The sequence below is a fragment of the Scleropages formosus genome, chromosome 25, assembly GCF_900964775.1.
Source record: "Scleropages formosus chromosome 25, fSclFor1.1, whole genome shotgun sequence".
Lineage (NCBI taxonomy): Eukaryota > Metazoa > Chordata > Actinopteri > Osteoglossiformes > Osteoglossidae > Scleropages > Scleropages formosus.
In genome coordinates this window covers 11,798,215-12,082,719 of record NC_041830.1, presented here as the reverse complement: position 1 = coordinate 12,082,719, position 284,505 = coordinate 11,798,215, and the positions used below count along the sequence as shown (strand labels likewise).

The 284,505-nt window shown below is 45.7% G+C and overlaps 9 protein-coding genes, 1 long non-coding RNA gene and 1 other non-coding gene across 19 annotated transcripts; 4 read left to right on the top strand and 7 right to left on the bottom strand.

The window, feature by feature from the left end:
- The first annotated feature begins 3,493 nt into the window (after nt 1-3,493).
- LOC108921469 (melatonin receptor type 1B-B-like) lies at nt 3,494-14,352 on the top strand. The gene is made up of 2 exons (XM_029249455.1): nt 3,494-3,743; nt 12,938-14,352. The coding sequence occupies exons 1-2, from the start codon at nt 3,542-3,544 to the stop codon at nt 13,783-13,785; spliced, it is 1,050 nt and encodes a 349-aa protein (XP_029105288.1). The 5' UTR covers nt 3,494-3,541; the 3' UTR covers nt 13,786-14,352.
- A 2,699-nt stretch (nt 14,353-17,051) lies between these two features.
- LOC114909515 (uncharacterized) lies at nt 17,052-23,147 on the bottom strand. The gene is made up of 3 exons (XR_003797343.1): nt 22,908-23,147; nt 20,681-20,843; nt 17,052-20,568 (listed from the first exon to the last, which is right to left on the bottom strand). It is a non-coding gene; the product is annotated as an uncharacterized LOC114909515 (long non-coding RNA).
- A 64,900-nt stretch (nt 23,148-88,047) lies between these two features.
- LOC108921470 (glutamate receptor 4-like) lies at nt 88,048-136,472 on the top strand. 3 transcript variants are annotated; one of them, XM_029249205.1, is made up of 16 exons: nt 88,048-88,218; nt 89,024-89,182; nt 104,706-104,945; nt 113,556-113,740; nt 113,991-114,044; nt 114,399-114,557; nt 118,387-118,554; nt 118,990-119,094; nt 119,351-119,461; nt 121,944-122,150; nt 123,423-123,796; nt 127,490-127,688; nt 128,349-128,596; nt 131,999-132,113; nt 134,050-134,187; nt 135,765-136,472. In XM_029249205.1, the coding sequence occupies exons 1-16, from the start codon at nt 88,131-88,133 to the stop codon at nt 135,927-135,929; spliced, it is 2,715 nt and encodes a 904-aa protein (XP_029105038.1). In that variant the 5' UTR covers nt 88,048-88,130; the 3' UTR covers nt 135,930-136,472. The 3 variants fall into 3 exon arrangements, with proteins under 3 accessions (XP_029105038.1, XP_018586458.2, XP_029105039.1); XM_018730942.2 differs by lacking the exon at nt 131,999-132,113 and adding an exon at nt 131,340-131,454; XM_029249206.1 differs by lacking the exons at nt 121,944-122,150; nt 123,423-123,796; nt 127,490-127,688; ... (2 more) ...; nt 134,050-134,187; nt 135,765-136,472 and adding an exon at nt 119,954-120,098.
- A 2,773-nt stretch (nt 136,473-139,245) lies between these two features.
- Nucleotides 139,246-144,137, top strand: aasdhppt (aminoadipate-semialdehyde dehydrogenase-phosphopantetheinyl transferase). Of its 2 annotated transcripts, XM_018731001.2 has the most exons (7): nt 139,246-139,290; nt 139,453-139,647; nt 140,026-140,254; nt 140,581-140,702; nt 141,328-141,492; nt 142,384-142,461; nt 142,897-144,137. In XM_018731001.2, exons 2-7 carry the CDS (start codon nt 139,504-139,506, stop codon nt 143,050-143,052), a joined length of 894 nt encoding a protein of 297 aa, XP_018586517.1. In that variant the 5' UTR covers nt 139,246-139,290; nt 139,453-139,503; the 3' UTR covers nt 143,053-144,137. The 2 variants fall into 2 exon arrangements, with proteins under 2 accessions (XP_018586517.1, XP_018586516.1); XM_018731000.2 differs by having other exon boundaries at nt 139,268-139,647.
- Nucleotides 144,138-144,570: 433 nt separating this feature from the next.
- Nucleotides 144,571-147,199, bottom strand: LOC108921471 (GTPase IMAP family member 7-like). Its single transcript, XM_018730943.2, has 2 exons — nt 146,979-147,199; nt 144,571-146,150 (listed from the first exon to the last, which is right to left on the bottom strand). The coding sequence occupies exons 1-2, from the start codon at nt 147,197-147,199 to the stop codon at nt 145,073-145,075; spliced, it is 1,299 nt and encodes a 432-aa protein (XP_018586459.2). The 3' UTR covers nt 144,571-145,072.
- A 5,464-nt stretch (nt 147,200-152,663) lies between these two features.
- Nucleotides 152,664-180,627, bottom strand: LOC108921668 (unconventional myosin-Ic-like). Of its 3 annotated transcripts, XM_029249169.1 has the most exons (33): nt 180,536-180,627; nt 177,250-177,275; nt 169,263-169,415; nt 169,072-169,187; nt 167,622-167,820; nt 167,417-167,497; nt 167,058-167,237; nt 165,670-165,768; nt 164,961-165,074; nt 164,789-164,860; nt 164,312-164,431; nt 164,051-164,133; nt 163,354-163,459; nt 162,669-162,749; nt 162,456-162,547; nt 161,538-161,632; nt 161,375-161,421; nt 161,183-161,263; nt 160,770-160,875; nt 160,374-160,491; nt 160,055-160,168; nt 158,920-158,996; nt 158,717-158,785; nt 158,529-158,613; nt 158,261-158,420; nt 157,960-158,043; nt 157,669-157,759; nt 157,122-157,177; nt 156,872-157,007; nt 156,291-156,361; nt 155,966-156,063; nt 155,032-155,131; nt 152,664-154,875 (listed from the first exon to the last, which is right to left on the bottom strand). In XM_029249169.1, exons 2-33 carry the CDS (start codon nt 177,256-177,258, stop codon nt 154,849-154,851), a joined length of 3,120 nt encoding a protein of 1,039 aa, XP_029105002.1. In that variant the 5' UTR covers nt 177,259-177,275; nt 180,536-180,627; the 3' UTR covers nt 152,664-154,848. The 3 variants fall into 3 exon arrangements, with proteins under 3 accessions (XP_029105002.1, XP_029105004.1, XP_029105001.1); XM_029249171.1 differs by lacking the exon at nt 177,250-177,275; XM_029249168.1 differs by lacking the exons at nt 177,250-177,275; nt 180,536-180,627 and adding an exon at nt 172,722-172,970.
- A 1,892-nt stretch (nt 180,628-182,519) lies between these two features.
- LOC108921680 (14-3-3 protein epsilon-like) lies at nt 182,520-193,839 on the bottom strand. Of its 2 annotated transcripts, XM_018731283.2 has the most exons (7): nt 193,573-193,839; nt 187,169-187,368; nt 186,458-186,564; nt 186,001-186,207; nt 185,775-185,911; nt 185,096-185,138; nt 182,520-183,629 (listed from the first exon to the last, which is right to left on the bottom strand). In XM_018731283.2, the coding sequence occupies exons 1-6, from the start codon at nt 193,634-193,636 to the stop codon at nt 185,131-185,133; spliced, it is 723 nt and encodes a 240-aa protein (XP_018586799.1). In that variant the 5' UTR covers nt 193,637-193,839; the 3' UTR covers nt 182,520-183,629; nt 185,096-185,130. The 2 variants fall into 2 exon arrangements, with proteins under 2 accessions (XP_018586799.1, XP_018586798.1); XM_018731282.2 differs by lacking the exon at nt 185,096-185,138 and having other exon boundaries at nt 193,573-193,836.
- A 3,186-nt stretch (nt 193,840-197,025) lies between these two features.
- LOC108921472 (golgin subfamily A member 6-like protein 22) lies at nt 197,026-207,157 on the bottom strand. 3 transcript variants are annotated; one of them, XM_029249034.1, is made up of 15 exons: nt 206,999-207,157; nt 205,731-205,811; nt 205,459-205,570; nt 205,213-205,342; nt 204,151-204,264; nt 203,880-204,008; nt 203,007-203,248; nt 202,799-202,892; nt 202,066-202,188; nt 201,825-201,956; nt 201,567-201,635; nt 200,779-200,972; nt 199,699-199,784; nt 198,595-198,867; nt 197,026-197,065 (listed from the first exon to the last, which is right to left on the bottom strand). In XM_029249034.1, the coding sequence occupies exons 1-15, from the start codon at nt 207,102-207,104 to the stop codon at nt 197,058-197,060; spliced, it is 1,893 nt and encodes a 630-aa protein (XP_029104867.1). In that variant the 5' UTR covers nt 207,105-207,157; the 3' UTR covers nt 197,026-197,057. The 3 variants fall into 3 exon arrangements, with proteins under 3 accessions (XP_029104867.1, XP_029104865.1, XP_029104866.1); XM_029249032.1 differs by having other exon boundaries at nt 197,034-198,867; XM_029249033.1 differs by lacking the exon at nt 206,999-207,157 and adding an exon at nt 206,499-206,593 and having other exon boundaries at nt 197,034-198,867.
- Nucleotides 207,158-207,446: 289 nt separating this feature from the next.
- On the bottom strand, nt 207,447-207,518 carry trnad-guc (transfer RNA aspartic acid (anticodon GUC)). The gene has a single exon. It is a non-coding gene; the product is annotated as a tRNA-Asp (tRNA).
- Nucleotides 207,519-208,874: 1,356 nt separating this feature from the next.
- LOC108921579 (beta-galactosidase-1-like protein 2) lies at nt 208,875-222,407 on the top strand. The gene is made up of 19 exons (XM_018731090.2): nt 208,875-209,242; nt 210,186-210,371; nt 211,499-211,567; nt 212,859-212,954; nt 213,845-213,953; nt 214,229-214,321; nt 214,490-214,571; nt 214,878-214,942; nt 215,151-215,235; nt 215,665-215,802; nt 216,850-216,930; nt 217,476-217,582; nt 218,060-218,206; nt 218,404-218,475; nt 218,733-218,811; nt 219,465-219,552; nt 220,852-220,963; nt 221,662-221,778; nt 222,277-222,407. Exons 1-19 carry the CDS (start codon nt 209,151-209,153, stop codon nt 222,361-222,363), a joined length of 1,905 nt encoding a protein of 634 aa, XP_018586606.2. The 5' UTR covers nt 208,875-209,150; the 3' UTR covers nt 222,364-222,407.
- A 1,292-nt stretch (nt 222,408-223,699) lies between these two features.
- On the bottom strand, nt 223,700-262,775 carry LOC108921370 (galactosylgalactosylxylosylprotein 3-beta-glucuronosyltransferase 1-like). The gene is made up of 7 exons (XM_018730844.2): nt 262,451-262,775; nt 238,485-238,635; nt 231,307-231,449; nt 229,565-230,073; nt 228,424-228,720; nt 226,948-227,063; nt 223,700-225,403 (listed from the first exon to the last, which is right to left on the bottom strand). Exons 3-6 carry the CDS (start codon nt 231,416-231,418, stop codon nt 226,977-226,979), a joined length of 1,005 nt encoding a protein of 334 aa, XP_018586360.1. The 5' UTR covers nt 231,419-231,449; nt 238,485-238,635; nt 262,451-262,775; the 3' UTR covers nt 223,700-225,403; nt 226,948-226,976.
- Between the last annotated feature and the right edge of the window lie 21,730 nt (nt 262,776-284,505).

Here is a 284,505-nt window from a genome sequence, read left to right as displayed (position 1 = left end):
TTGAATCCAGCCCACTCTCTGTGAGGGTTTTCTATAGGTGCTCTGGTTTCCTCTCACAGTCCAAAGACATGCGCTTCAGGTGAATTTGACACTAAATTACCCTGAGTGTTTGAATGGGGGGGGGGGGGGGTGCAACAGGCTTCACCGGGTCCTGCTCTCTGGTGAGTCTGGGGTTCGAGTCCCGCTTGCGGTGCCTTGTGACAAACTGACGTCCTGTCCTGGGTGTGCCCCTCAGCCTCACGCCCTGTGTTGCCAGCTTAGGCTCCGGCTCCCTGCGACCCCAAATGGGACAAGTGGTTTTAGGCGATGCGTGTGTGTGTGTGTACGTCTGTATTTGAATGTGTATGTGGCCACCCTGTGATGGGCTGGCGTCCCAGGGTTTGCCCCTCCCAGTCTGGCACCCAGTGATCTATTATAGGCCCCAGACTGTCACGACCCCAAGGACAAGTGGTTGAGAAAAGTAAGTGAGTGATTTTTTTTAGCTGTCAATTTGTGGTTCTGTGGACACATTATTTTTCCCCATAGGGAATAACGGTCATTTTCCCACCTCATATAACGGTCCATTTTACATTTATTTATTAGCTTGTCCCAAAAGCAACCTACACTGTAAAGATACTTACAGTGATTTAGCCATTTATACAGCAGGGTAATTTTTAGTGAAATATTTCAGGGTAAGTTCCTTTCTCACTGATTCTACATCAGTGGCTGGGATTTGAACCTGGTTTCAAAGTGGTGGCTCTAACTGCTACATCACCTGCTGCCTTACTAAACAGGGTGATTTCGCAGAACCAGTTACATCTGTTAAACAGGGGAAAACCTGTAGTTCTAAATCCCGACTGCGGACTCCTGTGACGTACCTTTACGGAGGATTCACGAAGAAATGGGAAATATCTGTCCTTCTTCTAATTTCCCAGACCGATCACGCAATTCTTCACGTGCTGTCAAATACCGAAAGGTCACAGGAGGATGGGTGATGGAACTGGGGAAATGGAGTGGCAGAGGAGAAAGAGGAAGAGACTCCTCTCCAGGGTCTCCAGCGAAGGCAGGTCCGCACCGGTTGGTGGTGTGATCGTATGCGAAGCTGAGCAGCTGAGCCAGCAAACTGTGAATGAACACTGACGACAGAGAACAGCCGAGTGCCTATAAATGTGTCTGGCTTTCATATTGTCCGCAAAAAGAAATCAGTGTTTTCACTGTTTTGTTTTCATGCAGAGTGCAGGGAAAACCACCTGCTGGTGGGAGAAACTGTCTCTTCACCCAAGAAGGAGGAGGATGATATTTTCAGCAAGATGCTGGGAAACAATGAGAAATTGAAACTGAAACATGCAGGCGTAACAGAGGACCGTGAGGTATTTCAGAAGAGACGATGAATACGATTGTCGCTACATTGTAAAGCGGTACAGGTTGACCAGGCACTATATTAGGAACATCTAGCTGGTACCAGGTGGAACCCTCCTTTGCCCGCAGATCAGCATGAATTCAGCAACAAAGTGCCAGACACATTGCACACCATTCTTTGTCCATGCTGGCTTGACAGCTTCACAGACCTTCTACAGATTTTTTTGCCGACACCTTATTTCTGCTAACATCACGTTCCACCTCAATCCGAATGTGTTTCGGTCGTTGTGTTTCCACCGTGGCCTCATTGTCTCGGTCTAAGGTCACAGGATATGAACTCGACTTGGGCTTCTGCTGCTGTAGCCCACCCAGTTCATGGTTCAATGAGTTTTCAGAGATGCCTTTGTGCACACCACTCTTTTACCGGGCTATTATTTGGCACCTGTGACCCTCTCGTTAGATTTAATCTCTCTGGTCATTCTCCTCCGACCTCTTTCACATTTTTGCCAACAGAAGTGCTGCTGAGTGGGTTTTTTTTTGTTTCTTATTCCTTTCTGTCTAAGCTCTAGATACTGCTGTGTGGAGGGTGGCTGTTTCTCAGATGGTTGAACCAGGGCATCCGGCACCAAGAATCTTATACCACTTTCAAAGTCACAGGTCATGTCTTGTCCATTCAAATTTTAACAGTAACTGGACCTCTTCACACTCTCTGAATTCTTTATGTCCTGAGTCACCACCATCACTCAATTATGTAAACAGGCATGTGTTCCTATTGAAGTAGCCAGGAAGTGTCTAATCATACCATCTGACTGGTACTCTGCTCAACCGAAAGAGCAGTGCTGTGTGTAGATGTGAATTAGTTTGAATCTGACATAAAACTTGAAACAAATGCAGCAAAAAAGTACAGCAAAGCACCATGTTCTGGTCACCCTTCACATGGTCTTGTGTCTTATTCAGAGATTTGTGTAAGTGCTGAGCCTGTTGGGTTCATTGGTCTCCATGAAGCGGCCTTCATCCTCACCAGAAGGAGGCACTGGAGATGGAACGTTATTGGCCACCAAGCGGCGGAGATCCCAGGTCCAGTGTTGGAGATGTAACCCTTTGTGCTGCTGGTCAGTCATCAGCATATCTCACCTGGCCCCTACAAGTCGGCACCTCTGCTTGAATTATTGGCTGTGGTGTTTGACCATTGGCTCCCACCCCGGTGACCTAGTTTAGAAACCCGAGCCACACCACTTACAATACTGACAGTGTGACCTTCCACTGTGAAACACCCAAATTGAGCCAAATGAATGACCTTCCACAAGGCAGCTGGTTTGTTGGTCATCATCATCATCATGGAAATCCTTCCCAGGTGACTTAACGCCATCAGCCGATGCACACAAAGCAACAGCATCAGCTTCTGGTCCAACTATTTTCATCTCCGTAGTCAACCTAGCGGCTGTGATTCCTCTGATTTCAGTATTCTTCCTGATCTCCTTAATCTTTGAGACCTCTGCGATGTCGATTATCTCAGGGATGTCTCCGATTTTTGTAGCTCCTCAGACTTTTGTGGTCTCTGTGATCTTTCTGTGATCTTTGCTCCAATCTCCGTGACCTAATATTTGCCATCTCTGGGGTCTCACTGATATTTGTGATGGTTGATCTTATGACTTCTGATTTCTGTGATCTCTGTGATCCAGGGGTTAATTTATCAGGGTTTTTTATTTATCACCTGCTTGACCTCGGAAATCTTTAATTGTTCTGATCTCTGTCATCTCAGTGATTCCTTCATCTCCGTCATCTCAGTGATCGCTGTCATCATGTCCATCTAAACTACTTCTTCTTATTTATCAAAGTTATTTCATCGTGCCATCATTTCATTTCTGAGTGTAAAAGTGTATTTTGACTCCAGACTGGGACGCTTTCCCGGTGGGAGGCGGGATTATGCTAATAAGGTTTAAAAGCACAGTAAACACCCCCCCCGCCCCAGGGGAGTCACTGTCTGATCCGCACCCTCCCAACGGGGTCCCTCCACCCCGTCCGCCCCCTCACGCACGGCTGTGGGCTGTGGGCGCGCGCCGGCACGTGGAGGGGCGTAGCCGCGGCTCCAGGAGGGTTTCGAACCCTTCCCGTCGACTCCTCGGTGCTCGGGGCTCAGTCAGTGTGTCGGACCCGCGCAGGCGGAGTGCGTGCTGCCCCCTGTCTCCGGGGGTCCATCGCCATGCCTCACACCGTGGCGCTCCTCACCAAGCGCTCGGACGCGCAGCGCGTCGGGAGCGCGCTCGGGCTGGCCGCGGGAGTGCGCCCAGCGTGGGCCACCGCAGCGCTGTCCAGCGTTCTCATCTTCACCACCGTGGTGGACATCGTGGGCAACGTGCTGGTCATCCTGTCCGTGCTCAGAAACCGCAAGCTTAGGAACGCGGGTGAGTGCGCGCGCGCCCGACCGGAGGTCCCTGTGTGTGTGAACGTCTGTGTTAATTAATGTGGAGACTCCGGACACCTTCTCTGTCGGGCGACTGATGACTGAGTGACTGCTTTCATTCGTGATTAATGACCGCCATTGATCACTTTGTTTGATCAGTTCATCGGACACGTGCGCGAAGTGTATAGAACAACAGTGCGCGCTCGATTGGTGCCTCTGTTGCGCGCGCGCGAGAGGGATGCGAACACGGTGACCTGTGGGTGAACCTTTAGGACACGCACTCAGCATCCAGAGGATGAGCCGCACATGGGACTGCTACCCCTGTCCATAGCTGTGCGGGAGAGTGGGGACACAAGTGTGTGTGGTGAGTGACTGGCACACGGCAGGGGGCGCAGTAGTGTGGGCTCCCACTTCTGAACGCTACATTTGTTCCCCAGAACAGGATGAAACGGGACTGTACCAGGGTACGGCTGCTTGCGATAGTTCGGTCTTTGTGGGATCTTGTTTAAGAATACAAGAAGCCTATCTGTTCATACAGAAATGTAACTGTCGCGTATCTGTCGATATTATCATTTTTGTTTAGGAACGTATCCATCATTTCCCCGTTTCCAAAGCGCAGGTGACAGAACCAGTGCGGATGGAAAAGAGGTGTTTCTAGGTCTAGGGTGGAGAAGGGTGGTGTCTTAGGGTCTGCGTTTGGTCCGGGTGTGAGATGTTCTCTCTCAAGCTCTGGAGATGAAGGACACGCAGCGCCATAAATGAGAGGGAACCGCTGGCTCGTCACATGTGTAAAGCACCATCGCGTGTGTTTCAGTGACACTGAGCATCAACGCCACTCGCTGCTCTTCAGCCACCTCTCTTGATCGGAGGGAGTTCGGTCTCCTCCAGGAAACATGGTATCGTCACCTGTTTGACTTCCCGTCGAGTGTTTTTTACACACGCCGCGTAACTGGTCCCTGTGTAAAGTGTCATTTGTGAATTAATTATTAATGCATTCGTTTGCATGAACCAGATTTAAATATCAGAAGCAATGCGGACCTATGGAGCAAATCAAGTACACAGGTGGGCAGAAGAGGGACGCTGAGGGCCGCCGTGAGGGTGTGTGCGCTGCCTGTGGGTGTGTGCGGCTTGCGGGTTTGAGTAAGTGTGTATGTGTGTACGCGCTGTCTGGGTCCAGCTGCTGCGGGCTCAAGGTGTGAGCTCAACTGCAAACTGAGATGCTGCTGTGAAACACAGTGGAGCTGTTAGACTTACATCATCGCGTATGTGCGTGTGCATGGATGTAGGTCTTCATGTGTGGGTAGTTCCCATCCTCAGCCGAATACATGTGTGTCATTCTCACCTGCTCACCACCATCTCCTGCTAAACACCTCATCACATGGGATGCCATTGAAACAGAAGCCCTTCAGTTCTTCACCAGGGTCAGTGGGCCTCCTGCTGAAGGTCCCCTACATCTCATGTCAGCTTGAGGAGCACAGACCTACCATTTGATTTAATTAATTGACAGGCGGATTTATGGATTTATTGATTGATTCACTGGTTCCCTTATCTTCTCAATGTTCCTGCTTCAAAGAAGCGCAGCTGGACCTTGAGCACACTGCTCTGCTTCAGACATATTGGCTGTCACCATCAGCAGAATTAATTCCATTCTCATCTCCACACATAGATCTATCTGGAGTTGGTCCAGAATAAATAGATAAATACTGGCAATAAAAATTCGATTGTCAGTGATGCCTATTTTCCCTCATGCTGCGCTCTGGATGTCCAGCTGTGGATCCATCTCTGCAGAACTTACAGAATCGTGCTCGTCTTCTCTCTCCGGGGTGTTTTTGGCTGATATCATCCATCGCATGTAACTGCCAAAGATATTTACAGTTTTTAGATGCTTGTAGAAAATTGAGAGAAACACTTTATGCGGGAGAAATGGAGTTCTGTCTGACCGCATAAGGTGTTAAGAAGTATCTGTAAACTTGAGGTGTTTGGTGGAACACCCATGAACCCCTGTGACTCCCACCAGCTGCCTCTGGCTGTGGTTGGGTGTCTTGCTGTACATGAGCTCGCAGGGCTGAGTTCTAACATGAACACTGAAGAGTAAACACACAGCAAGATGTGGGCGGGTGGGGGGGGGGGGACTGGAACGACGCCCCGTAGCTCCTCCACAGAGGATCACATCATCTGTTCTTGAGACGTTACAGTAGGCGACGTCTGTGAGACAAATTCTCCAAGAAATGTCACTGAGATCTCCATTAACCACCCTGACCTTTGTGTTTGTGATTAAGCCTATTTATTTATTCCCCAAATCCGCCGCATCCCGCCTGGATGCATTGAGACGATTTCGAGAAGGGACGTGGGTAAGTGATACCATGAGAAGGCTGGTGAAGCCTTTGATGTGAATATTGTTGGAGATCTTCTTAACACCAAAGACTCTGAAGCTCTGCTTTGGAGGAGAAGCCAAGAGGTCTGCGAAAGGTGGCCCACATGCAGCAGAGGGTTCAGTGGTGAACCGGCCAGGGCTTGAGGGGAGGGTAAGACTTTGCATTTAAAATGTGCCCACGACTGTTACGGGAGATCTGATGTTTTGAGCACTTCAGCTCTTCAAAGCTTTGGATGTTTCCCATTTTGAAGGCATTTGGATTCTGAGACTCTCCTGGAATCCAAGAAGAAGGACTTCAACTTCGTGCATGAACATAAAGTGGCGGGAAAGACGACGTGAACGCGCTGGCATAGTCAAAGCGTGCTTCAAGTTCTTGGCCCAGCAGATAAGTCTGTTTTTGAAAAAGGTCAGAGGTGTTTTATCATCTGGGACACTGAGAGCTGTGGGCCACCCTCATGAGGCAGATGTTGTGCTCATGTTATAAACACTCAAGGCTTCCCCCAAAAACAACCATGGTGGAACAGAGAGCATCACATGGCCGGGAAAGAGGAAGCCACCTTCAATGTGTCATTAACTCCGTGGACCGTGGAGTGGAGAATGCAAGTCCAAGTTATCTTCCATGCCTGAGAATGAGCTGGATGGGTGCGTGCAGCAATTTGAGCCTCCTCCGAGCAGGAAACCTGTTACCTGTGCTGTTTTAGGTTCTCCGGAGGCATCTCTCGTTATACACCTACCTAAGACATAATTTTCTTTAATAAAATATCCATCTGGAGAAATTATAAGGTGCGGGATGTGCTTTGAAACAACGGAGACTGCTGAGAACTTAAACAAAGTGAGGATAATTTCTCACTGCGCTTGTGACGCTGTGAACGTTCAAACCCTAATCGCAGCCGACCTGTGCGGCGCTGACTGGCACGGGAACTCCGATAAGTCTCCCTCTTCCGACGGCCCGATCGGGGATCCGTCATACGAGTATGATTCTCGTCAGCTTTGCCTCTGAGATAAGAGCCTTAAAGCTTTAATGAGACGTCCAAAATATTACATCACTATCTCTTTTATAACGAGGAGCTGACAGGAGCAGTCCGCCGCCTTTATGGGATGACGGAGCCCAATTTAATCCTGTTAAAACTTGGATAAAAACACTATAAATGTGCCTGTTTTCCCTGGCAGGCTGCCAGAAGGATGCTTTTCAAGCCTTTATTGCGCCCCCTAGAGGGCAGGAGGGGAAATGCAGGAAGCCGGCAGGAGGTGGGTTTGTTTGGGCAGGTTGGGGTTCCTGAATTTCCTAAGGGCTGTGGAATTGCTGGAAAACAGAAGCAATGTGTGAACTGGGCCAGGAGTTGGCCAACACTGGAGGCTGTTAATGAAGTGTTGCGGCACTTGGTCACCACTATCCACTCGGAGGTGTCTTTATATGTAGCCATTTCTGTCACTCCCCAACTGTTGGATTTGTTTCTCTCTCATCGCATAAAGGTCATTTTGTTGTCAAACCTTTTTTTTTATTAGGCACACTCATTCACACAGACGTACAGTCACATACATTCACACATGCAGATTTCTTGGTTCTCACCCAACTTGGATGTTTGTTTCTCCCCGGCCCAGTACAGCTGTGGGCCTCCTTCAGGGTATGTTCATTGGTATACATGGTGCTTGGTTCTCACGTTGGAAAGGGCTGAAACTCTTTGAAAGTCACGCCCCATAAGAGAGCCTCAGGTTCAATGGACTCACCACCCTAATCATGTTTTAGGGCCGTTGTTGTGCAGTAGATGGTTGTTCCAGGGTTTTGCAGGAGAGGAGGAAATGGTTTGTGTGGAGGTGTGATGCAGGTTGGAGGTATACAGATTTACTCAGGGCTCTGAACGAGTGGGTTTGTGTTCTCCTACATGCATTTTGCTTCAGTGCAGAAAACCTCTATTGTGTACCTGCTGTTCTCTATGATGAAGTTGGTTTTGTGCTGTCACCAGGGTGCAGGCAAAGCCAGACCATTATATGAGGCATGTGATTTTCTTTGAATGTTTGATATGGTCCGCAGCTTTCCTTTATCCTCACTTTAATGTTTTAAAAAGCATGAAAAACTTCAAAGTTTTTTGTAACATCAAAACTAATTGCATCACTTTAACCACAGTGATGCAAGGTTGCCAAGGTTTTTTTTCATTCATTTAAATCCACTGTGTTTGTATTTCCAAACAATTTCATTTGCAGTTTTTTGTTATCTCGGCTTTGATGTGCTTTCAGATATAGGCAAAGCATAACAATTTAACAATTAATTTGTGAACAAATATTTACTCAGATGACATTGTTTGAATCAGAAGCTGGCAGAAGGGATGTAGAGCAGTATTACTATTTTTTGTCATGGTGGCAGAAGTGGGATGAACGTGAATTTTCTGGTTGGATACAGGGAAACCGACTGATTAGACAGGAAAAATTATCGTGTGGTGAGATGGATTTCAGCACGCTGGAGAGTACTCAGACTCAGGGACACTTGGGACCGGTGCGTGAGACAAGAGAGTGAGGAGGCTGTCGGTAGGATTAGGATCTATCCAGAAATCTGTTTGAAACACAGGTTGTCTGCAGATTCTGAGCTGAAACTGAGACACAAAAGAGCACCAAGTCACTGCACTCACCGAGTAGATCAAAAGTTCAAATACTGCATTTCACTTTGTTGCCCTTTGTCAGTACAGTTTAGTTTATGAGAGTTACACACGGAAGCGATGCTGTCATTGCTGCGGCTGGTTATGAAACATTTGCCCATAATTTAACTCCATTAAAACCTCCGCAGACAATCTGCTCTTTAAACCACGCAAAGCTGCACCTACAAATGATGTTTTCAGGTAGCTGGAATTACTGTAATTGGACAATGTTTGATAATCACTCTGTTATGATACAGGCTGGATTTGCATTGTGTGTCGCAATATTCTAAATTATTTTTCAGACTTCTGCAATGACTGTTTCACTCTTTTAAAAATGCATCCTGCAGAAATGCATGTCTACAATATGCAAGTCTGCATGTCAAATTTCTACATGGACTGCGTAAAATATACTCAGTTGTTGTACTGCGGTAAAGTAATAAGACGTATATAGGGATTCCCTGAGGAATTCAAAAATCAGTGAAAGACTCCGTTTGACACAGAAAACCTGTCATTTACCGTAACAAGAAAAAAGCAGTTTTAACTGTGGTATTTAAATGCCAGCCATGAGACATTTTATATTACATGAGCAGGCTCGCCAGTTACTTCTTCAAAGACCGGGATCTTATTACTGAGTTCTGACATTGAAAAATATTGTTAAATATTTCACATGTTCTAAGATACACAATAAGCCAAAGGCGATGCTGTGATGTCTTCTTAAAAATGCATGTACTCATTTTATATGTGGAGATGAAACATCCTGTTTTGAGCCGGGAAAACAATAAAACTGTCATAATGAGTTCCATTAAACTCCAGAGGTGTTGCGTAATGGTTATTCTGTCCATAAGGTGCCCCCTGTGGTAACCAATAGGACACAAAGGCACATCAGTTGGGGACCAGATCAGTTGGGGACCAGTTTCAGACTGATTTCTTCACTCAGGCATCCTGGTAGTGAAGTGCTTCATCTGAGTCTTTCAAGTCAGCGCTGAACAGGGTTCACCTGACACCTGGAAGGTTTTGACTTTATTAACATGGGCCGAATGTGGTTAAAGTCTTGAACCTCGTGCATGCTCCACCCTCAAGGAGATGCAGTCTCCACTGTCAGCCCATACCTGGATGCTGCGAGTCGTGCTCGCAGGTCTGTACCTGTAGAGAGGGTGTTCAGTCCCTGTCCTTCCCGCAGTCCCCAGGGTCTGGAGAGCAGCCTGCCCAGCGGTCCGGCACAGCTCCCCGTGACCGAGGCCAAAAGAGATGCTTTATCGCTGCGTGTGAGTGTGCCAAAGTCCTGCGGGGGCCTGATGGCACTGAAGCTGCCAGCGAAACAAACAAACCGAAGTCACACAAATGACACACAGCTTTGTGCCTTCCTTGCAGAGATGTGCTTTAGGTGTAAATTTATATATCTTAAACTGTCCCCAAAATTCCAAGACTTTTAAATTGAGATGTTTGATATGTAGGGGTCGTGGTGGTGCAGCGGGTTTGGCCGGGTCCTGCTCTCCAGTGGGTCTGGGGTTCGAGTCCTGCTTGGGGTGCCTTGTGACGGACTGGCATCCCATCCTGGGTGTGTCCCTCCCCCTCCAGCCTTGTGCCCTGTGTTGGCGGGTTAGGCTCCGGCTCCCCGCGACCCCATATAGGACAAGCGGTTTCAGACTGCGTGTGTGTGTGTGTGTGTGTGTGTGTGTGTGTGTGTGTGTGTGTGTGTGTGGGGCCTGCTCTTTCCTCCAGCTGGGACTGAGGAAAACTCTGGACCAGTCATGGAGAAATAAATGTGTTAAATAATAATAATAATAATAAATGTCACATTTTAAGGCTCTGGTGACAGGTGCCTGAGAAGACCTGGTTATGCCTTCATGGTGACTCTCACTCTTCGAAATGTTACCACAAACAGTGGTCTCTCACAGCCACTTCACCAGGGCTGATGGGTCACAAACACGGGGCCGATTCGACCTCGCAGCGAAACGCCACCAGGTCGGTGTAAGGAGACTGAAAGGAACTGAGAAATAAGAGAGAAAATGAAGCAGTGCATTGAGAAGATGGAGACAAGGGAGGGAAGGAGAGAGAGGAGAGGCTGCATACGAGTGCTTATGAAGCACAAGGTATGAGGGCACAGTGTCTCTCTCTTTGTCCTGAATTCCAGAATGGCCCAGAAACAGCATGAGGAGGAGGTCAGCAGAAGGTGCCAGGAGGGGTTACCTTACAATACTGATCATTTTAGATGAAATAATAAAATAAATAATAACTCACAGTATTTTGTTTTTATTTGCAATGACTGCCCCCATGCGCAGCATCTGCAGGGCTCTCTACTCAGTGGAAACATCTCATCAAATGATAAATGGTCATTGGGACAGAGTAGAAGCTCCTCTCTCAGAATCTACAGCTGTGAAATTTTCACATATTCATCCAGTTATAATCAATAACTGCTTGTCCAGTGCAGGGTTGCTGTGGTCTAGCATCTATCCTAGAAGCAGGATTGAGGGTACCTCCTGGACTGGCCAGTCCATCCCAGGACGGACACACACACACATACACACACACACACGACAATTTCTCCCCCTCATTTCACATGATGCACATCTTTGGACTGTGGGAGGAAACCAGAGCACCTGGAAGAAACCCAAAAACATAGAGAACATGCAAATTGCAAGCAAAAATATTCATATATGATATGTATAATGATGTACTGTTATATGATGTATTCGGTGGTGATATAATGAGACGTACTCTAATTCTAATTGTGATATATTGATATACTGTATGTGTGATGTGTGTGTGTCTGTTAATTACTGTCTGTTCTTTGCCATGGTAAGTCTTTCACGGCGATAAAAGTAATCAAATTAAAGTGAATGGAAAGCAAGATAAAAAGAGGTGTGTGTGCATGTGTGATAGAGAGAGAGGGGGAGCGAGAGAGTGAGAGTACCTCCTCCTCCGCTGCTTGGCTCTTCCCATGAGTCACTGGGGCTTCTCGCGAGTCCCACTCATATTATTCTTGTGTTTTGCCACCCTTCCCACGGTGAGAAGCTCATTACGAGGTAATGACAATGGAGATACGGTGACTGGCCAGCAGTGAAATCATCTTTTACGCTTCTCCACCTTCAGCTCACTGTCCCGTCACCATCCCTGTGAACCTGCAGACACAGCAGGGGTTCGAAGCCTGGCTGTGGCTTAAACTTGAAAAGAGATGTTTCTGCAGTTCCATCAATATTTAACAGCTCTATGGCCAGACATGATGGTGTAAAAGAGTGAAGTGCTGGGCTATGTTCATGATCGCAGAAGTGACTGTGCGATAAGGAGGTTGAAGCGTCTGGGTGGACAGCACGAATGAAGCACACAGATTTATGGCTGAAAACAGACAACTGGGCCATTTATTTAACACAGAGAACTATAAATAGAGCTCAAGGTTGGAGCAGGAAGCACTGCGCAGACGTGTTGGAGATCTGCAGATCTGGTGGGACACTGTTGGACATTTTTCTTTGAGAACTTCATCAGGCCAGTGACTGAACTGCTCCATCTGCTTTTCTCCAGGACTTGAAAGACGCTGGTGCCGAAGTGTTCCACAGCACTGATGATGGTGCTCATGTGTCTTGCAGGGGTCATGAGAAATGTCAGCTCACAGAATGAGAATCGAATTCAACACTCTGGTTATGGGACCTGCACCTAAAAAACTATAGGGCCTGATCACTCCCAAGAACCTTGCAACCACACTGTGCTCCTCCAGCACTGACAGCCTGGTAGTTCTACTCACAAGGAGTCCAAAATCAAAGTTCTGTAGGTTCTCAGTTTTGTGTTGGATTGAGTTCCATATGTTCTTCAGAGCTGCTGAATCTCTCCCAGTATTCAAGAAGGGTGTCGGATCCATTTCTCTCAGAGCCATTTCTCTCCCGATCTCCTGACAGCTACATAAATGAGTGCAACACCATCTGCTATGATTATCAATGTATTTGCTATTTGAATGTCATTCTTATAGGCAGCTACTTGAGGGATGTGAACCAGCAATATGGTGGTATCAGACAAACAAGTTGTGTGTCGATAATGCTGTGTCTGAAAGCTCTGTGGTTAATGCACATGTGTTTACTCTGAGTTGTACACCACTTTGGAGAAAAGCACTGACAAATTAAGCTGTGTAAATGATTATTGACTGTGTCCAGCTCACCGTCCATTTCTCTATTTTTCATTCATCTGTGGTTTCTCCTGCAGGAAATGTCTTTGTGGTGAGCCTGGCCTTCGCCGACCTGCTGGTGGCTCTGTACCCCTTTCCATTGGTCCTTCACGCCCTCCTTCACGGCGGCTGGGAACCGGGTGGCATGCAATGCAAGGTCAGTGGCTTCCTCACTGGCCTCAGTGTCATCGGCTCCATCTTCAACATCACCGGCATCGCCGTCAACCGCTACTGTTATATCTGCCATGGCTTGGCCTACGGGCGCGTCTGCAGTCTGCGCAACACCCTGCTATTGGCAGCACTGGCTTGGGCGCTGGCCGCCCTTGCTGTGGCGCCCAACCTACTGGTGGGCTCGTTGCGCTATGACCCGCGCGTCTGCTCCTGCACCTTCACCCAAACGACCAGTAGCTCATACACAGCTGCCGTAGTGGTGGTGCACTTCCTGGTGCCTATTGCTGTGGTGACCTTCTGCTACCTGCGCATCTGGGTCTTGGTGGTCCGCGTGCGCCGGAAGGTCAAAGTAGAATCGCGCCCCCGGCTCAAGCCAAGCGACTTGCGCAACTTCATCACCATGTTCGTGGTCTTTGTGCTCTTCGCCATATGCTGGGCGCCTCTCAACTTCATTGGCCTGGCGGTGGCCATTGACCCGCTCGCCGTGGCCCCTCGCATCCCGGACTGGCTTTTTGTCGTCAGCTACTTTATGGCGTACTTCAACAGCTGCCTCAATGCCATCATCTACGGGCTGCTCAACCGCAACTTCCGTAGGGAGTACAAGCGGATCGTCCTGGCCGTGTGGGCACCCTGGCTCTTTGTGGCTGATACGTCCAGGGTGGCCACAGATGGGCCGCGCAGCAAGCCCTCGCCAGGCCTCAACAACAACGAGTGAGCCTGAACATGGGGGACACCGTGCAGTGTTATTCCTCCCCAGATTCTCCAAGCTGGTCAGCTTGAGGGGGTCTGAGTCCAGCATGAGAGAAGAAAACTGTGAAAGATGAGTGAAGGATGGTCTGGAAAGGCATGTGATGACTGTATGTGAATCACAGCTTTAGACCGGCAGCTCTACATTATGGGGAATTCCATCTTATTTGAGTGCAAGGACCAACATTTTATATGTGTTTAATTGTATTGTATCTATGCTGTTACGATTTTTTATGCTCTACATTGTTCTCATGATGTCTGCTTTCAGTGAATTTGTCTTGAGAGCTTCATGATTTTGGTTTGACTTACCCAGATTGTTTTTTGGTGATAAGTTTAAGAATTTTTTTGTGTTTTGTAAATTCATATCGTGTAAGTGGAGCCCAGTCTCCATCAACTTACTGACGATGCTCACTGCCAAAGGTTCAGCGGTGTATGTGGACTGTTTACCAGGTAAACACTACTGCCATGGACACTGGTCATGACACTGATGCCTTTGATTTGATTTTGGAGACAATCTGTGTCAGACGTGGTGAGACTCCAGGACACGGGGGCAACATCTGCTTTCTGAAGGGACACGCAGAGCTCAGTATGACACAAGTGGCACGAGACACAGGGACCAGCAGCTTGCTGGGTGATGCACCAACATCTCTGGACTAGAATGTGCCAGAACACTGAACGTGTTTTTTTTTTTTTACTCATTTAACTGACATGTTTCTCCAAAGCAACTTACATTATTAAGCTACTTAAGATTATTTACCCATTTATACAGCTGGGTAATTTTACTGGAGAAATTTATGTAAGTACCTTACTCAAGGGTACTACAGCCGCCGGTGGGATTCGAAAGGCAGCAGCTCTAACCACTACGCTACAGACCTTCTTGGAAAATAACCTCAAACCAAAGCGTGCAGGAACGGCAGAGTTTCTCTGGTGCTGTTGCTAAAAGTGACTGATCTAAATGATTATTCATGTGAGACTTTCAGCTGAAACAAGAGGACGACATGAATCGTTTAAGACTTCCAGTGTTGCGCTAAATTACATGGGCCACTCCGCGCATTTTAATAAACACACACACACACACACACACACACACACAGGTGGAACGGCCTCTAGCTAGGCTCACCTAGCACGCGGCTAACGCTGCAGCTAACCCTCAGCTAGCGTGCGGCTAACGCTCCTCAGCAGAGCCACATTCCACACTCCACCTGGTCTAGGAGGCTGGCACTGGCGGTGTCATCACTTAAGAGCTATAAAAGGGTGGAAAGGGTGCCCAAGGCGAAGGCTTTGGCTGCACCAAACATTTACCGGTTCCACCTGCAGGGGATGAGAATTTCACAGCAGCTATGGAGAAATCCCTGTTTGTTGAGCACACACATCTGTCACCCCGTGACTTTTACAGCTTCTGCAGCCATCAAGGTGGAAATGCCAACCCGAGCCCTTGGAAGCTGGAGCCTCCGACACCGAACGTCGTACGACCTCCTGCGTGCGGGTGGATTTGTGCAAAATTCGATGGCCGTAGGAGAGGCGCATGGGTACATCTGTCCACCGTGCAGAGAGTGTCACCGAGGTGGAGGAGTTTTGGAAAGCTCTCTAAGAGTCACGCTCGGTGACACCGTGGATGTGTTCCTGTTAGTGAAAAGGCCCAGCTGTCCCAGGACTCAGGTTAATCTGCAGCTTGGAGGCATCGCTCATCATATGACCTTCCAGGGGCACGAGTCCACATCGCTTCTGCAATGGAGCAACTGTGTGTGTGTGTGTGTGTGTGTGTGTGTGTGTGTGTGTGTGTGTGTGTGTGTGTGTTGGTGATGCTCATATAAAGTAACCTGTATCACTGCTGCAAACTGTTGTGAGTCTTCCTGCCCCCCCCCCCCAGAAATCATCAAATATGCTAAACAAAGTATAGGCCACTTTCTAATAAATTACATCATCCCAAATAATTTCCCTGACAGCTCTGCAAATTATAACCGGGTATGAAAATGTCTGTGTTTCAAGCACCAGTGCAAATATTAATCGACTGCATCCCCCATCTGCGCGTTATCTTGAAACAAGATTTGGGAGCCATGAAACAGCGTTTACATAACCAGCGGATTACTTCTGTGGTACGTAACATATTAAGGGATATTAATGCCATATTTATTTTTTCCTTCCGGAGGGTGATAAGTGGTCAAGCGTTCAGCCACTTTGTCTGGTTTCATAGCACAAGTGTTGGGGGCGGGGCTTCCCTTAGGGCGGAGCCAGAGGCTGATAAATGCATAGATTTCAACCACAATCTTACATGAGCACTTGTTTGGTAACTAACAGGGGTCTGAGGGACTTGGTTTGGATACAATGTCATCAAGGTGCTGGGTGTGGACATTGGGGATATTATTTTCAGTACACTGACTTTTATTATTACTTCCTGAAGCAAGACCAAAAATGAAATTCATGCAACTGATCCACATAGAACTATAAGCTGAGGAGAATGATTTTCCAGTTGAAGTAATAAACGCTCGTCCCAGGACTGTCACCTAGGGGATGCTAGCCACCCCGGGGGGCCTCGAACGAGGACGTCCGTGTGCCTGATGGAGCCACCGCAATGCAGACCTAGGGGCGCCATGTCTCCCTGGGGCGGGACGGACAGGGAAGGACAGGATGTCGTCTCCTTGCTGTCCTCAGCAACCTGAACTTTCTGTCCCCAGAGGGACACAAAATGCGACAGAAACACAACCGTTCATATGTACGGCACTCTCCCCAAGTTAGTCTGGTGTTAATGTGGTTAACGTGCCCTGTTAATGGCAGTCTATGAAGGCCACACCTTCGTGAGAAAGGACCAGAGACCCTGTGAAGAGAAACGGTCTCCAGCTTCAGTGCACCTAGTGTAATGGTCATGAGATGTCAGCTGAGAGGTTCTTCTGCAAGAAAAGGAAATGAAAAAGACAACTCCAAAAAGTGTCAGTCCTTCAGCATTGGCTGAGGTCCTGTTTACTTCCCGTTTACTTCAAACCTGCAGTAAAACACCATTGAAAGCCAAGCCCTGGTCAAATCAGCCTGGTTATTAGTATTTACCTTCATGTCTGCATTCGTGCACAGTTGCATCAGCCTCTCTGAGGCCTTTCTGAGACACTTGGAGGCTTGGGGTGTCATGTGACAACAGGTAGTTGATGCCCAGCAATGCTTCACCAGCTCAGCAGCTAGTAATGTGTCTCCAAAAGTAGTTAGGGGACACCAGAGGCACCAGTACAATGGTGGGGTGTGGCCATGGCTATAGGATCGAGTGGAAGGGGCCTTGAACCATCACAACCACACAATATGACTCCAGGGGGACGATCCGTGGACGTAAAGAGGTCCCGGGATGGTGCAAGTGTAAACAGAGCTGAAAAGAATGACCCGTGTGCGGACGCAGCACTGTGCTTATTTCTCTTTATTACCTCCCTTAATTAAAACCTTGGACACAGTACTGTCAATCAAGAACTTTACCTCTCTAGCACCCCCGACTTGTGCCCTTCAGTACTTTCTTACACACTGCTACCCCAGGACAAAAAATAGGCGATACAGTGTGGCCTTCGTCTCATTTCCCCATATTGTCATACAGACATAGCATTTAGTCCACAGAACCGTGTTTCAAAATCACTTGTGTAATCGGATTATAAAAGATCTGTCAGACTGGAAATTAGGCCACTCTGTGTCCATGCATTCTGGGAGTGTCTTCTTAGACATGACTTCAGTGCTTGGCACCAAATAATTTGTTAGTAAATAGTACATTAAATGTAAATGCAAAACATTTACAAGAAAAAAAATCAGATCTTGCATTGGGTAGTCAGCTCAAACACACAGGTCTCGTTACCACGTGAATAGGCGGTGCCCCGAAACCACTCCTTCCAGATGGAAATGTCTCAAGGTCAACATCACTGAATAGGCCTCGCCAAGACTGCTCAAGCCATTGTCATGGCAACAAAATCAGACTAGTCGGTCTGCAGCCAGGCCAACCCATCCATGGAGCCTAGGAGCTTCGTAACAGGAAGTCCCCCTGTGTTGCCCTCCAGGAGAAGCACAGTTATGAAACGTGGTGCGACGACCGGAGAGGGGGGACTCGGTGCAAAGCTGCTTTTTCGCGAGACTCCCCTGCGCCAGACAGCGGAAGCGGCTTTCATCCAAACTCTGCCCACATTTTCAAAACCATAATCTCAGGCCGTTCAGAGCATATTCGGTTCCTCACCTACCAAGGAAACAAGTCTCAGAAAAACAGAGAACGTTAGAGAGAAAACCACTGACTTAATCAACATGTTGCTTCCCTTAGTAACATCTAGAAAAGGCTTCATCAGTTGCATTTCAGAAATGTAAAACTGACCTGCTACAGACTGTCAATCACCTGTCAGTTATGGCTCCAAGAAGTGGGTGTGGCCAGCTTGAGAAACTCTTGCATTATTATTCATCGCTGTTCATTGCTGATCTGCCAGGTCCCTCCAGCGTTCGCAGAACCAAATATCGAGCTTCAGGCTACTCACCCTGATCACTGTGGTCTCTGTGTGGTCACAGGCTTCCTGACTGTAGCTGTTAAATGGGAAGATGGATGGGATGTTGGTCACTGTAAACAGCAACAGTGGTGGGAAATGCTCACTTCCTGCTCTTGCTCTCTACTTGGTGCATGGAGGAAGTTTGATGACTTGTTCTCATGAGCTTAATGACCAAAGACAAAAAATCAACTGACCAGTTGCTGGGAGTGGAGTGCTGGGAGTTCCAGGCACTAGACTCATCATTAATCTTCGAAAACAATTAATGGGTTCATCTTCAATCTGTGACAACATCACCAATCCCTGAGTTCACGATTAATCTTGGAGAAACTCACTAATCCTCGAGTTCATCTTTAATCATTGAGAGCATCACCAATTCATCGGTTCATCATTGATCTCTGAGAACCTCACCGCTCCTTGAGTTCATCGTTAATCTTTGTGAATCTCCCAGGTCCATTTTGAACATACGGGACTCCATTCCAGGGTTAAGTGGAAGACAGACGAGGTGAGGAAGGACCTACTTATGGAGATACTGGGTGTAATTCTACCTGTAACCAGACAAGAGTGTGGGGTGAATCAAGGGCACTGTGAAACATCTCATGAAGGACACAGACTCCTGTAGTTGCAGCAGCAGTTCACAGCAGTTTACCAGCTCATCTCCTGCTCATCACCAGGTCATCATTTCAAGTCCTCGCACCTTTAGAGGACCCACGTATAAGTGCTGACCGATGTATATTCAGTTTAAGCCAAAGGCTCGTGCAGTCTGGCCGGAAGGGGGCTCATCACCCCTCCTGATCATCATTAACATCACAGCTTGTGGTGGAACAACCGGGGCCATCAGCGCTACCGGGCTGCACTTGTTACACATTTCCATTAACTCATATTTATCACCACGTATACGTGCAATATTAACTGTCATTGAAATGTGTCATTGCATAAAAAAGCGTCTGTTGAAGCAACGGAAAAACAATTGAATAGATGGCTTTTATAGGGCTGGGGTGGGGGTTACTGAACTCACAAACATGAGAACCCGTTGCCCTGTGATCTACTGCAATGGGCCTCCTGAGCTCCCCTGAGGCTCCACACTTGACTGATGTCACTTTCGGTGGCGACGGCCACCGCAAAAAGACAGAGGGGCGACTTGATTAATGTATTCAGTAAATTAGGCATATTAATGAGTTTCGTCTCCCTTGTCCTTGGGTGTGCAGATTCAATAATTCACCAGATAGTGTCATGAGAGACTCCAGAACACCTCGCAGATAATGAGGGAACTGACCCGTCTGTGGAGGAGATGCGTTGGGCTTTGGCTCAGCGAACGCTGAGGGGGAGATGTCGTCTCTGTAGCTGTTGCAGCAGCCTGTCTTACTGCGGGTCTCCATGGTGAACCTCTGTTACATTTATTTTCATTTCATTGACACTTTTCTCCTAAGTCATGTACAACTCTGAATAAACCGGTTGCATCAACCACAAATGATAAGCTCTAGACGCAGGATTATCGACACAGTTTGTCTGATACCACATGTTGCTGGTTCACATTCCACAAGTTGCTGTCTATGGAAGAGAGATTTTGACAGCAAATACATAAATAATCATAGCAGATGGTGTTGGACTCATTTCTATAGCTGTCAGGGGATCAGGAGAGAAATGGCTCTGAAAGTGATGGGTGTGAGATGGGTGATGGGGAGAGATTCAGTACCCCTGAGGGACAAAGGGAGCTCATTCCTCCACACTGGGAACAAAACCAAAAGCGCTGATCCATTTCTCAACCCTTTGTGAGTGTTCCAGTGGTGTCCTAGATCATCTGGAGACGTTTGATGGAGGAGGCCAGGAAACAAGACATATGTGGATGCTAAAGTAGTCAGGGTGGGACATTACTATAGTCTGGACCAGGAGCTGTGTAGAGTGTGTTGTGGGGTGCTGATGGGTTCTACAAAGCAGAAGGCTGCTTCAAAATAGAGTGCAGAAGACACACAAAATGCAGTAGCGAGTGAACACCGAGGACGCCGAGAGCACTGACAGTTCAGGGAACTTTATGGATTACAGGATCTGAAAGACATGTGGAAGACTGGGACAGAGACTTCTCAAGTGCCACTGGCTCCTGTTACTCTGATGGCTGCATCGGTGAACGGCGGTATGCTGTCCACGCACACTGTCCACGCGTTGTCCCTCCACTGACCGCACCCAGTGTTTCATCCCCAGGAATGCCAACATCTCCGTTGTGGCAAGAATGACGGGGGGGACTTACACAACCGCTCTGCGTCAGACTGAAGAAAAGGTGAGTCACAGCACGTTGGAGAAGAGCGCCTGCTGACGACACCAGAAAAATAGAAAATAAAACATTTTGACTCCGGTGGATGAGCACGAAAATGAGCTTACCGGGCGTAGGGCCACGCAGACAGGTCTAAACTTCAATCCGGCACAGCGGGAAGGAACGGCAGCCGGGTCCCAAGTGTCGGGGTGGCTGCCGCAACTGTCACCTCCTGCTCACACTGATGGAGACGGATGAATCCTTCAGCAAACATTCATTACTGCCTTCCACCTACAGGGGCAGCATGAAGCAAAGAGCATCTATCTATCTATCTATCTATCTATCTATCTATCTATCTATCTATCTATCTATCTACATCTGATGCCTTCATTATTGTTCCAGTGTTTTCATTATTACCCATTATTAAACCCGGAAAATTCTGTGCCAACTTTTGTTCCATTATTACAGAATTGCCACTTCATATGGGAATCATCAGGCTGCCCCAGGTTGTACAGGACAAATGTTAGTATAACAACTCCATTGTTACAGATCCTACAGCATTCAAGATGGATTTCTGTGTGCGTTTTTATTAATGGACCATAATGGACTTCACTCATAGCGCTTATAAAATATCAGCACAAATTTAAAAATGAAAATGATTTTTATTCTTCTTCCCTTCTTTGGTAAAGCAATGGCCCATTAGTAGGACACACTGTGTCCTCTTGGAACTGGGACACAATAGCTGCATCCATTCTGTTAGCAAAGATCTGTCCAATTGCTACTGAAAGGCAAAAGTATCTGACAGGCTGTTGGCAGCAGAGCTGCTGCTGGAGGCCATGAGGAAAGACAAGAACATCCACAATGAGACTTTGCTCAAGACACCCAACACAACATCACCAGAGAATGTCAAGTCTTGCCACTGTCTACCTTATCTCCACCACATCCTGTGAGGCACTGAGTGCTCCTTCAGCAATGCCTCAAGGTGCAGAGGAGCTGAACTTTGAGGAGAATAACATCTCAGATGTCATTAAAGAAAACCTTTCATCCTTCCTCCTTCACAGTCCCCATGTCCCACTAGCCATCTTATTTGCCTGTTAGCCTCCTTGGTCAAAATGAGCACTGAACTCATAACATATGATTCTTAGGCTTGGAAGCACCTTGCAGAAGTTCAGTTAAAGATCCTGCTATAACAACAAATGGTCAGACAGGTCACTTTGGAGAAAAGGCAAAATTGTTATTATGATTATTATGATCATTAACTAGGAAAGATCCCCACGGTGGTTTTAACTGGCCCTTAGAAGTGAACTTCAATCATAGAGAAACACCAAAACAAGAGCTTAACATTTGAAAGCAGAGTTAAATCAGAATTCCATCACACTTCTCTCCTCACATCACATCTGCATTTCCAAAGGGGTCAAAAAGAAGCAGTTTTCCAGAGCTGTTGGGTCATTGCTCAGTGACTCATTTTTCTGATTCAAAGATCCAGCGGGACCTGGCTGATCACGAAAAACATCCATAAGAGCTCTGTGCAGATGCCCAGGCCGTCAGTCCAAAGGACAGAGATGGCGTAAAAACCCTTACAGCTCTACAAAGTCCTTATGGGGCTATTACCTCCAGTGCTACTCAACCAGGATGGGGCTGTTACCTTCAAAGTTCATCAGCACAGTAGGGGGTGTTACCTTCTATGGTACCCAACCCAAACCGCACAATTAGCTAAAAGTCTACTCAACCCTAATGAGGCTGTTACCAACAGTGCAATTCAACCCAGATGGGACCAATATCTACGCCACTGCTCGGCCCAGAAGGTACAAGCGCTGTGTCCCACGTCTGTTGCCGGTGGGCTTTTTCAGTAGGCTTATTAATTCTGTGGAAGAACTCCTGAACTTGGAGAAGATTAAAGAAACTTTGCAAGGTCGTCTGAAAAAGCATCACTTCAAACGTGACACGCTGCCAGGGATTAGCAGTGTCTGGAAGTCCGAAGCAGGCGGCAGACGTAGACTGAGAGGAACAACTGAGATCACACCTGAGAAGAATCTAACCAAACTGTTTGTTGCCATGATAGAATAAACAGAGAAGAAACAGAAACATCCAGAGATGTATGTGGCCGTGGTGCATGCGGTCGGGTGTCTTTGAAGAGCATTGTGGAAATTTCTCTCAGTGACATCATAGCTCATTCAACTGTGACTGAACCACAGTTCCTGAGGCCACGATGTCCTCGTCTCACAGCTCCATACATGAAAAGATCTACAAAAACAGCTCAACTGGAGTTAACAAGTGATATGGGGGACTTCACACCTCCAGCATACATTTTCATACACAAAAGATAAAACATTACTGTTAATTAAAGATTTGCACCTGTTTAGTGAGTAGCAATCAGTTGGATGAAGCCGAGAGATAGATATGGGTTCACACCCCGCTTGGCAATGCAGTACAAAGACAGAGTGCTCGACCCTGTGCAACTTTGCCCTTTCTGGAGCAGTTTGGAGATCAGGAGAGATGTTGGATCCAAAAGAGTTGCATTCTTTTGACTTTTGGAAGGGATTCAGCAGCCCTGAGGGACACAGAGAAAACATTTCACCACATCAGACCTCAGAATATTGGACATACTGTGCTATGTTAAGCTGTAGTTTACACTAAGCTACATATGACAAGATCCACCTCTTGAACCATCTCATTTTCACCCCAAAATGATCTCACCATGTATAAACCTATAGCGGCGTAACTTTTTATCTTGGTGCGGGTGACCGAACAGCCTCCTCGGCAAGAAGCGGAAGAGCAATCTGGCGAAGGAGCAAGGCACCTGGATCGATGCGAGTCAGGAACCGCGGCAGAGATGAAAAAGCATCCGTAAAGACACACATCATTATGTTCTCCAATGAAGAGGAGTTGCCAGTTACACAATCACCCCCCCAAGTGATTACTCACTTCTCCAAATCCAACCTCATCTGACTCATAAGAAAACATCAGCAGGTCTGTGGACTCAGACATTGGTCCATGGTGGCGCAGGGTGGCCGCAAACCCGACTCCTAATGGAGTGGATTCACTTTTTAATTATTTGCCCTATTGTCGACTTTTATTATTGACCGTCTTATTTGAGGAACTATATAACCCTCAGTATTCATAGTTTATATAAATTTCTTTCCTTTTTTTGTGGCTATTATTTCACTCGTTGCGCTTACCGCTCTTCTACCTGACTGCGCGCCACACTGGAGAGAGTTCTAGAAATGTGAGCGCAAAGCATGCTGGTTGCGAAGAGAAGCAGTACACGTTAGCCTTCCATGGCTACCAGATGTTGTGTTTTTACATTTGTTTTTGCCAGAATGCAACAAGTTGCCGGTTCGTGTGCTTTCTGCTGGCTGCGGAGCTGCCGATCTGGCGGGCAGATGGCGGGAGGGTCCCACCGGGGGGGGACCCAGCTAACGCTAACGGCTGCGCTGCGTGGACCGGCTGCGCCGCGGTCCTCCGCAAACTCGGACGTCCAATTCGATCCACGCGAGAGCTCCCGTTCAGCTGAAGGTCCGAGGAGTCGGCGTGCTGCCGAGAGGCCGTTCGGTTCATCTCCCAGAATGCTCTGCTCTACGCGAGGCCGTTTCAGAAGCCAGAGATGGGGGACCCCACGGGGGATAGCGGCGGCGCACACGAGCGATGTTAACTAGAGCTGGCAGACGGGCGGCCGCTGTTTGAAGTGCTAATCCTGCGAGTGAGGGAGGCACGCTAACGATTACCGTTCATAGGCGCCATTGTCAAAGGGAGGCTAATGAGTTCCCGTCAGACGTGCGCAGACGCCCGAGGGTGCCTCCCTTCACACAACTTTTACACGGTGAGTACCGAGCTCACGGCAGCAGGAGGTGGGACTCGAATGCGGGGTCCCAAATGCAGAGTGATGGCTCTAACCGCTACGCCACCTGCTGCCCACACAGGTTCAGGATCTCCTCTAGTGTGACACGCAGTGACGTCTGCTGCCGCACTGTCACCATGGATACAGATGAGCAGAGGCTGCTGGTCGATAAGCCAAACGCGCAGCTCCGGGGGTCGGTCACCGCGGCGGTTCACAGGACCGCTTCCCGCCGCATTTACTCTTAATCACGCAACTCTTCAGACTGACCTGTGAGCTGCGATATTACTGCCTCTGGAACACCGGTGCCCTCAGCATCTCGAGCTCATAAGCAGCATATTAACACACCTGTTGAACACACCCGGAAACGCGCACACACACCTAAACCCAACATACTCCTGTTGCTGCCTTGATTTTGGACCAATAAGATTTACGTGCAGGATCCCCGCCCTTTTGGTCCTGATCACCTGACTCACTGGTCACTTATACATCTGAAGTTCCAGAAGGTGGCGCGATCATTAGAGCTCTCACCTTGCGATTGAAAAGAATGGGCCCAAATCCCACCTCATGCTGTTGTGCCCTTGATCAAGATACCTAGCCTGAATTGATTTAGGAAAAATGACCATGCTGTTTGAATGGATAAATCAGTATAAGTAGCTCAGTGTACAAACGTCACACTAGAAGTAACTTTGGAGAAAAGTGTCACATATATGAATTATTTATAATGCAGCTCTTTCAGGACTACAAGCACTTTCCAGTGATTGAATATAATGACAAATGAAAGTGTGTGTGTGCAAAGCGTATAAATTATATTATGCCTGTGTGCAGTGTATTTGTGCTTGTGTGTGTGTGTGTGTGTGTGTGTTCCCATTGTCTCTTGCACTCTGGAAAGCTGAAACATCACTGCGGGATTCAGTGGTTTGACTTCCGAATGACCAATGAAGGGTCACGTGTCTGTTATTTCAGGTTGTCCACGTTCAATAATGAATAAACAATAATCGATAACAGATTGCTCAGGGTTCCTCATGGGGGCTTGAACGGTGCAAAGAGGCTTCTGTTCGGTCACTGCAGTGTGGAGGAACCTGTTGGACAGCAGGCTCATCAAACGATGACGATGATCATCTGCCAGCTCGGAGAGAAAGTGCTGCCCCCTACAGGCCCGAGAGTGACGAGCACCTCTGAAGTCACGAGGATCAGAACCGTCCCCAAGGGCAAGGAAACACTGCTCCTCATACGTGGGACTTGATCCAAGAGGAACAATGACCCCATCGCTCTAACTCTCATTTGCTGCTGAATTCATCCCCGAGTCCAGCAGGCGTATCAACCGCCGTGCGACGACCCAGCGTGCGGTTCGGCTGGGCGCTCACGTTTATGTGTAATCTAATTAATGGAACCGGGCCGCGGGCCATGCCGCCGTGTGTTAATGCACCCTAGGAAAGAACCGTTGTTGACACACGGCCCTGTCGCAGGGAGCAGAGCTGCTACGGCCATTCAACACGGCAAATCTTTGTACCGGAGCTAATTAGGCAAGTGCGGGCAGCATGTAACACAGAACTGTAATGGTTTTAAACAACCCATTGTCTGCCGTCCACTTATCCGATGAGATAATGAAGTCATTGCGTCTGTGCTCTGAGATGCTTTAGAGACACAGTTTGTCCTCCTACAGTTTATTACACTGCTTTTTTAGGGACGGTCGCAAAGAAATGAGACAATGAGGTCTTGATTATGCCATGGCCTGCCGTCTATGGGCGTGTATGGATAGGCAGGGCGGTTCGAAGGTGGGCTAAACTCCCCTGCAGCTGGGCACCAGCAAGCAAAACATCTGAGCAGGTAGGTGGCAGTGAAGAATACAGAAACAGGACGGGAGCGCGGGACCGCCTTCGTTAAACTCACTTCCACGGTGTTTACACCTCCTGTCTGGTGATCCTGAGTGTCGGTGATCAACAACAGGACATGGTCACGGGATGAATGAGCCAATAATCGTAACCGAACAGGAGGCTGAATGAGACGACAGATTTTCATTTTTAGCCTGCGATGCGCTGGAGCCCTGGCACGAGCACCAGGTGCGGCCAATGGAACCACTTCAGCAGGGGATGGGAAACCAGAGAAAAGGGAGGCCTGTGATAATTGCGTGAGAGTAGAATAGTTCTGAGTTGTACAGAAGGTTTTTGAAGTTTGTTTGCGTCGATTATTCTGTTTAACTTTTAATTTCTTCGTAGTTTTGCTTGTTGTTTATTATGAGCCGAAAGGCTGCTTCCGTGTTGTTCGGGCATTTCGGATTTTGGGTACAATTTTGGTTGGTAAATATGGGGGAGAAGCTATAAAAAAAGGTGCTCGGACAGCTCCGCCGTGTTTGGTCACCACTCGAACCCGAAACACTGCAGCGTGCGAGAACTGGTGCCCGGTCAGTGCCGGAGTTCGTGGAGTCGATGTGTTTTTACTTTCAGTCATTTTAAATTTTAATTTTGATGCATGTCAAAGTTAATAAAATATTCTCCTCATTTTTTTAAATTTCAGAACATCTACACTCTATATAAATTGAGGAATCTCTGTATTGTTGTTCTCCTCTTGGGAATTTGGAGTTAGGAACAAAGTAGTGTTGTGTCCGTAAGTTGGGAGCCGCTGTTACACTCGCGACAAAGCGCGTCCACGGCGCGTGCGCGACCCCCTCAGGAGCGAAGGGCGACTTTCGGAGTGGATCTATAGCGCCCTCTGCTGGTGCCTCCGAATTCATAACGGGTGCGGGAAAGGAGTGGAACGTCCCGTTTCTAGACAGCATGAACAGGCACAGTTTCATCACAAAATTGTTGAATGAAAGAAGAAGCTGAATCCAGCTGTGCGGAAAAAACAAGGCCTGCAGATCGGCGCTGTCTGAGTCGGGGTGCCTTTAGAGCTCCTTAACACACCTGACTGCGGTGCTTACGATCACGCAACAGCCTGGATTCCCGGGACTCAAACCGAACACGCTGTGCCAAAGCGCCATATGTCACCAAACAGCAAAACCCTCAATGTGAAAATAATCCCACAGTGTGAAATAAAACACTTTAACTTCCCAGGATAGATTGTTCATAAAAAGCAAATAGGGGCCTGTCAATCAGTGGTTTCCATGGTTACCAGCTTTAGCTCATTAACTGGCAGGCTAAAGGGCTCCAGGAAGGGGCCTGAGCTCTTGGGAGGTTGCAGGTGTGAGTGAGGGGTCTGAGAGTGCTGTAGTGGAGCCATGGTCTGTGATATGGGGCTGTGTTTGGTGTAAGACCTTCGCTGTCCTTCATGCTGATCCAGTGAGTCCTCTGTCTGAAGAGCCTGATCCTAACTTGTCTGTCATCTGTCCTGCAGAGTTTCTTTGCTGTGTTTGCTATGGACTGCAGGTGTGACCTGTGCTCCTTATGGTAAGGGACTATACCTGTCTTTTTTTTTTTTTTAAAAAGAAAATGGGGGGAAAAACCCAAAACTGTGTGTCTTTATGCAGTTTTCCCCTGTTCTCAGCCCGCAGTTCCCATGGATTCCTGAGGCATGGTTCCTTCTGGGACCATGCCCTTAGTGGTTCTGGGATCAAGTCACCTGGTTTCAGTGGTTCTGTGCCACATGCAGTGGATCCTGCTCCTGGAAGTTGGAGGCCTTTGCCTGCTTTGCCTGTTGCCCTGCTGGGGAGCTGGCCTTTCCCTGTTGGCCCTGCTGTCAACATCAGGTATGACCCCTCACGGCTGAACTACTACCGTTACAGTAATTCAGACCCAGAGCTGTTCCGAGGTGCCACAGGCTCCAAGTGGCCTGTGGTGGGTGGGCCCAATGCTCAGCTCCACCCACAGAGAAATGCCTCCCGGGAGTTCGACTTTGAGTTTGAATTGCTGCGCTACGAGCCCACTCCCAGACCCTCCCAGCATGGATTGGCAGATTTGGATGCGCCTGGCCTGCTACCCCAGGATCCAAGTGTTCCTGTCCTCCGAGAGCTGGAGGTCTTCCGTTACAGCAGCTCCAAGCCTGCTGGTCTGGACCCTGCCCTCAGGAAACTGGTGCATGAAGGCATTCCTGGCCAGTTTGGGGGGGATAGTTGGTATGCTGGTCCTGGCCATGCCCCCTTTGGATGGTTGTGGGATCAGCCAGTGCAATTCCACAACAACATGCAGAGCAGCAGGGTCAAATGGTCCCAGCATGGTGGGATCCCCAGTGTGGCCCATACCATCCCCATGAGTGGCCCTGTCCACCAGCCCTGGTCTACCCCATCCTTACAGAGGCACCTGGTACCTCAGGAGGTGAGAGGCATTATGGGAATTGAAAGACGGTCCCCTCTCCTCTTGGATCACCTCAACTTCCTGAGACAAATGGTGGCTGATCATGCACAGTTTGACTGACCAACACAGACTTGGTATGTTGATTGTGAGATGGGGGTGTTGGGTTTTTTGGGTCTACCTGTGTCAACTGTAACTCTCTTCCAGATTATGCGGTGGAAGTTATGCCCTCTTCTGTACTGAATCTCAAATAAATGGCTGTATGTGATTTTGGTCAAATATTGTAGAACAATGGAACTTATGAAGAACCTTTCAGCAGTGCATGTTACTGAAAGGTGCATTTCAACCACTTAATCTTACTATACAGCAAGATGAATTTACTTGCTGTTGCAAGAGTGCAGCTCTTTCCTTCATTTTGAACCAATGACCAATATTTCCCCTTGTAAATTGTTTATGGTCTAATTACTTAGAGATGCTGCAGTGTGCAGACACTTAAACGGGGAGTTGGAATCATCTAAACCATAAAGAAGCTGCTCCACGCCAAGTCTAACTCGTGAAGGAGTTGGGTGTGGGAGATGACAGAAGGACTTGAGCTCAAGTGATTTCCCATGAACTTGTTCAGTCCACACACCCTCACCAGGATGACTTAGTGTTAGAGCCACTACCTCCAAACACTCACTCATCCATGCAGCAGTGGAACACAGGCACTGACCTGCTATGGGTGAAGATGAACAACCTCTCTTTGGACTGTGAGAGGAAACCCCCCCGGCAGGAAGAACATGCACACTGAGCAGGGATCAAACCCCTGTCCTCTCACAGCAGAGGCACTGTGCCACCCCCTTGTATTCACCACCCTGTGGTATTTTCAGTAAAGTGACTCTTCCACGAAAGGTACACTAAGGGACTAAAATATTTATTGAATTTCAGGTGACTGATACACAGCAAGGGTACTGGTCTCCATCCTCTGAGCTGAACACACCTGGAACAGATGAAACAGGCTTAACATACAGAAAACAAACCAACGCCCATACAGACATTCATACATGAGCTCAGTTCAAGTGTAGATACCATCATGAAATACTTCAGGTATAAGTAACTCATCACAGCTCAGAACATAAATCACATTACATGATACACACAAACACACACACACATTCTGTCCCTCATTCTCTCTCTCTCTCTCACACACACACACACAAAAGCTTCTCTACGACAATCACGAACACAGTGGACTGAGCGCCACTGAGGTTCAGATTTGGCTACATTTCATCACTGACCCAAGTGGATCTCAGAGGGGGTGAAAACGGTAAACTACCCTGCTCGCGCCGCGCAGTCACCACATATTCACTCATCATAGAAAGCGCTACTCGCCTGGCGCTGCACGTTGAGGCTCCGCTCCGTCCCTCCTGTTCGACACGCGCTTCCGGGCTCATCCAGCAGGGGGCGCCTCTTTCACCGCACGGTGTCCTGGGAACCCAAGCTGCTGTTTCAAATGAAAAAGAACACATTAAGACTACTTTTTTTTTTTTTTCGCAGAGGGCAACTTTCACCACTTATAGAACCGCACAATCACGTCGAGCTGTCCACCCGCCCGTGTTCACACACGCTGCTCTGTAAAAAGTAAAAAGTAACGACGAGCTCCAACGGCCCGTGCGCGTGCGTAGCACCCGGCGTTAGCTTAGCCTTAGCACGCTCACCTCGCTAATGCACCGTGAGGGAACATCAGTCTTCAGTCCACAAAAAAACTCGCTTTATATTTAAAAGTCATTTTTTTTAATATTTTATCTTTATAAACATCCTCTGGAACCTAGAAATATAACTACAAGCCTCATTTCGAAAGCACTGGACACTCCGCCAGTCCTCCTCTCTCCATAAAAGCTATACGACGTGAACATGACGTCACAGACCCGGGGAATCTATACGGATCCTTGTTAGGGACAATCTTTGTGTAGGCGGTTAGCGAATACTGTCTAGTCACGAAAAACGGTGTGTTGGCGGTAAAGTACGAAGCTGAGCACTGAAAGGTGACCCTACCGTTACTGGAGCAAATAAAAGCTGCGGGCCTTCATCAGAAAGAAAAAGAGATGGGGTTATTGCTTCTCCTAAACATGTTATGGTGAATACAGCTGTTTGCCACCAGGCAGGGTCACTGTGGGCCAGCCCTACCTGGGGGGTGCTGAAGGAGATGGTGGTGAACTTCTGGAGGTCCACCATGGCATGTGTTGAGTGGCCACCTCTAAGAGGAGGTTGAGGTGGGGATGTCCTGCTACCTCTCTGAGGGTGCACCTGGATGGTGGGGGTCCCTGAGTCCCTGTGCAATAAGGACCCTACCCAGTCTCCACCCTCCCTTTTGTGCAAAGTTACTCTTACATTCATTTATTTAGCTGATCTTTTCTCCAAAGAAACATACAGTGTTAAGGTATTTACCTATTTATATGGCTGGGTCATTTTACTAGAGTAATTCAGAGTACTATAGCAATAGATGAGACTTGAACCTACAACCTTTGGGCCTAAGAAGCAATAGCACTACCCACTTCACTACCAGTTGCCCCTGGACTTACAGGGATTATTTGTCTGTCCCTGTGATCGCGCGTTTTCCACCTGGCGGCTTTGCGCCCCCGTCCTAACGTGGCCGTTTCCTCGCTGGCGTTCACCACCGACACATTTGAATAATTTGATATTTGGGAAGCGCTGTCAGCCGTTCTGCTGCGCTTGAGGTGTGTAACAGTGGAATCGCACAGCTGGAGGCAAATAAATAACTCCCTAGGTATAAAGAACTTTTACGGGGGGTGCGCCCTGCGGGAGGGTTTATGGGATGTGTGTAGGCATTTTAGGCTGTTCATAAACAGAAAAATGGAGAATCGTAATGATTTAAAGGCTCAAACAAAACACTCGCCTCTGCTTTGATGTGCGAGCCTTAAATCTCCCTCTCTTCCCCTCGCTCCCTTTCTGGAAGATTCCGACGCAGTAACCCCCTCCTCTGTGTATATAAACCCCGAGGAATTTACACCATCGACTCGCACGGGATACTTTCGTTGCCTCGACTACTGCTACATGGTATCATGGGACACGGGTAGTAGAACCCGTTCTGTGCCTCATTCCCTTTGCTGCGTACATTACATTTACATTTATTTATTCGTCCGACACCTTCCTTCAAAGCGACTTACAGCGTTAATCTGCTTACACTTGTTTACCCATTTAAACAGCTGGGCAATTTTTACTGCATCTGTTCAGGGAAGCACCTTGATCAAGGGTACAACAGCAAGAGATGAGATTCAAAGCTGGGTTCTTCAGATGCAAGGTGGAAGCTCTAACCACTATGCCACCTGCTGGCCACCATCACAACCTGTTCAATGTTGAAAACACGGTTATGGTTTTGGCCAGAGAAGTTCTGCTATATAGTGCATTCATTAGGGACCAGATTCTACTGAGCAAGAGAAGTTCAGTTGCTCCGGTTCTACAAATGGCAGTTCCATGGGAACAGTGGGCAGTGCAGTGCCTGGAATCCCTGTCTTGTGCTAGAAGGATCAATGTTCAAAACCTACCTCCTACTGTAGTATCCTCGATCAAGGTGGTTACCCTGAACTGACATAGTAAAAATGAATGGGTAAATCAGTGTAAATCACTTAACACTCTAAGAGTCAGATACATGAATAAATGTATATGTAAAAGGTCATGGATGTTTTTTTCAGTCACTGCATTGCAGAGCTGGAACATGGGAAGGGATGGCTCCTTTACCATGGTAAGGTAGATGCCTGATTGCAGAAGAAAGTATCGCTGTTGCAGTCTCCAGCCCAGTAAGCCATAATAGATCCATTGACCGGGCACTCGTCTGTGAGGCATCCGCTGGGACGGGAATGGGATGCTACGGGGTGCGTTGCCATGGCGACCCCCCGTTGAAGCCGCAGTTTTGCAGCTCCTGGAAGTGGCTTTGTTCTGCTCTCTGGGTGACAGCATCAAATAGAATCGCTTATTTGTACACGGTGTGGATGAGGGAGCGGCAAGCAGCAGCAGCACCTCAGCAGGACTATTTAGTCGAACCTTCAAAGCCTCGCACTCCACTCTGTGAAACTTTATTCGTATTTCATAGCATCACTTGGACTGGCATGCTTGGATGAAGACTTTCTCTCCTTAAACAATGTTATTCCTTATTTAGTTGACACCTTCGCCCAAGGAAACTTACAGTACTAGGGCTGTACAGCAAATGAATTACAATGATTTTCCCAGTTCCACAGCAGGCTATTTTTACTATCCCAGTTCAAGGTAAGCACAGTACCTTGATTACGGGTGTTACAGCATGATTCCAGCTCTGGGCCTTCATGTTTCCCTAAATACTATTCCACCTACCACCCCTGCTAGGTATTCAAACATAATCTTTATTACCAGTAGTGTTGCTATAATTATTGCTTTTCACCCGCTTTCAATAATCCCCACTCCTCTGACTTCTCCCAGTGGCGGAAGCTGGCTATGAGGTTGACGGTATGGAGGTCCTACCAGTAGGGGGCAGTACAGCAGCACTGCAGCAGCAGATTCTCTCCCAGCACTTTCCATGTGTGGGAAGCGAGAGCATCTGAGCTGGAGCTCCGGGGTCTGGGGGGGTCTCCATTATAAACGATTTGTATGCATGGACTTACTTGCACACTGTAATGATTTGATTTTTGGAATAATCAGAGCCAGCGCTGGGATTTTTAAAAGTTGAAATAGGCGATAAAAATGTTCTTAGCCACATGCAACATGCATGCCTCTTGATTTACATGTCTAGCTCTGCTGCTTGGTCACATGTTTCCAGATGTGAAAGTGGGAAAGTGTTTGACCTGAGGCTTGCGGTGTGTGACAGGCAGCACTGCACCTTGGGTGCTGACAGCAGGGGGCAGTAGTGTCTGACAGTGGGGGTTGGTATGTTGCACCGCATCTCATCTGAGTGCAGTAGGATGGCCTGTGTGTCTCTAGGGGATAGCAGGCCAACCATGACCAAGCAACGCGTACTAGGGGGTTCAGCAGCTGTGAGCTGTGCGCGTGTTTGTGTGTGTTTGTGTGTTAAGTGTGCGGTATGGAAGTGTCTTTCCTCTCCCTCTATCCTCCTCACAGCTCCTGCTGCGAAACATCTGTGTGGGGGCGCTGTGATGGCGGCTCACAGAGAATAATTCATTGGACCATCTGGATCATCTGCATGCTGGACCATCTATATACCGAACCATCCACACACTGGATCACCCACACACTGGACTGCCCACATGATGGACTACTCCCCCACTGGACCATCTATACACTGAACCATCCACGCACTGGACTGCCTACATACTGGCCCATTCACACACTGGACCACCTATGCACTGGATCCACACACTGGACCATTTATATACTGGACCATCCACACCCTGGTCTGTCTACATACTGGACCATCCACACACTGGACTGCTCCCCCACTGGACCATTCATGCACTGGACTGCCTACATACTGGCCCATTCACACACTGGACCATTTATATACTGGACCATCCACACCCTGGTCTGTCTACATACTGGACCATCCACACACTGGACTGCTCCCCCACTGGACCATCCATGCACTGGACTGCCTACATACTGGCCCATTCACACACTGGACCATTTATATACTGGACCATCCACACCCTGGTCTGTCTACATACTGGACCATCCACACACTGGACTGCTCCCCCACTGGACCATTCATGCACTGGACTGCCTACATACTGGCCCATTCACACACTGGACCATTTATATACTAGACCATCCACACCCTGGTTTGTGTACATACTTGACCATCTGTATCATCTACATGCTTTCCAAATACTAGACCATCTACATGACTCCATATCATCGGTGTAAACACAGTGAAAGAGCTCTTACTGTCAGGTCCACTAAAGTACACCGTGCACTCTGTACCATCTATTGTGGCCAGTGGTGAATGGAAGGCAAACAGCAGTAAGCGGACAGTACAAAGTGGACTGTGGACAGCTGACAGTGGACCACGGGCTGTGGACTGTCGTGAGAGGACGGTGTCACCTGTTTCTTGTCTCTAGAGGACATGGCCCGTCTCTCTGCATTCTTGATCTCAAGTTTGCGCTTGGAATCGATGTTCTTTCCCTCCCACTGTTCCACCGTGATGTATACATTCAGCTGTTTTACCATGTGCGAAACAAGCAGGTCTGGAGACACTAGGAGTTGCTGCTTTCTGACCTCAAACACACACCAGATGTACTCATGAAACAGTTAAATTATTAATAAACCGAGTCTGCTCAAGCCGCATCGAAAATGTAATTCAGGACAAACTAAAGGAGAGCAGGTATTGTTTTTGTTGTTGTCCCAGTTTTGTTATTTGTACAGACTGTTAGAGGTTTCAGCATCGTGCTCCGGGTTCGGCTGCCACCTGAGTCGTCATGGAGATGTGGGCGGAAAGTTGTCGATGACGGATCCACATCTGTGGAACAAAAGGGGAATTGTTGTGCCCTGGAGAGTTGGCATGGTGAGGGACCTCTGCTGCGCGCTGTTTATGCCCCTATTGGGCTCGCAGCCGTGGGACGAGCTGTTCCTCCAGTCATAGCCTTTCTTTAGAGGTGACCTACGACCCTAAGCATCCATGAAAAGCAGCGTGCTTGGTTGAGGTACGAACCAGAGTTGCCTTTATCTCTGCTGGCGGTGCAGAGAGATACGCTACCAAAAAATAGAATTTCAGTGAAAAAATACAGCACAAAGAACAGCGTCTGGACAAAAGTTCAGCTTAACAGCCGAGGGAGTAGCGCCGATGCTGAACTTACAAACGCAATTGTTCGTTTGTAATTCATTTTGTATGTAATTCGAGAGTCATGTTTTTACCACTGAATTCGAAATAACCAAAGCTTAATAATCCAGACGTCTCTTGACTTCTTCACTGGTTAAATTCTATGAAAATCTTAGATACAGTTGTAATAAAAATACATTTCAGATTTTTCATTCTCATTTTTTAATTAGGAGGGGGCGCAGTGGGTTGGACCGAGTCCTGCTTTCCGGTGGGTCTGGGGTTCGAGTCCCACTTGGGGTGCCTTGCGACGGACTGGCGTCCCGTCCTGGGTGTGTCCCCTCCCCCTCTAGCCTTACGCCCTGTGTTGCCGGGTTAGGCTCCGGCTCCTCGTGACCCTGTATTGGACAAATGGTTTCAGATGGTTTGTGTGTGATTTTTTAATTAACTTCAAGGTACATTGAAACTAATTTAAAATGACTGAAAACAAGTAATCTCCACAAACTCCTATTCAGCGCTGATTGCAAAATGATTCATCCTGTATATATGCACAATGCTCCCCATCTTGTTATTGATCTTTAGCATTCAGGACCATCGGACATGACTGTAAACACAGTGGAATTGAATTGAATTAAGGTGATCTCGCACTGATTTTCTCTCTGCGTGCTCTTTACTGCCATCTTTTGGCTTGGAGTGTAAGCACAGGTCACTTTTGCTCAGCTCGACAAAAATTCGGGGAGATAGTTAAATTCGGAAAATGCAACTCATAACTCAAAAAATCAAAACGTTCCTATGAGAAGGTGACACTTTGGTGGTCTGTGGACAGGATCCAGTTTCGTCCTGTTCCAAACATGGTTCTCTATGTAAGTTGTAGTGAAATTCAGAATTTAAGAAATGGTAATATGTTCTGTTTGTCACCTCCGAGCTGGGAAGTGGCACCTGTTGGGTACGCTAAGCCGTGGATAGGCATGACTAGGAGATCCGCACGTGGGCCAATGGACGCGGTCAAGCACGACTGGCAGAATCCTAATAATTGTGCTCAACACAATTTATTTTGCAAGGTCTTTTCCCAGAATTTCTTATTCTTATGTTTCCATGGAAATCACCCCAAGCTGCAAGGCCTCCTCAGCTGAGTTTTATGCACTCTGACAAGTGACCTGGCGCCTGTTTTCACTGGATTTTCGTCGAGACAACTGGGCTGCAGCAAGGTGTGGCGAATCACACTCGTAGCTGGCGATGCGCTGTGAAGTGTTGCTACTACTGGTATGAACCAAGAGACTTTTAAATATAAAGAATAAAGTAAAAGAATAATATAAATTTCTTTCAAATATAAAGCGAAGAAAATGGAGGCAGTAGCCTTGAAATATCACCCAATTTTGCGGAAAACAAAGCCTCCGCACGTGACCCAATGTGACAGAATGCATAATTTCCAAATGGTATCCAGATAAACCATTGCCTGAGACTATGACCTCATGGGACCGAGTGCATAGCCTTGATATGTGACCTAATGGAAAAGAGTGCTCAGCCTGGAAGGGGAATATGTGAGACGCGCCAGAATATGCGTGCAATAACGTGAATCGCGGCACTAAAAAAGTGCATTGATGCATAAACGTATCGAATAGAGAAGCTCTGTGAAAAAAGCACTGGCTAATCAACAGAATTAGTTATTGCATATAATAATTTATTTACGGGCCTATGTAAAAAAAAAAAAAAAAAAACTTTCAGTGATTGCGCCTTTCTCTTTTGAAAAAAAGAATCAAGTTGTCTGGACTTAAACCAAACTACTATACAATGGTCAACAGCAGGGAGACCTCCTGCGCCCCGTCCACTCCCTGGAGCCTCAGACCAGCCGTTGTTCAGCACTGTTCACGTCTGACATCACTATTCACTTGGTGCTCTTTGTGTCTGACATCGCTAGTTGCTTAGTATAAAAGAGATTGCTTCGCCACCTTTGCTTTATGATTCCTTTATGAATGCCTTGGTTATTCTACCCATGGACCTCTCCCTGTTTATCCAGTCTAGTTGCAGAAACTCGGTACAGTACCTTGCTCTTGGTTTGCCGAGTCTGACATTCACAATAAGCGTTCAAGTGTTTTCCTCAAACTCTGCACCCGAGTCCAACTTCACCGTGTATTCGTGTTTTTCATACATGACGATGACGTACTTAGTCATTATTATTCGTTCTATTTTAATGTGATGCACAACTTATGATGTTAGCCACTATTTCGGGGGGCGCGGTGCAGCGGAGGGCTTGGCCGGGTCCTGCCGTGCGGTGGGTCTGGGGTTCAAGCCCTGCTTGGGGTGCCTTGTGACAGAGCGGTGTCCCGTCAGGGGTGTGTCCACTCCCCCTTCGGACTCGCCCCAACCCCGCTTATGACAAGCGGTTGTTGACAATGATCAGTGGCGCTAAGATGACCTTGGGACAAACTGGATTTTTTTTTCCATAAGAAATAATTGATTAGGTCATTTAATCCTTTGGTCTTTTGACACTTGGTCTGTTTTGAGGAACGAATTAGGATTCACGGGGATTAATGAATATATACTGAAAATTCTGAAATTTCACATGATTACCATGGTGTCGTGATGAATTTGTGGTTGATAAAAGGAAGTGCAGCTCAGATGTTTGCGAACCTCTGGGGCCTTTGGGAAATTGCAGCGCTGCAGATGACGGTGCCCTTAAATGCCTTTGCTTGAGTCTAAATGACAGTAAAGATCTGTTTTATGGGCTGTTTCGGTAGGTCCGCGGGATTGGCGTCGCTTTTGCTCAAACAGAAAAACAGAACAAGTAATTACAAAAAAAAAACAAAATATACAGAAGAGGTTTGCAATTTTAATAAACTGCTTCCTTTAATGGAATATCTGCAAAAAAAAAAAGTCATTATTCACGAAAAATAGGTACACGCTGAAAAAAAGCACTTTCCGTTGGGCTCGTGAATGGCGGGAGGGAGGCTTCCAGGGAACGGAGAACGCTGGAATGCATTGTGACAGCTGTGAAACGTCACATAGGATTAATGGCTGCCATGTCCTAAAGGGTCCCAGGGAGCAGAGCTCGTTTTTTAATTTCACACTTTAACGTCTATCTGCATATGCGCGGTCGCATTATCAGTAGGCGGAGAGCGACTCATTTGCATATCGCTCAGCCTGTGGATCACGCCAGGGATCCATCTCATGAAATCTTGTTGATTTACAGGCAGATAATAATTGCAAAAGGCCTGAATAGTGAGAAAAATGTGAAACTTTGATGGGGTCTTGTTTCAGATGGAAGACACATCATCTGCCTTGATTGACCTGGTATTGGTCCCGAATATAAGTTAGTGGAGCCAACACAGCTTCTGCTGGAACCACGATGGACCTGATACTGGTTGTGAAGGAGGTCTGAGCACTTTCATCATCCATGATCCAAACCAAATGTTTGGGAGACCCCGAAAAAGACTTGTTTCGTCTAAATATTATTTTTTTTTTCCCGTTTATTCGCGAGCGCCACGATAAACTCTGGCCCCGCAGCTGGAGTCGGGCTCTGACATCTGAAGCTCCGCCCCCGCCCGTTCCCAGTTCCGCCTGGAGATAGCATGGGAAGTGAATATTTATGATGTTTGGCTCTCTTTCTGTAGAGCCACACAAGATAAGTATCCTTAAATTAATGTGCTTAGCCATATGCTTCTGTCTTGGATCTCTCTGGCCTTCAGCGCATCCGCTCCTTACGTATGATCAAAGACCCGCAACGTCGCCGGCATTGTTCTGTGAAATGCGCTTTCAGGAAACCAGGGTATTTTCAGCAGCGGCTGTCATCTCACACACATACAGCATCCTCGCTGTACACAACAAGTGATTATTTAACGGTGTCATAACTTCGTAAAAATGTTCTCTGGTTGCTTTTATTATTTCTTTATTGGGTAAATTCAGCGGTAGAACTGTTGAGCCCCCGGTAGAACTGTGGTTACATTTACATTTACATTAATTCATTTAGCAGACGCTTTTGTCCGAAGCGATGTATATCTCAGCAAAAGTACAATTCACGCATCATATTAAGAGAAGGAGACAGGTTAGAGCTGCTGCCTCTTGTCCCAAAAGTCACAGGTTAAAATCCTGTCTCCAAATTACTTGAGCAAGGCACTTACCCCCAATTACTGTGGTACAGTTGCCCAGCTCTATAAAGGGATAAATAGTTCTTAATAGTGTGAGTTGAATTGGACAAAAGTATCAGATAAAGGTAAACTTCACTGTATATTCACCTGTACAGCTCAGTAGATGGCCTCAGCTTATAGACACAGTAAATTGATTTGGGACTTTGAAGTCACAATTAATAAAAGCTTAAGAAAAAAAGGCATCCTTCAAATTATTTATCTTAGATAAAGCTGTAATTAAAAGAACATTTTGTGAGAGTTTATTTTAATGTTTTTAGTAACTTTGAGGAGGGGCGTGGTGGTGCAGCAGGTTTGGCCTGTGCCTGCTCTCCTGTGGGTTGGGGGTTCAAGTCCTGCTTGGGGTGCCTTGTGATGGACTGGCGTCCCATCCTGGGTGTGTCCCCTCCCCCTCCAGCCTTGCGCCTTGTGTTGCTAGGTTAGGCTCCAGTTTGCTGCGACCCCGCTTGGGACAAGTGGTTTCAGACAGTTTGTCTGTGCGTAACTTTGAGGTCAATTAAAAGCAAGATTTAAAATGAGAGTTCGCCTGGAAATAAAAATACACTCTATTCTCAAACTCTGATTCATTTTCTACACTCTTCCACAGCTGCCTGCTTGGTGGCCCCACATGCGGAGGTTCTCAGTTCTGGCTCCTTTGGGGTGGATGACCTCCCCCTCTCACTCAGAACTACTGAATCTCTGCCCACATTTATAAAGGGTCTTAAACCTCATCTCTTCCGGTCTCACTTCGCCCACGATCTCCTAAGTTCATGTAAGGTATACATGTTCATGGTCACGCTCGGATCAATCCTTTACACAGCTACTCCTGCAATGTACTGTAAATGTTCATATGTATCTCAGATGGTGATTAGGAATTGTCGATATTCAGGTAAACTTTTATGCAGCTACTTGCGTGATGAACGTCGGTGCACATGGTGAAGGAAACTAACTATACTTAAGAGTTACACATCTGCAGCTGTGTCTCTTTCTCCTAACGTAATGCACAAATTGTATTTTCTACGTCGCTTTGGGGAAAAGCATCTGCTAAATGAATACATGTGTAAATGTAATTCAGTCCCAGTTGTTGACATGTGTATCGTTTGTCATCTTGCTGCTGGTCATTGAGAGTCAGAAACAGCAGCAGACGTGAGCTGTAAACACTGTGGAAGTGAGTTGAACTGAGGTGGTCCCACACTGCGATTCTGACTGCGTGCTCTCTACTACCATCTATCGACTCGGGGGGGGGGGGGGGGGGGGGTAAGCACCGATCGTGTTTGCAACAGACTGAAATTTTGGAAACTGAATCGAGAGCACGCAATTGAAAATAAATAGGCCGGGAAATGTTCGTATCTCTGATTCGAACTCAGGTGTAGCTCAGTCGTTCATAACTCAAAGAGCCAGTGTATCACCTTCAGTTAGGACAAACTTCTGTGCTTGGAATGAAACATAACCCTTTACACTCCCTGCACTTTTTGTGATTATAGGCCAGCATGTGTGTAGACTAAAAAAGGGGAATGACTTTGTTTTTTTGAACTGAATTTGAGGGACCTCTCAACATGGCAACATCATCACACACACACACACGCACACACACGCACACACACACACACCGTCTGAACCGCTTGTCCCATACAGGGTCACAGGGAGCCGGAGCCTAACACGGCAACACAGGGCAAGGGGTTGGGGGGACACCCAGGACAGGACACCAGTCCGTCTCATGGCACCCCACACGGGACTCGAACCCCAGACCCACCAGAGAGCAGGACCCAGTCCAACCCGCTGCACCACCGTGCCCCCCCAGGGCAACATTCAGGATCTTATATTTTTTTACTGTTATCGCGGCACCGGCCGAGCAGTGTGTGTCCCCTCGCGTGCTCATGGTACTCTCTATAGATCACTTCTTTGCTGTGTCTTCGACTCTGCCGACAGCCGTTTTGCCAATTAGTCAATGCCAATTAGCAGCATCTTGGAAGAAAACAATCGTACCTTAATTACAGTACATCTTCAACAAATTCCGTTACGCAAAGAGTCTTTTTCTGCCATTCCACTCAAGTGCGTTCGACTCCATCGCACAGCCGCACACCTGTGGTGCTCCCAGATCGCGGCCGTGATCACGTTTCTCAGGCTTGGAGTGTTCCATGCAGGATTAACACGCTCTTTTACATTTATTTATTTACAAGACACACACACACACACACATTTTCAGAACCGCTCGTCCCATACGGGGTCACGGGGAACCGGAGCCTACCCGGCAACACAGGGCGTAAGGCCGGAGGGGGAAGGGGACACACCCAGGACGGGACGCCAGTCCGTCGCAAGGCACCCTAAGCGGGACTCGAACCCCAGACCCACCGGACAGCAGGACCGTGGTCCAACCCACTGCGCCACCGCACCCCCCTATTTACAAGACACTTTTCTCCAAAGCAGCTTCCAATGAACTCTATGTAGTGTTACCAGTCCACACACCTTATTCACCAAGGTGACTTATGCTGCTAGATACACTACTTATAATGGGTCACTCATCAACAGTGGAACACACTCTCTCTGTCACTTACACAGTATGGGTGACCCTAACAGTATGTCTTTGGACTGTGGGAGGAAACCAGAGTACCCAAAGGAAACCAGCACATACACGGAGTGAACATGCAGACTCCACACAGACTGAGCGGGGATCGAACCCATGTTCTCTCGCACCACCCAGGTGCTGTGAGACAACTTTTATCATTCTTAATACGCTACACCGATGCTGTCACGCTGTTTGCAGTACACCAACTCCTTCCTTTACGAACAGCAGTCTGTAACTTAATTTTTTTGTAACTCCACAGACACTTTTCCAGTAAGTCAAAATCAAAACTATGAAATAGACATCTCTTCATTTATTCATAAGAAAAAACACAGATATTGCTATAATAAAGTACTGTAGTAGAGTACACTGTGAAACTTTCATCCATTCATCCATTATCAATAATCAATTGATCCCAGTTGCTGTGCAGTTCAACTGATAAGCATGTCCAGTGTCGCCCTTTGACCACTTTCCCTTTACGTCATTGTCTACACAGTCAAAAACCCTGAATAAAGACACCGTTTGATTTACGTACATTTTAGCTCTTTAAATATCTTGGATATAGCTATAATAAATAAATTAAAAAAAAAAAAAAAACTTTTGAAGAGTTTTCATTTTAACGTTTTATTATCTTCAGGGTATATTAAAATTTAAGATAAATTAAAATGACTAAAAATAAAAATACCTTTGAGGGAAGGAGTTTTTGTATTCTGTTTAGTATTTGGTTTTACATTTTGGATTTGCTCTCTCTCTCTTTCTGCTTTGTGCCTCGCTATGTTCTGTGTTCTAGTTCTTGTTCTGAAGACAGACTGTCACTGGGGTTGCATTTTTACATTTTTTTTTTTACTGTTCATTGTTAAATTATCTGCGTCCCCTTTTTAAGGTTCAAAGTCACTTTAATGAAATGGCACTTGAGTCTTTCTAATGATGCGTTTTAAACCAGCAGATCATGTATTATCTGGACTTCCACATGTGATTTTATGAGCTAGGTACAGGACAGTGTTGGATAACGGTACTGGAAAATATTATTTCTAATATTGCTATGTTGCTGTGATCCAGTGTTGCTGCAGCTGTAAATTAAAAACAAAAATAAAAACGCCTTCTCTGCACAAACTCTGTTCAGTGCCGACTGCTGACTGATTCATTCCACAGACATTTCCTCCTCATTGTGTTATTCGTCGGTGACGCTCGGGGACGCGACCTGCGAAAGACATCAAAAACGAACGGTGAAGAAGGCACACTCACAAATAAATAAGTGAAGGTAGAAAAATATGTAACGTGGCATTTTATATCACAAGAAGCCAGTGTCGCAGCACTGATATCCCCTGCTACTCTGAAACCGTTGACTGGCGGACTGAGACAACCCCACTTACTGGAGCAGGAGACCCGGTCCGAGGCTGGGCAGTTAAGGGCGAAAAAGCTGTAGAATCAATCAGCATATCCAAAATTCTGGCCACCCTGAATGTAAAATGAGACGTGTCACCACAAAAACGTGATGTGATACTTTGTTCACGCGGTGGGGCTGGTGCCTCGATGCTCTTTGGTAAGCCGTTTACCGTGTGCCAGCGGGAGCCCCGCGGCACGGAGGGATTTGGACCTCAAAGCCGGCGTGAGATCCAGACGTCACCTCTGACTCAGTACTTGGGAAATGCAGTGAGACTAACAGCCTGTCAGAAATCTGCTGTGTGAAATCGGGCCGAGGAGGAACCGGGGCCCGCGCGGCTGTGCTGGTGAGTCACGGCGCTGAACCGGCAACAGGCTGGCAGGAAGTGGCATCCCTCCCACCTGGGAACTGCGTGGGGCACTACTGCACCGCCGCCGGCTAGACCCCGGTCACCCTTGCTCCTGTGCGTGTGGATGTGGGTGTGTTTTTGAATGTAACATTTACCCTGAGAACAGAAAGAGCTGCAAACTTCAGCCAAAATTTTTGACATTTGTTGTATATGTGGAAGAGGCAGCAGCAGAGGCCAAGCTGAGCACTAAATGTGTGTCTCTGCTGCCTCCCAAATTAGTGTATCAAAACTCTGGGGCAGGCGATGGTGGTGATTATGGAAAGGGAAGAAGCAGATGTGACACTAATGATGTGGGCGATGGTGAGGATATCGGTGATGATCAAGAAGCAAACTGAAACAAGAGTTTGCAGAAAATCAGAAGAGGAAGAAATCAGAAAATGGGACCTGCTGAAAAACTGTAATAAATCACAATAATTCAGCAGGCCCTCAGAGAACCATCTCTGAAGAAATGTAACCCAAACCCTAACCTTAATCCTAGCTCCAACCCTAACCCTAACTGTAACCCTAACCCTAGCTCCAACCCTAAACCTAGCTGTAGCCCAAAACCTAGCTCCAACCCTAACCCTAGCTGTAAACCTAACCCTAGGTCCAACTCTAACCCTAGCTCCAACCCTATCTCTAGCTGTAACCCTAACCCTAGCTGTAACCCCAACCCTAACTGTAACCCTAACCCTAGCCGTATCCTTAACCCTAGCTCCAACACTAACCCTAGCTCCAACCCTAACCCTAGCTGTAACCCTAACCCTAACCCTAGCTCCAACCCGAACCCAAACTGTAACCTTAACCCTAGGTCCAACCGTAACCCTAGCTGTAACCCTAACCCTAACTCCAACCTTAACCCTAGCTATAACCCTAACCCTAGCTCCAACCCTAAACCTAGCTGTAGCCCAAAACCTAGCTCCAACCCTAACCCTAGCTGTAAACCTAACCCTAGGTCCAACTCTAACCCCAGCTCCAACCCTATCTCTAGCTGTAACCCTAACCCTAGCTGTAACCCCAACCCTAACTGTAACCCTAACCCTAGCTGTAACCCTAACCCTAACCCTAGCTCCAACCCGAACCCAAACTGTAACCTTAACCCTAGGTCCCACCGTAACCCTAGCTGTAACCCTAACCCTAACTCCAACCTTAACCCTAGCTGTAACCCTAAACCTAGCTCCAAACCTAAGCCTAGCTTAAAACACTGCAGAATGTTTTTGTGTGTCTTTACATGGTGTGTTGTCTCAGTGTGTTGTGTCTGTGTTACGCTGGTGGATGTGTTATGCTGACGCATTAGATATCCCCAGTGCGACAGTATGTCTTGCTCTCCTCCACCACCATGACGGCAGTGTGAGGATTTTTCTGATGAACCACAGAGTCTCTTCCTTCCAGTCAGCACAAGAGCAGCAGTTTCTGAAGGAATTAGCTCCTGGGCTAATCTGTACACACACAACTGCATGAACGTCACTTCATCGTATAGTTCTTACACAGATGAAGAGAACGGTAGGGAGGGCCAAGGAAGTGGGCATTTGATACAGAACTGCTCTGAATGTCAAGACAATCCCTCCATGTAGGAAATGATCAGAACTTATTTGACTGTGATTAACATATCACCAATTATTCTATCCTCATGTTTTTCCAAATCTTGATTATAAATGCTCTTTACTGTCTTTCTTCTGTGATGAAATCCACCAACATTTGTATTTCTCAACTAACTGTGACATCGTCCCTTCTCACTTACCGCAAAACCGTTCACAAACTCCGCCTGCAGCTCTTCTTAAAAGCTCTCATTCAGCCTCTTTTCTAACTCAACTTGAAGTCCCTCCTCAACCTCCTCCTCCAGCCCCTCCTCAGATCCTTCCTCCAGTCCATCCATGGTGGTCTCCACAGCAGAGGGGCGTCAGTGTGGAAGCTAGGAGAAGAGTTGATATGACTCCCTGATTGACAAGAGAGAAGCTGATTGCCTTTCCTAATTATCCGAGTCCAGCTTATGCAGCAAGTCTGGATGGACGCCAGGTGTTGTTTATATTGTAAATGGGATTTAATGCACGGCTGTTTAAAGGATTTAATGGCTCTTCTTGCAGGAGTTCTTCTTTCTTTTCAGGAAAGAACAGCCATAACTGAAACTGTACATTTGTAGTGGAGAGCAGCACTAATGTAAACCGTGTTTGTCATTTAGGGACTGGGGGAGGAGGGGGGTGAAGAAAGAATAAACATGATCTAATAAATTGATAGAAACACTAACCTTGAGATTATAGACCTTCACTGGTGAGACCAGCACTAACCTACAGTCCCTTTTTGCACTCATGTGTTCAGCACTGCCCCGTACCTTATCCTGGGTCAAATATGGAATACCTCAAGGCTCTGTTCTTGGTCCATTACTTTTTTCTCTACATATGCTCTCAATAGGGAGTATGATATACAAAAATAACATAAATTTCCACTCTTGCACCTGCACCTTCCTGCGTGAGAGCTATTGACTGAGAAACCAGCGATGACTTAAGTTTCATCTTAAACAGCTTCTTCTTTGTTCTGGAAAAGAAGCAGTACTGTCTGTGCTGGTGAGACCAGCAATAATGGAAGGGCTCTCTCTGCAGTAGGTGCCCATGTCTGTAAGCGGAGGCGGCTGGAACTGGCCTCGCCGTTGTCCATAGTTACTGCACCTTCACAAAGCAAGCCTACAAAGAGTCAGTGGCGTATGGACGTGGCGGCTCCGTTGCCTGGAAACAAATTCTTTTCTGTTCAGGGAAATTTTCTTGAACATGTAACATATTTTTCCACTTGTCGAAGTGCCCCGAGCTCTAGTCAGATGATGCTTTACTACCCTTTCATAAATGCTGTAATATTCCAGAAGATCATAAGGCTGTGTGAGTTACGGTTTATACTAATAAATGCACGGTGGTGTAAAAATGCATAATATAACAGCTCCAGGTTTTAATATTTATGTTTTACTTGAAAATGCGAAATCTGCCTTTCTTTACATATACGTTCAGTCTACATTTTCATAACTTCCTTACCATGACTGCTTTTACAGAGATAGTTAGGTGGTCAGCAATGGTGGACATGCAGTAAAGAAATAAAAAGTGCACTCTAATAATCCAGTGATTGGGAGGCACAAGATTTGAGTTACACTGTTCAGATGTTAGTGTTTTTTTGTGTTTTGTCAGTGGTATGTTTTTCATTTCCCTGACAACAATACAGTTTGATATTAAATCTGACATTTGAAATAATAACTATTCTCCAAGAACCTTCTCCCCAAACAGAAACATCCTGATGGAGTTGTGGAGCAGTGAGTGAGTCCAGCAGATCGTCCCAGTTCACTGCCTACTATGGTTGCTGTGTTCTCAGCATCATCAAACCTTCACATCCACCTTCAGTGGAGAACTGCCCACTTCTCCTTTGCCCCTCTCATTACACAAGACAAGAAATAGTACTTCCTCTTCATTCTACCCACTATGGGTGATGGGAACTGCCTACTTCTCTTAATCAACCCTGCCCACCACCACCAAATGAAATGACTCCTAAAAATGTTAAAAGCCCCTGTCACCCATCCACCCCACCCAGTACTGAGCAGGATGGTCAATATCCCCTACCCCATTCCACTTACTTTCTTCAGACTCCATGGAGACCGAAACGTTCACAGGAGTCTCTCATGAAGGAGTCTCAATTCCTATGGCCGATGGCCTGGAGATGCGGGATACATAGAGGCAATTTATCCATTTAGCTGATGCTTTTCACTAAACCAACTTACAGTGTTAAGTTTCCTACAACTACCTGCAATCCTTCACCCATTTATACAACTGGGTAATTTTACTGAAGCAATTTAGAGTAAGTACCTTGGTCAAGGGTACTATAGCAGTAAGTGAGATTGAAACCTGCAACCTTTGGAGCCAAACACATCAGCAGTAACCGCTATGCTGTCCACTGCAAAATGTGAACTTTTAAGACGTGCTTACACTTGCATTTACACTAACTCATGATTTCTGATTTGGTCAGCATCATTTACTGACTGTGGTCACCATGCCATGTGGCCCTCACAGACTGAGGAGAAGCTCAGGTCTTTATGGAAACACAGCTGGGGAATGAAACCCATAACCTCAGCCAACACAGACCAGTCTGTAAGGGAAATCAAGAAGCAGGACCTGTTGGTGTGGATCACACAGATGGTTCTGAGAAATCTCCTGGCAAATACTGCCGTACTGAGAGGTATCAAAGGGTGGGCACACCGCTGTGGCACCGAAGGGATGGTGGGCGCCGATAACTGTGACTGGAGGTGTCTGCAGGACTGATGAGAAGTAGGTGGTGGGTTGGTGATAGCACATGCTTCTTCACTGAATCAATGGTATAATTTATCAGGCAAGGAAGGGGTGTTGGGGCGGAGACAGAATTAGGACAGCAGCACAAGGGAGGACATGAAAGGAGACAGAAGGAGAAAAAAGGACACAATTTTTAACTTCCCAGTGGCCTATTTCCTGCATTGACATCGACAGAGTGATGAACAGGACTTGTCCACGCCCAGTCACTGTCGCCACAGAGATGGGGAAAGAGGGTTGACACGACTGCTTGAACAAAGATTTTCAGAGCAATGCGTGATTTTAACCCATTCACACATCCACAGTGTGTCCGAAGGCCAAGAAACTCTTCTGGTGTTTGCTGGACGCAGGGGGTCAGAGGTCAAACCGACACACACCGCACGTCCCCTTCACTCACATGAGTACAAGGTACAGCACACTGGACAGATGGAGCCCTCGTTGTGGTTCTGCAAATTTTTCTCCTTGTTGAGATAGTTGCTGACACTCATGGGCAGCAGGTGGCGTAGTGGTTAAAACTGCTGCCTTGCCTTTATAGGATCCAAGTTTGAAACCAACCTCCTGCTGTAGTACACCTGAGAAAATTACTTACCCTGAACGAATATAGCAAAAATAACCACCCTGTATAAATGAACAAGTTGCTTTGTTGAAAACGGATTTTAAAAAAGATAAGTAAATTGATCTGCTGTTGACTCCCATTGGTGGATGACAACAATTTTGTGTATGTATATAATCTTGCGTTGCTAATAAAGGTTTTTGCTTTTCCAGGCTCGAGTGCCTCGGATTTTGACATTTTGGCTGCATGATTTGTTTTGCTGAAACAGTTTCTGAGACGGTTCACCTGTGTTTTTTTATAGAGCGATGTTTGCAAAGCCGCCATCTGGTCGGTGTTTTTAAAGAGATCAAAAGCCCTTCCAGCACCGAAGCAGGTCTGTTCATGTGAGGATCCCGTATCTCCCCAGCGAGGGACGCTGCGCTTTCATCAGCCAGGATCGCTGCTCTTTCATTGGCTGCCTGAGCGGGGATTTTAAAAAGCAAAAAAAAAATACCAGGGTACGAGCCCAGTCTGACTGTTGTAGAGAAAAACATGTTATGAGCTGAGTGTTTCCATCCAGCTATGGCTGGACGATTTGGGATTAGTTCTGTATCGTTTCCAATCATTTAATCTTTTATTTTTGATTTTTAAAAAAGGGTATAAAGTCCGCACCGAATTTTTGAGGGATGTTGTTATTGCACAGTAGAACGGGCGTTATTGATCTGACCCCTTTGCACAAGGTGACTTATGATGTTAGATAATCAGCGTGATTTACCTATTTATACAACTGGACAATTTTTACTGTATAAATTCATGGTAATTAGCTTGATCAAGGGTACTGCAGCAGGAGAGGCAATGATGGTAAGGTGATGACTCTAACCACTGCGCCACCTACTGTCCCTGTGCAATGTCAGGAACCCACAAATAAACGTGCACACAGAAAGGGTTCTCTAACAGTAGGAATATATTGGGACTGAATTTCCAGCTCACTTGTTTCATCTGTCACACTTCAGAGTTGAGGTCCTTTACCGTATTCAGCCCCTCTACGTAAATACTCTGAATGTATGCATTTCATGTATAATCATGATTGTATATTGTGTAATAATCTATCAAGTAATTGGTAACCCTGTATGTATAATCATGCACGTGTATCATGCACATGAATGTATGTCAGTACAAATCTAGGAGCAAAATTAGTAACAAAGCATGAAATAGAAGAAACACGGAAGGGCTCTCATAGGCCACGTGAATGTTAGTATTAGGGGTGGAATGGAGGCACAACGAGTACTACTGCCGTCTCACAGCACCCGGGTGGTGCGAGAGGGCGTGGGTTCGATCCTGCTCGGTCTGTGTGGAGTTTGCATGTTCTCCCTGTGGGGTGCTCTGGTTTCCTCCCACAGTCCAAAGACAGGCTGTTCAGGGTCACCTGTAGTGTGTGAGTGACAGGGACTGTGTGTTCCACTGATGTATGGATGAGTGACCCAGTGTAAGTAGTGTATCTAGCAGTGTAAGTCACCGCGGTGAATAAGGTGTGTGGGATGATAACACTACACAGAGTTCATTGCAAGTCGCTTTGGAGAAAAGCGTCTGCTAAATAAATAAATGTATTAGCTTAAACATTATTATAAGATCATTTTAACACTGTTACTGAAACTGTCTGTCCTATTTCTATAGTTATTACAGAAGTATAGTTCTATGGTTATTGTAATCATTCCTATAGTTAATGATGTTCAGTAAATGGATTTTTACAAATTCCTCCCATGCAGTGTCAATGGGGACTGAATGCAACGGCTGTCCCTCATTTCGCTGTTGTCCCCAACTGCCATCTCTACCCCCGCCCCCCCATCTCTTCCACGGCTGTTGGGGTCTGGAACTGCAATGGAACAGGTGGGTCACAGGGCTGCCAGCCAGCTGTTAAATGGAAGATGCTGTGGACAACATGTGTCTCTGGTCTTTGGCACGTTTCCTCAGATGTCCCACAGGTGGTGCTGAATGGAGCTGGCCCTCTGACCCCGATTAGCCAGCGATTAGCTCCTCCAGTGTCAGTTAGCTCAAGTCAGGCCAGCTCGCATCGGCTCGTGGAGCGATTGGAGACAGAGTCGTGTCCACCGTTGTCTCTTCGTGGGTATGTCTTGTGGTTGTGAATGTAATCATGATAAAGTTTGATTTTATTATTATTATTATTACTGGGGCGAGATGGCAGCGCTCTCTATGTGGAGTTTGCATGTTGTCTGCATGGGTTTCCTCCCACAGTCCAAACATGTTAAATCAGACATTGTTCATTTGCATGCTGAAGTCATCAGTGATGCTTGTGCCGCTGTCCTCTGTCTGTCAAGTCACATCAGTATTTAATCACAGTTACATTACATCACTTTCTTCAGCACTGCTAGGGAATTGACTACATACTCTACACCAGTACAAGGCGGTGGGAGGTGTACAGTTGTCGCCTTACGCTCAGAGGACACAGGTTGAAATCCTACCTCCTGCTGTAGTACCTTTGATCAACTGCAGTAAAATTACCCTGGTGTATAAGTGGGTAAATCAGTGTAAATAGCGTAACATTGTAAATAACTTTGGAGGAAAGTGACAGCTTAATGAATAAATGTGTGTGTATAAAAAGGACACACACACACACACACACACTACCTCGACTCGACATCTAAATACTTTATTTGCACGACAAGATGTGTAACAATAAGAAGAAGTGAGGAAGAGATCTCATACACAGCAGGTCCCTTAAAAATAGTAAGAACACTGCAATCATGTCCCCATTATTATTGTTATTTTTATTATAACTCTTGCACTCACGGGGGTGAACACACCGACCTGCTGTTTCCACTCTGCTTCAATCTTGCCCTAATAACGCATTCTCTTTGTTCTCTTTCGACACTGAAAGGAAGCGGCTGCTGTGTGAGGGTAATTTGTGGATGGAGGTCCGCCTTGCTGAGCGGAATGTGGAGCAGGTCGGGAGCAGACGGGGAAGGAGGCAACTGCTGGCATAGTTATTAGAGCCGCTACCTTCGCACCCAAAGTTCAGAGGTTCAATTCCTACCTACAGCTGTAGTACTCTCAAGGAAAGTACTTACCCTAAATTACTCTGGTAAAGTTACCCAGGTGTGGAAATGGGTAAATCATCGCATTTAGCTTAACATTGTAAGTGTCTTTGGATAAATACATCAGCTAAATGAATGTAAATATAAGGGGTTGGTGATTCCAAGTGGACTCGTGCATTTACGGTGTGCCAGGTGAGCGCAGATGGTGCACCATGAACGGAGCGCAAGGAGCGTCACGTCTCTATGGAGATGCGTACGAGATTCGACAAGGACCTTTCTTCAGCCCTCCATCTGTATAGCTGGGACTCACTGTGCGTCTACAACAGGTGTGGACCATCTTGCTCTGGGAAGAGCCCCCCTTGAGCCCTAAGCAGGGGGGCAACCAGGGATGCGATAGAACCCCAAAAGACCAAAGTACAATCTGAACACATTCAACCTCAGAACACCGGTAACACTTGTTGTCATGGTGCAGACCACTGGCTCCCATGTCCTCTCTGACCTCTGACCTGTGGCTTTTCCCTACTCTCCTAATGGTGTTCTACAGTCTGGTGGGTCAGCAGTGCACAGTGCCTTGTGAGGGTGCTACTTTGAGCCCTCGTTTTTTACCACTTTTCACCCGGTTCAAGAGAGAACACGGAGAACAGGCTCCTCCTGTGAACCGTACAGCTTTCTCAAAGCCACAAACAGCAGGGCCCCTCCAGAGATGGATACGGGCAACCTGTAGGACTGGAACCAATCTTTTTTTGGGCTGCTTGCTGTCCGGGTCCACAGCTGCAGCTGTAGGATGTTCAGGCCCAGACTGTTTGCTGAGATTGGGTTCTAGGTTCTAAACCTCAAAACCGTGCAGCTGGTCATCATCATCACCGTGCCTGTCCAAATATCGCCCCCTCTGTGTGTTTCTGCTGGTTAAATCCATAGAGTGACAGTGTGTTTTGGCAGCTGAAGTGACAAATACACACACACACACACACACACACACACACACTGCCACTGACTGATCCTGTGATCACAACAGGCTTTTCGGACCTCTCCTCAGTTTGCCGTTCCATACCCGCAGCGTGCGACTGATGCGGTTGCCACGGAAACCTAGAAGGACAGAAATCTCCAAGGTCGCGTTGTTGTCCTCGGAAGTGGTGGTTTTTCCTGTTGTTCAGCTTCTCTGTCCCCAAGTGGGACTGTTTGGAATGGTGATTCAGCGAGCTCCCTGGAGAGGGGGCAAAGTTTCTCCACCATGGAGGATTCTTAAATCGGTACATAGTGAAGTGTGTGACACAGGGTAAAAGTAGGGGTGTAAAATGGCATGGAGCACATGCGGCGCAGCACGTCTCCGAAACGCACACTCCAGGCTGTTCGGGTCGAGAGCGGCAGGCTGATGTCGCAACTGCTCACGGACCCAGTGAATGAACCAGTTTCACTCTGTTTCTAGGTTCTCGGTGGTGTAAGCAGAGTGGGAGGTGCTGCTGGACTGTGGACCTCAGGGAGCAGGACACAAAATGTAACACAACAAGAGAAACAACGAAGGAGCGACACACAAACAACAGCAGACAAACACGTAAAGAGACATGGGGCATCGGTGGCTGACCCTCCGGTTACTTTTATCTACAAGCTCCATGAGCAGAAGCTCCAGCTTTCCTGAAGAAAGAAGACGCTCAAACCCGACTCCCGTCTCCAACACAATATATTTTGTGTTTATTTAAACATGTCTTCTTCGAACCACTTCTCGCAATTCAGATGAGCACACCAACAAGATTCCTCAACCCACCACGGAGGAAGGCTGGAGTCCCCCCTCAGCGACACACACGGTGTTGCACGCTGTGCGCTCCAGCCCACGTACCCGCGACGGGTTCTTGCTGGAACTCCTCCTGTTAAAGTCACATAAATTATTGTCCTCGCACACAGTTCTGCACAAACAAGTGGACACGGCGTAACACTTCTGTCCTTGTCGCACATATATAGTGCACCGTACAGCCATTCAGATTTGGTCGGCGCTCAAGGGCACAATTAACCCCCCCAGATATTGAACTATCAACCTCTCGGTCACAAGTCCAGTTCATTATCGACTTTGCCATCTGTTGGCCGTGAGTCGGCCAGCTGGCTGCGCTCTGACTGGGACTGTGGTGCGGCTCGGCGGAGCGCCGGGCCACACTAGTCCGACGCTGGCATCGACGAGCCTTCAGAAGGCCTGTGCTGGGAACTGAGGCCCAACGAGCTGTGCAGATCACAGCTGCACAGGTTGCGGGTCCAAACGGTGCGGGTCCACACTCGTGGCACTGGGAGAAGAGTCTCTAGTGTGAGGTGAGTGATAAATGGCTATTACCCTTATTTATGATTTATGTTATCGCTGCTCAGCTGATGCCTTTGCCTAAATAGTGTGGGCCTACAATTGAAATGTCCTGATCAATATTATCACAGCTATACCTACCTGAGACACCAGAGAGAGCTTGAAATAAAGAAGACACATGGAGACGTGTAAAAGAAAGAAATTTTTTAAGTTTATGTTATTTTATTATATGGGCTGGCACGGTGTACCGAAAAGGTAAAACTGTTCACAAACGTCTCACACTTCTTTTGCTTGTATTCTCATGTCCTTCTCGTTTCTGTGGAAATGTCCGCAGCCTTCAAGTCAGCTGAAGATTTTCAATTCCGGCTCCAGTTTGGTGGAATGACTTCCGTCTTTCAGAAGCGCTGAATCTCTCTCAACATTCCAGAAGGGTCTCAAAACACAACTCTTTTCGGATTCTTTTCTCCTCTGGCCTACACCTAGCTCGATAGCATGTACTATGCAATCCAAAAAGGCTCATATACAGCTACTCATGTAACTTATACTGAGCTTTATATGATGGTATGACACAAATTCACTGTACTCAAGAATCACGTCTGCATCAAGGTCTCTCTGTAAGGTTAAAGTAGTGTAATGCGCTATTGTATTGTTTTCTGATACAATATGTGCATTGTTTCAGAGAAAAATGTCCCCTAAATGGAAACATTGGGACACCTGGAAGTAGTGGTTCGCGATAGCTCCAAAGGTTACAGGTTCAATACCTTTAGCTAAAGTATCCTGGAGCAAGGCATTTACCCTAACTTGCTCCAGTAAAAAAAAAAAAAAATACACAGCCCTGTGAATGGGTTAATAATTGTAAGCTTGTAACAATCGTAACCTTAAAATTGTAAGTTGTTTCGGAGAAAAGCGTTAGCTAACCGAATAAATGCAAGCCTCTCCTATCTGCAGGGTAGAAGGAAGGCGATTGGTCGAGAGCGCAACATGAAGCCGACACCGGCTTGATGGACAGCTGAGTCCACCAATCATCTTAAGGTTGTATTGTTTGCTATTGTTGTATCCGCTAAGCTAGAAACCAGCACTTTTGTATCTCACAGACAGCAGTCAAATTATAGGAGACGCTCAGATAAAGACTGTCGAAATGTTTGTGAATGGAGTTAGTTTGAACGAATGTGAGGTTGTCCTGCTTGTTCCCTGGAGACGGAGCTGCCCTCTATATTCTTCACGCTCTCACGAATAGTGCAGAAAAAAGCAAAATATCCGAAAACCAGACTTAACGTTGCGCAGAAGCGATATTACTCTCCGCGCCTAAAAAAATCCCAGCTTTCTGGCTGCCTCCAGAAAAGCAATAAAACAATTTATATGTGCTACTTCGCAGTTTGTTTGTGCCCCCACACCCTCCCCCTCAAACATGGCTATTTAAAGACACTTCTAAATGCCAAACCGAGGCACACTTTGCCTCTAAAAATCATATTACAGATTATCAAAATACAACACCAGATGCAATGGCAATTTAAAAGATATTCCAGAAATATATTTCACAGTCTACTTTGTGTGCTGCTAGCTCCATTTGAAATGTAAATGCCCTGGATGCTCTTTAAACAACTGCACATTCAGTCAGAATTCTGTGCCAAAATTAAAAAAAAAATAAAGTACTGAAGTGGATATTGTACAGGAGCAATTCAGGCGAAGAACCTCTCCTGGAGGTGCTGCGGACGGGCCAGTCGTGGGATGTGAACCGACAGCTGTTAGGTTACACTTTGAAGCCCTTAACCGCTTTGCTACCTGCTGTCCTTTAGGAGCAAGAGCAGATCTTTGGGGAAAGAAGATGAAGACACGTCAGCGGTAAAGCCGAGAGCATGAAGGGAGTGTCGCTTAGGAGCTAGCTAACGAAATTTGTCCCCAGGCACCACCGTTTCGTGGGATTTCACCGCAGGCTTCAGCTCTTCTCCATCAGAGAGAAAAGGTCCCTCAGACAGCAGGGACAACATTGCTTCTTATGCAGCAATTAATATTAAATGCAAATGTTGAATTTTAAACAGCATCTAATATAAATCAAAGAGACAATTTTAATCCTCCTTGGTTTTCTTATGACAAATATTAAAGGGAACTTTTGGCAGCGACAATAGGATGTGACTTAGGGGAAAAGAGGCTGTGGCCTGGGAGGGATGTGTGGTTCGATAACGGTGTCTTTTATACCGGGAGGATTATTCAGTGGGATGATGTTACACTAGCAGGACTTCACACAGCTGGTCCAACGCGACTCTCCAGAATTTTTTGCATTTTATGAATGGTGTCATTTTGGTAACTGCGGCACACGAGCAGCGTGGTCTCTCGCTAGGCGGCGACACCGCGTGCTCTTTATCGGACCCAGCGCTTTCGAGCAAAGTTTACATTTACTGTCGAGCCAGGAAGGAATGCAGGTTGTTCATGCCATGCGACATGCAAAGCTTGTTAACGTCGACCCCCCGGGCAGTCCGGCATGGCCCAGTTAGTGGCCTGTAATGATCCAGCCATCCATCACGTGGTTCCAGGCTTTCTGTAGGCGGCCAGATCATATCTACGATACGTGGCGGCGTGTGATCGCTGAAGAACCTACAGAACTGCTGTTTCATCCGTGAGCAAAGCACTAATTCTGAACTGGCTTCTGCGACAATCCCGTTTTTTTAATTGGGAAAAAGCTTTAAATGTTTAATGTGTTTTTCACCCGTTCTTTTCGAAACCCTGTGCAAACCACTCGGATGCAATATTATTTCATGTGTTCAATCAATATCTGTGAGTCGCGGTCAGTAAGTCAGTGTCATGAGGGCCGGATGTCCCGAATTCTCTCGGAGCCAAAAGAGAGAGCGAGGCAGAGATCCGATCTCGGCTCCATTTCCCTTCACGGGGGGATGGGGTGTGTGGCTGCGAGCCCTGTAGTTGGGTTACGGCCTGTCCCATCTCATTACTGCCCATCAGCCCGTCCGTCACGGAGGCTGTCCTGGATTCTGGCATAAGTGGGTTCGTCTAATTGGTCTCTCTGGAGCCATTAAGGGGACACGAAGCTGCATTAACCAAAGATCCCATTTGCTCTCCTCCTGAGCACCTCTAGTTTCCCTCCTCCCTGACTGACAGCTGGGTTTCTGGCATAGTCTGCACTGTGGTAAACATGCTGGTCTTGCCTGGCTGTTTTGGGACCGGTCATGGGACGCTCGCCGAGGGCAGTGCTTCCGCCGAACAGGTGAGCTTTGGGCATTTCCCATGTTTCGCCGCTGGTCCGGATGTGCAGCACCAGCTTCGATTGAAACCCGACTTTCCCGATGATCAGGACATAAATTTTACTCTTGACTGCACATCCTGGTCCTTCACTCGTAAACTGTATTAGGACGTATTAGGTTTGATGATTGATTAGATGATTCCTTTAACTTCAGCCCCTCAGACAGCACTGCTCTCCTTAATAAGCCAACACACAACACGCACCCCTCTATGGAGATCTACACAACATTATGAAGACCTTATGCAAGGCTTATACAACGTTTACACGACCCTTGAGATTTTGAAAAGGAGTGTGGAGGTTGTGTAGTAAAATCCAGAAGGTCCAGAACCGTTCGTTTGCTGATTACCCCAGCACGCTCCTGCAGCGTCACAGCGGCTCCAGTGACCCCCCCCGCCTACCCCGCCTACCCATCCTGCCCTCAGGACCCCTCCCTTGGTCCGGCCCCTGTGCCGAGGCTCTGCAGAGGGACTGACGTGTGGAGCTTTGCCTTGCTGTCTGCGCTCGCCTCCTCACAGCACTGCCTTCAACACTTGGACTCCAACTGCACCCCATTTACAGCTAATTCTATAAGTGAGCAGCAGCCTGCAATTTGCTCTGCGAGGGGGATGGTCTTTGACGTAATAAATATGCATCAGTGATACAGGGGCACATTTAAATGCTAATGAATGACGTAATAAAGTCCTTAAAATGTCCAATAGAGCAGAAGATTATATTCTGAGCCAGCCTAATGCCAGAAAATGTGCTATAGGGCTACGTTAAGAAGCAGACAGATGCCGGCTTTGCTAGATGTTGAACTGCACATCTGGGTTTTTGCGCAGCAGATAGATCATCTACAGGGACTGATGTTGTGTTGCAGAGCTGGGAAATGCACTGTGATGCAGCATGATCTCCTCCAGGACGAATACATGTATATATGATATACATATACTGTACACTGGGTGCTCAACCTGCAAACACAATTTGGAGCAGAAGTACGTCTCTTGCTCGTTGTCATTGTAACTCCTAAGTCACCCGCCCACTAGCTAGGTTATCTAAAAACCTCTTATAACTGATTAAATAACTGATGAAACCATTATTGTGTAAGGCTAGAAGCTTAATTTTTTTTAAAGTAAAGACATGCAATTAGGTTGCGTGATGGGATGTCTGGGGATAGGTTTGCATCCTGCTAGGTCTGTTCTCCCCCATGTCTGTGTGGATTTCCTCTGGGTGCTCTGGTTTCCTCCCACAGTCCAAAGATATGCAATTCAGGGGAAGCGGACACTATAAACTGGCTTTAATGTGTGAATGATATCCCGGTTCCAGTCCAGGGTGTGCCTCCCCCAGCATTGTGCTCATTAGTTTCAGGATGGGTTTCAAACCGCCGCAACCTCGACCAGGGCGAGCAGCAATCCAACGTGAGTGAGTGAGAGAAATGCAATTTGTAAGACCACTTTATCACAGTTTACCTGCTGGTGGACTACAACCCAGGTTCAGCGGACAGCTCGACAAAGTCCCGAAAAAGGCCAGGCCCAAAGGAAATCCCACGGATGCAGTTTTCCACTCTTGAAACATGTTCCTCCTTCCTGCTCCTTCTTCAAACGTTTTCACACGACAACCTGGTACGGCACTGGGGGCGTGCAGTAGAACAAGAATTAAAAACGCGTCTGACACCATCCTCCCACGCCGGTGGAGTCAGTGTGGCCGAGAGATGGGATGGCCAGATGGCTCCCCTGCTCAGCCCCCCACCCACTGTGATGCTTCCATAAAGCTCAGCAACACTCATGAGTGTCAGAACACATTGTGTGAGAAAAGCAGGAATGCATTTTTTAACTTCTGAGACAGCTGAGCTTCATGTGGTGTCCAAAACCCACATCGTTCCAGAATTTCAGAGCTTTATTTGTGACGCTCAGAGATTTATTCTCATTCCGCTGTGGTCTCATCCACTGGGACAGAGACGCAGTAGTTCGTATATAGTTCACAGCGTCGACTGGAGCATCTTGCTCTAAGCGCCTCTTCAAGGGTGGCGGGGGCTTGGCACACTTTTCACACACTTTTCACACACTCTTCATCAGATTCATCCTGAGGTATCAGCATCAGCTGTGCAAAGGAACCACCAGAAGTCTTTAACCATGCAGCTCCAGCATCATGAAATGTGTCAATGCGCTGAGATTCAGATGTCTGCTCCAGGGTACCGACTTTCTTCTGCGCTGAAATGCCTGCAGCATCGACGCCATGAACCATGTTTACCATGCGAGAATGAGACACTCAGGCAACCCGGGACATGCAAGACAGCCAGTCATGGGGCGGGGAAAAAAAATGTGACAGGTACCTATCCAGCCCACCTTGTTGAGATGGGTAGGACATGGGGGCTGATGACAAGGTCCTCCTCTATAGCATCCACTGACAGCGCTAGTCATTGCCCTTCAGTGCTTATGCTGCAAGTTCATTTTACATTTAAAGAGAAACAGTTTCATTTAAATATGCAAGATTCACGTCCAGCTGTCGGTCAGTACAGGAACGAGTATTCAACAAAAGTCAGATTAAGATCCATCCAGTGGTCAGTGCAGAAGAGAATTATCCAGACTGTGGTTAGTATTGAGAATAGGAATCCAGTTACTGGTTAGTGTGGGTAATAAAGGTCCAATCTATGGCCATTGTGTAGAACAGGGGTCCGGTCAGTGTGGGCATGATGAACAGCTGGTAGTGTAGTGGTTAGAACTACTGCCTTCAGCCCCAAAGGTTGCAGGTTTGATCTTTGCCTCTAATACCCTTGGGCAAGGTACTTACTTTAAAATTGCTCCTGTAAAATTACCCAGCTGTGTAAATGGGTAAATAATTGTAACCTTAAGCTTGTAAGTCGAGTTGGAGAAAAGTGTCAGCTAAATGCATAAATGTAATAAGGGTCGAAACATTGGTCAGCGGTTGTTCTCTGCTTTGCTCTGGTGGTTTCCACAAGGTGTTTGTGCTGTCGAGAGACTCTTAGTGTTACTGCTGGTCTGAGGCAACGTCAGTCTAATCTCTTTAAAATGGCTTTTCAAAAATAACCTTGAAATCATCAGAGTGAGCTGCCTGTTTCTGGAATGTGGGGTTCCGGAGGAGGAGATATCAGCAGGTCTGCCTGGTTCCCCAGGGATACCAACTTCCTAGCTAAGTATGGGGAAGGGGTGGGATTAGAACAGCGACAGGAGTGAGATCCATGTCCCATGGAGTGTACAGGACTGATATCTGCAGCCGCTGAAGCATTCCATCTAAAATAAGAGCAGGAGCTGTCATGCCGAGTGTCCTCAGAAGAGCAGGTCTGAAGTTGACCGGAAAAATCCCAGCATGGGAGCTACTGCTGATGACCCTCTTAGTCACAGGGCTTCTAGAGAGACTCATCATTAGGACCGCCGAAACCCGAAGGCCATGGAGGTTACCACCGCAGGAACTTGCGTCCGGTGCAGAATGCTGACCGTACGACCAGCCCACACAGAGGCTGTCCAATCTTTATGGCCTGAGCAGCCATAACCAAACACTGCTGCTTGGTTCAGCGAGTCAGACACGCATAAACCCGTGGATGATGAAATGCATCCATAGAACTCGCTAACTGTTCCAAGAACCAAACACAATAGAGCAGAGCCTTCAGAATGGCATTTCATGGCTGTTGTTTCAGAGCAGTAGATTTAGGTGGGAACAATATGAAATCTCTTTAGTGGCTTCATGCGTCTTGCGTTGTTAAGGTATATCCCATAATCCCCTCCTTTCGACGGCCAACGCAAGAATGACACTTGGCAGTGAACATGCGGCATGGAGAACACAGTTGTCTCAGCCATGAAGCAAATTTGCGCTTATTACGTCCTCCTCCCTTCTCACACATCAGCTGTCCCATGCTTGGTGTGCCGGAAGTGGGACAAACCGTGACCGTACTACTAGGCACGTGCTCCTGGTGAGTTGAATGGTCCCGTGTGTTAATCGAATGCGTGTCTGGTGTGTTGGATGTCTGTGCTCCTCGTGTGTAAAACTGACAGGATTCATGTTGGCCAGAGAGGTGGCCGCACATGCTGTGATTTTATACCCGCGTGGACGTCCAGATCCTAGAAGACCTCGATGTTTCCCCCATTTTCTAATATGTGTGAATGGCGATTTAGCTGTAAATCGTTTTCAAGGGCATAGTGCCATTGCTCTATCATTTATGTGAGTACATATGACAATTGTATAAGAAACATGGTTTTCCATTAGGAGCCGGGACCTTATCAGGCACAAGCAATTGAATTTGCCTCCTGGTTATTCTGAGGGATAGATAGAGAAAACCAAAGTTGTGATTGAAAGTCAGATGAATTGCATACATAATTCATGCAGTATGAGAGCCTTGGCAAGTCGCTATTTGCTGGATCTGTGGAAAACACTCAAGCGGAACGGAAAGCCTGCATTCGGCTGCTCGAGTGCTGGGGCTACAAACCAGCCGCGGTAAGTCTCCCCCCCTGGGCGTACGCATCAGGGCAGCGGGCTGCAGCAGAAACAGAGACGTGGAGTGCAGCAGAAGAGGAGTTAGAAGAGACAAAGTTACAGCAAACTCAGTTTTACAGGCAATTCGGTGCCGCAGATAATAAATCGGTGTCACAGCAGAAAGACACTGGTTTGATGGCATGGACAAGTGAGTGAAGGGTGAATACAGGTGAATACATGTGAATCCAAGGGCACCCTTTTTATTTTCAGTGACGGTGGTGCAAAATTCCGAAAAAGATCTTCAGACAGAAGACACAACAAAGACGCAGAAGGAGGGCTTCCGGTTAAAAGTGAGACAGCCAAGAACACTGTGAGCAGAAGCAAACAAACAAGATTTAGCAGGTCCTTCTACAGCATCCTCCTTTCCAGTGACAGTCCAGTTTGGAAAATAGATGCCAGGTGTGCTGGAGAGGCTCCTAGAACTCAGACAAGGACCTCCTCCGGTGTTAAGGTGAAGTTGTAGAGGTTCGTGACACTCGGTGCCACCAGGAATGTGGGTGGACTTACAGGGTGAAAAGTTTTACTGAACGCTCACGCAAAGGACGCCGTGCTTCCTGACAGTTACAGCTGCCGTGTGGAACGGAGAACCTGCTGTTTCCGCACTGTGTTCTTCCAGGCTGCCGCAAGAGCGGTGCTAACGTTCAATTCGTCTATGCTGCTTACTTTGGGAACCCAATGCATATCATGCATTTTATGGTATTTTGATGACAAGGAGGGAACTGGAGCAGGCAGTTGAGCTGTATGAATGAGCTCCAGTGTTCTGCTCCCGTTTGACAAAGAGACAAAAAGCAATTTTCTGCAGGTCAGTCGTGCATCGTATTGTGACAGAGAACAGAAAAGGAAAGGCCCTCAAAATGTTGTTACGGCACAGAACAAATCCCACAGAGAAACAAAGGGTAGGTACTTAATGCTGATAGCAGATCACGCTTGCTCATGGGCACACGCATATTTGGAATAATCTATGATGACAATCCAGATACCCGAGTGGCCGATTTACAGGAAGACTGAAAACGCTTTCACATTTTAACAAGATATTTTGATACTTTTTCATGTATAACTGTAGAATAATTAAAAATGATTATAGCTAAGATTATTGCCTAGAAACCACTATCATGAGTTTGAATCTGCAACCTTTCGGTGAAGTTCCCAGCCCTGGGATGACAGTTTCAGTCAGATAAATGTAAAAACTCCACCATATAGAGCAGATCCAGAAACTGACTGGTCATTTTACTAATCTGTAAAATATGTGCGCTGTAGGGCAATTGCAGGAGTAGTTGGGTGCAGTGATTTTAAAGACATTCCCCAGCCCCAGCCATACTCATTCTTCCCTCCAGGCTCTAGGTCTTTTTTTCGAATGAACAATAAATGTGGCATTTTGCTTCCTGCGCCATTTAATCGAAGACATCCATTTTTAACGTGGACTGTAAGCTGCTCACTGCTGTATCCACCAAAGTCCCCCCAGCCGCCCCCCCCACCAAACTAAACAACTAACCACTCTCTCCCCGGGTATTTCAGAACACACTGCATGTAAATCCACAGCATCTGAATACCGAGTGTGCATCTCATGCATTCCCAGTCAGTGGATCTCATGGAGTGGGGGAGGGGGTAGATATCTTCTTTTGTTATTTTGGTGGAATTTCAGTTGAAGGCACAGGTCCAGTCTGCTTTTGGCTCCATTTCTCAGGCATATTTCTAGAGCGCATCTTGTTTTGAAAGTCCCTTGGAGCAAGCTACAAAATCAGCTCCAAAGAGATGCGGGAAAAGCAGTTTGGAGCTGTTGGATATTCCTGCATTCCTAAAATAACTAGGAACATGTTATTATTTATTTGCCTTTTGGATTCATGGTGTAAAGTATTGGAAATGTCATAAGTCTGAGGGAATATAGCCAACCCCCTGCTGCCTGAACAAGGTGCCCTGTATCTGGGCTTTCTAACTTGGAGAAAGAGAGGTGGAGCGGCAGGAGGATGTAATGACTCAGCAAGGGCATGTTGGAGGGGAATTCAGCTGGTTGAACGGCATCATATAAACTCTGGATGGGCCAGAAAGGCAAAGAAATCAAAACTGGTTTTGACTGAGACTGTATAGTGCTCTCGACTTAAACAATACAAAGGTTCTCTGCTTAGCTGAGACTTATCGGGGTGATGTGAGCCACTCATGCAGACCTTCTGTCTTTGGGACAACTGTGGGTATGATTTAAAATCAAGTCTAACATAAAACAACAACAAGCAAGAGAAATAATGCACATCCTGCATTTCTCAGCTGACGCAAAATTAACGGAAGAACCACCTTGATTTTCTCTGAAGAACTCTTACACATCTGCCCCTGAGCTTTAATCAGGCTTGGGTAAAAACCTGAACTTCCGATTATCCAAATCCTAGCTCCAACACAGAATATGAATGAACCCTTTGCAAACGGTCTCCCCAAGTTTCTTTTAACTGTTATATGAACCATCACCTTTTATATAACAACTAGCACCCTGTTCACAGTTCTGAATACTTTGTGGTCACGTCTTCCATTTTTCTAGGTTTGTATGTTAACCCTTATCATGCTCTATGTCGTGTCCCCCAGGAGCTGCACAATGATGTCCGTAGATGTTGTGCAATGCATTTGTCAGATGAATACCTTAGGAATGGCAGCGAGAGGTGAATGCTGAACCATTTTGTGCTTTGGCTGCAGCTCAGCTGGTCCTGAGAACTGTGTATCAGCTGTAATTATTTATATAGCAATATCACCTTCAAGTAGCTGCCTTCCGTTTGCCTGGAAAATATTGTCCCATTAGTACACTGTAAACCTTGAAGCCACCTCCACAATCCTCTGTAACACCCAGTGGGAGGATCCATTTGGCGAGACTCTTGTAAACAATTACTTACATATCCACTCTTAACTCATTGTGCCTCCACTTCAGTTTGGGCCAAGTGCTCCCTGTGAACACTATGAGGAGTTTCCTCATACAATGGGTTTGTTGTCTCGGATCAAACGAATCAAGTCTGAAGAGGGCAGGCTGGACAAATTAGCCAAAAAAATGACACACTGCGGTTAAATTAGCGTCACATAGAACACAGGGGATAGAAAAAATGCTAAAAGACCTCAGGAAAAGGCTTGGCCCACATGGCAAACCGTGCAGAAGGACGTCCCGGAAGGCGCCAAGGGCCTGCTGCAATTCACTGGTCCACATCATCAGATGTAGTCTGTGATGCAGGCCTCTGGTATGAACAGACCACACTGGTTTACTTACCTTTGCATCACATAGGACCAAACCGGAATAGAGCAAGCAAAGGAGAGAGAATGACAGAGAGAAGAAAGAAGAAAGAGACACTGAAATTGTTTTAGATTCCAGACTGAATTCCAGCCTAGTAGTTTAAAATGCAGCAAGGGAGAGCGTGAACAGGAAGAGGAATGTTTTTCCTGTCTTTTGACCAGTAGAGGCTTCCTGATCTAAACTGGCCCTGCCTTGTCAAGCAATATTGTTTCTGGATGCATCAGACATCAGGCTAAAAGTGTCCTGTACTGATTAATTAATCAATTGCAGCACTTTAAACATGCCGTCCTAACCAGCACTTGGGCTCCATCTGTTTAAAGTTAGCTTGTAGGAGACTTCTAGTTGTTAAGAGGAACTGGACAGCACAATGTGTGAGGGAGTAACTGGGACCCACGCTGTGTGACATAACAGACTTGTCAATCTAATCCATTATAAAGCACAGTTGTAACGTCACATGAGATTTTTGACTGAAATCAGTGCCTAGATCTCATATAACTGCTGAACGTGCAAGCAATGATGCTGTTGGACTACCATGTGGGCAACAGTGGCAGTGAGGCACTTCAGAGCATAGACTTTTAGTCTATAGGCTGTTGGCTCAAGTTCCTGGAGAGGTTTGTCTGTAGTATTTTTGAGTGTGGTTCTTAATCTATAAAAATATGCAATAATGGGAAGCAGGTAGTGCAGTGGTTAAAGATGTTGCCCCCAGTCAGAAGAACCCAGATTTGAAACCCTACTCTGACTGCAGAAACCCCATAAAGGTACTTATGCTGATAATAAATATATAAATGTAATATAGCAGAGCTGTAAAAATTAGTAAGAATAATTGTAATAATAATCTGGAGGATGGTAGATGTCAGAGGAGCACAGTGATGCACAGAGAGCTATGTGCCCCATATTTGCCTGAGTATCACTCTTTGGGTTGTTTCATTAGCTGTGCATACTGTTTGGTTTGCACGACGCTGCTGTATTGGAAGAAACAGTCTGAGGCTGAATTCAGGGATTTCAGCATTGTGACTTTTATTCTTTACTTAAGTTAAACTGACTAGAAACATAACAGAGTCACTCACGAATCCATTGTGTTATTAATTTGCATTCAGTCATAATAAAATGTTTGGACCTTACTGACTGTTTTTCCTTTTTCCTTCCCTTTGCTGCAGGAGACTACTTGCGGTATAGGATTGCCCAGGGCATGCAATTATGCCAATCTGTGTGACACAATCCTGCATAGCTGGTCAGGATGTGGAACCTGTGTCACAGGCTGAATGGACAATGCATTGTGAGTAGAGATAATAATCTCTCATTAGAGTCATTCATGAGAGAAAAGGTGATGGAGGGAGGGACAGGCTGTCCTTTCACTATAGTGACATCAGATCTTTGGGTCCTACACTGACAGCGGCTCTTAAAGCTGCAGTAACAGTGGCTCTTGGTCCCTCAACAATGACCCTTTAGGTGCCTAATTTTACTGGCCCTTTGGGTCCTATGGTAACAGTTTGGGTTCTGCAGTAACAGTGACTCTAGGCTGACCGTTACAGGGACCTTTTGGGTTCTAAAGTAACAGTGAGTCTAGATTACTCAGTAATCTGCGTAATCTCAGTAAACTGTGACTGTTTTTTGTTTTACTGTAACATTAACTCTTTGGATCCTGCGTTAACACTGACTCTTTGTGTTCTACAGTAACAGTGACTCTTTGTGAGATACACTCTAACTATGATGGCTAGAGCGACCTTCTCAGAACTGTCACTTGCTTTCTTAGAGACGTGGGAGGATTCCCAGAGAGCTCTCTGCGTGTCATTCCGGTCGCTGTTTCAGCACTTTTCTCTCCCCCGCAGTTACACATTCAGCTGAAGTGTGTTAAAGCAATCACCGCCACCCCCCATGCCCCAGCCCATTCACTGAATCAAGGCTAGAGAAAAATACCTCTGAACAGGTGGCTGCAGGTTGGCCAGTACGTCGGAGCACAGTTATTTTAAAGGTCTATGAAGTAAAGTGTACAACAAGTAACCAAAATTAAGTGACCAAAATCTAATATTTAATGAAAAAAGAATGAAAATATGACCATGCCTCATATATAGAGAATTTATCTATGCTGCAGAACATTTAAATGGTTTTACTGGTTTATATTATTATTCTAATGTCATTTACATTTTGCTAAAGAAAACAAGGCCTGAGTGTGTGGAGGAAGTGTGAGTGCTGTGGTTGGAAGACTTCGCATTACATCACAAGTAGTGACTTTTACTTTGGGTCCTGCAAGTCCATAATTCTTTTCTCCTCTGTGATGGGATGAAGTTCTCGTCTCTGAGCTCCACCGAAGCCCCACAGGCAGAGAATTATCACAGAGCTCTTTGATCACAAGGAGCGAAGGCTACATAAACCATATGACCGGAGACTCACTGCTCCGAAACATTGGTCTGCAAAGCCAGGAACAGAGTATGTGTGTGTGTGTATGTGAGAGAGAGAGTGCTTATTCTATTCATTACTAAAATTTCATTCCGAAGATGTGCTAGCACTATATTTTTCTTTTTACACTATGACAGCTTCCGAACAATTTTTCAGGTTAATAGAAAAGCTGAGGGATGATGATGCATTGTGGTGGAAGGTGGAAAGATGCATCAGATGCTTAAAATCGACAGGAAGGCTGATGAAGACCCAATGGCCCGGCAGATAGCAGCGGTGGAACTTGTTGACGGTGTAGGCCTTGGAAGTGTGTTAGAAGCATACCTGTGCTGAGGTGGACCGCGGGCGGCACCGATGGAAGTGGGCCCGGAGGTGCTGGGAGTGATATAGCTGTCTCAGTTGCCCTGTTAATACAAACAGCTCAGAGGCAACCACAGTAGTTTTCTGAATCTGTAATGAGGGATGAATTGAGGAAGGAGAGTTTCCTAGCAATAATGATAATATACTCTGCTCTTAGCATTACAAACAGTTATGTTTTTTCCAGTTTTTTAATTTCAACTGCATTTTCTTTGTTACCTGTTTTATAAAATTCGCGCTTGTTGCACAACAAACATGATTGTGTTCACCCTGACGGGTGGCAGGAAAGAGCAGCCAAGATAAAAGTATGTAACCCCCTTAACACACCTTAAATCAAGATTCCATCTACATATGTATGTACCTATGTTACAAAGTATTTTTATTATATAGCTATATCTAAGGTTTTTACAGAAACTAACCAGCATCTATATTTTTAACCATTTATTCATTGTGACTGTATGGCAAAACTGACTTTGGAGTTGTGAACAACAGGAGTTATGAACAGACTTCTATCTGTATTGTGTTTTGAGGAGCCAGTACTTGTATTTCATTATATAGTGCATTTCCCACATGCAGTTTGCTAAACAATACAGGGAAAAATAACCCTCACAGCCTGATCTATCAGTGCGAAGAAACAGAATGACAGGTTCCGGGAGAGAGTTCAATGGGCACAGACAGACTGTTCCTGCCAATTCTTACATTATTATCAGCGCCAACCGGCCTCTGTAGTGTAATATCAGCCCATGAAGACGGTCTTAGAGTAATAAAAACATATTTATTTCCATGCGGGACTTTGAGTAGGCCTACAGCCGCACACTCTGCTCCGCTCCCGCAGAAACACACCAGCAGGCTGCAGGTAGCGAGTGCTGCAGCCTCTGTCAGGTTGGCTGCTAAATGAGAGCACAGACTGAATCGATATTATAGATTCTGCGGGACGTTAATAAGTGCAGGATCTGTCTTTACATGCAGTGCTTTAAAACTGCTGAACCGCTGTCCCCCCTGTTTCAAAACTGTCTGTAGTGGTGTCGTGTAAATAATAGTGTGTACCTGAGTGTGTGTATGGTGTCTGTCTTGTTTAACGGAAAGAGCTGTCTCTGAGTTTTCGGTGCCCCCCCCTCCCAGGACTGTTTCTGGCTGGACGTGCCACAGTATGGGGTTCAGGGTACAGCACGGGAGGCACAGCCAGGTATCACCCCCCGAGGGAAAGTGCACACCCCCACTCGATGGGGGCTCCCGCAGGGTTCCGCGTCGGCCCGTCTCTGTCAAAGCAGGTGCGAGCGGCATGCTGATTGGGCGCCGGCCCCGATTCAAATCAATGTGGACGACAAGGAGGTCGATGTGCCTGCATCGGGACCCACTAGAGCCTCTTCTGTTCAGGGGCCGCAGTGTTTCTGCACCGCGAGCGTTTAACGCATCGGCATGGACGCACGCTGACTCTTAATGCACTGACTCAACAGCATGCTCCCTGAGGCACTGACTTGCCGGCCCTGCTGATGCACTGACTCACACATTTTCCTGTATTTATTTGATGCTCTTCTCTAAAGAAACTTAGAATCTAAAGCTACTTGCTGTGATTTACCGATGTAGCCAGGTGGGAAATTTTTAATGCACTGCTTCACAAGAAGTACCTTGATGAAAGCCACTGCAGCAGGAGGTGGGATTCGAACCTGGGTATTTCAGACTGAAAAGTGACGGATTTAACCTCTACATAATCTACTGCCATTTTTAGGTTTAGGCTGGATGGATAGTCTTATTGTTTTTATTATCATTCATGAAATTGCAAACACCCAGGTGGGAACTTGTTCATAGCCCAAAGACCGGGGAAGGGTTTGGTCTACTGTGATACCTGCTGCCATATGCTAAAGCTGGATGGGAACAAAGTGTCGCTCCCTCCCACAACTACCGTACAAAACTGCTGCAGAAGTGACATCTGGGTGCTTTGTGGTCAGTAAATAAAAAGGTTTGCCAACCTGAGTCCTGGCTGATAAATTATCTGGATCGGTGAGTCACTAGATACGACAGCAGCTGTTCATCTGCTATGGACTCTTTCTCAGAAATAACACTTGAGCCGAGTGATCTTCAGTCACATCACACATCTCCCACGATGCTCTGCTCTCCAGGATCCCGTCGAATCGGAGGAGACCCTCCAACCTCATAACTCTCATAAGGGCACGCAGATGCCAGCCGTTACACCACATGAGCACAATAAAGAGTTAGATACACAACACATCCCTGTCCTGGCGTTCTCAGCGTATGGCTCTGATCCAGGACCGGAACTATTTCTCTTGGAACATTTTGCGCACGATGTGTGGAGGAGCACCTGCAGCAACTGTTTACCTTTGGGGTGTCAAACACTCGTAGCACAGTGGTGTTGGGAGTGAGCTCATGTCTAACGTCTGCTGGTCAGATGAGGAACGTGGTGTTGAGGGTATAGCACTCTCCTCCTGGAGACTAACCGTCCTCAGACCACAGTCAGCACAACCTTAGACCACTGAAACCGTGACCTCACCGCAGTATGCTGAGCACCACCTTGTCAAGACGGTCGTGACGCTAAATTCCAGAGTTGTACAATTCCTGGTTAGTGATGGGTTGTTATGAGCCACTTGAACACCAGGCCTCCCTTTCAGCACTGCGCTGCTGGCACCGGTCGTTTGCTCTGGCTGGATGCGCCAAAGCTCCTCAGTGGCCTGAGCACAGAAGGTTCTGGATCACACTGTTGGCCAGAGACAAAGTGGAGGATCACAGCAGTGAGGCCCTGACCACCCAAAGGGAAAGCGGCACTCTACTTGTTTATACCCATCTTGGTCAGGGATGAAGGAGAAGAGCTGTTGTTTGTCCTGCTGGTGTCTATTAGTTGAGCACAGGAACCAGAAGGAGCGAGACAAGATCACCACCTGGACACTGTCAACAACAGCACGACAGATTTGCACAGGGATTAATGACAGTTACAGAAAATGTTGGCGTCTTCATGAGTGGTCAGCGAGTGGCCATGTTCCACTGGATTGTGGGTAATAGTGAACAGTGTCAGTCTGATCTCGTCAAGTAAAACATGGAGGCATTTTTTTTACGGTTGTTAAATGTATTTGAGTCAATGTCAACTCTTGTTAAGACATGTAAAGTCCTTCCAAAAAGTTCTGTGCTCCCCTTGCGTCCTTGGTGTTGAAAGGTATGATTCCATCCTCACTGTGATTGATTGAGTCCATCCATCTAGGTGCTGCACGTCCTCTTTGGTCTTTTTCCTCCAACTCTTCCAGTCGTCAAGAGGATCCAGCCTTCTCGTGACATGTCCAGGATGCGATCCCTTAGTCTCATCATCTGTGCTTCCTCTGAGAGCTCTGGATCGATTTGATTTGATTTGAATGTTTTCCTGGGTGTCCGTGGTGTCCTTGAATGTCTCCACCCGCACCGCGGTACAGAAGGAGTCTATGTTTTCCATGACCTCCTTCTTCAATGACCAGCTTTCTTGTCCATACATGCTATAGAAAGTGGCATTGATCGAACCATTGTCAGCTTTGTTCTCATGGACATAGGAGCACATTTGAGGGCCTTTTGCCAAAGCTCTCAGTGCAGCTCCGTCAAGTGCTGGTCTTCAGTTTATGTATTGACTAATAGATCCCTTGCTGCTAATTATTGATCCCAAGAGGCAAAAGTTGTCAAGCATTTCTGTGTCTCCACCATCAACACAAAAGTTTGCTGCTTTTCCAGCTGTCATGACTTCAGTTTTCTTTGGATTTAACCGTTACTCCATCTGTTTTCAGCCTCTTTTTAAAATGGGATTTGAATGTCTTCATTCTGTTATTAATGTGGTATTGTTGGCATACAGAAGATTAGTGACGTTCCTCCCACCAGTTTCCAATCCATATTTCTCGTAATATGTTCAGTGCAAAATTCAGGTGAGAAAGTATACAAAGTTCTGAATGTATTAACTAATAATTTATTTAAGGGCTTTGATTTAAAGTTAACTATGCACACAGAGATATGTTTTTGTCTGTTTTTCCATGCCATGCATATGCAACTGAACTGGATTTGAAGCACCCTGTATAGACTAGAAATGGCTGTTACACTTTGACTTTGAATAGGGTGGTGCTACATGGCCTCGGTGGCGTCAGCTGGCTCTGCTCAACCCTGCATATGCCTCTCATTCACGAGAATCCCATTTAAATGTAAATTCCCCCTCGGTTTATAGAAAATGCTGTTCCACAAAAATGATTATCACTCTCATCACATTCATTTTTATTATAATTATGCTGTATTATGCTTCTGGGACTTTCCGTAGCTCTGTTTTTGTTAAGCGTTGTAATTTCTAACTGTCATGAGACGAGGATTGGCTGAGCCATGATTTTTAACTGTTTAATCAACGGTGCGTTTACTGAAGCCTTTCTGGTTAAGGGTTCTAGAAAAGGACCCACGTATCTACTGTGCAACCTGCTGTAGGAGGGGAACAAGAGAGTCCTCTCAGAATCAATAATAATAATAATAATAATAATAATAATACCAGTTTGGGGCCTTCTGTCCTGTGGGTTTTGAGCACACACTAATGAGTTTCATCCCTTTTTGACATTTTTCTGGCATTGTGGCTTGGCAGGGTGAGGGTGGCACCAAGGCGAGACTTTGGGGGAGCACAGTGTTGCCGCCCTGCTGTGCACAGCCACTTCCTTTTGCGTAACTCTCCTCCTGTTCTGCTGCTGTGACACAGTGAGTGAGTTTCCACTTATGGTCCCTGATGGCCCGAGTGCCCAGAACAAATATTTATAATTTGAAAATACAATATCACTCATGACAGCTGGCTCCGCCCCTTTGACCCAAGGGCCGAGGTGCAGGAGACCCCTGTGCCGCAATTGCATACAGCTGACTTGCATGGAAATGGATTATCACTCAGTAGAAGGTCTGAGAGTTGTGATGTGACTGAAGCTGGGGATTGTGGGCTATATTTAGACTGGCCCGCAGGGCCCCCTTTCTGGAGCGTTTGGCGAGAAGACTGGAAACTTTTCTGCTCGTTCTCGGCATGGCGCTAATTTAAACATGATGGTTGTTTCTTGGCCACATGCAGCCGGGAAGAGCTCCGCCCCCTCGCTCTCCCCCGGCCCGCATCAAAGCGCCCCTTCTGCAGCGTTCGGTAAACAAAAAATGTCGTCCTATCTGGAGAGGGTCTGCTCGCGGCTCTTTATTCCAGGTCCAGCTCCGAAAAGATGGTCCCAGAACGGCGTTGCACTACGGGATGCTGTCCTCCCCTGATTAAAACATTTTAATTTGATACATTTTCTGAAAGCCCACAGGCATATTTCTGTTTTCCCTTGCTGCTGAAATGTCCACTGCAATGACCAACCAGAGCTCTTCCCTCATGCGGATTGGGCCTATTTATAGACCGCGTCCCGCCTTCAACAAGCTGGGAAACCGAAAAATAATTAACACTCTGGAAGAGTGTGTGGAGGTCACAGTGGTGTGTGTGTGTTTGTGTGAGTGTGTTTGTGTCACGGCAGCGATGCTGAGGTCCTCCCTGAGGTGAGCAAGGTGCTCACCTGCAGACAGGTTGCCCACACGTACAGCTGTCCAATCCAACAACACGTGTCCCGTTCAAAGCATCGCGAGTGTGTCCGCAGCCGGTGTGTGGACACGTCCTGCATTGGGATCTAGCTGGGATTTGAGTCAAACATGTTCCTTTCCACCGTAATTCATGTCCCTCTCTCCTCCACGTGTTGGTCTCCTCTCTCAGAGGGATTGGTGTCTCCCACTCTCTCCCCAGTGTCTTTAGACCGCTGTGAATCACAGCAATGAGGAACGATGGGAGGTCTTTGGTTCCATGTGGTGAACGCTCAGGGGCCTGAATGGTCTCCCGGTGTTTCCGCAGCCACCTCCTGCGACTCAGACCAGGTAGCGAACATCCGATAGTGGTCCAGGTGCTAATTCAAACCGACGTGGGGGGGGGCTGTTTCTATGGTCCCCTGCGGCCGGCCTTTGAAATCGCTCCGCTCCCCAGGTCTGCCTCCCAAGATCCCCCCAGAGAGCCGCCTCTCCGTGTGGCTGGAGCTCGGCTAATTGGGAGATAATTACCTTAACAGGCGAGGAGTGGTGATTAGCGAGTTAGCGTTAAGGCTGAGCACAAAGGGACGGTTGATTATAGGGTAAGAGAGGAGGCAGAGCTGCTGCTTTTGTCCTTTCGTGTGTTTTAGAGTTCCATTGTGGTTCAGTTAACAATCGCTTCTTTACGCAAACTGAGGATCAGTGTGAACCTGCCACCGAGCGAGGTGAACAAACAAGAGTACGAGTGCCCATTTAGTCCAACGGCAACCGTGAGAAAACCAGCCCTTAGAGCGCACGCAGCATTCAAACCAACATGCTAGAACATTCTGGATTATGCTGCCTTGACGGGTCTTGAGGGATTCCACTGCAGCGGGTCATGCTCGAGTCTAGTGAACCGCGACTCCGAGAAACCTCTGAGATCCTAGCAATGCGATCCTACCTGATAGAGAAGCTCCCAGGAAGGCTTGTCCTTCTCCAACTCTGAATCTTCTCAAACTCTTACCGAGGAGCTCCACTAGGAGCAGTACGTAGCATTGCATTTTCCAGGTTTGAATCCCTCCTCCTGCTGTAGTACCCTTGAGCGGGGCACTTCCCTGAATTTCTACTGTAAAAACGACCCCGCTGTATAAACGTGTAAATCATTGTAAGTCACCATGGAAAAAGGAGCCTGATAAATGAAGTTTAATAATAATAACATGAACGACCCCTGTTTCCACTGGAGGGGGTTTCAGGAAGGAGATGCTGGACAAAGAGCCTCTGGGATTTATATTTTAATTCAGTATAAACAGAGCAGTAAAAATGTCACTCAGCTAGAGACAACAGTAAAGGTCAGATAAGAAACATTCTCCATCTTGCTGGCAAGATTTGCTCCACGGAGAGGGCTTCTGGGTAGAAAAAAGAGTCTTGGCTGGAGTCAACAGTGTGAGGAAAGAACTTTATCAGATGGCAGATACAGACGGGCTTAAAAGCACGAGTTGAGGGTGTGCCGGTCAATAGCCCCAGAGTAGTTGGGCTTTATGAATAAGAGCTCTTCCAGAGGCGGGTCGGGACCGAGCTGCTCTTCACCCCACAGATGACCTGGATGATTATTCATTCGGGTTATTCATGAGGATCTGGTTGAGCTGGGGATGACATTTCTGTCCAATGAGGCCAGAACCTCTTGCTCCAGCTTTTAGACATATTCATTTTGCTGATGCTTTTCTCCAAAGCGACAATGATTTCACCAAACTGCTGGGTCATTTTTACTGTATCCGTTCAGGTTAAGTACCTTGATCAATGGAACTGCAATAGGACTGGATGGCAGCAGATGTAACCACTACACTACTTGCTGCCCTATAAACGCAGAGTACTTTTACTTTTTAGACACCCATTTAATAGGTATTTGCACAGTAGGGGCTGCAAAAAGAGAGAGATGGCGTTTCCTCCAGGCCTCCCCCCATAGCTGAGGCAGAGCATACAGATATATTTGACTATTCTATAATATATATGTTCAGTGGGCTTGTGCCTGCGATGCAGTTTGCACGGACTGACTTTGCTTTTCTGTCGTGAACAAAATAAAAATCCCCAGCTTGCTCATTCTGCACAATTTCCAGTCTTAGCGCAATCCCTCAAAAGAGCCAAACACAAGCATTCGTAAGCCTCGGATTAATTTTTCCCCCTGTTTTCCCCACGGTTCCACCTCCGTTCTGTCAGTTCAGGTCTGAAGCTGCATTCTGCTGTAAGCGCGTCCCATACACCGGTCTGGTAAAGAGAGGACGAGCAGTGAGACGTCCCACCACGCCAATGGCTGTCTTTACACACTGCAGATGGACTGACTAGATGGACAGGTGCTGGTCCCATTCTGCTGTGTGATTTACAGTGATCTCTGGGGGGAATGCATCTACCAGCCCAGTCACCTTGTCCTTCCTTCCCTGATGGATAAAATGTTACTCCTTATCTATTGTTAATGGTTCTCCAAGGTCCATTCAGGGATGCTGACTAACAGTTAATGCATCATTCATCATGAGTGGACGTTCTCCCTAAAAAAGTATTCAGCAAAGAGTATCGGCAGCAACATTTTACCGTTTAAAGCTCCGTTCCAAACGGCTCTGGATCCCCTGGTGAAAAAATAACACGCTGGGATTCGGAGACAATTGTGTGTTGTGGCGGGGGGGGGGGGGGGACTCACATTTTCCTGTTCTTGCCAGCTTGTCACTCACACGTCCCTGACAAAGGCAGCATGGTTTCCATGCCGACGGCAGCAGAACGCTGACCATCAGCTGTGCTCTCCCATAGAAAGTTTTACACATCAGAGAGGTGCGATTAACCAGTGTCCTCATTAGGAGCAGCACAACGTCGCCGACGACTCCTCTTCGCTTGGGCTCGGGATGGACTTTGCAGTGTCAACATAACAGTCGTCTCTCCCGCTAAACACATCTTTTCTCACCTGAGTCACATCATGTTTTAAGTTGCACGCTGTTCGTCGGAGGATGAGATAAATATAGCCGCGCGGCAACGAGGATAGGCGGTAATGAGCACCGCGTTGCTTTCTGATGACGGGTAGCATCTCTCATAATTCACAGGGTGATTGCCAGGGTATCTGAGTATTTTTGACTAGGTCTGGATTTGGAGTCTTGTGTGTTTCGTGTGCGTTCTCCTCCACGTCTCTTTCTTCCTCAGCTGAGATCCAAGTCTTGCAATATTTCAGTTACATTGAAAAAGCACCCGCACATTACTTCAGCGACACAGAATCAGCGGTTATTGACACACAAGGTAAAAGTCTCGGAGATAACACCTCAGCCAGCATGCAAATTCCAACTGGCATCTCACACTCCATCAGCTGCACATGAATCGCCCACAGCTGTGGGAAGAACCCATCCACTCCTTACAGATCCAACACCACACAGATAGCTGACATGTCAAAGGTCTCACCGCTCAGCTACAGCAGCTGTACTGCGCTCAGAGGAGTTGCTTTGCAATCAATGGAGTTGGGTTCACTTCCCAATTGCTGCAGTGCTCTTCATCAAGGTACTTACCCAATACTAATACTGGGAAACTTAGCCAGCTGTATAAATGGGTTGATCACTTCAAGTAGTTTGCTGATGTAAAAACCACAAGTCATCTTGAAGAAAGGTGTCAGGTGGATAAAGGTTAATAGCTCTCGCACACTCCGCACAAGTCAGAATAAGACTGGATTCTTTTGAAAAGGCTGAGGATGAAGACCTTCGAATGCGACTGCTGTCCTAAAAGTCATTGATGGATGTTGGGTCAAATCAAACCGGAACTGTCAGTGGACACTCGTATGATGCACCAGCGGTTATCACGCGGTGTACGTCATGAGAAGGTTGGGTTCTTTGGTTGGAAAAGCTGGAGGAAAAAGAAGAAGAGGAGGCGCGGCAACCAGATGGACGGACTCAATCGCGGTGACGACGGACGCAGTGGACACGCGCCTTTTCAACTCTAACAAGCGGAGGACGGAACTTTCTGGAGACGCCGTACGTACGCAGTAAGCGAGACCCGGCGTTGACTCTGATACCCAACGACGACAACAACAACACTAACAAGACAGCTGACACACCTCTCAGAGCTCATCGGGAGCGCGCGCACCTCTCGGAGCTTTGCTTCCCTTTGTTTTACACACGGGGCCAGAAGGCCCTCCCACTCAACAGCAGGCAAAGTTTCTCCTGCTGAAATTCGTGTTAAGCGAGCCTGAAATATTCAGGGCTCGAATCTGTGCTTCCGTAACCGTTTGCGCTTTTTAATGTGGTACACATGCGGTTTCCGGGCTCGGCAATCGTACCGCGCTAATTAGCGCAGGAGAGATTAGCGAGAGAGAGGGAGATTCGACCAGCTCAGGCGGTGAGAGAGAGCCTTGTGAGAGCTGCACACTCCTTTCTTCTGTTGGAAAACAAGTACAGCTTGGTTACTGCGGTAAAGGCACTTCTGGAAAGGTCCTCTGGTCAAGCTGTTCATTACGGACCATTTCCACGATTGTCCTCTCGCTGAAAGGTCTATTAAAGGATTTACTGACCTGACCACGTCCGATCAAGTCGCGGAGTCAGACGACTGATCCCTCTCATTACCAATCATAATTTCCCCACTTATCTCACTGCACGTCATTAACTTATTTACCATACGTCTCAGGTTCACGGACGCTGCGTAAGGGGGGTATTAAAAACCCAGAAAGCAACCAAAACACAGCTTCTAGTGGTGAATCTTAAGTGTTGATTTTATTGCCTTTTACCATACGCTGTAATTTTACATTGCTTTGCAACTAGACGTTTTAACAGGAAAAATAGGAAACTAAATTAAAACAATGAACTCAAGAATGGATCTGTATACGTGTAACCCTTCTGTTCAGCTGCGTAATATTTAAGGAGTAAATTGAGCCGAGAGGTGATTAGGTGTCATCGTGGGGTCAGCAGAGACAGCGGAGCTCCTCGGATCCGGACGACGGCATCGCGGTCCCGGACGGACGCTTGCATCACGTTGCTCTGTGGAGGATCACATCCCCGCTGGCGGATGTTCCCGCCTCTGGGCTCAGAGTGCCTTCATGGGCCTGTCAGCCTCATTACTGAGGGCTCACGCCTGGACGTCTGCCCATGTGACAGGCAGAGTATTAACTGCCCATCGCCGCCTGGCAATAAAAACTCTTAATAGGCCTGTAAAACGGCAATGGCAGCTTTAGTGGAACGGGCAAGAAGTCATCAACCACGTAGAGGGATGGGGTTGTGCGGGGGCAGATGGGGGTGCGTGCTGCAAACTTGCCAACTGCCCCCTCCCTTCTGTCACCGAACCGATAATAAAGAATATCATTGAGAGTCCCGGGCCAGAGGCTGCTGTTGGACCCTTGAGCGGAGCAGCAGAATGCTTCAGCGGATGAATGAATGCGTGTCTCTGCATGTGTAAAAATAATGCTCAAGATAACACGAGCATTCGTTGTTCCAGAAGCCGCGTTATGATTTAAATTACAAATCCGCCGGACTTATCGGTATTTATATTCTATTTTTGTTAGTGTTCCATTTTTCTGCTTTCTTACTAGATTGTTGTGTTGCAACCAAGACAAAGAGGGAAGCTATTGAGCAGTTTTGTAAGGTGTCACCGTGTTCTTTACCTTGTCTATCGGGCTCTTTCGTCCAGAGCAACTTATAATTTACCCTGATTTATCCATTTATACAGCAGGGTAATTTTTAGTGTATCAGTTAAAGGCAAGGAGCTTTATCGAAGGTATTGAGGCAGGAGGGCTAAGAAATGCCACTCTTGCATAAGTAAGCAATTGAATATAATAACTGGACCCATATTTAATGCATGATGCACTGTCCTTCAGATATTAGACCAGTCCCACTCCAGGGGCGGTCCACAGTTCGCTGTATTGTCTTCTGCTCTTACCGCTCATTGTGTTTCGGCCTCTCGTTCACTGGTCTCTGTGCTCTCGATTGGGGCGACACTCTGTCTTCCGAGCTGGCTTTGCAGGAGCTGCTGAGGAGGGCTGGTAAGCCGGAAACGAACGCACGCCCTCCGCGAGCTAACCGGGCCCTCGCTAATGTGAAGGAGGAAGTTAAAGAGGAAGTCCTTGACCGCGGCCTGCTCTCCACACCTACGGAGCGGTCGATCTCTCCTCTCGCTCGTGGGCCTCGTCTGGCTGCTGTTCAGGATCAATCTCCCTCCCTTCTGCTCCCACCAATGGCTCGCTCTTTAATGGCACCGGGAAAAAAGAAAAAAAAAAATACTGACCTTGGGGTAAATTGACAGAAGGGGCGTGAGCTCATTTCCAGCAGTCTTCATGCTAATAGGATCCCTGAAAAGCTTTATCAGTGGCAGCGAACGCGCACGCTTTCCCCCGGCCGGAGCAATTGATTCGGGAGTTTCACGGCACCTGGAACGGATTACCTGGCTGCAGACCCTGCATTGCACCAGAGCCGCCGGCTGAAGGGACCCCTGGCTGGAAATGAGGATTCTCGGAGCTCACTGTGCTTTGCTGGCTGTTCCCTGCAAGGCCCCGTGTGTGTGTGGAGCGGAGCGCGGTGCAGCAAAGTGCGACAGGACGTGACACGGTGCGACAGGGTAAAGGGAAGTGTAAGGGGGAATATGATAGAGTATAAAAGTTTGACCATGTGGAGAGAGGTTTAAAAAGCTAAAGAAGAGCCTAAAATGGGTTGTGTAACAGAGTACAGCGAGGTGCAAAATGGTGTAAAAGGGTATAACGACGTGTGCCAGAATGATCTGCATGGGGTCATGAGATCTCCCTCAGACAGCCTGAGAGTAAGATGGACGGAATCTGGGCTCGCGGATCCTCCGAAAACAAGCCATAAATGCACCCTATTACACGTTAAGGGAACCCGGACAGTCGAGTGTGCAGTGTGTGTGTGTGACAGGGGTGGGTGTTATTGAAAATAATTATCTTAGTACATTCTGGAGTGTTAAAGAACACATCTTTTCTTCTGAATATGTGGATAATTGGATTACGGCTTTATGAAGATACTGCTTAACACCCACGTGTGTGTATGTGTGTGTGGACATGACTGCATTCCAGCAGTGGCACACTGCACTCATGCAGATTGCAGATCAATATGGGATGTGCTCACTGCTGCTATGTAACTGTTCCACCGGTGTGATTTAGTCTACTTGCTGCCATGGTGACCCCAACGCAAGCCACTCCCCCCCCCCCGCATGGCGGAGATGCCACAAGCGGCAGGGGATCGACGAATGGATTTATTGGTGCATTTGCTGACCGAGCAGCAAATCCCTCAGCCTCACGGGCCCCCGGTTCACTCCGTGCTGATCGCAAACTCAACTCAAGGTGTCTTCAGACTCAACCGGTAGCCTGAGGTTAAACCGGTTCACTCACGAGCTCACGGATAAATCTGACCTGCTTCACCCAGCAGCGCTTCGGGGTCGGTGACAGCTGAGGAGGGTCCTTCAGGATGTCCTTCTGCCTTGGCACCACAAGGGGGCAGCGCACCCTGTACAGGTGGGCTCGCGTGCGCCTGTGCAAAGCCATTGTCATTCCATTGGTATTCAAGCCGGGTAGCACTGCAGTAAAGCACTACGGCCATGGCCGCTAGGTGCTCGAGTTTATTTATACGTCTTCAGCCCTTCGCCCGTCTCTCATCTCCGTTCTCCTTGGTTCCAGAAGGCCCGGTGCGTCCCGGGACGCTCCCGTGACGTGGAAGCGGCTTCAGTGCCCCGCCCGGTAACGAAATGAGCGGGATTTACAGGGGAAGGGCTATGGACGCACGTGCGGGGAGTCTCCTGCACCGGAACAGCGGTGCGATGCAAAGGACGGGTTCAGGAGCGCAAGCGGCCCAGGGCCGTCATGGTGGCTGCATGGCTGGAGAGGCAGCGCAAGGGCTGATTGTATCAGGCTCGGTATACTGGCATCAACACTCCTCAAGTGATGCTGGGCTCAAGGTGGGGATTTCACGAGGTTGACCGCTCCCGCGTGACCGGGCTAACGTGACGGCCTCGGCGTGACCGCCGCTTGGCCGAGCGCACCGCCGACCAAGCGGTGCCGAGCTCCTTCCTGATGGACCCTCATCCGAACGAGATCAGACACCCACATCATGTTCGTGTGACCGCAGGTACGGTTCCAGTCGCGCCGCACTGCGGGGTGGTCCTCTCGGGCCGCCCCCTCCCCTCAGACCCCTCCCACTGCAGCACCGCTCTGTTACCGTGGAGGGAGCCGGCGGCTCCCGGCGCACACCGGGCAGCGGGAAGGAGGGCGGCCGATCCAGGCGGCCGTGACATCACCGTGAAATGCATTCCTCACGCGTTTCGCGCCTCCTTCAGGGGGAGCGCTGGAGAGGTTCGCGCTGCCTGTTCGTGAGCCTGAGATCCATAGCTAATTAGAGAGCGTGATTAAGATAATTAAGGTGCTGGAATGGAGACAACGCTCCTCGGCCAATCAGAGCTCTGGCAGAGTGTCTGGATATTTACCGCTGTGCTCAAGAAGGACGTAGCCGAGCGCTCGTCATGGATTTAAACATCATCCGGAGGGGAAATTAATCAAGGTCATTAAATGAAAGGAGGAGAGAGAAGTTTGGGACCTTGCAGGTGCGCAGCGTCACGGCGGCTGAAGCGGGCTTCGAGCAGCTGCAGGCTGCTCGCGGTAGATCACACAGAGCGACTCGCGCAACGCCAGCCCGCTTCTCGCCCGCGTGACTGAGGGCGGATTTGACATCTGACGTCTCCTCGTCACCAGTTTCGATTGCGTCGATGTATGGGACCGTATGCAGACGAGGTGCCGCTGATGTGTGGCGCGTTCTGGATGTTCGCATTGACACGGTGTCCTGTAACGTACAGCGGCGCTACACCGCCTCCAGCTCAGCCCCAGGCAATTCGGCTCGGTCCCGCCACCTAGCCCCGCCCATTGCCAACTGGGTATTAATAGCATCAGAAATGTCTTGTAGCCTTTGAATCTTTTCAGGCATCCCAAACTGACTCGCTCTTGATCCCGCCCCCAAACAATTTGTGGACCTGTCAAATCAGGTAGAAGTTGCCCTCTGACCTCCTAGCCATCAGTCAGGGATGATCTCTGCTGTACCATCCCTACCTGCCTTTCGACCTCCTGGCCCCATCCAATCAGGGGGGACCTGTCTTTTGACCTCCTGGCCCCATCCAATCAGGGGGACCTGCCTTTTGACCTCCTGGCCCCGTCCAATCAGGGAGGACCTGACTTTTTACCTCCTGGCCCCGTCCAATCAGGGAGGACCTGACTTTTGACCTCCTGGCCCCATCCAATCAGGGGGGACCTGCCTTTTGACCTCCTGGCCCCATCCAATCAGGGGGACCTGCCTTTTGACCTCCTGGCCCCGTCCAATCAGGGAGGACCTGACTTTTTACCTCCTGGCCCCATCCAATCAGGGAGGACCTGCCCTCTGACCTCCTGGCTTCAGCTGGGAATTTTCAGAGCCCAGTCTCTTTTCCCTGCTATTGATCTCTGAGCTATAAACACTGCAGATACGTTGAGCCAAAAAAAAAAAAAAAAAAAAAAAACAGTACAGTCTGCTGCTTTATCACCCCTGTTCTTCCCCAGGCATTCACGCACACACGCATGCACAAACTCACACGGTCACACAAAGCAAAGTTTTTTTTGTTCTGTTTTGCTAAAAGTATCAGCAGCGAGGTAAGTTAAAGCCAGAGTCGCAGAGAGAGACAGTGCGTGTGTGTGTTTGTATGTATTAACATATGTTAATCACTGAGACACCCGGTTGTGTCGGGGCAAGGTGGTCTTATTGCTCAATAATTGCTGATGTCAGTCCTTGTCATACACTTGTATGGCGCCAGCGAAATGGGTGGGACTGCATTAGGGGCGGAGCCTCAGGTCTCACTAATTAGCATATAATCAGGACCGTAGATGGGAGTCCGGAGATGATTCTCCAGTAACGCGAGTTAGCGTTCCTAAGGCTGCGGGGGCCATCGGGTTAGAAGCGGATCGTTCGTCACAACACGTGTGTTTGCACTGTGGGTTTATGTTTTCAGTCCTATGTGCTGCAGACCCCCCCCAAGGGTTCATTCAGGGTTGCACTGTAACATAGACAAAACTGGGGTGGAGACTCACGTTGTGCTGGGTTGGGGGAAGAAAGGATGCGCTGGCAATCCATCAGCAACAAAACCTTCGCCTTTTTATTCATTTCTTCACCAGATGCTTTTGTCCAAAACAACGTGTTGGTTTGAGAGCCCAAAACAGAGTAAACACATGAGAATAAATAATTTGTTTCAGCCCCACAGTCCTCTAGCTACTTAGACTCCGGCCTCACGGTCCAACCCCTCAAACCCACGGAGAGGTTCAGTCCAGCCCCTCAGGGTGGGCTAGAAACAGGGAACTGAAACACTCACCCAAGATCATTAGCACGAGCAGCAGATTATTCATTAGCAGTTTCTACAGAGCATCAACCCTCTCTTTGATTTTTATTATGAGGCTGGTTTTACATAGGGAGACAAGGCACGAATGGGTTCCAGGAGCAGGGCGTAATTATTTCTTTATTTACTTGCTTCGCGGCGCGTTTCTCTCTGCGTGACTAACTCGCAGTGGCGGCACAAAGCAATCAGGTTAAATACAAAGGCTCGTGAAATTACGGGCCGCTGGAAAATCCGAGTCGCTCACAGAAAGAAACAAAGGGCATAAATAATTCATTGTGATCGACGCCGGCCGTCTTTAGCGCGGCGTGACGGAGCGGCCCCGATGTCGGCGCTCCCGTCGAAGACGCCGTCGCGGAAAAGGCCACGTCGGTTCGCGTTGGCCACCGAGGGCCTCCGGTGCGGCGGACACGGCGACTCTCGCAGATCGCTCATCGACAATCGCTAGTCGTTGAAGGACCAACCTGTGTGCTGGTACTGATGAAACTATGCGGGGGTTTCGTGGTGTTTTACATCCTGGACTGATAGTGCTGTGGTGTGAGTGCAGACTGGTTTCTGTGTGCGTGTGGGTTAGGGTAGGGTTTATGCTTGTCCGCGTGGACGTATTTGGATCGGCGCACATATAAGTTAAGGTGTGTTTTGTTTGTTATCCGTATGAGATGAGTGACACGGGAATATATGTAAGACGATGGCTGTCGGAGGACCTTCCCCGCGTTTTAGGCTTCAGTCTCTGCGAATCACTCAGTCCGGCGACTCCGTACTCAGATGCGCATCTGTGCCGACTTCACCTCAGCAACCGTACTGCGCTTCCTAGTTATCCCTAAACCTCATACGGGTCCACCGGAATACACTGCGGCGGTCAAGAGAGATGGGTCATCGCTGGGATTCTCACCCCAAGAGGTTCATTTTTCCTCTTAAATCATTGACCTGGGAGTTGTTTTTTTCCTCTCCTCAGCTGTCAGGGTGATTATTTCACAACATAACATTAGAAGCTGCGGGTTTTACTCCCCTTTGGTCAGTTGCGCATGCTCTGTGTGACTTTGGCAAGAGTGCAAATAAAAAAATTAATTTAATTATTAAAATTGTTTATTCCTTCTCTTAGGCTGATTATGTGTTACTGCAACGCAACAACTCACCCTAGACTGCCGTTCGGCAGCTGGTTATATTGCAACCCTGTATGCACTTTTTAAAAAATATTACCCTATTCCTGTAAGTTGCTTTGGACAAAAGTATCAGCTAAATGAGGAATAATTAATTATAATAATAGTGTTCAATTCACTAGGGCCGCCCCTTGCTTGCTCAGTTCCAGTCAATGGAGCTGCTTCAGCCAGGCAGACAGGCAACATGTCATTACACTAATGACAGCAATGCTGCCAAATATTTGTGTTGGAGCTGCACCTAACTGGCCGCAGCAGCGAACGAGCTGAGGAAAAGCATCTGCTTTATGGCTGCACCTTCCTCTTTGATATATGACACCCCAAACCACAGGAGCGACGTTCGCGCTCTGCTGCGGCCCCGCTGTTAGATGCACGTCTAGGCCTGTCTCGGCGTGGAGAGCGGGAACCTCTCGAGGGACGGCCGCCGGTAGATGCACGGCACACCGTTGCTGACATCACGCTCCATATGTGGGTGTCATCCCTCACGCAGGACGCGTGAACACGTTCCAGGACATCAGACGTTTGCAGACAGTAGTGAAGAGGAACCTTGCGCACAGTGCCTGCTGATATCCCTCCATAAACACTGGCTTCACTATCCCAGGACCTGGAAAAGCCTGTGGTTATGAGCCATCCGCTTGTGAAAATATATACAATATTTTCGCTTGACTTGGTTGTGGTCTGTCTGGGGTAAATGCACCTGAAATACACTCAGAACACCGAGTGTCAGGGGGGATGTGTGGAAATGGTCCTGAAGGCCTGATCGCCGGGGAGCCTTTCCTTGTTCCACATGAGCACTGATATGATGAGAAGCCTTTAAAGCTCTAACGTTGATCTTGATGAAACACGAAACATGCACACGCGCACACAAACGTGCACGCGCGCACACATGTATATGCATACGCCAGTGTATGTCTATGCATGCACATAATGAAACAGTTCGGCGGCTGTGCCCCCTCCCCCAGGGAGCCGTGCCCGCCGGCCCGAGTTCGGCTTTGACGGCCGCGGCAGATGTAGTTTCAGCACCGCGGACAGCGGCTCACTGAGCTCCTGCTCTCCTGCGCACCACTAAAAATTAAAATAGACTATGTTTATTAGGAGTTCTGTTTATTTCTTAGAGGATTTAGTATAGAATGTAGTACAGCATATCCAGCATACGAATTGATTAATAAAGATGGTGTATTATAGCGTAGTATATCTAACTCGGTAAGTCAGGTGTAAGGTGTCAGCTAAAAATTACAGAGTAATCTGCTGCTTTTGATGAAATAATCTACTGAAGGAATATACGAAAATGTTTAAAGCGTGTTTTTCGAATGACATGTGACATTAGAAGCAAAGGCTGAATGATGTTGCGATCTTGGTGTCGGGGAGTGATGGCACATGCGCAAGCTGGGTCTTTGTGAAATATGAAAATTAATGGCTCGGAGGTTGTGCAAGTGTCATGAGGTAACGTGAGTGTGTTTCTGTGTCAATGGGGGGAGTGTCCATCATTCAGCTCTCACAGTAGTTGGCTGTGAAGTGTGACTGATTCCTGGTGGGCGTCATCTAGGGGGTCAGAGAGCCACATCCTACATCACCAAGGAGCTTGAATGTGGTGTGAGCTTGTTCTTGAAACACAGAACATTTCTGAACATCATATATTCATCCCTGTAATTGTAGAGGTATTAAAATAAACTGTAATATCTAACAGTGAACTGGAGGCCAAGATATGGGAATGACTGCACACACACACACACACACACAATGTCTACAACCACTTGTCCCAAGCAGGGTTGCGGCGAACCGGAGCCAAACCCGGCAACACAGGGTATAAGGCCGAAGGGGGAGGGGACACACCCTGGACGGGACGCCAGTCCATCGCAAGGCACCCCAAGCAGGACTCGAACCTCAGACCCACCACAGAGCAGGTCCCCGCCAAACCTGCTGCACCACTGTGCCCCCCACAATCCATTCTTTTTAGTAATATTTTCTAGATTTAAAAAAAAAGAACTTTGAAAAAGGAGCAAAATAAATCAAAATAAAATATACATATAGTTTCACAAAATCACTCTGTTGCAATATTTGAAGTGATTTTCTTGCATAAAACGTTTTGTAACATAAAAACACTTTATTTTAAACGAAGATTTGGTCAGGAAGGGTCAAACCCTATGCCGCTTTCCAACGAAACCATCACGATCATTAAACATTTTTCTCGAATGGTCGTATAAAAATAAAGACTTGGAAATATTTTGTTTTTGTGAAATTGTATCTATTTTGTCTTTTTTTATATATCATGTTTTTTTAAATAATTTTATTTAGGTATAACAAGATTACAATTATGTTAAAATGTATGTGATACATTGGAACGACTGTACTAATAGAGGGGAGGGATATGATCAAAGAGAACTGTATCTCTTTGCAATTTGAGATACCAGAGGATCACATCACCGTTTTCGTCCATTATATTATATTTTCCTCCCATAACAGACAGCGGTGTTGCCTCAGAGTTCAGCGGTGGACAGCGAACAGAAAACAACACGTAGTCCGGGCAGCGTCCAGGTTGGACACAGCAGTGGGTGGACTTATGGTTTTTATTACACCTCTTGGCCACGTTCGCAACACAACACTGTGAGTGAAAATAAGTCATTAGCTCTATTCAAATGATCTTGTGGCCCCAAACGAAGAAAAGAACAAAACTGCCAAAAACTTAGAGAAGTAAAAAATAGAGTCCAAGCGATGACACCCAACTCATGGTGACCGAGGAGAAACTCAAAGCAATAACCGTTGTCTCTGATAATCTGTCCAACCAACAGACTCCGTAACTCGAGCTGAAAACTGTCTCCTGCATCAAAAGACTCTTCTACTTGGTTCTGTAGGGGAGAGACATGGACATGGACATGGACATGGACACCGACTCAGGCTGAGACGCAGGCAGGGATACTAACTCGTGCGATTTCTCGAACCCATCTCAGGGTCCCGCTCAGACAACGGACGCTCCGGAACCAAGTTGGAAGCTGTGAGTCCTGCTCCTCCCAGTAAGCAGATCCAGCGTATGGTAAAGAGATCACTGTACAGTAAATGGATCCAGTGCACCGGTCCAGTGGACAGTGAACAGAGCCCTTAGACTGATCCAGCTGTGGCTGCAGGAGGGGCGGGGAAGTGAGAGAGACACTGTGGGTGTGGAAAAGGGAGCGAGTGGTGGAGGGAGAGAGTGTGTGTGTTGTGTGTGACTGTGCGTGTGTGTGTGTGTCGGGGGGGCGGGGCCCGGGGGGGGGGGGGGGTCCTCTCCTCCTCTCCGCTCCGCCGACAGAGCCGCAGCCGCCGGGATGGAGCGCTGGGGCCGCGCTCTGTGTGTGTGTGTGTGAGTGTGTGTGCCGCTCCCGCTGCTCCTCATGTCTCTCCACGGATTCTGACGGAACAAGATGAGCGCTCGTGGGCCGCGGCTGCTCGCGCTGGTTTCGTGTCTGTGGGGGGTCGCGATGGGAGCCTTTCCGAGCAGCGTGCAGATCGGTGAGTAATACCGACACACCGACGGTAACACTGACACACCGGGGCGACACCGGGCATCAGCACGCGGGACAGCACGCGGCACTCGCGCGCTCTCTCTCTGCTCTGTCAGCGCATTTACCCTGTAATAGACACGCCGGGAGTGATGATAATCGATCGGACTGATCGGCGCTGTTCGAAGGAGGCTCGGTCCGGTTCGCTTGCGGTCGGTTCTGCTCGGCTCGCGCCGCCGTCCCCCAGCGCTCCCGTCCCCGCGCGCCACTGCACCACTGCGGGACGCTCCCGGTCGGCGCGCGCGCGTGCGAAGTTTCTCAGCGTTACAGTGTATCCCGCGCCTGTGTGTGTGTGTGTGTGTGTGTCTCAGCTTAGTTCGTGCTGATCAAAGCGAAACATACCCCATTGCTCGAGGGATTTAATACGGTATATTATACTCGGTATTATAATTTATTGCGGCACGGTCTCGCGGTGGGGTGGAGCAGACTCATGGGGGTCTGGTGCGGTGTGTTCACTGCGGTCCGCAGAATCCCCGCTGCCACGAAAAGACGCGCGCGCGCGCGCGCGCGCTCACACACACACACACACACACACACACACACACACACACACACACACACACTTGTCCTGAGTGATCAGTGTCAGAGGCGAAATTATGGGAGGGGATCAGGGTCACTCACAGTGGACAGTCGCACTGAGGGTCTAACTGGTCATGCTGAAGTCACTCACACCAGTCACAGCCTGCGGTCAGTGGTTGTTGGGGGGGTCTTCAATGCTGTTCTCCTCCTGAAACGAGTCCCCACCCTCCCCCCAGGCGGACTGTTCATCAGGAACACGGATCAGGAGTACACGGCTTTCCGGCTCGCCATCTTCCTGCACAACACGAGCCCCAATGCGTCAGAGGCGCCGTTCAACCTCGTCCCTCATGTGGACAACATAGAGACAGCCAACAGCTTTGCCGTGACCAATGCCTGTGAGTAACCTGACTGACTGCCTACCGCTGTCCACCTGTCCCGTCTCTCTACCTGTCCCTGTCCTCGACCAACCCCTGTTCGGCACTCATCTCTGTCCTACACGATCCCTGTCCTCCAGCAAACACTCAGGGGACACAAAGGGAGACAGATGAACTGCTCAGGAGCGATAGAGTAAGGTCAGGGGTCAGGGGTGCTGGCTCCAGCCCGTGTCCATCCGGTGTCTCAGTAAAATTACCCACAGAGCCGCAGTGTCTGTTCTCAATGTCTGTAAAGTCTCGAACATGTGTGTGAGGAGGCTGTGTGTGTTAATCTGGCTGCTCCACACAAATCTGGTGTTCCTGGGCTGATAATAAGCTTCTGCCCCTTGGCCCTCGGTGACCCGGTGACTGGACACCTTTCCAGAGCAGAGGAAGCAGCACTGCGACTCTTGGACAGAGCTGTGAAGCACCCCGGGGGGGGGTCTGCATTTAGATGTGACTTCTTCCCCTTGCCTTAATGAATCCGCACACTGTCCCTCCCTTGTTCTGCTGCCCCAAGGCCTGGACAAATGTCACGTCCCATCATGCTCATCCACGCTGTGCCCTGGGGTCCCCAGTGGCCGGTGGGTGAGCAGTGGGGGTATAGGGATACAACGACTCCTTGCCCACTGGGACGGTGCAGTTTGCAGCTCTCTATAGTGCAGTGACCTTGAGCTCTTCCACAAGGTCATCGCTCCTCCCTGCCTTTTTAACTGTCAGCTGGAGAGTTTAAATACCTCAGCGCTGTTGGCGGGGGTTTTGTAGGACAAACAAAACAAATTATTCCTTCATTATGCAGAAAGAGGTTTTCTTCTTGGGAATAATTGAGATGCACAATTAACATGAATCTCAAGGTCAAATGAGACGCTTGTTTGTAAAGTGATGACACAATAAGAAATGCTTATTTTTTGGAGAAGGGGTTTTCCTGTCCCTACATGAGACCCCCACTTCCCTGGGTAAACATAGTGCTCTGATGATGACTGATGTACCCCTGGGTCAACGGCGTCTGTTCCGAGGTTACAGGTCATGACTCTGCAGTCCCTGGGTTTGCCTGAAAGTTGTACATGTGAACACACTTTGTTACTGAGCACCAACTGTGATTTTTACTGACTTAGATTAGTTACAGTGGTTTAGTTATTCATGTATGCAGTTAGATATATTCCTCAGAGGGGTATCGTGGGATGCCTGAACTGCAGGGTTTAACAGGGGTTTGAATCAGGATCAGTCTGCTTGGAGTTTGTATGTTGTACCCATGTCTGCGTTTGTATGTCCTCCTAGAGTCCAAAGACAAATGTCTCAGGTGGATTAGCATGTGCCTGTAGTGTATGAAAGCATGAGTGAACGAATGTGTTATTGCCTTTTGATGGTCTGACGTCCTGCCCAAAGTGTATGTTGCCTTGTGCGCTGTGCTTCCATGATAGGCTCTGTACCACCATGACCATGTATCGGATAACCAGTTACTGAAAATACATGGATATTTTTCCTTAAATGAAGAAGGAACAGTTCCCTGTTCAGGACTCAAACCCGAGGCTATTTAGTCCAGTTCCTTTGGCTCTAGGTTAGTCAATGGCTTGAGGATATGAGAAACACCAAAGGGGAATGCAAGGGTCCATAGGTGCCCAATGAGTTGCGGACATGTGAAACTGTGGTCTGAATGCCGGCAAGTGTCATTGGTGAAATGACACATCAGCATTCCAGTTAGAAACACAGGATCCAACAGCACAGTGGACACAAGGTCCAGCAGGGTTTGACACCTGTGTAAGTGCCAATATATCTCATGTCAGTCTGCAAGAGTCCAGGATATGAAACCTTGATCCTTCTCTTCCACAGCTTGCTGTAGAGGCCTGCTGTGACATTTCCACAAGCAACTGTTCCATGGCACTATTAGCAGGCAGGTGTTTACTGAGAAGGGATATGTTAAGCTGTCAGATGTGGCCTAGAGTGTAAACATGGAGGAATCCTTGGGTAGAGACATGAACAGATTCCTGCATCATGGATATAAACCAAAGACCTAAATTTAGTAACTGGTGGAAATGTTGATTATTGCATACATGCAGATTTTAGAGCTATGGATGGAAAAAAGGAAAACATACGTCTGTTTAGGTGCTAGTATGTAAGAGTGGAGGTACACATAAGGACTTGGATGGGAAAAGGTATCAGAGAAGGTGTGGTTGTTGGAAAGGATGGAGACATGTAGGGATGTATGGGTGAAGGTATGAAAGCACTGCTGAAGATATGGGTGGAGGTATGAGTGAGGGTACTGCTGAAGGTATGGATAGAGATATAGTTGAAGGTACTGCTGAAGGTATGGGTGGGATTATGGCTTAATGTGCTGATGAAGGTGTAAGTGGAGGCACCTTGGTTTCATGCATGGGTGGGACAGAGCCTTCTTTTGGTTTGTAGTTCCTACACGCAATGGAATCCTGTGGAACGTGTCGACTGGTCAATGATGATGGCTTGTGATGATTGAGCAAGGCAGTTAAGCAGGGATAAGATTATTTTGTGTTTCGATGCCTTCTACTGTTGTGCACGCAGATGGTGTAACAGCTCATGTGAAAGAAAGATGCTTTCAGATGTCACCTCTCAGCCCTTGATGCCGCGTTTTGTTTCCTGCGACGCCGATTTTTCCCACACACGTCCACGGAATCCTGACAACATCGCACATATGAGCCAAAGGCTTTCCTTCTTCTTACGTCTTCATGCGTCACGAAGACGTTCAGCAAACCAAAAGGCAGCGTGGCGAGTGAAGAAGTGGAGTTGCCCCGGAAGAGTGTGGATAAATGGTTGTGCAGCCGTGCGTAAACTGGTAACCGTGGATGTGTCTGAGCTATGTGGGTTTGGAAAAAACATCTGCTAAGGAACATAGTCATGTAACACAACATCTGAGCCCCAGACGTTCCTCTCAGGGGCTTAATCTTGGTTGTGAACATTGCCGTGCGCCGGGATGTTGGAGGCGGTGAAGGTTAAAAAGAAGAGCAGAGGGAGAGGTCAGGATGTTGGAAGTTTTATTTGTATGTGTATGTATGTATGGTTTGGGGTCCTAGGCCAGCTGACACCAGACATGGAGCCCGTAGCTACAGAGTAATCCCAACGTCTACAGTCAGAGGTCTCAGAGAAGAGGGGAAGCAGTGACCCAACCTCATGGGGAGAAGAACATGTGAGAGAATGAAAGAGAGAAAAAAATCACTGGTGTGTGTGTGTGTGTGTGTGTGTGTGTGTGTGAAACACTCCCTTTCTCTCCGTTTCTCTCTCTCTCTCCGCTGCAGTCCTCTCTGTTGTCACATTAAAGGACAGTGGACTTGTGTGGAATGAAATATGAGGATCTTGGGGGAGAGACTTCAGTGGAGGGAAAGTTGCCTGTTTTCTCCTTTCAAATGTGCTCCAGAATCTCCGTCCTTGAGCAAAGCTCATCGAATCGAGGCGGGGGCTTGGGGGGCTTATGGGAATACCTAATTATAATTCCCAGTCTCCGCCCACCTCAGACACACGGTAGCGCTGGCAGTAGCTGCCGCGTTAAGTGACGCACGCAGGATGATGTGCTGCGGCTCCTCATTACAATGCGGGCCGTTTAAACCGCAGCGGGGGCCAAAGGCAGTCGACAATGTTGTTAGTCAGCCATTACGGTGTGATGGAGAGCCACGGAGGGACGCGACACTCCGGTTGTCATAATAAGAGCCCACCGAAGCACTAACGGGCCCGGAATAGCTCAAGGATGGGGGGCGAGGCCCGACCCTGTGACAGCCTGCTGACGGCCGTCCATTGAGGGTGGCTCAAAATGCTTTCAGATGTCACCTCTCAGCCCTCGACGCTACGTTGTGTTTCCTGTACCGGCAATTTTCGACACGCACTCACGGAATCCTGACAACATTATGCACACGGGCCAAATGCTTTCCTTCTCGTTCTGCGTTCAGTAAACACACGCGTATGTGCCTGATCGCAGCCGTAAAGACTGAACCGTATGACGGGCCCCGCACGGAGCCACGGACGGGGTGGGGGAGCTGCAGCCTCGCATGAACTCTCTTGTGCCGTTTTTATTTAGCCTCCGTCCCCGGAGGGCCAGCACATGATTGGCTCAGGGCATTGCTGGCCAAGCTCTGATTGGTCCATTTGGAGCTGCGCTGACCATTCAGCACCACGCTGTCATGTTACTCTTGCTTGACTTCCCCGCACCCTCCCACGTGCAAATATAAATATATAATGTACGTAACATATAATAATGTCTCCGGTGATCTCTGTGCACCGAGGCCGTGCAGATCTCTGTAGGGGTGAACTCTACAGGGCCGCGGTTTGGAGCTGCGTCAAGCCACAAATGGGATGACATAGCGCAGGGGGTGGAACGGCATGCAGCATGAAGCCTCTCCTTCTTACACGCCAGCAAGACTCTTACATGGTGGATTGTCACGCATCAGGCTGTGGACCGTGGAACGGCAGCTGCGTTGGGGCGTCACGGCCCTGCAGAATCTGCTCTGCTGAACCTCCCTCTCGCTCCCTCGTCCCCGAGTCAGGCTGTGCTACCCCCTCTCCGTCCTCCATCCTGCTCTCCGAAGAGGCCACAGAGTTGAGGAACTGAAACCATTCCAGACCCCATCGCCCCTTGATTCTTACTGCACACTCTCGTGTTCACACAGAAGCGATGACACCTCGTCTTCCTTCACTTGTCTCCCTCTCGCTCTCCCTCTTCTCCTCCTTGCCACCTCCCTTTCCTCATCCTCTATTTCTATCCCATTTTGGGGCTGAGGATGAGTTTGTGAAGTTCTTCCAAAACCAATGCCTTCAACTAAAAGCCCCCAGACTCTGCTTCCTGGTCTGAGAAGAGAAGACCAGCTTGTCCTACAATCGGTAAAGGTCAGGGGTCAGAGGTTACTAAATGGAAGGTCTAACAGGAGACTACGCTGCGGTGGAGGACGTCCCTTTACCGTGATTCCTGTGGTGCACAGGACCGGACGAACGGCCTCTGATGTCCTGCTCACGCTGGTTGTGTCTGTGTTGTCCAGTGACGCAGGTGGCTATATGCAACCCGCCCCAGGCCCCCACAAAGCCCACTGGCCCCGGCGATGATTCAGCTGACCCACATGAGTGTGTGAGTCATGTCGGATCTGCTTCCCTGAGCCTGAAGCGCTGACACAGCTGACCGGCGCCAAAGGAGCCTGAGTGCCCGTTGGGTTCTGAGCAGGGCTGGTGGAGGTAGTCGTGATGAAGGTGGTGAGAACGACCTCTACTTGGAATTGGAAATCTTCCTTCAAGCCAAAGCAAGTTCAAGCAGGAACACTGGTGGACTGCTGTAATGGGCTACACTGATCTATTTTTTGACTTCTGCCATTGATACATGTTGTAAAATTGACTGTACTGTGTGTTTGATGTGTCATCCGAACCTGTTCTTGATGGACTGTATGTACACGTGATTTATTTGAGGCCCAGGGCAAAGTGGAAGGTGTACATCTGTCCTGATGGGGTGGCATGGTGGGAGCTGCAAATAGGGCCCTGGAGAAGAAGTGTAGGGTGATGGGCATTGGAGAAGCAGGTAGACACTTCACAACCAGCTGGCGATGTACACAGTGTTTCCATGGTGACGGTTGATGACATAGTTCAGTCAATCCCCTGGGGTTATGTTCACATTGACTGTTAGAGAGTCCTGTGCTAGTGGTGGTTGAGAAGACTGCTGAAGTGTGATTGTGTGTATACGTGTGTATTATTCACCGTGTACGTGAGAAATTCCCACTTGTTTTGCAAGAGCCTGACCATCAATGCAGTGAGATGTGTTTACCCTGGATAAGCGGTGGTGAGGCTGGTGAGGTGTTTGTGATGTACCAGTGTAGCTGGAGGGTAGTGCTGTGCAGTACAGTAGATACGGAGATGCCGGGGGTGTAAATCCAGCTGAAGCTGTTTCAATAAGGCGTGTTATGAGTGGTAATGGGGTCGCGACCACGCTGTCTGAGCCTTATAAGGATTTAAAGAGATGACATGATTCACCGTCGTTCCTCTGCCCCAGTACGGCTACATGAAGCTGCTCTCTGATGCCAGTGCCGAATGTGTGTGTGAATGTGCGCCTACAACATATCTGTGAGGTTGTGAGGAGCAGTGTCGCAGTGAGAGTGTTTTCCGTCTTTGTATTCCATATTATTGCTGTAAGGGTTATTGATGTTGTAGATGTTGATACTAATGCTGACGTTGCTGATACTTTGAGTGTAGATATTACATTGTTGGTTTTTTCACTGATGACAGCGTTGCTCATCTTGGTGTTTATATTGTGGATTTTGATGCTTTTGAAGTGAGTGTTGATGTCGTCCATGTTGTCATTGTTGATTTTCTTGTCAGTTTTCTATGCTGATGCGCACATTTTTGATGTTGGTTTGTTGTTGTTGATGTTGATGACGAGCGTTGATAGCAATGTTGGTGTTGTCGATCTTGAACTGTTGATGTTTTATGCTCTGAGTATTGATGTTGTCTGTTTCGATGCCAATGTTGTCAATAGGTAGTTGATGTTTTCGATTTTGTCAGATTTGCCAGTGTTCACGTTGTTCTCAGTATTATTAGTGTTGATGTTGATTTTGTCGTTATTGATGTTGAAGTTATCGGTATGATCAACGTCAATATTGTCAATCTTGATTTGTTGATGTTGTGAGTACTGATGTTGATGTTGACATCAGTGTTATTGATTTAGTTGATGTGCTCAATATGGCTGATGTTATGTCAATTTTGAGTTTTGATATCAATACTGTTGATGTCAAAGTTGGTTTTTGTTGATGTTGTGTATTGATGTTATCGATGTTGTCAGTACTGATGTTATGATTTGTTGATGTTATTGATTTAGTAGACTTTTTTCAAGTTGTCAGGGATGTCAATGTTATGAGTATTGAGTGTTGCTGACATCGATGTTGTCACCGTCAATGATGTCGGTGTAGATTTCTTTTATGTTGTTGCGTCTTGATGCTGTTACTGTTGTCCATACTAATGTTGATGTAATTGGTGCTCTCCATGTTGATTTGTTGATGTTGTTGATGTCAGGGTTAGCAGTGTTATCAATATAGTTGATGTTTTTGGTGTTGTCGACATTGTGAATGTTGTAAAGCTCCAGGCATTCGCCCTGGGAGCTCACTACTCTGGGACTGGTTTTCTGTCAGTAGACCTAGGCTGCTCCACATTTTTGTCAGCTGTTAGTTATTAAATAACATTTTCCAACGAGTCCCTTGGCAAATGCTCTCCTCTCCCAGAGTCCCAGAGCCTGTCGTCTGATCATCGAGCAGCTGCTGCGGGGATAACTGCCCTGCGGGGCTGAGGGGGGTCCTGCACCTGGATTGAGAGGCACGGTGTTGTGCAGTGGGCTGGACAGAGCCAGTGGGGGTCTGAGAAGCGGTAATTAGGCTGAAGTAATTAATAGTGCACACAAGAGACAGGCTGCGAGCCTTGATCTTGATATGGCCTTGATGTGTTTATCAGTTTATCCATCACTTCAACTTGGTACTATCATCCACCGTTGCTCCAACAAGTCACAGCCTTTGGGTGTGTAAACCATTATCTTCATTACAGCAAAAGATGGTTTCATGATAGGATTATACATTAGATAACTCAACATTATGTTGTCATTACGGAAACTTTCCTCAAGTGAACTTCTGACCTGTTATAAATGGTTGCTGAGAAATAAGAAAAATAAACATTTTTCCATTACTTGATAGTTAGTGGTACTTTTGTTTCCTCATTCACCATATTGGGGCCAACACTGAGAACCTTCGGGCTTTCAGTTTTGGACCCTTTGAGAGTGGGACCAAGAAGCAGCAGGAGGGAGAGGAACACTATGCTCTTGCTGGGATTTAGGGAGTGATGAGGTATTATAGAAATCAAGGAGCAGATTTGTTGACTGTCTTGTAGGCTGTAACCAGGCTGTTGAAATTGAAAGAAGCAGCTGCAGAAAGCCCATGGAGAGAGATATAATTGAGGTAACTCCCTGCTGATGAACCCTGACCCTTACACAGATTCTGAACAATAACTGTCTTGCTGTTAACAGATGTCCTGTATTGTCTGTGTGCCTTTGAAGATCTTACTGATACTCATGTAAGTGGCATCACACATCTTGTCATGATTTGCAAAGTGTGGAGTTGCAGAGTTCATAAGTTCAGGTTCAGTAGACCTGCTGGGTTTTAGGGAAGTTGAACACAGAATTGTCCAGTGATAACACTAAATACAGTTCATTTGAAGTCGCTTTGGAGAAAAGCGCCTGCTAAATAAATATAAATGTAATGTAAGTTCTTGGAGGACCTATTGGGACCCCATTGCTCTCGCTGGGTTCTGTCTTTATTGCACCAGTCTGCTGTTAGAACCACACACAAAGGCACATATACACTCCCACACACTGTAGATGATGTCAGACCTTGTAAACTGTGACTGATGAGAGCTGTGGTCAGATAGGATTTATCGAGGAGCTCGCACAATAGGGTCAACCTGAGTCAGCCTGGATTTCCAAAGTTGGGTTTATGAATGATGTTTGGAAAAGGATCTAGAGAGGAAACCTAATGTGGTAAATTTGGGGATTTGACCTCTACTACAATTCTCTTGTATAATTCTGGCATTTATGATCCAGCAAAAGGTGACCTTAAACCCACACTTTAATGAGCTTTGTGGTCATGGTTAGAGAGAGGCGGAGGACGGACCGGGGCCGAGGCCATGGGAGACCCCCTTGGGACATGTCAAGCTTTCTCAGCCCACCTTTCATCTCTATATGCAGTGCAGGCAACTTAGGCCTCGGGCTTGTCATTAATGCAGGCTCCCTGTGCCTCACGAGTTCTCCATTATTTCATCCCATTTGTGCTCATCTCCAAAAATATTTACAGCATGAAAATGGATGAACTGCAAAACGAGAATTGAAAGAAGACATCTAAAAATACTTGGAAAGAAATGTCGGGTTGCGGGATTACATGTGGTGTGGTCAGTGATGGGGCGGAGCAGCAGGAGAACGCATGGGGAAGACCGAGGGATGGGACCGAGGGACGGCACAGCAGATCAAGCAAAAGAATCCTTTTATTACACATTAAATGGACGAAAGCACTTTCAGTTACCAAACTTAATCGAGGATTAGAAATACTCGACCAAAAGCACTATAGCAGTAAAAATAACTAATTAAGCTGGCTTTGACAGTCACCCATGAACCGTATTATTGTCAAGCAGGGGAGCTCGGTTCTCTCCCCAGTCCTCCCTTCCATTTAACTGCCCCCTTTTATCCCTGCTTTGATAATTGGCCTAAACCTGGGCTGGTTGAGCTTCATTAATTGCCATGGTGACCTGGCTCTATGCCCTGTGCCTTTGCTTCACCTCCTGCCAGCTCACTGGTAGAAAAGGAAATATAATTTTGAATAATTTTTCTCAGTAAGTTGGCAGTTTGATCGTTTTCTTGGGGTGAAGTCAGTATATGTCTTTAGATGATTAGTGATGGTGGTCTACCACAGGTGACTTGATTGGATCTCTAAGCTCTGAAATGTACAAAACGTGCATTAACTGGGGTGATTTTATGTTGAAGATAAACCCAAAGGAGGAACCGACTCAGATCCAATCCTAAGGATTTTTGACACATGGTTCCCAGGTCCAGTCAGGTGTTGCTCCCAGCACTTTTCCCAGGAGATCCTGGAAACGGTGACATGACACAGATGTCCAGTCGCGTGGAAGAAGTCCTGTGTAGAGCCGGTGTGCTTCCAGCTGACAGGAGCTACAGACCTTCACAGCAGTCTTGTTCTCAAACTCCTCGATTAGCCCCGTTTCTCTCCTTTTCCTGCCTTTCTTTGCCTGAGTGACTCACCGGATCATTGTGTACGTCCGCATTTGCGAGAGAAGGGGCCGCGGAGAAGGCTTTTCGAAAGGGCAGCCGCTGAGTGACGGGCCTTTGAAAGGGAGTGAGTCATTGGACGAGAGGCAGTTGACTTGACTCACACGACTGGAGGAATCTGTGTGGGTGTGGTCAAGGCCATTCGCTGCATTGTAGTTATTATTTACTGGATAACTTTCTTTTGAAGCATCAAAGCTTCCTTCCATGTCAAAAAAATGTGGAGAAAAAGTGAAAGGAGACACAAGTGAAACCGCTCAACATGCCCAGTGTGGATACTGCAGCCACGGTGGAAAATATACAATGACACCCAATCAGGAAGAATTTAGACACATTAAAAAACGCTTTCCGAAATGCCAGGTGGAATCTTTTCAAAGCCACGACTGCAGTGAAAGCCTTTGCGGCGCAAAGTATCTGCATTTTATTTGTAAAGACTCCTATGGTAATGAGTCTATGTACAGGAGCCGACAGTAGCTGGTGAAGCCTTGGCTTGGGTGAGGACTCGCAAGGTCGACCTCCCTCTGTACTTTTACCTCTTGTTTTTGTGTTTCACGTCACAGCTGTAGGTACCCTACGTAAGTGACACACACTAATGCATGTCCATCATTTACATTTACAAGTAGTTGTGGACTTGTGACAAACAATACTTACAGCAACCCGGATTTACGACAGCCGTCCCATTAACCGCATTACGTTGTTTTTGAGTCCCGATGTTTGGGCGTAACATCTAATGGTGACCGCTCCGCGATGTGAGGTTGTGAGGAACAGTATTGCAGTGAGAGTGTTTTCTGCCTTTGTATAAAATACGACGACATCGGTTGGCTGAACTTCAGCAAAACACTGTATTTGTTATTGTTTGTCTCCCGGTCACTGTTTGGGTATGTAAGAGCAACTGGGTTTTGTTTACGAAACTTTTTGCCTCTGATTCCCGCCAAGTTACTTTTTATTTACATTGGCAGAAAAGTGAAAAATTAGGTGTTCTGCTAGTTCTGAAAGGAAAAAGTGGAAAACTATATTTTGAAATGGAAGCGAGAACAGCAGCACAGCATGAAATATTTTTATTATTGTAATTCATGAAAAATGTTTGACATTAGTGAGAAAATACAACACAGCCTCTTATTGCATATTAATTTTATTTATATCCTCATGGTTCATGAAATATAAAGGGATTTTCAATTTAGGATGAAGTCATGTGGGTCGTTGAAATGGAACCTTGTTGTAAGCTGAGGACCACTTGTACGCTGTAGAGCAGCCTGTCCAAGCTATGGGTTCTCTTGAGTCACTATAGACACACAAACACTACACTAGTGTCGCAGGGCTCGGGGTAGAGTGGGGCACGCAGAGCACCCTAGGCACTGGCCTACATCCTCGGCGAACCTTTGGCCCCCTCTGGGACAGCTTCTGCCAGAGAACCAACTGGAACTGACGTGCCATTGTTCATCTGCCAGACTCCACTCCTTATCTTTTTTATTATTGCTTTTTTATTCAATTTTTTTTTGCTGCAGATGGTGAGAAGGACATCACAGTGAAAAATCAGGAGAGACAAGAATAGGCGACTAGCAAGAGGATGAAGTACAGAGAGGAGGACACTGCACAATGGGAAGGGCTTGTGACCAATGACATGGTCAGAATGGGTGGAACTTGGGACCAGTGACAAAAAGAGAGCGGGAACACCTTATGAGCTAGGACAAAGGGTAGATTGGAGGGGCTTGTGACTTAAGACAAAAGCAGGGAACGGTGGTGGGGGGGTGTCAGCAAACAACAAACTGACATTCTTTTAAAACAAGTAAAAAAGCAGCAGGAACCACTGAGTGACAGATGGAGCATAGCATTTATAAATGCAGCTTGAATAAAGGGATTTGTTCTAGGGTTCTTGTTAAAAGGGGGTGTGAATCAGAATAATCTGCGATTCCTGATGGAGGAAAAGGAAAAGCAGTTACCTTGAAGGTACTTGACTGACCTGTAGTAGGCGGTCATGCATTGGCTAGGTGAGGTACCTTGGCAGAGTTGAAGGATAGCTCAGGGAAGCTGGTGAGGTGTTTTCCATCACTGAAGATGTCCAGGCCATGTGAGAAACCTCAGGTTGAACCTACAGCAGTGCGACCAAAAAAAAGGATAAAATTGTATGCAGTTCTGGATGAATGTGTCAACTAAGCAGTGAAATGAAGTGAGTTTGGTGAGTCAGCTGCTGGAAAGCAACTGGCTTTTAAAGGTGAGGTCTATAGACTGGGAACAGCTGAGAGTCCGAGGCCTGCTGGGATGGTCATTTAACAAGCTGGATGTCGCAGGGTCAGGAGGGATCTCCTGTGGGGCCTCTTGGGAATGGCTTGCTGCTAAAGGAGGGAATGAAAACAAGAGTAAGGATTAGAGGAAATGGCTGCAACGTGACCAGTTAAGATGACTTCAGTGGAATGCAGATTTGATTGTTCCTCAATTGCTCTTAAGCACCAGTGTTGACTCATTTCAACATCATGTATGGAGTCCTTCCAGAACATTCTGTCCTCCACTTGTGCCCTTAGTGTAGAATGGGGTGGGGTGTGTCCATTGTCACTGCGGTTAAGTCCATCTGTCGGTTGCTGCATGTCCTGTTCTTCTTCTTTATCCTTCAATTTTTCCCATCATCACTGTTTTTTCAAGAGAATCCAATGTTCTAATGACATGTCCAGCATATGATAACCTCAGTCACATCATTTGGACTCCCATCAACAGTCCTGGCTTGTTTTCCTGGCTGTGTGCTATGTCCTCCAGCACCACGGTTCACAGGAGTCCAAAGTTTTCCTGTCCTGTTTCTTCACTGTTCAGCTCTCACATACATTCAGTGTTACAGATAATTCCATTGATGGAACCATTCTAATCAATGTTCTTATACATTGTAGCACATCTGAGGACCATTTTGAGAGCTTCCATCGCAAACCTCTGAAAAAACCCTGTATGATGTGGAGTCAAATTCAGTGAAGATATAACTTTGGTGTACTCTGTTAGACTGGGTCATGAGCTTGGTGGGTAGCGCTGGTGCCTCACAGCTCCTAGGATGTAGCTGTGGATCTGAGCTAGCATGGGTTGAGTTCCCACGTTATGGGACAAGAGGTCCACCGGTGGGGTATGGAGGAACAACTTTCTCAGACCTTAACTACCTTGTGGAGCTGTTGCCAGTGCGTATAGAAATGTTAATTGGCCCAAGGCAACAGTAAAAGGGTGCATTGTGGGAGTCTGAGATGAACTCCTTCAGCATTCAACAAAGTTTCTGCTAGGGTTAAACAGGGCTGTCATGCAAGTATCCATTTGATTTGATTTGGAGTTATCTAAACAGAAAACAAGTGTGATTAATTTATTGATGTGAACTTATGATGCGGTCTTTCCACTGCCGGGAATGAAGCGCACAGGGCTCTATGTTGCATAGAGAAACCAGGCTTACTATGAGGTGGATCCTCTATTGGTCCTCGTCCGCTCGTTTGCAAAGCGTGGTGATTTCCCGAACGTGGCTCGGTGTGGTCCGGGGAAGCAGCTCCACGTTTCAGCCTTCATTCTGTTTCCTTGGTGTCGTCCGAAGCTGAACGACGCTCCAGGGACCAACAGCCTGTCACTCCTGCTGTGCTCCTGTGTTTTGGCCATCCTGATTATCTGGGGGCTGGATGACATCGCGAAGGGGAGGAAGCGCAAACCCAGCCGGGTTGATGACTCCATGCTGGGGGGGGGTCACGCACATGGCGGGCACACAGTGGGAAGAAGTGTACAGATGCTTATTGATCATGCAGAATTACCAGATGACCTACTTGTGCGCTTGAGTGGAAAGTGTGAAAGTGTCCGGGGGGTTGGCTGGGTGGAGCATTGCTGCTTTTCTAGGTGTGAAATGTGCTGTCAGTGTGTGTAACAGCCTGTGCTCACAGGTGAGACTTTGGGTGGTACAGTGTAGGCTGTTGCCAGACTTTTAGAAAGTTCCTGCCATATCGTAAGATATGAGCGCCACATTTGTAATATTGGTATAGGATAGGATAGGATGGGGTAGGACAGGACAACAGTTTATAAATACCAGGAGGGAAGTTCACAAATACACAAAGACATTGCAGATATTTCAAAAATTAACATCTGGATCTCATGAAAGGGAAAATATTTTTATCAAATGCTTATAGTAAAGCCAGTAATGACAGAATTATCGAGAATAATTAACCTTTTACAGTGAAAACCGGTTACCTGTTTTAAAAGTAAATGATACATTATGCATATTTTTCATTCGATAATTCAGGATGTTTTTGTCACAGCCTGCTGCAGGAGTTCTAGAAAGTTCCTGTTATATCATTGGCACGGAGCGGCACATTCGTCTTCGTACACCACAGATATGTGTTATGAAATGATTACAAAATACACGAGTAAAAGGTGATTAATCACAAAACGATCCCCATCAAGCATCATTTAACATTACGTTAAAATGCATTTATTTTACTTATAGTTTTGCAGAGGCCTACAGCTGTATGTCCTGATATCATCCTAAATCAGGGCAGCAGGTTGCACAGTGATTTCGAACAGCTGCCTTTGGATCTGAAGATTGCTGGGTTGAATCCTACTTCTTGCTGTAGTACCCTTGAGCAAGACGCATACATATGCCGAACTGCTCCAGGAACATTACCCAGACCTGAAGCATCAGCTAAATGTGTAATGCAGAGCTTATCCATTTGTCAAGTGGCCACTGTGGATCCAGCCCATTTCCCGGGCAGCTCTCTGCCATCCAGAGCTAATTGTTTCCCGTTGATTTATGTGTAAATGAGCGTGTTCAGAGCTGCCGGTTCCTGGAAAGCAGATGGCACTGTGACAGGAAGCATGTGGTCAGATGGGCATCCCATTGGACTTGGCAGAGGGCATCGTGGGAAAGCGCACATGCTAAATATTCCCCCTTTTGTTCTTCTTGGGATGCGGCAAACCAAAATTCTACCACACAGAGAAATTCCATTATCCCGTTCCCATATTGTTCAGGAAGGTGCAACTGTCGGTTCGAGGCCCAACATCACCCTTATTTATTCGCACCGCAGTACGGTTTGGTCTTAATTAGCAAGTTCATGTCTGCCAAGTCAAGTTTGATTACCAAACTCGAGCTCTGTTTATTTAGACCACATGGTTTATTATCTCCAGCAACTGCACCGGGAAATTTTCATCAGGGTTCTTGTCCATCAATGTTGAATAGCCAGTGTTCTGGAAGGGTCTGGAATAGAGAATCATTCAGGAATGTCCAACTGCTGGATGTGGTGCTCATTCCCACAGCGAAGTGTGGGGAATGTAAACAGTGTGAGATTGACATGGCTAATTTCCACGCTCAGCATTGGCATCGGATCAAATGGGCGGTCATGATAAAACCTGTGGAGTTGCAGCTAATTCCACTGATTCCATCAGACCACTGATTTATACGGGCCTACGCTTTTCATAATGAGTCATCAAAGGCAGAACGATGAAAAAGCAAAGTCAAATATTTTATTACCTCCAGGAGATTTAATACTAATGTGGGTTCAAAACAGCGTCGTGTAAATTCAAAAATGTGGGTCTTGATTCTTTTTATCACAAAGAGTACGTGAAAAGGTTCCGAAAACTATGAAAGCTGGTTGCCTTTTCTTTTATTCAAAGAACAGGGAACAATTATGAATGCATTCTGCGAATCCTCAACAGCGTGCATTTTGCATTAAAACTCACCGCTCTCTCCCCTGTCTGCAGTCTGCTCGCAGTACTCCCGGGGCGTCTTTGCCATCTTTGGCCTCTATGACAAGCGCTCTGTGCACACGCTCACCTCCTTCTGCGGCGCTCTGCACATCTCGCTCATCACGCCCAGCTTCCCCACCGAGGGCGAGAGCCAGTTCACCCTGCAGCTCCGGCCCTCCATTCGGGGGGCGCTGTTGAGTCTGCTGGACCACTATGACTGGAACCGCTTTGTGTTCCTCTACGACACAGACCGAGGTGAGAAGCTGGACACTTTACAGGTTCTAACCCAAAGAAGGCTGCTGCTGTTGTGCCCTGGAATGTTATGTTAACAAATGTCTGAAAATACTAATGTTCTCCAGGTTGCTTATTTATTCAACCGTACTTTTTTCCACTATTTTATAAAATGTCCGTTTGTTGCGGAGTGAGCGACCTATGTTTCAACCCTATGCCGTTAGTTGGCAGTTAAACACATCCAGGTAGAACAGGAGTGAAAGACCTTAATTCAGATTGTTTATACGTTTAGAGCTTGTGCCTGGTGTTCATGAGTGATGATCATAAATAACAAGATGAACTTCACATATGCTCATGGGATGAATCAGTCAAAAATTGGCACTGAATAGAATGTGGAGACTTTTTTTTTCTGTCAGTTATTTTAAATGTTTTAATTCTAGTGCGGCTCAGAGTTAGTACAAATGTTAAAGAGTGTTATTGTGTGTTTTCATTATAAGTGTACTGTTCTCCCTGCGTGTTGTGCACACCCAGTACGTTAACGCAGTTTAACAGCAAGCCAAACTCGATTCTCACGAGCCAGGATTATGAGCGTCTTGCTCCTTTATTGTCTCCAAATGTGAAAATGCGAGTGAAACTATAATAAACAGAAACAGTAAAGGAAACTTAGTCTAATTACAACAATCGTCATAATAACTAGTTAAATCGTTTGCCGATAGCACACTTAGCATGACACAGCGCGAACTCACACACGCATTTTACAAGACAATAACGTGGAGTTACGGCTGAATAAACAGAGTTTACATTACAAAGGTCAAACTTAAAAGCACGTAAACATTTTAGCCAATGTCTGCAAGAACTTCACAACTTACAGTTATTGCTTCCACGGGCGTAGGAAAGCACACAGAACTCAAGACGCTTCCACTATGCCTATCGCGACAGTAGCGCATCATGGAAATAGCGCATGTGCACAAATTGCGTATAACTTACGGAAATAAAGGTTCCGCTCAACAAAGCAATTAATCACATGAACTAAACAGATCTGCGGGCAGAACACTCCCCGTCTGGCATGACTAATGCCACTAAATTTAAGCTGTTTTCTCCCTGTCCTTTTCAATCCCGTTCTTCCCAGTCATTTTCCAGCAGGAGGACGACGTCGGAGATGGGCCGCAGGTAAGTCTTCGAGGTGCCCTGAGATGACGTCCGTACTTCAACTGTGCGGACCTTTCCATCGCTGCTTGGAGAGGTTGACGTGACCAGAGCCATTGGCCACTCATTCCTAGGCGCTTGACTTTGGTGTAACAGCACAATGTCCCCAGGTTGCAGGTTCCGATGCGTTCTGTGCCACTTGCGTCTTGAATGGAGCGTGCTTAGGTATTCGTTTCTCCAACGGCCCCAGAATTCGTTCGCAAGCGCTTGCACTTGCCTCCACTGGCCTTTCAGGAGATCTTTTCCAGTGAAGATTCCTGGTGGAGCATGTAGGCCTGGCTTTTGAGTTAGGAGCATGGCAGGGGATAGCAGAACTGGTGAGGAGGGATCCGATGAGATGGGGACCACCGGCCTTGCGTTGATTATTGCGGAGGTCTCTGCCATCAGGGTACACAGAACCTCATGTGTCAGGTGAGTGCGTTTGTTTTGTAAAAGCATAGAGTCTAATATTCTGCGTGTCACCCCAATCATACGCTCCCACACTCCCCCCATGTGGGAGGCGTGCGGGGGATTGAACTTCCATGTGCAGCCGTTGCTGTGGAGATACTTCAGGATGCGGGTCTGCCTCTCATCAAGACACCCCATGCCCAGTTCCGCGCTGGCAGCGACGAAGTTAGTCCCCCTGTCTGACCTAAGCTGCTTTGCGGGGCCTCTAACTGCAAAGAATCTCCGCAATGCATTGATACAGCTGGTGGCATCCATAGACTCTATAACTTCGATGTGTACTCCCCTGGTACTCATACATGTGAACAGAATGGCCCACCTTTTGCTTTGCGCTGCACCTCCACGAGTGCGTCGAGTGACCACCGACCATGGTCCAAATATGTCCAGCCCCACGTACGTGAAGGGTGGAGATGTGTTGAGCCGCTCCGGAGGGAGGTCAGCCATCTTTTGCACTTCTACCTTCCCCCTGAGCTTTCGGCATATTACACAGCGATGAAGGATAGAACTCACCAGCCTCTTGCCAGCAACAATCCACAGTCCAGCCGTTCTGATGGCCCCTTCTGTGAACTGACGCCCCTGGTGTTTCACTTCCATGTGATGGTGTTTCACAAGCAGCTTGGTAACATGGCTATTCTTTGAGAGGATGATTGGGTTTTTTACCTCTGATTCAAGGGAAGCATGTCTGAGACGCCCTCCGACCCTCAGGAGGCCATCACTGATGTAGGGGTCAAGGGTCAGGATTGGACTTGAATTAGGGACTCCTGTGTTCGCTTGAAGAGCAGCATATTCGTTCGGATATGTGTCTCTTTGAACAGACTCTAGTATGAGCCTCCTGGCTGCTTCGAGTTCTCCAGGAGTGCGAGGCCTGCTACATTGATGCCATCCTTTACACATGTGCTGCGATGTGTCGGTGGAGCCTGACTTGTGGGAACGTGCCTGATGTATCAAGAGGGAAACAGCTCTCAACAAGGAGTTCCATGTGGAAAAATGCTGGAATCTTTCAGAGCCAAGTCGCTTAGCTTCAATGTGGGTAGCGAGAGCCGTTACTTGCGGTCTGACGTCCACGTCCATTTCAGGGTCTATCAGTTCAAAGTGCTCGTGCTTCTCTGGCTTTGGAGGCTTATAGAGGAAGTCAGGTCCCTTGAACCACATTGTGTTCATGAGCTGTGATGCAGCCACAGATCTGGTGGCTAAGTCGGCTGGGTTCTCTTCTGAAGGGACGTAATGCCACTGCTCAGGGGACGTTGACTGGCGTATGCGATTCACGCGATTGTGTACGTAGACAAAGAATCGCTTTGAGTCATTACAGATGTATCCGAGGACCACCCTGCTGTCGCAGTAGAATTGTACAGCGTCCGGCTTGTGGTCCAGTTCGTCTAAGATCAGCTCCGCTATCTCAACCGCTAGGACGGCTCCACAAAGCTCAAGGCGTGGGATTGTGGGCTCCGGCTGCGGTGATAGTTTTGCCTTTCCCAGGACAAATCCAACTTCACAACGGCCATCTTCAGTGACAGCTCTTAGATAAGCTACTGCCCCTATGGCCCAGTTTGAGGCATCGGAAAAAAGACACAGTTCCGTGTACATAGGTCTTGAGAGTGACTTGGGTATATAGCAGCGAGGCACGTGGAGGCTGCTTAGCTCCTCGAGTGACGATTTCCACACTTCCCATTTGCTCATCTTTTCATCTGGCAGAGGAGCATCCCAATCCTGAACTCCACTGGACAGCTCCCGCAACAGCAATCTGCCTCTGATCGTCACTGGTGCTGCCAGACCCAAGGGGTCAAAGATGCTGTTGACGACTGATAGCACCCCACGACGGGTGTAAGGCTTGTCAGTGACAGCTACTTTAAAGGTGAACATATCTGTGCTGATGTCCCAGCATAGGCCTAGGCTCCTTTGGGCCGGCAGAGTCTCATCATCTAGACCCAGGTCTTGGATGCCTGAGGCCAGTTCTTCTGGTTTGAAGGCTTTCATCACAGTGATGCTGTTTGATGCGATTTTGTGCAGCTTCAGGTTAGACTCTGCAAGTGATGCACAAGTACGCTTCAGTAGGTCTATAGCTGTAGACTCTGTAGGAAGGGATATGAGCCCATCGTCCACATAGAAGTGTCTTTCAACAAAGTGCCTTGTGTCAGCTCCATACTTTGGTTCTCCTTTCTGAGCAGCTCGCCGCAGACCGTAGATAGCAACCGCCGGGGATGGGCTATTGCCAAAGACATGCACTCGCATGCGATATTCTTCTATCTCTTTGGATAGGTCATTGTCTTTATGCCACAGGAATCTCAGGTAGTCTCTGTGGTCGTGCTTTACCACGAACCCATAAAACATCTGTTGGATATCAGCAGTGACTGCGATGAGATCCTTCCTAAACCGTAACAGCACACCCAGGAGAGTATTGTTCAGATCGGGGCCTGCAAGCAGCACTGAGTTGAGGGAGACACCGTGTTGTTGGGCGCTTGAGTCAAACACGACTCGTATCTGCCCTGGCTTCTGCGGATGGTACACCCCGAAAATGGGCAGGTACCAACATTCTTGCTTCTCATGGATGGGCGGTGCCTTCTCTGCATGTTTGTTCTCGAAGAGCTTTTCCATGAAGGAGGAAAACTGTTGCTTCATCTCCGCGTTTTTGCTCAGAGTGCGTCTTAAAGACCCAAGGCGGGACAGTGCTTGCTCTCTGTTGTTCGGGAGTGGGGGACGAGGTGACTTGAACGGTAAGGGAGCCACCCAATTGTTCTTTTCATCCTGATGGACTTCTTTCTCCATAATCTTTAGAAAGATCTCATCCTCGAAGGACATGGCACATTTGTTGTCATTGTCTGTACGCTGAAAGACCATAAGCCCGAGCTTGTCTTCAGGTTGCATAGGTTTTGACGTGGATGTAGAGAGACCATACCTGCGCTCCCCGCCGTAGCACGGTTTTTCCTTTACCCTGATGCTGTTATGACAAGGAGTGAGGAGAGACGGGCGTCCGTTCTGTAGGATGTGGGTTCTGAAGACACTCAGAGTTGGTTTATGAGCATTGTCAATACACACGTCACCTACAATTACCCAGCCTAAGTCTAGACGCTGAGCAAAGGGTGCATTATGTGGTCCATTGAGTTGCTCTCGCACCTTGTGCACACGTATCATGTCTCTCCCTAGCAGGATCATCATCTGCGCGTCAGGATCTAGCTTGGGAATGTGGGGAGCAATGTGCCTTAGGTGAGCGTGTGCGAGAGCGACCTCTGGAGTTGGAATCTCAGATCTATTGGTCATTATCTCATTGCACTCAATGAGTGGTGGAAGGTCCATGCACACACCTCCATTCACTGCTTCAATTTGAAAGCCTACCGCCTTTCTTCCAGTCATCTCCGTGGTGCCTGCGCATGTCTTCATCAGGTATGGTGACAGGTTGCTCTCAACCCGGAACAGGTGGAAAAATTCAGAGCGGGCCAGTGAGCGGTTACTCTGATCGTCAATGATGACATACATTTTGATGGAGTGCTCCGGTTGACCCCGGGGGAAGACACGCACCAGGCACACCTTTGAGCAGGACCGCGTGAGGCTGCCCTTTCCACAGACCTTGGTGCATCGTGATGTCACCTCGAGTGGAGGACTGCCTCGTGCTTCTGCGTCTGGTTCTAGAGTGGTCAGTGAAGCAGGAGGTTGGGAGGTGAGAGGGTGCATTGCAGAGCAGTGTCTTTCGCTCTCACACTCGCCGCATTTCAACGTCGCTTGACAATCCTTGGCCTGGTGCCTTGGAGAGCAGCACTTAAAACAGCGTTTGTGTTCCTTTAGGATGCTTTTTCGTTCCTGCAATGTTTTCATTCTGAATAACCTACATTTTTCCAAAGGATGAGTTTTCTTGTGCACAGGGCAGTATCGGGCTAGATCATTGTCTCCTCTCTCAGCCTCTGTAGTGCTTGTGGAGTCTGCGTCAACTGTGGCAGACACGTCTGTCTTTTGCACAGACATAGCAGCCTTGAATCCGCTGTGCTTTGACTGAGTTCTCTCACCTTTGTTATAAGACTGACCGCTGCCATACAAGGTGAAGCTTGGGTCATTTCTAGCCTTAGCTTGGTCATGGACAAAGTCAACAAAAAATGAAAAAGGAGGAAAAGTTACTCTGTGCTGTTCCTTGTATAGTGAGCCGGTGAAGAGCCATTTGTCTTGCAGGGCTGGAGGCAACTTTTCCACTATGGGCTTTATCCCACGAGGAGTATCGAGGTAGGCCAGGCCAGGAAGATAGCCATCATTTTTAGCTGCGAGCAGCTCCATGAGAAGATCGCTGAGCTCTCTCAGTTTTGTGTTGTCCTTAGCCGACAGACAGGGGAAGCTATCCAATCTTTTAAATAGGGCATTTTCCACTATTTCTGGTGTAGCATAGCATTCCCGAAGTCTTTCCCAGCACAGATGGAGGGCAGCTCTGGGGTCAGTAACATAAACGGCACGGATCCTTCTCACATGCTCAGATGACTCTTTACCCAGCCATTTCACGAGAAGGTCCAACTCTTCGCTATATGTGAGCCCCAAGCCCTGTGTCGCGTTGAGGAATGAGGACTGCCATGCTCTGAAGTTCTCTGGCGTGTCATCGAATTTGGAGAGACCAGTGGTCACTAATTCTCTGCGTGCTAGGAACTTGGCAAAGTCTAACATGGTTGAAGTGTTAGCATGAGAAGGATGCTGACCATGTTCTCTGCGTGGGTAATCCGATGGTCGTGAAGTAAGTATGCGTTCAGTTGCACATGCGTGCTGATCTGCTGAGGGTCTGAAGAGATTGAGCGGAGGCTTCTCCTCTGCAGCTACAGGTGTTGTTTGCTGAGTATCATTGTTCGCAGCGTGCCGGATTTCATCGTGATGCGATAAAGCAGGAGTCTGAGTACTGACCTGTGACCGGTGCCGCACATATTCTTCCGTGCGCTGCTGAATCACTTGTGGCGAGACAGCGCTCCTCACACTTTGCATGTCATCATTTCCCATAGCTGCGGCTGCTTCTAAGATTTCAGCGTTTACTCGCGCAGCTTCCGCTTCCTTTTCAATCTCCAATGCTTCTAATTCTAGATCTAGCCTAGCTCTCTGCTTTTTTATTTCTAGCTGTCTTTTAGCATAAGCCACCTTGGTAAGAGCTGCTTCAGCTGAGGCTCTAGCCTTGGCAGCAGCCTCCATGATAGATGACTCGGAAGAAGATGAGCGCTTAGAGCTCGCTCTTGATGCTGCATGGACTGAAGAGTTGGGTGAAGATGGACGCTGCATGCTTGCGTTCTTGTATTTTTTCCCGGCACCCACCGCTGGTGTAACTTTTCACTGTACTGTTCTCCCTGCGTGTTGTGCACACCCAGTACGTTAACGCAGTTTAACAGCAAGCCAAACTCGATTCTCACGAGCCAGGATTATGAGCGTCTTGCTCCTTTATTGTCTCCAAATGTGAAAATGCGAGTGAAACTATAATAAACAGAAACAGTAAAGGAAACTTAGTCTAATTACAACAATCGTCATAATAACTAGTTAAATCGTTTGCCGATAGCACACTTAGCATGACACAGCGCGAACTCACACACGCATTTTACAAGACAATAACGTGGAGTTACGGCTGAATAAACAGAGTTTACATTACAAAGGTCAAACTTAAAAGCACGTAAACATTTTAGCCAATGTCTGCAAGAACTTCACAACTTACAGTTATTGCTTCCACGGGCGTAGGAAAGCACACAGAACTCAAGACGCTTCCACTATGCCTATCGCGACAGTAGCGCATCATGGAAATAGCGCATGTGCACAAATTGCGTATAACTTACGGAAATAAAGGTTCCGCTCAACAAAGCAATTAATCACATGAACTAAACAGATCTGCGGGCAGAACAATAAGTGTGCCCGAGACTTTAACAGAACCTAACCTGTGATCAAGGCACGCCAAGGAACGTCTTGTATCGAAGGGATGTCCGTATTAATAACCTTTTGTTGATGGAACTTTGATTCTGAATTTACAAATAAAACTACTTTTGATCAGACCTCCACTACCAGTTGTGTTTGTAAGCTGAGGAAGTAGTTCATCACCCTGTCAATCCTCATTTTGACCTTTGACCTAGGGCAGCTGGAACGTGATTAGAGCGAAAGGGCAGGTGATATTGTCGTTCCCTCTGTTCTGAGCGACTGCTGTGGTCGTGGCTGTAGCTGCAGTAGTAGCAGCGTGAAACAGATGTGTTGTTGTGGAAATCGTGCTGCGGCTTCAGGGTCTCACTTTGCTGTTCGCCTCAGGTTACAGATTTATCACATCTTAATCAACAGCAATAAAGCCACAGCAGGTTGCGGCAGAGCGGCTGGCTTCTCCAAGCGCTGGCTGTCAGGTGAACGTGAGGCTGTTTTGTTTCATTTTACAGGCCAACCTTACAGGGTACTCAGACAAACGATGGCAGCCCTTGCAGGAATTCAAAGGGTGTTTTTATCTTTTTGAGTGTGTGTGTGTGTGTGTGTGTCAGCCAGGGCCCGGAGCTCTCCTTTCCACACACGTGTAAATGGAGATAGGGGGAGGCTGCCAGACTCCGACGGTGAGCATGCAGAGCCATTTAACAAGGACATCTGTTCCACTTGGCTTGAGATACACACATGCCTCAGCTATCGTCTTGAGAGCTGAGCCTCAAAAGCAAGGGTGGCTAAATAAGATGGGGATTAGTGAGGACAAGAGGTAGAGATCCAAGAGGAAGTAGGACAGAAGGACATGGAAGGCCAGAGCCTGGCTGAAAAAATGTTGGGAAGAATCAGGTATAAAGAGGGAGCACAGCTGAGCTTTGTTGAAGAATGCAAGGGAAATGGTGGACCTTAAGAGCATGGAGTAGCCATCTGTTTAAATGAGCGGAATGCGTTACATTGAACTGTGTGAGTCTCTCCGCAGGAGCAAATGAATAATTTAATGGCTTTGCCATGTGCTGTCAGAGCACCTGCCATGAGGTGACGTCTAGCTGACCATTTTGTGTATCTGGTTCTTGACACCTGCTGGCTTGCTGCCAGGTTACGCCATCCTCCAGGCCATTATGGAGAAAGCAGGCCAGAACAACTGGCAGGTAAGCGCCATCTGTGTGGAGAGCTTCAACGATGCCAGTTATCGTCGGCTCCTGGAAGACCTCGACCGGCGTCAGGAGAAGAAGTTTGTCATTGATCTGGAACCCGAGAGACTACAGAACCTTCTGGAACAGGCGAGTGCCATTCATCTTGTCGGGCTGGCTTCATTTGTTAGTGGGGGAGTTGGGTCAGAAGAGAGTCTTTCTTATCGAGAGCAACGAAGAGGCCCAACAGAGAGGGCTGTGATTAAAAATGTGTCAACCAACTTTGTCTCAGTCTTCTGTCCTTGCCATTCTCTTCTTAGACCCAAAAATCCTCAGATAGTCAATGAGAACTGTAACTAGCAAGAAGAGTTAATCCACTGTCATTTTGCTTCTCTTACAGATTGTCAGTGTTGGAAAACATGTCAAAGGATATCACTACATCATGGCAAATTTGGTAAGGGGTCTTCTTAATGAACTTGATGTTGATAATACTCTGACCCTGTAAATACGTGCTTACTTAGACTCAGTCAAGCCCAGGCATTTTCAAACTTGGTAAAATCAGCTGTGGCCAGAGTCAATCCCAGGCCCACTCAGACTCAATATACCCAGGCGCAGATACTATAGACATAGTGCTGATCAGATTGGGCAAACACAGCTGTGCTAAGATACAATACACCCACATGGGCTTAAACTCTATGAATCCCAGTGTGCTCAGAATGTGAGGTTCTGCAGACTTGCCAAGTTGCCAATGTTTCCACTGCCCTTCCGTCTCTGACCCAAACCATTTTCCCTGTTTCTCTGGAACCAGGGGTTTAAGGACATCTCCCTGGAGAGGTTCATGCATGGTGGAGCCAATGTGACTGGTTTTCAGCTAGTAGACTTCAGCACACCCATGGTCCTTAAGCTCATGCAGCGCTGGAACAAGCTTGACCAACGAGAGTACCCTGGTTCTGATAGCCCACCCAAGGTAGGCCTGCCCTCTGCACTACTGTCTTTTAGAAGTTGATGGGCAGGGTTTCAAAATCTACGCTAGGATTAAAATCCTTCAGATGCAAAGGATTCTGAAATGATTAGTACAGAGGTTTAATTTCAATGGTCAGAGGAATAGTTCTTCAGAATCTGCTATTCTTTACCCATTTTCCTGTTTGTATGTCACTTCTATAGTTCTGTTTCACCCTTTCCTTGGATGCCGGGTGAATGGTCACTGGGAGTCGGGCTTTACTTGATAGTTTTTCCATTCATCCATGTCACTCCTTTAGATAGATATCTTTACTATAACAATGGCGGTATTGAGCACTCAAGCTATGCTTCAATATTTATGTGCATACATCTACTGTAAGTCCTCTAAATCTGTTGTGAGACATACTTCTGTTAACTCTGAGCTGTTACTTTGTAGAAAAGCTTCAGCTAAATGCATAAATGTAAATTTAAATGTAGGAACTGATGCCAAATGGGATCCTTATAGAATCCCAAGAACCAGAGGAATTTGTGGGACTTGGAGTCTTGAATGCTAGCAGATCTCAGAATTCCAGATAACAAGACTTTCATGTTAGTGGAATTCTAGAATCGTGAGAATAAGAATTGAGGGATTCCAGAACTTTGGGAACAGCGGCCTTCAGAAGCAACTAAGCTCAGTATTCTGATAATCATAGCTTTTCATATCACGGGGCTTCCAGAATCTTAAAAATTTAAATTGTGGGATTCTAGACCACTGAGAATAGGGGTCTTCAGTGATGATGGACATATTTGCCAAAAATCACAGATTTTTACATCAGTGGGGTTCTAGAATCTTGAGAAACAGTCTGGAGGACTCCAGGAAACTGGGAGTACAAATCTTCAGTTGCAGAGGATCTCAGAATGCTGATAATCAAATACTTTCATGACAGTGACTGTAGAATCTTAAGCACAAGAACTGAGGGACTATAGATGTTTAGAGACAGGGATTCAGAATGTAGACAATAATAGCTTTCCATGGTATAGGAGTTCTAGAATCTTGAAATTATGAATAGGATGTTTTCCAAAACTCTATGAATAATAAGAATCTTCGGTTGCAGCGGATATCCAAATCATACTTAACCCAGCTTTCATGTCAATCAGATTTTAAAATCTTAAATTTATAAATTGGGGGACAGTATAACTCCTGGAATAAATTCCATCAGAAGCAGGAAATTTCTGAATTATATGATCGTATCTTTTCATATTGGAGAAATGCCTGAGTCATGAAATTATGACTTGGTTGACTCTAAAACTATGAATAGGAATCTTTAGTGGCAGCTCAGAATTTTGATAACCATAGACTTTCATGTCAAAAGTATTATAGAATCTTGAAATTATGAGTTGAAAGGTTCTAGAACTCTGGGAATAAATGTCTTCAATGGCAGCGGATCTCAGAATTCTAATAATCACAGACTTTCATGTTGCGCAGACTATAGTTTGAGCTTCAGCTGGCAGCACGGAGCACAACTGAGAAGCAACGCTGTGCGACCGAGGCCTGCCAGCCGCTGTCATAGTGATTGGCTTCTTCACAGCAGCCTGCCTGTTAGCAGAACCAGGGCCAGGAGGGTTAAGACCTCAGCAGATAATGAATCATCACTGTTTTCTGCTGAAACTGTGTTTCTGTTCGCCCACGGGGTGGGCCCTCTTTGTCATGCACTCATCATCCTGACAGGCTGACCTCCTTTTCCTGCATGAAGACCTTAAAGATAGTTCATCCCAGCAGCACAAACACGATGAGGAGGGCTTCTCAGGAATGACTGTGTGAATGCACACATCTCTGTGTTTAAGTTTTTTTTCCGAGTACACTCACTTGAGGGTTTTATAGCAAATCGGCCAACAAGTACAGTTTTGCCATTGCCCAGTTCAGTTCATGGACCCACCGTGTGTTCAATTTCCACTGCACTCAAATGAAAGCAAATAGGCTGCCTTCCGCACCCATTTCTGTGGCCACTGTGATTTACCCCGGCAATCAAGTGGCTTCCTCATCCGTGGCCCATCTGCCCCGTGTGCTCTCAGGCGGAAGCCGACAGTTGCTCCTGCCGCTCTGGTGCGCCTGGTTTTTAAATGCTCGGCCCTTTGCCCAGATGTGAAGTGACAAGCTTTTGTGGGCTGCTTTGTCCTGATCTAGAGCGCATTACCGATTCCCCTCTCTTGCTCCTTGTTCCTCTTTATCTCCCTTCTTCTATTCCCTCTCTCTCTTGTTCTCTCACCCTCCTGCTTCTTTTCAGCTAAAGTCAAGTAGATTTATATAAATGAGAACGAAGTCACATGTCTGCTGCAGTCTCAGCAGTTTTCAGTTCAGTATTTTCATAGTGGTCAAATTCTTCTCTTTCTTGTGCACCTGAGCATGTGGTCATAGATACTGTATGGCTCGACAAATCAGCACTTTCACACCATATCCATCCCACTGGCCAAGATGAGGGCTGTGCTGACGTTATGTGTAGAACCCTGTTGAGATTCATTCCCCTGGGCTGTGGGCAGTGAGACCATGGACCTCTGCTCCTCCCTGGGGATGACCAGCCATTTGTCAGTGTCACACAGACCAAGGACTAGCCGATAAATCTGTGTTATTCTGGGAAAGTGAGAGTGACCTTCCTCCTCCTGCTGCGGCGGCGTTCTGTAATAAATGCATGGTGTTGTCCTCCATAAAGCCCTTGGGCCTGGTGTTGTCAGCCAGTGACCCCCTCGTGCTGTGTATGTGATGCGTGTGCATGCAGTAACTGTGTTGTTGCTTTGGACAGACAGCTGTATTCGGTAGATTATGACCTTTTGGCTCATTTATTATTATTTGTAAAGTACTGTAACTAAATTTAGTTTAAGTGAGGGTGGCGATGTGTCCAACCCTGATGAAGTCAGATTTGAGCCCTTTGAGCTCATTCGTTCCACCTGATGCCGTTTTCCTGACATTTGATTAACTTCTACAGCACCGTGATTTTTCCACTTTCACCACCAGGTTTTGACATTTACATTTACATTTACATTTATTCATTTAGCAGACACTTTTGTCCAAAGTGATGTACATCCGAGCAAAAGTACAATTTATGCATTACATTAAGAGAAGAAGACATAGCTGCAGAGAGTATTAATTCAACACAGTAATGTTTTGGGAAAAGTTTTAAAAAAGCCAAAATAAGCCATTATCTTTGAGAACGAATCCATAGTTCATCTGTATTCATGTTAAAAGAAGCTGTAAGTCATCTTGTGATAATGAGGGAAAAAATGTAGGTGCTTCAGTTTTATTTTGATACGGCTGTGTACAAATATCCTTAATTACATGCTACATTACCTAAGAGAACTTTGTGGAGGAGACCATCATGATGACATTTATCTATAAATGTCTTCAAATACTGTGGGGAGGCATGTTTTTTCCTAAATGATGGTAGTTAATGAAGTCTGTTTTCTATGGAAGTATTCAGGATGTATGCATGGCAAACATGACAGTCCAGCAGAATTTTCTTATAAAAATGTATACACGTGGACTGGTGTTCCGTCAAGGTTGTACCCTATCTCACACTCTGTGCCTCTGGGATAGGCTTAGGACCACCACAACCCTGCACTGGACAAGAAGTTATTCATAATGAGTGGATGACATACAGATATAACCTAAAGGGTAGTTGTTTTGCTACTAATCCACTGCTATAACACCTCCCACAATGACCTGCAGTGCTAGAAAAGTTTCACACAGTGCCACTTGCACAGCAGCCAAGGGAGTCTGGGTTCACTTGTGCTACTCTCTCAGCTATCAGGAGGAAGACCCCACAAAGAACCTAATGGACCATTACCCTCCTCCTCTTCCTCAGTACACCTCTGCGTTGGCTTACGATGGGGTGATGGTGATGGCAGAGGCATTCCGGAACCTGCGGCGGCAGAAGGTGGACCTCTCACGCCGTGGCAATGCAGGGGACTGTCTGGCAAACCCTGCAGCACCTTGGAACCAGGGATTGGACATGGAGCGCACACTCAAGCAGGTCTGTCTCAAAGAGACTTTGTCAGGGTTCTCGTACTGGGAATGTCTCACCTTATAGCGCGACAATCTAATGCCTGCGTTGGGTCAGATGAGGTCATACATGTTAGTATCTCACAGTACAAAACTTCATGGGGTTTATAGGACAAGAGCCAATTGTGCTATGAGTGCAGCCTTCATTTTGCATGTGGTACAAGGATGTTGTATAGAGTACAAAGCCTTTGGTACAGAGATCAGTTGTAGAGATCAGGAACCACATGCTATGGAAACCAAGAATGATGTTGTCTGGCAGCATTAAGTACAATTGTTGGACTAGTATTGACAGGAAATGAATACTACTCATATGAGACAATGTGCAATGCATGACATTGTTAGCTCCAGTGAAAGGACTAAAAGGCTGTAAAAACTGGAAAGAACTTATTACGTTTTCTGTACTAAGGTTCGCCTCCAAGGACTGACAGGAAACATCCAGTTTGACCACTATGGTCGGAGGGTCAACTACACAATGGATGTGTTTGAACTTAAAAGCAACGGTCCAAGAAGGGTAAATTCCGTAACCCCACACCCCGGACTATAATTACAGCACTTTCTTTCAGAAATGGGAACATTCATCCGTAACCACCTACTGTACTGGAACCATTAACTTGAGATGTTAATGACGAAACAACTATATATGGGCCATAACCCTTTCACACAATCCAGTCAGGATGTGGTTTGCTTTGCACCAACAAATCCAACCTCAGTCCAACACAGACACACAGTGTACAGTGATGCATGCTCTTGCTCTCTCTGCTCTCCAGATTGGCTACTGGAACGATGCTGACAAGTTGGTGCTGACCCAGAATGAAGCTCTGCTTCCCAACGAGACCTCTGGGATGGAAAACAGAACTGTCATTGTCACAACAATCATGGTAAGATCGCCGCTGCTGATAGAGCTGTGGTTTTTAAGGGTCGTAGACCACTATGGCTCAAGTTATGTCTAGATGAGGATGTAGAAGGTCCAAGTTACAGCAGACTTGCAGACCTCCTTTTGTTGCAAGCAAAGTCATTAACCTTGGGAGCTGACACTGACGCATGAAGTAACACGAAGAGTGTGTCCTTGGCTCTTGTTACGCACCACGCGTGGTGAGCGAACATACTCAACAGGAAGGAGTCAGCTCGAGCGAGGGAGGACTGCTTTGAGCAGTTCAAAAGCGAACGCTGAGCTGTGGTGTTGTTGCTTTGTTTGCTTTCTTCCCGTCTTCGGCAAAGCGGCTGAGGAAGCGAGCGAGCAAGCGCGCCATAGGTGTGCGGGAATCTGTCGTGTGTCTTGCATGGCTTGAGAGTGTTCCTGTCTCCCTCTTTCTCTGAATGAACGCGAGGCAGTGCAAAGCCACACTTCAGCAGCGTCCTCCTTTTTTCAGCCCCTCGTGAAGAACCCCTTATTCAGAAACTGAGCGGAAAGCGGACCAAGCCCTACCGCCACACCTGTGGTCGGTGTTGCACACCTGGTCGAGAAGGACTGCACCTGTGCGTGTGCCCTCCGTCGCTGCCCAGGTGTGTGGCCATTCTTACACACACACCAAGCAGGAAGACTTCTTGCCAACAGTTTTTAAGAGACATTTTTACCCAGTTTCTAATGTTACCTTTGTCTTCTTTTTGGGATGCAATAGCAGTCTGAAGCTTTTTCAAGGCAAATAAAACAAAAGAGTACAACCAAAAGGAGGGGAACTGCTAACCCATCTTATCTGTGGATGCTGAATTGCCCTGATATGCTTGTCCCAGTGTCACACTGGTGAACCCTGCCTTTTCCAATGGCCAAGAGCAGCACGACATGCCTAATTACATTCATGTGTCAGCAACCTGGTAGCATGTCCACACTCCTGCACTTGCCCATGGTCAGTCCTACTCCCACTGCTGGCCATTTCCTGTCCTGCGCACCATTTTCAAAAAGGCATTGGCTGTTCAGCTAAAATGCACTCTTATAAAGATGTTCGCTAGCTGCTCTCAAGTGGATCTCCCATGCATGAAGCATATGTTAAGACTGCTGAAGAGGAAGCACTGATCCTTCAACTGTCCTATGCTCCCTTGAAAGGACTCACCTGCAAAGGACCTGTCCTGCTCCAACTGGACCAAAACTCCAAGCAGGAGCAATTCTCCCCAAAATGTGTCTATGTGTAGAATTTAGACTTACAAGCTCCTATCTGTGCTTCACTGGTCTTTTGTAGGACAAGGCGCACCTTTGGGTGTGATCAAAGGTGATGTATGAAAGGAAACAATGAACAGGGTGTGAGACCTGCTACATGGATCCTACAGATTGCCGTTTGTCAAAGATGAGCTTTAGTCAATATTCCCAGGGTCACCTTGATAAAGAAAAAAAATTATATTTTCTGTTTTATATTTGAGTGCTACGAAAACAAACTTGCTGAGATGTCAAACTCATCACAAGGTCATCATCTGCCTGCTGAAGGGTTCAGTTCAACATTGTTGTCTGGGTTTACTCACTGTACCATCCATCTATACTCATAAGAGTTCCTTGCTGCTAAGTGAGGTGTGGCCAGTGGAAAATAAAAACAAAAATTCGTGCCCGGAAACTTCTGTGCTTTTCATGGTCTTATTTTCTGAATGCAGTCATGTTTTCCATATGTGCTTTCTGCCTTTCTTGTATAGTAGCCTGTATTTTACAGAGGTGTGTACAGGCACATCATCTTGAAAATTTAGAGCACATAACTTTTTTGCAAATGTTTAAACATATTGATCTAATAAATGAAAACCCAACAAATCTGTGTGTTTTCTTTGAGCTAATAAACTCACTATCGGCTCAGTTTAAGCTAATAATAATCAGTGTGTTCCATGCCTTTAAGAAATATACTGCATATATTTCTTTAACAAGTGCTATAGCGCTTATAAACGCCATATTATAAAAGCACTATTAAGTTGTAAAAGTTATGTATTTTTATCTGCTACACAAGCATGTATAGTTTTGTTATTGTATATCTTATTGGTATAGATGTACAAGTACATGTATTATATGTTATGTAGTGTGTTTATTGCAAGTTTTGAAATGTTGATATATATAAATTTAATTTGTCTGTTTATTGTGGGTGGAACTGATACATCTGTGCTTATTGGTTGTTCCGTATCCATTACGGTCATTGTCAGTGTATAGCTCTGCTTATGGTCACTGAGGTGTCAACATATTCTCTGTGATCAGTCACATGACAAACATGGTCATCTTAGCCTCAAGTTCTATTCACCTTGAGACAAGTGTGATTGCTCAGGGTGTGCATGTGTCGCTTGTATTTGCTATGTGCCCAACAAGCATGTTCCCTCGTTTTTGTCATGTGGCTGGTGCTTGACTGCTTCTAGTCTGTGTTGTCATTGTGTGGTCAGCATATATTCCATTCATTGCAGGAGGGTCCTTACGTCATGCTAAAGAAGAACTGGGAGATGTACGAGGGAAACGACCAGTATGAGGGCTACTGTATAGACCTGGCATCCGAGATCGCCAAGCACATCGGCATCAAGTACAAAATTTCCATTGTGCCAGATGGCAAGTACGGCGCCAGGGACCCTGAGACCAAGATCTGGAACGGCATGGTCGGGGAGCTGGTCTATGGGGTAAGGCGGTCAAGTAAAATACTGAGGATGGGGAGCAGCAGGCTGTAGGTTATAGGAAACAGCAAAGTATGGCGGTAGGGAGGAGGATGGTATAGGGTTGGATATGGAAGAGCATTACAATATGTGGTAGGGTGTAGGAGGTTATACATGTAAAAAGCTGTAGGGTGCAGCGATGGACTGTAGTAGGGTATAGGACATATGAAGGATTATGGGAAAGAAAATAGAGAGCACTAGACTGGAAGGGACAGCAAGCAATAGGTTGTAGAGTATAAAAAATAAATATGAGCAGGGCAATTGGGAATACATAGTTGGGGATATGTCGGATCCTTTTGAGAGAACAAAATGCCATGGCAGGGAGCAGTAGGGAACAGAAACAGTGGAAGGTCGAGCACGTGGGAGAAAGGTAAGGCTCAAATGGATGCAGGGGTTGTATCCACAGGGCAGAGAGAGGAGCTGGACAGAATGACTCAGTATAGCAGCCCCCACAAGCCTTGCACTCCCTGTGGGGCATGGTCAAAGCCCTACTCACTGGCTATTCATCTGTCCACACTCTCATCAGAAGGTCCCCTCCCACCTTTGCTGAGTGCAAGCATCAATTCAGCAGTGTCAGGACGCCTCCTTTAAAACGCATGAGAAACTTTCTCTTTCCCTGCTTAGAACGTCAGCTTGTCATAACAAAAGTTTAATATCTTTCCTGGATTAATTCTGAGCTTCCAACAGCTGAGGCGAGAGGAGAAAAAAGGCTACTAAGTCACTAACAAGTAATCTGGTTTGTGGATTTAGAACTGGGCCTTGTGAGTTTGCAGACCTCCACAGCTGTATCCAATTTCGTGGGGAGCTGCAGAACTTATCACCTCCTCCCCCAGTTCAGCCTCAGCCTCCACACCGGTTTTCCATCCTGAGTTTTAAATTAAGCCTCTGGGATTAAAGTGATTCAATTTTAAATTCTAACACGCAAAGTCATGTTCTGTCACAAAATGTAATGAAAAAAATTAGGAAAATAGAGGAAGCAGAATTATTTCTGCCCTACCTCCTTTTTGGAGTGCTGGGAAGCTGGTGGCCATGCTGGCTCATGAAGGAGGCACTCTATTCTTTGCAGGGAATACTGTTCACACACAGAGCAGTCATGTAAAACCAGGAACATTTTAGCACAGAGGATTTCTGCATACACTTCATAGTGTGTTTTGATAGTGATGATCATTGTGACTTATAAAGGGAATGCAAAGAAACAGAGAGGGAAAGTTTAATATTCACTTCTTGCTGCCTCCGCAGAAAGCAGAGATTGCTGTGGCACCATTGACCATAACGCTGGTGAGGGAGGAGGTCATTGACTTCTCCAAGCCCTTCATGAGTCTGGGCATCTCCATAATGATCAAGAAGCCACAGAAGTCCAAGCCAGGGGTGTTCTCCTTCCTGGACCCGCTGGCCTATGAGATCTGGATGTGCATCGTGTTCGCCTACATCGGAGTGAGTGTGGTGCTCTTCCTGGTGAGCCGGTTCAGCCCCTACGAGTGGCACACTGAGGAGCCAGAGGAGGGCACTGATGGGCAGCCAAGTGACCAGCCTCCCAACGAGTTTGGCATCTTCAACAGCCTCTGGTTTTCTTTGGGGGCCTTCATGCAGCAGGGATGTGACATCTCCCCGAGGTGGGTGAGCTGCCAGAGCCTTGGACACACAGTGGTCCCTGAAGCTGCTCTTAGACATGTTCGTGTCTTCTCAAGGAGAACGGTGATCAATCCTGTACTAGATATTTCAGTTAGTTGCCTCTATGCCATGTAGACATGTATGCAAATTTTACCAAAAAAAGAGGACCAGCTCTTGGACTGAAATCTATGTTTATGTAGTCATATTCTGGTCTGAGTTTTGCCAGCATTTTAGTAGTGTTCAGACTTCATGCAAAATGTGTGTTGATGGAGATCACAGTAACGAGGGAAGGAAAGATATGAAAAGTTTTTAAAATACAACTGAGAAATTGAGTGGCTTGTCGTATCACTTGAGACTTGTCCACTGGTGTGTCTGCCTTTTAAGCTGCTTTGATACCTGTGTGGTGTCCCTAAGAGGAGACTGTTCTAGCATCCGTGAAACAAAGGCAATATTACACTGATGCGAATCAAGATCACAGCCTCTGCAAATAGCAAGTGTCTTAATTTGAGAATGTTGGGCAAGCCAGTCTTTTTAGTCCAGAATTGTTTAGCTCATATTTTCTCAAGTTTGTTGTCACTGTTGAATTCTAACCCTATTTAAAGTCACCATTAGCAACATATATCTATACGCTCCATCTTCATGAGTATTGTATGTTCTGAGTTTAGGAGCTGTGTTTCAGAGTGTGTGTGTGCGTACGTGCGAGATTATGTCTGCTTTTTCACGCTTCTCACTCAATGGCCGCTGTGGAGTTCTCCTGTCCTGTCCAATGTCACATCATGACGTCAGCCTGTGCCTCAAGTAGCTTGTGGTGGCCATGTGTCGTGCTTTTTCAATGTTCTTGGGGTGGGGTGGGGTGGGTTGGGGCTGGGTCACTTTAAGCTGGTGTTTTGTGGGTGAGGGACTGCAGGGACCACTCTTCTTATCTCATGGTGAGCAGCTCTCTGTGAACATTCATACTCTTCCCACAACTCAGACGCGACAGCTGATCCATCGTTGTGTCCTGCCAGGCCGTGCCACGTGGCTCTCTCTGTTATGGGTCGTCTCTGTATGGCACACTCCACTTCCCCATCGCAGCCACAGCATAGCGACTGAGGCCTCGCCTCCCTGAGTTCCTTTAAACAAAATCAGACTGTATTTTTCAGCCCCCCAGAAACGTGGCTCATCTCGTGACAGGAAGCGGCGTCCGCGCGAGGAATCCAAGGTACTTAGAAAGCAATCAAAATGACGGCGCCCCTCAGCACTGACCAGCCCGGTGCTGTGGTGGTCCTGTGATTTTGATTCAGCTCTAGTTAATATTTATATACAAATATATCCGTTTTCCTGTGTAGAAGTATAAGGATTTACACTGGAATAGAAATTAAGACCCTGACAGCACATAAAAGTTACTATTGCCAAGGTACTGTAATGACTCTACATGTAAATATGGAATGAGCATCACTTTCAGCCTTAGGAACTGCCAACTATACCACGCATTCTCTAAGGAAACTGGAATGGTTGAAACACAGTATTTCTCCAAGATTCTGCAAAGTGAAGATGGAGGAACGTCACTCATTGACATTAAACCTGAATGACATGGAACCTTAAGTGGGATCTAGCTCATCTGTAATATCAAGTGATAAATGGCAGTATTAGGTTTTGCCCAGTTCCAGTACATCTCACACATCCACGCCAATGGATACCTGTAAAACACAATGATTCAAGGACATAAATTTGTCATGCCATTTATACAAAAGTTATAACTAAGGGCCACCAGCATCACATATGGCCAGATCAGTAGCTATGGATGTAACCTCTGTGCACTTCCATGGATATGGATGGCTTCAGCGGACTTGGTGGAGTTTGTGGGAGTCCCTGACTGACCTTACGGAGTTGACAGTTAGTTTTGCTTTGGGAGGGGGCAACAAGAGACAGCTGGTAGCTTAGCAGTTAGAGCTGCTGCCTTTGGACCCAAAGGTCAGAGGTCCCATTCCCACCTTCAGCTGTTGTACCCTTGAGCAAGGATACTTACCCTAAATTGCTCCAGTAAAAAAACTACCCTGCTGTATAAATGGGTAAATAATTGTAAGTACCTTAACACTAAGTCAAATTGGAGAAAAGCTTCAGTTTAGTGAATAAATGTATAGTGTGGTCAGTTAGTCTCAGAGTGGAAGTCTTGGTTTGAATGTAAGAAGGGTCAAACTGGTTTGACTTTGTTTACTACTTACTTGTCAAAAAATGGAATCCAAACAGTCCATGGTAAATGAAACATGATAGGATTGTGGATGAGTAGGTTGAGTAGCACACATGGAGTATGAGTTGAGGCTTCCTGCTGTTAGGAAGAAGGTGCAGGAAAGGAGAACACCTGTGACCGGATTTTTTGAGCAGCCAGCCATGTGCTAAAGAGATCCAAAATGCCTCCAAGTAAAATGAGGAAATATGAAGTAATTTCACAGAATGAGAGATTGTACACTCCGGGTTGAGCTTGCTCATTGGCTGACAGAAGCGAGGAGGCAGAGCTTGAGGGGGTATATCTAACCATGCTAAAATGAACGAGTAGGAATTCCTCAACGTGACGCAAAGCTCAAGCTGGTTTGATTTCCCAAGCAGCAGGACTCATGTCCTGCTATTATTCAACACAAATGTTAGAGACCAGGCGACTGTGTGGAAACAACAGAAAGTGACCTCTGCCTGTGTCTGAAGGTGAGCTCTGCTGCCACTCAGAGATCTCTGTCTCACTCCGTCTCTTTCCTGCCCCTGGACAGGAGGCACTGCTTACCATCCACAGAGTGAGTAAGGGGTAGTGCTGAAGGCATATTGCTGGGGTAAGGTTGTCCACAGTGAGATAAACAAAGCTCAGTGATGGTGCCCACATGTGTCACTGCTCTTCTAGTGTTTCAGCTCACAAGGTCTCTAGGTATGATACAGTTGAATATATTCTGATAGCTTTGACAATCTTGTACCGTATGGATGATCTGGACTAGTAGCTCTTAAGTCCTTCTGTGGTTCTGATGCTCTGATCAGCTGTTCCTGTAGTCCTGGTTAAAATGTAATCTTCCTGTAATTACCTTTTCCTGGTTAATTTGTTGTGGGTTCATTATTTGACTGTTTCTGTTGCTCTAATTGTTCTAATCTCCAGCCATCTGGGGGTATTTCACACACAAATAATGTGAATATGCCTTGACAGAATTGTTGGTCATTTTGTAATGCGAAAAAATTATGATTTTTCAAAAGTTCTGTTTCTGAAATTTCTGATATGACTCGGTTGAGTTCTTCAGAACCTTCCCATGTTATCCATATGAACAGCACACCACAAGATGTCCAGCTTTGAGCATATTCTTTTCCGTAGAGAGAACTGGTTTTGGGGGGGTGCAATGGCGCAGTGGGCTTGGCCAGGTTCCGCTCTCTGGCGGGTCTGGGGCTCGAGTGCCACTGGGGGTGCCTTGCGATGGACTGATGTCCTGTCCGCGGTGTGTCCCCTTCCCCCTCCAGCCCTGTGTTGCCGGGTTAGGCTCCGGTTTGCTGCTACCCCGCTCAGGACAAGCGGTTTCAGCCAGAACTGGTTTTTCTCTGCCTATCTAGCTTGGTATGAAGTTATGGTCCCAGTGCAGTCCTGTCCCTCCCCCTTGTGGCTACTCTGCAGCACTGCAGTTGCATTGGCAGTTGGGTTATGTAGTACAAATGTGAAGCCAATGAGCTGCTTCATGGTGCCCCCACAGGTCCCTCTCTGGCCGCATTGTGGGTGGGGTCTGGTGGTTCTTCACCCTCATCATTATCTCATCATATACGGCCAACCTGGCTGCCTTCCTCACTGTGGAGAGAATGGTGTCACCCATCGAGAGTGCAGAGGACCTTGCCAAGCAGACGGACATTGCGTATGGGACGCTGGACTCAGGCTCCACCAAAGAGTTCTTCAGGGTGAGAAGATAAATGCCTAACTGGAAGCTCCATGTTAAACTCAAGCCAGTGTGAACAGCAGTTCTATGTTAAAGTGGAAGGTTGATGCTTTCCATGTACTCTGCATTGTGCTGTTCGTGGTTCTGAAACAGGCCTTGTGGAAATGAAGATATGCTCATGCTTGCCTTTTGGTTACTGAATAAACTATACACTGGCTCCTCATGTTACACATGGTCAGTTTTACAAAAATTTTCCAGTTTAGTTTTAATTGCATTTCCTTCACTCATCTGTTTTCCAAGTTTTTTGTCTGTAGCACAATGAATGCTGCTTGTTTACCTGCCAAGCCAACAGATGGTGGTAAAACACCCAAAGACAATATGAGTGTAGGACCAGCAGACTCAAACTCACTTTGACACTGTTTAAAACTCATGTTTGGTGTTCTTAAGTGTTGGAGATGAATAACAAGATGAGGAATGCTGTGAGCAAATTGAGGGATGTCTGCATGATGAACATATTATGACTTTTTAGTAACAGGGACTTTGAATATATCAACAAAAAACATTAGAAACAAACTCGAGGTCCCAATTATTCTCACAAGATGGCAATCCAATGTATAAAGCAACTTCCAATCACCAGTTGATTTCAAATGACTGATATGGTATTCCCCTTTCTACCCCCCAGAGGTCAAAGATCGCTGTGTATGAGAAAATGTGGACCTACATGAAGTCAGCTGAGCCCACTGTGTTCACCAAGACTACAGCAGAGGGCGTGGCACGCGTGCGCAAGTCCAAGGGGAAGTACGCCTTCCTGCTGGAGTCAACCATGAATGAGTACACTGAACAGCGCAAACCCTGCGACACCATGAAGGTCGGGGGCAACCTGGACTCCAAGGGCTACGGCGTGGCCACGCCCAAGGGCTCACAGTTAAGGTGGGTGGAATAGTGTAACAATATGCCAGCGTGTTGTTATGGTATTCCACCTTCCCTGGCGTGCCTTGTGTTCACCAAACGGCAGCTGGGCTGAGTGTGTTTGCCTGTGTGAATGTGTGTGTGAATGTGACTGAGCCATGGTAATGTATGTAATCTCATTTTCGCTTTCTGCAGAACATCTCACAGGTAATCATGCATTTACTGTGAAAAGTTAATATGAAAAATGTTTTGTTTGTTGCTTTCTGCTGTGAATTACATGTGAACAAACAGCACCGACTCATGCCACTAAACTCTGCCCATGAAATCATAGACAAAACACAGAGGGATACGGATAAGTGATACAGTAATTTGTTTGTGCACTTTAAGCAGGTATCTACTTAAGTGAGGATTAAATAAGGCAAATATTTTTAGAGAATATTAGTCGTAGCATAAGTCAGCCACTTGCATAATGCACTACCAATATATCTCTACTGATGGTATCAATCACTAGATACACTCATTCCAGCAACTCAAAATCCTTCTCTGAATTGGCCGCTTTTTTATTACTGACCCTGAGTTACAGTAGGTATCAAGATCTATCTGGTATCAGGTTTTTGTCAGTGCCCTTTGGTGAATACGCTGAATCCTTGTGTTGTGAACAAGGTTACAAATTTCTGACCATACAAACAGTTTACAGTTTATTTTAAATTCTATTTTCGTCACCTACGTATTTTCTAAAATTTCTCTTTGTGGTAAAGTGCACTTGACCCATGTCTATCCTCTGAGCAGATAGATAGGTGGCAGTAAAGTGCATCCAAAAGGAATAGGAATGCGGACTGCTTTAATTCAGCTCACTTCCACAGTGTTTATAGCTCGTGTCTGATGTTCTTGAGTGTTGGTGATCAATATCAAGATAAGAACGCTGTACATGTTTATGGAATGATTCAGTGAACAATTGGCACTGGAGTTTTGTATGCTTACTTCCAGCCATTTAAAGCTACTTTTAATTTTAATGTAGGTCAAAATTAATAAAAAAATTCCAAAACATTAAAGTCTTACCACTTCTTTTATGATAGCTATATCAGACATTTTTGTTGAAAATAACCTGAAAATAGATTGAGGGACATCTGTATTATTTTCTCCATTTGACTTAAAGTTTAGTTACAAAAATTTAAAAGCAAACTTCTAGTCCCAATTATGTCTGTAAATGGAGGAGCCACTGTACTCCATTAACAATGAGTTCTTGACTAATGACAGCGTTCTGTTCCGACAACTTGTCACAAGTCAATATCGCAATTCTCTTATAGCGTATCACAGCAAGCATAACATATGAAAAATTAACATGCATGAGTGCTGAGTAGTATAATAAGCTTTTTTAAAACTAATTTTATATATTTCTTTTGTGCAACACAATACTCACATTTTCACATGCTAGAAATTTTACATAAGTCATTTTAAGAGAATCATAAAGAGAAAGAGAGAGAGTGGGAAGAAAGAGAATGGGTGTCTTGGAACAGATTGTTAGACACTGAAACCAAACTCTGGGACTCTAAAATAATATAACAAGACTGCTGTAACAGCCATAGTTAAGTCCAAGTGACATACGTCATAAGTGGAGGACTACTTGTAGAAGAGTGCTCACAGAGACTGTGGAAATCTGCCTGAAGACAAAGAGCAGAAATAAGACTCGTGCAAAAATGCACCGTACACCAAGGTAACATGTCTGGTGTTTCCTGAATTTCAGGAGAGTTCTTAATCCCTGTTTCCAAAGAAAAAATTAAAAATCACTATTTAAATCTCGTCCCTCAAACTGTGCTCACTGATGATCTTCGTACATTTTCCGAAGTGGGAGTCTCACATGTTATGAACAGATGGTCCGAAAGTCCTACGAAGACACTGTATTAGAATTTTACTTTCAGATGTGGTCTTCGAGGACTGTGCACTTTCCTATGGTGAAGTTCTGACAGACTGCGATGGTTCCCACTCTTCCTGACTCGTGGAATAATTGTGTTCTGTCAACGACTTCTCCTGACCACAAGAAAAAGCTGGAGCTCTAAAGTGTGAGCAGGTGGCATCAGACGTGGCTGTTGCTCCACATGGTAATCAGCACAACTGTACATATTAGATGTTTGCTTTGCTTTTAATCCTCTTTTTCTTCAGCTCATAAGTTTTCTCACTTTCAATGTTATGCTGCTATTTGATGGTGTTGCTGAAAGTTTTTTTAAATGAGATCTTCCTGTCACTCCAAATAACTCTCTCAAACTCAACACTGAGTCAGTACTTTTAAACCAGTGTCAGTCTGGGCATCTTAGCATGACTAGAAGACCCATGTATACAGGACAAGGGGCCAATGAGGTAACAAGGTGTTGAGTTTTTCAGGTCTAAACAAAGACTGACACAATTTCCATGAGACTACAGACATGCTAACGCTGTCTGCCTTATGATTACAGAGACAATATGCGCATCGTAAGTTTTCCTTAAATTGTATAGCCAGTGGTCTCTAGAAGGTGACACAATTTTCCCAGCGCAAACACACTGGACAATCCAGAAACACAGCGTGTGAAATTACACCAGTGTTTGTGTCTAGAGCAGATGTCCACTCAGCACTGAGTCCATCATCTAGGGACTGAGTGAAAACATCCCCACAGTGGGTGCATGAATGATGAGAGAGATTTATCTGGAGTGCGACAGACTGAGCTTTCTAATCCATGCCCCTCCCCCATTCAGTGTTTACATTCTGACAAATATGTTTTATCGTTTCAAGAAGTGCTGTTAACCTCGCAGTTTTAAAACTGAACGAACAAGGCCTGTTGGACAAATTGAAAAACAAATGGTGGTACGACAAGGGCGAGTGTGGCAGCGGCGGAGGTGGTGAGAAGGTTAGCCTCCATGTCACCGAATGCGGGTAAACAGTATCCATGGTAACAGGTGCATCTGCCATGACAAGCCCCACCTACAAAGGCCAGTTCCCTCAAATTGTGGCCATGAAGCACCAAGGGAGAGCAGTTACTGTCAAAACAGAAATATTGGCTGCTGCACATACACATCAAGGTTCAAGGCGTGTGACAGATCATTGGGGATGCTTGGGAATTTTCACAGTGAACTTCAGTTCATTGCTGTGAGACAGTTTTAGTTTAATGGTTTCTTACCATCGGAGTTCGCGTTCCAAAGAGCAGCAATAATCCACCAATAATTCTGACTTAACAGTAATTGCCTCCATTTCTTCCCAGAAGGGTCACGGCAGCATGTGCCCGTCACCAAAAGCGATGGAGCAGGCTCTGCCCAAACGGCTGTCAGCCATCGCCTGGGTGGAGCCTCTGTTCTGTCACTTTGGAGCACAGTTGCTGTGTTGGCTTTGAACTGAATAACATAAGATAACATGATCTATGATGTTATTTATGTTATTTTCCACGTGGGGCGAAGAACTCCCGTAAACCTTGCCGTTTTGAAACTGAGTGAATCAGGCGTCTTAGACAAGCTGAAAAACAAATGGTGGTACGATAAGGGCGAGTGCGGACCCAAGGACTCAGGAAGTAAGGTCAGTTCCCACCAGCACCCTCCTCCCACTGCTGTCAGTGCACATGAGAGGCCATAAAGCGGTGTGTGTGTGAGAGAGAGAGAGATCTGAGACATGGCACCACAAATACCTCTAAGCCACGCCTGTGCTCGCATGACACAGAGCTGTTTGGCACACTACAGCAGGAGCAGCGGGACTGTCCCAGTAACCGACTACTATATCATAGCATGGACAACAGTCCCAGGGTTGTTAAGTTTAGCAGGTGAGGGTCTCTCACTGAGTCCCACCCGCACACTTGATGTAGGTGGTGTACCTGACTGAGTCAAAACAGCCCAATGAGACATTACAGCATAGACTATATTGCAGATGGTCTCCACTCTACAACACCAATGTGGACAGGAAAACTTTACCAACATACATCATGGCATTTTCCATGAGAAATAAAGGAAAATCACTAAAAATGAACCGTTCAGATAAACTATTGAAAAACTTGCAGACTTAATCAGATATTATGTATTTTTTCTGTTGAGACCTTAGATTTTGTTTGGTCAGCTTTTAAAGACTCAAGGTAAATAAAGAAAGTAAATACAAATGGTGGGTCATACTGTATAAATCCACACTATGTGACATCAATAGACAATTAATGCTCAGTGGACGTGAACCACATGGGATGAAATTAAACAACTATATTTTTTTCTCTTATCCTTCTCATGTCATCATAACTGTATTTGACAACTTTTCATTCTTAGTTCTTTTACTCCTTTAATAATTAATATTTATTGTACTAAGGTATGAAATACTGTAGAGAGGAAGACTGGTGACTTGGGAGGTTATTTTATTAGACAAACACTGAGCTCGGCATTTTTGTTGTGAATATTTCATTACCAATCAAAGGAATATCATTAACAGGAAGAAAGTGAAAAGGAGGTGAAAAATATAAGGGTAAATTCATTAAGGCTGCTGTATGCATGTTACAGTGCCACACTGAATGGAATAGAGAGCTGTAAATGACATTTAGCTCTGCAGTATTTTCTTCAAAGTCATCTTTTACAATTACAAAAGGCAATAATAAAAATAAAAAGATTTTTTATTTCTTGTAACTATGAATTTTAAGTTAAAACGCATCCCTCTGCAGGTCCACAGATATGTATGTCTGAGGCAGTTTCTCTTAGCAAGATGCGGTCACACATACGGAGCAACGTATGTGTGAAATAATGTTTAGTAGAGTGTTGTAAAGCAGGGACCATCTGTACTGTATTTTACTGTATGCCATGTTACAATAGTTTGGTTTACTACTGTGTTTAGGTATAGCTGTAGTGTGTTTTCTTATCCATTAAATTTTAATAATTAATTAGGGCGTTATAGTAAAACTTTTTTCCACTGAAAATGTGCAGTATTTCAGTGCATAACGTCTTCATTTTTACAGCAGATATTAGAATATGCAGTTAAAAGCAGCAGGTATAGTGGCAGAAGCAGAGACAAGAATGATCAGTACTTGGAAACCAAATGTACTACTAACAAATGTACTGTGTGTGTTGCATGGTGTGAAACTGTATATATGCTGCTGAGTAAGTATCTCTGTGTGTGTGTATATATATTTATATTTGTGTGTATCAGGAAGAGTGCGCATACCAGTGCGTGTGTAAGAGTGTGTCTACTTTTGTACGTGTGTATACCAGTATATAATTGTGTGTATTTGTATCTGTGGAAAAGTGTGTCTGTTTGTATACTTGTGTGTGAATGAGTCTGTTTGTGTATCCGTCTGTGTGCTGTCTGTATATGTGCACCTTAGTAAAAAAAAAAAAAAAAAAAAAGGTGTCCATTTTGTGTACCTGTGTATAAGATTACAAATGTGCTTATTTCTGTGCGTCACTAAGCGCGTGTGTGTCACCTGTATCTCTGTGACTCTGTGGTTGAGAGCATTCCCCTAACTGCGTGCTGTCCCTGTGGCCCCCAGGACAAGAGCTCGCAGGCGCTGAGCCTGAGCAATGTGGCTGGGGTGTTCTACATCCTGGTGGGCGGTTTGGGCCTCGCTATGCTGGTGGCCCTCATCGAGTTCTGCTACAAGTCCCGCAACGAGGCCAAGCGAATGAAGGTGGACGCGGCCGGACACTCGCCCCCTCCCAGTGCCCCCCACAGCCCCTCGCACCACAGTCAGGCCTTAGCCCCCAGTAGAGAAGGTTACGAGCTGCAGGCCGACGAGGGCGTTCAGATCTAGAGCTAGGCCCTAGGGTCTCCACAGTAAGTGCGGTTGTGTCGTTGCCATGGCGCCCGCCTGTTCTGTGGCCATGTGACCGCTGGTAAAAGCTTCTTCTGTTTGTTTTCACAACTTTATTTTCTTTTTGACAATGTCATGGTGTCTTTGTCCTTGTCTGCTTACGGCCACTTGTCTGGGTCGTGCCTGGCCATTAGTTTGACTCTGTCGTCATGGCTGCCATTGGCGTAAAAAGCAGAGATTATGGCTCTCAAGTGACCGCTTTGCACACTGACACCGGTGCTCTTGTGTAGATCCTTTAAAGCCTCCATCAGTGGGATGGCTTGTCTCACAGCAATGAGGGACAGAAGTAGGAAGAATCTGGCCAAACCCTGCATCTGTATTTAGGGCAGTAATCTTAACTGTATGCAGGTCTTTTTACTGACCCTGAAAGCTTCATGGTCATTTTCCAGGATCTTGTAACCTCATGATGAAAATCTCCACTAGGACGCTGGAGGTTCTAGTTAGTGCAAATTCAGTCCTATGTGTTAGTTAATGTGTTGTAGGGATGCCACAGATGAAGCAGTTAGTCACATAATTGTTGTATCCTAACTTCTGTATGAATTAATGCCTCATGTTGGGTTTATATCTAAATTGAGAGGAAAACCTGGGAAGAAACAATTGTAGTAATTACATCATTTCTATGATGTAACTATAAGCAAAATGGAATTGAAGGACCTGGGTTCAAATCAGTAGTTCCGATGAAAAACGCTTGCTCAAGGTGCTTAAGTGATACCGCGAAAATTACCCAGCTGTATAAATGCATGAATCACTGTAAGTAGCTTAACATTGTAAGTCATTTTAGAGAAAAAAAACATCAGTTAAATGAATAAATAATAACATGGCTAGAATAATTTCACTACTGCAGATCACATCTCATCCCACAGCTAAAATCATTTCAAATAGGATTCTGTGGCTGCAATATTATAAAGTGTCACTCACAGCTTTTTCAGTCACAATAGCAGTAAGTTGTCAAGGCAACTCATGTGATACAACATCACAGAAACACGGAGAACCACCGGATTCCCTGCAATATATACTAAATTACACCATACAGCTTAGACTGCGTTATAATCAAAACTACAGATCATATTGTACCCTACAGCCCACACTATAGAAGTACACTTGTATAATCTGCAGCACAGTAAAAAAAAAAAAAAAAAAAAAAAAAATACTACACACCAATCTGTACCAAAGACTCCACTGTACACAGGACTACAGCCTGCAATACAGAGCATAGGCATGACCCATTTCTCTGTGAATGCAGATGTCCACAGACACGTCTGGCTTCTCACCGTAACGTTTACACGTTTGCTGCTGTTTGTTGCCTACCTTTTGTGCAATTACTGACCATTCTGTCACGCAAAGAGTAGCTGATCTGAAGCACTTTTCTTTCTCCTCTCACTGGAAATATCTAGCTAACCTTCACGGAGGCCATGCGAAACAAAGCACGCCTGTCGATCACAGGCAGCGTGGGAGAGAATGGGCGCGTCCTGACCCCGGACTGCCCCAAGGCAGTGCACTCAGGGCCCTCCCTGCGACAGAGCTCGGGGCTGGCCTTGGTGTCCTCGGACCTGCCGTGAAGACCAAACACACCCTAGTGCCTTACCGCAACCACAAAGCGACGAACAAACGGACAACACCAGGGAGCGTGCCAAGCAAGAGAGGTCTTCAACTGCAACGTTCATGAAATAAGCTGGAACATGGAAGGCAGGAGAAACGGTGGATGGTGGGACCGGGAGGAATCACAGAATGATGCCAGCGGAGAGATGCACGTCCGCTTTCACTGTGCCACCTTCAGATAGGGATCAGCTGAGTGAAAGGACACCTGTCAGACAGCACCTCCCGCTGGAGATGGGACGGGAAGGACAAACCCACATACAAGACCAGAAAACTGTAAACTTGAAACAGACTGTGCCACAAAGCATTTGTGCCATTAGCAGTTTGATAATGAATTCAGATTTATGCTGGTTGAACACTTTGTCATAGTCCTGCCAAGTCCAAGAAATGTTATTCTATAACAAAAACTCACATGGGGAGTAAGCCACATCAAGTCAATTGGGAGATTTATAAATATTAACAACATAACACTAATATATAATGATAATGATACAGATAAGTAATGAATAAACAATATACTGTGAAAAAATATAAATATGTAAATGATGTGAAAAAGATCAATTATTTACAGTGTCGTTTTAAAAGATGGAGGAACTTGCTTGCTTTTTAACTGATGTAAATTGCTCAGTACGTAGTGAACAGAGTTTTATTTCTCTTTTGTAACCATCTTTAGGAAAAAGTTTGTCGCAATAACAAATAGGAGACCACTGCACTCTCAATGAAGAACTGAAATGTATGTGAACTCTTTTTATATATGTATTCACATCCTGCTTGCCATGAGTCTCGATGTTTGTCATTCTGTGTCCTCCCACAGTTTGTCTCTCTCTCTCTCCCTCTCTCTCTCTCTCTCTACCTGCAATGATTGTGGAAAAAAACAGTCGCCCAAACTATGAAATCAGACCCAGAATCCTTCTCGGGCTGGACAAAGAGCTCTGTGAACAATGCAGTTTTCCTTTGACTCAATCATATACGACTCATTTAGGTCACTGTTTACCATAAACTGAATACATTACTAATAAATAATTGGGATAGAGTGGAACAAAAAGTAGTTTATATTTTTCATGAAGTAGATTGTAATGAGATTAATACTGAAATATTATTTCATGCAGCTCAAACCTAGAAACTACTAGTAGAGTTGAGGATCATGGCGAAGCTTGCTGCTTTGGTCCTTCACCTTGAAACACTGTGTATGTCCACATTTCCTCACAGTGGGCTATAGTTGTGGTTACACTGCCTCCGGGAACAGGGTTATTTTAATACTGTGGTAAACTGGACCCACCAAGGCCTTTGTTCAATAAGGCAGCAGAAGGACAATCTCTCAGCCAGCCCCTGCACCCCTCCAGGGTTCTGTTCTCTTCTTTTTTGACCTGTCACAGGTCAACATTTCACAGTGCCCCCTGCAGAGCTGAGAAGGTGAGTTTGGACCACAAGGCCTGAGGAAACCTGGCCAGCTGGCCCAAGGAATGCAGGTAATACAGGTACCACTGTTCCCATACACAGCTGTGAAACAAACCCCGTCGACACCCTGTTTGGTTCTGTTTGTTTGTTTTGGCCTTTTTTAAATAAAAGACAGATAACAACGATGATGTCCTTGTGCCTTACTGAAAATGACTACAGCTGTCCAAGCGAATGGTGTATATTGATACCTGCTTGTTCTGGGTGCCTTGGTGGGAGTGAAGCTGTCCTCCCCAGTGGTCCAAAATGGAGATCTGGATTGACTCCACCAACTCAGAGACGTCCTGAAGGTCCCCACGAGCCAGACCCTCATCCACAATGTCCAAAGACAAACTTTGGGACTCGAAGAATAGGTGTAACCCAGGAGCAGAGCATATCTCTGGGGTCACAGGTTGAGTACTTGAGTACACTTGAAAGGAAAAGAAAAAAAAAAAAAAACTTTTACTCCTTTACATTCCAGTCACCCTTTTGTTGTTACTTTTAATTTTTTTTTTACATTTACATTTAGTCATTTAGCAGACGCTTTTGTCCAAAGCGACGTACATCTCAGCAAAAGTACAATTTATGCATTACATTAAGAGAGAGACAGAGCTGCAGACGTGTAAGTCTCAGGTAAACCCAGTTTGTTACCTACCACTTGCTGCACCGAGATTCATCGTTCGAGCAGGTGCATAAAACACAGGATAGACAAATCCCGATACCCTCCCACCAATTTTTTTCTTTTTTTAAATATTCTAAGACACACAAATAAGCAAGTACAATGCCGGCGTAGGGGCTGAATAAAGGTTACATCAGGGAATGCGCATGAAGTTACAATGTGTGAACAATTACACAACAATTACATTTTTTCGCATTAAGGTTTTAACTTTCTCCTTAAAACTGTCTTTTATACTTTGAATTCAGTAGTAAGAGCTTCTCACTGTCAGCTGTTGAATTGTTCATTCTTGACCAGTCAGAGTTTGATGCAAAATTCTGTACTATATTTACGTACAACCTAGTTCAAGTTCATGAAAAGTGATGGCAGAACTCATTTAAAATTCACTTACAGAAGTATAACAAATCAAATGGTTCTCCCTGAGAGCTGAATTTCATAAAATTATTGGACAAGCTGCTTCTATAATTAAAACTGTATTTGTAGCCGCTTACAAGTTCAGTGAAAAATCTCATTTGAATCCGAGTAAGTTCATACTTAATTTATCTAACATTTTTAAAAGTTTTATTCAGTGCATTTATATACGAGTACTTTTACTTAAGTAATTATTTTTAAAAGCAACAGTACTGTACTTTTTACTTCACTCCTGAGTTTGGTTACCAACCGTTGCCTGTGTGTCACGTGACAGACGGCTCGCGCACAAAGCAGCTCGAGCGCCTCACATCGGCGGCTAGTGACGAGCCAATTGTGATTTATGGTTCTTTCAATATGACTAAAGTTGCTTAATTTGATATAATAAGCACTTTAACATTTTCACATAAGGTTTAATAATACTTTAGCGTTTAATCGCAGCAGAGACGCAGAACCACGAAATTAAAACACAGTACCGGTATACTGTATATTTGTTTTAACATTGCAAATTTAGCGAACTAAATAAAACTGTTCAATATGCGATAACAAAGTTAATGTTAGTATTATTAACACATAGAATTCACTGCCTCAAAAGTCGTCGTTAACATGTAATAGATCATTGTAAGCGCTCCGGAAATTGGTGTAACGGAGAACGAAAGAGTCTTTTTATTGGCCTTTTAAGTTGTCAATCACGTCTCCATCTTACCCTTCCAGCCAATTAGCTGGAGGGAGAGGCAGACAGTACGTCTTGTATTTCCGCTGCTTTTCCGGACATACATCGAACTCCATATGCATGTCAAAGTTGTGTAGGTGACGTCGAACATCTACTATACTGAGAAAATAAAGCCGTTATAATGTTAAATACACATTACTGTCTTTTTGTTTCTATATAACTTTGAAATACTCATTTTGCTAACCTCGCGATGGTGCTTGACGTATGTATGTGTATGTGTAACTGTGTGTTGTAGTCCATCTCTCGCCGAATGTGACCGGCTGCGATTAACGCGCGGCAATTGGCAATGGAGGGCGCGCGCTGGGCTTTCCGGTGCGGCTCGTGGACCCCGAGCAGGCGCGAGTGGCTGTTCGCCGCTCGCTGCGTTCAGCGTGAGGAGAAGGAGCGAATCGGCCGGTTCGTGTTCGCTAAGGACGCCAAGGCCGCGATGGTACCGTTATCGTATGACGTATGGCTGCTATAACGTATCGTATGTCGGAGCCAGCAGCGCTGCTGCTTCTTCTCTCTCTGTCATCACAGTCATCAGCTCGTGTCATGCTGTCGCTTTGTGTTTCTGTTTGTTCAGCAGCGGCAGCAAGTGCCCGTTCGTTCTGACAGCGTGAACGCCCTTCACACACAGTGCCATCTACTGTCACACACTGTCATAATCATTACTGCTGTCACATCCATAATGACAGCCTGAACATATCCTGAACTGATTTTTAAAAAATTTCATCCAGTATATCCATTTTACCCCAGTTGTGTTCCCTCATTTTATAGTTAAAACTTTTAATGGGCCTTGAACCTTCACCTTGCGTGTCTGTCGCAGGCCGGCCGGCTGTTAATACGAAAACTGCTGTGTGAGAAGATGGGTGTTACCTGGGACGAGATCCACCTTGAGAGGACAGCCAAAGGCAAGCCCTTCCTAGCAAGCCCTGCCCCCTTGAGTCCCTCCGACAGGTGGAGCTTCAACATCTCGCATCAGGGAGACTTCGCGGTGCTGGCTGCAGAGTGTGGCCTGCAGGTTGGAGTTGATGTCATGAAGACCAGGCAGCCAGGTAGAGAGACGTCTATCATTTACCTAAAAGCTAAAGTTAAAGATGCTTTAATCCAGTTTAGAAGGGTGGATGTTTAGTAAACATTTGCTAATAGAGCCACAAAATGGCATAATTGTGTGTGTGTGTAAAATGACATAAAGCTATCAATGCTGTGAAAGAGGTGTGAAAATGTATTTTTATAAATCATGTAAAAATTACTCATTGTATAACAGGACCACTTGACTCCTCATACCACTGTGTCTGTTCACAGGAGACAAAATTGGCTCCACATGTTGGATTTGTGGGTAATGACTGTCTGGCCTTTTTCGCTCTGCCTACGTGTCCAGGTAGAAGTTCTGTGCCAGACTTCTTCCGCATCATGAAGAGGCAGTTCACTGACCATGAATGGGCTGTCATCAAGGGGGCGGGGTCAGAGTGGATGCAACTGGACATGTTCCATAGACATTGGGTAACCATGGCAACCACAGACTCATTATCTATCATATGGTTAACAGAAATGTGTATGGTAAAGACTGGATTGGTTTGTTTATGGATAGAATTACACCTGTGGAGTAATTAGTTTCTGTCTGCACTGGTCTTAGTTGACAAGCATATCATAGATTCACAAAATGTCTAATGGAGTTGATTTAGATTTGATACTTCTGTCAGTCACAGCACTGCATTTGTGGAAGTGTTCGGTCTCATAATATCACTTTTGATTACCCTAGTGCACTGACATTTACCCCACTTGGGGGCAGATGGTAGTAGCATAGTGGTTAGAGCTGCTGCCTTTATAGGTCACAGGTTAAAATCTGAACTCTGACTGTAGTACCCTTGAGAATGCTACTTACCCTGAATTGTTTCAGTAAAAATTACCCAGCTGTATAAATGGGTAAATAATTGTAGGTTCATTAATATTGTTGCTTTGGAGAAAAGCATCAGCTAAATAAATAAATGTAAATGTACTTTACTGAACGTGGAGTCTCTTAGAGCACCCTAATACTGTAAATATCCCGTACTGGAGGTCTGGAGGTAGGAAACGGATCTTATAAGAGCTGTAGTAGTGACTGTCTCTATTGCACCCTTGTGTCCAGGCCCTCAAGGAGAGCTTCATCAAGGCCATTGGGATCGGAGTGGGGTTCGACCTGCGGAGGGTAGAGTTCCATGTCTCACCTGTGCACATGCAGCAGGGCCAGGTGTACCGAGAAACCAGGATGTGTGTGGATTCCAAACAAGAAGATACAAGCTGGGTGTTTGAGGTGAGGAGGTGCTGAGGAGTAAGAGTCGCACCCATAGATTCAATTTATTCAATTCAATTCAGTTTATTTTTATAGCGCGCTCTTCTCACGCAGTGACACGGAGCCCTTTAACACAGGCATAAGGCAAGAAAAACAAACATCAAATAAGAAACATAGAAGACAGTTGACTACTGTCTATCATAATATAATGCATTATGGGATGTGAGCCTCTTCCACTAGTTACAGCCAGCAGGTGGCAATGTGGGCTTATTGAGACCAGAAAGGGTAGAAACTAAAATTTTATTTAAGACATACCTGTATTTATCTAAAGGAAATGAGGGTCATGTGTGGTTGAACCTGTTCCTGGGGTTGGTGGGGCAGTTATACATACCATATGTCAGTGGACCTTGGTGGGTTACATGGATATTGCAGAGCACTTTACGTGCAGTCATTGTGTTATAAAGTGACTGCATTTAAAGGAAACCTTCCTAAAACAGTGTTAACCAGAACGTAGAGTTCATGACATTGTGCACCCTCATCACCATGAGTTCATCTTAATTATGAAATATAAATTTTCCATGTGATCATAGAAATATGTACGTTGACTCAATTTACACATTTCAGAACATTTCCCTTTTTATTTTTAAAAAGAGAACAGAACTGGGCAACAACAATACAAATACAAAGAATCAATATACTAGGAAAATGCAAATATGTACAAGTACATAATGCAGCTCACATGGAAACGGTTACAGTAGTTAACATGAGTGGTCATATGGCTCTTTGTAGGAAGGTTGAAAAAATATTGACTAGAGTTAACAGTTTAATGATGGACTAATTTTTAATTAGTAATTAATAGTGCTGACACCTCTGGGATTGCAAACTAAAGGGTATCCTGGTGTTCCCGCACAGGAGAGTCTACTGGACCAGGACCACCATGTGGCCGTCGCTCTGGGGAAGGTGGAGGAAATGAACAGGGATGGGCTTCAGGTAAGATCAGAGTGTGGGGGAGACCAGCACCTGGTTCACTGTCATTAGAGGAGTGGATCCAGGGCTGTTTTTTATCAAATGCTCTTTATGGAAATCTTTATGGCCAGTAGGTATACTTGTAGCTCTATAATAATTCCTTCATTATGATAGCCATTAGTTGACTGTCTTCTTTGTTTGTATCAGTTTTTCTTGCTTTATGCCTGTGTTTAAGCGCTCTGTGTCGCTACCTGAGAAGAGCGCTCTATAAAAAATAAAAATAATAATAATCAAGTTATGACTCTGGATCTTAGCTGTTCAGTCTCACAGTTTCATCCCATGTGCAGTGTGTGTGTGTATATTCAGGTCATTCTGGCCAGTTTTCCTCTCTCTATAAAGAAGACATTTACAGTAGATTGATCTGCTAAGGGTACTGAGATACTTGCCATGTAACTGTAGGAGGGAGACAACAGCTGGATTTCCAGGATCCCCCCACCCCAACAATTCAAAGTATTGTGCTTCAGTGACCTCATTTCGGGGGCCATACCGATAGAGGACGAGGACACAGACTACTGGGAGGACTTCCAGAAGAAAAAGGAGGACCCAGGCAGCTAGCGTATCCCCCTCAGGCTGAGATCCACCTTTGAAATACCAGTTTGACATGCTGATAATTTTGTTCCCTCATGCTCAGTGTTTGGAGCAGCCCAGTGGCTCTCCACATGGAAATCAGTGCACTGCAGCTGGACAGAGTTGTCCATAAAGGCATTTATTTTTCCAGTGGAGAAAAGTGGTGTTTTTTCAGTGTCTCTCTGCCGTTCTCATTTTGAAGTGCTTCACCTCGGAGTGTTCTGTTCTGGTTCTGTGTGTGTTTTTTCTGGTTTTTAAATGCTCCCTTTTACTCATCTCAAATGGAGTTTGGGGACACTTTCAGCAGCCATCCAAGGGGGGGTGTGATGTCTGTGAGCTAAACAGTAGTGCAAACACACTCAGGGGAGGAAACACATTAAAGCTCCGAGAGTGTGTTTTTAAAGAGCATGCTTTTAACGTTTAATGTTTTAATTGTGTTTTTGTCAAACACCCTACAGCCTGAAAGTTGTACAGAAACGGTGCTGGTTAATGGCTTGTTTTATCTGAAAACCATTGAAATACTTTTATTAATTTAGTAGACATTTTTATCCAGAGTAACATATGACTCTGGATAAATAAAGTTCGCATTGTTTTTATTGTCATTCCTCTATACAGCTTGTGTACAGTGGAACGAAATGAAAGTGCTTTTCATATTTCACTGGTACTTTCTCCCTATTGTACAAACTCAGGATAATTTCCTCACCATAGAAATAACAATCCACTTTACCAGGGCCCTTTTCCTTGGGTCCAGTTTGTGTAGGTTCACTATGTTATGGAATAACAACTCCGCTCTGATCTTCATAGACACAGATACCACCATCCAGTTATGTTGTCATTAGAAGCCGATAGCAAACTGGCCAGCACTTCAGCTGGGACATAAAATTGGCACGTTACATTATTGCACATGACTCATGAATGCTACTTGATTGGCATCGCACCCGAACCTCACCCTTCACCTTGCAGAATGAAACTATGGAGTTGGTGGTGAATTGATGGTGAACCCCTGCGTGGCCCACCTCGTGCCACATTCAACTAACATACTTTTCAAATAACAAAACAATTCCCCATCCCAATTAAGTAGAGGGGCTGCAGTAATTTCACAACTAATTCTGTTTTAAAATTTTTAATCGAATTACATACGGTGGAAAAGACAGAAAACCAAGAAAGAAAAAAAAAACAAGCATAACATGATACAGAAAATGTTCTCATTTCTTACAGAAAACAAGGTAAAAAACATAAACGTACACTTTATTCCCTGGTTTATGTGTGTTTCCTCTGGGTACTCTGCTGTCCTCCCCCAGTTCAAAGATATGCAGTTCAGGTGGGATGGTGACACTAAATTGCACCAAGGAGTGCTGGAGAAAAACATTAAAACAATCTTTGTCAGTGTGTATGTGCGTGCATGTGGCTGCCCTGTGATGGGCTGGCGTCCCATCCAGGGTGTACCCCCCCCAGCCTTGGGCCCAGCGGTTCCAGGATAGGCTCTGAGCCATCGTACCATGCTCAAGACAAGTGGTTATTGAAACTGAATAGATCAATGTATATGAAACTGTTGTTATTCATTTGAATTATTTCACAATGAGATTTTTTTTCTGAGACAGCAATAAAATATATATTAAGGAAATAAATTTTGTGAGAAATTTGTTTCATACAAGCAGCTGTGCAGTTTGAGATGTCACTATTTAAATTTTATTGCGTCTTTCTTTCATTTTTCTCAGTTTGCGTCCTACATTCCAGGCTCCCTTCACTACGTCCTCTGCTCTTCCAGCTACAGCTTTTACTGCTTTCTATCCCACTTCTTTTGGGTAGTCTGCTCTGGCTGCAGCTTTGGCCCCTTCGATCCCCCCTCTTACAGCCCCTACTGCAGCAAGAACCCCAGCTGTTACTCCTAAACCTATTCCTGTAACTACTCCTGCCCCTAGAGCCCCAGCTTCTGTCCTATTGTCACCCCTCCCTCTGCAGCTGCCACCCCTGCTTCCCCTGTTATCTCTGCTACCTCAACCTGTTTTTAGCTAAATAACTTTCTGATGGACTTAAAAACTGTACATCCAAAATTCATCCTCTGAATGCTGAGAAGTCCAGCTGCTAATATTGCAGGAAATGATGGTCCAACAGTCGTACCCAGCAGTATCCCCAGTAAAACCCCCACTGACCCTGCTGCTATTGATCTAAGACTCTTGGTCCTCACTCTCTCTCTGGCTCGTCTCCTGATCTCAGACATTGTTTGTTTTTCTCCTGCCTCCTCCAGCTCTTTCATTATATTCCGTGCTTCCGTCTCTATGTCTCTTCCGATTCTCTCCAGTGATTCATTTGTATAATAATCTGTACTTTCTGTCACTATGTGCGCTATGGTTTCCATCAGCTGTTTAACCTGAAAGGCGTTACTCCCGAACTCCTCCCTTGGTTCTGTTCCTGTGCCTGTAGGTATGTTCTCCAGCATGGACTCCAGTGTTTTTGCTTCATCCAGCAGCCCAGCCTCTAGCTTCTCCAGCATCATCTTCTTTCCTTTGTCCAGGAGATCTTTCCGAACATTGTTCTCATCTGTTTTGTTCCAGTACTCGCTATCGATGACGTGGACTCGGCCTTCACACTTGTCAATAATTTTCTTCAGGTCAGCATCGCTGTTTATATAATCTTTCACAGTGACACCTTGTTTGAGTTTATCACCGTGGGTGAACAGAATGACCGTACGTTTCAAGGCCTCCTCCCCAAACCATTGTAGTAATTTTCTCACAGCCTCCTTCTCCTCTTTAGTATACCTGTCAATTTTGATCACCAGGATGAAGACGTGTGGACCCGGGGCACATTCAACGAGACACGACACTGTTTCTTGCTTGAGGTCTTTCTCAGACCTGTCAGTGTCAAATATTCCTGGTGTGTCAACTACTGTGATTTTCCTCCCATTATAGCTACTTTCGCTGCTTTCACATATTTGAGTTTCAGACTTAGAAAGACATGATACTTTGAAGTTTTCTTCCCCAAGAATAATGTTTCCTGCGCTGCTTTTCCCAGATCCAGTTTTTCCCAGAATCACAATCCTTATGTCGCTGGATCCTTTGGGAGAAAAACAAATGTCAGAAAGTCTTCTTTATTACACTCACACCAGCTGAAACCGCTTGTCCCATACGGGGGTCACGGGAAGCCGGAGCCTAACCCGGCAACACAGGGCGAAAGGCTGGAGGGGGAGGGGACACACCCAGGATGGGACACCAATCCGTCCCAAGGCAGCCCAAGGGGGACTCGAACCTCAGACCCACCAGAGAGCAGGACCTGGTTCAATCCACTGCGCCGCCACACCCCCATCCTTATTACTCCTTACATCCTTATTATTAGTTGCCCCAGTTACCATGTTCTGTGGTAATTGTCAGTTACACGGAAACAGGATCACAAGACTCATTTCAACAGCTTGTTTGTTGGCTTTTTCAGGAATTCTAAGGAACGGACGAGTGGCCATCACATCTTCATCTACAGATTTAATGTGATTTCATAGAACACACAAAACAGAGCAAACTTGGTGTCGTTTATAAACGGCTGCAGTGACAACTTCGGCAAAGATGTACTTAGAAAATAGATACAAAATGGTTTTACCATACTTTGTATCGTAAATTATACATATTTTCACAAATTTGTTTTTCACCACACTGACCTGTCTTCTCAGGAAGTTCCGAATTTTAGAAATCTGACAAATTTAGTTCATGGAATCAAATACTGTACCAAAGTGGAAATGGAGAAACACAAAAGAGCAAACTGTGCACTTCATCAGTGGCTGAAGTGAGAACTTTGGCTGAGAAGTAATGATTTTCATTGCCATTTCCCTGAATCTCTACTGTATCCCTGAAGCTGCTGTCAAACCACTTCCTTGAGCTCTTCACTGGCTTCTCCAAAATGGATGGAGAGCGGATGGAATGGTGCACCCTGTACGCTCAGCATTTCCCAACAGCTTTTCCCTTCCCTCAGCACCGGAGCTCTGGACTGCGCTGGTGTAAAACTCATCCAGCCTCTCCAGCCCCGGCAAAATCCACCTGCATCCGACGATGGACGTAGTCAATGTCACGTCCTTAAAGGGTTTGATGGGCTGGTTGCCGAACGCTATATTTGGTGCTTGGACCTCCACCTCTGCTGACTTCCCAAGCATGTTCAATGCCAGCATCACAGAGACAGCACAGCTTGCATAGAAGCATACATCAAAAACATAAAAATAGTTTATGAAAAAACTGGGTTCTTTTTCAGTAACACTCGATATTTTAGTGTCTGAAATAATTTAAAGTAGATTTTCTCGGGATGATTATTAGTAACACACACACAGTCTGAAGCCGCTTGTCCCAAGCAGAACCACGGCAAGCCAGAATCTAATCCAGGAGCACAGGGCACAAAGCTGGAGAGGGCAGGGACGCACCCAGAACGGGATGCCAGACTATCGCAAAGCAACCCAAGCAGGACTCGAACCGCAGACCTGCCGTAGAGCAGGACCCGGGCAAACTCGCTGCACCACCATGCCCCCACGTTATGAGTAACAGCAATTTAAAATCACTGTCTTGTCATTTTAGAAACTTAATAGATATCATTTATTTATCTCCAGTTTAGCTGACAAAATCCATGAATACAGCATGAAACACAATGACTGTGGAAAAGGAAAGGAGTTTTTCCATTTTTGAATAGCAGGTTGAAAAGTGATTTGGCTGGTTTTGAACCTCCTTGGCCATCCCATCTTACAATATACTCATACACACCCATCTTCTGAACTGCCTGTCCCATACGGGGTCACGGGGAACCGGAGCCTAACCCGGCAACACAGGGCGTAAGGCCGGAGGGGGAGGGGACACACCCAGGACGGGACGCCAGGCCGTCGCAAGGCACCCCAAGCGGGACTCGAACCCCAGACCCACTGGAGAAGAGGACTGTGGTCCAACCCACTGTGCCACCGCACCCCCTCCCTCCAATGTACTTGTTTTGTTTTATTCATATTATTACTTATATCCATGTTCTCGTGTGGCAAGTTAGTATGTGTTACTAGCCGAGTGAAGTTTTTTTTATTTTTTCCTCTACCAGGTATACTCAGTGCAAAAGGGAGAAATGTGGAATAAAACGTACAAGCCGTGACAGGCCACAGTTTTGTTCTGACAATTAAGAAGTTGTTTTGATGTCAGGATATTTTGTAGCTGAGGATGTAATGGCCACTCATGCGTTCCTTCTCTTCTTGTAAACCCCTCATTTGCATTCATATTTACATTTATTCATTTCCCAGACACTTTTCCTCAAAGTGACGTGCATCCCGCCAACAGAAGTGGAGATTTAGACGCAGACATGTGATTCGAGAGTACAGTCAGTGTGTCACGCACCACCGTATAAACCGGTATTCATTACAAGAGTTGCTACATACAAGCTTTTTTTAATTACCGAACAAAGGAGCGTTGAAAATTTTTAAGCAAAACACATTTTTCATGTAGTTATGGGATCGGGGGAGAAGTGAGTCCAAAAGAGATGATTTTTGAGACCCTTCTTAAATGTAGAGAGAGATTCATCGATTCTACAGATTTCCATTTTTTTCTTCTAAGGCTTGAAATTGATCGTTTTTTGCAGCTATTTTAAAATATTACTGAATTGGGTGACATGAATTCATCACGTTCTGTTGACTTTGAGGTAATTGTGCTGCAGTCTTGTTGGAGGAATGTGCCCTAACTTGTGGAAAACATGTTTAAGCAAAGGTACAGTGCTGCTTGAATGAGCGTGAAGCCCTTGCGTCCCTCATGAAACGATAATTTAACGAGAAACAATATTTTTCATCTGATATAATAGGTGTGTAATGACAAATTCAACATTCAGCCTGGGATCAAAGGAACAACACTAAGATTGTTTGAGTCCTACCTACATGATAGATCTGTCAAGTGATGTTCATGATTGTGCTCGGATCAGTCCTTTACAGAGAAACTCTTGCAACGTAACGTAAATGGTTATGTGTATCTCGAAAAAAAAAAAAAAAACTGCTAGGAAGGTGATCAGGAATCGTTGATATTCAGGTAAAGTTTTATGCAGCTACTTTGAACGTTGGTGCATATGGTGAAGGAAACAAACTAACTGTACTTAAGAGTCACGCATCTGCGGCTATGTCTCTTTCTCCTACGGTAATGCACACATTATATTTTCTATGAGATGTGCGTTGCTTTTGAGAAAAGCGTCTGCAAAACGAATAAATGTAAATGTAACATGTTGGTTGAGAGAAAATCGCGTGTAGTAGAGAAACATAAGGAGTGCAGGTGCAAAAATAAGCGAAGCCCAAGTTGCGCTGGTTAAACCAAAGACATGGGTACAATCCGGTGCGTAAATCATCACCGTTTTTTCATTTTATACATTTATTTTAGTATTTAGCATTGAGATTTTTTTAAGTTTATTTCAATATTTTATACAAGAATAATGACCTTCCTTAAAGGATTTACGTACTGTCCAGCTGCACTCTATATACACTTCAATAATTTCCTCATCGGGACTTCAGTACTGCGATAATGCTGTTTGGCTGAACTGAATAAACCATCGAAGGATAAAGTATTGAAAGGGCTTTTCTTTGCCACCCAAGACACCGGTCATCATATCGACTAAATAGCTCATTAATGCCCTACAATCATCATCTCCTAGAAGTGCAGAAGGAAAACATTAGAACAACCCTTCACTTTAAAGTGTTAGCCATTAGTTGACCGTCTTCTTTGTTTCTATCTGTTTTTCTTGCCTTATGTCTGTGTTAAAGCGCCCTGTGTCACTGTGTGAGAAGAGCACTCTATAAAAAATAAAATAATAATAATAATAATAAAGTGTCATAACTTACCATCCATTTCTGTGCTTGTTTTTGCTCTTCAGCATCAGAAGTTGATGGTGTTTACACAGGTGGTCACTTTACAGCAATTCCGTGTGACTGGAAGTGAACAATATGTGTGTTTATAGTTTCATTATCATATGAGAATCATAACTGGTAGAGTATAACTCAAAAATATGATGAATTGACAGCACAATGACAGATACACAATCTAGCAAAAAAAGCACAAAAATTCAAAAGTTACATTTTCCTTAGACCTACATGCATTTCAGGCTTGAGCAGGAAAATCCGTAAAAGCAAACAACTCTGATTTAAACAAAGTCAAAAACAGACTGTTTGGAAGGACAGAAATTTATACACAGATGATACATAAATATCAACGGTACAAATATTCAACATTGATTTTTATTGTTAATATTTATCACTGTGATATTATTTTAATCGTCTGGTGTTTTACTGAAATCTCTTACCACCTTTGTTGTATTTCACACACTTCGGTTGTTGAAGTAGAAATATTTGCAGAAGGGCAACAGGGTTTGGCAGATAAATCTTCTTCAAACTGAAAGGACCTCCTCTCTGTACAATTTAACCCTCCTGCAGCCGTTCGGAAGCTCAGTCCTCTATTTCAGTGTGAAAAACACCGACTGCATGAAAATCTGTCTTAAATATTGTCTTTTCTGCAGTTCCTGGTGACACCTGAACAGGCAACACTGTCCTCTGGGATGATGTGGTGAAAACATACGAAGGTATTTACCGTGATTTTCTGAGAAACTCCAAAGGCAACGACAAATGAACAAACTAGTCAATGAGCTGGATAATGAGCTGGATGGAGTTATTAAATATCATAGCATTTCACTTTATCAAGTGAACTGTATTTCCGTTTGTTTGTAACAGATTTAAACATTAAAAAATATTCTAAGACAGTACTGTCCTTTGCACTTTTATACATGGGGATGAGCAAGGTGTGTTGATTTAATTCACATTTCACATTTGTTTCCACTGAGCTGTACGTTGCCTTGAACAAAAGCTTCTGCTAAATGAATAGAGGTAAATATAAATGCTGAGGGACCAGTGCCCATTTCTGGCGTGGTAACATCCCCCAGGGCCATTTCAGTTTGCATGACAGGTTCTCACGGGAGCATCATGATAAATGAGGGCAGAAGATGGAATGAGCTTCACTGCGTTCTTCATTATTCTGTCATCTGCAGTAGTTTGTCCTTTCTTATGTAAAGCGTGTGTTTTAACCCTTCAGCTTAATCTAATAATTTCAGCTAAATGTCCATGTATTATTGTGTAAACCTGCAAGTGCACATTCAGAACGATACGCTTGGCTACTGTATGATTTATATTTAAGCAGTATTTATGTGTCTGTGAATGAATCTACGATTGCGCTGGACCACAGCAAACCTGCAGTGGATGAACAGGTGCTGATAATGAAAGAATAAGTCATATTCATTTTTGCTTTTAACTAAAGTTGGTGTACAACAACAATAATCGAAAGACAAAGGTAGGGCTTCTCTACTAAACAAGATTGTATGATCCGGCTGCCAAATTTCAGGTTACACCATTTTTGCTGTGGGTGGGTCACGCAATATTGTTAAAATATTTGCCTTTCATTCAGACAAGCTATGCTTTAACTGCAAAGACTCTCAAGGCCCTTTCACATACCTATTCTGGGAATGTGGTAAGACATAAGTTTACTGTACTGCAGCACATCCAACTGCCCAACAGGAATTAATTTGATTTCTCTCCAACTTTTGTCTTATTAAATCACAACCATAACTCCTTCCTTGATCATATCTTGGTATGTAGCTAATTACTGTTGCATACGTGGCAAAGAAATGTGTCAATGTGGTCCACACCAGAAGTCCCCTCTGTAAATGTCTACACGGCTCAAGAGTTTAAATTTCTCCCACTTGAAAAACCGACTCTTGATTTGCACGATGATCCTAATGAATTCTCGAATATCTGGGCTCCCTTCTGGTAGAAAGTGCCACATAATTATTCCTGTGATAAATTGTAACCTTCTGACCCTGAGCCCTCGCCCTGTATACATGGACACGCTGTACAATTTCTTGGTGTCTCCACCTGGATGCTGCCGTGACCCTGTACTGTTTATAAAACTAAAAAAAAAAGGAATTTTCAGAAAGTACAGAAAATATCCTTACATGTACATCGCATTTTCACAATAGTTTTGTCAAACCACTAACCTTTGAATACAATATTGGTGGACAATATGTACTGTCTAATGTCATAGATAGTGCTATAATGTGTGTTTATGCAATTTGAACATGGTGTGATGAACACATAGAGAAACACAGTTTGCAAAATGCAAACTTTTGTGGGGGTTATAATGTGATCCCATTCCAAAAACTCTACTTGCACCAGGGCATTTTTTGGACTGAGTGTATAATTTTGATCTATTATGTTAGAGATGAGCTTACACTGTGCAGGATTCAAATCCCACCCTCAGGACCCCAATATGTGCATGCTTTCTTCTGTTTAATTATTTTGGCAGGTGTATGTCCAAAGGAAAAGGAAAAAGTAACTATCATTAAATAATTTTGTGATTTAAATTTAAATAAATTTAAACAAATGTACTGTAAATGTAAATGTCATGTAATTTAAAAATACATTCCATTCGTAAATTTTTCAAGACTTACAGCTGCGTTTATATTTACTGAAAAGCTCAGGACAAGCGGTTCTTGACAATGACATGACAAAACAATGTACTTTTTAAGGCAGAAACTGATAGATTATGAACAATTACTGACACCAAGACAGGAACGCTGTGATGACCAGTTTTCTTTTTATTTCTTCATAATTCTCCTTTTTATTTTTTATGTCTTAGTGTGTTATTCACGTTACATAAGAATGTGCACACAAATAACTCAACCCGAAAATCACTACACAGAGATTTTGGATAAACATGCAATGAAAGGGATAAATACTGGTATTTAACACAGATGAATTAGCTGCAGTTTGATAAATTGCATATGTATAAACATACTGTCCGTACACATACAAATGTGCATCAATACGGGCTGTATAGTTTATTACTCTGAAGCACCCGATTTTGACGTGAAAGATGTTGTTAGGAAGGACACGGCCAAGCGTGAATGAAACCAGACCATCTCTTTCAGACACGGCGACAATAACTGAGCTGCAGAATGCAGACCGGATCACACACTAACAACACATGTTCAATGACATGAAAACTACAAACATGAGGCACATGAGCAACATCAAACTCTTTTGGGGAAAAAAAAAACTGCACTTGACATTGCTGATTGGCTTTCTGTTTAAGTGTTTCGGGAGGCACGCTTCCAAGAAAAACAGAAGTAACTATGCTTAAAAAACTAAAAATACATTCCATTCATTCTTTTTTGCATGTGTAGATGGGGAGTTGACTTGTTTGGCATGACTGAATTGAATGCTGACAGTCCATACATCAAGCTCAGGACAACTGCTTGTCAAATTAATCAGATTTCTTCTGAACGTCTAATTAACCCGAGCTGAGGTTCAAACATCCGAAACCACCGTGCTGTGCCACCCCTACTTCCAGGCATCTTCTCATACCTTCACACTCACTCTCCCACTCTTTCTGACACTTTTAACCATAGATGGAGCATTCTTATCATATGTAACACTTCACTGAAATATTCATTTAATTTACCTTTTGTGTGTTCAAGAATGTTAATAAAGGACAGTTCTCAAAAGCACAGAATTATGATACGATTTCAAAATGACCTTCAACACAAAGTTGAGCAAATAAATACCTACCCAACACCTTCTGTTATGATACCATAATTAGACCACTATTTGTTGCTCGAAGGTTGTATTTTCGCACTTCGGTGCACAACGACATTGTACTTTCAGCCTTCAATCACAGCGTAACGATGAAGACATCCTAAAGAGTTGTATGCAGTTTAGTTTCGCTTTTCCTAATTATGTCAGATCTCTTTCTGCATAGAAATTGAAGAAGGCTAAAAACGAGTCCACACATGTATTTCATATAATTCTCTATTTTTTTGGATCTGCCCTTTATGTATCTGCAATACCTGCTTCCAGAAAGGACTTCAGTGCCTTGACCGTAAAATAACTTTGATAACCAGGGTTTGGCAACTCTCTATGATCAGTTTAGTAACAAAGAGCACTGAGCTTTGACTGAACAAGACCAATACAAGTCAACCTCAAACAATGATGACCACAAAGAGCAGGAGAAAGAAACTCAGTATGGAAACGGACATTCAGGAGCTTCACCGATAACCACAGGGTACCCTCCCTGCTCGCTTTGCTGTGCTGAAGACGGGTTATTTTCAGCAAGGAATCACACAAATAACCAGGTGCACAAACAGGAAGAGCACAGGGTCACACGAAGTCAACGAGCATCTTCATACTGCTTGTTAGCTGTGAATCTTATGTGTAACACGGACAGGTTTTGAGAAAGTAAGACAAGGAGGATGGTATCAGTAGGCGAGCAGGAGCAAAACTCTATAAAAACTCTGGTCTTGAGAGTCTAGTCAGAAGAGCTCAAGATGAGCACATTCAATAAAATACACTTTGAATAAAACACATTCACTCCTAAAAATGCGAATTTCTTGTTATAACAGTGTTGGGTATTATATACAAAACGTAAAAGCTGTGAATTTCTTTAACTGGAAATGTTTTACTGGATAACTGAATAAGACATATGATGGCAGATGAGCAAAAGAATTGACTGGTTAACACAAAGAAAAGTCTGATTGGGCAAGGCAAAGGCGTGACCTGATTGGCCAACGGAAAGGCGCAATCTGGCTGGTCAAGGCAAGGGCGCGATCTGATTGGCCAAGGCAAAGGAGCGATTCAATTTGTTAAGGCAAATATTTATAAGGCATCCATAAGGTGTTTTGGTCGACAGCTGTACAGGAGTGATGAGACCAAGAATGCAATCCTTTTCTTGCATATTTTCTTCTGTATGAAGCAGTCAACCGGCATCATCATCTTGAATTGAGGCGAGGGGCCGTCTTGAAGTTAGAAAAAGAGAAGAGGATTAAGAAATGAGAAAAACACTGATGACCGACAGTTATTCTTCTGTGTCTAAGTGTTATGTTTTAGTTTCTTTTTACATTTCTTAAAAATGCATTTTACTGTCCTACTTCCCAACGGCCCGAATAACTCACCACAGACAGGTGTCCGTTCTTGGCCTTCGTGATCAGCAGCTCCGGACCGACCGTGAAGTCGATGAGCGCTTCCTTGCCCCGGCCCACCGTGAACTTAATACTAAGAGAGGCAAGACCACATGAGAACTGTCTTTTACACAGCAAAATGTTTAAACCACTGTAGTAAAACTATTACATAGTATTCATTGCAAGTTGCTTCGGACATTTTTAGCGTCTGCTAAGTGAATAAATGTAAATGTAAAATGTTTTTACAAATCAATACAGGCAGAGTGGGGAACTGACCCAGTCTCCAAACCCCCATAGCAGCAGGTGGGTGATGAATATTTACCAGCCAGTCATTTTTGCTGAATAGCACTTTTTTTCGTAACTTTTAGAATATGGAACAATCCAAGAGAAAAACAATGTATAAACATGTTACAAAATGTGTATAAAATAAATTTATTCAAGACATGATAAAAAGCCTCCATTTTCAGTGTGAGACCAACACAAAAACATCACCTTGATTAGTTGGTAAATAAAACTTAAAAGTGAAAAATGTCCTTGGTGCATTTTAATATTTCCAGGGCGGCAGCACAGATTTGTGTTACTCAGCAGTTCATTTTCATTAGAAAATTAAGGATCACCATCTCGGATTATGAAACAGACTTAATTCTGGGAGTCCAATGGTGTTCTGTGGGTTTCCGTTAAACGGCACTTACGATTTCTAAGACGACAGGTAAACAAGGCAGTCAGTTAACCGGTACAAAATACTTTCCTTCTGCTAGTTTACTAGTGCTTCACCAATCGACCTGACAGTGGAAAAATTTCACCGCATTTGATCAGTACCTGGTGTAAATTTTCCACCCTGAACACAGAATGATGAATGACATTTGCAAACAGCCACTTGTGGACCCCCCACCCTTGCGCAACCCATTCACCCGTCCAGCATCCTCACCTGTCTTGGCTGACGTTGACACAGCTGACTTTGTCCGCACTGATGGCCAACTTCGTCAGGGCCTCGATTAAATGGTCAGTCTGCAGAACCACGTCACCCTGGACACAAGAGATGGAATGTGGATCCATGCACTAGGGTACGTGTGCATGTGTACGTACCTGCGTGTGAGCGTGTGAGAGTGTGTGTGTACACGGTATAACACAGATGACGAAAGCTGGTGAAAGATAGTCTGATCTAACCTTCACAGTCTATATGAAAATTAATGTTCATCTAATATCTAATTTATCCAGTGTGTTACATAACGCTGATGAACTCCTCCTCTTACCTTCTGCTTCTTGTCCTCGAATGGTAAGTGCAGCACGAACACACCATCGCTGAGAGAGCTGACAGAGATGCCTGAGGAGGAAGGACAGGTGCATGAGCCCTAGATTACCACCAGGGGGAGTGCTGGTTAACTGCACAGATTGCTAATTACTAGACTTATCAAGTTCCTGCGGTATTTCCGTCATGCCTTTAGGTACTTAAGCAGAATATATTCAAAAAAAAAAAAAAAAACCTTTCGACATATGGAAATGCAATAAAATTTAAATACTGTGTAGCTAAAAACATTTATTTATAGAACTATTCAAAGTAAAAATAAAAAGCTTGCTGTAATATTGCACTGAAATAATATGGCAATCCAGTTTAAACCCATCTGAAAGTAGTTTTAAAATATCTGATGAAGGCGTTATTTAAGGAAACAAAAAATTTAAACATAAATCATAGTAGTTTATCACCATGGTAACAGTGAGCTTTTCTTTTCTGCATTGTCCTCCCCTCCCTGCATCCAACTTCTTTTTGCCCTTCCACCTTCACCCCGCCTTATTTTGACTCCGCCCCTGACTCCACCCCAACTCCGCCCCTTACCCCTGAGCGCCGAGTAGTCGATGCGCTGCTTGAGCTTGCCCTGCTCCACAATGACGGCAAAGGTGGACATGAGCAGGAGCTGCCGTGATCGGGGACGGTACCCCTTCCTGTCATACTTGGTAACAGCCACAGCATACTGGCAAAGAGTTGGGGGAGGGTCAGTTCATGAGGGAGTGGGGCATAAAGTAAGACTGCAGTCTTAGTAAAACACCTTCAGAAACCATGGAGACTCAAGGAAATCAGTACTGACCTTGACCTTGTCGTTGGCCAGTGCCTGTAGCACCTTGGGGTTGATCTCTTCAGTGCCTGTACGGAAGTAACGCAACCGTAGTGGGACAACAGAGGAGGCAGAGCCAACAAGGAAATGGACCAATGAGAACGCAGAGCCAATGAAAATTCAGGGCCGCTCAGGAAAAAGACCAAAAAGGACACAGAGCCAGCAAGGAAATAAACCAATGAGAATACAAGCCAATCAGGAAATGGACCAATGAAAAGATAGAGCTACTCAGGAAATGGGCCAATAAGAACACAGTGCTTATTATGAAATGGAGCAATGACAACATGGAGCAGTCGGGAAACTGACCAATGAGAACACAGGCATTCAGGAAATGAACCAATGGAAATACAGAGCCATCCAGAAACAGACCAATGGCATGGAAGAGTCAAAATTAGGTCTGAGATAGTCTATCCATCCAATCTGGCTGCATTTTTACGTTGTGTGTTTTGTGCGCGACGACGTGTGGTGCTGCTCAGCCTGTGTGTGTCGACTTGCTGCTGTTGGATGTTGCGCAGCTTACTGAGTCTGGTTCCTACAAAGAGCTTTGGGACGCTCTGGGGGTAGCTGTCTTTGTCCCTGAAGATCTCACTTGCTGTCACCTTCTGCTCCATCTGGGGCCGTGGAAAAATGGAGGGAAGCAGAGGAAAAAAGGGAAACAGAGGAAAAATGACACGTGGAATGCATGACTAGATGACGCCTTGTGTTTATGACATAGGAGAAGGTCAGGAAAAGATCATTTTAAGCATTTCTCCTCTCAATGACTAAATGTCCAGGTGCCCTGGACCTTGCAGACCATGGCGTTTCGCCGCACCTGGTTCTTCCATTCAGGCTGGGTCTTCCTGCAGTAGATCCGCACCATGTTCTGCATGCACATTTTGCGCAGATGTTCCGAGGCCTGCGGAGAAGACCACAGTCAACAAAGACCAGTCAGGGCAGAGCTGGGCACGTGTAGCTCACACATATACCACCGTGGGAATGACAGAAGAAAAGGTCTTGACTAGGGATTGGGAGCCAGGGTTTGGGACTAGAGTCCGAAGACAGGTGATAGGAAGCTCAGTGAACCAATGGGGGGAGGCAGGATGTAGAGGGTGGGGTTTGAAGGTTCACGGTACCTCGATGAGAGCTGGGGGCGGCTTTGGCCAGCTCTTGTCCAGGACGTTCTTGGGCAGGTTCCTGCGCAGGTTCATGAGAAAGGAGTAGCGCACATAGTCCAGGAAATATTCATTTTCGGGGCAGCGAGGGTGATTGCGGTAGATGAAACCTTTGATGAAACTGCAAAAAAAAAAAAAAAAAAAAAAAAAAAAAAGGCAAGTGAGATGAAGTTCCAGCACGTCATGACCACCTCGCAGTGTTTCCCAGCATGCCCCTGTGACCACGTACCTGCGGATCGTGTCAGCGGCCTGCTTTCTGATCCGGGCTCTTCGGCGGTCCAACACACCCCTCCACCATGACTGGATAGCGATAGCTGTGAGAGACACACGCAGCGATAACACGTAACACCTACTTGTAACAATAAACAAATAGAGAGAAGATGTGGGAGCAGATCTTGTCCATGCAGATTGTCCTACCAGCGAGTCTCAGCCTTTGGTATTTGGATCTCTCTCTGTAGCCCCTCCAGTTGGACTGCAGGATGGTGGCTGATGGACCAACAGCACAAAAGAGTGTGAGTGAAGCTCATGCTGAAACATCTTGATCCTTCTCTCTTTCTCTATCTTCATCTCAGTCATCATCAGCATCCCTATTACCACCACCACCATCCCCACCCTCTCACCTATGCTGTGCTTCTTCACTTCCAGGGCGTCTTCGGTGGCAAACAGGGTCTTCGGGAAACGGATGAATATTTTTGACCTGCAGACAGAGGAGGTCACGCAATGAGAAGACTGAGAACCCAATCCGAAAGCCTGAGCATGGCTCCGAGCCCAGAAGGCCCAGCAGGTCTGGAGTCTGTAAAGTGATACAAGACATTCATGGCTCCCGATTCCAAACATGATAACATGATATATGGGGATAGAGTGTTATTTAATAGAACAGACTTACTTTTCAAAGAATACAGTGGAAAACAGTATCTAATGAAAGGAACCGAAGTGGAGAACAAAGGAACTCCTTAGGTCTTGAGTTCCATCTCAATCCTTGATGTTCATCTGACCCCTGAGCTTGGCGTTCTGGCTGCAGACATTTCGTTATGAATCTGGGTAACGCTGCCCACATTCTTGAATACCCATCAGTGAGGTACGCCCACACCGATATTTAAGTGCATGTGTCCTGGGTGCTCTTAGTGCCCACCTCCACGTCTCGGTATGTTCTTGAAACAAAAGTTAGTGGAGGCCCTTCAGCCTGTGTGTGAAATTCCCCAAGTTACACACACACACACATCATCTGAAACCGCTTGTCCCATGCGGGGTAACGGGGAGCCGGAGCCGAACCCAGCAACACAGGGCGCAAGGCTGGAGGGAGAGGGGACACACCCAGGACGGGATGCCAGTCCATCGCAAGGCACCCCAAACAGGACTCGAACCCCAGACCCACCGGAGAGCAGGACCCGGTCAAACCCACTGCACCACCGCGCCCCCCTGCTCCTCAAGTTAAAGATGAGCTCTATATTCCAAAATTTACGATGTGCAGTTGTACAGCCACGTATGTACAAATGGAAAGAATACAAGTGAACAATGTACTGTAATAGAACACTAAATAGGTAAATAAGAGTAAATTTTTATAAAGAAAAATAATAAAAAAGTGAGTACACCCCAGAAATCCCCATTTTCAGTTGACATTTTAGCCTAACAAAAGGTGTGTTTGATCAAACCCAAGCTGTCTCACGCCTTTATCATGTCTCTCATGCCCACCCTTGCACCCTGGCATCTTGTCTTGGACCATCAATGGTCGCACTCTGTGTGACTGCAGCCCACCTGCCCAGTTTGAACTCATCAGGCTTGTAGCCCAGGTGTTTGACCAGGGTGGACACTCCGTCAGCCAGCCGCCCGTCCCAGTTGGGCCACGTCTCCGGACACAGGGGCTTGTACCTGGGAGAGGGTCGGCAACACAAGGATACAAACTCGGAGTTTCCATGACGACAGGAGGGTGGTTGCCTTGCTGGACCAACCCACCACCGTTGCCAAGCAACAAGGAGTTACGTTGTAGTTTCTACGCGCTTTCAAGGGACCCTCGAGAAGCGTCAGGGGCTTTTCGGGTTGATTGGGCGTTTCTGAGCCAGCAGCACCATCCCACCTCTGAAGGAAGACCTCGTAGCGGCGGCGATAGGCGAAGCCGGCACGTCGCACCCGCAGGTTCTCCATGAGGCCCAGGTACTTGACCTGGTGGCGGATGAGCATTTCGTCGAAGCGTCCTGAGAGCGAGACAGGAGCTTCCGTCGTACCACGGTACATACTTTGTGCAGTGCACACAGACCTCTCGAAATAAATTGTTTATTCTGGACCCTTCGTGTAGGAAATAAATGTTTTACAAAAAAAAAAACACAGTTTTACGATAACAGGGTGTGGCACCTTATTTATATCGTCTGTAACGGCAACGATGCGCAACTATCAGGTATGCCGACACACTCTATCCATGTTCCTCTGAACAATCAGACACACGGACACACACAGACCCGCAGCGCGACGGTACCTGGCTGCTTGGCATCGTTGGGCTTGATGCAGCGGATGTACGACGGCTCCTTGGACATGAGGATCTCCATGAGTTTGGCCAGGCTGTTCTTGAACTGAGTGGCCGTCTGGACACGCGGGAGACACACGGGAGAACGAGAGAGACGCGTTCGGACACAGCGGAGCTGGAACGGGCGCAGCAAGTGTGCGGGGGCAACCAAGCGCAAGGAACAAAAGCCTGAAGCTCCATCCAGCAACTTGCTTAGGCTCCCCAGCGACAGCCAATGGGATCAAAGTGTGGTGGGAGAGGTGGGCGGGGCCCAGCGGTGGATGGGAGGGAGCTGGGAGGACGCACAGGATGCAACGCAGTGCGGGGGTAGGGGGCGCAGCGGCTGTTGACCCTGGTCCAGCCGGGTCGGTCGGATCGGTACCTACCGTCTCCGGGCGCTTCTTGTCTGTGAGCTCGTCCCTGTCGAAGCACTGCGTCACGATGTTGTTCTCCGACTGGCACATGACCTGCGTCCAGAAGGAGGCCAACGATCAAAACACACACACACACACACACACACACACACACACACACACACACACACACACAGAGTGAAATATCGAGAGTGCTGCTCTCACCTCCTTCAGGTTTCTGAAAAGAAGGTCATTGTTCTTGTCCAGAAATCCTGCAGGAAGGAGAGAAGAGCTTAGTCACCGGTGTCCACTGTCCCATCTTCTGGCACGTTCCGCACCAGTACAGGCGGAGGAGGACATGAGGCAGCGCCGCCCTCCGGCCTCTCACCATTGACACTGTAGTTGACCTCTCCGGCGTAGTGAAGCAGTCTGAACTCATCCCTGCCCAGCACCTTCCGGACCTTTCCGTCCGCCAGCTTGTGTCTGTGACGAAAGGGCAAAGTAGAAATTAACGGGGTGCTGAATTATCAGGAAAAGGAAAACAGACCTGATCTTCGACTTACAAACACAGCTGGGACCTGGAGTCTGTTTGTAACTCATTTTGTTCGTAACTCTAAAGTCACTTTTAGCCTGTTGCTCAAAGTGAATAAAAGCCCAATACTGTAGTACTGCTGTCTGTCGATTAAACCTCTGGCTGTGTTCTGTATAAATCTCTGATACACAAGCTAAAATAAATTGTGTAAGTCTTTTTCATTTTTTAAATTTGACCTGCATTAAAGTTAAAATAATTTTAAATGAAAATTAAAAACACCGTCTCCAAAAACTTCTATTCAGTGTGTATTACTGACCAATTCGTCCCGTAAGCGTGTGCAGTGTTCCTCATACCAGAGAGAAGTTGTAAACACTGTGGAAGTGAGCTCAATGAAGGCGGTCTCACACCGCCGCCGTTTTGGGGCTCTTTACTGCCATCTATTGGCTCGGAGGGTAAACACCGGTCACGTTCGTTCCTCTAGGGACAGAAATTTTCGAAAACAGCTAAAGGGTACGTGACAGAAGTCAGTACAATAGCTCAACCTTTGTATTTTCAAAAATTCACGACTCGGCCGCTCGTAACACGAGGAGCCGTTTCATAAGGAAGTGCTAGAATTACGTTTGACGTGCAGGTAAACCCCACTCGGCAAACTGTTGGGAACAAAGGTTGCGTCGGTCGAGTTCGAGGAGCTCAAGGCTCCACGTTACGGTGGAGGGAGACGGTCGGCTTCGGGAGGACGACGGTCAGCCGAGCAGACGGACACGGACGACTCACGTCACGAAATGGGGGTGACCCCCAACCGTGTCCTCCAGCTTCTCCAGGAAGGTGATGTCGCTGGCATCCCCGGGTCTCAGGCACTCCTCGTCCTGGGGGGGACGGAGGGGGGGGAACGGAGAGCAAGACGACCGGTGAGGACGTCGAGACGGAACTCGCCCAGCACCGCGCCCGCACCGAGACGGCGTGTCTCCGACGGCCTCCTCCACCTACCAGGATGGAGATGATGCCTCTGAACTTCTCCTCCACCAGGTCACAGATGATCTTGTTGTTGAAGAACGGCACGGGCTCCCACTGCGAAAGGGAGGGCCCAGGTGACCGTTAGAAATTCCGTGGCGCGGTCGACTCTCCGATCATTCCGAGAATGTGACCGTTCGACGCCCACGTGGCCCTGAGCTCGCGGACAAACGCTCCTCTCTCCGGCCCCCCGCTTGGCATTCGCAGGGATCCCTGCCCTCCTGCACCGCGGTGCGGTCGCAGCCCTGTTTCACAAAGCGCCCTTTCACCGACAGGACGCCGCGAAAGAATGTTTCTCCCACGACGCCCCCCCCCCCCCGGCACGACCGCGCGGTTCTAAGGGTCACCGGAGGACCGCGCATCCTAATAGCCGCGCCGTTGCGGCAGCGAGTCCCGACGCGTCGGCCGAATCGCATCACCGCGAGGCGGCAGGTAACGCCACTGCCGAGGAAATGAACTTGGCGGGAGGCCGTGGGATTCAAACCCGCAACGTTCCCAAACGAAGGTTGCGGCTTCGAATCATTCAGGCCTCTGCCAAGTGAATCTTTAACAGCGTGCTTAACGTTGTTAACACCTGTGGTTTTGCACTAAATATTCACTTGGGGTGAAAGAGTTTGCCGCTTCCAGCTGCCTGTGGTCTCCGGCGCGAAGGCTCCCTCACCGCAATGCCCTCGGACTCGTACTCCTCCTGCTCCGACTTGAGCGTCAGCTCGATGAACAGCTGCTGTAGCTTTTCATTGCAGTAGTTGATGCAGAACTGCTCAAAGCTGCAGACACACACACACACACACATTTCCAGTTCAAGTGGCACCATTAGCAGAAACTATAAACCAAGATACAATAACCAAAACGGTCTGTTTCTGTTTGAATATAAACTACTAGAGCACGTAAATATGGCGGATAAACGATTTGAGTCTTATTTTCAGGTTTATGAAGTTCAGCTTTAATTGTCTTATTTTACATAATACTTCAAATGGTAAGTAAATAAATAAATAAATGCTGATAAATCTCAGAAATATACAAATAAACTAATGTTATTTATCATATTTATGATTTCTATATAAATATCAATATTATAAATACTTAAAATGGCAAAGATAGATAGATAGAGCTCACAAATCATGCAACACCACAGTACAGCCACCAGATGGCGCAATAGGCCAGCAGTAGTAACATACGGTTGAGCCGTCATCCCACCGCTGGTCATGTTACATCGAACCATAGTAAAAACCAGCATCATTGCTATATTAAAATTTTGTTAGGGCTACAGCGCGTCTGCGGAAAACAGCGGGGGCACAGCGATGGGGCTGGGATGGTGGGAGCTGTGGGGGAGGGGGTGCAGGCGGGGCCCTGCGTACCTGTTGTGCTGGAAGACCTCGAAGCCATAGATGTCCAGAAGTCCGATGACGGAGGCGCTCCGGCTGGTGGGGTACACCTCGTCCTGGGGACGGAATAACCGCACAATGGCGTCACGGGGGCACCGTGGTGTCAGATAGCGCCCCCAACGGGGGACACGTAGAGTACAAAACGACCTATCGGACCACACCGAGGGACGGGCCACGTAGGACGGGCCACGTAGGACCCCCCCTGCCCAGAGTGAGTGCTCTTTTCCCGCGTACCTTATAGGCCAGAGACGCATTGATCTTATTGACGAGCCAGGTGAAGGTGCGTCCGTACACGGCCTTGGACAGGGCGTCCCGCGCAGACGCCGCCTGCTCCAGGTTCAGGGGGCTCATGAGCTGTAGGCGCACGCGCACACGCACACACACACACACACACACACACACAGATGAGACAAAGCAGTGCAGCTATGACTGTGTTCTCCCAAGCTGCACTGATGATCTGATTGGCCAGTTTGGCAATACATGATAACGATATCATAATATCGGTCATATGATAACATTATCTTCTGTTGATGTAATGCACTTTTGTGTTGTTTTCTAAGATGTATGTCGCTTTGGAGAAAAGCATCTGCTGAATGAAAAAAAAATGCACATGTAAATATGATGATATCAGCCTTTTCTAGCACTTTCCCTGCTAACAGACAGTGTGGTGCAGAAACCCTGGATGTCTAAAGCAGATAGAGCGCCCCCTACCTCCTCCCCCTTGGCAGTGATCTTCTTGTGGGTGAGGGCCTCTTTCAACAGAGTTCCATCCACAGCCAGCAGCTGGAATGTACAAAGATACGGGTGAGAGATTGTGGGCGGGGCTAGACGTGGCTCGAGCAGGGTGGGGGCGGGGCCAGAAACGGCAGGAGGCGGGGCTCACCCGCGCCAGATACTTTATCTGCGTTTCCGTGGTGACTGCTGCGCTGCCGCTGTCCTCCTCCTCAAAGTGCACGTTGCCCAGGTGAAGAACACTAGCGATGATGTTCAGGAGCTCCTGCAGGGAGACCAACGTTCAACGTTCGACCACGGGAAGACAGAAAGTCGGAGCCCCTCCCCCTTCCTGCTCCCCACCCCACAGCCCGCATGGAGCACACAGGAAATGGCAGCGATTAGCAGCTGCAACTGCTCCCCACCCTCCACAGAGGGATGCTTAGTATGCGGCAGAGGAACAGGATGGAGCCTGCACAGGTTCGAGAGTGTCTGAACATGCAAACACATACACTGCCACGCCGCTCAGCCGCTTACGTAATAACACCAAAACGGGAATATTTTACCGCGGCTCACCCTCAGTATTAATGCATTTATTTATCTGTCTGACACTTGTCTCCAGAGTTACTTCCAAAGTTACTTACACTGATTTATCCATTTATAGAGCATGGTAAATTTTACTGTATCAGTTCAGGCTCAGTATCATGATGACAAGTACTGTAGCAAGGGGTGGGATTCAAACCAAGAACCTTTTGATTGCTGGCTCTAACCACTATGCCCCCTGCTGCAACAGAACCCTTGTACTACTGTGTTAACACTTTCGTATCACCAGGATAACCACAGCCCACTCCAGATGAGTGACAGCTAAGCTCCGCCCTCACCTCCACCTCCTCCTCGCAGAAGCCGATGATGGACAGGGCTTTCCTCACAACCTTCCACTCGTTGCGGTCGTTGATGGAGCTCACCTTCGGACAGTTGCCCTGGGGGTCGGGCGGAAGGACAGCGTGAAGCCCTCAGTCCGGAAACACACCAAACGCTAACGATCACAAAAACACTTAAAGAAACTGGGGGGAGGGAAAAAAAAAAAAAAAAAAAAAAAAAAATACACTGGCTCCCCATTCTGGCACCGGTGAAATTTTTTGCACAATGACAACAACTTTGTTTTATTTTATTTTTAACTGCATTTCCTTTGCTCATCCGTTTTCTAAATTTCTGATTTTTCAGATTTTTTTTTTTTGACCTGTCGTTACTCTCCCAGCCAACAGATGGCAGTAAAGAGCACCGAACGGAACAGAAGTGTGCAGCTGCCTTAATTCAACTCAGTTCCACGTTGTTCGCAGCTCCTGTGCGGTGTTCACGGGTGTCGTCGATCAGCATCAAGATGCAGAACGTCGCAGGTTCGCGGGACGAAACGCTCGGAATTTAACGGGAGCCTTGGGAAATGACAGCTTTTAATTTTTTAGACATTTTAAATTAATGTGGATCGAAGGTGCTGCTGAAAGAGCGTTACAGGGTCCTTATTATTTAACGCTGCTACGTCCGAGACTTTTACGGAACCAAACCAGAGATGAAGTCAAGGGACGCAAGTATTACTAACCTTTTACCGATGGTGACTTGGAGGTAAAAGGAACTTTGGAGGTATGAACAAAACAAGTTATGGCTCGACTTCCGGTCCCAGCTGTGTTTGTAAACCGAGAAGCCAGCGTACACCGGGGAACATCATAAGACACACACGGAACAGGTACCGAGTCTCCACGCAATAAAACCAAATAAACGGAAGGACGGGGGAGGCAGGCGGAGTGCGTGGGGGTGTGTCGATAAAACACCACAGAAGTGGGTGATTGACAGCTCTTTCCAACATCCAGGCACTGTACCATAGTAAGGCCACAGAGTGAAGTCGCTTTAGAGGCACCTCAGCGGCACCCAGACGTGTCACGGCAGAGAGATTCCAGCTTTAGGAACGAAAGAGAGGTACAGACGGGGTCCCGTCTCTCAACGGCTCAGTCTGCGTGGAGAGAGGGACAGAAAGAGGGGTTGGAGAAAAGGGGAGGATTGGAGAATGAGGAGGAGGAGTTTGAGTGACCCATGGGAACTCAGTAGAGTTACAGAAGGGCGGGGCTATACGGAATGGGGAGGAGCCAAAGAGGGAAAAAAAAAAAAAAAAAGCAGAGAGAGGGATAGATAAACGGATCCAAGAGACCCGACGGCTGGATTTCTTATACTCACCTCAACCAGGTACAGGTAACCTAGACTGACCTCGGTCACTCACCTTAACCAGGTACTGGTACAGCTGCGGGTTCCTCTCCAGACCCAGCCTCCGTAGCAGGTCCTCCTCTCCGCCCTCGATGAGCTGGTAGAAGATGTGGAAGTTGCGCTCTCCGTGGTTCTGGTGGACCACTCGGGACTTCTCCAGCAGGTAGTTCAGGATGTGGCCTCCGACCGGGGCTCCCTGCACAGGAGGCGGGCAGAGGAACGGAGGGGGCCGTCACGATGTTACACGCTCGGACACACCCCGGCACGCTCCACGAATGGGCAGACGCACCCGGAGTTCCCGTAACTGCTGGTGCTCTTCAGCCGACCCCCCCCCCCCCCCCCTCCGCAACGTAGGTCGAGAAAAGCTCGTCTTACCCTGAAGTCAAACTGGACGTCCATGTACTTCCCAAACCGACTCGAGTTGTCGTTGCGTAGGGTCTTGGCATTCCCGAACGCCTGGCAGGTGCAAAGGACACTGGGAGTTCAGAGTTTGCGAGGACTCAGGGAAGTGACTCGGCAATTAAAAGGGGCAGCTGGACAACGAAGAGATGCGAGGGTGAGAGTGACGACTCCCGGTTACCTCCAGGACGGGATTCGACTGCAGCAGGCGGTCCTTCACGGTCTGCACCTGCTCGCTGGCGGGACACGTCACCGCGTAGTACTGCAGGACCTTCTTGGACGCCTCCGTCTTACCGGCGCCGCTCTCGCCCGAGATCAGGATGCACTGATCGCGCCGCTCCGTCCGCATGGACCGGTACGCGTTGTCCGACACGGCGTAGCTGAGAGAAAGGGGCGGAGTTTCAGCGTCGTACAACGGAGCCTGGGTCATACCAAAAATGAGCAGGCGGCAGGTGGCATCCTGGTTAGAGACGCCACCTTGCTCTCAGAGGATCCAGGTTCCAATCTCTCCTGCTCTCGTATCCCTGATCGAGGTACCTACAATGAACTTATACGGTAAAAATTACCCAACTGTATAAATGGGTAAATGACGGCAGTTTACCACTTTAAGCGGCACTGGAGAAAACCGTTGGCCAATTATGAATTACGCGTGTCAATTTTCTCTGACGATCACGATTTTTAATTCGCCGCCCTCAATGGAGGCAGTTTGCAGGGCGACCACCAGGGGGGGCGACGAGCCACGTCCGTATATTTAAAGCATTTAACCTGCTCGCATGGGCATCTCCAGGGGTGTGTTGAAGTCGCGTGTGAATGTTAGGAGCAGGTGATGTCATTTCCCATTTCGGTGCAGGACGATACAGTTGTTCGCTACAATATCATTAGTTGCAATATTCCACGTTTCAATATTTTGGGAAATTCTTAGTTATTTTATCGTTCTTGTTACTTTTGGCACAACAGTTGTTCCTTTGTGGCGGGAACTGCTGGAGGATTTTCCAGCTCAGGTCTCAGGACCATTGTTCTCAAAGAGCTTCAGAGAGCGATCGGTGTTCAGACCGATGAACCGTGGTACAAAAGGGTCGGTGCACAGCCATCAGCGGTATCGCCGCCTCGGTCAGCGACCCCACATCCCCTACGGCGGTCAAACGGGAAGCGTGTGTTTAGCTTTGGTGAGCTCATCAAGGACCGTTCCACAGAAAGGGCGCCCTCATCGTTCCACTGTAGGACGATGAGCGCGTATCCTCAACGACACCTCACGGTGGGACGGCGAGAGAGAGGGGGTTCTGAGGTTGTACTGAAAGACAAGGAGACCCCGATGATGTCGGCGTTCCCACGACCAAGTGGTTGAGGGTTCAAACGTTCCATTCTGTTTTTTCAGGCAGTCTGCATGGCTCGCCCGGTTGAGGTCACACCCTCAGCGTCATGGTTTCATCTGGCACCGCAGCACCCCCTGGACCCGCTCATCCGACGGACAGGAAACATCCCGTTGGAGTCCAGAACCGAGTGGGAACATCTAAGCTCCTCTGGAACCGTTTTCTCATTGCGGAATGTCCGTCCTTCCGTTGTTATGCTGACGGATTCCGACGTCGCCTAGCAACCGGCAACGGGACACGCCCCCCCCCGGCATCACTCACATGTGAGGTGAGATCTCAAAGAAGCTCACTCCTCGGTAGCGGTCCATGTGCTGCCGGCTGTAGATCTCCAGCTCCTTGTACGGGTTCATGGACACCAGGACGGAGCCGATGTACGTCTGCGGGAGGAAGGGGAGGAGGAGTCAGCGTCGCGCGCACACACGCGATTAGAAACGCGTGGCCCCAGAACTCACGTAGATGAGGTTCTCCTTGAACCTCCTGCGCAGGTTCTCGACGAACGCCGCCTCGCTCGTGTAGTTCTCCAGCAGGACGAAGTCCTGCACGCCGACCCTGTCGCGGGCCGTCAGAGCGCTCTCCATGACGCGCACGCCCTCGCTGCCCAGCACCTGTCCGTGGCGGCGGTCAGAGACCAGAACGATGCACGACACACGTGGTCGGACGGACAGACAGACAGAAAGAAAGAAAGAAAAGAGTAAAACGGGAAATCAAAACAGGAATCGACTGGTGACCGAAAGGTTTGTTGCTAAGCAACGTAATAGCAACGATAATAGAAGCCGAGAAAATCAACGGGAAGGAAAACGGATGTGTGTGCGCACGTGCGCGGTTGGTGCAAACCATAGCTATAAGCAGAAGAGTACCAGCGTTGTGTCCCTCCCCCGAAGAACCTACGATGAAGCAGTCGGATGTCAAAATGTGTGTGTGTGTGTGTGTGTGTGTGAACGCAGTGCGTGAAACAGTGAACAGAAGGACTGTGTGACACACGCTCGTTTTTACGCAACGGTTCGTTAGTTCCCAGACATGACCGAAATAAAACCCAGGAGTTTCTGGAGAAACGAACAACACGCAGACGCACGCTCGATCACAAAAGCCGCCATTGTGCCGTGGGATCAGTACGTTTACCCCGGTAAATGCTGAAGCGAACGGATCGCGCAGCTGCGCATCGCTGCTCGGATCCAAACCATCAGGATTTCCTCTCATTAAGCTGGAGCCTCTGAGCTTGAAAACAACAACAACAACAACACACAGTAACCAGGAGGAGCTCTGTGTGTGTGTGTGTGTGTGTGTGTCTCTCTCACAAGGGCAGCACTGTGACAGAGCACACAAGGTCATCATCTTAATATAATCATGATCTTAACAGGAAACGAAACAGAGAAGCAAGCTGACTGACAACACTTTACCATTCCATGCCTCGCCGGACCATCTCATCATCATCTCCCCACCTCGTGGCCCATACACTTCACACGGGCAGTAAACATATCAGAACCAAAACTTTAAGAACGGCAACGTTCCAACAAAACGGTGTATGAGGTGCCTACAAATCTGGTGTGTGCGAGATAAAAACCAACATATCTCCTTAGGATGTTGGGGTCAAATCGTTTCTAGTGTCAACACCGGGGACTGTTTCCTGAACCTTCCTGACCTTCAGGTACGCGCATAGCATCTCCACCCGTGTGTGCGCGGGTGTGTGCGTTTGGCGGGGGCGGGAGGTGCTCCTGCTGTAGCTCATTTACCGTTATTAATATTTACTTTCGAGGACGACTCGGATCGCTGAAGATTATAACTGCAATTAATTTCTATGCACGGCTACGTTGCCCGGAAGGACAGTCAAATGCGGAGATTTCTAGAAACAACGTGGCGAACCCAGCGCGGTAGTGTGCGTGGTGTGGTAACCTGCAGCTGGCAGCTACAGCTGTGTACTGTAAATAACCAAACACAAAGCCCCCCCACCCCCGCCCGGGGGGCACCTGACAGACCACACCCCCTTTCCCATTGACAATTACTAACTTTTTAACGGCACGTCTTCAGCCAGATCTCTCCCATCCCGCATCTCTGGATAAAGCAGACTTACAAATAAGACCGTCAAGGACCAACCACGTGCAGATGAACGCAGCGCTCTGTGCAATAACTTCGATTATTTCATTCATTTCAATTTACCTGTTCAAAAAATCCAACTCCTCTCACGGCACCACCGGAACACAGCCGAAACCATCCTAGTCCGGTGCGGTACAGCGCGGTCGCACCCTGACTCAAACCCGAGGCGTACGGCAATGAGAATGGGTTTCTGAGAACAGGGGCCCCTCCCCGGGGCCACGCTAGGTGTTTGTTAACCTCGTTAAGAGGAGCCTTATCTCTGCGCGCCTTAATGGGGACTGGACATCCTGAGAACAACAGTGGCGTCGGGCCAGAGCCGGTAGCCGTAGAGAAACCTCCAACCGCAGAGGAACCCCCTTGTTTACCGCACTTCCGTGGCTGGAGCCTGTGGCACTCTTCATTCCTCCTAACCTGAAGTTCAAACACATGCACGGAAACGGGCACGGCCTCTGCAACAGCCCCATTGGGTAAGCAAGGTATGAACCATGTGGTGAATTCAGGAGGACCAATTTGCTCCCTTCGAAAAGTGGTCATGGAACTCGACCGGAGTCCTTCCTAACCGCACTTCCCAGAGAGGCCTCTACAGGGCGACCATCATCCCGCTGTGGTCGGAACTGCAGGGATTTCCTGAGGAGTCGCCCCTGCGGTGAAACCCCCATCTGCAGGAGAAGGTCAGGTGGACAAGAGGATCACGAGGTCACTCTGAGGACAGTACCGTGGTGGGCTGGGAACATGGGATCTGGCAACAATCAACAGTGAATCCCACCCTCCACCCCGGGGCCCAGCCCTTAGACCACACCCACTGCATAACATGTGGTCCTGCCCCTGGCTCCACCCAGGACCCACTGGCTCTGCCCCCAGACACCACCCAATTTACACAGCAGAATGGCTCCCAGTCACAGCGCAGCCACTGGTTCCGTACCAAATCGGTGCCGAGCCAACAAAACGGAGCTGCTCCCTTATAAGGCATCCTTAGCTGGCCCTCTTGCTGCTCACCCCACACATACACACACACTCCTGCTTTGTTTTGCATGTCAAAAGAAAGGATTTTGATCCTCAGTGGAACATGGTAAAACACTGTGCGGTATGGTACGCTAGAGTCAAATATGGGTTGGAGAGTATAACACGGTCAATTACATTACAGTCCAGTGCTGTCCAACAGCACTACCCCCACAAAACACGACGGAGACAGGCGAGATGCTACGCTGTTTACACCATTACACTGTTCTTCCCCATTTACTGGGGCCCACGGTTGCACAGGCCTGTCACTGAGAGGAGACCCGCCCTTCGCTTGCCGAGTGCGCTTTCCGCCACAGTCCACCCCCTGTGGTGCCGGTTAAAGAAAAGACAGAAGCGAGACACACGCGGAAAATGTAAAATGCTGGAAAAAGTCCCAGAATGCAGCAGGGTACTCAAAGTCACACATACAGGCTCCCTATCAGAGCAGGTCAGGTAGACAGTGAGAGAGAGTGGGGAGCGGGAGGGGGAGGGGTCACAGTGTGGGCGTGGGGGGGGCACCTGTAAAAGCAACGGACGCTCTTCAAACCACTGGCAACGTGCTTCAGAGAGACGGTCAAAAAGGATGGTGTGTTTCGATACCAAACAAGACACCGTGGCACGAACACACACACACACACAAGTGCTTGGCTGGTGTCAATTCTAGCAACAGAGTTTAAGTCCATGTCCTACAGCATGGTCTCAGCTGTACACAGGGGGTAAAAAAGAAGCTTCACACAGACACACACACACAGACACACACACACACCAGCCTCCACAGGTGAACACAACGAAGTTGGCGGCGTTCGGCGAGACACTCTTACCATCACGCGGTACCTCATTGTCGTGCCGCTCGGCCGCTGGACGAGCGCGTTCTCTGCACCGCGGCTCCAGGCGCACGCTCGCACACACACACACTTCACTGGGTTGGGCTCCAAGAACCCTGCTCAGTTCCAACTGCCATCCCCAAACCCTGTTTCCCTCCTTCTGCCTTCCCTCTCTACAGAAAGGGCACGCACACACACACACACACACACTCCTCTCTGTGTTCCCTCCCCCCCCCCAGACAAACCCCACCGACATTCAAGGCTTTAAACAAGATGAGCTGGAAAGCATCGCAGGTCAGACGCACGGAGAGCCCCGCCCTTCTCATGTCACACACAGGTTCGAGCAGTTCGTACAGGGGGAGCGTGACTAAGTTTTTGTCGTCGCCACAGGAGAGAAGGCAAGGCACGGGGGGGGGGGGGGGGGGGGGGGGGGCGCTGGAGGAACACCGTGACCCGCGACCCCCACAGCCCACAGTGACACACACCCAGAACATTCCTTCCCCTTGCTCGCCCTCGTCCCCGTGCCTCCGCGGGTGGGGGCTGTGTGAAGCACATGGAGCGAACAGGCAGCAGTTCAATGTAAACACGCTGCCCCCACCACCCCCCACCGTTGCCGGCTCCACATTCTTGAAAGATGCTTCATGGGCAAAGCAACAGAAGACACAACATCCCCATCAGCCCTCCTGGCCCCAGCATCACTCAGGGACTGCTGGTTCCAGGTTCGAACCACCGTAACGGTGCGCGTAAAACCGTTTGAAGATGACTTCAAAGACGACTCGTGACCGTGTGTGTAACTGCTACATTTAGATAACTCTTCTCTCCGAGGTGGCTCACACTCACTTACCATTTACCCAGTAGGGTCATTTTTACTCTATCGATTCAGAGTAAGTTAGTAGCCTGACCTGAAACATCACATCACATACACGCATCTCCAAAACATGAAATACTTCTTCTAAAACACAATGTAAAACATTTCAACAATTCAGACTAAGTTACTCGGTCAAGGGCACTACAGCAAAAGGTGGGATTCAAACCCACACCCATATCCTTTGACCGCTCTGCCACCTGCTGGAAGTAGGACTTCCGATGACGCAATACATGGAGAAGAAGGTGGCGCGACACCACCGAGGGGGCGGGATTTCCTTTGACGGACATCTCTTCAGCCCCGCCTCCCTCCCCTATAACGATAACGTCACTTATCCGTATGGACAGGTGCTGCTCTCAGTGGTCCAGGTAGGAGCGGAGCGCCCCCAACGGGAGCAGGCAGGCAGCACCGGCACCGGCAACGTGTGTTTATGTTCTGCACGTTAGACCTGCTTGTTTAACGTCTATCCTGAGTACGAACCAATGAAAAGCAGAGTGTGACGGCATCTGGTCCCACCTTCCCCCCAGCGCCAGCCTCCGTGAGGCCCCCAGCCAGCAGGAATCTGGGTAATGTGTTCCAGACAGCGTAACTCCACTGGCAAGACAGCGAGGGAGCACTCGGGCCAGGACCCCGACAGCGCCCCACGCTGGAGGCTCTGGGGAAAATCACGGGGTTTAGCCTAAAGGCCACGTGAGGGGAACGGGGATGTGGTAATTCGGGCCGCCGCTCCGCACTCCCGCGATCCACTCTCCTTCCACGCGTCGCCATCCCTCTCCATCTGTTTTCTCTCTTTCCCTCGCCCCCGTCCGCCGCCCCTCCCCCGCTCTCCGGCGCATGACTCCCATTAGCAGGGGGCAACAGGAAATCCAATTAGCGGACTTCGCGGCTGCAGGCTGAAGGTGAGCCGACCGCACGGACCGTCGAAGCCTCTTACAGGAACGCAGCTGGTCGGACAGACCGCCTCCTTCCGTCTCACGGCAAACGCGGTACAAACGCCCGATCCGCAGAGTTGTAAGAGCCAGACGACGGTCGCAGCACCGGAGTCGAAGAGCTGCTGAAAAAACCTGGACCAAAGAGACATCTAAAATAATTTTAAAAAATAAAGAAATAAATAAATAATAATAATAAAGCATGGGTGGTCCTAGATAAACAAAGCTCCGGTCAAAGGTCTCAGCTGCTTGCCCAGGTCTCCACACCCCTATATTGCCCAATCACCCAGTTGCATTCAAGGCAGTGAGCTCAGATCTTCACGCTGCAGGCCTGCTGGCCGTGTGTGTGTGTGTGTGTGTGTGTGTGTGTGTGTGTGTGTGTGAGAGAGAGAGAAAGAGAGAGACCGCTGCAGACTGAAAGATTTAAAAAAAAAAAAAAATGTGTCATAAGCCTAGGGTGGAGATGTTGGAAATTCAGTGAAAGGTCTGACAAGGATATCAGGAGAATCAAGCAGCTGGATGATAAGGCACACGCGCACACACACACACACACACACACACACACACACACGGCGGATTTCAACACGTCGTCCAGCTTCCTGCATCGCAGCCAGTGGCCTCCACTATAATTCCAGAAGCCTTGGTCTCCACGGCGATGGAAGTGATGGTGTCTTTCCTTTCTTGGCTCCTCCCACTTTTCCACAACCCCTCCCTCTCAGCACTATTAATATCCAGAGGCCCTTAAAAGGCAATGGCAGCTGCTCTGATCCCCTCCCATGGCCTGAGCTGGGAGGCAGCTGGCGAGCCTGACTTCACACGCTTAACGTACTTAAACGCTTCCTGGATGGTTCCCGGGCGGAATCCTGGGCCCTTGGGCGAGCGGCTCTGGCTTGAATTACCCACGGTGCCCCACATGTCCCTCACAAGCACTGGTATTAATAACTGAGCTGATAACCCTTCTGTTTCCTCTGCTCGTCCCTCCACCTCTTCCCTGGCGGCTGTTTGGACGTTGCATCATTAACATGCAAATTATGCACCAATCAGCTGAGACAGAAATACGTATAACGCGCAAAACGTCCCCCTGGCCACCTGAAGCAGTATCCCTTGGAGATGCAGGGTTTCTGTAACTGCCACACTGCTACCAGGTGCTAGAAGACCCGTAGCTGCCTTTTCCCAGAAGTCCTTTAACCGCCACGTTGGTCCAACCCTGAGCTGAACACCAAGACACTTCCTCACTGTTGCTCTAAATTAAATGCTTCGACCCTCATTTTCAGACGAAGCAGGTCTTCAAGCAACAGCTTATATTTTTTGTCTTATTCCTCCCCCATGTCACACGGAGCCTCTCGAGGCACCCAGATGGTGGTGCGCTTGTGGCCAGAGGGCAGCGTATGGGAGGCGGAGACGGGGTCCGACAGTGAGAGTCACACTAATGGGCGCCTAATGCGGGTGTTTAAATAGTCACAATGAGTAAAAAGACCTGGGGGGGGGGAGTGCTGTGTAATTAAGAGCAGGAGCATGGGGAACAGAGCCGAGCCATGAAATATTCAAAGGGCATGTCAGACAGGAACACGAGCAATGGCGAGAGCACCGTGTGTGTGTGTGTGTGTGTGTGTGTTACATACACTGGGGCTGAAAATTCCACAGTGTGACCCATTTATACAGCTGGACGCTGAAGAAGGCCAGTGTAGGATGTAGCAGTTAGAGCTGCTGACGTCCCCTCAAAGTTTCTGGGTTCCAGTCAATATGGACTATGTATAAATGCAAATATGGGAACTTGGGGTGGAGCTTCCTACTTCAGGGTACAAGAGGAGGTCCTTGTGAAGGCGGGGCCCTCTCATAAGGGCACCGCTCACCTCGGTCACGTCCCCATTCAGCACGTGGCGCAGCACTGCACCGAGTCATGGGTGTGACTTGTGACCGAATGAATGAGTGGGTGTGCGCGAACACACACACACACACACACACACACACACACACACACACACACACACACACACAGGGAAACCCCACAGTGAGTCAGGACCAAGTGCTGGAACAAATGCTGGAGTTTGGAGAGGGAAAAAGATAGAAAAAGGCCAGCTGAACACTAGGGTGTGTGTGTGTGTGTCTCTCTCAAGAGTGCAGTACTAAGTGTGTATCATCTGTGTGTATCCATGAAGTCACTCCAAACACACAGGGCTCGTCTGTTCAGAAGTGTTACCCAGGAGCATTTGATTACCCTAAAAACATAGCAGTGTAACAACTGGTCTGTTACCAGAGGGTTATGGGATCGAATCTCAAGAGGAGCACAGCTGCCAGACCTTTGAGCCAGGTGGTTAACCTGAGCTGTCCCTGCAAGCGCTCAAGTGTCAGCCGAGCCAAGCAGGACCAGGACGGGTGTGTGTGTGTGTGTCTAGAAGTTTCAGGCTCAGGGCAGTTTGTGTGCAAACAGAGAACCGTTTGTGTTTATGTTTATACATGACAAGGAGAATCAGTGAACAACTGGGGGTTGAGATGGGCCTGCACACACACACACACACACACACACACACACACACACACACACACCATGCAGTTCATACCCCATGCATCTCAAACTCCAGGTGGTTCACACACCATGCAGTGACCCCAGCATGCAGCTCACACTGATGTCTTGACACACTGGAGTTTGACGGACCAAGTCCCCCCCACCCCACCCCACCCCACCCCAACCCAACCCCTCCCTTAACACACATCACACCGACACACCTACCTTCTTCATTGCCACGAGCAGGAGGGCTGAAACACAACCAACAGTGTTTTATTGTTCACACACCCGAATAACTGATCGATCTCGCACTTTTCTCCAAGGTGACTTACAGTATGACGCTTCCATGCCAAGCAACTCACACTGATTCACCCATCTTTACAGCAGGGTAATTTTTACTGCATCAGTTCAGGGGATGTCCCTTAATCAAGGGTACTACAGGAGGAGGCAGGATTCAAGCCCGGGCCCTTTGAGCGCAAGTGACATCTGTAACCGCTACGCCACCTGCGCTACACTGCCGTGCTGGAGGAGAACGTTGGGGACGCCACGAGTGGACAAACAGATGGACGTTGGATCAAATCCAACCGGAACTCTCACTGGAAGCACAATAGGTGAGACTGAGGTTGTCATACCGTGGACACGTCACGAGAAGACTGGATTCTCCCCAAAAGCTGGAGGGAAAAGACGACGATGAGCAGCAACAAGCCGGATGGACTCAATCGCAGCGACAATGGACACACGCAACCCTTTCAGCCCGAAGGACACCAGTGGAGGACAGAACGTTCTGGAAGGACTCTACACGGGCGGACATCTCACTAGCACTGAACAACACCACGAACCCCTATGAGGCAAAAGGACTTGCGACTCCGTTTCCTTCGCTCCACCCAGCGTTGTTTCTCGGTCTCTACTCTGGACCGAAGCGTCTCTTCGGAAGCAGTTGGACGTCGGCAGAGAAGAAGACAGGAAACAGAGGAGGAGAGAGAGAAAGCGAAAGGCTCTGCACAGGAAACAGGAGGGGCGACGGCACGGTTAACGAACGCGGTCGCTGGAGGACAGACCCTGTGGCCAAGGCAGCGACGTGGACTTTCTTCAACGTTCGGCGGAACATTCCAGAATGTCTTTCATTTGACTACGGCAGCAGATGTGAGGATCCGTCACCGGATCTACGCTGCCGCTCACAGCTCGAACCTGAGTCACCGCGGGGTTTCCCAGAAAGATCTCCCCCCCTGCGTCAGCACTGTGAGGCACTGCATCATGGGAAAGACCATGAGGAGGTGGACGCCACACACACACGTACGGTCAGCTTCTGTGACAATTACACTTGTCTGACACCTTCCACCACAATTATGTACGGTGTTAACCCGCTTACACTTATTTATCCATTTGTTTTTACTGTACCAATTCAGGCTAGGTACCTTGACCAAGGGTACTAAAGCAGGAGGTGGGATTCAAACCCATGACCTTCAGGTTGAAGGATAGCGGTTCAAACCGCGACACCGCCTACTACTCCCGATCACATACTGAAAGAAAGGATGCCTTCTCCGTGAGGCGGTAGGTGGGGTTGAGTGACCCAGGGCCCCAATTCAGGGTTCGAGCTCAGCTCCTGGCACCGCACACACTTACCTGTCACTCAGCGAAGGTCACAGGGCAGAGAGGCAACAACTGATAGTGCAGCTGGGTTCACAGCCCCTGCCCTCCACACTGCTGCGTACCCCCTGGACCCACTGCGAGCGCGTGTGTGTTTGCGTGTTCACTTCTTCTTTTCTTCCCCTTTCCAGCTGAGAGATTAATTTGCATAAAAGTGCTTCCGAAACAGCCGAGATAAAAAAAGGGAGATACAAACACGTTTGAAAAGAAAAAAAAAAACACCGCACGCAATTTTTACAACCAGATCAGCATTAACACTTACGCAGCGATATATTTCTGCCATGGACTGGCGCCTGTATCCTGGTGCCCACACTGACCGCTACGCCAACTGGTGAGCTCTCACGTCCACCTGGTGACTGCAGCCGGTCACCGCTACTCGTCCAGGTGAATCCGCAGGTGAGGCGTGTGCTCCTCGAACCCTTGGTCACCCCAAACCACCCATCCGATATACCTAAAGGAGCTCCTCTACCCCAGCAGCTCAAAAAAGTACCAGTTAGGTAACAGAAGCGGAGCGATGAGAGTGAGCGACCTCCAGGTGACCCCTAGGTGACCTCAGATGAACCCTTTCCCAGGTGAGCGGAAGCACTGCTGAACACATAGAGCACCTGACATTAAAACTGACCTGCGATTTAGAGCCACACATTTAATTTTTGTAATAATAATAATAATCATTGACATTTTATAAAATTAGCCTGAGGGACTTTGATGTGGCGAAACTAAATATTAAGTTCAATATTAACTCCAGGAATGATATCTGACTGAGAACAGTGTTAGTGACATTTAATAATGGGGCTTTATTAAGAGTCCAACAGTTACATCATTTAATACTCTAATGCTACCATGGTACATCACACACTGTGTGACAGTGTGATGGGGGGTAACTGTGTGTGTGTGTGAGAGAGAGAGAGACAGTGCACACAGTACAACATCCTGTGGAGAGGACGGTTCATACCGCGGTGCTGCACTTCCGAGGAGAGACGCGTGAAAGCCTGGACAAATCACAAGTGTTCACACAGCTCTTGGCAAACGGCGACTAGGGAACTAGTCCTGGTGGACTACAGTTAGTGACCTGGTTGTGGCAAACCAGTGTTAGTGAATTTGTTTACATTTACATTTATTTATTTAGCAGACTCTTTTCTCCAAAGCGACTTCCAATGAACTCTATGCAGTGTTACCAGCCCACACACCTTATTCACCGCGGTGACTTACACTGCTAGATACCCTAGTTACACTGGGTCACTCATCCATACATCAGTGGAACACACACACACACACACACTCTCTCTCTGTCACTCACGCACTACAGGTGAACCCGAACAACATGTCTTTGGAGTGTGTGAGGAAACCGGAGCACCCGGAGGAAACCCCAGCAGACGCGGGGAGAACATGCAAACTGCACACAGACTGAGCGGGGATCGAACTCAAATCCATCATGTCCATGGCATATTAGTAACCTTGAGGTCAAGTACTAGTAGGTAGAAATAGTGACCTTGTGTTAGTTAGTAACTTCAGCCAGTCCGAGTCTAGTGATCTCGAGTCACACAGCTGGTAACAGTGACCTCGTGGTAAGTAAAAAGAACTAGTGAACGGGAATTAAGTTTCGCGGGGACACTTCTTCGCTATTAATTATCATGGTTATAATAAGATGATTTGTTTGACATCCATCTGAAATAAAGTGAAAAAATGACGAACGGAAAAGAAGAGAGTACTACACGCCGGCTGCTCGCGATCACTCGGACACACCCGGCGTCTACACACACACACACACACACACACCGTTAGGCAGTGGGGTGCAGCGCACAACAATAATATAAACGGAGCGTTTACTATGGTTAATTGTGTCATTACAGAATAAGGGACTCACCTAAACAAGCGCTCGCGCCGACACGCACTGAAGCTCAACACACACAGCCGCAGGGCGCGCGGATGAGTGACGACGACGGCGATGATGATGATGGTGATCTTTACGAGATGCTTCAAAAATGTTTTTTTTTTTTTTTTTTTAAAGAAAAAAAGTTTTATAGAGCAGCTTCACGGGGTCGGGGATCCCCGTCCGTCTCGCGCGCTCCAGTCCAGGTCCACCGGAAAGAAAAAGCGTTCCGCGTCGGTTGTGGGTTTCAGACCCTCGTGCAGATCTTATGATAACGATAACTTATCGCACAGCCACCCCACCATGTGCTGCTGTAGTAAACGGGTCCGAAGAGTCAAAATGAAACAGGCGGATCGCGACGGAGGCGGAGACACATCAACGTCGTGTCATCGCGCGTGGAAAATAAGTGACAACCATGATCATAAATGAGCTTAGTGGAAATACTGTGTTTCAGGAGCGCAAGAGCAGGGTCCCACGCGGACGGAGTGCGAAGAGCGTCTCCTGGCTTCGCCCACCGGCCACCTCACGGCATCCGCAGCCTCGAGCAGGAAGCGGGGCGGGGCGGAGCGGCCGCACGGTGGCGCTAGTGAGTCGCGGCGCGGCGCGAAAACTGCTCCAAAATACGATAATGTTACAGCAATGTAACGGTAACAGGAAACTAATCAACTTAAATGCTGCCTTGTTTATCTTATCGTGGTACTGTGGCGTTGCAGCACTTTTCTCATGAAGGATTTGAACAAATTATATGCAAAACTCTGTCGATGTGGAGCTTTTCGTCGCTTCACTGTCGAAACAGAGCTTGGTGGTAAAGGATTCTTTATTAATTTTGTAGCGTGTGCCACATTTTTCAAGCTTCTTCTCCGTGTTTGTGCAAGCGGCGCATTTTTGTCTGATTATTCTCCGCCACGTGTTCCTGCGCCCCACCCTGCGGCTGCGCACTGAGAGCGCGCTGCTGCCCCCTGCCGCTCGGCTCCTGTCAGTGCAGCGCAGCCGCCAGTCAGCTGCGCAGCGCAGCCCCCAGTCAGCTGCCTCTTCACTGGTTCCAGCGGAGTAAAAAGACTCGTTTCCTCTGCACGTCTTAGGGTGGCAAAGGACGCCAGTGTGTTAATATAATTAAAATTAAGAGGAATCGGAAGGTTGCCGGGTCGAATCCCCCTCCTGTTACTTCACAATATATAATATACTGTTAGGAGTGCAAAATCATAACTGGCTGGCAGCGCTGGAAGGTTCATATTCAACTAGATATGGATTATAATGCACACTTTAACAGAGGCTGGTAAACTGATGGAAGAATAAAGTTTTTTGTTTGGTTCAGTCTGCCTTCTAAATTTTGTAGTCTGATTTGTAGGTCTTTGGAGAAATCTGTGCAGAAATGTAAATTTATACAGCATACCATAAACTTTCAATTAAAACGTGTTATGACAATGAGCTGGAAAAACTAAAGAGCAGTACATTAGTTGACCTGGGTGCCAGATCAATTTCAGGACTTAAAATTCAGGAGTGAGTAAGCCCAAAACCCATATTTAGCTTGTCGATATCCCCCGGGGGCATAAATACACCTTCACACTCATGTACCTTTAATGCAGTTACTCCTGTAATGTAATGGAAATGTTTATATATGCATCTCCAAAAAATATTACTAGGAAGGTGATCAGGTATGTGGATATTCTGATAAAACTATTCAGCTACCCATATGGTGGAAAGAAACTGCACTTAAGCTCACACATCTACATCCAGCTTTCTCTTCCTGCTACTGCAATGAACACGTATTTTCTGAGATGTACGTCACTTTGGAGAAAAGCATCTGCTAAACAGGGAAAAAAAAAAAAAAAAAAAAGTAAATGTATAGGTGCTGCGACGGGTGGGTGTCCTTTCGAGACCGCAGAGGTGTTCCAAGACACACTTTATATTGATGAGAGCTGTTAAGTCTCATCAGGGACAAGGACTCGGCCCCCGTAAACACTACACAGGACAACACTGGATTTTTAATTCAGGTCTTTTATTTTAAGTTTAATGTTGATTCCATGCTGTGTTTCAGTAAGAACAATACAGACTGTATGTGTGGCTCCAGTCAAATATCCAGTAGTACAAATTAGATTCAAGTTACACATACCAAACAAAAGAAAAAACGAGCGAGAGGTGAAGAGAAAAGAATGAGAAAGGAGAGGAGGGGCAGCAGAAACAAAAGAAAAAAAAAATTTGCTCATCACATGCAGGTCGTAAAAACATGATTTTTTATCAGAGGCCAATGCACACCTGCTTTAGTTTCATTCGTTTTTATCTCCTCCTCAAATGAGGGGTCTTGCAAAGCGGCGAGGCTTCATGGGACCATCGGGACGGCTCCTGGAAAGAACAGGAGCTGCGTGCCGTACAGTATTTGAGCACAAAGTACAGTCCACACACCACACAACGCGACGGTAACCACTGCAGCAGCGGAGATGGGGGGGCATTTCGCTTCAGCTGAACCGTCAGGCTTCCTGGTCAATTCCTCCGAAACGGCAACAGAAAGCTAACGGCTTAAGAAAGGGCACTTTACTCCTCTTTAATGCAAATGCCCTTCTCTAATTTTCGCACTAAACACAGAATTACAGTACCCCACATCTAAATATAGCAGATGTTTTGGTAATAAAAATTTCTGTAATTACATGAACATTACTCAAAATACATCCAGCAACTGATAAAAATGCAGAGTGAAGGGAGGGAGGGGGATCTGAAGAAAAACAGCGAATGGTTTCAGGTCCAACGGCGGTCAAGTGAGCTTGTACCGGGTCGTAAGGGAACGAGGAGTGGGAAGGGGCAGCGATATTCCAGGACTAATCTCCATCTTCCAGAAAAATTGAAGTTCTTTAAAGGAAACTGGCATTTAAAAAAAACAGACTCATAAAAAAAAGAAAGAACTAAGGGTCGAGGGAGGGGGCACAAGGAGAGCCGATGGTGAGAGCAGAGACTGGTGGCTCCCAGCGTGATGACGTGTGGGCGAGGACAGGGAGTGTGCGCAGGGCAAGGGAGCGGGGTCTCGTGTTGGCCATGAAATTTCACTAGTTGTCATCCTCAACATCTTGCAGCGCTTCTTTAGTCTGTTCTTCACCTGAGGATAGAAGATAGGGGAGGGTGCTGTCAGCAAGCAGAGCCATGAGCTCACCACACGCATGCGCTCTGCACGCCAAAGCTGTGACCTGCATTCTGGCAGGTATGAATGCACAAGGTGCCACCCAGGCACCGCCTGCCAACATGAGGGTGTGAGTGGGGCTGGGGGTGCTGGAGGCATGCACTCAGTAAGGCACGTCAGCATATCCAGGGGTCCAGAGGTAATGCTGACTAGGAGAACCGTTTGTTACAGCTCGTCGCACCCCAGTGCTGACTGAGAAGAAAGCCTAAATGCTCCAGCAATGTCCTTCAAACACTGACAGGTATGCGACGAACACGAACCTGCCGCACGTTGGTAGTCGCCGTACAACAAGCCCACAACTGCCTGGGCAAAGGGCAAAGCAGAGCAACCATATCATCTACATCAGCATCATCCTGACCAACACCCGCTGCTCTGTTTACAAACACAGCTGGGAGTGAAGTCTACTTGAGGCTATTTGCTGCATGTCACAATGACTAAAAGGTTAATTACTAACATAACCCTGATTTTACTAACTGGTTAGGTTTGGTAAAAATCTCCAGTGTAGCCACAATAAAAAAAGTACTTAAGATTTATTTATAACTTTGAGGTGCAGAATTAAAAACTAGAAGTAAATAAAAACAATTTATTCAAACTCCTACTTAAAAAAAAAAAAAAAAAAAAAAAAAAAAAAAAAAAAAAAATTCCATAAACGTGCAATGTTCTTTATCTTAGTGATCACCGGTCACTAACATGAAGCACAACTAAAAGTGGTCAACTAAATGAATACCCCACATTGGCCATTATTTACCCAAACACTAACTGGTCCCTGCAGCACCTGTGACAGTTAAGGACAACTGTGACAAAGCATGTCTGACAGCTAAGACAGACCCTTCAGCAAACACTGTAAAACATTTGTTAAGACTGACAACCTAGTGCTGCTACCTCCTGCTGGATGCAGTTGCAAAACAACCTTTGAGAACTACCCCAACCTCATCTCAAACTCAGAAAGCAGACCCTAGTTTGCAGTGTCCTGCTGGGATCTACTGAAACATTCAAAAATGGGAAGAGCAGAGCATCTTCCAGCAAGCGTATGACTTGAAACTCACTCTCCTGCCATCGTCGTACGATCGTCATCACCGGAGCCCTGGTGGACACAGGTTCCACAGGGAGGTTAGACACAGCGCAAGAAGACCACTGCCCTGCCACACTGCTCTCAACACGCACACACTATTGGAGCAATCTAAAGTTGACCAGTGATGGGCCTCTGAAAATGGTCGTGGTTAAACACAGAACATTCCTTGTGGGGAACACGGGAGCCTCACCTGGCCAACCCTAGAACAAAAGCAGTTCATGGAAGGTTGAAGAAGGCGGTGATGAAGATGCAGTGAAGCATTAGTGAGACAGAGCAGGAGAAAATGGCACTTAAGGCAGGAAAAATGACTTACAAAGTACAGTTTTAGAGGGAATGGAGTTTTTTTCCTTAGGAATCTATATGAAGAGAGAATGGAGAGAGAAAAGTGAGGTGAGGACCAAGAGGCACATAGCTGAGCTTTCAGTGTGGAGTCAGGAAAGGGCAGAGTACAACCAGTCACAGTACTGGAGCTGAAGCAGGCAGAATTTGAAGGTAAATGGGAGGAGAAAGAGCTAAAGACCAGGTGCCTAAGAAAAAGTCCTACTGCTGCAGCTTGGAATGCAGTGAAGAAACAACCTATAGCAGAGTAAGCACAAAATAATTTACTCTCAATTTAGCTACCCAGTCCAAACATCTGATAAAATGTTAGGATTTATAATCTATACAAATGTATATTAAACTTTATATTCCAGAACATCCTGGATGTTTCAGTCAACAGTGCAACAAAAATTCTTCAGGAAATAACAGGTGATGTCACTGAACCACATAACTGACAGAAGTGAGGGCAAACTTTGTAGCCGTGCGTTACTGTGCGTAAGCGTGCCTAGGAGAATGACTGTTCCAACATTAGCTTCTCCATCACCGCCACTGTAGCCCTTCATCTAGTGAAGCAACTTCCAAGTGTATTGGCTCTGAAATTAAACGTTTGCGAGGGGATGCGAACCACCACCCAGCCAGCTCTGTTGCCTCTAGACACATTCCCACATGCTCACCATCTCCCTGCATGTCCGATGTCCATAGCGTCAGGTTGTCGCGTAGCAACTGCATGATGAGCGTTGAATCCTTGTAGCTCTCTTCACTCAGCGTGTCCAGTTCTGCGATGGCGTCGTCGAATGCAGCCTTCGCCAACCTGCAGCAGAGAACAGGTGGGTGGGGCACAAAGCATACATCAAACTGGCACAGAGTGGACCGTCGCCTCCAGAGAGCTTTGAAACAAACCTGCAGGCGCGGTCGGGCGAGTTAAGAATTTCGTAGTAGAACACAGAGAAGTTGAGGGCGAGGCCAAGGCGGATGGGGTGCGTGGGCGGCAGCTCAATCATGGCGATGTCGCTCGCAGCCTTGTACGCCACTAGGCTGTTCTCTGCGGCCTCCTTTCTGTCATTCCCTGTAGCAAACTCTGCCAGGTACCGATGGTAGTCTCCCTTCCTGTAGGCAACACAGGATGAGGTAACATGCCCCCTGAAGGACTGTACATTTTCATTTCAATTAGAGAGGGGAGGCAGAATTCGCCTTCCACATTTTCCTGGGGTTGGATTACACAACTAGTATCTTGGAATCCCAAGAACTCAATTTCCTGCTTCAGAATAATTTGGGCTCAAGTTTCCTGGACTCTGAATTGTTTCAGTAATTTCCCGGTCCACAGTAATTATGACATGGCCGCGCCAAACACACGTACATTTTGTAGTAGAAGACTTTGGACTCGCCGGTGTTTGCAGCCGGAATGAGATGTTTGTCCAGTACATCCAGAATGTCGTTGCAGATGGACTTAAGCTCCGTCTCAACCTGCAGGCACACACAAGTTTGAGACAGAACAGAACAGCTCTTCTGAAAAGAAGAGACACACATCCATTATACTTTACAGTAGATATGACTTGGCCTGAGCCTACTGACCAGGGGGAGAAAAAACATCAGTAATCTCTACTGGATGCCTGCTGGTGCCCTGCCCCCATCCAGCAGGTATGACCAGTTTCAGCTGTAACTGGTTAGCATTCTGCAGTGACAGCATTTAGTACCTCCCTATGACACTGCACACTACAGCTCTGGCCTCCACAGGCACATAAACAGCAAGATCATTCATTGAGACTCATGGTCATTCATGAAGACTATCAGGAATCCAGGCCCTGGGGACAGAGCCAATGGAAGCAACCTTAAGATGTCCAGCTCTCACACCACATTAACACTAGTAATCAAGTACTTCACAGAAAACCCAAAGGTATCACAGTGTTTAGTTATAGCACTTAGGAAATATATGACAATTTTGCCCTGCTGCCGCAGGTCAGTAATGGGACAACTCACAGAACTCAAAACATGTAACCTCTCCATGGGGGAGATGAGCAAGGCTGAGAGGAGTTCACATGCATGATCCTTGCCTACAGGCTTATCATACCGTTTGCCTGTATTCTCGGATCATCTTCAGCTTATCCTCGCCACCCTTGTTCTCTTCCTTTTGCTCAATGCTGCTGATGATCCTCCACGATGCTCTTCTGGCTCCAATCACATTCTTGTAGGCCACAGAAAGCAGGTTGCGCTCTTCCACAGTCAGCTCAACATCCATGCCTGCCACCTTCTTCATGGACTCCACCATTTCTGTGGAAGTGAGCAGAATGGGGCATGAAACTCCTCAAATTACATAGAAAAAACATGATGCTCATCTTTGTCCACATATGACTGGAATTTGTGTCTTAAGATGTACCGTTTCTTTATAGTGTCTGTTCCATTTGTTTGTTTCTCTTAACTTACAAACATCACTGCAAATAGAAGTCTTTAGTTTTTGTTCAGAACTTTGAAATCATCCAGTCACGATTAATAAAAGAGATGCAGGTCCCTTAAATTTATTCACTGGTTAGGTTGTATAAAAGTCTAAACATGAGCTATAATTTGTAACACTAAAATCAGGCTACATTAAAATAGAAACTACTGAAAATACATAATCTCCATAAACACCTTTTCAATGCTGGTTGACTGACTCATCTCAGACATGTGCAACATTCCTCCTCTTATTGATCACTGACAGTCAAGAACACCCGATAAGATGTAAAAACCGCAGAAGCGAGTTGGATCACAGCAGTCCCCCACTCCTGTTTCTGTCCACTTTACAGTTATCTATTGGTAATAAACACCGGTTGTGTCTGCTGCCCCACTGACACGTTTTAGAGAATAATCGAAGAATGCTACAAATAAACTAGAAAACATCTGAATACTTAAAAATCTAACTCAGCCAGATAAACAGGACAGAGTGAGCTTCAGTGTGACGCTAATGAAAACAAAATTAGAATAATCCGTCCCCTCACCCCCAATTTACAGAGCCGCTCTGGACCATTGCAGAAAAAAGCAAAACCCCCTTCCCCATGCTACAGCTAACCAGTATTGCCATGACAACCCTGTGGCGTCAAACATCTGCATCTCCAGACAGAAACGCTATAATGGCTGAAAGTACCACTGGATTTGGCACAAAGCACATAGCAACCTGACACTACAGCATAGCAACATGCCAATCTAGAAAAACAGGCTTCCACAGTCACCAACCCATTAAGTCTGAATGGCAGGCTACTTTTAGTGTTCCAAATCACATCAACTGCTGGCAATGAGCGAAACCTCAGGACTGCACTGTGCTGTCACACTCAAGCCCAACTGATGGGCAGAGCAAGCAAAAACAGACTGGGCTCTGCATGAACAGGTCATCCTTCCAGACATGTTCCCTCCCACCCCACTGTGCAGAGCTGCTTGAGTGAGTCATGGTAAAATAAGCTTCTTACCCCAGGAGAAAGTGGGGATTAGGGTTGGACAGGGCACACGGTTAGCAGTACAGGGACCAGAGACCACAGAGCCAAAGGCAGAGTTACTCGTGGTGAATGCTTTAATCCTAGCAAGTGACACAGCTCACACGTGTACCATCCATTTAACACAGGACAGAACACCCCGATGAACCAGTATGTGCAGTACTTGGGACTAAAGAGGAGCAGTGCCTTCATGTTCACAAACAGCAACTTCACAAACACAGGGAAAAGACAACACTGGGCACTGCAGAACATCCATCCTGGGACCTGAAACCAGAAGCTATTGGTGCCATACCACTTACCACCTTAATCTATACATGCTCCACAGAGAGGAGAAAGCCCAAGTGTGGAGTGACTTCGACAGGTGGAAAACATCCTGAAAGAACCCAGGCCTGTTACCTCTTCACCATAGCTGGCACAATGTCTATTCAAACCAGCAGAATCATGTCTGTGCGGAAAGTGGATAGGGAGTCACACCTTAACACACTGCCGTTTCAAACATACACACCTCTCAGCTCTGGCAGAGGGAGCTCACTCAGTGCTTCTCAAGTCCCCCTGGGAAGTAATCTGATATTTATAATTGTTCCCAAGAAGACACTGGCCCAGTATCTCCATTGTCCTTGACAAGCGAAATGACACATGGTCCTTTCACAATTTTAAAACGTTTACCCAATGATCTAAAAATAGATCTGAACTAATTCCAATGTAACATACAGCCAAACCTTGGCAGACGCAGAGGGGAAGCGAAAGAAGTGAACTGTTAATCTCAACGAAGGGCGTTTGACGACAAATAGAAGCTCATGCAATGGCCGGAGAAAAGAACATGGCACCACACTGCCGCAGTTTGAAACGGAACACGGATCTTAAAGCCTTCCCAAGAAGAGCTACACAACATGACCCCCAACCACCCCGTAAACAGAATACTTAAAAAACACACCCCTCCACTCTCAGTGCACATCAGAAAAAGACTTCAACTTGCACAAAGAGCCTTGATTTCTCAAGCTGTGCACCTGAGTAGGAAGCTAGACTCTGCATTGTTTCAGTAAATTTCAAGTAGCATGAAACACTACCCAGTCTAAAAAAAAAAAAAAAAAATTAACGCACTATACACTATTTAAATTAGTTTTACCCAAGTGCCATGTGTCCTCCAGCATAATATGATCTGTCAAATACAGCCTTAACACAACCCACCAACTAATTTGAAAAGGCAGACGGCAGGCGTGGCAGCTGAACTAGGAGCCAGCCATTGCTCACACATCCACCGGGGCCGTACTTCGTAGGCAAACCCTTAGTGTGAGATGACTATTTACAAGGACATTAGTAAATGAGCCTAATCAACTGTGCCAGCATTATGTATCCATTTTGTCAGAAGTGACCTGGTATATGAGCATATAACCCTAGATGACCACAAGTACAAAAAATAACCAGTGCCTGGATTTCCTCCCCATTCACCATGGTTCAGGTGTTTCCAAAAGCATCACCGAACCTTTCAATGCCCCAAACACACAATCTCAGGCTCAAACCCACCAAAACTCAAAAGTGAGTCATTCCTTTTATGCTACCGAGTTGTTAGAAGCTGCAGGACTGTCCCCCGTTCTTCAGGTCAGGAAAGGACGTGGCTGGGACAAAACACACCCTCAAGGCAGAACCATAAGCCAAAACACAGGAAATGCAACATCTCCACAGACAGAGCACAGCTCGCAACAAAGGTGCTCAAATTTGACAGAAGGACGCGTGGAAATATCCATGGCACTCAACCTTTACCTCCTATTTAGCCATTTGAGCATGTTTCTTTGACTTGAAATGTGAAATTGAGTACCAGCTGGTAAACTACCCTGGCCCCAAAAATTACACAAATCATGACACCCTGTGCCCATCACCTATGGTAACATCTGAAGCAGCACTAGGGGGGGGACCGGACACCTCCTCAAGCTTGAAACATAAAGGAGCCATCTGGTTCAAGTCCACCAAGGCAGGTGTCAGGAAGTTACAGGCCTGTCACATTCGAACACAGAGAGCAAAGATGCCAAGACGAAGGTGGCAGAAATAGCTTGATGGACCCTGTCTGTGCACGTGACGTAGTCAAAGCAACAGACAGAAGAGTGAGAGGAGTAATGGGGGAGCCCACATGTGACTCAGAGATTGACCTCCATAGGACCACCCTGTATGAGCATTTACATTTGTTCATTCAGCAGATGCTTTCCTCTAGTGACGTACTTGTCTGAGAACAATAGACAACGTGCATTACATCAACAGATTCCACAACCCATTCGTCACACATCACCAAGGAAACCAGTGAACAAGTAGCTCTATAAAGGTTTTATCAACAAAAATTTTTAAACCTATAAGCACATCACATATATTGAGCACTTAGGAGATCAGGGTCCAAGAGGTGAATTTTGAGACCCTTCTTAAATCTAGGGAGAGATTCAGCAGTTCCGCACAGGAAGAGTAAGGGGTACATACTTTCAGGACATAGCATTAATAGAGACAACCCCCCAGCAAACCTCCACCATACCACCTACTGACCTTCATCCATTTGGAGGGGTCTGAACTGGCTTCCTCGTTATTTCTGGTTCTATAATGCTATAGAAAGTGGGGCCAAATGGCAGTACAGTGCACACTGGGTATTGTGCTGAGCATCATTGTGACACTAATGTACAGATCTTCAACCACTCAAGTCACTGTGACTAACAAAGTGCTTTTTTTTTTTTTTTTTTAACCCTTCCATGCAATTTTGCTCATGTTATGTAATCCAACAGCACCCTTCAGCAGGAATGACAGAAACACCTAGTGGAAAAGGCTGAGCAGGGCAGCAATGAAAACACTCCACCCCAATGTATAAGCCCTTTTAGCAGTTGATCACAGCAACCCTGTGTTTGAAGTGTGTGTTATTAAAAACAGTACTGCTTGCAGTATCAGAGTTAAAAGAAAAAAAAGAAAAAAAAAAACAGCCCCATATGAAGCAAGGAAAAGGCAGGGATACTCACTGATGGTGTAAAGGGCCTTGCACAAAGAGTGACCAACCTACTTGCCAACAAGAGCAAAACACTGCCGTGGAAACAACGACAAAACAAGGACTGCAACAAGTTTGGACTTTTCCTACTGTTAGATACGCAGGTAACTGAGCTCTACATTAGCAGCACTTTCACACATTCATATGACAGGACGAGGGTCTTGTATATCTTCACTCCATGCAGCTCAGCTAGAAGACTGGTACATGCACTGTCCAGTGGTGCAGTTCAGTTAGTGGGCAAATCAGATGGAAGAAGAGGGGGACAGACTCAAAGCTCATCAGTTCAAGTCATCAACACACATACACAACCCATTTCTATGCAGCCAATGTAAAACCTCTCTTCAAGGAGTATTTTTACATTAAAATGAATACAGACTACACAGAAAAGAATTCCTGAGTCTGGCGCTTCTCTCCGCTGTCCAGACCTCTGGCCTTGGTGACCGCAGGAGCTGATGAAACAGACTACACGGTGTGTGGATGAGCACAGTGCTCTCATCGACTGGTGTTCCACAGCTTCAGCAAACAAGACCACGAACATAATGAGAGTGTAAATGAGGTGCAGGATAACACCCATGGTGCTCAGTGTGTGGCCCTCCCAGCAAGTCTTCATTAATAATAAAACAGTATAATGGCAGGCTCATCATGAACAGATAAAATGTAATTACCAAGTGAAGTTTAAATCAGAAAATTTCTTGACTGTCTTCTCTCCACAACAGCTTTTGACAATCAAATTTACATTCAAAAAGGTGGTACAAAAATTCTGTAGCAAAGAGGTGTCCCCCCCCCCGAAAAAAAAGAAAACCTTAGCCAACAATTTGATAATATCCAATAAACTATCCAAACTCCATCAAAAGAAAATCTGCCATAAAGCAAATGAGAAGATTTAAGAGCTTTAAAGACCCCCCCCCCCCAGGAGTATGTGCTCCTGGATAAACAAATTAATAAATGAATATATTAGCAAACAAACTCTACCCCCAGATACCCATTTTTCAATTCACACGCGAACACCGAACTGGCCATTCCACATGATTAACCTGTGGCACCAGGTGGTATCACAGGGTCAGCACCTAACCCTAACCTTAAGGTAGTTGGTTCAAGTCCCTCCCTCACCCTTGATCAAGGGTACAAAAAGAATACCATGCCAAATTATCAGGATGAACCAGTGTAAAGTTGACTATCCATCAGGTAGTAATCTTGAACAAGGATGCCAGATGAAAATAAACAGCGTACAAAAGGCTGCGGTAGAAAGTGCCAACAAATCATGGCTACGCGTTGCTCAGGATGCACGTGGCTGTGCGCGAGGCGTCAGGCACGTTAAGAAAACAAGAGCAACGGCGCGCTCACACCCTTTTTCCGGAGTGCGTCACTACAACACCACAACGAATACTTCATTAACTCTGTGTGTGTCCCTTTTTGGGATTCCGTCAATCTGCTTTCTTGGTAAATAATAGTAATATAAATATATACTGACTTAGATCCCAGCCAGAAGCTAGGGGCACGACGGGCCGGCGCGCGCTAAGCGAGAAGTTCCTCAAGCCGAGTAAGAGCAGAGAGAAACAACTGGAAGGGCACCTCGAGTCAGACGGAACGTCTGCTGTGTATTTGCGCTAGTTTATAACTTAAGTTCTGTTTTATCGCCGAGCGAGCGCCCCTAGTTTGTCCGCCATTCTTCGCCGCTGGCTGAGTGAGCAGCGGCCGCAGGGGAAGTCAAGTGCGAGCTGCGGGCCGCGTGCGGCACCTCGTGCGACCGCCTCGCCCTGCGGCGGCGCGCGCCCCGGGGTCTCGCCGCCAACCGCCTGATGGCCGCCATTTTGTCTCTCCCCACCGTAGTCGGTATGCGTCTCCCGGGCGGCCATCCCGACCGGCTCCATCATCCACCATGTCCTGGTGCCTCAGGTCCGTCAGTCGTACGAAGGACACCGGGAAAAAAGGGACCTGAGGGCGAGAGAGGATCGCTAGCGACACCGCGGCGGGACACAAGCGCCCCGGCGGGCTTACCGTCGTATCTTTCCGCTTGCTCGGCCAGCTTGGCCTGGTACACGAGGTCCTCGCGGTCTCCCATGGCGCTCGGGGCCGGGAAGTGCGCTCTTCCTGCGGGTGAAGGGAGGAAAGGAAGGAGGGAGGGAGGGAAAAGAGGTGCGGCAGTGGGCGAGTGTCTGTCGGGCGGCGGCTCCAAGCGGCAGAACAGCGACGGCTCTGCGCGTCCCCCCTCTCTACCGGCAGAGCTCCACTAAAAATGGCGGCGAAGCCTCATCCGGGCCTCTAACCTAGAAGTGCGCGCAGAAGGGCGCGCACGCACAAACACGTCACACCGGCCGTGCATACGCACCTCTTTCGCTTCATAGCAACCACTCCATAGTAACGACGCGTGCGGACGACGTACTCGTTTTACTTGCTGACGGCCACCCTCGGAATCATCCGCTACGAGCAACAGCAACGCATTTCCCTGGTGCTTGCTGCGTGGGAACCGGTTTATTTGGTGTAAAAAAGTGTTCCGCTCTCGCTCTCCTGCCCTCCTGGCCAAGTAGAATGTATTGAATTCTGTGACCACAAAAATGTTTAATTTTAATGTTGTGTGCTTTCGTAAATAAAACGACTGCTGATTCGTTATGAAAATGGTGGAAATATTTTCAAGCTTTGTTAGAATATCTCCAGGTAGATGTACAGGATTACAGTAGGGGGGCTGGAATGTAAACCTTCCTGGACTATACCAGGAACGGGAGCCTACTCGGGCTTCTCCATACGGCGGGCGTCTGTAACTCCCGGTACAGCACGGATCCGTGTACCGTGTTTTCCAGGTATCTTGGTGACATGTTAGAACTCAGACTGGAACTGCAGTGGGTTCAATTCAAATCACTACAAGGGCACCGCAGTTAATAATTATAGTCAGTATTTGTAAACAATAACAAGTAGAAAGTGTGTTAAACCTTTTTTAATATTTATGATATTGGTAGAGACCCTGGAAGAATGTATTTGGACTTAAATAATAGCACTGAATTATTAGGTCATCACTGGATAAAACAACAATTAGGATGGGGAGGCATAGTGGCATGGTGGGTTTGGCCGGTGCCCGCTGTGTGGTGGGTCTGGGGTTTGAGCCCTGCTTGGGGTGCCCTGTGGTGGACTGGTGTCCTGTCCTGTCCTGTCCTGGGCGTGTCCCCTTTCTCTTCAGCTCTGTGCCCTGTGTTGCCAGTTAGGCTCTGGCTTGCCCCCACCCCACTTGCTTGATGATGGATGGATGGATGAATTGAGATATACAGAGCCATTTCATGCAACTGTAAATGTTTCCTTCATAAGCTTCAGAATGTCCAAGTCAAACCAAGGTCCAAAGTCAGTAGAGCCAAATGGGAGTCAGTTACTTTGGAACTGAGATGTAGAAGAAAAGTGATGAGTGTCCTGAAGTAGAGAACCCAAAATCAGGGCTGAGAATCTCCAGGTTTGGGTCATATAGACTACAGAAGCTTATAAACCATAGCTGTGGAAATAAATGTCTAACTTCTGTAGGTTGAGAAGAACCTTTTTCCCCGGTCATCAAACCTTCCATGGATGTTGGGTTTTGTTTCAAAGGCCTTTCAATTAGAGCCGTTACTGTCAATGGATGGTTGGACACATGAACTGAATGATTTGATTGACCTCTATGGTAAAATTGTTTTAAGCTGAAGAATCTTGTACTATTTGTGTTTAGCTCCACTGAGTGCTATTGCTAATCCGGCTTGCCTCCTCCAGTGTCGGGGACAAGCAATTACGCCACCAGCTTAATGTAGTTTACATTACTCATGGAATATCTGTGAATAAATATACATTTCATGAAAGGGCTGGCACAGATGCACCACAGTACTTTTTTTTTGCTGGGGGTTGTCAACATGTATTTTTTTTCTCACAATCCTTCATGTAGCCAGAAGGTGACAACCAGCATGAGGTGCCACTTTCAGCACCTGCATGACAATTGATGGATGCATTTATTTTTAACACAGAATGTGATTTAGTTACTAGTTTGTGGCAGGGATATGGGGGATTAGCTAGTTTCACCTTAAGCTTCAGACACTAACAAAATAAAGCGTCTCTTCCAGAGAAATTAGCGACCGCTTTGAAGCCGGGGGGGCAGACTCCTCACTCTATTCTCCATCCAGATGATCAACTGTTTCGCCCTCCAGCAGTGATCACAAACATCACCTGTGCATGAGTGTCATTGTGCTGTGAACGCGAACAGGTGGGATGCGATGCGTTCGGAACACTGGCGCAAAACAGGGAGAAGCGCCAGGAGCACAAGGTAAGACAAATGTGATGACAGAAGCGATAGAATAGTCAGAAGGCCATTGTTTGAAACTGCATGACTTCTGGAAAGGCCATTTGTGCTTGCAAAATGCAATCCATCTTTGTTTAAATCTAGAGATAAAGGATAGTCGATTACTCTTTCGTCAGTATGAAGAGCAGCCCTTTAAACTATGAGATTTGACTTTTGGACACGGACCTACCGACCACCTGACACCCCAGAACTATTAATAAAAACTGTATTTTCCCCTAATCGTGTACAGGCAGCATGCTTAAGACACGCGTGTAGCAGGTTGGGCCCCCAGAGGTCTTATTTTCTTTCACCAGCCATAGTTTTATTGCTTCTTGCATTGCCTCGTGGTGTTTTTCCACTCGTTCCAAAATTGTGTCGTCATTCCTTATGCTGCTTGCTGTTATTCTGTTGGCACTAAGCAATCAGCTGGTAAGGGTATTATATAGTACAAGGGGAACAGGCTTGAATGGCATGCAGTTTTTGTATTCTCAAAATAGCTTGATATGAGTTTTTTTTAAATCTACAAAACCATTAATTTTATGAGTTTTTTTATTAAAATATAAAGGCTAGTCTGCATTGTCCCTAGATCATTTACTCACATTGACAAGCAAAACTATTGCTACAGGGGTGAGTGGTGCTGTCGATTCGAGGCGCCCATATGGGGGCCCACAACCAACTGTATATTATATTAGAGAGGGGCGTGGTGGTGCAGTGGGCTTTGCTGGGTTCTGCTTTGTGGCAGGCCTGGGGTTCGAGTCTTGCTTGGGGTGTCTTGCGGCAGACCGGCGCCCCATCCAGGGTGTTTTCCCCTCCCCCTCCAGCCTTGTGCCCTGTGTTGCCAGGTTAGGCTCCGGTTCACCGCGACCCCGCTTGGGACGAGCAGTTTCGGACTGTGTGTGTATATATTACATTATACAGCACTGATTGGAGGGGGATCCGAGCAATGTTTGGATCTGAGGGGGGAGCAGAATTCTTAGCTACACCCCTGCTGACAAGTGAAACAAGAGATGAGAATAAAGTTGCTAAACTTGTGATATTGATTTATTTTGCATCCGCTTTTACACTCTTGTCCATTTGAGTAAAATCAGTAATGATGATGGCACTTGTTGTTTTGTTCTTCTCATTCAGGATGAACTGCACCAATCCACTCACCAACAAGTGAGGTGGGGGGGGGGGGGGGGGCTCCTCATCCATGACATCACAGACCTGTTCAAAATTAGAATGATGAGTGCAGACATACAGTGCAGATATGGAAATATAGCTGGGAAAATGTTATTGAGACTGGTCAGTATTGGCTCTTGAGTTTAGGGTCCTGGGAAAGATCCAATTTTGCATTTCCTATTGAATAAAATTACAAATTAGAATCATAAGCTGTTAGAAAAAGTGATGTAGTTTCTAGGGTTACTTTCAAATACCCATTAGTGTTCTATAATTCAGAGAAAAAAAAATCTGTGATGTCATCTATACATGACGCAACCTTAATTTCCAAACGTGAGTGAAAACAGGTGTCAAACCCATGGATCTCAAGTGTTTTTATCATGTTGTTCCCTAAACACTGGGTTAGTGCCACCTGTAACTTGTGTAGTAAAAATTCATTACTACCTTTGGCTGAACCTATTCGGACTCATTAGATACCAATCTCAATTTTTGATGAGCCTTTCAGGTTGGTGTATGAACAATATATAGTCAAAAATTCTTTTACAGAAAGTACAGTTTAGTGATTGTTTGCATTTGGTAAACTGAAGTTTATAGTCCTGTTTAAATCACAGGTACAGCCTATTTCCGTTTAAGTGCCAGTGGACGCCGTAGAGGGGACAGGGTACGGGCACCATGTATCAGGTACACGCTCTCGGCTCATTCATACTTGAGTCCTTTCTGTGGCTCTCCAAACGCCACCTTGTACTCAAAGTGTAATGATAGAAGAAAAGGTTTGCTTAATATAATTTATATGCAGTACCTAAGGATTTAAGGAGTCTGCTATCCCGCGTGCAAAACTGAAGTCTCCATTAGTAAAGATAATTCCCTTCCAAAGTGTGTTTGCGTGTTTATATTGAACCCAGAATGACACACCATGGTGTGAGGAGTGGGATTTGAACTCATCCCTCGGTATCTGTATCAAACCCAGAACATACCATAGTGTCAGCAGTATCACCCAAAGGTGTTCATGAGGACATAGCCCTGCACTTTTTTTGTAACCCGTTTTTGTCATCTATTATCAAAAATGGATTGTGAATTTTTGGTTTTTTAATCATTATTTCTATGGTTACACATTTCAATAATTTTCCCCAACCAACCTTGTTCCATTAATTTGTATGTTATTTTTGTACTTATACCCCTTACTGTTATTCAGGCTACCCTTGTGATACGATTTCTGTTCAGTGTTGGTCTCGACTTTGGTCCAATGAGAAGGTCTACATATTGTGTTTACATCTTGCCAAAACACATCTGTACTGTACAAATTAAAGTTTTTGTTTCACTAAGCTTGAAAAGTGCTCCTCTATCCAACTTGCCCAATATTTTTGGAATTCGAGCACCCAGTATCCTTATTAATTTTCGAGTTCAGCACGTTTTTTTAATAATTTCAATACAAATTTGATCAATTTTCTCCCAGTTTAGTCATAGCTAATTAGATCTAATTCATACGTCTCCCCTTTGTAGAATGGTGCTTGGGCAAAGGGGAAGGGTCAGACATAGGCATACATCTCTATAGGAGCACGGCGAGTCCCAGGACATACCAGGAGGAAGCCTGCCCCAGTGGCTGCTAGGCATCTCCTCCACACCCCAGGCTGGGGCATTCTGGCTATGGGGAGCCCAGGAAGGGTCATACGAGACAGAATGGTGAAGATGTTTTGGGAGGCAAGTGTAGGAGGGCTGACCAGGGGGCAGGAGAGACGCTTGTCTCTGGATCAAGAAGTCCAAAGCCCACAACGCAGAGCTGAGCTGACCCGAAATCTGCTGCACAGACTCATTCAAATGCTGCATCTTGGCTGCACCTGTGGGCTGGGAGCCTGGAGGGGTGCGGTGGCACAGAGACAGACACGGACACAGGGTCACCGCAAAGAGCGCAGTGTATACTATGTTATATACTACGTAGGCTCTACTTGATAGTTATTACACCTGTACGCTGGCTCCTCGCGTTGTGAACCGTGAACGTACACATTTTTGAAAGTACAGAATTGTTTCCAGCTGCTTTTTAGTTGCTCCTTGTCAAGACAGCAGTGAGGAGCAGACAAACAGGAGCGAGACCACCTTAATTCAACTCACTTCCATAGTGTCTACAGCTCGTGTCTGGTGTTCAAGACTGTCGGTGCTCAGCAACAAGATGAGGAACACTGCACTTGTTCACGGGGTGAATCAGTTCATCATCACCACCAAGTAGGAGTTTGTGGAGAGGGAAATATCACTTTAATTTAAAATGAGTTTTAATTTTACTGTAGATCCACTTTAGTAAGAAATATTAGTCAGGGGCAATGTTTGGCTATAACTATAAAAAAGACAAATACTTTGTACACCTTAATAGTTTTACAGATCCTAACCTGCAAATAAATCAAGAAATGTCTGTATTATTAAACTCATGAGGCCCAATTTTGCGAATACGTTGAGGAGCTGGTGTTGTTACAAATAAAGTCCAATGCGATGTTTTTGCGTTTTACACTTTGATACAGACTTCAGCGTAATTGCAGAAATGGCAGAAGTGTAAATTCAGGGTTTTCTGTTAGTAAAAACAGCTTTTACTCTGTTTTACCCAGAGTCACAGCCTGGCTGACAGATTACCTTAATTCTTCCAATGAAAGTACCGTATGTTTCTTGGTCGGCCTGTTTTCCCATCTGTGCCTTACCAGTGCTGCTGTAGGGCTCATTGCTACTCATGCTGGGTTTGTTCGCTGGGCGCCTTGAGCTCTCGCTGTGCTCCACATCACTGCCGCTACAAAACAGATATGAGTACACACACACACACACACACACACACACACTTCTTGATTATATTAATAAACTATCACAACACCATCATTTAGGATAAGGAAAAGCCACATGATCATTTGAAGTTGATGAGCTGAAAACTCAATATTGAAGCCAAAAGTCTGAGTCCAGCGGGGAGCTACAAGGACGACCTTTTGGATCCTTAATTCCGATTGCTGTTCATATGCAGAAATGTAATGTTTTGTTCAACTGATGCAATATGTCACTTTCCTCAGTTTAATGTCAGTGAATAAGAATCATTACTCACTGCAAGGTTCACCAAGGTGAAGTAGCAAGGCATGTAGGAAAACTAACTTTCCACAACTGCTAGTGTAGTGGTTAGAGCTGCTGCCTTTAGACCCAAAGGTCATAGGTTTGAATCCCACCTCCTGCTGTAGTACCCTCGAGTAAGGTACTCATCCTAAATTGTTCCAGTAAATTTACCCAGCTGTATTAATGGGTAAATCACTGTAAATAGCTTAATATTGCAAGTTGCTTTGGGGAAAAACATCAACTAAATGAATTGGCTGGAAGGGCTGATGATGGAGTTTTCATCAACAGGCATTTTCTTTACTTCATGTTGGTTTGCATGTTCTCTGGTTCTACATTTCGTCAGATTTTTTAACACCTCAAATGACATATGATGTAATTTGATTTTTAATGATATATTTTTTCAAGGCTGTTTCAAAGATGGTAAATCACCATAAACTGTCTGGACTGCTGCACAGTAAACTCGTCATTTTTCTCCAATGTAATGTTCAGTGTTACTGTTTTTATAGTGAGCTATTTATGGTTATTTACTGGTTTAAAAAGCAGGGTTATTTTAGGTTGCAAACCTTGCTCAAGGGTACTACAGCAGGAGCAGGATTCCAATGTGGATTCTCTGAATACAAGGTGATGGCTCTAACCACTACGCCGCCTGCTGGCGCTCAGGGCAGGCGTGTCTTGCACTGTTTTACCTGCTTCGCTGGCTCAGTTCCAGGTACTCCTGCAGAAGCTCCACTTTGCTCTCCAGCCGGAGCTTCTCCTCCCTCAGCCACCAGCTCTCTTCTCTGGCCCGGTCTCTCTCCTCCCGCACCCTGTCCACCTCCTCCCGCAGGCGCTCCACCTCCGCCTGAAGGCTGTCCCTCTCTTGCAGAAGGCAGGGTGGAATCTACACACACACACACATATGCACGGTTATGATGATGATCGTCATGGTGTTATAAGTTGTGGTTTAAAAAACAGACTCTTGTTTCAGTCTGCCATGGGAATCATTGACACTTAATGCAGATTTTTTTTTTTAATTTGAATTTATGAAGAGGATCAGTTGTATATAAAAATTCCAGGTGCTTCAAATCCCATATAAAAGAGCGATGAGCAGTGTCTTCATGAATAAAAAAAAACATCGACTTGAAGCTTGGCGACCGTTGGACTGTTCTCAGAATGTGCTTATCCCAGCTTTGGATTCATTTAATTCATTTAAAGAGTGGACTTTTTGTATTTAAACTTCAAGCAGGAAACCCTTTAAATACGTGGATGTATAAATCCTAGAAAGTCCTTTCAGGTGAGTCATCGTTCCATTCACTGGATCCTTCTTCCCAGGTGTAAAAAAAAAAAAATGCCTAAACTGATTGAGAAGCACATGTATTTAACTGTAGCTAGTTTAAATAATAGCTAATCATATCATACATTCTTCAGATATGATGTGCAAGAGACATTTTTCTCAAGTTCATGATATGAAAAATGACAGAAAAAAGCTCTGCACCTCATTTTCTTCCTGCATCTCCTTTTCTCCATCCTGCAGCTCTTGTCGTCTCTTTTTCAGATCTTTTATCTGTGGAACAAAGACAGTTTTACCCATTTATACAGCACCGATTCAGAGTAAGTACCCTCATCAAGAGTACTATAGTAGGATGTGGAAGTTGGCCCCGGGAGGGCAGCTCTAACCACCACGCCACCTACTGTCAGGAGTCTGGTTGACATTGTTACACTGATCTCTTGCACACACTCCTGTGCTCCTGACCTCAAGCATCTGCTCTGTGCGCATTTCCTGCAGGATGGATTCCAGCTGCGTGCGCAGATCTTCCACCTGGGCGCTGCAGGATGCCCGCAGCCTCGTCTTCTCCTTCTGCAGAAGCGAAAGCAGCTGCTCCTTCTGTTCAACACAAAGGGCGGTTGGAGTGAAGCGCCCAGGTGACACATACATGACGGAAGGTTTCAAAAGACCGTTGCCATTATTTCCAGCACCACCGCTCCTCCTTCACCTCGGCCTGGTGACTCTCCCTGATGGACCTCAGGTCACGGCGCTGCTCCTCTCTCAGGAGCTCCAGCAGCTCCTTCTGCTCCTGCTGCACCTCCTGCCTCGCCTCCTTCAGCAAGGCGCTCAGCTGTGTGAGGGCATACGCACGCAGACGGGGGGGGGGGGAGATGTGATGAGTGCGAGCGGCTCCTGCGGCTCAAGGTCCAACACACACATTGACGACCTCTCACACGAAACACGGGAAATCCCTGTGGCCACTTTCTGACCAGCTTTTGTAATGGATCTTTTCCAGATGATTCCAGATGATTCCTGGTTTTTTGGTGACTCAGTGATGCAGCTCAGTAACTCTTTGGTCACATTTATTGGCACCCAAGCGATTAAGAGTCTCTAAATGGTTGAATGAATACTTCTGTTTCTTTTGGCTTCGATATTGTTAGTTTCACTGAAACATTTAACTTAAATCAAATTATTGGGGGGGAAAAAAACCCAAAGCAAAGATTTTTATGTAGGAAAAGGGGCTTGGGCAAACCTATTTAAACCCTAGAGTCACTTCCTTCTCATTTACTGCATGTAATACTGTATATAATAGGTTACGTAAACAGACAACTGCATATGTAGGAGAAATAAGAAAAGGTACTAACTGGGTAAATAAAAGAGCAGATAATAAAATAAGAACAAGCTGCAAACCCATATGAATGTAGGCTGTGGGTTAGGGTGACAAAAGGGTCTCTATTTACCTCTGATCTGACAGCTTGCAGCTGCTCCCCCGTCTCCCTGGCCAGATGTTGCCTCTCAGCTTCCAGCATCTCCTCGGTTTCCTGCTTCAGGGCCCTGAAACTCCGAAACCGTGAATCAGTGAGAAGTATGCAACTGTGAATGACACACTTTGCCCTGTTGACACCTGTGTGTTTAAGAAGGTGTCTGTATCAGTGTGTCCCTGCTCACCGGATCCTGTCCGCCTTCTCCTTCTGCAGTCTCCACAGCTCCTCGTTCTCCAGCAGGTGCTCCTGTAGGACTCTGGCCCTCTTGACCGCGACCTCCGACTCGCTCTCCTGACCAAGCCTGAGCTCCTCCACCAGGGTGGGGCAAGGATTCCACGCCACGCTCCGTTGGGAAGTTTCTGACCTCCTCCCGAGACTCGCACTGCCCCTGTCCACCCCCAGTCTGGGGTTTGAGTGAGAGGCATCCTGAGACAAAACACCTGGAGTTATAGCAACTTAAACTGCTGTGTGATCATCTACCATGATATGAACTCTATGTAGTGTTATCAGCCCATAGACCTTATTCGCCACGGTGACTTACACTGCTAGATGCACTACTTACACTGGGTCACTCATCCATACATCAGTGGACCACACACACACTCTGTCACTCACACACTACGGGTGAACCTGAACAAGATGTCTTTGGACTGTGGGAGGAAACAAGAGCACCCAGAGGAAACCCATGTAGACAGGGGTAGAACACGCAAACTCCACACAGACTGCGCAAGGATCGAGCCCATGTCCTCTCGCACCACCCAGGCACTGTGAGATAGCAGTGCTACTCGCTGTGCCGCCGTGCCACCCGTATACTGTACAGAGCATAGGAAACAAGCTACACCCAGTCCAGGTTCATCGCTTGGTAGCGCTTCTTGAAACACTGCAACTGGCCCAGCCTGTTGCTGAAAATGCTCCTGTGTTTGACCAAGGTGGTGCGGAGAGAGGATGGGAATCACCCGTGAAGGAGTGGAGTTCAGTGATAATGAAATAATATTGGAAAAGTGTAAGAGAGGAACGAGGAGCTATGCGGAGAGGACGGCGGCCAAAGCTGGGGTACCTGGGATGGCGGCTCCGGGCTGTGGTCATACGAGAGGGCTGTGACAAGCGACTCGGGTTCCTTCTCTCTGGTATCACCGTTTTTGCAGGCCTCAATGACTTCCTCCAGAAATGCATCATCTGTTTGGGTCTGAAATACAATGTGCTGCGTGTCAGTATGGTTCAGTGAAAGCACAGTTCTCCTGTATCGCACAGTCTGTGTGGCCATGAGCCAGTTCCTACAGCAATGCATCACGAACAGCCTACGTGACTTCTGAGTTGAAGGACCCTACCTCTCCCTCCATGAATTTGTCCTCTTCATCCTCCTCGAACTCGGACAAAGAAGGAATCACGTACTCCTCCTGGCTCAGTTCCGCCGACCTAGAGCCCAGACCGGAGTCAAGAGCCTTGAGGATTGCCATAAAGGAGGAGTTGATTAGAGGCTGATATTTAAGTAACTCACACACACACACACACACACACATTTTCAGAACCGCTTGTCCCGTAGGGGGTCACGGGGAACCGGAGCCTACCCGGCAACACAGGGCGTAAGGCCTGAGGGGGAAGGGGACACACCCAGGACGGGACGCCAGTCCGTCGCAAGGTACCCCAAGCGGGACTCGAACCCCAGACCCACCGGACAGCAGGACTGCAGTCCAACCCACTGCGCCACCGCACCCCCTTCTATTTAAGTAACTCCTTCCGACATTAATAAAAAAAAATGTTAAAAATCAGCATGAAGAACATAGAGCGATAGCAATATGACATAGTGACTTGGTCACACAATGTCTGGGGATGTGTAACCACAGCCACAGTCTCAAACTGTGTACACATTACACTGAAAATGGGCCAAATATCAAAAAACTGGACAATAGAATTACTTATTCCATTATTTCTTATGGGGGAAAAATTCCAATTCATTCTAAGCCCTTCAAGTTCACCCCAAAAATCACAGTTAATCATGTCTAACTCATAAAAGATTTCAGAGTCAAGTTATCGTGATATCACATTTAAACAAATGATTATGGTGCAAAACAGAGGATGTAAACACAAACACTCGAGTACACAAGCAAGACCATCGAGTGACAGACTGCTACTGAGAGCGTGGGTACACAGTTCCCACAATGCATTGTGCCTCAGTCTGTCTCACAGAACCTCTGAATATCCTAGCCTGGACTGGGTGGGACAGACTGCAAAAATGGCATCCGGAACTACTAACAACCGCAAACTGTATTAATGGCAAAACTGGGATGGGGATGCCAAATGGACGGGGGATGAGTGCATATGAACACAACCTTCAATTGAGCGGTCACTTGTGTCACATGGCAGGGATATCTTTGGACTCCGCAATTCACCTTCTCACGCTCTTGCTCCAGCTTGCGCTCATGCACCACAAGGTAGCGATAATGCTTTTTGCAGGGGTGCTCCTCGGTGGAATCGAACGTGAAGAAGTTGAAAAAATACCTCTGGCCCATGCTGTCCTGGCTGGGACAGCAAAAAGGGGATGAATCGTCACTTGTTTAGCCGAGAACCCAACGGCAGAAGGTCCAGAAAACGGTTGGCCTGTAGTACAAAGGGGCAGGGGAGGTGGACTTGCTCACCAGAGCTTCCAACCAGCAGGCAGCGGCTGTGCGATTCCCTCCTCCGCCAGCCACATGAGTTCTGGCTCCCGATCAGGATCGATGCCAATGACCTGGGCATATTCTTGGATCTCTGATGAAGGAAGGTGAATGGAGCAAAACACTTTGTCAGGACTGGGCAATTATCAATTGACTTATTATTTAAATGTCAGGTGCACTCGACATTTTTAGCTTGTCTCAAGGTTTTAATTCAGCGTTTTGGATCCACATCTCTTGTCTTTTCATTCCCGTACCTTCGCGGGAAGGAACATAATCCTCATCAATTTCCTCCTCCAGAATAACATGTCCGTTCGGGAGAAACATTTCCGTCAGGGCTGATAACGAGAATTGATTTGAACGTTATTAAAGCAGAAGGGTGTGAAGGACGTACACATTAATAAGAAAGACAGAAGTCACATCTCACTGGTCCATCATCTTACTGTACATATCAAATGATGGAATCCAATGTAGAATCAATGGTAGTATCATCTCTAAAACTTTGTTAGATTGGCTTTCTCATCAAAGGATCTGTGTAAAAGGTGAAATAGTACCAATTTTCCAGCTATTCGATTGCCGTCTAGCTGACAAGCTCATTGGCTCAGCACTTGGTGCTTTTTTCTCCTGTATGAAATTTGGTAACAAATTAAAGCAAAGTGTGAATGAGGTTCCCTGGTGTCTCTCACACTTAGAAACCCCACGCGTCTCAGTACCTGACGACCGCCGTAATGGGACCAATGTTTGCATTTGCTGTCATGGTAATGGCTGTCCTGACTCTCAACAGCCATGAATGGAACGTGAAAATGCAAATGACTCGTTGGGTGGTCTACATCTGGAGCACTTTAGGCAGTTCAGCAGTTACGAAGACCTATATTGTATGGATGTCTTTCCCCACTCTTAGTGATCCCTTGTAAATAATAATCACTTGGTAAACGTGATTAAAAGTGTTGTAGAACATTTAAAGCACCCTTTCACTAGCTCCACCTACACTCTGAAAATTTCCAGGAAAAAAAGTTTAACCTCACCTTTGTTAAAACGTTTGGGGCCGTACTGAAAAGCCATTTCCCACAGAGAAAACACCAAGCCGATCCGCTTGATCAATTCTTTTTCAGAAGCGCTTATGTTTATGTACTGTGAGTGATGTCATAATGTTTAAGTTGGCCGTCATGGAAATGGCTGTTATGACGTCATCAGCACAGTTTTCAAAAGACAAGTTCTCAAAATGTTCAGTATTCATAGAGATGTATAGTATGAAGATGTCCTTTCCCAACCTTTAGCATCCTTTTAAGAATATTATCATTACAGCTGTGAAGCGTTTCCTCCAGGTGCGACAGCGATCTCACTGACTCAGTCCAAAGATGTGATTGTGCACGCGAATTGCCCCCCCCAGTGTGTGCACGCTATGCACAGCTCTATAAGCGAGAAAATGATTGTAGGCACTCTTACTGTAGTGAATCCAACAGTCATGGAAGGTGTCACTTACTTAAAATAACAACAACTTTACCACGATTAAATCTCTTCTCACCTTTGTTGAACACTTCGGGACTGGATTGAAAAAACATTTTCGACCTACAAAACACAACGTGTTGTTGTGTTTGGAAAACTCTTTCAGAAATGCTGACAGTACTCATATAGTGTTTGTGATTTCATAATGTTGCAGGTATCGTCATGGCAACATCATGCATTGTCAGCTTTCAGTCACAATTTTTTTCTCTTTACCAATCAAGTCACTTTAGCTGGGAACCAATGACAACCCATCCTAACTGTCAGGTGACTTTTTCCGTGGATTTTATTGGCCATTGTTGATCACAGGTTCTTTTCAAATAACTGATTTACAGTGCGGACCAGCAGCAGGTACAAACTTACCCTGTCCCAGAATAAGAGTCAAGCCTCCAACACTGTGTACAACAGTGGTTACATTATATAGAAATTAAATATCGTACTCAGTAATGAGCGAAAAAGTGCTCATTACCCTCCCCGTCGGGGAATCGAACCCCGGTCTCCCGCGTGACAGGCGGGGATACTCACCACTATACTAACGAGGAGATAGTAATTTCAAGAAGTGCAGTTATAAACAGGCTAAGCGACCATTGAACGCTGAATAAGTAAATATTATATGTAATCGCGAAAAGAACTCATTAACACATTGGTTTATTGATGCTGCTGCAATGAGCCCTTTTCTGTTTAGTAAACATCTGACCTGTTATTAGTTTAGGGATGAATAAAAACAGTAAATGCTATTCACCCTTTGTGACAGAAATACCGAAGCAAACCGAAGCTCCAGAAGCACAAATACTCATGTTTATCTTGCCCTTGTTACCCTTCTTGTGTTTGCTACCATCTTTATTCTTAATTGTTATATCATATACTATGTAACAATAAAGTTACAGTGGGTAATTATTTAGGATGTTGTAGTAAGTAAGGCAACAACAAAAACACGTGCACTACCCAGACATTTTAAAAAAGTACACACAAACACGTGCTATTTGTAACTTTACGTTCCAACTACAATGAAACGGCACATCTGTTCCACTACACGCGGGAATGAAGTTCTTTATGTGGCAGCACGTCTGGGAAATGACGAATTGCGGGGACGCTCTTTCTCATATGAACTACAACATTGCAAAAGGAACTACAACTACGGTGGCCTATTGAGCACATCAATGATCCATATTATATTAGATTACTATATTAGAACTGAAACGCCCTGAGAATGGGTGCCGTGCAGGCTAAAACCAATCAACGAACATCAAAAACCGCTTGTCCCGAGCGGGGTCGCGGCGAGCCGGAGCCTATCCCGGAGGCTGCACGGCTTAAGGGGAAGGGGAAACACGCTGGACGGGACTCCAGTCTATCGCAGAGCACCCCAAGCGGGTACTCTGTACTGAAGCAGTTATTCTTTTATTGCATAAAGGTATTGTGCATCTGGAGCAGTTGTCGAAAATACAGCTGTACATACTTAGTGCAGTCATTCTTGGTAAGTTTCTTTCTCGATAACCCGCCAGCGGGAAAGTGAGAAAATGGGATCTGACCCCACAACCTTCGGGTTATGACCTCACATTCTCCAGGACCTGGGTTTGTGCACTCTTGGTTTTCACAACGCAATTGACTAACTGCACCGAACAGCCAGGTTTAATAACCATCATCGCCCAGGAGAGGGCGGTAACCCATCACCTTTAGACGCTAAACACGATTCGACCCAGTTCCAGTTACCTTGACGTTCTCTGCGACCGATGTGGACGCGCATCTGTCACTGACTCCGGGATGCTGACGCCGCAGGTGATCTCACGGACGCGCCTTTCCGTTACCGCTGCGAAGAAAGTGCCGCATGGCGGCGCGCGGCCGGCGCGTGTCCTGTGGGAGGCTCTGCCTGCGCGATCGGAGCCCCGCGTAGTGCCAGCGGCGCCTGCATCCACGCTGACAGGATGCTCACCTGCCTCAGGTGTGTTTCTCCTCCTGGGAACTGCGGGTGAAGCCGGCGCGCGCAGCAGGTGACGCTGCCGGTGTTACACTGTGTAACGCTGCAGTGGAAGATCATCCAGCAGCATCCTCTTCCACATCTACATCTTCATCCTCAGCCGGCAAGAAGAAGCAGGGTATGATCCGCCAAGTGTGAAAGGCACTTACCACCTTTTCAGCGTCCGATCACCTCCTCCGTGCAGCGCCGCACCTGTCAGATGGTGGTACTCAGGCTGAGACACCTCCGCCGAAGGGACCATGTTCTCCTCTGTTTTACCATCATCGGAATCCTCATTTACCACTTCATGGGGTGAGTTACACAAATATATGTACATAAAAAAGACTTGCTGACGTGGGTGTGAGCTCTTCTGTATGTTCAATTTTGTGTTGTTCTTTAAAACAGCTTATACTCAGATTAGCTGAAATCCTCCAGTTATTAAAGGATAAAATCAGATTAATAGTCAAATTTACTTGAGAAAAAAAGTCTCCAAAAAACTTCCTCCAACTACAACTGTATGATTTATTAACCTTTGATGCGCTGTGGTTTTCCTTACCTTTTACTCCTTATGTTCAGTCATTAAACATAGATATTTTATTATCTTAGAAGTGTCTGTTGTACAAGGGCAGCAGGTGGTGTTGCGATTGGAGCCATCCCCTGAAGGACCTGGGTTTGAATTCCACCTGCTGCTGTAATACCCTTGATCAAGGTTTTTACCCTGAATTGGTACTGTAAAAAATACCCATGTGCATAGATGGACAAAGCACCAAGTAGACTAGTTTGCAAACTGCATTTTGAATTACTTTGACAAAAAGCATCAGATAAATGAATAAGAACCCTTTACATTAAATGTGTTTGGATGAAATGTACTTTAAACTATTGTGCCGTGGCAAGGTGCATGTTCTAAACTGAACGTTTACTGAGCAGAAGAATTTTTCTTTGTCCCGTATTTTTTTATAGATATTTACAAAATTGCCAGAATATGACAGTATTGTCTACACATCATCTGAACTTGGACGTGAAAGATAAGCCTTACTCCATCTTAATGAACCTTACTGTACTAGGTGTGCAGTCACACAGCTGGTGATCTTTCTGATATTAAAATGATTTTTGTGACTACCCTGAGCTGTGTCGAGACAGATTCCATATTTGCTTCTTCAGTTTGTACTTTGAAATACACTTTGACACTCTCTGGAGACTTTTCCTGTCCTGCTGTCCCTGTCCTCATAAAACCAACGTGTCTTCTGTTTTCCAGCAACCCGAGAGGAACCCAGACTGTGAACAGGAGACAGGGGCTGAGGGCCAACTCGTCTCAGTTTACCCTGGGTGGGGAGGGATTCCGCATCCTGGCAGGATCCATCCACTATTTCCGGGTGCCCAGGGCCTACTGGAAGGACCGCATGCTCAAACTGAGAGCCTGTGGATTCAACACACTTACCACGTAGGAGCAGAAGTCATTCATTGAACCTTCACTGGGTACTGCTCCTGGTTCTGGCCATAGGAACATCAGTCATTGGTTTCAACCATCGATCCATTCTTTTGTTCCTTAAATCATCAAGGGTTTGGTTCTGTCCAAAGGATCATCTCCTATTTGATTGAATCCATAGGACCATCAGCCACTGAATCCTACTCAGAGGATCATGAGTAATTGGGTCCTATCTAGAGGGTCATCAGCTGATTAGATCTTTCCAGTGCATCATCAGCTGTTTTTGTACATAAATCACCAAGCAGCAACATTTCTTGTTCAATTTGCTCCATAGGACCACTGGCCATTTGGTTTTGGCCTTAGGAACAACAGTCATCTGGTCCTGGAAACAGGATCATCAGTCATTTGGTTCTGGCCACAGGATGATTCTTCATCATCTATTTTTTTTTCACTTTACCTATACCCACAAAGTTTTCACAGTTTTACACATTTACAGAGTAGAACTGGGCTCAGTGGCTTGAGGTGTGTGCCATATCTGAATGTGAGCATGTCAGGAATTAAACCTTTGTTGGCCTGCAGTCCTTCAGGACCATTTTCCACATGTTTCTAGACTGCTGCTTCATGCAGTTCCACGTTTTTGATGGAGGTATTTTGGTTACACGTATCGTCATGGGTACAAGTGCGGTGACCTTCAAAGCAGTTGCATGGGCAAGTCACTTTTGCTTAGTCCAGTTTCTCAGCCTCTTTGCTGCCTGTGCAGATATACTTGTTTAGGACCGTGTTTAGAAATCACCTGACCTGTTCTTCAAGCTGAACACCTGCCTGAGCTCAGGCTTATGACAGCCTGTTGTCACACTCATACTAGATAGCATAAGACTAACCTCAGTCTTTTCATGTAAATAAGGGCCGAACTGCTGAAAGTTCAGGTGAAACCATAGGAGGGTGAATAAAGGGTTAGGGTTTGGTATTGAATTGAGTTGAGTTGAGTTGGGTTGGGTTGGGTTTAAGTGAAACTAAGAGGGTGAATGAGGAGTTAGGGTTCAGGTTAGGATGAAGATGAAACAGTAGGAGGAGTAATGTTTTGACCACACAGTGCTGCTCAGTTTTACACTGTTACAGGAAACGACTAATGTGTCTTTCAGCTACGTGCCCTGGAACCTTCATGAACCACAGAGAGGCATGTTTGTCTTCGAACGGGAGCTGGATTTAGAGTAAGAACCACCTCTGCGTCTCCCTTCCTTGTCTCTCCAGGGACGGAGAGCTCAAAGCAGCCTGGATTTGCGCTGTCCTTACTCAGGCCTCTTCTGGTGCCACAGCATTGGAACTCAGAGCTCTTCCTTTGCAAAAACATTCAATTTCCACCTCTAAATGGACAGAAAAACCAGTAATCAGTGCTGTCCCTTTGGACAGGGTATTCTGCATCCTCATATTGCAAATGATTGACTTACGAATCTTCAAAGACAGAAGTGTTTCCCAACTTATTCATTTCTTTTTAATACTTAAATTTGTTCATTTATTTGTTTTCCAAAAGTACTGTCTGTAGCATATTAGGCATGACCTGTGTCACCTTCAAATTCATAGATGGCAGTAAAGAGCACAAATAAAAGCAACAGGAGTGTGGGGGCTATTATACTTCAACTCACTTCCACAGTGTTTACAGCTGCTGTTGCTGGGTTTTGTTGATCCATAACGTGATGAGGAGCGTTGCACACATTTAGGGGATGAACTGATCAACAAATGGGATTAAGCAGCAGTTTGTGGAGACATTTCTATTTTCAGTCTTTCTCAGTTTTAATGCAACTCAAAGTTAATTCAAAACATTACAGTGAAAAGTCTTAAGTACTTTTTGTTTATTGTACCTGCATATGAGGTTTTGAAAGAACCTCAGCAACGAATAAAATGAGGGGTGTCTATAGAGGAGTAATCTGAGGGGAATTTACCATGTCGGATTAGAATGTATGTCAAGCAGAGGGACTGCAGTTTAAAAGCAGATGTGTTTCATAGTTAATGTTTTCTCCTCAAGTAGACAGGGTTCAATAATCCACTCAAGGGTGCTGTCACTGGGTCCCTCATGGGACTTGATGTGCTAACCTCCAGGTTACACATCCATTTCTTTATCCACTTTGCTGCCCATTAACCTTTAAACAACAACAGTACGTGTGTTAGTCGTCCCTCCTGTCTAATGATGGTGTTGTTCTTGACTCTGGGGAAAATAGTTTGGTTGCATGCTTGGAAATGAACCCTGGTTGTCTGTCAGGGGACTGAGTTGAGACAGACCGCTTATTGCCATAGCAACCAACTGAGAATACGGAGGTTAAACACATCGTGTGCTGGAGGCGCTCATGATTCCCATTTGGAATCAGTAGTTGTTGAGCCGTGAGATTTAAAACATAGTTCCTTCAGTTCAGCTGCCGAACATGGTTTGGACCGAGGCTGGAAAGGTACTGTGAAGTGTGGCTGAGGCTCCTGGGACGAGGTTTCATCACTGCTCTCCTGTTCTAGAGCTTACATCAGCATGGCTGCATCTCTGGACCTGTGGGTGATACTACAACCAGGACCATACATCTCTGCAGACTGGGACCTGGGCGGCTTGCCAAGGTCAGATCATTTGTAATAGACCATCATTGTCATTTACATGGAGCACTTGGGGGCAACAGGTGATATAGTGGTTAGAGCTAAGGTCTAGTATCCCAAGAAACCAGGTTCAAGTCCCACCTTGTGCTGTTGTCACCATGGCTAATATGTTTCCTCTGAAATAATGTGTTAAATATGGCCTAGTTGTACAAATGGGTTAAATCAGTGTAGGTTTACCACTGTAAGTTTCTTTGGAGGAAAATGTCAGATAAATGAATTATTGGAAAAAAAAAAAAAACACTGGAGACAAAGACCCAGAATGCACCTTCGCCAAACCAAAAACAGCACTAAGTCATACAGTAAATGTTACAATTATTCCATTTTTCAAGTGTTTTTTTTCTACTATGTGACACATAAGTGACAATGTAAAGAAAGCAAGGAGACAATAAATTTAGGAGTTTGGTAACATACCAATCTAAAATATGCCATTTGGGACCTGAGGAGAGGAAAAAAATTCCCCGGGATGCAAAAAATGGGTGAAAAATAGAAGATGGGAGAGAGGGGAGAAAAATAAACCTGTGGGGATCCACACCTTCTGGGCATTGTTCTATAATATAAAACACAAGCGTAATGCTCAGTGTCTGCTGTGCGAAACAATTCATTAATGTACTTGTAATATTATTATTGATGGTAATCCTGACAGCTATATCCGAATGAGAAAAGTTAACATTGTTCTCACCGGTAAGAAAATTCAGTCCTGACATCATGGAGCTCAAGTGTGACCATGGTCAACGGTTTGTCTTTTTCATTATGGCTTACGATAGAAATGCCCAGAATACTAAAGAGCTCACCATGCCGTGCTCCTTTGACACAGTCTGCCTCTTGAGATGTGGCTTTGTTTAATGCCTCTCCAGTTGGCTCCTGCGTGATGAAGACATGAAGCTAAGGAGCACCTACCCGGGCTTCATAGAAGCAGTGAACTCCTTTTTTGACCAACTCATTCCCAAAGTGCTTCCCCTCCAGGTGATTATCAAACACAGCCGTGTTTATGTTTCTATTATGTTATAATTTTATGTAGCTGATACTTTTCTCTAAATGAACTTAGTGTCAAGCTGGTTACATTGATGTATCCATTTGCACAGCAGAATAACTTTTACTGCATCAATTCAGAGTAAGTACCATGATCAAGGGCAATACAACAGGAGGTGGGATTCACACCTGGGTCCTTTCCATGCCTAAGGGAGCTTCCCAACCATGCTTTTCTTCGTTTAGTCATTCCAGCATCTCTCTTTGTTCAGTTTAAGAGAGGAGGCCCCATCATTGCAGTGCAGGTGGAGGATGAATATGGCTCCTACGGCCAGGATGGAAATTATATGGACTTCATCAAGGAGGTAAGAGGAAGTAATTGTTCTGGCAGATCCCAGTCTTTCCAGATTGTTCTGAGAATACCCTTTCTGTTCAAGAGTTCTGGGTTAAAGAGCTTTCTCTAGAGTCCAGCAGAGGGGTCCATCCTGAGGCCCCCTGCCTTTCAGAGTAAAGGTTTGTCCTTCTCTCCACAGGCTCTACTGTCCAGGGGAATCAACGAACTGCTGCTAACGTCAGACCGATACGAGTGGATCCAGCATGGAGGGGTAACAGGAGGTACCTTTGTCCTGGGGGAGGCATTGGAGCATTTTATCTGATCCCACTCAAGACCGCTGTACCTCACTGTTGTTTACAGATGGCCCTGTCCATTTGGCCAGTGTGAACAAGCTCCCAGTCTCACTCTGGTACTCCTACATGGAAAGGAGAAGGAGCTCACTGCTCACTGAATCTCGTCTCGTTCAGAGGAATAAGCAAATTTTCCAAAAGAATATGAAATATCTCCTTAAAATACTCTATATGTGGAGTTTTTTTGTTTTCCTGACATCCTTGACTAACTTGTCTGCTTTCTCCCCTTTCCCAAAGCCCTGCGAACCATCAAACTGCACAAACCGGCTCCAGAAATCATACAATATCTTGACAGTGCACCGGTGGGTCTTGGGTTTTAACAGTTTTCAGGCTCACAACATGATTCAGATGAAGTGAGAATCAACCAGCTGTAAACCATAAGAATGTGCTGATGCAGTTTTTCTGGTTAAATGCTCAGTTATTGCAGTCAGTAGTGTGATATTACAGTAAATGACCCAGAATGCTTCTGTTGTTCACTATGGTAACTGGATGTGTGCTTTGGCTCTTCAGCCTAATGACCCTCAGATGATGATGCACTTCTTGTCTGGCTGGTTTGATTTTTGGGGGAGTCTGCATCATGTCTTGGCAGCCGAGGGTAAGTAAGCCTGCTGAGGCCTTTTTGTTACTCATGGTATTTTTAGCAGAGTAAGGAGTCTAGATGAAAGAGTCTGGCCAGTGTGGGTGCTTTGAAGGACCAATGACACAACCTTCTCATGCAGATTACACCCTATGCACTCTGAGGAAGAGAGACTTCTTTAATTTTTTGACAACCATCTGGCGCTCCTTATAAGCCTATAGGGGTTGCTTATGTAGCAGCTGGTCAAGAATGACAGCTACACCCCGTTGTCCTGGAAACCCCAGTCACAATTAACGGAGAACAGTCTAACCTTTATGGATATAGTTTGAGAGCAGGAAGCTTCTTGGGGGAAGTGCTTGGGCTGCACTTTTGTCTTTCCGGAACGTGATAAAATTGAATCCGGGAGGAGAAGGGCGTGGCTAATGAAGTCCCTCCCCTTTCTGACAGACATGGTGGGTATGCTGAGGAAGATCCTGAGAAGGGGCATGTCCATCAACATTTACATGTTCCATGGCGGGACCAACTTCGGCTTCATGAATGGGGGGGTGGGGGCCCCTTCCTACAAGTCGCAGATCACAAGCTACGGTTGGTGCCCCCCCAACTCACAGTGGTATCAGTGCTGTGGACACTGGGTGGCGCCATCAGTTTGATTACCGAGAACAACTAACTGAAATCATTGTGCTGGGCCAGGAAACAAAATACTATGTTATACAGTACAGGTCTTTTTTCGAAATATTACTAGGATATGAAAAATAGCAACAAGTGGACAAATGGCAGGCAGGGATATTGTGTTGTGCATAAATATTGTTGCCATGCATGCATCATTTTTCTTATGCATTGCAAATATTGCAAATATTTTATATATCTTGGTATGTCTGTGATTTATTACATTTGATTTGTTCTGCAGAAGTAATAAGAAACCGGTTTCACTGAAAATATTCCAGATTTCTTGACTTATTTTGTTTTCTCTTTACCAATGAGCACATACAGAGTGTTTATTTACTTCGGTACACGAATCAATTTAGGGTACTGCTCAAGTGCGTCTTCCTTGTGTCCTTTAGTAATATAAGTGGTATACCATGTTTTGCTTTTCACATAAAGTAATGACGCAATGCATGTAATGCATTCAGCACAAAAGAAAATGCATACTCTTTCAGTGATTTATGGGTAATTTTAAGCTCTTGGTTGTCTGTCACTGTTTCACAGGATATTGAGCTCTACTGCTGCATGAATTCTAAAGGATAAATTCTTTTGCTAAAGTATGAGGGTTCATTTGTAAATGTTGACATTAGCAAAGGTGGGAGTTTCTGTCTCCTCTGGTCAAACCCTGGTCCTAGATAGAAAAACCTCTTGGTTTTCGAACTCTGTCCAAACTGTTCAGCGTGCACCTGGTTCGACCACAAAGAGGTTCCAGGTTTGACGATAGAGACCAGGCTTTGGTAGGTCTGAGGCCTTCCGTGCTCCCTCATCTGTCAGGATCACAAGAGCCCCTGAGGTTCAGGACCTTCTACGGTGGAAAGTCTTCCTCTTGTTCTGTGGGAGCAGGAAACTGTACAGGTGAGAACGTGCAGAAGTGAACCCTGAGAACACTCTTCAACCTTTTCCACTCATATGAAACTTCCTCTGTTTCAGATTACGATGCCCCTGTGTCTGAAGGTGGAGATTATACTCCAAAGTACCTCCTTTTGAGGGACCTGCTGAGCCAGTATCACAGTAAGTTCCATAGATAACTCTCTGACATCACCACTCTTTCTCCAACCCACTGTCAACTGAATTCCAAGGTTGGTGTCTTCACCTGGTCTTTCAGCTGTCCTTAACTATTTCTGTTGACCAGCAGCAGTTAGTGTCTCTTTCTAGTAAAATGCAAGAAATCATAGTGCTAATCTGAACTTTATCAGTTTGTTGGGTGAACAGGGAATTCATAACATGTGATTGGGTTTCTGGTGAATCTCCTCTAAATGGAAAGAACAAAACGTGAAATATCACATTCTTGTGCTGGATGCCTTCAGACGGCCTTTGTTTGTCCTCTTGAATCCTAATATTGGATGCCAGCTACTTATTGTCTATTGTTGGACTTTCCATTGTTAGGCTGCTGTTCTGCAGTTTGTGGTTCTGAGCTCTTTGGAACTGAAAGGACGCCATGTAGAGAGTAGCATCGGCAGCACATGGTCTCCAGGGTCAACAGCAGGGAGGGAAGGCCTGTGTGATGGACACTTCATACGCCTCCTTTTTACGCCTCTTCGTTTTGCCTCCTGCAGGAGAAGAGCTACCAGAGATGCCTGTCCTTCAGGGGAAGGCGGCCTACGAAGCAGCAGTCATGTACCAACACCTGTCCCTATGGGAGGGCTTGCGGTATGCTGAAGGGGTGAGGACATTGCGATATTCCATCGAGCTACGAACAGCACAGAGTGACATGTAGCTTTGTTACTGTATGATAGAGCTGTACAGTATGGAAGGTTAATAGTGATCTAAAAGATGAGGAGAGCTCAGTAAAGACCAGTTATTATCAAGCCTTCTATGATACTTTGGAGGAACCAAAAAAAGACAAAGGTGGATAAATGAGCTTCTAATATACAGGAATGTAGCGTTTAAGTGTGAATGAATGTGAGATTGTAATTTACATGGGGTACTTGGGGAGGCTTCCCCTCACCCCTAATGGTAACCCTAACCCTAACCCCTAACCTTAACCCCTAACCCTAACCCCTAACCTTAACCCCTAACCCTAAGACCTAACCCTAACACCTAATCCTAAACCCTAATCCTAACAGCCATACAGTAAAAATAAATATTTTCCTTTTTCTTTAGAGTTGACATTTTAAAAGTGTGTGGATTTTTTTTCTAGCCTTTCAAATCAGTAACCCCGATCCCCATGGAGAACCTTCCGCTGAGCAATGGTAATGGCCAGTCATATGGATACACCCTGTATGAGACAGTCATTGGCAATGGAGGTGTTCTCAACTCCCAGGACAACATCCGTGACCAAGCTCTGGTACGGCTCTCGGTTCCCAGTTTTGGCCTTGATGTGATGGAATGAGCTCCCTTTGTCCCTCTGAGCTGCTGAATCCCTCCCAGCATTCAAGAAGAGTCTCAGACTCATACATTTCAGAGCCATTTCTACCCTGATCTGAATGAGTTGCTAGTGGAGGTTGTATGAAGTCCACTGACCATATCTTGTCTTTGTTGTAGGTGTTTGTGGACAAGCGCTTCATCGGCAGGCTGACCTATAAAAACCGGGAGTTAGCCGTGCCTGATGGGAAGGTACAGCACTCATGTGTAGTGAGGCGTGGGATTTGTGGTGCTCTGTTAACCTGTTCGCTCGCCGTCTTACTGAAGAACGCACACCTTTCACATTAGCAGAATTCTGCATCTCGCTCTATTTTTCTGTGGCCTGGAGGGATGTCTGATACCAACTTCCTGGGGGGAAAATTACATGGAGAGATGTGAGTCATAAATTGCATTGCTGCAACAGGACTCTGTTTTTATTATGTGTTTATTAATTGCGATCGGTGCCGCAGGGTCAGCGGACACTGAGTGTGCTGGTGGAGAACTGCGGGCGCGTGGCCTCCGGGGAGTCTCTCAATGAGCAGCGCAAAGGTGCCTCCCAGGGCTTTGTCACGTGGTACCGGGGGAAGGGGAGAGGTGACCCACGGGTCTAGCTTTTTCAGATCAGGGCCGTTGAGAGTGGCAGCAGTCCCAAGAGAAACCGGGTCAAAATTGGTTTGATTTCATGCAAATTGTGAGCTGAAAATCTAGGAATCGCCTTGGACCACTGGTGTGTTGAGAGGCCCGAAACAAATAGGTTTACTATGCTCAGTAGTGTCATACACAAATACTGGGGGACACGTAAAACTTGCTTGAACATTGCAGGGACGTGTAACCCTCTGTCCTTCTTGTTACAGCTGTGCTTTAGAAAAAATCACATCTGGCCACAGCTGACAAAATTACACACAGCAAAATTTTAAGATCTTTTTATGTTTTACAAAACCAGCACATTAACTGCATTTGCTTAAAAAATGTTATAATAAACATTTTTATGGCCTGAAAGTTCCAAAGCTAAATAAACCCATTACTTTTGAATGAGATGAATCATTGAGACAGTAGACAGGCATGATCTGTGGCTGCAGGCTATATTCTACTTTTATGTTTCAAGCTTCCACATTGCCAGTGATTTCAGAGACAGTTAGATAAATTAATTCTTCTCATGAATATTCCTTGAGTTTTGAAAATTCATTTAACGTTTTTTGTAGGTCTCATAGGAGACATTCTGCTGAACAACACACCCCTGAGGAACTTTGAAATTTATAGTCTGGATATGAACCCAAAGTTTATGGACAGGTTTGTAATTTTTTTTTTTTTTTACAAGATGTCCAGTTTGCTGTTTCGTCTCACATTTTTGCATTGAAAGCAAATTAATTATATGTTTTGCTTTTTCTTGTGTGGCGGGTTACATTACATTACATTATATTAATCCATTTCGCTGATTCTTTTCTCCAAAGCAACTTACAGTGTTGCTTTGCACTTTAAACTACGCAACAGTGAAATCAGATTTTACTTGTTATGTCATGTGAAGGGCTGCTTTACGTGAAATTATTATAGTTGTCTTGACAGTTACGTAACATTGATTCAGAAGTAATCCATGGTCCTACAGGAAAAGAAGCAGGGGAATTTAACCGCACAATGTCTAGGTATACAATACCTATAATATGTTTAATAGGTTAGATAATGCCATGATTAAACAAAGAATTATTCCTTTTTCTTGGGATGACGTAACGGCAAGTCTTCCCATTTTCACAGCATGTTGTCCTTCGAGGTGCGTTGACACGTACGACACCTGTGTGACCTAACAGTGCTGCCATCAGATTGCGGACTATGGACACTGACTGAGAAAAAAGTCACACTTCCATGCATTCTAAGTGACACAGCTCTCAAACTTCAGCTTCTCTTATATTGCAATAATATATACATATGTATGTATGATATGTTAATATCAAGGATAGGAATATAGCCACTTTAATATACATTTGCTGAGCGCATTATAAAAATAAGGACCACAGTTGCAAAATGAATGTAAAAACCTACTACATTCTAAAATACTGTGTAATAAATGTCGAAAAAAAGAACATTTTAATGTATGGGTTAGGTCATTATCAGGAAACAGTTAATGAATCTGAATATTTGTTCGTTACACATTTTTAAGCATGGTAAACGTGCGAGCTGTGTAGGGGCCGGTATTACTGCTAGTTCACGCAGGTTTGGTGGTAGAGCTGACCATATGAGTGTGATCCCTAAAGTGAGCAATACTGAGCAAGGTTCAAAAATGGCACGGTCATTAAAGTGCACCGTCATTGACCGCCTGCGATGCGAACCGGGCGATGACTGTACAACATTTTTCTGCTGTTTATGTAGTTTTTGTGCCTTTAAATAGTCATTTCTTCACAGACCCAGCTGTCGTAGCAACTTTCTCATGTCTCTGTTTTCACAATGTATTAATTTCATAAGTTAGCAGCATACAATCTGGCTGTACTGGTAGTGTCCATGTGCTGGAGTGGAGGGTTTAAATCGAGACCAGAATGTGAGAGGATTTTTCCGGGTGGCCAGACTCCCCGCTGATGCTCATTAGACCCCATGTTTCAGTTTGAGGTGGGCGCCCTGGGAGTTGCCCCCCTACACTCCCTCCTTCCCGGCATTCTTCCTGGGCAGACTCTTCGTGGACGGATACCCGAGCGACACCTTCGTCAAACTGCCTGTGAGAGCCCACTGGACACACTTTGATTCTCCTCTTCTGTGATCACATAAATGGTCAATGTGGCTAGAGGGCAGGTTGTAGCCCCGCCCACCAGATACTTGGTGAATTAGTGGGTGTGGCTAGAATTAGTGCTCCAACAAACCGTCTCAGACACACACACATACTGAAGCTGCTCGTCCCAAGTGGGGTCGCGGCAAGCCGGAGCCCAACCCGGCAACACAGGGTGGAAGGCTGGAGGGGGAGGGGACGCACCCAGGACGGGATGCCAGTCCGTCACAAGGCACCCCAAATGGGACCTGAATCCCAGACCCGCCAGAAAGCAGGACCCGGCCAAACCCGCTGCACCACCGCACCCCCCGTCTCAGACACTTCATTATTATTACGCTTATTAGTACCATTATTATTATCACATCAACCCTGTTTTGCGACAAGTGGTTATCAATAATGAACAAATTAATTCTATGTTTTTTTCAATCACTCTACAGTACTTTATATATTACGGAAGGAGAGGCAGCTCGTTATTAAATTTATTACATAATAGGTATTCATTAGGTATTCTACAAAATATTAATATTGAGTATGAATTGTTGAGCACCACTAGTTTGCAGGCAAAGCTGAACTGAATTGTCTCATGTGAGCACACTTGATGGAAGCCCCCCCAAGTTGTAATGGGATGGTGACCTCACTGTCGCCCACAGGGCTGGGGTAAAGGAGTGGTCTTTGTGAACGGGCAGAATCTCGGACGCTACTGGTCCGTCGGACCTCAGCAGGCGCTGTACCTCCCAGGGCCGTGGCTCAACAGCGGGATGAATGAGGTGAGTCAAAGAGTCAAAACGTGAAGTAAACCATTGTGAAGTTAATCATGTAACTGTAAGTCTCACTGGACAAAGGTGTGAGCTCAATGAAGATCGATAGTAATAATAACACGGTGAGGCTCAGAACAGTCTCAGAGATGCTCGAGTGACTGACTGCGGCTGTGGCTGCATCTTGTTATTCCCTCATCATCTCTGTGACAATCAAAAATACGAAACTGAAACCTTTGTGAATTGTAAATTACTACTGCTCATCTTTAAAAAAAAAAAAAAAAAAAAAAAAACTAAATCACACTGTATGGAGCCCTGTTTTGCATCAATACCCAGCAAAACAGGACAGCAATTTTGAGACGGGACACCCTGCCACCATTGTATCAAATTTCGTCTTTAGGCATTTTCAGCCTTCTTTTACTCTTTCCAGAATATGGTGAATGTCCTGTTTTTTCTCACCCGGTGTCTCATGTTACCTGGTTTTCACATGATTTTCTTTGTTGGTCACAGGTCATCATTTTTGAAGAACAGGAGGCTGACCTGAAGATCCAGTTTGAAAGCTCTCCTGATCTGGGCATGACTGCTGACATTTGGTGAACTTTATTTGGCCTCTTTTGATTTTAGATCAGCCTCTTTCAAAATTACCAGTGCCTGAACTTTGTTTGACTGAGGAAAGAGGAACTCAGTCTATACTTGACCAATCCATTAAATCTCACTCAGATTTCTAATTCTAATAAAATTAATTCACTTGAACAACGAAAACAATAATTCAACTGAAAATAGTGACATGGTTTTATAATATTTTGAATAATACAATTCTGATATCCGTTACACAAATCATACTCCTGTGTGTAAAAAAAAGAACTGAGTTATATTTCATAACTCCAAGTTGTATTAAATAAATTGAAATATAGTAAAACGGAAAATATATACATTTTTTCTCCTGCTACAAAACATAAATGGATTTTAGTATTATGTCTTCGTTATCCTTTCAGACTAGGTTTTTAACTCATTACCTCAGCAGTGGGTCTATGAGAGTTTTATTACTATAATAATTGTTTTGCTCGGTTCCTTACCTGTCTTTGGTCTCACACACTAGTCTAGAAAAAAATGTACTAAGGCAACAGGTGGCGCAGGGCTTACAACCATTGCCTATTAGTAGAAGGACCCAGTTTCAAATCTTCTTCCTGCTGTAGTACCCTTGATCAAGGCACTTACCTTGAACTGATACAGTAAATATTACCCTGCTGTATAGGCTTAAGCCCTTAAAAAATCTTCGGCCTAAATGAAATAGACCAGTCCGTAATTGTAGACCTAAAGACATCAAGGATCCGGAAATGTTCTGCATGAAAGAATTTCCCAAAATCCTCCGTAATATGTTCTCCAACCTTATTAAAATGATAGGGAAAGGCTTTGTGCTGCCATCCATGTCTAGTACTAGAACTTGTGGATCCAATAATTTTGAAATTGTGTTTCTGAAGAAAACAATACTGCTCATGTATTAATATTTGTTTTCAAAAAAATTTAGAAGCAAGATTTTTCAGATTTTTTTTTTGGTACAGACGTAGCTATTTATCTGCACTGTGGTCATATTTTGTACTGTGGGTTTTTTCATCTATCAAGGGTGCCAATAATTCCCATTGTGACTGTAAGTAGCTTAGTGTCGAAATCTAATGTTTTAAGTTATCTTGGAGAAAGGTGATAAATGAATGTAAAATAAAACAAGAATTTTGAGTGAAAAGCAGGAAATGCTTTGATTTTGTGAGGCAATGAGAAGAGGTCGAGTTACAAGGGTAACTGTAACATACAGACCCAGAAGCCTGTGATATTCATTGGTTTTCTGTTCTGTAATGTCAACAGTGAACCTTCATTGTCTTCTGGAGCCAAGGAAAAATTCTACACATTTTTTAACAAAAAGGCCAATAACTGGGCAACGATATGCATTTTTATTAGAGCGAGAACAACAGGAAGGAGTTTGGTAATAAATACATACATCTGCAGGATAGCTCTGATGAGAAGGATGAACCTTCAATGCTGGGTTGGGGATGTGACGCCATGTGTGGGGCAACTGGCCAAAAACCATGGAATCATAAGCTGAAGGACCCTTGATTCACCCTTAATTTCTCCAGTTTTAACTGTAGAACAGAGAGCGTGAGATGATGCCTGACTTTATTAATGCTTCCTCTTGTGTTTTTCCGCAGGAAAGATGACCTCAGTAACATTGAGGTCTCTACCAAAAAGTAAGACAATGGTTTTAATTGAAGTGGACAGGTCTAGCATTAGTGTCCCAAAGAATCATAAATTTCCTTCCACTTTACTCTGCAACTTTAACTGAAGTTGAATTAGATGTTCTCTGGATATTCCAGGTTTACAGTTATTACAGTTATTGCTAAGTATCAGGGAGCCGGGGTGGTTCACTCACGAAAGGTTACTAGTTCAAATCTAAGCTCGAGGCCTACTATTGTAGCTTTGAGGAAAAGTGAGAAATGCTGCTGATTTGAGTCTCGGATGGTTTCGTAAGTTTGAGCGGAATTAAAATTGATACTAAATACAGAGAAAGATGTGCAGCTCACATTGTTCATGCTGGAAGGTTGAACGTTAACTGGCCCAACCCATGACCTGGAGACACCTGCATTTTAAAGTGTTTGCAGCTCATAAAATGAAAATTACAGAGAACATTACAGTCATCAGAAGGTGCAGGTGGGCAAACTGTGGAGGTTCTAATGCTAAACCCATATATAAACTCTGCTCTGCATACCTAGCTTGGTGCCATGAAGATCAGACTGGCTCCTCCGAGAATGGAGAAAACCAGGTGGCAATCAGATCACAGCACCCGAACAACGAATAACATTGTCCATAGGTGCATTGGATCATTGGCTTCTTATATAAATTCTTACATTAGCAGCAGACCATGTGAGCTATGAGACCCAGTAATGAATCGCAGATGTGAAACAACATTGTAGGACCAAAAATAAATTAAAAGCAGAGCAAATGTGAAAGGATGGCATTTCAAAAAGGAAATGAAAATATATTCTTCCCATTCTGTATGATGTGTTCAAGGGGGAAAATGCTGTCTGGTTGCCCTCAAAAAAATGTGGTTTGAATAGAGTCACCGAAGGATGGTTTTCTTCAGCGGCAGGAGCGGTGATGATCCTAACGACAAAGCGCTGCATCTGAGTAGTGAGGAGAAAACACAGAGGGACTGTTGTCCGACAATGAGACTCCCTTGTAGATGGCCTGCTTTGTGTTTGGTTCTCCTCGTGCAGCATCCCACCGCGTGACCCTCCCCGCGTCACTCCATGTCGCTCTTGCTGCGTCATGTGATGCCGAAACTGCAACCGTCCTCTTTTGTCACGTCGCTCTGGAGCACCTCCCTCGACGTTTTCCTTAATTTAACACTAAAATTAATAAATATTGCCGTTTCATACTCGTGTGCTTTAATATATTAGGCATTTACTCATATGTCACTGTTACCGGTTAAAGTGTGTTTGCATTGTTTTTTAGTTAATGCCTTGAGCAGGAGTTTGAGGCTCCTTCTCTCATCCTCCTGAGAGAAGAGCCAGGGCGTTGCCTACACAGGTGATGGAGGCGCTGCCCCAGGGGGGTCCATAGGGCTGCGATCCAGCAGCAGCCTGGCCTGCGCAGGAGAGAGAGAGAGCACCGTGGGTGGTTATTGCGCGGCAATATAATGCAGGCCTCCTAGACAACCGCGATTTTTAAAATGTACCATGCTGTTTAATAGCACTATGTTACTAGTGATGAATAGAAGAGACAGACAAATGTACAGCTGAGGCTCAATAATAAAAGTACGGTTTTGCAATAGCCACAAAGCTGAATTCATTTGTTCTGCAGGACAATGACAAGTGTGCTGTTAATGTCAATTTTATAAGCTGCCGCCCTGTAAAGTGCTGCTAATGTTGATTCAGACGAGTCACAGTGGTGTGATGCAGCCTTTCATTTAGAGGTACAGGAATTTGCAAGAGTATTCAGCCCCTTGACCATTTTTTTCATTAAGAAAAATAAAAAACTGAAATATGCTGTTTGGACAAGTATTCAGTCCCCACACATTAATACTTGGCTGGGCCACCATTTGGGGTATGTATATTTCCATTTACATTTATTCCTTCGGCAGACACTTTTCTCCAAGATGATGTACAGTATATGTACCTGCTTTCCATACTGCTCATGAGTGATTTTGGCTCATTCTTCTGGGCTGATTTGCGTTGGGTTATTCAGTCTGGCTGGATGACACTGGTGAATCTCAGTTTTTTAAATAGTGCCAGATTCTCACTGGGACTGATATAAAGACTTTGTCTGGGCTAGTGCAGGACATTTGCTTTTTTTTTTTTTTTTTGAGCCATTCCAGTCTTGCTTTAGCCCTGTGCCTGAAATCATTGTCCTTTGGTTTTTAGCAGACTGAAGCAGATTCTCTTGCAATATTTCCTTGTGTATTTCGTTGTATTTTGCTCCATTCATTCTTCCTTCTGTTTTAACATGGTACTCAGTCCCCCAGATAAACATCAGCCCCACAGCATGATGCTGCCACCACCATGCTTTCCTGTAGTGTTTGTGTTGATTGAGGCATGGGCAATGTTAGGTTTGTTCCCAACATAACAGTCTGAACTCCACTTGCAACTACTTGGTGGTATAATGTTACTTCCACTTTCTGATAATGGAACCAAAAGCATCCACCTGGATACTAAAACACTCTGACATTATTTTAAACTCATTTTATCATTTATTCATTTGTATAGTTCTAACTCTCTATAATGTTCTTTAGTCTTTAATTTCACGTTTCCTTCAGATACCCATGCTTACTAATGAACCTTTAACAATGGGGTTTTCTCCGAAAAATGTAACAATTGCATGCTTTAATACTTAAATAGAAGCAAATTGTAAGAAAGTGTGCTCCCATTAAAGCAATTGTTTTCTTTTGTGTAAACTTGGCTTCCACAAGCCCAGAGACTGAATATTTATGCAAACAGGATAGTTCAGTTTTTCATTTTTTGTAAAGCAGAAGTAAATTAACATTGATTTCATTATAACATTTTGAAATAAAATATTAGAGAATGAAACTTTAGTGTGCTACTAATAATTCAGTATTCAGTAAAATTAGATCATTAATCAGTGGTCTGAATGCTTTTGCAAGGCGCTGAAAAATACATTTTGGTTTCCACATACCTTAGTATATCTAGCATTACTCTACCAGTTTATATCTCCACATTGGGGTCTGTAAATCCCTTCTTCCCTTCATTGACGAGAACAGGTTTCTCTGTGCGTGTGTGCCACACGAGAATCTGTAGGCAAACAAGGGAAAGCGTGAGTGTCGGAGTGGCAAGCCCACAAGATGTGATACTATTTTTGCTACATCAGGTTTACTGAGCTACTGGTTAATCCAATAACTCAGTAAACCTGATGTTGCAAAAATTTCCAACAGTTAAAAGCTTCAACAACTAAGTGCTAATAAATCAAATTAATTTAGTTACAAAACTGCTGATGTAGTTTGCACATTGTATTCCTCCAAACCCAAAGAGATGACTAGTCTATATGTGTCACGGTCACAGACGGGAAACAGGAGGTAAGGTTTGGACCCAAATGTGGGTTCGTTTATTTTGGGACGGGACACGGGAACAGAGAGAAATTGAAGTCATGTGCAAGCGTGGGTCTTCCGAGGCGCAGATGTCTTTCCACGGGGCGAGGCAAGAAACAAAACTGAGAGGACGAGCAGAAGGTCAAAAGTCAGTACATCTGCGAACGAGGGACAAGGGATGTAGAGAAGGAAGAAGCAGATACACTGAATCACAAGCCAAGCAGATGGACTCTAAGATTCCGCAACCCGGTGAGTCGACATTGTTCCTTTTATACCTGGCTGGTCCGATTTGCTGCAGGTGCGATCTCTTAGCTAGATGGCGTGGGTGTGACAATATGAGACAATTCAAGAAAGGAATTCTTCCCTCGCAGGTCTAGAGAAGAGCCATAATTGTACGTGCCATGATAAAGCAGTATTGTGGGCAATGGGTCTTATTTCACCTGCATGACCACAGCCTATTGTCTCCCATTAGGAGGAAATATATCTGGGAGCTTCAGATGTGCTTTAGAGAACAGAATGAGGTGGCTTCCTGGATGCTCAATGTTTGAAATTAGACCCACAAAGATGCGTTTTGTGTGTTTTGTCCGGCTTGAGATCAAACACATGGACACTCCTTCAGCCTGTGCTCTTTAAAATACTGCGTATTGCACTGGATCCTCCTGTTACAAATGGCTACAAATTTAAATTAAAAATTAAAAATGAAATTTAAATGAATTTTTCATTGCATTTTCTTTAGTTATATATTTTACAAAACCTTTGTCTGTTTTGGGGCAAAATGGGGCTTGTGTCTGGGGTTTTTGGTTGTTGGTCATCAGTAATGAGGTGACCAACGTATGAAATATTTATTGGTTGATTTTGGGCAGCAATCAGCATTGAATAAATGTTTGAGGAGGTAACCTGGTTTTAGTTTAATTTAAAAAGTTTTATAGAACATTGTTTATTTTGTTATACGGGTGGTCAACAACATATGATGGGTTCAATTTCAACAAATTGGAAATCCCTTTATATCCTAATCCCTTTATACAATCTGTCACCTGGTGACCAGAGCAGGCAGGTAGAAGCCTCACCTTAGTGCAATTGGCTGCTCTGGGCTCCAGGTCATTGAGAGTGACCAGTTCTCGCAGCAGGCTGCTCTCCTGGTAGCCGCCCTTGACTCCCCGTAGTTTGAAGTATGCCTGTGGCTTGGCCAGGATGAGGTGCAGGTTGATGGCAAAGCCGGCCATGTCGATGGCGAAGGGCCGGTGTGGGTCAAACACCGTCTTCCAGCCGTATACCTTGCCTGCTCCATTGACCTTAGGCGACTCGTAGCGGAGGCCGCCCACGAAGGCCACAGGCCATACGGAAACCTTCTGGGTCGACCGCATCTGGTTCAGCATAGAGAACAAACTACAGTAACATGCACATCCCCAGTACTTTGCTTTCGTGTCTCTTTATTTTGCAGGCAAGGTGTTTTGGCGTAAACACTTGTTGGAGGTGGGGTCGGGGTCCGTGAGATGACAGACTGTCAAGGGAGAGCCTTACCCCAGGGTGCTGTCATTTTAATTACAGTAATTAGAATAATTACACGTTGTCTTGTTATTTCAAACTTCTGTTCCCAAAGAAAATACAACATGCCACAAGAGTGGCTTGGGAATTCTGCTTAACCGCAAAATATTTCTAAATAGATGTTTAAGCTTTGTCATGTACAACTTTTGCATACAACTATTTAAACCGTTTAATTTCATTCACAGCTATTAAAACAGGTAATTCCCAGGTGTCCTTGCAGTCCGACTTTTTCTCTCCTTCTGCAGGGTCTTTTTTTAGTAAGCATCAAGCCAGTTGTGGCAGGACTGGGGGCAAACGAAAGGGACAGTAACGGATTTCCCCCATCAGAGGCCTCTGCCACACGGGGAGGAAGCCTGCTTTTTCCAGAACGCACGTTAAATGATGAACGTGTGACTCTGGTGGCTAAAAGGTGGCCTTGCGCTACTGTACATATTTCATGAAACATGATTATTTTCTGCAGAAGGGATGAGAAGTCTAATAGCCGCTTCTTCCACTGTTGCTGTGAAGACTGAAGACTGGTTGGGTGGTTGAAGGGGTCGTCACACCCAAGTGCTGATGTTTGGCTCCTTCACCTACAAGCCACATGGAGATATACACACGACACACCACTTCCGGTCAAAATCGTGACGCCTACTTCAACGGCAGCACTTTCGCTGTTCTCACCTCCTCAAACAGCTCTAGGCTGTAGGTGTTGTCGTCGTCTGCGAAGTAGACGACGCCCAGCTGTGTGGCGTTTTGGCCGAGGGTCTCGCGGAACCACCGCAGGGCCAGGTTCCTCTGCATGGTGCCGCGGGGGATACGGGGGTCGCGGGTGTCACCGCGCAGCTTGTAGTTGCGAGGCGTTTCCACGTTGAGGTGCGTGTAGTTGAGTCCCGTCTCGTGGAGCAGCCGGGCCACCAGTGCCGTCGGCCTCGCCGAGTCCTCCACCAACACCCAGTGCAGGTTGGGCACGTGCAGGAAGGTGTTGGCTAACCGTGTCAGCTCTGCCTTTTGCACGGGCCGGCTATAGGTGGGCGTAACCACGTGGATGGTGGGCAGGGTTTCGGACCAGGGCGGCGGCCGTGTGTACACGTACTCCGTCCGCACCACCTCCACGATGTCCTTGTCCGAGGAGCAGTACTCCCTCAAATCCGGGCCAGGCACCGCCTCCCTCTGAACTTCACTCCTATCATCTGGGCAGGAGACATCATTTTGGGTGTCTGTCAAATCCCAGTGCTGCACGGTGTTTCTCTCACGTGACCAGGTCCACAAGACAGTGTGGCATGAACGAATGTTTCCAAATCAACATCTATAGCAACAGTTCAGGCTTCCCAAAACCTTCACTGTCAAACATTGTGGTTGTTGGTAAAAACTGCAGTGCAGCATGAAATTACTACAACTTAAAGAGCAACAGATATAGGCTTATATTTTTTTTTACAGTTGCTTCCAGCATTATTTACCATGGTTATTTGTTGAAAGTCAAGTAGAGTTGTCATGCCATCACAAATATTTTTTAAAATTTTGTATTGCGGTAGGGTGGTTGTTCACAGTGCTGGAAGAGGGAGGGATGTTGTTGACAGCATGGGATGGGCTAAGAGTAACATTTTTTTTCGGTGACATTAGGGTGAGCATTTCCACTGTAAAATTGGACACTATCAGTAAAACCCCCAAATGGCCTGATAAACCAACCACGTGTCATTAGGGTGAAGTTATGGTAAGCTAGAAGATACCGGGGCTCCAACAGAAATCAAGACCACCGCCTTTTTTTGCATCATGATATGTTTTTTCTGACAAAGATCACCTTTCAAAGGGCCCAAACATCACTAAACATCACTTTATTGTAAACAGAGCCAAATCCCTCTCAATGTATATTTAAAGTAAAATTTTGTCAAGAGCACATCCTGTGTCCCCCCCTCGCATCATTTGTTTATGGAAACATTCAACCCTTTATTAACGTCTGCCAACAGCACTTTGGCAGTGCTCTGTATGGTTAATGACCACACATTGAAGAAATGCGTTCACTGCATATATTTAAGAAGCAGTGAATTATTCAGGGAAACTGATTTGAAACAGCAATTACCATTAATCGCCATAGGTTTTCTCCGACTGCTTAATAGATTAGTACATTTACTCTGTAATCATTTTTTTGCTAATTACCTAAAATGATTGTTTTTTATAAGTTTCCAGTTACGAATACCCAGGTGTCAGCACTGAGTCGATATCACAGTGATGAATAACTCTCTATTTGTGACCTGTGGCCTGCTGTGCAATTTATGACCTCTCACCTGTGATTGCGCAGACTTATTCTTGGCCTGTCTAACCTTTTCTAACATTTTTTGGTGGTTGGTGATTGCAACACGTCCTTCAATTAGTGACATTTGCCCTGCCTTGTGGCGTATGACCTCGGACCCGTCACCGGACCTCACCCTTTCGGATAGCGAGCAGGGGGGCGATGGTGCTCTGATGCCACACTGTGATGAGCAGCGTCCACGGTAACACAATCAGCACCACGGCGAGGATGTCTCGTCTTTTCAGCATCTCCGGTGCTACTCTTAGGCTTCGTCATTCCCTGGAAAGGGGAAGGGGGGGGCAAAGGAACCTGGTTGACTTTATTGAAATTAACACACCCACAATTCACTTAGTAAAGAGGTTTGTAGTTTACCTTTCTTTGTGTGGTTGTATGAGAAGGAGAGAGAAAGAGGGAGAATATCTAATTCTACAGCGCAAGATCCAGTAGAATAACAACCAATTTGTGGCAAAAACCAAGGCAAATGAAACACTGAGGATTTTACACACACACACACACACACATTGGCTGAAGCCGCATATCCCAAGCAGGGTCGTGGCGAACCGGAGCCTAACCCGGCAACACAGGGCGTAAAGCTGGAAGGGGAGGGGACACACCCAGGACGGGACACCAGTCCATCAGAGGGCACTCCAAGTGGGACTCGAACCCCAGACCCTCCAGAAAGCGGTTCTAGCCAGACCTGCTGTGCAACCACACCCCCCACAGCTGAAGTCCTTAGATGAAAATTTCTCCCCATATGGAATATATAATTGTGGAAAACTTTTTATTCTCCCCAATAATGATGGTGGCTACATGTTCTGTGGCAAACTATCACCTCACGTATGGTTGCATTTAGCTGTTACATACACCTTGAGCCCGTTTGAGACATCAGCTGAGGTTGAAACACTAAATTCATTCAGTATGTATTCAAACAAACTCACCTGAGAGTATCTATTAACAACTCAATACATGGCCCCTTAGTACTTTATGAAACTTTGCCTTTGCCTCAATTAACCCTAGGATGTGTAGTGGTTGAAGCTGTTGCTTTTGAAGCGAAGGTCCTGGGTTTGAATCCCCACTTCTGCTCTAGTACTCTTGATCAAGCTATTTAACCTGAGCTAGTGCAGTAAAAGTGATCTAGCTCTTTAAATGGGCATATCATTGTAAGTAGCTAAGTGGAAGAACCTTATATTGTAATTTCCTGGTATCACCTGTACAATGGTTAATAAAAGTAAAATGGCACTTTCTCCCTGATTTCAGCATACCTTGGGCAATGCTATTTCCATACTGTAAAGAGACACCTCTGCAAAGGCCTGGTCATGTCTTCTTAGCAGAGATTCCATCCATCCATCCATCCATCCATCCATCCATGCCCTGTTCAACTAATCTAATTAGGAGTCATAGACACAGTAGGTCGATCAGATCAGATCCCCATTGAGTGTTCCAGGGCAGGCCAGAAAATGACCTTCTAGTAGGGCCTAGGCTGACCCCTTGATCTCTGCCCAGCAAGTCCTGAATCAGTGCCTTGGCTTGTGCCTAATGGATCCTGGGTCAACACATCACATCCGAAAATGTCCTGGGTGGACCTTTCTGTTCCAGTGGGTCATATTAACAGCTTCTCCAAAGTGAATGTCCCAGGGAATACGGACAGACACTGAGTTCTGCACTGACAACATGACACAAATGTGACTTTTCAACTAAGTACAAAAAATATTTGAAAAGGCTGCTTTTTTCATAATGTCGTCTTTTGTCTGGAAAATAATTGCTTTGAATTTAATCTCAGTGTAGACAAAGCATGAATGGAGAAATAAGAGAGTTTTTTAGGCTGAATGTCTAGACATCGTGAAAGCGTGACTGGATTGAGAAGTCATCAATGGAGTCATCTGCCTAAGAACTCCATAAGAACACACTAGATTGTCATAATCTTTATTCCATTTTAAATGGAAAAGTTTCGTTATTGCTGTTGCTATTTTTATTATATCTGCAAAGCACTTTGAGCTGCATGTATGATTAAAAGGTGTTAAGAGATGTAAGTCCCACTGTGACCTCCATGTAGCTCGGTGCCATGTGACTGATCTGTCACAATCTGCAGAATCCTGTCAGTTTTTAGCACAGAAGATACCTGGTAATAAACATTTATATGGAATATTTCAAACTCCACAGTACCAGTGGAAAAAGACAAAGGGATTTGTTGAAAACTTCGGAAACACTTCTTTCGCTGTAGTGTACGTCTCAACCGCTGGTTTTACCACGGCTCTTCTGCTCTTAATCGGATTATGAAAGATGGGGCTTTGAAAGATGCCTCATGTGGTGCTCCAGACCTTTTGCAGTCAAGAACTGAAATGACCCACAAGCAAACAGCACTTTTTAGAAGCTTATGAGACACTTCTGCTGAGGATCTCCCAAAGCTGGTCTGTGCTCATCTTCACTGAATTACTACAGTCGCAAACACTACCTCCTCAGGTTATGAGAGGCCAAACTGCAAATTTTTAAAGACGGAAATATTTTTGTTCTAATTTTTTTCCACAAGAAAATGCTTATCGTCATAGGTTCCAGTTTCCTACAATTTCTGCTGTGGAGCAAACATAATATTTACCCAGTGACGTGATGGTAAAAAGCACCCAAATACAAGAGCAGTGTGGGACTGCGTAAATGGTCTGTGTACGTTGCGCTCATTTGTTTTTTTTTTTAAATATTTGTTTTTTGTGAATATTGATTTTGAATGTTTATTTGAACACCGACAAACAGGAAAACAACGCTCTCAGTCAATAGTTCTGTTTTCTCAAGGAGTTTACACCTCAAATATGCCTTCCCAGCCTGCTTAGTGTTCCCACACTTTCTTTCTCTCACTAGCAAACAGTCACCCCTTTACTGTGCCCATAAGTCCCCCCAGTGGTTGCACACTTTATTCACATTGTTCCCATAATGCAACTATTTACAATAAACAAGTGTCGCACTCAAACTCGCAGTAACGCAGGTCGTTACAGTATCATATTATTTATCATTTGCACAAATCGCTCCATAGTGGACATTTTTTCTGATGAATAGACCGCCAGTGAAGCTCACAGCGCCTGGGTGGCGCGAGATGACATGGGTTCGATCCCCACTCAGTCTCTGTGGAGTTTGCATGTTCTCCCCCGTGTCTGCATGGGTTTCCTCCCACAGTCCAAAGATATGCTGTTCGGGTTCAACCAGGGTGTGAGTAACAGAGAGAGTGTGTTCCACTGCTGTATGGATGAGTGACCCATTGTAAGTAGTATATAGCAGTGTAAGTCAACTTGGTGAATAAGGTGTGTGAACACATAACACTACATAGAGTTCATGGAGAAAAGCGTCTGCTACACAAAATGTAAATGTGCTCCAGTCTGGAATTTCGTCACACCTGCATGTTTGAGTCCTGCTCACAGATTCACGTTCCACTTGCTGCCTTTGTGCAAATACACTGTGTGCCTCCTTGTCTCGCGTATATTGTTTCACCTCCACCCGATACTTTACAGTGTACACTGCGCACTTATAAATACACTCTGCACGTGGGGTCATTTTACTTTTCAGACGGAACAGTGACTCCCGTCCGGACGCTACGATGTTGCAGAGTGTCAATGAGTCTTAGAGCAACAGCAAGGGGGAAAAAAAAAATAAAAAAATCATTGCATTACCATGGAAACCAAAGTGGACATAATAATGCTAAAAGTGGCAAGAAGATGAGGAATGTTGTTAACTGCACATGAGCCAACAATTCTGTGTAAAAAAGAATTTGTTGAGAAAAAAAGTCAGGCTATTTGTGAGGTATTTGTAGAAAATAACCCATGAATAAATCAAAGCATTTGTGTATCATAAACCTTTTATTGATTGTAAATTAGTGGTAAAAGTCACTTTGACCTTAGATACAAGATGAGTTACACACTTCCCGTCCCAGTCGTGTTTATAATTTGAGGATCCTGTGTATTCATCACAATGAATAAACATGAATCATTATTAAACTTTTATTACTCAATCACCCAAAGCTGGCAATAAATACTTGATAGAACATGTTCTCAGAACACACCTACACAAGTAATTAAACCCAACCAAACCTGTTACACATATAATTATCGTGTTATTGTGGTTATTATTTATTGAGCTGACATCTTTCTCCAAGGCAACTCTTTTTTTATGCTTCTGAGAGTACGGGGCATCGATCACACGATGAAGGTAGCTCCTCAATCATGTGCTCACTTACTCAGAGGCACTGCGTGGGATACACTCTCAGCAATGGCTTTGCGCTCTCTTAAACCATAACTTTTTTTCTTTTTTTTCCCCCACTCTTTCCTCATTTACTGCTCAGGACTGGAACCCTGTGGCGTCTGCGCCGTGGAGCCTTTTGATGCTCATTCAGCTGGCACCCAGCACCAGCATGGCAGCAATGGCCAAATTCCCAGGGAGCGTGGGGAGCAGGTTGTCAGTCCAGGACCAAACCACTGAACACTCAAGGGGGGGACATGGGGACACTGACTAGCACCTAAGGGGATTTGGGATTACATGCACAAATGGCTCTGATTATGCTACCCAGCCATAAACTCATTTTAATGAGTTTACGAGGTTAGTGGGATCATTGAGAAGATCCTTTAATCAGATGCCATTAACAGAGAATTAACTGACACAAACTCATTCATTATGCATTCAGTCACCTTTTCACTGGGAGGCTCATGATTACCCAGCACAAATGGCCGTTTTTTTTTTTTTTTTTTTTTGCAGGAAGTGACGCATCAGATCTTTTCCCTGTTTGAAATATCATTAGTCAGATATTTTTCAGGCTCAAAGCTTCAGTGTTATAATTATATACCAGCAGATGTGATGTATGCAGCTCAGATCATACATCAGATCAGAGCTCCTTCCCATAAACATGAAAGAGATGATCTCTCTTTAAAAAGTCTTATTTGCAATAATAATGCCTTTAAACTTTTTCTGATGAACAAATTCTACTTCAGAAGAATGTTAATATATCGTTATCATTTTAAAAGAAAATGTGCTGTTTCCAGGGTAGCATAGTGGTTAGAATCATCAGTTGATGCACTTGGGTTTTAAATCCTGTTTTGCTGTATTTTCCATGATCGAGACACTTACCTTGAATTATTACAGTAAAAATTACCTTGCTGTATAAACGGGTAGATCACTGTGACTAGCTTACTATGCAAAAAACCTGTTGTTATAAGTTACTTTGGAAGGAGTTAGCTAAACAAGAAAAACTGATTCTTATTTATGCAAAGGATTTTTTTTTGGCCTTTTTTTACTTTGAATACTCTTGATGGCACTTTTCTCCAGAGTAACTTATAATGTGAGGTTACCTACAATTAGTTACCCATTTGTACAGCTGGGTAATTTTAATAGAGCAATTCAGGATAATTACCTTGCTCAAGGGTACTAGAACTGGAGGTGGGATTCAAACCTGCAACCTTCTGGGTCCAAAGACTACGCCTCTACACTGTGCTACCAGCTGTCTGTTTTTCTGGGTGTGTGTAATGCTTTCCTATATTATTTTGCACGTTAATATTTTCACATCATTTTCGGTAATGTGTGAAGCCCAATGTTAAGCAATTATTAATAAGGATGAGTGCTTTCGGAAGGGAACAGACAAGCAAAGTCCATTTTTTTCCAGTTTTGAATATATATATTTTAGCACTTTCAGTCATCTGTCCCCCTCAGGCCTGAAAGTACAGTACATGACATCTGTCGGCGTTTCATAACAGCTCAGTCAAGTCCAATTAATTAAGAATCTGGGCGCGAGCGAAGACAGCTGGCACACAGAATCCCAGGAAGAGGACCGAGAAACGCTCATTTAGAGGCAGCAAGCTTTACACTCGGATTAGGCTCCCAAGAGCTTGGCGGAGACTCCGCGTTTGGCTCGCACTCCTACCGTGTCCGTTTATAGTCATAAGCACAGAATAAGCCTTTAAAATCTAATTTTATTACTGCCTCAGTTTTACACCACTTCTTCTATTGGGAAAGGATGCTGGATCTGATCTTTAGAAATGTATTCCATATTATAATCCATCCTTCCATCCTGAAAATACTGAAAATGACATGAAATCTAACAAAAGGAGCGTAACAGGACTGAAGCAGTGTGGTCTGTAAAGATGTGACCTTTCTATGGTGGAGAAAGTGGAGCAGCGGTTTCCTGAGCGCCATCCTTCCATCCTTTTGATATGAATGATTTAATGACATTCGCCAATTAATGACATTAATGAGACACCAGGCCTTAGATGTGTATGAGCTGTTAAAATATTCATATGGTAGACATGTCTTCACCTTTCCAGCAGGGTGCTGTTGTGGGAATTTTCCTAAACAAATCAGTTCTTTAGAACTCAATGGAACTAATTACATCCTTCAAGACCTTCCTGTTGGTTTTTTTGGACCTTCTGTAGCACAGATCAAACCAGTTAAATACGTTTGCTAAGTATGAAATAAATACTCTGGAATTATGGCATATCACATAGTAATTTAGACCATTATACAAGGGGTAAAATTACTGCTTTTGAAAGTTTATACCTGTAATTGTTAAAGAAAGGTTTCTTCACAGTGCTGGTACTCTGACTCACTCACTCACTTATTCCCTCACTGTCCATAAGTGCTTATTCTAATGCAGGGTCACGAAGGTCTTTTGATGGACTTTTTTTCTGAGCTATTTCTTATATCATGTTCCACAGTTCTCACATTGCCCCAGATCGAGAGTGGAAGTTGAATGCACTTTCGTTTACTCTGAACTGTATGTTTCTTGAAAGCAAAGCGTCAACGAAACAATAAATGTAAATATACTGTATATCTAACTTCGGCGCTGCGCATCTTTCGGACTGTGAGAAGGATTTCTGAGCTGTATCACCTTCTTACTGAGGAAGTTCTGATATCACCGCTGTGTTGTGAGAAGTTCCATCACCTCAAGGTCACAAAATATGACATCACATCCAGATTGAGTTCTAATACCATCTCTGGATTGGGAGTCATGGACCCCATTGAGCGACCGTTGTCCTCACATGGCGATCCAACTCAACAGCACGAAAGCAGGAACCTCGCCTGGGTGACAATCACTAAAGTACCTACTTTTCAAACCCAACAGAATGAATATCAGAATTTCCTCATTGTAAAGTATCCAACTTGCAAACTGTAACAATAAAACTGAAAAAAAGAACACAACACGGCAAACTAACAACTCGAAACATGTATGACAGAGCCAGCCAGCACTGGCTTTATATTACACGCCAACTCAATTCAGCTTTTGGACTAAATACAGTTGCTTTAGGTGCCTCTTATTGGATGGTGTGAGAAGAAGCGGGAAATACTCACAGGAAGTGCTCTCAGCGTCGGCTCCTCTTCCTCCGGTACGGTCCAGGTTCGGCTGTTAGCCTGGGTGTCGAGGCTCCATGTGCTCCCTGTCCTGGGGGCAGGACAAAGCTGGCGTGGTTCGGCTGTGGCACTTGGTCTCGTCCTTGGGCCCCTGTGGAGAACAGAGAGGCCGTCATTCCTCACACGAGAATGGCTCCTGTCTTTGTGAAACAAAGGGCAGAATTGTGTGAGCGGATGGTTGTTAGTGGTGGTGGGGGGAAAGGGATCGGGGGTTTGCGTGGGGACAGTAGAGCTTGGTCAAGAGATGCCATAATTCACCCCATTGAAACTGCCCACAAAACAAGGGTTTGCAAAAATAACCGAATGTGACGATGACACGCTTCACATTTCCTCGACCTCCCATCACTCCATCAAATGAGATTTGCCTATTAGCGGGACAACCTCATTCAAAAGGTTGCGGTGGCCTTTTCATTCAGTGCACGAGCTGGTCCCAAACATGAGCTCACTGCGGGAAAATTCCCACGAGCAATAAGAGCACCCTCATTATGACCGGCACAGACAAGCTTTTCAACTGCGGTGGAGCAAAATAAAAACTGACCAAAAGTGTCTCTTCCAAGGTTGGACACTTTGACTCGTAGAGGAAAAGTGCTGATGTACAGCAGTCTAAAAAGCTGGCAAAGCTTAGCCCTAAACTGGGAGGTTAGGTAGGAAGCTGGACAGATGAAGGTCCATGGTATTTGAATGAATTTGATCTTTGGCTCCACACTAGAAGTGACATTAAACATTTCCATGGAAAAAGTCTTCATGGAAAAACAGCTGGGGTTGATTTAGGACAAGGGGAGTGGAACGGAAGTGTTTCTCCCAACCCAGTAACCTATGTCATAATGTCATACAAGAAAACATGTTCAGTCACTCCGTACACAATACCAGGCAACATCCCAGCAAAGAACTTTGTCATAATGGCCCTTCAGAAAAGGAGCATAATTCATATTTCAGGTGGATGGAATAATATTTTAGACTAATTATCCATTGAAAAATGTGATCAAAATATGTCTGCGAAACAAAATTAGTGATGATGATATATTGAACAGATGCTGATAATTCCAATATGCAACACATACAGATGTGTCTTCAAGATACATTTATTAACGCTTAATGAAGAGTTAACAAAGAATAAATTAGGACTAAAGATTGAAAATAATGATGGTTAAAGTGTACGGATCCATCCAACCTGAATTCCATATTAAAAATGCCAAGTTCATGCCGTAAGAAAGATATTTATCATTTACAGTTGGTTCACATTTTATGTGAGTTTAAACTATGCTATTTTAAAATGATGTCACATAGTACCCTCAAGTATATTTCTGTTTAAATGATGCGATGCAAGTCAAAATACTTCAAATTGCATAATTATTTCACTGGCTGTCAGAAGCTAATGGTACGAGTGTTACGTTGGGGTTCATGTCCATGTAATATAGCATTTACCATTATTACAATAAAAATTTGCTGCATTTGAAATACATGTGTGTTTTCTGAACGCAACCCTCACGTAAATTGAGAAACCTCTGTTTTCAAAAATCCAAAATGTCTATTTTTGTAAATAGCTCTCACGGTGAATGCCAAGATAGATGTGGGTGGAACCCAGAGCGGGGTTTATTGGATGCTGCAACCAGGAAACTCATGCAGGGTGGAGCAGTGCTGCTGCAGGGAATGATGCGTTCAGGGTTGCTGGAGTGGAGACCGGGTGTCCATGCGGGGAAGGATGAATGAGGTCCCTGGTCGTCAGCGGGGTTGAGGTCCGGAGTTCCGTTGAGGGCCCGGCTGAATCGAGGTTTGAGAAGAGGGTTGAGTCCATTGTCCGAGGAAGGGCAGGTGTCAGGTTCAAATCGTTGTCTGAATCAGAGTGGAGGGACTGAGCCAAGGTCGGGCATACGGTTTACTCAGAGGCTTTTGGGATTGAAAAGATTGCAAGGGAGGTGTGTGATCTCTAAGAGATTCCACAATCTTTCTGAAGCTCTTGGGTGTCTTCTATTCCTCCTCCTTAATTGTGTGCAGTTGAGGTGGGCGGATCTTCTGTGTTTGATTGTCTGGGGGTGTGATAATTGCCCATCCATTTTTATTAACAACCATTAAATATTATTTTTCTTTTCTTGGTTTATCCACGGAGTTGTGAGTTAAAATTTGTTTAAATTCATGCGGCTTTAATTTTTCAGAGCAGACCCTAAACATCAGTCATGTATGATGGATGAAGCAGAAAAAATAATGTGGTTAGCAGCTTATGAAATATGCATACAGCGTGCATTTGCAACGGCAGACCTAAGTCTACCGTGGGAAGGTTAATGTATCGTTAATTACAATGCAAAGGCAAGAAAGATACACGCCCTGGACACAACAAAGCTTTAATTGTGCATGAATAATTAAAGGATGCTTCATTGCCTCACTAAGTTGCCCGAGAAATCCTGCAAACGACAACTGCGTTTTCCCTGCCTTGTTGGACGCTTGCTTGCTCGTGTTTTTCCGTGGGTGCCGTGAGGACACGGAGCGGGGCCTGCTGTATGAAATGGTGAAGAAAAGATGAAAGGCTGGAAACTAGAAAGCCATGTAAAGCAAAGTTCTGCGAGGGAAATAGGTCGGGTCTAAAAATAGTGGCCAGGGAGAGGAACGTGTTTGGAAGGTGCAAGAGACAGAACACAAGTGCTTTCTTTCCTTTTATCCTCTAGTATAACTGTCTTACCCTGCCAGTCAGCTCTCCTTATTGGTGAGGATTTGGTGTATTTCATGGCAATACCTTTGGGACTTGACAGAGCCCCACTTTCAACATGCACTGCTCAGAAAAGCCTTATCAGGAGCAATATGAGCACTGACAGTGGCACCATGTGACTACAGTTAGACTGGGACAATGCCACGTCTGTTAACTCCATTGGCATGATGTCTGCTGGACCAGTGCCATTTACTGCAACCCTAACCCCAACCCTATGCCAAATTCTAACCCTAACACATGGGCAAGAATTGTGTCACTGTGGAATTGATGCATCCTCAGATCCATCAAGTCCACATACAGCATTACAAACAGGTATGTTGTTGATTCGGGGCCCTACAAGCACCCTTCTGCATCAAGATTGATGTATGGATGAGTAACCCATTGTAAGTAGTGTATCTAGCAGTGCGTGGTGGTGCGGTGGCGCACTGGGTTGGACCGGGTCCTGCTCTCCGGTGGGCCTGGGGTTCGAGTCCCGCTTGGGATGCCTTGTGACGGACTGGTGTCCCGTCCTCGGTGTGTCCCCTCCCCCTCCGGCCTTACGCCCTGTGTTACTGGATTAGGCTCCCGCGACCCTGTAGGGGACAAGCAGTTCAGAAAATGTGTGTATGTGTGTGTGTGTGTATGTGTGTGTGTGTGTGTGTGTATCTAGCAGTGTAAGTCACCTTGGTGAACAAGGTGTGTGGGTTGATAACACTACATAAAGTTCATTGAAAGTCGCTTTGGGAAAAAAGCATCTCCTAAATAAATGTAAGACACATAATCTCAATATGTCTGGTTAAAATAGCAAGGTGCATCAATAGAAAGATTGTAAGAGCTTTCAGTTTATTTGGATAAAAATGTCAGTTAAGATTGTCCCCTCCCCCTCCGGCCTTACGCCCTGAGTTGCCGGGTAGGCTCCGGTTCCCTGCGACCCCGTATGGGACAAGCGCTTCCGAAAATGTGTGTGTGTGTGTGTGTGTGTCAGTTAAGATAAAAGGAGCGAAGCAGTGGGTGTGGAGATTAGAGCTGTAGCCTTGAAGGTTGTTGGTTGGAATCCCATTCCTGCTCTAGCACCCTTAATCAAGGTACTTACCCTAAACTGAGACAATAAAAACTACCTTGCTGTTTAAATGGGTAAATCATTGTAACACAGTGAAGTGTTGTGCAAATGTGTCATTTAAAAATATGTAAGTAATCATATCAATAATATGAATATAACTGATATACAAAGCATTATGAACACTGCCAATGCCAGCTCTCAGACAGTTCTTCAGACCAACAGTTAAAACGAGAGGCAAGACACAAAACGCGGGATGTGACGAGAGGAAATGAAAATGCTGAATTATTATGAGCTGCATTAATTGTCACATCGATGGGCTGAATTGCTGAATAGATGAGTAAATTCCACCCATCAGGCTGGCTTGTAATCCACTTTTTCTACTTTGTGTCATGATGATGAGAAGTATAAAGCTCAGAGATAAACATTAGGAGCAAAATTAAATAGTATTAGCAGCACTGATTGGGAACAGCCAGACAATGAGGCCAAGAATTAAATGTATAATGATTAGCCCAGTGAATAATACTAAATTTTTTAAAACTGATTTGTTTTTATAGAAATGCCTTGAAGGTAATTGTGCTTAAATTTTATGGGTTGTACCCACGGAGTCACATTTTTGTTAAATTAAGGCTTGCTCAAACAAGCCCTTTTGTTACACCTGTGGTTTCCAACATATCTTCAGCATCCTGCTGGAACACCGTTATGTGTGTCATTTTGAACCTCACGGGTGCGGTAAACAAAGTAAAGCAATTCCAAAATCATTATTCGGCCTAGTGACCAGATTATGATACTGAGTGTCTGAATCAAAGGACCCAGGTCTGAATCCTCACTGCCGCTGTAGTATCCTTGATCAAAGTACTTACCCTGAATTGACACAGTAAAAATGACACTGCTGCATAAGTGAGTAAATCACGATAAATATCTTAGAGTACAAACCACACATTGTAAGCTGCCTTGAAGAAAAGTGTCGTATAAATAGATGTATTTGTTATATGTTTGCAATATGATTTGGATGTGCTCTTTCAATAAGCAGTAGTAAAAAGCTGTGATTTTTATGTGGTGACCAGTGACTGGTTTGCTCGGTGTGACCGCGGTCAGAGATTCTCACACTCATGACGTCGGGGCAGTGACCTCTGCACAGTCAGCCTTCATTTTTGTGGCATGTAAATGTCTGTGGTGAATGACACGGTGAAGAACGGCAGAGCTCCAGTCCAGTCAAATCCTCCCTCAGAGAGAGAGACAGAGTTGAGTCCCTTTAACTGTTCCCTTCCCCTGGGGGTCATGTGTCACGTCTCTGTTCTGGTCTGGACTCACTATGGTGGTTGAGGCCAACACACTGATCCCATCTGTCTTGTTTCCCATAGCAAACAGCACAGTGACCCCACCTCACAGATGCCAACCCAGTGACCGAGGGTATCAGCAACCTCCTTCATGTTTTGCCCTTGACAGTAATACTTAAATACAATCATATTCCCTCCCTCAATCTGAGAAAATTGTTATGGAAACCACATCCGTGACTTTTGAAGTGAAAAATATAGGCATCGTCCATTGCCAAGCCAGACACACACCTCAACCACAAAAAAAAAAAAAAAAAACACATTGAATTGTAGCATTGCAGCCTTTTTGACCCTGTGCTGATTCGTGCTATTTCCATTAGTCCACGAAACTAACATCTTGACCTTCCCTCTAAATGTTTTCCATTTCCGCAGTTAAATGACAAATTTTACTGTCACTAGAGCCCATAAAGTCTAAAAATGATAAGTGATGTGACTCACTCAGCGATAAGGTCATCTCCTAAGAAAACACAATAAATGCATTTTTATAAAAATGTGTCAAATTTGATCTAATATACGATAGTGCAGGAAGCGAAACAGAAATTATTGCGAGGTGCGGCAGCTATTAATCATCTTCAGAGTCAATCTGAGAGGTTAGCTGATTTTTATTGGCTTTAAATCTCTGAGAATCCCAGAACACTTCGCCATGGGTGCATTCCATAATTAGTGTGATTGGAAAAAAATTGCAGCGTTATAATGAACGGAGCCGAGCTCTTCCGGGAAGGATAAATCTTCGGTGGTTACTTATTCTCATCACCTCAGGCACTTGATAAATATTAATAACGTGCATAAACATCCTGCCAAACCAGATCGGCAGCACGGCTTTCAGGGAATAAACAGTACGGCATGTAGGAAAAAACAGGGAGTATATCATAGCTGTTCTGTTCTCATAGACACATCAGATAAACTCATCAGACAAAAGCCAAGCAGAGGCCATGGTGGTGCTCACACCTCTGCTTCACATTGTAACTTCTGATCACTTATAAATGAATGTTACACAGTATACTGTGTAGCTAATAGAGGGAGTACTGTGAAGGTACAAAGAGCTCTTGGGTTGGTTAAAGGTTGTCAGACTTATTTGAAATGAAGATATATAAGAGGGTTATGGATCGAGTGATTTGATGTTATTTCTGTGAACCCTAAACTGAGTCCATCAGCTCAAGACCAAAACATTTTCCTTTTCTAGATGAAAGAAAATGCCAGTCTCATACCATGAGACAGCTTCCAAAGTCACCCATGGTTGTACCCATGATGCACTAATCTCCTGCAGTTATTGTTACAATCCATGGTACTCTGTGCTTGGCAATAATAATTGGCTTCCGTTCATTACCTGACCCCTTTGTCCAAGGTTATTTATCCAATTAACAGCAGTTTTTACAGTAGCAATTCATTTATGACAGCAAAAGGTGGGATTGACCTAGGATCTCTCAATTACAAAGTCATAGCACTGCCTGATAGATAGATAGATAGATAGATAGATAGATAGATAGATAGATAGATTTTCAAATTTATCTTTCAATCATTCAACTGATGCTCTAATGTTAAGAGGTACCTTAATGAATCACGGCTGGATACTGATCCCATCAAGATGGAGAGAAATGAGACACAGTAGTCAGCAATGACACCACTGACAGCTGCGATGACCGCGATGTCTGGTGTGACGTATTTTCACTTGGGAAAGGCGAAGGGGTGTCAGCGAAGCTGTAACACCACTGAGCTTTTGCATAATGTGTGACATCATTGACTTGAAGGAGGTCAATGGAAGCTGCTGACAACATGTTCCAGGGAACGGTGGATTTGGTGGCATTTCTCCTTTGGAAGTAATAACAACCCCTCAAAGTCTCTTGTATGTAGGAATTTGCTCTATTCAAAGAACATAAGTCCCAAACAAAAGGGAATAAAGCAGATGTCACTTTTTGTGCAAGGGGGCTACTACCCCAGGGAAATCCTAACAAGCTGCTGAATGATTAATGAAGATAATGAGCTCCTGTGTTTCAGTTTAGAGAAGGTGTTGAGCTACCAGGGCAGCAGTAAGCATTTCCCCAATAGGAATTGTGCTCCTCCCAGTAATACTGCTGAACCCTCAAGGTCTCGCTGCCACCGCAGCTCTAGTCCACGTCCGTGGAAGGAGAGAATTATCGCCCATCACTTCCTCTTTGGCAGACATTCTTATCCGGAGTGATGTTCGGTGTCAACACGGCAGGATACAACAGGACAAATGAGTAAAGGACAGCTGGTGACAGTGCATGAAAGAGACTGGGCTCTCTATACAGTGAAGTGAACGGAAGTACAAACATGGTATAAAATTGACTACAAACCGTGCTGTGAAAGGATGGGGGTCTTTTAAAAAAATGGACTCTGGGACACTGTTTTCCTCAGCTGGGTCATATTTATAACACTCATCTCATCAACTATCAAAGAAGGTCACCATAATAGTCAGGTAGCATAGTGGTCAGGGCTTTGAATTGCAATCTGAAAGCCCTTGATTTGAACCTCCATCCTGCTGTAGCACCCTTGAACAAGGTACTTACCTGATACCCTAGGAATACCTTGCTACTCAAAAGGCTAGATCAGTGTGAAGCTCACTGTTTAACACTGCAAGTTGCCTTTGAAAAAGGTCTCAAGAGTCAATAGTGATTCACCCATTTGGACAGCAGAGTATTGATAGGGGTGGAGTTCAGGGTTGGAGCTCCATTAATCTCCTGCTCAACTCCACCGGTAGGCTGGTCATTCAAATAATATTCCATTACATCAGAGTGAACTTGCTATAAGACAAAATCCAGCTGATCTACGATTCTGGAAAAGATACCTTTTTGGAATGTATGACCTTTTGAACTCTCTTCCCTTTCCATTGCCTCAGCAGCACAGTGGTGCAGCAGGTGATGCTATCCTATCTCTTTGCTTTTCTCTTTTCAAATTCTTCTTCATTAAATGACTGGTGTTAGGCAAACAGTGTCTGTCTTCTCTGGTATTAATGGTTTACACAGACACGAGTCGTATCAACACTGGATTCAGGTGTGACACCTACTGACATGCTGTCCAAAGACATGCTGTTCAGGTTCCCCATAGTGTGTGAGTGACAGAGAGTGTGTGTTCCACTGATGTATGGATGCAAGTGACCCATTATAAGTAGTGTATCTAGCAGTGTAAGTCACCCTGGTGAATATGGTGTATGGGCCGGTAACACTACAAGGAGTTCGTTGGAAGTTGCTTTGGAGAAAAGCATCTTCTAAATAAATAAATGTAAAATGTAAATGTACTGGTAGGGAGGTTGAACTCCGATACAGTTCAGTTCAGTACCCTTTCTGTCTGCCCTTGAACCACCCCCTTCTCAGCTAAAATCTACATTTTCTCCATTCAGTTTAACAACTAATAAAACCAAAAGTGACAGAGGCAAATTGAACCAGGTGGCAAAGTAATAGTTTTGAGCTTGCAGGTTGTGTAGGGTTTGGAGCCGTCATCCCTGGAGTCGAAGACCATGGGTTTGAATGTTGCCCTGTGTGAAAGTACCCTTGGCCCAGATACTTTTCCAGAACTGATATGATCAAAACTACCCCGCCGTATGAACTGGTGAAGATTATTGTAAGTGGCGTAATGTTGGAAGAGATTTTGGAGAAAAGCATCAGTTAAATAAATTTGTCATTTAAACACTTATCACGTATGACGCGAGTAGTGATGATAAAAACACACATTTATGGTTTAGCAGAAGTTTTACTTGGTAGTGTAGTGGTTAGTTCTGCTGCCTTGTGATGGTAACTTTATGGATTCCAATCCCAACCTGTCCTCCAGTACCCTCGAACAAGGTATTCGCCTCATGCACTCATACCCTAAGGATACCCTGCTATATAAATGAATTAACTACTGTATACTGGCTTAGAAAAAGTGGCAGATGAAAAGAAAAAAAAAAATTCATGTTCTGTAAATGTTGTTTACAGAAATGTTTTAAATCATTCTCATTCAGGAAAACCTCAAGGTTGAGCTCAGAGTTGGAGGTCAGTGGAGCTGTAACATTTTTAATGTGTTTTTTGATCAGAAATCAGTGCCTTTGCCAACCTAAAATAATTCCATTTAAGGAATTCCTCACCTTTACACATGTACTTGTGAGCACATGAGCAATGGTCCATCCGTTGGACTGCACGACTCTTTCTTTCATCATCTCTCCATGCCCACCAGCTCTCGACAGACCATTTTGTAAATAATTTCATCACTCTTTGTAACTGAAAACTGGTGACTAATTTATCCATTATTTCTCTTTCAACAACAGGGAGCTCTTTGTGTTTGTAGATGCTGAAATTAGAGTATGATCACGACAATAATTTGCTAGTGCATAATGCAGGTACTTTGCAAAAAAAAAAAAAAAAAAATAAAAAAAACAAATAAAACCACAATTAAATCAAGGGAAACATTTTGAAAGGAAAAAACTAATGGTTTTGTGAAATGGTTTATATAAGCTGCTCAGTTGGCTGGGGGGTAAATTGTTGACATGCCAAACCGTGAGAAAGGCGGCGTTCCAGGGGATACTGGCTCAGTGAAGCATCTCCTATAGAAACGAGCAGCATCTTGTCATGTTCTCCTGTCCAGAGCACCTCATTTCATTCCCATCAACCCTGCCAGGAATTTACTAAAGCAATTCAGGTTAAGCATTAAAGAGGATAGATTAGCGTACGAGAAATTCGCCAATTTTGTGTTGAATTATCCGGTGAGGATTACAAATGATGCCTTAAATGTGATTTTGGAGTGACACTCTGCAGTCTAATGGGGATATTATACTGTATAAAACTGGAGACTAAATGAAATGATTATTTACTTTTCATAGCAGGAGTGCTGCTAACCCAAGTGCTTTAAATCACTTCCATATTTGCCTTTTGCCTACGGATAGAACTGCATGTTTCTGCTGTCTGAAACTTACTCAGGTCACACGAGCAAGGGTTGTCCTGGCTTCAAAGCCTGGACTTGTGTTCCTCAGGTTCAGTTATGCTTTCTCTGACTCTTCGTTCTTGAGTCCATCTCAAGGTTTATGGATTTAAATGCTGTAGGATTTTTTTGCGAGTTTGAAGGGTAGAGACCTTTCAAGAAATGAAGCTGACTTAGAAGAAATTAAAGGGGTTTATTTTGTCTTTAGTCTGTTTGTGATTGATGATTTGGAAAACAAAAAAAACCCCTCTAACTCTTCATCTGCAATAATTCATGGACCAGGAAGCAGAGTGGTCCAAAGGACACTGCCAGGTTGGAATGTGTCCAAGGTGGTCTGGTCAATCACCTTCTTGCACCAACTCCTTAAGCATTGCTCTTGGAGCATCTTCTCAGACCATGCTCTGTAGGCCTCTATGCCAGACAGAAAACTCAACAAGTGCGACAGTTTTGGGTTTTGTTGGACACCGAAAGGCCTTGTTGCTATTTTTGTGGTCTGCAATGGACAATGCCTCTTCTTTTGCCTGTGCCTTAACATATTCTTTCATTTACTGACAAGTATAACTGATCTTGATAAAGATTCTTCACATTCAGTGATGCTCAACCAAAATATGAATCTAAACCAAGGCGCCTGGAGGCCAAGTGGACATACTGGTTTGAGTCTGAATTAACCCTTTCCCCCTGCTGCAATGATAATAAAACAATGTTTTTTTAGATGCCCGTATCCAACTAAGCCGTCATAGAAGTTTGTCACGGACCTCTTGGTCACCTATCCTGCTCATGGACCTGCTTATGTTTCCTCCATCATATCAAGAGATCACTCGTCTACGTGCTGCGCTGGGGAAGCCATGCTCCTCCTCCCTCAGCAGGCAGGCAAAGCTGAATTAGTAGCGCCTTATATATTCAGAGACATTATCATAATATTTTTGCCTCGGTGATGGTTTCTGAGATACCAGCTGCACGTTCCTCAGGGGATCTGAGAACAATGTAGTGAACTCATGGTTTTGTTTACTGTTTGAACAGATGAAAATTATTTGCTTGTGTGAATTTCAGAGAGGTGCTGCCACTGAATGGATTTCAGGTATGAAGACGAGCTGTGTGGCCGTGTGTCGCTGCCCAGGGTGGCTCTACCCACCTCTCACGCTCACCCTTCAAATGGGACATGACCCTAAACTTATCAAGACCAGTTGCCCCAGATGAGGTTATGGCTGGTGTCACAGAATTGGACAACTGATCATTTACAGAAAACAGTCTAACCCCACACCCATGAGGTGTTCAGAAACCAGTGGTTGCTATGGTAATGCTGGAGACTGTCTTGCCATATGTTTGTCTATTGCTGTCACACCTCCATCCGTGTAGACAGTGTCTCACTTCACAGCTGCTCCCCCACCCCACCCCACCGGGGCCATGACCAAAGTCTCCTTGCATCATGAACACAACAGTGCCTGTTGTCTTTCAGCTTTTCCCTGGCATCAGCAGGATGGAACAACTTGAGCCAACTTCTCCCAGGAGGTCAGGCATCCCCAACTCTGGAGTTTGCCACATGTCATCCTGAAAGCCCTCCAAACAATTAATCAAGATGAGAGCAGAACGCAGAATCTTTCTGTGCGTCAGGGGAAGCGGCTCATACAACACAGCCCGCAGGCAAACAGAACGAGAACGAATATGGATCCGTGTCTGGATTTGGTTCTCCTGTAAATAAAAACAGGTGCTGTGCTTAAAGTGTGTGACATCCATTACGGACCTAATGATGCACCTCTGCGCTGAATTGGATAAAATTGGAACATGGCAATTAGCCGCGTTGCACTAAACCTTCTGTGTAGGAGCCGCACGCTGCTATTATTTCCGTGAGCTGATTGTCCGGTCCAACTGGGGACTAAACAGAGGGCCCTTATACCGAGAGCTGATGTCACCGGCTGTGATCAGGGTAAAATGGCACTGGGGTTGCTTTGGGCCAGCGCTTTACGGGAGACAAGTGCTACAGATGCACACAGGACTGCAATGGCTGAGACCAAGCACAAGCTTGCAAAGCAGATTCATTTGCATTGCATAACAAATGTGAATTAACAGGAATTGTTTTAACAGTTACTTGCAATCAGACAGTTCCAAAATATCAATTTGTTACTGACATCATCGTTTGGCAAATGCCTATATCAAAAGTGGCTCATAATGTGAACTTTGCGCACTAAGCTGCTTACGCCGACTTTGCATTTATGCAGCTGGGAAATTTTTACTGTCATTTTAGGGTAAGTACCTCGATCGGAGGTGCTGCGGTGGGAAGCGGGATTCAGTAACGGGTCCTTCAGATTTCAAGGGAACAGCTGTAACGACGGGAGGTGCGGTGGTGCAGCGGGTTTGGCCAGGGCCTGGTCTGTGGTGGGTCTGGGGTTTGGGTCCTGCTTGCGGTGGACTGGCGTCCCGTCCGGGGTGTGTCCCCTCCCCCTCCAGCCTTGTGCCCTGCGTTGCCGGGTTAGGCTCTGGTTCACTGCGACCCCGCTCGGGACGAGCGGTTGTAAACATTTTGTGTGAACTCTAGCAACTACACCACCTGCTGATTGCTTTGCTTTTCGGGACAGACGACCATCAAAATGGATTTTACAGCTAATGTCACCTGCACTTTTTTTAACCAGTTCAGAAATCCGGACATTTCTACTAGACCAGCTCACAATCATATATCCTCATAAAGAGTACAACGGCATGGGATTCTACCGAGTTTGAACCAGTTATGGTTATAAAACATGATGCTTTCCTGCTGTTCTCCATTCTGTCAATGGACCTGCTGAGTAGTCCCTGGGATCACTGGGTTCAGGCCACCTCTGGTTCCCATACACCCGTCTCAAAGGGGCCGAAAAAGGGGGCGCGAGTCACAATCTAAATCTCTTGGTGAGGAACAACATGACGACGTCGGCAGAATTCCATAAATAGGGCTTTTAGAAGACCTTCACAGTTCTCTTTTGTGTGTGTGTGTGTGTGGATGACCATGTTTTCTTAACCTTGGCAAGGGAATTTTTTTGCAGAAAACATACATACAAAGAAAGTGAAGCCTAAAACGGACCTTTTGTTTAAAAAATTAATGTAGAAAAACTCATTTGCTGTTTTTGAGTTTCACTGTGGTGGAGCTTATGTTTTAGTACATGAACGTGAGAGTCGGAGAAACAAAGGTGTGTGTTCTGTATTTCTCAGATGCCTCTGCAACTGAGTTTTCCTAACATACTTAAACTGCTTTCTGCTCTTGGGCAGCAGGTGGCGTAGTGACTAGAGTCAAGGTCCCGGGTTCAAATGCCACGTCATGCTTTAGTACCCTTGACCAAGGGATTTACCTTGAACTGAAACAGTAAAAATTACCCATCTGTTTCAATGGGTCATGAAAGTTTGCAGAGATTCCTTTCTATTTCTTGTTATTCACTCTGTGATTAGCATCTTCTTCCCTTATATTTCCTCTTGCAGGAAGTGTGTTATTTTCTCATGTCTTTGACTAGATTGCTTATTAGATGGGTGCATAATTTCTTTTCTGCCTGTTACAGTCCATCAGTTTTTTAATGACATCGTGGAATAAACAATTTCTTGAGTTTCAGAACATGTGTTTCAACCAGCCGCTTAATAACTGCTATTCTATAATATTAATTATAGTAAAGATATTGGAAGTCTTGTGCTGGTTGTGTTTTCCTTTTATTGGATCCTTTGCGAAATAAGAAAGAGGATAAATTAGATGTGTTCCATGAAGTTGATGTCCACCTTTGTTAAGCCACATATATGGAGTGATTCCAGAACGTTCTGTGTCTATTTATGTCCTTAGTGTTTCAAGGGATGTGTCCATTGACAGCGTGACTGAGCCCATTAGTGTGTTCACTGGTTCTCTTCTTCTATTTCTCCCAAACTCTCCAGTCATTACTGTCTTTTCATGATAAAACGATAATTTAGTGTTATCATGAGTCCAAAGTATGATAACCCATCAATCCAGGACCGAGGTTATTTATATAGTTGAAAATTCTCTCCAAAGCAAATTGCAATATTACATTTGTACACTAATTTTCTCTGTTTGTTTTTTACTGGAGTAAATTATGCTTAGTGTCTTGATGAAGGGAACTACAACAGATGTAGGATTTGAACTGGGATCCCATGGAGTCTGATACCCAAGTTCAAACCACTATATGGTAACTACAGACTAGAAGAACCATCCATCTGGTTTTTTTTCTCCTGGTTGTCTGCCTTGTCCTTTCAAGTCTCCTCGAGCACTGCAGCTCCGAAGATGTACTGCAGGTAGTGATTTTACTTAATTATTCATGTAAATTACAGACCAAAGGACAGTTCATGCAAATTTGCTTCGGTTTAGGAAAGAGCACAGTGGAGAAGTAGTCGTGCTGAACTCCCAGCGCCAGATTGCCCTCCGTTTTTCATAAATCATGGTCATTGCTGATGATCCAACATGCAGCATATCGGCCCTCAAGATGAGGCTGATTGTACCTAATTAGAGTATGCGGCATTTGTTTCGGTGACATTATCAAAGATTCATTTAGGGAAACATTTTACTTAGAAATAAAACCAGAGGGACTGTATGCGTTGTGGTTAAGAGTCAACTAAATAGCAGCATTGACTCAATGGAACTGAATCACAAACAACAGGAATACATGTTGGTTTTCTGGTTTTTATGAGGAATTTCCCTTGAATTGAACTTGTTGATCTGCATCTCTCACCGCTTTCACTAAACCGAATTACCCCAGGGATCAATGAAGTATCTGTCTATCAATCTGTCTATCTATCCATCTATCTATGATACCCTAGATATTGTCACTGTATTTGCATACAGTCACTCTGTAGCAACCACCAACTTAGAGTAAAGAAAAGTGCTTTTCACCAACAGATGGAGGGACAGAGATGCAGATTCCATTAGTCCATAAGTCCATTAGTCAATACTGATGTTTTGTCAGCATACATTACACGTTACATTAGGAATAGCTATAGAATTGATAGAAATTGTGACGGATGTTGACGGATATGTCAGTAAAGGTTTATGGAGCAGGTTAGAGATCAGGAGAAAAGTAGGCTTCAGAGTAGGCCGAGGGATGTTTTGAGACCCATTTTTAATAGGGAGGGATTCAGCAGTTCTGAGGGACAGGGTAGCTCATTCCACCACAACTGGGAGAGAACCAAGAATTTTTGGGCTTTTGGATGAGTAGTCAGGGGTGGAGGAGTGTAGCAGTCTGGTGGGGCTGTAGCGAGGGATCAGGTCCTATAGTTCTTGGGGAGCAGATCAGTTGACGGTTTGTTGGTTGTAACCAGCATCTTGGACTTGACACAGGCATCTTGAGACCTTTTTACGAGCAAAACTGGAACCGCAGGATATTCAAAGTAATTTCCCAGTTTTGGTTCATTTCTCTCTTTATGGAGACCTCCTTACCAGGATTTTTTTGGAGTGCTAACAGCAACTGCATCAACAGTCAAAATGCCTGCAGCCATGTTTTTACCCACTATTGATTTGTATTTCACCGAATTCATTAGATATTTTTGCGTTTTCAGTGAGGGGTTCCGCAGCACTGATTCGCACCTCAAGCACAATAAAGTTTTACTCTGTTCCGCTGAGTTGTACGATAGGGATCCCTGCTCGTGTGTTTTGATGACACCAAGTTACGTGCTGCATTTTCAAATCCTATACATGTCAATAATGAGTTATTTCTACTCTCAGCTTCTTTGCTTACTTTTCTTACATAACTTGAACTTAGTTCCGCTAAGAAAAAGCATACTTGGAAGAAAATGCACTTAGTGCAGAGAAAATTAAATATTGCAATTATTTAACAATAGCCACAAGCAAAAAAAAAGAAAAGAAATGAAAGACATTGCAGTCATTTTATATTTATCGGCTAAGAAGTCTCATCTGAAGTGAGCAGGCTGTTCTCAGCTTTTTATATTTATAAAGTGCTGCTTGAAAGTGTGTGAACCCTATAGGGATGATCATTATTCTTGCATAGAATATCAAACTTACAAAATCTAAATGTAAAATCTTTAACTTTTCATAAACAAATGACAATGATTTACACACCTGGTTCTACTTACCTACTTGGTTTGACCAGTGGAATTTGGGCTTCCCTTATTTTTGCACCTGCACTACTACCGTGTTTCTACTACACACGATTTCCTCTAAAGCAATATATGGGATTGATCATTACATGCCTGTTACAGGGCAGCATGGTGGTGCAGCAGGTTTGGCTGGGGCCTGCTTTCTGGTGGGTCTGGGCTTCGAGTCCTGCTTGGGGTGCTTTGTGACAGACTGGCATCCCATCCTGGATGTGTCCCCTCCCGCTGCGCCCTATGTTGTTGGGTTAGGCTCTGGATCGCTGCGACCCCACTTGGGACAAGTGATTTCAGACAGACACCTGTTATGTCACATGAGAAACACTGATTCTTATTAAATAACCTAATAACACACACACACATTTTCAGAACTGCTTGTCCCATACGGGGTCGCGGGGAACCAGAGCCTACCCGGCAACACAGGGCGTAATGCCAGAGGGGGACGGGACACACCCAGGACGGGACGCCAGTCCATCACAAGGCACCCCCAGCGGGACTTGAACCCCAGACCCACCGGAGAGCAGGACCCGGTCCAACCCCCTGCGCCACCGCGCCCCCCTAACCTAATAATAATTTTACCTAATAATTAATAGGTAAAACTAATGGGCACAGGGGGTTCACATACTTTCAAGCAACACTGTATTTATACTATAGCAGTCACGTTTTCAGATATTGTAAATGGGACTTGAACCAACAGCCTTTAGGGTATAAATTCATGTCTTTCAGCAAAATTCTGCTAAGTGGGTTTCTCAGGCTCCTGTATTGAAATGTCACTGGTCCGTAAGGAAGGCTCATCCTGCTGGTTCCCTGATCTCTGAGATGCAGAATAACGTGTTCTCGGCCCTGAGAGATACATGTAAACAGGACGCCGCGCTGTATACAGCCGGGCAGCTTTGTCATGCCTCAAGTGTAAAATCTACAGAGAACTGTGTGCTTCAGGCATGTTCGGCCAAACCTATAAATGTTTGATTCAGCAACTGCAGCTGAGTGCGCAGAAGCAGGAAGGAGCATCGATCAGCGTGGTCACCGTGGCGCGTGATATGGTGGTTAAAGAGCTGACCTTATGGTCAAATGGAGAGACTTGTCTTGCTGTACATTAAATGTTTTATGTAACATTTAATGCTGGGCCAAAATTCTACCGAACCATCACAGTACCGTTCACGTGCACGTCGGGACCTCGGGTGACTTTATTCGGTAACAAATAGGACAGTGCATGAATTAATTATTTTTTCCGAATTAAAAAAACCAACGTGTAAGACACATTGTTTAAAAAAAAAAAAAAGGACATTTTTTCAATATTTAAAGTGATTATTGCACCATGAAGAACAATATTTCTTAATTTTACTTATTAATTTCATTGTTACTTTACAAAGGTCTGCTATTGTCTTATTTTCTCATTGTGCTGTGTTTTGATAAAATTATTTACATTCAACGAAACTAGTATCGTATAAAAATGATTGAAAAGAATCAGGTATCTTATACACTGGAATGATGGTACGAATAAGGGGGGGGGGGGTCTGGTCACACAAGGTTGAACTGTATTTGCCCTTATCCTTGACTCCCAAAATTTGCAGAATTTTTGCGTACGTGTGTCAGCAGTCCCGTCCCTCCGTCTGTTCAGTATCGAGAAAAATGGAGGCTGGCAGATGTGATTCACACTTAGAGATTTCATACCTTGCAATGCTGTTTTGTCACATCCTTTAATTGCACAGATAATTTTTGTACGCGTCGTGGCTAAACTTGTGTTCAAGTCAAGCCGGCAGCCAAAACAGCACTGCCATTTAAGGATGTTATCCTTCCGGTAACAAATGGGCAAATATGAACCGTTGATCTCACATGCAGTTTAAAGGATGCCGGCATTGTGTAGGAATCACCTGTTATGTTCTGCAAAAATCTTGGATATAGTTACAATAGATGAAAAACACTTCGAAAGGCCAACACTCAGGAAAACCAGGCATGAGCTGTAAACGCTGTGGAAGTGAGTTGAACTAAGGTGGTTCTAAACTTTTTTTGGTTGGGTGCACTGTATTGCCTAATATCTCTTGGCTTTGGCAGGCAAACACGGGTCACAGTTTGTAACGGACTCAAATTTCAGGAAACGGATAAAGGAAGAAAATGCCTTTAAAACCAATTTGAAAATAAAGAGGAAAACGTACTTTTAAAAATCTGTGACTCGAATTTCAACAAAAGTACCCAGTGCACATGGTCCAATGCGAACCCTCCACATGCTGAGATTTTCATTAATAATAAATAATAATAATAATAATAATAACCATCAGGGAAGTGTATTATTTTTTCCAAAACTGCTAGCACTGATTTACCCATTTAGACAGGGGTAATTTTTTTTCTCTTAGCTCAAGAAGCTTGATATAGGGGACTACAGCAGGAGGTGGGTTTGAAACCCAGGCCCTTCAGTAGCAAGGCAGTGTCTCCAAGCTCTACACTAGTTTTGCTGTGGGGAATTCCTTTAAAAAGTGTCTGACAGGAGCGTAAAGGCGGAAAAAGGTCAGTATTCAGTCTGTCCCCCAATGGTAACACTTTGGGGGTAAAATTGTCGGTGAATCAAGGGTAATACCCTACGGGGGGGGGGACGGGTTCAAGGTTCTTTTACCCATGCTGCGGAATTGTGCAGAGGTCAAAGTCACGCGGTGCTCCTGATAACACACGGCTGTGACACCTCCCCCCCAACCCCCGCAGCCGGCAGCCTCCCAACCTCATTAGCATTCCCAGGGAGTGGCGCAGTGACATTTCCTGATTTGTCATTCCCCCCCCATTGCCGGTGCCTCCGGCGCATTGTTCTCGCCACGGTCGAGCCACGACAACACGGACAGCGCGAATATAGGGAACACAGGTTCACCGGCGCCCAGCATAATTAGGGCCATTATGACACGGCGTTAATACAGCGCGCCGCGGCAAACGGAGGTCGACCCCACGACCTTGTTCGTGTCGCAGCGCCTATCGTGGGCTCGGCGACATCGGCGTGAAACGGCTCTTTGGTCGTCGCAAAATGACGAGACTTGACACCGGACACGGAAAGGAGGCAAAGACTAAAATATCATTCCTGCTATAATTTCTTCTCACCTGTGAGGTGAGCTGCAAACGCACCAACTTCTTCAGTCATAAATCCGCTGACGCACGAGTGGGTCTGAAAGCATGGCGCACAGCACGGTTAAACAGGCCAACACAGCGCGGATGCATTAAAATATTTTCTGCGAAACGTATTTAGTTATGTCTAAAACGTCCCATAATACTATTTTGCGCTCAGTGACGGGTGTAGACAGCTCGTGGAATTCCATCATGGAGCGAAACAGAACTGTGTAGCACTTGGGCATTAAATGTTGTATTAAAACACTTTTTGTCATTTATATAACTGCAGCTTTTTTTTTTGGTCATGTATGAGCTGTTCTTGGAACTGGGAGGAGAACTTGTGCCGACTTCTTCCAGTAAGCAGATGGAAGTTTAAAAGAGCAAAACGTGAAAGCGTAAGCGACATGAGTCAGCGCACACCGTTAACAATAGTGCCGTCTACAAAAGAACGGTATTATATAATGAGTTATGTAAGCATCTGATCATATTAGGAGTGACCACATATGCTGTGGAATGCTGGCAGTAGCATCAAGTGGGAAGTACAAGGAAGTGTTGGGGCAGCTGTGTGACGGCGTTACACCAGGTTCATCTCCCTCCACTGCGGCGTTACGCACGTGGGGCCCGTTGCCGAGTGCGACGCCTTGCTGGAGGTAACCAGCTGCAGGTAAATCCCATATACCTCTTCCACCTTGATTGTTAACCTCCATTTACCCAACACATTTATTCAAGGTGACTTACTGTGTTAGTGAGTCAACTTAGACTGATTTGCCTGTGTATGCAGGATATTAACGTTTGCTGTATCAGTACCTTTCTTAAGGGTACTGCAGCAGAAATGTGGGTTTTTGAACCCTGGTCCTTTCATTTCCGGGCAGCAGCTTCAAATATACTGTACTTGCTAACCCTCAAACATGTTGCCCACCTGCCATGAGAGGCAGGTGTTGATGGTCCGGCGACTGCATTTTTGGGTTCACGGAGAGCCGCTTTACTGCCAGGCTTCTGTGCCACATGGGTATAAGATCTGGGCCTTGATGACCTGCCAGATGTAGCAAAAGTGACTGTCAGGTTTTACTGCTCAGTTCTGACATCAGTGTATTCGGCAGTTTGGCTGAGCTTAGAGGAAAAGTTTGCACCGCTGCGATGTGAAAGTGTACCTCATGCCGTGGCGCTGTCATTTACCATCATCATCAGTGCTGGGAACATGGCTCCTCACAGATGAATGGCTCCAACAGGCAAGACCTCGCTCCATCATTAAGGACAGAAGACCACCGGACAGCATGTGTGGCTTTGGCTGAAATGGCTGGAGACACACTGGGGTACTTGTGCCTACACTCACATGAAGTCTACACCCAAAAGCAGTGATTTAAACCAAACAGAGATGGTCTGCGTGCATCAGTGGTGGTCCATACCTCACAGTTATGGTCTATACCAAACATAGATGGCCTACACCCAGTGGTGGTGGTCTACATCCAATGGTGAGGGTCTAAACCAGTGAGATACAAGCAATACTTATGAAACCAGCTCAGCACCACATAACCCTGCTGTCCAGCAATCTACATGATCCCAGCGTGACCCACCTTTACATACACAACAGCATGTCCTAAGAAGGTCTCTGGGGCCTCTGCTAAGTCTCTATACTTGGTCTTCTGAAAGGGTCCTCTATGCTAACGCACGGAGAGCACTTCACAAGTCATTGTATAAACTCAGCTCTAAAGGATCTCCTTAAGGCCACTGATGACGTTTTAGACCTCCACTCCTTCCCACTCCCCTCGAGTTGGATTAATGAGTGAATATCTACAGACGGAACAGATCCTCAGTGGAAGCTCCTTCCAGATGGGATGCTGGGACCAGGAAGATCCCCACCGAGATGACAAGCCCATAGTTCTCCAGATGGAGGGGAGCAAAGCCGGAGGAGAGGGAGAAAGACATCAGTGGATAATCAAGCCCGTCGCACACTACTGGCTACCGATAAAGGCAAGTGGAGCAGATGATGTTTTCTGGGGAGATGCTCTCCCTGCAAAGGATGAGATGTAGGAGGAGGAAAGGGGTGCGTGGTTCAACCACAATCATGTCTGAATGTGAACAGAAGCTTTAACATTTGACTAATGAAAGATCATCATATATAAAAATACTGCAGCAGTATTACATATTATTATTATTATTATCATGCTTATATTATTGCTTAATGCTATACAATTACTGATATCAGACTTAAGCAGTTTTTTAAAATCCCTTTATGTTGCCTTTTATGAAAAGATTGCCAGGACAATATTGCTCATATTAATATATATTTCTGAAAAACACATTTTCCTGTTTATGACAGCAACAGTACATATATGGGTTCAACACCATCTGCTTTAATTATTTATGCACTTGCTTTTCCAAATGTTATTTCTACAGGCGGCTACTTCAGGGATGTGAACCAGCAACAATGTGGTATAAGAAACAAGCTGTGTGCCAATAATCCTGTGTCTAAAGTTCTTTGTTGTTGAAGGAACTTTTGCAAACCATGAATTGTATGTGCCTGACAAATGAATATTCATAAATTTAAATGTGACGTTTTTACCATTCCTGACCGCGATGTCACCCCTGGGCTCTAATTACTGTTCAATACAATCAAAACCAGAATCAGCCGTTTGTACGCATCCATTCTGTCACCTGCGATAAATGCCAGCTTTGAAGACCATCTTGATCCATCCATCGCACACGAACGTCCCGTGAAATACGGCTTTGGGGACAAAGGGGTCGATCAGCCGCATCGCAGCACTCCCTGTCAAACTGTCACACGTGCGGAACACTCAAGGGTTCTTCAAGAAGCAGCGTTTCTTGATCAGCTGGATTGTTTAGGCCAAAATTCTAGAACAGGGAGTAAAGATCCGTCCCTGATCTCCTGCTGAGGAGTCTACAGTTTTAGCTTCAAGTGTGGCTAAACGCTGCTTCATGAAAAACCCAGCTTGCGCAGGGGTGGAGGAGGGGGTGGTTGCATCGATCGCCTCCCACAACACTGTTCTCCTTAACTTCCTCGCGGCTCGTTAATACAGAGATGTGTTTTAAATGAAGCTGCAATGAAGGGCAAAAAGGCTCTTCTAGAGAGTCCTCTGGGACTCTTTCCATCTGGTTGCTTCCCTAAGACTCATACTTATCGTCTTACAGTCAACACTGCTTCCGAAGTGTCAAAGCCATTCAGCATCATATTTCTGCTTTAGCAGTCAAAGAGGGTGGAAGCACAGCATGAATATTATTTATTCATGCAGGTGACACTTTTCTTCAAGGTGACTTATAATGTGAGCTTTCGGCAGTAAGGTACTCGATTTACTCATCTATGCAGCACAGTAATTTTTACTGTATCGACTCAGGGTAGGTACCTTGATCAAGGGTACTACAGCAGGAGGTGGGATTCAAGCCGAGGACCTTCTATTGTAAAGCCACAACTCTAACTACTATGCCACCTGCTGCCCCTATGGTTTGCCACTGTTTAAATAAATCAAACTGTAGAAAAACACAGACCAATAAGCGTGAAAAATCCAACAGAAGTTCTTCACTGCTGACTGCAGAATCCCCTTGAAAAGTTATATCTTTGAGTGTGTTTTGGTTCTTCCAAAACTTCCTTCCATGCATGATTTAAGGTTTTACGTTTTCAAAATTAGCATGTTTTTTTTTTTATGAAACAAGGATACTGGAAGCAGTGACCTGAACCAAAATGAGCAACTTGAGCGAGCAGCATTGTAGAGAGTTCTTAACCACTTCATATCTCAGTGTCTTTATGGAATCATTTCTGCAAAGTGTACAGTGGAACATCTGCAATGGATCACAGTGAAATGGTCTGCATCTTGAATTTGCCAGATTAACAGAAGACTTCATTCAGTGTCTCAGACAGACGTTGCTGACTAGCATCCTAGAAAAACATCCCTCACCGATGTTTAAGATGAACCATCATTGAACAAAGTAGAAGAGAAACGTCACTGGTCAACTTCTCAGAGGAACATGCTTAACCAGTATCCCAGAAGAGCATCCCTGACCAACATCCGAGACAAACAACACTGATGAACATCAATGACATGACCTGGACCTTCAAGGAGACATGGTAGGCATATGTTTGAATACACACTCATGGACCAGATGTTAGTTACATACAAGCCGCAGTACAGCAAGAGCCCGACCTGCCAAGACCTTCTGTGTAACACTCTTGGGACCATCCCCACATACCCCAGGATGACAACGAGAAGAATCCCTTTCGGACACCTGGGAGTTGGTGATGCTTAAGTTGTGACTGTGGCATCACATAAACCTGTGGGACATGGTTGCAAGTCAAAGTTCTAAGTCAAAGTCCTTCTTCTACAGAAGGAGCGACCTCACGTGCGAGATGAGTTCCAGGATGTACGGCTTGCACGAGTAAGATTTCCGAGGGGTGCGGAGCACCTGAGACAGGCAGCTATCAGAGGCAGAGGGAACTTCAGTTGCTTCTTGAGAAGATCTGCAGGCTTCCTGCAATTATTCCTCCATGTTTCACGTCCCGATGATGCTCGTTCCTGTGCGAGTTAATGGACAGCAACTGAGCGCTTTGAGACAAAGGGCTCGCAGTGTTTTTATTCGGCTGCGAACGAATTCAATCCTCAATCGTGCGTGGTCGACTCAGTCCCTCTCCGTTTCTCACACACACACACACACACATATTGCCTTTGCTCTCCAACCAGGTGTGCAAGTGAAAGCCCCCTCCTCTTGTAGGAGTATAGTGCTGCGGGTTGATGCAGGACTAAAACAAAGACCTTACCTCAGATGGAGATGTTCAGATGCGAGGAAGCGCTCCTGCTGCTCACGGTGCAAGAACCCCCCCTCATTCCTAGCATCCGGCTGGCTCCCGCCGGGGCTCTCTGCTGCGTTGCCGCTGTCCCCCTCTCCTTCCCCTTACGCAGAGCCCTCAGTTAGAGCATCCCCTAGCTCCCTGTCGCCGCCATACAGCTGCTTGAACCCCGCAGAGCAACGCAGTGGTCAGTCGAGTGGAAAGGAAAAAAACGTGATCAAAATCACGCCAATGAAGAGGCTTCTCACCCTAGAGCTCTGTGGTGTGCACATGCACTGTGTTTCCCCCCTATCGCGCTCTCTCTCTCTCTCTCTCTCTCTCTCTCTCTCTCTCCCTGGCGTGGTCACTAAGCTAGAGCAGGCCGCCACGCTTGGTGAGAAGAGCGCCGACCGCGAACACACATCTGCGTGTGACTGTGTGTGGAGCCGTTAGCATCTTATCACAGGCAGAGAGCATCTCGCTCGCTCCTCCTTTCCCTGTAGAGGGGGGCTTGCTAATGGCACGTACCACTAACGCACGGAGCGGGGCGTGTGACAGGGGGATGAGGGGGCCTAGAGAGACAGCATCTGACGCGTCCTCTGTCTCCACACCCCCTCCTTCCTTTCACCCATTTCTCTTTCTCCCTCTCCTTCTCGCTCTCTCTCTCTCTCTCTCTCTCTCGTCCCCAGGAGAAGGAGGGCATCCGCTCCTTCAGCTACACACTGTTTCTCCAGCTGGACACTTGCCCGCTCCTTTCTGCTGCGGCTCCTGACAAAAGCATGGCCATGGTTCCACCGCACAGATTCCCCACTCACCCCCCCTGTCCAGCTTTGGAGATGAGACCCTAATTGATACATTATGAACTTTAACTATTGCCATTAACAGAGTCAACTTACCAGCCCAAGACACCAAGTCACACACACAAAACCTGGAGGTATTTGCTTATTGTCATTATTTCTTTAATATTTTCAATTTCATTATTAACAAAACACACACACATCATCTGAACCGCTTGTCCCATGCGGGGAGCCGGAGCCTAACCCGGCAACACAGGGCGTAAAGCTGGAGGGGACACACCCTGGAGGGGACGCCAGTCCATCACAAGGCACCCCAAGCGGGACTCGAACCTCAGACCCACCAGAAAGCAGGACCCGCGCCCCCCCTTAACAAAACAACCTTCTATACACTATCATTCAACTTTTTTTTTTTTTTTTTTTTTTTTTTTTTAACTGGGGGGCGGCGACACCCCCAGCAGTAAGCAGGGTAAGCATGAGGTACAGCCCCCCCAGTTCCTGGCCCTGCTAGGCCCTAATAGAGAAATGACAGCCAGCTGCTGCCAATTAAGGACAATCAGAAGGGATTTTAGAGCAGCTGGCCTGAGGGCTTTGAGAGAGGATTGGTTTTTTGTTTTGTTTTGTTTATGCGTCTGTGGAAAGGCTGTGTGTTTGGTTTGAACTAAAGCTTTTTGTTGGGTCTGCCTCTCATCCTGTGCCTGAACCCTGCCCACAATACTCTGTTTGACCCACAACTGACCAGTCTCACTGTTGGGTAGTGATAATTAGATAGGAATTGTCACTAAGCATTTCAGGTCTCTGAAAGTGCTTCATATTCAACTGATGTGTTTCTCCAGACATTGAATCAATTGTACTACTTTATTCATTTATATAGTACCTTTTACTGTACTGTAATTCAGGGTAATTACCTTGGCAAAGGGTTCTATAGTTGGAGGTGGGACTTGAACCTGGACTCTTCCATTCCAATACATTAGTTATAACCCCCATCCTACCTGCTGTCCTGCAGAAGGATTTGAACCTGGATCCTTTGATTATAAGGTGATGCTCTATCTACTGTGATACCTACAGTACACACACTTTCTGAACTGCTTGTCTCATTTGGGGTCATAGGGAGCCAGAGCCTAACCTGGCAACACAGGGAATAAGGCTGGAGGGGGAAGGGACACACCCAGGACAGGGCACCCCAAGCAGGACTCAAACCCCAGACCCACCGGAAAACAGGACCTGGTCCAACCCACTGCATCCCCCAACACCTGCAGTACATAAACCTTAACCTTGTTCTACCTCTCTTTATCGTTAGTTTGAGCAACAGACTGAAACCACTGTTCTCCATGGCTCTGTTACTGTGGCATATGAAATATGCTATAAATAGATCTACACGATCCTTCATATCAACCAGGTGGGTATGAGATGTGGGTTGTGCCATCGCTTCCTCGATGGCACAATGTCAGCGGACAGGTTTTTTCGCAGGTGTTCCTCCACCTGCTTCTGAGGAGCCAGCATTGGATGCACTTACCCTGAGTGTGAGACCCCTGCTGAGCCAAATTCAAATTATTTAAATCATACATTATGGATTTAAGTGGCTCTTTCATTTGAGCTGACAGCGTTTAAAGCTGAACAAATAGTGAATGTTATTGTTTACAGGCTCCTGCAATTAGTGCTCTAATTTGTTCGATGACATCGCCCTGTTAGGAAGGCGACTCTTATGGGGGTTCAGATGTTTATTTCTTAATATTACTCGTAGCGTCATTCTGCCTTTAATGATAAAGTAACACAGGTATTTCCGCTGTTTACAGTTATTGAATACTGTGCATACATTGCTAATGCAACTTTAATGCAATAATGCATTTAATGGCACTTTAAATTAAATTGGCTGTTGACCGTGTGCCCTATTGTATACAACACCAGTGTGTGGATGGATACATTTAAAACCATTTATGGTTCAAGCTTCTGAACAGAAGGACACAAGCAAAATAAATCAATTAAGGTGGAAGACAACTAGTTAGTTGCTGAGATTGCCACTGGACTTCCAATAACTTGTTGATGTTTCTTCTATTCAGTTCATTGGGTTTATTTGGTGCTGTTTGTTACCGGAGCAAAATGGAAAATGAAAGGGGGAAAAAAAATGAAATCAGTACAGAATTAATTAGTGATAAGTATTAGTCAATGGTTGTGGCTGTTGTATTAAATGACAAACAAACCACAACACATTAGCAGAGAAAAAGCAGCAAAACAAAGAAAACCATTATCTGAACGCTCTTCCTAATATAAGCTGCACCCTTCCCACAGTGATCATGCGATTTTAATCCCATCATTTGTGACTTGACCTGATGTGGGTTTTTTTTTTTTTTTAAATCGATGTAATTGTTAATCGGTGTGCCAGTTGTTTAATTTCTTTGAAGTGTATTGTGTTTGGGGTGTTTAAAGTTCTGTATTAAACTTTTGTAAAATTGGGAGGAAATGGTGACGTTTTGGCTCTGTTTTTGCATCCCCTCTTATACAGACGCCCACGTACGTGGACTTCAGGAATTTGCGCAACTCGCCGTGGTATAGGAACGGATACCCAGACTTTTTGGTCGGTAAGTGCACCCAATCTGTGCTGAAACGCCTCCAGCTATATGAAGAGAACGAGCCACATTACCACACTGTAGGCTGTACACGTTGTATTGTGTGGGATGTAAAAGGGTGTTTGAAGGGTTCAGATCCACAAATGAAGATCTGCTGGTTTGCTTTTATCACAGTACCCCATTTTTACCATCCTTGTTGACTGACAGATAACTGAGAATTACCATCCTGCACGGTCTTTGACATTGCATTGTTACTGTTTTCATTTCAATGTTACAAAAAGGAAATCACAAATGGTTTGTGCTAAAAATATAAACGTGCTAGCAGTTCCATTCTCTCGAGGAACAGCCTTGGCCCAAAGCTGAAATCATGTGCAGTGATGAGTAAATTTGCTCAACTCATAAAGACAATCAAATGCAACTCAACGATATGGCCCGTTGGGTCGATTTTAACATCGGTCTCTCTTCAGCTGAGGATTAAAAGAGAGGAAAAAAGGAAACATGCCTGAAATTCATTATCAGACAATGCAAAATTGTTTGTTTCTTGTGACCTCTGACTTTCAGTGACATATTGAATACAAGGGACAGCTGGTAGCATAGTGGTTAGAGCTGGTGCCTTTGGACCCAAAGGTTGCGGGTTTGCTTCTCCCCTCCAACTGTAGTGTATCTGAGTAATGTACTTATACTAAGTTGTTCCAGTAAAATTACCCAGCTCCATAAATGGCAAAAATTGTGAATAATTTAGTGCTGTAAGTTGCTTTGGGGAAAATGGTCAGCTAAATGAATCAGTGTAAGTGGTTCAAACTCCTTATGTCTCATAATCTCAAGGCATCACAGCTGTTCATATCTCCATCTGTATCCTCTTGTCACTACATGTGGCCTTCAGTGCTGCTGTTATGTTTCATTGTGTTGCCATGGTAGCAAGCCCCCAAGGCTAGATGTAGGGGAGACTAACCTCTACTAGCATCATTTATCTTAAAATGGCACTTAACAAGTGTCACCTGTTTTTCTCAATAGATTCAGCTCCCAGCTGTCCAGTACTGGTGCTATTAAAACCAGGGTTATGATTTTATGACATTATTGTGAATCTCCTGAGTGGATCTGAGAAGGGAAAGCAGTGATGAAGGATGATGAAGCCCAGCTCACCCAGCTTGATTTTACTGCCCTAATTATTAACAATGACAATGAAGCAGCGCAAAGGAAGGTTTGCTCGGTCTCAGATGTATAATTTGTTTAAAAGCGCCATAAATAATAGTCGCAAGTGAAGAGAAACCACTAAGCACAGTGACGTCCCGCTGGTGATGTCCGCAGCAAGTGTTTTATCGCCATACGGTCTCATTTAGACTCTCGCACGTAGAGTCATAAAGACAGGTTCGCAGTCTCACCCGCATGGTGCGTTTTTGTAGGTGGAACCCATACATCATCACCCCTCTCATAGAGCCTCTCAGCGCCCATGCGGTACGTGACCTTTTCCTGTGAATCCGTGTGACTCCAGGTCTTTCCAGAAAACCAGTTGAAATGGTGTTGCAGTGAATGGAGGAAAGGTCATAAGGCACTTTTAACCTTCTCTTGCAATGGTATACTCATCCATGGTGCTTTAGGTTCTGTTTGTATGTAATAGTTCATGTTTTAACATTCAGACTAATTCAGGTTGTTACAAATGTTATCTGTTGATATGCGGGGCTGATTAGGATTACTAGTACAGGGCAGTGTAGTAGGGTTCCACATGTGGAAATGGATGTGTGTGTATAGAGAGAGACACACACACACACACACACTCACACACTTTCTGAACCGCTTGTCCCATACAGGGTCACAGGGAACCAGAGCCTAACCCAGCAACTCAGGGCATAAGGCTGGAGGGGGAGAGGAGACACACCCAGGACAGGACACCAGTCCATCGCAAGGCACCCCAAGTGGGACTCAAACCCCAGACGCGCCGGAGAGCAGGACCCGGTCCAACCCACTGCACCACTGAGCCATTGCACCCCCTGTATAGAAACATATACATTATATAGAGACTGTGCATCAGTGATGAATGTTTCGGGACATCATGATTAATTCATTCAATCTCTGCACATGTATATGGTTTTCCAGTTCATTTCTGTACATTCGCTGGCTTCTCAGTTCAAAAAAAGATTGTTATGAATTTGTAAAGATGAAAACGTTTCCTGGTTTGCTCCTTTGTTTTAATTTCATTTTCTTCACTAACGTTTTCTAAAGTTCGTCTGGGAAAAAAAGCGGAGGGAATGTGGTGGCACGGCTGGCTTGGCTGGGTCCTGCTCTCTGGGGAGTCTGTGGTTCGAGTCCTGCTTGGAGTGTTTTGCGATAGATTGGTGTCCTGTCCTGGGTGTGTCCCCTTGCACCCTGTGTTGTTGGGTTAGGCTCAGGTTTGCTGCAACCCTGCCCGGAATAAGCGGTTTCGGAAAGTGCGTGCATTTACAAAAACTTCTTTTTGCAGCAAAGCAAACACAACCTGTGCTTACCCCCCAAGCCAATAGATGGCGATAAAGAGCATCCAAAGAGAATATGAGCGTGGAAGACGCTCAGAAGTTTTATTATAGCCGTATCTGAGACTTCAAGTTAAGTATCGCAAGCAAATACATTGAGGGACATCCCTGTTATTGAGGCATATTCGTGTTTATTGTCAGTTCGTTGCACACAGGTGTGCAGCAGAAACAAACAATGCTTTGCCCAAGTTGAAACATAATGTAATCATTCCGGTCCAGGCATGAACAAATTTAAATATCAACCAGCAATGTTTGAGGTAGAAGTAACTTGCATTCAGTCTGTCATAAGATGCTGCTCAAGGTCCTTAGCGGTTTATAGATACGTGGTTTATGGATGTGGGGTTTAAATAAAGACAAATACGACTTGAGTGTAAAGCTTGAAATGCAAACAGAACACAGTGGTAAATAGCGGCTTTGGTTTTACAATCAAAACAAGTTCCAAACGCACTCCCAGTCCCAGATGTGTGTGTACGTTGAGATGTGTGCACTGTCTGAGTGTCATTTGTGTTCATCAGTGCCTGCTTTGATAGCTTTTGTGCGCAATGTACCTCTCAGCAATTGAGTGCGGAATAGCTTACAGTTCAGGAGTACTTGAACGGCATGATTCACCACGCCATGGACACCGTTGCACCTGTGTCATTAATTGATGCGCCGAGCGTGTCGCATTTTGCCATCCCGATCGTGCACTTCTCTGGAAATTTTGATTAAAGCTGTTTGGAGAGCCCGTCGCATCGCCTGGGATAATGACGTCCACTTGGTGAGCGGAATGTAAAACGTAGAACATCAACGTCGTCAGCTCGCAATGCAGAAACGCATGAGGGGAAACAGAAAAAGATTCCCTCTGAGATTATATATCCCTTTTATCAGACCACGCAGCCAGCAAACTGTCATCTTTCCCCTTGGCTTCCAGCTTTCCAGACGTCCAGTAAATGTCTGCTGAAAGGGGGCTGCACAGGAGGCCCTTGTTTTATCGATTATCCTAGTTTAATTTGATTTTAATGGTGAATTTCTGTGTTGGATCTCATTTGATGTGGTAAGAATTGTTCTCTTTTAAATGGTCATAAAATTATGTCATATTTAATGACACAGATTTAATAAAGAGTAATACTAGAGCCAATAGATTTAAGCCTGAGTGAACATTTCCCTTGTGTTGTTTCTTTCCTTTTCACAGTTAAGAATTTCTTCTTAAGAAAAGAATTTTAGGGTCAATGGTTTAATTCTTTTTTTTTTTAATTGTTTTCAGGCTCTAGTTTAATAAATTCAATTACATACTCAATACTGTATAATTTAAAGGGAAAGTATGGAATGGTTGTAGGTTAATGACCAATCTGTCACTTTCAGGTGAATAATTTTTTTAACAGAAAATGAGTTTATTATGAGGGGGTGTGGTGGCACAGCGGGTTTGGCCAGGACCTGCTTTCCAGTGGGTCAGGGGTTCGAGCCCTGCTTGGGGTGCCTTATGACAGACTGGCATCCCGTCTTGAGAGTGTTCCCTTCCTGTCCAGCCTTGCGCCCTGTGTTGTCGGGTTAGGCTCCTGCTTGCCACAACCCTGCTTGGGACAAGCGGCTTCAGACTGTGTGTGTGTGTGTGTGTGTGTGTGTGTGAGTGAGAGAGAAAGCTTATTATGATTGTTGGTTATACTGCTAAAATGGTTTGCAAAATTGATGCTTATTGGTGTGTTTGGCATTTTTTTCAACATACTTGGCTTAAGATCTAAAACCTTACTCTCCCTGAAATGATACAGTAAAAATTACCCTAATGTATAAATAGATAATCATTGTAGGTAGCTAAACACCATAAGCTGCAATGTAGAAAGAAAGAACGAAAGAAATGCATATGCACAGTAAGTTTCGCCTGTTCCTTCCTTATGGACCACCAAGGTCACGGATGTGCATAAATATATTCAGTATGGCATCTTCAATAACCTGCCTTCTGTTACTATTACTGTGATCCATACAGAACCTCGTCACTTCAGCGTACCACGTTTAAAACAAGCTCACCTGCACAGTCTCCATACTTTTAGCAGGTAGAAGCACGAGGGTGACATACAAAGTTCGTTTCCTTTTACCTTTATTATTTATTCTGATGGGAGAATATTCATGAGCCGAGCATCCGAGTCTCCAGGTGGATGAATAAGAGATGTGTGCTGAGCCAGGGGCGAACGAGGCAGCACGACTCTGCTGCTTGTACGTGGCACAGGGATACAGCTCTTGTTGCATTATAAACTGCTGCAATTCAGTCCTTCTTGAAAGATTTTGTTTTTCTGCTTCGTTCGCGTCACTCCACTTGGAAATGATCAGTGATGTCAGCGTTAGGCTGACAGTTGAGAATGTGGCTTTGGGAAATGGCCCAGATGATTCTCAGATGTGTGGTGCGGCGTTTACCGAGTGCAAACGCCGCCTTTTCGGTATACATGTTCGATTAATTTTTGCGTTAATAACGGTTACTCGCTGATGTTGAGGCTCTTATCCAGAGTGAAATACGTGGCCAAGACGTCAGAATGCGCTGCAATGAATCGAATGCGAGAACTCATCACCAAAACAACACTTAAACGTGTTCTCAGTTGTTCTCCACAAAGAAGTCATATTGTTTTTAATAAAATGCATCGATAAAAGGATGAAATGCATCTCGGCGGCAGACCTGGAATAACACTTGTTTCTTCACACCAGCTCTGACGGACTGCTGCAGCCAGATGTGTTTCTCATTAATTCTTCTCTGTGATGAAACTTTGTGGACGCAGTGGGTGAAGCCATTGATCGCACTATTAAAAATACTTTTAAAATGAGCTGCAAATACCGAACGTTCCCATACCAGCGTGTCCCACTTCCCAACGGGGCTGCGTGCCGCTGACTTTGGGTGAAGAACGAAAGGCCTACAGCTATGTGTCCTTATCTGTACGCTGCATGTGGAGAACAAAAAAATAATGTGTGGTGACATATATGATGCACATGTTGTGTTCCTGTCATAAGGCTTGGCCTCCTTCAGACCCGCAGGAATACCGGGCCGTGGTGTTATGCTGTCATTGCTGCCGAGTCAAGGTCAACTCGGTGTCCCTCAAGACAGTTCTGTCCTCCACTTGTGTCCTTAGTGTTGGAAGGGATGAGTCCACTGTCACTGTGATTGAGTCCATCCATCTGGTTCCTGCTTGGCCTCTTCTTCTTCTTTGTCTTCCAGCTTTTCCAGTAATGAATGTTATTTTGAAAGGAATCCCTCATTCTCATGATGTATCCACAATCTTTGTGTCTTTGAATCTTCGGGATTCAGGGTTTCATTTGATCCATCATCCATATGTTTGTTTTCCTGGTTGCCCATGGTGTCCTTGGTGCTGTAATGCATTCCTTTTTATTAGTTCGTTCTGTAAATGAAAAAGAACATGTGGTGTAAACTCAAGATACCAGATTCAATAGTTATGTGAGATGGAATGCCCATATTAATACCCCAACCCAGCTCCCTTCCAGCCCACCCATTTACACTTGTAACCCATGAGAGATTCTAACCACAAGAATAGTTTGTACAAACAATGCTTTACATCAACAGGAATATGGCAAAACTCATGGTCCTGGGATAAGACTGACAGCGAAGAACAACCACAGTTACGCTAACCTAAATAGTATGCTCCAGAAACACCCCCGCAAGAAAATGTAAAAAAATCATGACCCCAATCATGCTCTTCTGTAGCCGACTCTGCTGAAATGTGCTCTTCAGTGGACAATCAAAGTGAATATAGTGTGTAACAATTCAAAAGGGTCTATTTCTCCAAAAATCCACAATAATGCTGGAACTATTCAACAGAAACTAGTCAGTTGGCTGGCAGACGACCCCCCCCGCCCCCATGAGTACCAGCACCTCCACCTTTAGACACCAGAACCTGGACCACATGCCTCCTTGATCACACGAAATCTGTCTCGGCTCTTGATTGGCCCACCTCTCCCCCTGCTCTCGCTCCGCCGTCACGCCCAGGTGTCCCTCTGCTCCAGTCCTTCCTGGTAATTCGTCCCCTCAGCAACTGTGACCTCGGCCTTTTAGGGCTCCTGCATTCTGCACGGCGAAGCCCCGTCTCCCACGCAACACAACCAAGCCCTGGCTCCAGCTCCAGTGGCTGCAAGGACAGTTCCCCCAAATGACCCCACCCTTCCCGGGGTACTCCTGTAACTGCCGTTCATCAGGAGAAATTGGAGTGGGCACTAACCCTTACTAGCAGGCGTTAATAATACAATAAAAAATAATTACAATTTACTCATGCGTTATTAACTTTACGATCTCTTCATTAAATATTCTTACATAAATTGCAGCTGTACAGATTGTTTCAGTTTCCAGTTTTTGAGGTCAGAGAGGCAGTTGGTAAATTCAAACCATGACTTTTTACTTTGAATTTCAGAAGGTATTGGACACTTTGAAAATACTGTTCTACTCTGTAAACCAGCTATAAAGCTATATTAAGCAATAGTGTTCATGCAAGCCTGTATTCACACCTCCCACACTGCATGCATCGCGATGATCACTTGTTGGTTTCAAGGCAGAGAATGGCAGATGTCAGGTTGCCTCATGAGGGCTCTTTCAGTCTGGTTTTGTTGTCCTTCAAATGGAAAAGCACACCGCACGGAGGTCAGCATGATGCCAACACATACATGCACACGTGTGCACATACTGCTAGGATCGGGTTCTCCGACAAGGCTGTGTAACATGTTCTCAAATGTATATTGCATTACAGTCCAGGAGCTACTGGAATCCAGCTCTGATCAAGACTTGACGGAAACATATACACAAAACCGCCCCCATAGAAATTACCTGCTCAATAAATGGAGAATAACTAAGAATTCACAACTCTTATGCTTCTGTTATGTCTTCATTAGGACAAAAATGATACTACTTAAAACATAACCCTGCTGTATAAACGGGTAAATCACTGCAAGTCACTTTGGATAATAGTGATCTTTACTAATAAAGATATTTGGATAAAGGGGGCTAAATGGCAATAATAATAAGAATACCAACCAACCTCTGAATATGATCACCATACAGTGAACATAAGATTTGACACATTCCAATCTTCAAAACGTGAGAATGAATTGTGTCCAAGGTTACATCTAGTTCTCTTGCCTACAGGTCGAAATCTCACTGCTTGTTTAATTATTTAACTTTGTTGCTTTTCTATAACTGTCAAGAGCTGTTGGGGGGGCCTGGTCAGTGTTCAGTCATCACTCCACTGAATCCTGAACAGATCAAGAAGAACACGAGCAGGCTGTCAGTCTATGTTCTGAAGCATTGCTCTACATTACGTGATCAATATCAGCAATCTGAAAATACTGTGACCTCGAAAATGCTTCTCTGAGTAATAAATCTTGACTTTGTAATACGATAGCGAAGGGTCAGACACAGACTGCTTATCCTCAGGCAGTGTGTAGCACAGACCATGATTCTTCTTTAAAGATGAAAATGCATTTGACCATCCTTGGCACTCTCGCCCCAGGCTCGTGCCCTACTGCGTGGGAGGCTGACGTCACTTGTGCCCGGGTCACGGCACCGTAAGCGAGCTGGCCTTTCAAGATTACCTAGCTGCATAGGGAATCTTCTATGACAAAATGCCTTAATGATACTGGAAATGTCCATCCACCCAAAGGCACCGGCCTGTCACTTTACCAGGGTGCCAGTGAATGACTTCCCATCTTGGTGGGTCTGTGAGGAGGTTGCAGAACCAGGGCGAAGGTGAAAAATGAGACGCAGCCGCAAAGATGCGCTGTAATGGGTTTAAAACATCTCTCTGCACTTTTTCCTTTGTCACCGCAGTGACTGATTTCATTGAAACATCAAGAGCGCAGCTTCCCATCTGCCTTAAAAACTCCTGCGGTAACTGAATACAGGTCCTAGTGGACAGTTAGTGTCACTTTCAAGACCAATCAGTTGTGCGACCCTTTACATTCTGACATAAATATAATCCGGTCACTTCAGAGTCCATGAAAAGCAGGAATGGCCCTTCCATCTTGAAGACAATCAGTGGTTTAAAAAGAAGGCCTTTAAAAAAAAAAAAAAAAACAGCTGTAGCAGTAAGTGCTCTAAGAGGAATGTTTTTAAACCCAGTTTCCAAGAAGGTAAGGGCCGTGATCCATACAAATTGCAAATGTGTGTTTTTGAATACTGAACTGAATGGATGGGATATGAAAAGAGTTGCCTAATTGCGCTATACATTTTCACGTTTGGCGCACGGCACATAAATAGAAATACATACATACATACATACATGGACAGAGTAGCAACAGTAGGCGTCACAACATAGACATTTACATATATTCCACAATTCCTCAATACTGTTGCAGAATTCCTACATTCGGCACGTCCAAAGCATCCCGACAGGTTTGTGTCTCACGGAAACAACCCTCTGGGGGTATGAAATGTGCTTCATGTGCATGTTTGTCGCAGTATATACAATAAGTGGAGCTACTGATTCCTGGGAAAACCTGTGGACGGAAACTATAAACTCTGTTCTCTTTAAATTGAAGGGAAGAGAACATTAACTGCTGCTCATCTCAATCACCATGGACTTGAACAATGCGGGGGATTATATCTAGTTCGAGACTATTGGCTACACCCCTCACCCCCGCCCCTTGATGAGGACCCCATAGTGCCACCATCAGCCATTGCTGTTATTTCTGTAATGGCCTTTGTATTGACTGAGACACACAATCTTCTAAATCACCCAGACTCTTCTCCATTTTTATTACATACCCTGCGTTATTTATTGATACTTAAATCTGCTCTGAGTTTATTGTGCCTCGAAGAAAAAGAAGTCTGTAGTTACTTTCTTCTTTCTCCTTTATCACATTTACTATAAAGGTAACTTTATAACTGTGGTCTGATTAGGACTGTGTAGTGGATGAGCATTTATTTAAATTTAGCAAAAAAATTGAAATGACAAACATCTTCTTTTGTAATGTACTATATTATGTACATAATATGTCAGATCTTCAATTTTTCTAGTAAATCTGTTTATTATTAAGCAATTTTTTTCTTCTTTTTCTAGGTTACAAATTATTTTTTTCAGTTCTAGTGGGAAAATTTTGTGTCCCCAAATTCCAGATTGCCTAGGTTCACCTAGTAATAAAACCTGCCCTCTTTACGTGTCTCCAAGTGAGACAGTAGTTCAGTTCATTTATTTTTGAGCAGCTCTGTACACAAGTTTGTTGTCTTTCACTGCGCATCCTTTTTTGGTCTCATACCCTACAGGAAAGGAGGTACATCAGGAGAAACTCAAAGGGGCATCTCTCCACAGTGAGGTCTTGGGTCTTTTACTGTGAGGCTCCTGCCTTTGAGTCCTATGTGTTCCTTAGCTAAAGAGCTCCCTGTTGACATGCATGTTGGATAGAGCGAGAGCAGCCCAGTCTGCAATCTTCACACCTCTACCTCTCTGGTTCTGTTACTTTAATTCTGACCAGGATGTTAAACAACCATTAAACTGAGCGTTGTTGGGTCAGAGCACCTAGCCTCAGGCATGGGAACCGACTGAACAGCCTCGGGTGGAGAATCTGAGGGATGGATCACTGCTGAACTGCTACTCTGTTCCTGTAAGCGGTGAATGATGAAGTCCATCTGCGAGACAGGCCAGATATCGACCGAGGGTCTGAGACAGTGTCTTTCTAAAGGACTCGATGTGAGGAAAACGAGCAAAACCCGCAGAATTATGGAGACACCCACCAGGGATATAGTCACATAATCATCATAACAAAATATTCTACATTAACAGTGGATCTAATGGCAATCCCCTGTGAATGTTTTCTCTTCTTTTTACAAGTCACAGAATGTTAAAAAAAAAATGCAACAAAGATTTATACATCATTTTTTTAAGTAACTGACTAGACATGAAAACCGATTTTACTCCAGGCTGTTTTTATCTCCCTCATTAGGTGGAATACAAAAGTACAGAAAATATATGGAAATGTGCTCCAAAACCTTGTCTTGGTAATTCATTATCACTTTGATTAAAATATGCACAGAACCTGAAACATTCACCCCTGCAAATGTAACTGAAAAAAACATCCCCTAGAACCGGTTGACACCAAATGGATCTTAACAGCATTGCAGAGATTTCCTTCACTGTGTGCTGCTGTGGTATCTCACCCAAAGCCACGTTTCCCTCGGTCTCCTTGTCCTCGTCCATCGGGTGCCATACTGCCTGCCAAGTAACTAGTCCTCGCACTGAACTGCATGTCATAAGGACTGGCTGTGGCCTCATCAAAACCATGCTGATGGAAAGTGCTGGAAAAGTGGAATGAAAACCTATCTGCCACCCAAGAGCCAAAGTAAGACTCAAGTAATGACAGGAAACAGGAGATGGACAGTAACCTGGAGCTGCATCTTTTATCATCAGGTAAGGAGTAAAGCTAATTACTTTTCATAAGGTGAGAATCAAACCCAGCTGTTCATCATTCAGCCACATCACTCATAGCCAGTTATTCATCATCAGGTGAGCAATAAACCTAATTATTTATGATAAAATGAGCCGTAAACCAGATTACACATGATCAGATGTGCAGTAAATCCAATCACTTCTTGTTAGTTGGACAGTAAACGCACAAGCAAGGTACGGTCATGGTACATATGTTCAGTGCCATGTGATGTTGACTGATACGAATTTCTTCTTTGTATCTGGGCAGCAAGTGGAGGAGCTGCTGCTTTGCCTTTGAAGGACCCAGGTTTGCATCCGACTTTCTACTGTAGTACCATTGATCAAGGCACTTGCCCTAAATGATACAGTAAAAATTTCCTGACTGTGTTAAAGGGTAAATCAAGTTAAGTAGCTACTGCTGTCAGTCACTCTGGAGCTAAAGAAATAAGTGTAAATGTACATCTTAAAGAGTAATTAAAGTTAATAATAAAATAGAGACATTTTAATAAGAGACATTTTAGAATCAGAATGTGTATAATGACAGCAGATCTTTTTATACAAGACACCTTGGTCTATGCAACACATTTAGACTGCAGATTTACTTGGTCTGTTGAGCTCAGCTGAAGCTTCATTTCATGGGGAGAGGATGTGGACAGCAATTCTGCTCTTCGTGTTGCGCTTCAAGCTATTTTTTTCCCCATAAACAGAAAAAAAACAACATCCTTGAACTGCCGTGCTCTGGAGCAAAATGTTTTATTCCAAAGCCTGTCGTGCTGTGAGACGACTCTGTGAATCGGGGTGTTTGACCTTGCCTTGATTCATGGCCCTGTCTCCATTGTTTGGGTTGTGTATAACCTGATAAGTTTGTATCGTCCCTTCCTGTCTTTAGAAATATCCTCGGAGTCTGACCCCCCGGGCATTGAGCGAATTGCTTTTTTTTTCAGCCACATGAAGCGATGGAAGCAAGTTCAGCTGTCTGGGAGTCCTTGTCTAATGGCTTTTCCCCCTGGATACATCTGTAATGTTTAGGGCAATGTTCTTCTTCAGTGACTTCCTTTATTACTTGTCCTCTCCCTTTCTCGTACAAAAGGAAGAAATGAAGAAAAATCGGTTTGTGGACTCCATGCGGACGAATGACAGTGCTGTCCTCGATTTGAAGCCCGTAAGGAGCTTGAAGGGAAGCAAAAACCCTTGGAGAAAAGTTAAAATATAACTAAACATATGTGTAACCAGGGTATGTTCAGAAACCACGAGACTCTTGGCGTTTAGCATAAGGGTCACTGTTGAACACCTTCTCTTTGGTTGGGTCAATAGAATGTCTCCAGAAAATTCTCTCCTCCATTTGTATCCTTCTTGTGGAAAGGGCTGTGGCCATTGTCACTGTCATTGAGTCCATCCATCTGGTTGCTGTTCATCCTCTTCTTTCTTCCTATAACTTTTCCAGCCATCACTCTCTTTTCAAGAGAACCCAATCTTCTGGTGATGTGTCCAAAGTATGGCTACCTCAGCGTCATCATTATACTTTAAATTAAAGTCTTGGTTTTATTCCAGTTTTTTCATTAATTTTACACCTCATTTTGCTACGAAAATCAATAAATAAATTCCAATGTTGGAAAAAAATAGAACAAGAAACCTGGGTTAATAGCAAAGAGTTTTCTTAGAGAATTGAAGATCTGCAGTCTTGTATATCATGTAAACGCTGTTGATGTGTCTGAAATGTTACAACTTTGCAGGTAACATTTTCTACGAAATGTTCATGTAGCAAATAATGCAAATCTTCGTCTATCCATCTGCTTTCCCGCCTGTATGAAAACAACTGGTATTGTAGTGGTTAGAGCTGCTGCCTTTGGATGTAAAGGTTGCAGGTTTGCTCCACACCTCTGGCTGCAGAACCCCTGAGCAAGGTGCTTACCCTAAATTGCTCCAGTAAAATTACCCTGCTGTGGAAATGGGTAAATAATTGTAACCTTAGCAGTGGAAGTTGCTTTGGAGGAAAGCATCAGCTAAATATGTAGATCTTCATGGTGTCCTTTAAAGTCTCTTCCAGCACCACAGTTCATAGGAGTCCATAGTTTTGCTGTCTGTGATACAGATGCACATGATCCTAAATCATCTTGCTTCTCACATGTAGCAGCTCTTCCTCTCTGAACACTGCTGTCGACTTTTCAGAATCCCAACATTGCCTGAAACGCCTTACCTGTTAGGAGGTCAAACTGTAAAGCTGAACATCAGGTCCCTGTAGATGAGCGTCCCTCGTACCAGCTCACACCCAACACCCCTGCGAAGGTGGTCTTCCAGTGCGGAGAGACGCAGAGCTCCCTCCGCAGAATTGTAGTTAATGATCAGTGAAAGTCATTACCCGCTCCATCCTATTGAAGCCTGTGACAGATGTCTTTCACCAACGCTGGGGGAGATAAGAAAGCCATACAACTGTGAAATCCAGATAAGCCTTCATTTAACCGCTAAACGAAGAATTGACCGTATGGAATGACGGATGGCTCTGTGGCATTTGTCATAAGCGGTTATGCTGAGCAGTCTGCAGCGTCTTGAGTCATCAATCTTATGAGTCTTATGCAGACAGCGGGGGAATACGAGCTGCAGGAATCAATGCACTTTCCCGTGGTCCTACATGTCTGTCTCAGAGGGACTGGCGGGGTCACTCAATGTACCCAAACGGCTGCTTGGAAGAAATCAGAACGACGGCTCAAATGTTATGTAACGTTTTCCATTTGGAAAGAGAGAAGTGGCGTGATGTGGTTTTTTATTAATTTATCTTTATTTTGTTTCGCTTAATCTTTTTTATCTTCATTGAAGCAACTTACAGTAATTTATTCGTTCATACAAGGGGTAGTTTCACCAAATCAATTCAGGCCAAGGGGTTTGTTCAAGGGTACTACTGCAGGGGGGGTGAGATTCAAACTCAGGCCCTTTCAGTTCAAGGCAGCAGCTCTAACCACCTACTGTGTAAAAGATCCACTTTGAGTCATTTATTCAAGCATCAGTCATTATTTGGGATCACCACCAATATTGCAATGTACAGTCAAAAAAAGCGTATTACAAACTCACTTTCTCTCCCTCACTTAACTTTTGGTAACTTCTTGCTCTAGTCAGGGCTGCGATGGTCTGGAGCCTAGCCCAGAATCAAGCTGGACAATTAAAATCATTCAAATTATGGTTTCATTTGTATTAAGATATAAATCATTCATATTATGGCTGATACTTCATTCAGACAAACAGACAGATACTTCATTTAATTTCTGTGATCTCATAATAGTCATGTATTTATCAGCCCTAGCATATCAGACAGATGCCAGGGCTAATAAATTGAAGTGGTACAATCAAAAAGTTCAAAGATTGTCCTCCATGTGGCGCTGTTGTGGTTGTACACCATTGGTGCAAGCAACACAGCAGATGAACTCATCTTCACTTGGTGTAGAGACTGACATAACTCTCAGAAACAAACCTCTAAACATTATATTCAGTATTATATTGCACAATTTTCCTTTGTAGCCAGATCACACATTTCAGTATATGGTATTCTGCATTCATTATTCTTTATCTCTTTAATTGGATTTATTTCCTCTTTTGTTGTGTTGAAAATTAACACAACGTAAGTTCTCAAAAGCTCATTTTGAAAAGGCAAAACAATGCATAATTTACACCATATCTTAATCATATACTTTATGATTTGCAATGCATTTTAAATGATGGGTTTTAAACACCACACGTTTGAAGAAAAATCATTTTTTTTTATCTTAAGGGTTCCAGTATTGTGGAAGCTGTAATCTAAAATTCCTCAGATTGGAATGTAATAAATTTAGTTCATTGTGGGGGTCAGGTCAGCAAATATGTAGACGCCCACAAAGACATCCTGACCACGAGTCCTCTTGATGGCGCAAAGGTCAAAATCAGTGCTCAGTAAACCCATTAACGGTGATGAGAGCAGAATCACGATGAATGAAAGAGTATCATTTTGAAGGGGTGTTTTAGCACATGAAGTGCAGCAGTTATTCATAGTGCTGATTGACACTTTTTCTCGCTTCTGTTGTTTATGGAAATGCGTATCATCATTAATATGTGAGATAGGAGCAGAAAATGTGCATGAAATTAACGGTCTGGGGTATGGTGAGCAACACATGCACACACATGGCTGTGTGCGCGTGTGTGTGTGTCCTTGCTCTACATTCGGGCACATACCATTTTGGTGATTAATTTAAAAAAAAAAATCCACACACACACACACACGCATACAAATATAGCTGCATGACAGGCAAACGCAGATAAAAAGCCTTATCAGCAATTTTTCCTTTTCACCATGTTTCAAAGGAGCTGGGAAGAGCTGATGCAAAGTTTGGCCAGGATTTATAATAATTTGTAAAGAACTCTGCCCAGTTACACTTCTGCTTAAACTTTCTCTTTGCCTGTGTTTTTCTGGAAAAGGATGACGGTTCATTCCCAGCGGTGTCTACGGAGCCTAATGACTAATTAAAGAGTGGGGGTTCCGCTATGTTTCACCTCCTCAAGGTTGGAATATGGGCACATTTCCAACAAACCATGAAAGACGTCTGCGGTGAAGCTGCGATCGCAAACTTATGATGCACAATGTCTGGTAAACCGTTCGCAATATTCTTACACACTTTCTAAGACAGACATCTGTGCAGGTCCTCTTCTAACAAATCAGCTTCCTCTCCATCTAAGGTGTAAGGATGCACTGAGTCAGATTATGTACGGTACCTCATTTAAGGGTAAACCAAGCAGACAGCTGCAATAGATCAGGATTGTAATGACTTCATATTACACTTATTTCCCTCAATATGCACGCCAGCTCCTCAGCATACAAACACTGTTATAGCTGAGAGTCTGTTTGTAACTTGTTTTGTTTGTAACTACAAAGCTGCTTTTACCCACTAAGACATGATCAGTAGAAGTTGTAATATTAGATTTTCCTTAATTTATTCACTGATTAGGTTCTGTAAAAGTCTCTGGCATAGCTACAATAAAATAAAACACACACACACACACACTTTCAGAACCGCTTGTCCCATATGGGGTAGCAGAGAACCAGAGCCTACCCGGCAACACAGGGCGTAAGGCCAGAGGGGGAAGGGGACACACCCAGGACGGGACGCCAGTCTGTCACAAGGCACCCCAAGCGGACTCGAACCCCAGACCTACTGGAGAGCAGGACCCAGTCCAACCCACTGTGCCACCACGCCCCCCCCTAAAATAAAATATGTAAAACTTATTAAGACCATAGCTATTATAAATAAAAAATATCTTGTTGGACACTTTATTTTGGTATTTTTGATTTTGAGCTACATTAAAACGAATCAAATCATCATTGCTGGACACTCCTATTTAATGCCGATTGCTGACTGATTCATCCTGTACGGCTGTGCAACATTCCGCAGCCTGTTCTTGACTACAGACATGTAGGACCGCTAGACATGAGGCATGAACACTTGTGAAAGCGAGCTGAATTAAAGCGGTCCCGCACCATGTTCTGTTTTGATGTTCTTCACGTCCATTTATTGGTTCAGCAGGTTGCATTTTCTGAGCTACGGACAGAAATCACTTAACCGGTACTGACCCGAGAAGACAGTGTATTTGTCAATTATCGACTGAACACGACATACAGTAAAACAGTGGCATACAACAGTGTCTCAAAGTAATATTTCCACTCAAAAGGGGATATGAGTGTGAATACCATCCTTCAGCTTGCTGTTCATCATAAGGATTAGTCGCTCACCTGTGCCTTCGACGTAAAGGACACCACAGCGGGATGTGGCCTCATTAAAATCTCTCATGCCAGAGGTGTGAGCTGACCAGGCAGAAAAGAGGGAGCACAGTGGTCAACGGGGACACACACCTCGTAGACCAGCTAAACACTGTTCTGGATGCTGCTTTCAGAGAATTAATGGGAATTTGAGATGAGGACCAATTGATTTTTTTTTTTTTTTTTTTTACTTTCAGCTACTTTGCTGTTCTCAGCTATTCCAGACAGTAAGCACTATGACTGATGACCTACTGCTTTGTCATGTCATCATCTTTGTGAGATCCTAGATAGATAGATAGATAGATAGATTGTTGATGTGTGGCCAAAATGCTGTTTCGGTTCGTTCTACTCTCCCCTGCGCACAGTAATCCTCAAGATGAGTGTGTTCATTACTGCCTAAATTTACATTTATTCTATTTACACGTATTCATTTGTGTCCAGAGAGACCGACATTTACAGTTACATTGACATTTATTCATTTAGCAGACGCTTTTCTCCAAAGCGACGTACATCTCAGGGAAAATACAAATTTGTGCATTACATTAGGAGAAAAAGACACGGCTGCAGACGTGTGATTCTCAAGTACACCTAGTTTGTTACTTTCCACTTGATGCACCGACGTTCATCGCTCAAGTAAGTGCATAAAACGCAGGATAGATGAATCCTGATAACCTTCCTACAATTTTTTTTTATAAGGTACATAAACATTCACATACAATACAGGAGTAGCGGCTGTGTAAAGGCTTATCTGGGTATGATCCTAAAGTCACAGTGCATGAAGATTTACACCATACATGAGCTTGAGAGATCATGGGTGAAGCGAGTCTGGAAAAGGTGAGTTTTCAGACCCTCATTGAACGTAGAAGACTTAAGTGGACGACGCTGGGAGCTCCGTTTAATCTGATGTCATAACTGGGGGACCAACTCCGCACATATCCAGTTTTCTCCAGAGCATGAAACCTTTCGGGCCTTTTTTTTTAAATGACGGATGGATTTTATTAGTGGGGCTCCGTGTCTTTCGGCAGCCAGAACCCAAGAAGCCCAGATAAAGATGTTACCGCTCCGAAAACGCAAAAAGCCGAAAAAAGGAGTCGCTGTGTCAGCATCCCTGAACAAACACCTCCTTCAGCGTCAGTTTGGAGAACTCGTATTCCGATCGAGCGAAAACAACATTTACGCTGTGGGCTGAACTAAAACGAGCTGGAATTAATGACACGCAGTTCTCCTGCAGCCGAAACTGATTCCTGCAGCTCTGAATGGCATCTATTTTGACGCCGGAAGGAGCCGATCGTTCGCACCTGAGGGAAGGGAAGGGAAGCGAATGTGACCCCTGTGATTTCCCGCAAGAAAAGCGCCAACTGACCAGACGGTCCGGTTTACATCAACACAACAGTTGTCCACACGGTGACAGCATTTAGGAGTGCACCATATTAGGTCGAATTTTTTTCATCGAAAGGAACTTTACTTACAATGATTTACTCAAATATCCATGGAACTGGGTAATTTTTACTGTTTCATTCAGGGTAAATACCATGATACTACGGTGATTCAGGACGTTCTGACTGCACCATGTCAGCTATAACCAGCATGCCACCTGCTGCCCATGTGAAATTCAAAGCTTCAAGCTCAAGAGCTCGTTGCGAACGGGCTCCTTATGCTAAGAACTTTCGAGTTATGAATTTTCAAAAGATACAAATATTTTCCAGTTAATTTAATTGCATTTTTTCACTAATCTCCAGTACCAGTGTAAAGTATGAGTACGCCCGGGCATTCTGGGCAACAGCCGTACAGGATGAACTGGACAGATGAGTGAAAGCAATGCAATCCAGAAGTTTCCTACATGTGTGTTGATGACTGCAGAAGAGCTGGGAAGACACGGTGCCTCATTTCCTAAGCAAACATGTTCATGGAATGCCCTGCAGATTAAAAAAAAACATAATACATGAAAAATTAAAAGTTGAAGAAAAACTAGTTCCAACTCTAAACAAACTTTTCAGTGGTAACTTTGCTTCATTGTTTTT

What these genes read in the sequence shown, in the direction of transcription:
- LOC108921469 (XM_029249455.1), top strand. Translation starts at nt 3,542, where the DNA reads ATGCCTCACACCGTGGCGCTCCTCACCAAGCGCTCGGACGCGCAGCGC. An exon ending in CCGCAAGCTTAGGAACGCGG is followed by an intron (nt 3,744 to 12,937) that starts GTGAGTGCGCGC and finishes TTTCTCCTGCAG; the next exon opens with GAAATGTCTTTGTGGTGAGC.
- LOC108921470 (XM_029249205.1), top strand. Translation starts at nt 88,131, where the DNA reads ATGAGCGCTCGTGGGCCGCGGCTGCTCGCGCTGGTTTCGTGTCTGTGG. An exon ending in CTTTGCCGTGACCAATGCCT is followed by an intron (nt 89,183 to 104,705) that starts GTGAGTAACCTG and finishes CCCTGTCTGCAG; the next exon opens with TCTGCTCGCAGTACTCCCGG. An exon ending in GTTCTGATAGCCCACCCAAG is followed by an intron (nt 114,558 to 118,386) that starts GTAGGCCTGCCC and finishes CCTCTTCCTCAG; the next exon opens with TACACCTCTGCGTTGGCTTA.
- aasdhppt (XM_018731001.2), top strand. Translation starts at nt 139,504, where the DNA reads ATGGAGGGCGCGCGCTGGGCTTTCCGGTGCGGCTCGTGGACCCCGAGC. An exon ending in CATGAAGACCAGGCAGCCAG is followed by an intron (nt 140,255 to 140,580) that starts GTAGAGAGACGT and finishes CTACGTGTCCAG; the next exon opens with GTAGAAGTTCTGTGCCAGAC. An exon ending in ATACAAGCTGGGTGTTTGAG is followed by an intron (nt 141,493 to 142,383) that starts GTGAGGAGGTGC and finishes GTTCCCGCACAG; the next exon opens with GAGAGTCTACTGGACCAGGA.
- LOC108921471 (XM_018730943.2), bottom strand. Translation starts at nt 147,199, where the DNA reads ATGCTTGGGAAGTCAGCAGAGGTGGAGGTCCAAGCACCAAATATAGCG. An exon ending in GGAAATGCTGAGCGTACAGG is followed by an intron (nt 146,151 to 146,978) that starts GTGCACCATTCC and finishes AGTGTAATAAAG; the next exon opens with AAGACTTTCTGACATTTGTT.
- LOC108921668 (XM_029249168.1), bottom strand. An exon ending in ACAAGAAGCGCCCGGAGACG is followed by an intron (nt 160,876 to 161,182) that starts GTAGGTACCGAT and finishes CCGCGTGTCCAG; the next exon opens with ACGGCCACTCAGTTCAAGAA. An exon ending in TGGCCAACGACAAGGTCAAG is followed by an intron (nt 157,008 to 157,121) that starts GTCAGTACTGAT and finishes ACTCTTTGCCAG; the next exon opens with TATGCTGTGGCTGTTACCAA.
- LOC108921680 (XM_018731282.2), bottom strand. Translation starts at nt 193,636, where the DNA reads ATGGGAGACCGCGAGGACCTCGTGTACCAGGCCAAGCTGGCCGAGCAA. An exon ending in AAAGTCTTCTACTACAAAAT is followed by an intron (nt 186,208 to 186,457) that starts GTACGTGTGTTT and finishes TGTTGCCTACAG; the next exon opens with GAAGGGAGACTACCATCGGT. An exon ending in TCGCCCGACCGCGCCTGCAG is followed by an intron (nt 185,912 to 186,000) that starts GTTTGTTTCAAA and finishes TCTCTGCTGCAG; the next exon opens with GTTGGCGAAGGCTGCATTCG.
- LOC108921472 (XM_029249032.1), bottom strand. Translation starts at nt 207,104, where the DNA reads ATGAGTACTGTCAGCATTTCTGAAAGAGTTTTCCAAACACAACAACAC. An exon ending in GAGAAGGCGGACAGGATCCG is followed by an intron (nt 202,893 to 203,006) that starts GTGAGCAGGGAC and finishes TCGGAGTTTCAG; the next exon opens with GGCCCTGAAGCAGGAAACCG. An exon ending in TGCAAGCTGTCAGATCAGAG is followed by an intron (nt 202,189 to 202,798) that starts GTAAATAGAGAC and finishes GCCCTCACACAG; the next exon opens with CTGAGCGCCTTGCTGAAGGA.
- LOC108921579 (XM_018731090.2), top strand. Translation starts at nt 209,151, where the DNA reads ATGGTGGTACTCAGGCTGAGACACCTCCGCCGAAGGGACCATGTTCTC. An exon ending in GCATGGAGGGGTAACAGGAG is followed by an intron (nt 214,572 to 214,877) that starts GTACCTTTGTCC and finishes CCTTTCCCAAAG; the next exon opens with CCCTGCGAACCATCAAACTG. An exon ending in ACATCCGTGACCAAGCTCTG is followed by an intron (nt 218,207 to 218,403) that starts GTACGGCTCTCG and finishes TCTTTGTTGTAG; the next exon opens with GTGTTTGTGGACAAGCGCTT.
- LOC108921370 (XM_018730844.2), bottom strand. Translation starts at nt 231,418, where the DNA reads ATGCTGAAAAGACGAGACATCCTCGCCGTGGTGCTGATTGTGTTACCG. An exon ending in GCCTAGAGCTGTTTGAGGAG is followed by an intron (nt 228,721 to 229,564) that starts GTGAGAACAGCG and finishes ATGCTGAACCAG; the next exon opens with ATGCGGTCGACCCAGAAGGT. An exon ending in GAGCAGCCAATTGCACTAAG is followed by an intron (nt 227,064 to 228,423) that starts GTGAGGCTTCTA and finishes GTTTGCCTACAG; the next exon opens with ATTCTCGTGTGGCACACACG.